General features: G+C 43.7%; 3 protein-coding genes and 1 long non-coding RNA gene across 29 annotated transcripts; all 4 read left to right on the forward strand.

The window, feature by feature from the left end:
* Positions 1-9,489: 9,489 nt before the first annotated feature.
* Positions 9,490-14,649, forward strand: LOC127232150 (uncharacterized). The gene is made up of 4 exons (XR_007835363.1): positions 9,490-9,798; positions 10,773-10,840; positions 13,072-13,147; positions 13,941-14,649. It is a non-coding gene; the product is annotated as an uncharacterized LOC127232150 (long non-coding RNA).
* Positions 14,650-19,638: 4,989 nt separating this feature from the next.
* On the forward strand, positions 19,639-76,764 carry Sec31a (SEC31 homolog A, COPII coat complex component). 26 transcript variants are annotated; one of them, XM_051198529.1, is made up of 29 exons: positions 19,639-19,801; positions 30,758-30,840; positions 31,799-31,922; positions 32,848-33,046; positions 34,619-34,714; positions 36,374-36,514; positions 37,783-37,925; positions 40,851-40,950; positions 42,919-43,080; positions 43,337-43,489; positions 43,736-43,972; positions 46,246-46,320; positions 47,348-47,386; positions 47,825-47,902; positions 51,117-51,192; positions 51,654-51,832; positions 53,886-54,012; positions 54,833-54,978; positions 56,418-56,591; positions 57,174-57,347; positions 59,917-60,009; positions 60,966-61,089; positions 62,715-63,053; positions 66,595-66,633; positions 67,864-67,922; positions 69,858-70,121; positions 72,239-72,358; positions 75,073-75,144; positions 76,200-76,764. In XM_051198529.1, the coding sequence occupies exons 2-29, from the start codon at positions 30,762-30,764 to the stop codon at positions 76,377-76,379; spliced, it is 3,792 nt and encodes a 1,263-aa protein (XP_051054486.1). In that variant the 5' UTR covers positions 19,639-19,801; positions 30,758-30,761; the 3' UTR covers positions 76,380-76,764. The 26 variants fall into 26 exon arrangements, with proteins under 26 accessions (XP_051054486.1, XP_051054489.1, XP_051054483.1 ...); XM_051198532.1 differs by having other exon boundaries at positions 19,643-19,801; positions 30,761-30,840; XM_051198526.1 differs by lacking the exon at positions 19,639-19,801 and adding an exon at positions 19,830-19,994.
* A 6,482-nt stretch (positions 76,765-83,246) lies between these two features.
* Positions 83,247-213,415, forward strand: Scd5 (stearoyl-CoA desaturase 5). The gene is given in 8 exon segments (XM_051198568.1): positions 83,247-83,366; positions 115,488-115,674; positions 134,520-134,531; positions 151,181-151,393; positions 155,724-155,807; positions 155,810-155,965; positions 206,915-206,977; positions 213,282-213,415. Coding segments are annotated over 8 exon segments (969 nt in total).
* Positions 213,416-255,030: 41,615 nt separating this feature from the next.
* Tmem150c (transmembrane protein 150C) lies at positions 255,031-272,020 on the forward strand. The gene is made up of 6 exons (XM_051198565.1): positions 255,031-255,128; positions 257,541-257,594; positions 257,685-257,890; positions 265,172-265,299; positions 267,731-267,908; positions 271,668-272,020. Exons 3-6 carry the CDS (start codon positions 257,869-257,871, stop codon positions 271,874-271,876), a joined length of 537 nt encoding a protein of 178 aa, XP_051054522.1. The 5' UTR covers positions 255,031-255,128; positions 257,541-257,594; positions 257,685-257,868; the 3' UTR covers positions 271,877-272,020.
* Positions 272,021-274,519: the final 2,499 nt, after the last annotated feature.

The following is a 274,519-nucleotide window of genomic DNA, read 5'->3' on the forward strand; positions in this document are numbered from 1 at the left end:
ACCACTGAGTGAGCTCTCTGCTCCTAGCGCTGTGTGGTTTTGGTTTTCAGGTGGATTTTTAGAACCTTGATTGAATCCAGGGGCTTCCACATGCTAAGCAAGTATTCTACCATTTGAGGTAGGCTCCAAGATCTAGCCATGTGATTTTTTTTTTTTTTTTTTAGCCATGGTCTTACTGTGTAAACCTTGCTTACCTGCAGGCAACTCAGCTACATAGACCAGGTTGCCTTTGAATTCATAGACCTCTGCCTGCTTCTGCCCCTGCAATTTTGAGGATTAAAAATGTGAACCACGTGCTGGCCAACGCATTTTAAAAAGATTAAATGATAAATTTTTGTGGCAACATTTAAGACTTTGTTAACTGCTAAGTATTAAGTATTCAAGGTATTTTATTTTAAGATCATTGTGATTTTTTTTTTAAATTCTGTAATAAGCAAATAAAAACTGACTGTATATAAAAAGAAAAACATCATACTAGGAATAAAAGGGTGAGATAGTATTTTTAAATCAGTGCAACTCACTAGATTAATAAATGTATAAATGACCAGAGCATCCTAAAGGTTGCAGGAAGTGATGGTGAATATAGAAGAAGGAATCTGCTGGGTGTTGGTGGTGTACGCCTTTAATCCCAGCACTCAGGAGGCAGAGGCAGGCGTATCTTAATTTCAGGCCAGCCTGGTCTACAGAGCAAGTTCTAGGGTAGGCTCCAAAGCCACAGAAAAACCCTGTCTTGACAAAAACAAAACAAAAAATGAATGTTATGGCATATGAATTATATTTCATAAATTTTTTGTCATAAATGCAGACAAAAGAAAATTCAGCCCTCATTTATAATAAAAGCAACTCTTAAGCATATTAGGGTTCACCAAATAAAGAGTGTTGACAGAATGCCACAGTCACGGTGAAGTCAAGGTGCTTTCTCTGTGTGACTGGGAACAAGGCATTACCGCCCATTACTTTTAAAGGACCTTTATTAAGGCAGTGGGAGAAACAGGCCCACAGACTAGAAGTGAGTAAGAAGCCTATGGTTAGAGTTTATGTTTGCCTGTCTAGAAAAACCATCAAGGAATTTAATGAAAGCTATTACTAAGTTTGGCAAGGATGCAGGAGACAATTTCATTTCTGTGTACTAGAAATTAGCATTTAAAAATGGAAGTTTTAGCCCAGGGGTGGTGGTGCATGCCTTTGATCTCAGCACTTGGGAGGCAGAAGCAGGTGGATCTCTGTGAGTTCAAAGCCAGCCTGACCTATGGATTGAGTTCTAGGACAACCAGAGCTACACAGAGAAACCCTGTCTTGAAAAACACAAAATAATTAAAAAAAGAAATGGAAGTTTTAAAATTACCATTTATGATAGTACAAAATATGAAATATCAATGTGTATACAATACAGTCTATATGCTAAAAATTAGAAAACCTTGATTTAAAAAAAAAAAAAAAGAAAAGATAAGTCATTTAGTGTTACACCACTTCTCCTCAAATTTCTCTATAGAGTGAGTGGATCTCTGATCAAACTCATTGCAGTATTCATGTAGATATTAGCAAGTAGCTGGAAAGGAAAAACAAGACAAAACAGAAACAGAATCCAAAGCATGTGTAGACAGGCAATAGGAGGGCTAGCACCTGACTTCAAAACTGATACAAAGATGCAATGGTTAGGGCTGGCTTTGGTGAAATGATACATTAGCAGATGGTGGACATGTTTATGTCCACTGGAAAGCAGTCTGAAAATAGTTAGTGCTGGGACATATGCTCTTTAAAACACCCATGTCAACCCACTATTCCAATCTAAGTCACCCAAAGTGTATTGTAACTGTGTGAGTTTGCTGTTTATTGTCATAAAACACTGACCAAAAGCAAGCTGGCGAGGAAGGGCTTTATTTCAACTTACATTTCCAGGCAACAGCTGTCTGCCACTGAGCAGAACTGAAACAGGCCAAGGAAGAAAGCTGGCCACAGTCATGGGTCAGCCATCTTCCTTATACCTCCCAGGATGACCCAGGAGTCATTCAACCCAGAGGAGGTTGGGCCCTCCCACATCATCAGTCAATGAAGAAAATGCTCCCAGATACTTGTCTACAGGCCAGTCTGATGGATATGTTCTCTCATTTGAGGTTCCCTCTTCCCAGATGACGCTAGCTGAGTCAAACTGACAAAAACGAATGACAACACAGTAGCTTAACGCAAAACCTAAAGTACAAATAATAAGAAAAATCCCTGGCACCTTGACATGAGAAAGGATTTCTTAGTTTGTTTTGTTTTTTGAGACAGAATCTGATGTTGGCCTGTAGTCCTGGAGCACACTATGTAGCTGAGCATGAGTGTGAACTTGAGTGTGTGTGTGAACATGAAGAGGTCAGAGGACAATGTGGAGGAACTCCCAATGGCTTTCTCCTTCCACAGTGTGTGTCCCAGGGATTGAACTCTTATGGTGCTAGGGCTCTGTGCACTCAGCAAGTAGCGCACAAACTGAACTACATCCCCAGGCTTCAAAATTAAAAAAAAAAAAAAATTCTCTATGTTTTCAAGTGATATTTTCATGAAAATAGAAAGCCACATTCTTAAAAATTAGAAAACACATGAAATTTCATGTATATCTAAAATATATAATGTTCAATAAGGAAACAGCCTTCCAACTGTGAATAAAAGATTGAGCAGCCATTGCACCCAAAGAGCTGGATGTTGGACACGGGAGAAAAGCTGTCAGCATCATTAGCCATTAGGAACATGACAATGAATGCACACGGACAGATTGCTGTAGGGCCCAGCCCACTTGCAAGGTGGAACACTTGGTTGATGGCCATGAACTTTGTGCCACCTTGTTTACATAGATATTTCTGTGACAGCCAGGACTGCATACCAAGACTATGCCTTAAAGGGGGTTGGGGATAGGGGGTAGTGCCATCACTACAGCTATACTCTCAGAACTTGGGATATGGGGACAAGAAGATCAGGAGTTCAAGGTTAGCCTAGGCCACATGAGTTCCCTTTTCAAAATAAAAGAGAATTCAAATAAATAAAGAATAAGAATCTGACTGAACCATTTATAGAGGCGTATACCTTTAATCCTAGCACTTGGGAGGCAGAGACAGGTGGATCTCTGTGAGTTCAAAGTCAACAGAGTGGTCTACAGAGTGAAAAGGACGGGTGCAGCAATGTAGAGAGACCCTAATCCAGACAGACAAAGACACATACGACTAGAATTAAGAACTTTATTTTGGGTAGTATTTTGTTTGTCATTGTTTACTTTTTTAAAAACTATGAAATATTGAATCATTTGTGAGGTAATCACTATGGGATTTGTGTTTAGGCTACATATTAAACTAATATAATACTTCTGTTTAGAAAAAGAAATCTCATTGCTCACTGCATACCCAATAAATACATCAGCCAGAATAAAAGCTAACTAACAAGGAGATAGAATAGTGGATACTTCCTACATTGCTGTATCAAATGCAGAGTAAGTATGGCCATCACAAAACATGTGGACAGTTACAAATCCAGTGTGGCCTGACCCATCACATTGGCACAGCACATTTCCACCCTTCCATGATGAGTTTTGCTTTCCTAGTTGGTAACTTTTGTCGCTGAGTTTAGTTTTTTGAGACAGAGTTTCTCTGTATAGCCCTCAATGTCCTGGAACTCACTCTGTAGACCAGGCTGGCCTCACATTCAGATCCTCCTGCCTCTGCATCCTGAGTGCTAGGGTAAAGGTGTGCACCACCACCACCGCCGCCCAGCTGATAAGTTTAAAATTCATGTGTATTGCTGCCCAGCTGGTAAGTTTAAAATTCATGTGTGCATCATATGCATGCAGTGCCTGAGGAGGCCAGAAGAGGAACTGGAGTTACAGATGGCTGTGAGCCACCACTTAGGTGCTGGGAACTAACTGATCCTGGATCTTTTGCAAGAGCAACCAGTGTTCTTAACTCTCTGAGCCATCACTCCAGTCTCAATATGACAATTTGCTTTTGTTTTAAAGTGAAGTTTGAGAATAAACTTTTTTTGTGTGTTTTCATTTCTCAATTTTATGCCTAGGAAATTGTCTAACCTTTGGAAGAACTGCCAACCTGTTTGACAAAGCATATGTGTCATCAATACCATTTCCCGTTTTGAACAGTGAGGGAGGCTCCCAATTCACATTCAAGATTCACATGTGTGTAGATGTGTGTGTGTGGACATGTGGAAGTCAAAGGTTGCCGCTGGTGTCTTCCTCTAGCACTCTCCACTTTAAAAAAAAATTTTTTTTGAGACAGGGTCTCTTAGTGAACCAGGAGTTCACTCATTGGCTAGCCAGCAGAACCTTGGGGTTGGGGCAGAGATTATGGATAAATTTTAAAAGAGAATGTTTAGGGCTAGGAAGATGGCTTAGGCAGTAAAGTGTCTGCCACTGTATCAGGACCCATCTTTTGGTCCCCAGCGCCCACAAAAGCTAGCGCCCTGGGTCACCAGTCAGGTGGGGACAGACAGACCCCTAAAGTTACTGATTGGCTAGCCTAGGCTATTGAGAGACCCCATTTTTAACACATAAGGTTGAGAATAACATAGAGGAGACCTGATATTGACCTCTGACCTCTGCATACTGGCATTCACGAGAAAATGCAGCTATGTGTGCATACAACACATGAACATGTATGTACAACACAGACACAATGAACAATATACACACATGCAGCTTATCTGAAAGGAAAAGAATAAGATGCAGAATAGAAATTATAGTCAGTTCCTCTAACCAAATCTGAATATTTATATCACTGTGATATGATACAGCTTTGAAGCCATTCAGATTTGCAAGAAGAGTTATTGGGGCTAAAAGCAACAATGCAAATATTCTCATCTTCAGCCTTTGTCAATCGAGATTATCCAGTGTTTAAAGGGATAATGTAAAACACCTTTTCAAGTACAGAATATGTAAGTACATAGTCAAATGTTATGGAGCAATAAACATAGAAGTGAACCTTGCTTTAAGCAGCATGCACAAAACTTGGGTTTATCTAGGCTGTAAATTAAAGGTATCAGAGAAATCCAGTAAACCCCACAGGTTTGAATTTTGGCATCAAGTCATATAGAGTGGAACATGACACTGATTTAATCTTCCAAAGCATAAGCCCTAGTGGGATGAAATAAATAACAAACATGTTTTAAGGGGAATTTCAATTAAAATATTCAATAATTATATGTATTTTTTTTGCATTCTAAGCTTTTCATAGTGGGACCTGCTGTACTCTGCTAATTAATATCCATCCAGTGACACTGACTGACCTTTCACACAATATACAGTGTATTTATTGTGTTTATTCTTTATCCCTTAGCACACTCCCCTTTGAGAAAGTGTGTGCACTTGTGCCCTTCTCTATCCCTTCAAATGTGAGTATGAGAGTGAGAGAACAGAGTGCAGCCCACCTTCAAATTTAAACTTCCAAATTCCTGGTGGGTTGTGAGCGTGGGGTGGGGGAAGGTTTTCTAATTCATTCTCAATATCTTTTTCTAGTTTATTAAACACCTGTATGGCTTTATATGAATGTAAATATGTAATGTATTTACCCAATGTTTCTCATTTAACACAAGCAGATCTTAGATGTGGCAGAACTCTCTCTGTAGACCAGGCTGGCCTCGAACTCCTGAGATCCATCTGCTTCTGCCTCCCGAGTGCTGTAATCAAAGGTGTGTGCCACCACCACCTGGCATAATTAAAATTCTTAACTATTTAAAAGAAAAGTGAGCTTTAAGAACAGTTGAGGGAAACTCTCTGAAAAATCTTAAACCAGTCTGCTGAGAACACATCCGTTGTTACTGACTTAGCAAATGCCCATATTACTTGGTATTACCAAACTTGAAGTTCTGTAGTTCAAGAAAGAAAACTGGTGTTTTCCTGTCAAAAGCTTTTAATTCATTTTGAATTATTTTTTCCCCATTTTAAGACAGGGTTTCATGAAGTCCACACTGTTCTCAAATTCACTGTGCAGTTAAGATGACTTTGAACCTTCCAATTCTCCTGCTTCTGCCTCCTTAGTGCTGGGATTACAGATGTGTGCCATATGCCTATTCTGGATGATGTTTTAAGGGATAGCAAACTAGTTTTAGCTCTGATATTTAAGAAACTGATTTCTAGAACCATTAGCAACTTTACAGAGTGATTGATGGCACGCATTTGTCTATCACAGATGCCCATTTCAATCTATAAAAGATAAATATGTCAACGTTCATGGAATATTTATAAAATGATGTTTGGTGTGTGTGTGTTACATGACACATGTACTTAGTCAGAGGATAATATCCAAGAGTCAGTTTTTTTCTTAATCAAACAGATCATTGGTCATGTGTGTTTGGCATGCATGTGTATATGTCTATTTGCACATGTGTGGGTGAGTGCACATGCATGTGTGACTGCTCCTGTGTGGAGAACCATAGTTGATAGAGGGTGTCTCCCTTGATTGCCCTCTACTTCTTGAGGCAGTGTTGGTGAACTGAGAGTTTGCTAATCTAGCCAGCCAACTAGCCTGGGGATCCCCTCTGTGCTGGGATTACAAGGAGCTGCCACCCTGCCTAATTCTGGGGACCTGAACTCCAGGCCTTATCCTTTGCAGGCCTGAGCCATCTCCCAGTTGATTCCTCACTTCTTAGCGGTCACTGAAACTCTACAATCTTTATGTTTGGTAGCTGGTCAGAAATTCATAGGCTTGGAGGTCACAGCAGCAAGTAAAACCATGGATTGAAATTGCAGGACTCTAATGTCATCCACACTGCTGTGATGAAACACCATGACCTAGGAAAGCTGGGAGGAAAGGGTTTATTTGGCTTACACTTCCACATGGTAGTCCATCATTGGAGGGAGTCAGGACAAGAACCTGAAGGCAGGGAAGATGCTGCTTACTAGCTTGCTCATCATGGCTTGTTCAGCCTGCTTTTTTATAGAAACAAGGGCCACCAGTCCAATGATAGCCCACCCACAATGGGCGGGGCCCTCTCATGTCAATCGCTAATTAAGATGATGTCCTATAGGCTTTCCTACAGATAGGTCTTCTGGAGGCATTTTCTCAGTTGAGGCTCCATCCTCTCTCTGAAGATTTTATAACAAGTTAACATAAAACTAGCCAAGTCACAGGGTCCATCTCATAGCTCTGGCTGTTCTGGAACTCAGTGTAGACGATGCTGGCTTTGAACTTGCTTAAAGATTCACCTGCCTCTGCCTCCTGAGTGCTGGAACTAAAGGCATGCACCACCATGCCTGGTGTTATCAGTGTCTCCACCCTTTTTTAAAGTTACTCCAAGTGGCCCTGTCAATCATCTGAGCAGGAACAAAAATAACCTATCTGTCATAGAGACTTTTGAGGTTTGACATGTTCCTAAAAATGTAGTTTGGCACAATAATCAAAGTTGGTTGAGGATATAACATAATTTATATAACTCTCCTGGGCTATTTTGGATCTTAGTAAGTTGAAGCTAGTTTTATTTTACACGAAAGTCAGGAGATAGTTTATCACACATAAAGGAAAGAAATATATGCAGTTTGTCAAGAAAATTCATCATAATTAGAAATTCTCCAATTAGATAATTCCAGCACTCAGGCTGAAACTTGGATCAAGAGTTCTAAGTCAGAGAAACCCTGTCTCAGAACAAACAAACAAACAAAAAGAGTTCTAGATCGCCAGCTGGTGGTGACATATACCTTTGATCCCAGCACTTGGGAGGCAAGAAACAGGCAGATTTCTGTGAGTTCAAGGTCAATCTTGAACAGATTTCCATGACAACCAAGGCTACACAGGAAAAAAAATCACACAAAACGCCAGCTTGAGATACAAGAGACCTTGGGTCAACAATAACAGCAACAAACATCAAAATCAAACAAACTGAAGTCCCCAGGGGGAAAATAGCCCCACTTGTCTTAGAGATTCCACAAGGATGACTGAATTTCCAAGATAGTAGAGAGATGGAATGTTATAGGTCCAGCGCCAAGTTAACTTGTGCTATCTTTAGTAAGAGCCAAGAAAGCGTCTTCCCAGAGCAGCTCACATCTCCCGACTAGCTTGGAGAAGCTTGAGATCTTCAGGGGGATAAAGGAAACAGAGTTAAGAGGGAAATGTTCAGGGGGAAAAAAAAAAGCTAACATTTGGTACTTGATGGTCAGTCGTGTTTGTTGTCATGTTGACAAAATCTAGAATCATCTGGAGGATGAGCCTGAGTATATCTGTGAGGGATTACAGTGACTGGCAAGATGCACCTGTGATGGGAACGGAATTCTGAACAGTATAAACACGAAGACAATGAGCTGAGCACATTAAAAACATGCTGCTGTGTGTAACCCCAGTGCTGGGAGGCATGAAAAGTGGGGCTTGAGGGCTCTCTGGTGGGCTAGCTTAGCCTAATTGGTTGGTCATCATTGAGACTTTCAAAAAACCAAGGTAGCTTGCTCCTGGGGAGTGACAGCTGAGGTTATTAATCCCTGGCCTCCGCAGGGACCAGATCTGTGCTTATGCACCTACACATACACAAGCACACACGAAGACTAATCAAAGCAGCCAATGACAAGCTTCCAGTTATCTGCTTGAAAAACCACAACCAATGAAATTCGCATCAACCAATTCTGACATCGTAGTGAGACAAAATGCGTCCACGTTTCGGACTTGTTCTCGGTCCAGCCTTTCAGAAACCGCGATTCACCATAATGGTCTCCAACTCGAGTATTTCCTACCAGGCCTCCGAAGGGCTGACATTGTCCACCGCCATGTCAGACGCCTACGGGCTCACTTTACTTTTATCATTACTATTATTTGTTGTTTTTTAAAGACAGAGTCTCTTTGTAGCTTTGAAGCCTGTCCTGGAACTCACTCTGTAGACCAGGCTGGTCTCGAATTCACAGAGATGCGCCTGCCTCTGCTGGGACTAAAGGCGTGTGCATGCAACCACTGCCCGGCTCTACGGCCTCACTTTAAATTAAAAATCGGCAATGGAAAGCCTTCGGATTAACTTCTTTCAGGCCGGAAAGCCTGCATTGAGCATCAGACAGGTCGATCGCGCCACTTCCGGTGGCGTTCCGCTATGTGCCTTTTCCGCACCCTTTCGGGGCCGTGGCTGTGCCGTGGCTCGGCGGCTGCGCCCGCTTACGCGGCCGGAGGACCGGGCGCGATGGTCCACGGAGACTCTCCGGGACTGTGGGCCTCTTCAAAGAAACTTCCGGCTACCCTGTCCCGTGGAGCTCCCGCGACACCTCGCTTCGCGGCAAACTCCGTTCCGCACGCCAACTGGGCGACCAGACCGGAAAGGCGGGCTTTGGCTGCGGGGCCTTCTCCCCCTGCCTTCCGTAGGCGCCGTTTTCGACTGCCTAGCCAATCGCAGGCCACGCCCTGTGGCAGCAGCCAATCGGAGAGGCCCGGAGCCTTTAAGGCCCTCCGTGTGCCGCCCGTTGGCCTCTGTCGCCGCTAGGAAGGTCTTTTGTCCGTTCTATGTGTGTTCCCGGTTCTCTGTACCTGCTCGCGTACAATCCGCCGCCATCGCGCCTCTGCGAGCGTTGTAAAATAGGTAGAGAGGCGGCAGCCGAGAGGTCGCAGACCTGGCCTCGGCGATGGAGGCTTGCGCTCTTGAGGACCCATCGGAGATCGGCGGCGGAGAGGGAAAAGGCGCGGTGTCCGATGAGTGTTGCATACTACGCAGGCACGAGAGTGATTTCAGCCCTTGCTCGCTGATGTGGAGGTGATGCGCGAGCTTTTGGTGTGACCGGGGCCACACGAGCTTGACCGAGCATGCCACGCAATCGTAATTTAGCGAACCCTTTTCCCGAAGCCGTTTTGCTTCGATGAGGTAAGGTCTCTCCGGGCCCTTGCAGCCCTCCCGGCGGGGGACGCTGCTCAGGAGCGCAGGCATAGAGAAAGGCAGGCCGACATTGTTTGCTGTGGGCCATCGTGGGTAGCTTTCAGGATTGGGAAGATTTTTAAGGGAAAAAGGCCCTTTTACACTCTGTAGAATGAAAAAGGTTGCTATGTGGAGTCGTAGTTATTGCCTTTTCCAGGATCTCCGTGGCTTATTTACTACCTCTTTTCTGAATGATGTAGGCCAGCTATAGAAGCTTTGTATTTAAATGACACTGATATTCAAGTATTGCTTATTCATGCCTTTCCAATTTATGTTTATGCCTTAATGTTTATGCTTTTGTAGTTTATTTTCTTTCCCCCGATACAGGGTTTTAAGACAGAAATCTATTGGAAATAACTTGAGGCAGAGGCAGGTGAATCCAAGTTCCAGGCAAGCCTGCATTACATAGCCATACTCTGTCTCAAAACACTCTGAGATGACTGTTCTTGGCACGTGCTCTAACAATGTTTCAGAGAGGAAAAAAAACCTTAAAGTCAGTGGGAAAGCATTTGGCTGTGTGGCATTGCACAAAGCTTTGGGTTTAGTTTGTAGCTCAGTAAGCAAGCAAAAGCCATGCTCAACAAACAACAGCTAGTGAGATGGCTGTGGAGAAAGCGCTGTCCCGGGCCTGGTGTCATGAGTCAGTCTCAGGTATAGGAAGCATTTGTCGAATTTAAGGAGGGGTGGTGAGGTTGGAGTGGACTTTAAACATTCAGGGTTCCAAACATGCAGCTTTACATCAGGTGGTCTCTGCCTTTTCCTCTAGTAGCTTCATATCCAATGATTAAACCTTTCACTGCTGTTCACATCATGAGCCGTTGTGATTACTAAGGAAATAATGAGGATATGTAAGCTCTGCTAAAGTACCGTTGGAAAAGGCATCGTCCCTTGTATGGTGAGTTAAAAGGAAATCTCTCTTTCAGGCATTGTGTTCTTGGTGATGTCTGGAAGAGATGTGGCTTTGGAAGATGACGTGAAATACACAGGAAAGGTATAGTCGTCTGTTTTGTGTATAATAAAATATTCTTGTGAAATCTTAACAGTTTGTGGAAAGGCAATTTATTGTGTACATGCTGCTGTGTGGAGGCTGAAACAACTTAGTTTTCTTCTGTGACATTGGTCTTGGATCTTAGTGACTGGTGTCTTTGTTTTGCCTTTGTATGCCTGCACCATGTGTGCACATTGCAACTGCAGTTGCAACAGTTGTGGGCCATCTTTACAGCAGAACCCTTTAAAATTTAAATGAACTCTGTGTGCTTGTGTCTGACAGGCATTGTGCTTTTTGAAGTTTCTCACAATGGCCCTATGGGATACTGCCAGCTTTGTTACAGGGTTAGTGCTGTGCCTGTTGAGTGCTCTGTGGTCAGATTCCTGGCTAGTTCTGCAAGTACCTTCCATGTGTCCCCTGTAACTCAGACAGTCTGTTTCTATTCTTTGCTCCAGAAAGTGTTGGGCTTCTGGTTAACTTGCTGACTTGGCTGAAGTGTCCAGTTCCTGTTCCCATGAACCTCTTTTATGGGCTGTAGTGACTGGCTTCCCCTGAGTCTGCTGTATCTAATTGTTATAGATTTGTAAGAATGCCAGGAGGTGGTCAGGGCAGTATCATGGCTTCTTTAAAATTATAAAGTTTCCATTTCGTATTTAAGCATTTGGATGTAGTATTTGAATCTAGTAAATGAGTATAATAGAAGTGGTTGGTTCCTTTCTTTTTTAATAAAATCAATTTTTCTGTGTGTACCAAATTCATATGTGGTACTGTAAGACCCTCAGAATGAGGAATCTTCCAGGTTCGGTTGATACCCCAAGAACTCAATGTCAAGAGGCTTTAATGAACAGGAAACGTTTGTGCAAACGGGCTCCTCCAGCACACAGGCTAGAGAGAAACCCCTTCCCCTGGGCCCAGGTGTTTTTAAAGGCAAACCCACAAGCTTAGGGAGAGGGTGGAACCCTCTGTGCTTTGAGTAAGTGACCCTTGGAGGCCGGATTGTCTGCTATTAGGGTCAACAGACCTTAGGGCCTCAGGGTGTGCTAATTAATTTTGTCTGGGCAAACCAGAGTTGCAGCTATCTGTTTCCTAAGGACCCTATTTACCACCTGCTGACTCACAGGAAAGGAGGGGCAGTGTGAATTCTTATCTCAGGGCCTTGAGAGGAAGTTAGCAAATTCCAAGGAGCAGATATTGGTTTCCAGGTCAGTCCATCATTAACATTACTTTTTGGTATTTCAGTACCTGAGTCTGAAAGGGGCCATTAGACCCCTGGAACTGGCGTTAAAGTTTGTGGGCCATGTGGCTGCTGTGGGAAGCTATGTTATTTTACCCTGGCTTTCCTGGAACTCAATATGTAGACCAGGCTGGCCTCTGATTCACAAATCTTAAGGGACGTGCCTTTTTTTTTTTCCTTAGTCTTTTTCAGTAGAATGTTTTCCTTTTTGGTCCCCCCATTTCCTCCTAATTCTAAGCGTGGCTGATAAAGCTAGTAGGAACTAGATTATGATTAAGAATTATCCATATACAAATATGACTAAAGTATATTGACATTCCCTCAAAGCTTGATAAATGTGCATTGTGGTACTTGTCCTTCCTTGCTGCTTATTTGTCCCTTCATGGGTACTGGCTTCTCTTCATTGAACAAGATGAACTATTGGGGACTCAGGATATCCCTATCCTTTAGAATACTGTATTACTCAGGGGTTCTTTAAACGAACAAAACTGGTGGATAAATAGGTTACAAGCATCAAAGTGGGGTTACTAGGGGCTCTCATGCCAGGCATGCATGCACCTTGTATGCATGTGTAAGTCTTAAGAAATTACATTACACTTACAGCACAGAATAAGTAGTTTTATTGCATGGTAAGGTTTTTCCATACCTGTCTTGCTTGGTGACAGGAAGACATCACTAAGTTGACAAGGAGATAGTATAAATAAAATAGATAAAAAAAATACTCCTAAAGTAGCCTGTGATTTTTTTTTTTTTGACATGTTTTACATTAGAATTAGTATTTATAAAACTGTATTTACATTGTAAAAGGCAAGGCAACAGGAACAAAACATTTCTCAGTTTTAAAACTAAAGCAAACAGATGGTAATGATTAGTTTTCTCCGCTGCTGTTCACATTATGACTTGTGTGATTAATGTATGTGAGGACGATTTTTGCAAAATTGTGATTTTAAATATACAATGTAATTTCTGCATTGATTTGTCTATTTTACTTTTTTTGTAGGAAAGAAGTAAAAGGATGTTTTGCATGAGAGTATACCATTTGCAAATTTATTCAGTAATTTGAAGATTTATATAAGGTAAGGGATTTCCAGTTATTAGTCAGGATCTTCTAAGTTCCTAGGCTGCCTTCAGCTCTAATGCTGCCTGAGCCTTTCAGGTACCTGTGATTTTCATGACTGCAGCCTTGGTTTTTCCCTACACTCTTCTGATGCATAGAAAAAGCTTTGAAGGGGACACATAGTAGGTAGGTCATTACTAATGATCAATGTAACCAAAACTTTGACTGTAAGGGCTAGTAACTTCTGCCCTTTGTCATCTGTGTTAAAATTTAAGAAAAGTGGGATTCGAGAGATAATCCCATGCAGAATTTTTTTTTTTTATTTAATTAGGGAAAGGGATCATAAAAAGGGAAGGGGGAAAGAGGAGTATGGGAGGTGGGCAGGGCCCTTTTAGAAAGGAACATAGTAACGGCACAGGTGGTAATCTTAGTGGCTGCAGCTGAGGACCTATCCTGTCAGGACCCCAAGGGCAACTAACACCCCTTTCCTTATGTCACTGCTGTTTACCTGAATCCTTAGTATGCCAGCCTGATTTGTCTCTACCAAGAAAGCATGAAATTCCAGATCTTTCTCAAATGATCAGTGACTGTGTAAGAAAATGATGCCTTAGAAGAGTTAGGAGAACAGACGGGGTGGGTGAGAGTGAACACCTGTGAAACCACTTTTGTTTCTACCAGTGATGGAAAAGTAAAAAGACCCATGCCAAACAGCCTATAAATGCTGGAAAACAGTCTTTAGATTGAAGCCCAGGCTCTTGAAGATATTTAACCAAGACCATGTCAGTGCAAGTAAACCCTTCTTCGTTCTGCAGGGCCTGTTCAGACAGTGGTGTTTCAGCTTCCTGCTACATATGGAAAGTGCTCCTATCACAAGCCTGGTGACCTGAGCTAATCCTGGGGCCCACGTGTAGAAGAGAGCGGACTCTTGAAAGTTGTCGTCAGACCACACATACACAATAAGAAAAAAAAATCAATGTAGTAAAGCTTGAAATATTATAATGTGCTGTTTTATTGAAATGTAAACATGGTAGAAGTGATTATGAAACAAATTGATTCCATACCTTGAGCGTTTTTGTACAAAACTACCCACTGATGGGAGGTGTCATTCTGTAAATGTTTCTCTTATTGGTTAATGAATAAAGCACTATTGGCAAATAGGAACGCAAGATAGGCAGGACTAGGAGACAATGAGGATCATCTCTGTGTGTTATTTTGAGAGATAGAATGGCAGCAAACTGCTCATAACATAGCCTCTTCCAAAATGAGAAAGGGATTAAAATTGTCAAAATACTTGAACTCTGTTTATGCTCATTCAGGTACAGCTGGAGTTGGATAGTTATGTGCTATGTTGTGGCTATTGCCAACCAAAATGAACTGTAATTTCTTGTCAGTTGCTACCTGGTAGAGGGCTAGCCCAAAGTCAACCTAGTCAGAAGTGTCCTTGTTACATTTCAGGAACCATGCCAAATAGGATGGCTGCCCAATAAAAGCAGCTAGTTTGTCCTCATGGATCCAATTCTACTGCTGACCGGTTCATTTGTAGTATACTTAGTACGGTTTTCTATATTCTATTCTGACTTGGATGAGTTTTGTTTTTATTTTTTTTTCTGCCTGCTACTTCAAACCACAGTATTTGGTGGCCAGAGACGGGAGTAGGGAACTCAAACTTTCTGGGTTAGATAGCACTCTCCTTCAGTCAAGGAAATAGTTCCAAGGCCTGTGGTCAAGGGCCACATTGGCTTTGAAAGATCCCCAGCTGTTCAGTTACCATAACTTCAGAGTTGCAGGCCAGTCCCATGGTCTCTGTAGAAGAGTGTTCCTCATAATCGATGGCATGTTCAAGGATTAAGCTGCCATTCCTTGTCTGGTAGAAGACCTGCTCCCTTTAGTTGTCAGGTAGCTCATCCAGCACAAAAAAGCATACAGGCAACTATTTCCTTTCTCAGGCTTTTGTAGGGTTGGCAGGTACTGAGAAGTAGGTTGCCTACTGAGGCCAACACCTTACAAGTCCCCTGAGGACTTTATGATATCTGATCCAAAAGCTGGGAAACTTAGGTTTCTTGACATTTCACTGTTGGACCTTGTCAGTTTTAAGATGAAAGCTAGAGAGCTGTACCAGGACCTGTCAGACGTGCCTCAGTAAGATGAGACAGGAGGTTTTGTCACCAGGGGTCAGGCCTCTTGTACTGTAGACTCATTGGGATGTTCTTCCCTAAAATACCCCTTTGGTGGTGGTGGATCTTTGGAATTCCAGGTCAGCCTCCAAAACCCTGTCTCAAAAGAAAAGCTATCATGTCTTTCCCCACAGTATAAACCCAGGTCTGGTTATTTTCTTATTAACAGTAGACTTCTTGCTTAGGTTCCTTAATTCTCTGAGGGATGCTATGAAAACTGTTTTTGTTCTATTGAAAGAATCAGCCCAGGCTGATTCAACTCAACATCTAGCTTGGGGATTTCAAACTCCCCTTGTGCCCCTACCTTCCACATACTGGCATTATAGGCATGTGCCACCAGGCACATCTCTTAAAAAACTTTAAGACTCCCCCTTTTCCCTGTTCACCTCATTGTATCCCTGAATTACTCATCCTCATTTTCCAAAAATCAGTAAAACCTTAAGGTTCAACAAAACCAGCTATAGAGTTTGCTTTCTAAGGTATCATCTCCTTTCTGGTCACACTTGGCTCCTTGAAGTCAAGGTACCTAATGAACCCATGTCAGTCTTACCACTTAGGAACCTGTTTTTAAGGACCTCCCGACAGTCTCTGGCAGTCTGAGGGAATTTAACTATGGACAATCTGATCAAACCTTTGGGAAGAATAGTTTTCACTAGTTATAATTGTAGTCAAATCCTCTAACTCTGCATCTTTTACTTGGACCTATACCCTGAGATTGCTGCTATAGACACTAATGAGGTCTGGCCCAGTGACAATCTCCAAAGCTAAAAACTGGGCACCTCAGCTTTTCCAAACCCAAACAGGCTCAATCCTAAAAGCATGCAGACTGTATGTTCGATGGGGATCTAGGTTAGGACCCCACTCAACCTCCACTGGGCTTGAACTTTGTATATTTTCCCTGTGGCCCCTAGGAGCTGCTATGTGCTCCCCTTTTCAGACATTCCTGGAGGTGCTTCTCAGGCAATCCGTACTGTCTGTTGAAATCCTGAGGATATGGTGTGCTTTCTTTGCCAGACTCGCACCTATTGCTTTTGTATCAGCACAACTGAAACTCCAAAACATCAAATGCACTCACTGTTCAAAGAAAATGCACATGTTCAGGGACAGAACAATTTTGAAGTATTTGGTCACAACCATCCTAGGTACCTTTCTGTCAAGGACCACTTTACAAAGTAATTGGTTCCATTTTGGTGTTTTCAGGTTCTTATATTTTTAACCTATTTGTCATATTCATCTCTAGGATTCAGCAATTTTGGACCCTGTGATTTTCAACATGGATTCCAGCCAATACCCTCAAAGAATTACCAGTAGGCCCTTTATAATGGGCCACCAGGATTTTCTTGACAGCTATTCTTAACTGTCCCTTCATGACTGCTCTGTCATCCCTAGACAAATCATCAACAGGAAGTAAGGGCAGCATTAAAGGTTTTATGCAGGCAGGGGCTGGAGGCATGGCCCTGGGGTTAAAAGCTAACAATGTTCTTTCAGAGGAACCAATTTCATTTCCCAACATCCACAAGGATGAACTGACATCTCTGGCCTCTACAGGTGCCTACACTCAATATTCACTCCCTCCCATAATTAAAAATAAATCTTTGAAAAAAAAATTTCATGCTGCCCCAAACTCCAGAAGAGGCCTAAACTGCTATGGTTGGCCCTAGAACAGGCCTCTAGGTGTGTAGGCATGCACGGAGTCCAGCCCTTGTACAGAGTGTGAACCAGTCGGACTTGCTCTATTTACATCACAGGATCCAAAAAGGGCTGTGTGCAGCAGGCATTTCAGCAACCGCTCCCTGGGTGGGTTTTACTGCCTGTGACTCCACAAGCCTCATGTACTCAGTTGCCTCCACGTTTCCAGCTTCAGAGAGTAAATCAGCATCTGGAAATGAACTTTCTTCCAGAGAGTTCCCTGTTCATTTGATCCAGAACAAGGCTGGATTAGCAGTTCACTAAAATGAGCTGAAAGCAGACTTTTGTGAATAGTACAATTTTTCTTTCGTAGGTGCAGGAGGTCCTTTTCCAGCTCTATTCTGTAGAGTATCACTTCAATACCAGTAATGGACCATAATACTGCTACTCAGGAACCTAAGACAAGTTACCAAGTTCATGGACAACTTAGTAAACACTGAGGGTTGCAGATAAATATGCATTGGTGGCAGTGCCCTTACCTCCTATGTGCTTCCTGTTTCTCCCTTTTATCCCACGCCCCCTACCCCATGTGATTATGCCACCCACCCAGGGTGGTCCTGCCCCTGTAAAGTACCCTGGAAGTCCTTTAGGTCTGTTGTATTGGGGATTAGTGCCTATCAGCCTGTCACTGACTCTACTGCTGGAGTTAGATGGTGGCTCCTGCCCTAAGCTGTTACAGGTCCTGTCCTGGTGCTGGAGGTGGGGCTGTGGATGGGCTATTTTCTCAGGCAGTAAACTTCCTTTTCTGTTTTTTAAAGTGAAATATGTATGTAGGTCACTGAGAGGACGAATTAAAAACATTTCCACTTTCTAATACTTAGCACTACTGGCTTGTGGCTAAGGATGGAACAGAACCTTGTGTATGCTAAAAGACACTCACATTGTAAGTATATCCCCAGCTTGTAGAGACAGGGTATCACCATGTAGTTCAGGCTGGCTCCTCACAGTCTTCCTGCTTCTGCCTCAAATCCCAGCTTGCTTATAATGTGTTCAATAAAGCTGAGCAGCGGTGTCGCACACCTTTGATTGCCAGTACTTGGGAGACAGGTAGATTTCTGAGTTCTGGTCTAGAGTGAGTTTCAGGACAGCCAAGGCTACACAGAGAAGCCCTGTCTCAAAAAACAAAAAAAAAAAAAAAAAAAAAAAAACCAACCAAACAAACAAACAAATAAATAAATAATAAATAAAACTAGTATTTTAAGGAAGCCAAGAAAAGAGTTGGTGTAGTTAATAGGTATAATAGAGTTAATAGGTATAATAGACTGAATTAGGGGACCAATTCAGTCCAGGTGTATAATGCTAATATATTAGCATTATAGGAAGTGGTTTTCTTGTGGCTTGATAAAATAATTCCTCCTTAACTAAAAAGTAGATCTGGCAACCTATCTATAAAGATTGGAAGCTCTAAGGAAGACAGTAATATCCTTTTATTTGAAATGTTTGGGACCATATGAACTCATTTGTGAAAAATCACAGAAATATACTAGAGCTAGCCAAAGTTGGAAGATAGGCTTCATTAATTATTTGGTGAATAGGGAATTCCAGCACCCAATTTCTGTTTCACTTGTTTTAAGTAGGTGCCCCCACGGACATGCAGATATTGCTGGAGGCCAGAATAGAGTGTAGGGCCCTCTGCAACTGAAGTTACAAATGGTTGTGCATCGCCGTGTGCGAGCTGGGAAATAAACCATGTCTCCAGCCTTTGCTGTCATTATTATATTTTGTTTTGCTTTAAGACAGACTCTCTTGCAGCACAGGGTTACCTGCCTGAACTATGTAGCCTTGAATTCCTCCTCTCCTAAGTGTGGCATCACAGCCCATTTCATTCTTCTCTTTTGCTCTAGAGACCGGCTTCTGCTATACTTCTCAGTTACTAGTTTATATTCACTTCTCAGTTACTAGTTTATATTCCTGATTTCACTTTCTCTGTGTGTGCTTCTGTCTGTCTGTCTCTCACACACACACATATACACACATGCACGCGCGCGCGCATGGCACTTTGTTCCAATGGCGCAGGGTGAGTGCCCATAGGTCTGAATGGCACCGACAGATACTGAAATATTAAAGCTACCAACTGCATTCGATATAATTCACTCACAGGTTCTAGGACTCCGGACGTGTGCGACAAATTCATGTGTAAATTCTCAAAAGGCAAATGCAGGCCGCACGCCTTTAGTCCCTGCACTCTGTAGGCAGAGGCAGACGGATCTGAGTTCGAGGCCAGTCTGGTCTACAGAGTGAGTTTCAGGACAGCCAAGGATACACAGAGAGAAATCTTTTCTCTAAAAACATAACGACAACAAACGCAGAAGCAAGAGAGCCTGCCCAGCTTTCGCGCTGTCGGCCGGGTGTGGCGAGTGTCGCGAGCGGCTGCTGACGCCGCACAGGAGAGCTACGTGGCGTCCCCGCGGTCACCGCGGCCCTTCCCTGGAGGAGACGCCCAGCGGAACTCGCCCTTGATCCACCGCCAAGCGGCCGCATCCCTACAGGGCGCGCCTCCTCCAAAAGCGGACGCAAGCCCTCCTCCAGCCCGCCAGGCCTCCTGCGGCACCCTGCTTCCGGAAGTGCCGTCCCGCCGGGTGGGCGTGGCGAGCCACGGCTTCCGGAAGTGCCGTTCCGTCGGGTGGGCGTGGCGAGCCGCCGCACCCGGAAGTGGCGGCCCGCAGGCGGGGCTGCGGCTGCCACGTTGGAGCGGAGCGCCGAGGTGGCCCTGGGCCGCGGAGGAGGGGCGTCGGCGTCGGCGGCGGGTCCGGGGAGAGTCCGACGGTCGCCGGCCAGCGCGGGACAGGCGGGTCGCCGAGGTCCGCCAGGTGTGCCTGCCGTTTGTTCCCTGCCCCTCGCCGGGTTCGGAGTCCGCCGCCAAGGCCCGAGGCCCGCTCTCCTCTGACGGCGCGCCCCTGTCTCGTTTCGGCCCCGCCAGGACAACGCTTGGAGCCGCCGCAGCCGGGTGATCGCGTCCTCCGCCAACGTTTCCAGGCTGCCCTGCTCGTGAGTGAGTTTGAGGTTAGCACCCTCCAGAGCCTGTGCACAAAGAGGTGCCACCCCCAAGGGCGAGGAAGGGAAACAGACCTCAGTTAGCTAGAGGTTTATTTATTTATATTTGAAGTTGTGTTTGAACTGTTGCCAAATTTAAGGGTCTACCGTTTGGAAACGAAGACTGCTACTGTCACTTAACAGCGATCGTGCCATTTAGGGTCAGCAGTCGCCATTCGCAGCCTATACCTTCAAAAGTGTATGGTTTTTGCTGCTGTTGTTGCACTGAATTAAATTGTGAGGCACTTGTAAAAATGATTGCCTGGATTTGTGGGCGTATAAACTTTTTCTGTGAGTTCGTAGAATTCTGCAAGGTTGCAAGAGGCTTTTTTCTTTTTTGATAGTTTTTCAAATTGCTAAAGTATAGAAAGCTGGAACTTGCTGCAGTTGTAACTGTTAAATAGATGATTAGAGCTTGCTCTTTTCCCTTAAACCCTGATTATCTAAGAGGTATTAAAATGTACTGCCCTTTTGAATAGTTCTGTCCTTGTTTCTCCCATAATTACAGCTCCAAGAAAGATTTGTAGGGAATGAGAACTTTTGGATAATTGCTGTGTAATTGTGAATATGTTATATGGAGTTTGAAAATGTGAAATTTGAGATGAGTTTTGGATTTTACTCATTAACTTTATGTAAACAGGTTCTTTCCTGAAACATGTAAGAGTAGAAAGACATTTGTAAACTGTAAAAGAAGTGACTATCAGTCCTTTGACATTTTTATTTCCCTTTTGAAAGCACTGGGCTATCTTCCTAGAAAAACATGCTTATATTGTAAGTTCATGCCTGGATAGAATTTCCTGTGTAATTTCATGGGATTTGGAAATTCCACATTAAAAACTTGTAATGTGATACTGTTAAATTAATTTCTTTTGTTTCTTCCTCTCCTCTTCCTTCATTCTTTGAGATAGGGTCTCTTGTGGACCAGAAGGGCCTCAAACTCACAGAATAGCCAAAGATGACCTTGAATTCTGACCCTTATACTTTTAACCCCTTAAGTTCTGGAATTTCAAACATGTACCACCACACCCGATTGTTTCATTTATTGTAGGTTAATCTCACCTCCTGAAGTTTAATCTTTTTGAACAGTAAGATATCAAGACATGGTTGATTTTTGAATTTGGCTGAATAAGGTGGGCCTGGTTGATAATGCCAAATAAGTAACTCTTGGAGAACAAATATTCTTATCCTTAGTGAGATATGTCACTCACATGCACTTTTAACAAAAACAGTGCCAGTAAAGGATTTGTATTTCTCATTAAGAGTCAAAGGTGTCGAGGGCATTACCTCTGACTTCTCACTTTCCCAGGTGTGGGGTGGCTCCATAGTGTTGCAGGGTTGCTACTTTTGACAGAATTAATACTGTTGGGTTTTCATATTGCTTCATAAAACTTGCAGTTTGAAAATCAGTTTAGGCCTGCAGAGATGGCTCATCAGTTAAGAGCACATACTGCCCTTCCTGGTACCCACATCTAGTGGCTCACAGTCACCTTCAATTCCAGCTCCACAGCATGCAACTCCTCTGGCTTCTGCAGATACCTGTCTGTACTCATGTACCTATACCTACACAGACACAAACACTTGTGTGTAATTTTAAAAAGAAGAAAGTTTTCACTTAAAATAAGTTCTTGTCTGGAACATAATGTTCCTCAGATGTTAGGTTTTGGTCTCTTTTTTATTGAGGGGAGTGATGACACTTGGGCTGAAACCCAGGGTCTTGGATATTCTAGGTATGTATTGTGAGCTGGGTTTTTTGAATCAGAATCCTTGTAGCCCCTGCTAGTCTGAAGCTGCTGTTCTCCTGACTTATTCTTCATGGATTATATACCTCTGTGTACCACCTTGCCTTAGATGTATTCCTGAAGACTTGTTGGGATAGACCTTTTTAAGTTGTGAATTGAGAGCAAGAAGCATTCTTAATAGATGCGCCTTTTCTCCAGGCCCTTCAAATTGTGGTTTTGAAATAACTGCTGTTGGTGAGTTTTTATTTGCTGTGAGATAAGCAATGTTCTAAACACTCTAAAACCTCATTTAATTCTCCCAACATATAATGTGGCTAGCTTTGTGGGAGAGGAGCAAAAACACATGTATGCAAAGACATGAGATGTGGAGCTGAGACTTAGGCTGAAATTTAAGCGTAGGGTGTATGCTCCAGGCCTCAGTCTACCTGCCATGCTGTAGGTACTGTCTGGTGGGTGATAGATGGGAACAAACTGCTGTCCTCACAGTGTTCATTTCCTGTTTTTGTTAGGATTGTGTTCTGGGTAAAGTGGTCTTGAATGAAACAATGATGTACAATGTGAATACAATCACAATACTGAAAAGCTACACAAACTATTAAGATAAATTGTAATTGAGATGCATAGCTGGCTTCATTTAATCCTTCATATTCTAAGGAAGTAATTTGTAATTAAATATTTCTGAGAGGGGAATACTGTGTTTTTGTAGCATTCTTATTGTAGATTATGGTAGTCTTGTTTAAATTTAAATTCAGAACTTACCATTCAGACCATGTTGTATTGTAACAGGGTTTTCTTTTTATAGCAGACACTGAAACTGTATTCTGTACAGGTTAATAAGAGGAACTACTTTTGACCAGAACCTTGAGTCAGGTACAGGTAGGAATGCTTTTTGTTCCTACTTAGCCATCTTATGTCCCTGTGGTTATCTCTGTGTTACACATTAACTAAACACTTTGGAATTAGGTAGCCCTTGTACTTTTGCTGTCAGAGATACTGTAATTCTAGCCAAGATTTTTTTTTTGGGGGGGGGGCAGGTGTTGTTTGAGACAGGGTTTTTCTGTACAGCTTTGACTGTCCCGGAACTCACTCTGTAAAACTCACAGAGATCTGCCTGCCCCTGCCTCTGAGTGCTGGTTTTTAAAGATGTATATATATTTTTCTTTTTAGAAATCACTCTGAAATTAAGCGCTTCCCACCTTGCAAGTATTTTTTCCTGTTTTTAAACATAAATAGATCATCTAAGTATTTAAAAATTAAAAACAAAAAGTTTTATCCAACTCTAATTGTTTTAGTATATCTGGGTCCCTGTACATTTGTTTTCTTTGACTATAAACATTAAAAATTGAAACAAAACTAAGCAAGTTTGGATTATTTATGTGTATTATGTGGATTATTTATGTGTATTTATGTGGATTATTGTGTGTATTATTATACACATAAACTTTCAGAAGTTTATAAACTTCTGAAAGTTTATGTGTATCACAATCATGTAGGAAACCATTGGAGACCAGAAGAACGCATCACATCTTCTGGAACTGAAGTTATAGACAGTTGTGAGCTGCCATGTGGGTGCTGGGAAACTGAACCTGGGACTTCTGCATGAGCATTAAGCGCTTTGAATCAATGAGCTGTCTCTCTAGATCCACCCTAAGCAATTTTGAATCCCAAAAGAATAAGAGTTAATGCCTGATTGAAAATTGATATGATGATGCATAAAGCAGTGATTGGAAAACATCTTAACAGTATGTACTAATGCGATACAATGAAGTATCTAGTTAAAATGCCTGGAGTGTGACCCTGCTGGATATTAACAGACATGAGCTTATTGAGATCCATGTGAATTGGATTTTCATAAATGAACTGGAACTTGAATCTTCTATTAAAGATTAAGTCAGTTGGATTAGAGGAGGAAGAGGGCTCATAAAAACAAAATAGGTCCTGTTTTTGTGTTTTGTTTTTCTTTCCTACAAAGTCAGAATCTTTTTTTTTTTTCCATCTTAGGTATGGTATTTTCTCAGTCTTAGATAACAGTAATCCTGTTTTAAGACCTGGTCTTTGGGGTTCAATTCTCAGCACCCACACACATGCAGCTTACATGTGTCTATAACTCTCTGTTCCCAGGGATCTGGCACTCTCACAACAGACATAAATGCAGGCAAAACGCCATTGTACACAAAATACAAATAAATTATTAAAAAAAAAAAAAAAAAAAAAAAGGACTGGGTCACACTATGTAGCCCTGCCTGGCTTGGAATTTATTGTGTAGTCCAAACTGGCTCAGACTAGCAGAGTTCCATCTGCCTCTGCCTTTAGTACTAGACTTAGAGGTATGAGTCACTGTGTCTAGGACACACACACACACACACACACACACACACTCACTCACTCACTCTTACACTCTCGCTTTGATTTGGAGATACAGGGCCTTGCACGGGCTAGCCACTTGTACTCTACCAGTGAGGTGATTTCCCTACCTGCCTCTGTGTGTGTGTGTGTGTGTGTGTGTGTGTGTGTGTGTGTGTGTAAGTGCTCTCTGATGAGTGCCCCTGTGTGTACAAGTGGAAGCTAGAGGTCAGTCTTTCTCTATTGTTCTTCACCTTTATTTTTTTTTAAGACAGCAAACCTGTCTTATTGAACCTGGAAAAAGATGACAGGCTACACTGACTCCAGTGAGTCACCCGGATCCTCCTGCCTCATGCGAAATGCTAGGACTACAAGAATGCAGTTTTGAGACAGGGTCTCTCCAGGGTGGCCAGACTGGCCTTGAACTCATTCTGAAGCCCAGGATAGACTTGGATCTGTGATCTATCCTTCCTTCGTTTTCTTCCTGGAAAGTACATCAAAACTCGTCTGTGTGCAGGGTGCTTTATTTGATTCTGTGTAATACATGTTTCCCTGTGTAAACCTCATACTATTTTTCTTATTTATTTATTTGGGTTTTTGAGACAGAGTTTCTCTGTATAGCCCTGGCTGTCTTGGAACAGGCTCAGTAGACCAAGCTGACCTTGAAATCAGAGATGCACCTGCCTCTGCCTTCCCAGTGCTACGATTAAAGATGTGTGACACCACCTCCTGGCTGAGGTACTCACGTTTTACAAGTATAGAAACCGGGGCTCAGGAAAGCTGAGCAGTATCTAGCATATCATGTCTAGTAGTGGCAGTCAGTGTCCAAGCAAGCACAGGCGTGACTGTTGGTCACAGTTCTAACCCTGTAGTACAAGAGTACAGGCCTGCTTTACCTACCATACATGTGCTTTGTTCTGTTTTATTTTGTTCCTGGTTTTCCTTGTTTTGTTTTTTGAGAGAGTGTCTCACTAGGTAGCTCTGGCTGTCCTGGCTATCCCTCCAGCTTTTTTTTTTTTTTTTTTTTTTTTTTTTTTTTAAGGCGGAGCCTTTTGTAGCCAGGCTGGCCTGGAACTCCTCCTGCTCCCAGCCACCAAGTGCAGGATTGCAGCCATGTGCCACTGTGCTCGGCTTACCTACTATACTTTCTCATGTAGCTAAGCTGGCCTCACACTTGTTGTGTAGTGGAAGATAACCTTGCCCTTGTCATCCTCTTGCTTTGACCCCTGCTGTGCTGAACTCTGAGGTGTGTGCCATCATGCCTAACTTCTGAAATGAGTTTCTTGTCCTCTTAGTTTTGTAATGCACGGCAGGTGCGTTGTCATGGCTTCTTCTAAATACTTTTTTTAATATTAATACTTTTATTTTTAAATTAAGTTATTATTTGTATGTGTACATGTGTGAGTGCATGTGTGCAAGGAGAGCCAGAGGGCAGTTGGGGGAGTGGGGTTGGGGAGACAGTTCTACTGCGTGTCACAGGATGGAACTCAGGTTGTCGGGTTTGGCATCAGGCATCTTTATCCACTGATCTATCCTGCCAGCTCTTCCTTAGTATTCTTTTTTTTTTTTTAATTTTAAACTTTTTTTTATTGTTGTTGTTGATTTGAAACAGAGTCCCATGTGCCTAGTCTAGGCAGGAAGTAGCTCCTGATTGTCTCACTTCCTGTGCAGTGCTAAGGCTGTAGGACTGTGTGCTGCCACCCATGTCACGTGTACCGGTTGACCCCAGGGCCTCTGACATGCTAGCTTGGCACTCTACCCACTCAGCTATATTCCATTCCTGATGATAGGAAAATTGAATATCCTACAGGCAATTAGAAACAAGCTTGGGTCTTGGAGTTCAACTTCTGAGTTCAGTCTTGGCTATCTCTTTAGAGTTTGTACAAATTGCCAACTTCCTGCACCTTAATTTTGTCATTTGTAAAATCTTCAAGTGGACACAATTTGAATGCATAAAATTCAAGTCTGAAGCCTTTCTGTGGAGACTAATAAAAGGAACTTGATCTTTGAAGAGCAGTTGGGAAGCTGACAGGCGTGCTGTTGAGCATCGATTCACCTAACAGTGAAGCAGAAGGGGGGATCTAAGGAAAAAAGTGAGTGTAAAAGTCCAGTGGTTTAGGAATTTGGTTACTCAAGCAGTAAGCAAAGACATGCAAGTAGGAGATGGGACAGCTTGTAGATTTCTGCATCTGTAATGACTCAGAGTCAAGTCAGTGGTAGTATTCTCTGGACATTTAGTGGTTCAAAGGTGAAAGCTAGAGCTGCTGCTGTTGGCTTTAACTAGGAGTGCAAGGGCAGTGGTAAGGTTGTGTGAGTGGGACTGAGAGATGGCTCAGCAGGTGAGAGAGCACTTGCTGTTTTTGCAGGGATCCAGGCTCAGGTCACAGCACTCACTACATCACCACTTCCAATAGATCTGACACGGCCTTCTGGCCCCTATGGAGACTGCTCTCACAGTGCCCAGACATATGTGCTGGCAAATCACACATTAAAGTAAATTTATAAAAGATTATATGAGCTAACTCCATTTGTGCAGCTCGCACTTAATGGATAATGACATTAAATAAAATTATTTAAAATTACAAAGGTAGAACCGGAAATGTGTTGAAATGGAAATAAAAAAGATCTCAGTTCCCAGAGAAATAATTACACAAAAAGAGAATGAACCATAATAGAATACAAGTTGCAAAACCAGATAGCAAAGCCAGTCACGATGGCTTGCATTTACAATCCTGGTGCTGGGTAGGTGGAGATGGGATCCTTGAGAGACTCTGTCTTTAAATAAGAAGGTAGATAACTTCTGGGGTGGATTGCACACACACGTACACACACATGTACATTTACATATACAACATTATAGCTATTCATATTTCATAGACATGCACAAACTATATATATATATACAACACATATTTTTTTATATTGTCTATGTGTGTGTGTATATGAAATCTCAGAATATGATGGACTAAGACCAACCACATCTTTGGTATCTATAACTTTTAAATGATTTAAGTTAGACAAACAAAAAAATTCATATCAGTTCACCATGCACAATCTAAGTTTTTTACTATTTACAGAACAGGTGATGGAATCAGAGTGATTTAAAAGTGCACTTATAAATGTACACGTAAAGGAATTTTTTGTTTTTGATACAGGGTCTCTCTATGCATCCTTGGCTGTCCTAGAACTCCCTTTGTGGACCAGGCTGACCTTGAACTCAGAACTCCATCAGCCTCCACCCCCCTGAGTGCTGGGATTAAAGGCAGCACCGCACATATCTGTAAAGGAATTTTTTAAAGATAGAAAACTAGGTGTAATACTACATCCCTATATTCCCAGCACGTTGGAGGCTGAGGCAAGAGGATTACTTGAGCTCAGGAGTTTAAGACTAACCTGGGCAGCCTAGTGAGTCCCACTCTCAAATAACAACACGGTTAGATACTGATCTATCTCAGGGTAAGACATACTTGCATCCATGCTAAAAGGTATTAAGGCTGGACTCCTTCATAAAGCTAAAGGACATTTTTGACATAGATTACTGTGACTCTGTGCTAAGTAGCTGTGTGATAAGAAGACGACTCCTGTGAAGCCAAGAAGATGCCAGGAGGAACAGACAAACACACCAGTTCTTTCTGGCAGGAGGCTGGAGAATCTTTGCTGTGGTCCAGGATCTACAAGAACACAAAAGTAGGGACATGAAAGACACTGAGATACGGACTTGATACAGTGAACAGTTTAGACAAGTGTTAAGGTGTTACTCTGGACCCAGAAAACAGATTGTGCCTTCTTTAGAATCCATGATCCATGTACAGTTCAGAAAAAGTTATCATGTAAGTTCCATGTATATTGGGAGGGAGGGAGGGCGAGCAGAATGCAGATTTAGATTAGGCAAACTACTTTGAAGAACTCTATAGTGATAGATATACCTAATTATACATTTGGCAGGCAGAACCATCAAGTGTGCCCTTGAGTGTGAACCCTAATGTAAACTGTGAACTGGGTGATAATGTTAAGTTAGTGTTGGCTCATGGATTAAAGTGAGTGCACTGGATGTCAGGGGGCAGTGGTGGTAACGGTACTTGCTAATGCTTTTTTTTTTAATGAACCTAAAACTATTCTAAAACATAAAGCCTGTTTTTTTAAATATTATTACTAGGGTTTTTTTTGTTTGTTTGTTTGGTTGGTTGGTTTTGCTGCTGTTGTTTTGGGAGACACTGTCTCGCTATGTAGCCTTAGCTGGCTTGGAGCCCAATATATAGACCAAACTGGCCTCAAATTCCCACCGCCCCCACCCCCAGTGCTGGGATTAAAAGCGTGTGCCATCACACCCAGCTATATATTATATTTATAGGTATGTGTGCATGCCTAAATGTATATGCACCGTGTGCTTAATGGAGGTCAGAAGAATAACTTGGAGCCCCTGGAACTAAACCTAGAGGTGGTTGTAGCCACTATGTAGATGCCGGGAACTGAACCTGGATCCTCTGGCAGAGCAGCAAGTGGTCTTAACCACTGAGCCGACTCTTAAGACAAAATCAAAGTTATATAAAGCTTAGTCAAAAGATTAAATTGGACAACCTGACTTTTATAGTTGGTGTTTTGCTAATGGAAGGCCTTGGATCAATCAATCTCTAGTCCAAAAAGAAAAGTAAAATCAGAAAAGAAAGAGGGAAATGGGTAAATATATATGAACCACAGTCATATAGTGATACAGCAGGCATCATTTATATATAGACACAGAGCAGAAGTATACAGAGCCAATACTTTTTACGTATTAAGTGGATACAAATTTCACTCCAGTCAGGCTTTAGAGCAGGGGTTGGCCATGCTACTTACAGTGTAAAAGATTGAATTGCTACAGAAGGCAACTGGTGATATTTATAAAAATTAAAATGGAGCCTTTCTTTTTTCATTTTTGATGATGTATAGGTGTGTGTATATCTGTGTGTGTAGGTGAGTATGTGCCTGTGAGTGCAGGTAGCTAGAAGATGGCATTGGATGCCCCGGAGCTGGAGTTACACTGTAGGTGGCTATGAGCTGCCTAATATGGTTCTGGGAAGCAACCTCGCTCTCTGCACTGCTAAACCATCTCTCCAGTCCTGGCATGTGTCTTTTAACCTAGCAATTTAACTTTCAGACATTTATGACCATTCTTATTCATAAATAACATGTATGTATGGCTGATTGTTTGAGCTTTGTGAAGATGGTAAACAGGTGCTGTACATAATTAAATCATGGTTACCCTACAATTAGACAACATTTCCTGAAAATTTATTTATGAAAACGTAACAGACATGAAAAATATCACTTTAACGAGAATATGTAAACAAGTGGCATATGGCTTTAAATCTCAAAGTGACAAATTTCTTAAAAATTTCTGTTTTAATCTTAAATCTATAGTATACTTGTTTCTTTTTAAAATTAGTATTATTATTTTCCTTTACCTTTATTATTCTGTCTGTGTGGGTATTTTGCCTGCATCTACATCTTTGTACCACATATGTGCCTGGTACCGGTAGAAGTCAGAAGAGGGTGTTGGATTCCCTGGAACTTGAGTTATAGATGATCATGAGCTGCCGTGTGGGGCTGAGAATTGAACCTGTGCCCTCTGGGAGCACAGTCAGTACCCTTAACCACTGAGCCAGCTCTCTAGCCATGTTGTTACTGTAGACAGGATCCATGTTCAACTCACAATTCTAGCCCTGCCTCCCACATGTGGGAATTACAGGTGTGTACTACCTCACCTGGTCTGAAGTTAACTGAATTTATTTTTTGAGGCAGGGTCTCACTCTGTAACACAGGCTGTCCTGGAACTCACTGTGTAGCCCATGCTGGCGTTGAACACTATATGATTCTCCTTCAGCTGCCTGGGTGCTGGGGTTATAGGCATACACTATCACATCTGACTGTGAGATGTTTTTAAAATCTTTTTTTATCAGTGAGTAATCCTTCCCCAGAAAGATCCACCTTGTTTATTATGTTGATTTCCTACTCCTGATAGGCTGTCTCCTGTCAGTTTGAAAAGGGTGCATACAGCTTTAATTGCTCTATTCTTTTTGTTTGTTTGTTTTTGTTTTTAATTTTGAAACAGGGTTTGTCTGTGTAATAGTCCTGGTTGTCCTAGAACTCGCTTTATAGACCAGGCTGGCCTTGAACTCCCAGAGATCCACCTGCCTCTGCCTCCCCAGTGCTGGGATTAAAGGTGTGTGCCACCGTGCCTGTCACTTATATTTTCTTGCAGGGTATTTCACAGGCTGACTTTTTAGCTAAAGGGATGTACATTGAGCATTCCTAGTTGAAGCATCTGATGAGTTTCATATTTTGAAGCATCTTAGGTTTTTGTATCTAGGAATGCTTAGCTATAAGGTCTAGAAAATACTTCAGTATCAGAGAAACTCTGAAATCAGAAGCGTGTCTGGTCCCTGTCATTTCATATAATGGACACTCAGCTATATAATATGGAAAGAATTAGAATAAAATAGTATTTGTCCTAAAACAGTATTTGTTCCACGGTTTATGTCTAGTATTGAACATTTCCAACAAACAATACATTTGTGTTATTAGTACTTGGGTATTATTAATATTTTGGTGATTTTTAAAATTTATTCTGTTATATGCTCAATATATTTCTCTGTAAAATGTTCATTTTAGCAGAATGAAGTTAAAGGAAATAGATCGTACAGCTATGCAGGCATGGAGCCCTGCCCAGAGCCATCCTATTTACTTAGCCACGGGTAAGTTCAAAAAAAGAAGACAATGTGGTTAGCCTAGCTCTATGTCTGCCTTCTTCATACTTGTATTTTAAGCTTTAGTTCAAGATTCATCTTCTCTGAAGTTTCTCATTCTCCAGCAAGATACCTCCATCCTCCCTGCCACTTAATTTGGTGACCTTCCTGTGTATAATGTGAAACTTCATAGCATTGGTCATGTGTGACATATGCAGTATCTTTTCCAGTGCACAGGAATCATGTTTATCTTCACCCCATCAGAAGTTAGAGTAGCAAATGATATAGCAGAGTTTCAGTGAATTATGAGCTAACTCGACTGAAACACTCTTTAAATAAAGAAAGCTCTGTACAGGACTTAAAACCGGTACAGTGCATCATGGGGCTGTTTCTCCAGAGAAATTATAAGAAAACTTACCTGTAACTCCCCACTCTTAGAGCTGTCACATCCCAGCCCTGTGCCAGAATCTTACTGCTGTAGAAACATGCTCAGCTGCAGATGTGTTCATGAGAAGACAATTAAAAGCATGCTTCTACTTTCTCTTTCATGCCACTTTCCGAGTCTTTTATTTTGTGTAACGAGTAGGTTTTTCCCCACTGCCTGGTCCCACTGCCGCGCCAGCCCCAAATAACACACTGAGACTCTGTATTTGATATAATTTTGTTGGCCAGTAACTAGTTTTTTATCGGCTAGCTCTCTCTTAATTATTAACCCATTTCTATTAATCTAAGTATTTCCACGTGGTCTCATCTTACCGGAGAGAGGGTCCGGACCTTTGTTCTCCAGTCTCTACATGCTGACTCCCCCTACTACTTCCTCTTTCCTCCTTGTCTCCTAGTCCCACCTATCTTGCTTTCCTATTGGCCAACAGTGCTTTATTCATTAACCAGTATGAGAAACATATTTACAGAATGCCATCTCCCATCATCTTTGCACACATAGTTCCCATACTTGTATTTTCTGTAGGAACATCTGCTCAGCAGTTGGATGCAACGTTTAGTACCAGCGCTTCCTTGGAGATATTTGAGTTAGACCTTGCAGACCCATCCTTGGATATGAAGTCTTGTGCTACTTTCTCCTCTTCTCACAGGTATTATTATTATCATCATCATCTAAGTATGCTTTGTGGTAGGTGGCTTTATTTTATTTTATTTTATTTTTTATTTTGAGGCAGGGTCTCCTGTAGTTCAGGCTGGCCTGGAACTCACTTGTAGCCAAGGATGCCCTGAACTGCTGCTCCTCTTGCCTCTCTGCACTGTGAGTGCTAGGGTTATGGGCAAGGGTCACCGCTGCTAGTTTGTGCAGTCCCTATGACTGAGCCCAGGACTTTGTGCAGGCTGGACAAGCACTCTACGAAATGAGCTACGCCCCAGCCCTGTGCTCTGGGCTTTATGAAGTAAAGGACTAAATGTCCTGGTGAATGTTTCGTTGTTGTTCTGTGTATTGTGGCTGGAAAGCTCCAGCTCCTAACCCCATCTTATAAAATGTAGGTGTGAAAAGAGAAGGGAGTATATGTACATTTTTATACACACACATAATTTGTTTCACTTTTTATGACCTCTCTCTATGTAGTCTTGACTGTCCTCTGTAGACCAGGATGGATGGCTTTGAGCTCACACAGATCCTCCTGCCTCGGGCTCCCCACTGCTAGGATTAAAAGTGTGTGGCACCTCCTTCTGGCCCAATGTTTTATTTCCTAAGAAAACAGTTTATTAGCTCTGTTGTGCAGGTGAACAAAATAAATTGGGGGAATATTAAGTAACTTGCTCAGGGTTGCACAGATAAAGTAATTTTTAAGTTCAAGTAAACTTTCTATACTATATTTCTCTGCAGATTTTTAACAGAGGTCAGGAAATCAAATGTAAATATTAAAAATTCTATTTTACTGAGGATACAGTCAGCAGAAGTCAAAGAGAAACTACAGTTTGTATTATATTGAAAGATCAGATAACAATATAATTAAAAATTATTTGGACACTTAATTCTAAGAATGAGTTATTTATTTTTTCCTTAAGGTACCACAAGTTGATCTGGGGACCTCATAAGATGGATTCCAAAGGAAATATTTCTGGAGTTCTGATTGCAGGTGGAGAGAACGGAAACATTATTCTTTATGATCCTTCTAAAATCATAGCTGGGGACGAGGAAGTCGTGATTGCACAGAAGGACAAGCACACTGGACCAGTGAGAGCCTTGGATGTAAACATTTTCCAGGTTTGGCTTTGTTCTTAAAATGTTAATTCTTCATTTGAAATAACTACTAGCTGGACGGTGGTGGCACACATCTTTAATCCCAGCATTTGGGAGACAGAGACAGTTGAATCTCAGTGAGTTCAAGGACAGCCTGGTCTACAGAGTGAGTTCCAGGACAGTCAGGGCTACACAGAGAAGCCCTGTCTTGAAAAAAAGGAAAAGAAAAAGAAAGAACTACTAGGCTTCAGTATTAGAAATGAAAGGTAAAGACTTAACCCTGTACAGTTAAGAGTTCAGTTTAGGGTCCAGGCATAGACAGGGAGGCACACGCCCAGTACCTCAGCACTTAGGGGGTGCAGGCAAAAGAATCAGGAGTTTGAGGCTAGCCCTAGACACGTTGTTAAATTCAAGGCCAGCCTATGCTACATGATGCTGTCTCAGACAACAGCAACAACAAAGCCCAGGGGGCTGAGGACATAGCTCAGTTGGTAACATGCTTGCATTGTGAGCAGGAGAGCATTGAGTTCAGTCCTCAGGACCTCCTGAAAGTGCTAGGTGTGGCAGTATATACCTGTGGTCTCAGTCCTGGGGAGGTGGAAGCAGGACACGACCCCTGGGGTTTACTGGCCAGCTAGTGCAGCCCATTGATGAGTTTCATGCCAGTGAGAGATTCCCCTCAGAGGAGGTAGACAGTGTTTCTGAGTTGTTCTCTGACCTCCGTATGCATATGTACACAGGTGCATGAACATGCACATTTCACATACTGGCTCACCCAAACAAACACACATAAACAAGGAAAATCTACCCTGAGCAAAGCCGAGACAAAGACCTTCAGCTGATATGCTTGTTTGTATTAGAAGTCTAAAATGTCATGCCATCTGCCTGGACACCTTTAGATATTAGGAGATCAGAGTTGGGAACTTGAAAGCTTATGCTAGGCCAGCTCTTAGTACCAGTTGGTAGAAGTATATGAGCATGAAAAGTAACCAATGAGGTCAGTTTGTGAAGCCTGTTGTTATTCTTGTACTTCTTACCAGTTTTAGCATCATTTTAGCCCAATGGGCTTGACGTAGAAATCAACCAGAAATACTGCTCCCTGCAACAAAAACCGTGTACCCATGAGCTAGACCTGTGTGAAAACAGTGGCAGACTTTACCAGCTCTGGGTGCTGGCTGTGAGGTGCCCTGAGAAAGACGCAGCAGCTGTAGGAGATAGCTGTAGCATTTGGGTGTGTCAGAGAGCAGTAACTGTCCCCAGCTTCTGTTCCATAGTCACATTTTCTCCCAGAGATGCAGAACCACAAACACTAGTCTACCTGATTAATGTGCTTGTCTTTGACATTTTAACCACAGATTGCTCTTGTTTGTAACGTATTGCTTTAAAATAGTTTCATTGTCAGTAGGCGTTAGGCGTACTTCATTTGGAAAGTTATACTGTTTCTCTAAAAAGATGGTAACTTTGATGAAGAATTATGGGTGATTAGAAAAACACATGTGATTGTTTTGAATCAATAGAAAAACTGTATTAAAGTCAACATTTTAGCTTTTAGTTATTCTGAGTTTTTAGTTATTTGATTATTGTTTCTTTTTGCAGACGAATTTGGTGGCCTCTGGTGCTAATGAATCTGAAATCTACATCTGGGATCTAAACAATTTTGCAACTCCAATGACACCAGGAGCCAAAACACAGGTATGATGTTAATTGCTGATCAGTGTAATCAAAGGAACCCAGAGGATCTTTTAAATATATTCATGTTTGGTTTAAGTTTTTTGAAAGCAAATCAGTACTTCAATATCATTAATTTCCTGTGGCATAGTCGAGTATTGATAAATAGGTTTCTCTGTAAGGCATAAGCAGGAGGGTTGCCTTGAGTCTGAAGTCAGCTTAAGATATAGAATGAGACTTTATCTAAAATAAAATGTTGCTGTGTGTGGCAGCACACACCTTTAAACCTAGCCCTCAGCAGGCAGAAGCAGGTAGGTCTCTATGAATTCAAGGCCAGAGTGGCTTATACAGTGAGTTCCAGACCAATGAGAGCTACATAGTGAAACCCTGTCTCAAAAAATAAAATACAGTCTTTCTACAAGGTATCTCATTGCGTAGATTCCCACTTTTATTGGCTGTTACAACCACTCCTACCATTTTGAAGTCTAGAAAAGTGACTTAATGATATTCTCCTCCTTATAAAGGCATTTTTTTCCTGGTACTCCAGCCTGCCATTTTTTGTTTTGCCTAATTATAGGTCACATTCACCAGCCATCAGTTCTGTAGTTTGTGGTCTATCTTGCAACAACTGCAAATAAATGGCTTGGTTTATAGCAAGAACTCAACAAATTCCTGTTGGATGAGACAATATTAAATAATATAAAGTATTTGAAGCTGTGTAGATCTGTGTTTTAAAGAATATGGTACATGTTGTAAATGTATGAATAGAAAGGAAATTTGTGGAATAGATGAATCTATTTTTGTTTGTTTGTTTTTTGAGACAGGGCTTCTCTATATTGCTTTGGAGCCTGTCCTGGACTCACTCTGTAGACCAGGCTGGCCTCAAACTCACAAAGATCTGCCTGTCTCTCCCTCCCAAGTGCTGAGATTAAAGGTGTTCGCCACCAATGCCTGGCAATGGTTCTAATTTTTAAGTAATAGATTTTTTTTTTTTTTTTTTTTTTTAAAGCTAAAGGATCAGGCAGCCATGATGGTAAATGCCATTAACCCCAGCACTGGGGAAGCAGAGGCTGATGGATGGATCTCTGTGAGTTCCAGGCCAGCCAGAGCTATATGTACTGAGACCCTGTCTGTCTCAAAAAAAAAAAAAAAAAAAAAAAAAAAAAAAAAAAAAAAAAAAGAAAGAAAGAAATTTTAAGTGAAGAATCAGAATTTGTGATTAAATTTAATTTTTAGTTTTTTGAGAACTCAGTATATAGACTCAGACTGGCCTCGAACTCAGAAATTGGCCTGCCACCACACCTGGCTTTATAGTTAAATTTGAATATAATAATGTCTTAATAACTTTCTGTTGTGATTAAACACTGCCCAAAACCAACTTGGAGAAGAAAGGGCTTATGTTGATTACATGTCCCGATGAGATCAGTCTGTCCTCTAGGGAGGTCGAGTGGTTTGATCGGTTACTTTGCTCCTGTAGCCTAGACCCACCTGCCCAAGCATGGTACCTCCCACAGTGGGCTGGGCACCCCCTCATGAGCCAGCAGTCAGAAAGACCCACCCTCAGAGCCGGTTAGTGCAGGAACCTCCTCACTTAAGGCTCTCCCTAGGGATTCCAATCTGTCCCCTTGACAAGACTAACCAGCACAGCGTGGAAATGGTTTCTAATGGTCTGTTCCTCAATAGCCACCAGAGGACATCAGCTGCATTGCATGGAACAGACAAGTTCAGCATATTTTAGCATCAGCCAGTCCCAGTGGCCGGGCAACTGTGTGGGATCTTAGAAAAAATGAGCCGATCATCAAAGTCAGTGACCACAGTAACAGGGTAAGTGTCAGGTTGACTTGTGATGAGCATGAGTTTTTGTGCTCTAAGTGTCCTGGGGTTTGCTTCAACTTTTTGTAAAATTTAAATCCTGGGATTTTTTATCAGTTGGTTAATACTGGGGTCAATGCCCTTCCTTAATGACAATAATTAAATTCCTAATAAACCATGTTGGATATGGTTTTTTATTCTTTTAAGTACTTTATTTAGTAATTTTGTGTGCATGTATGTGTGCATGTGTGCCATAAAACACTTGTTGAATTCAGAGGACAACTTTTGGGAGTCTGTTCTCACCATCAGGTGGGCCCCACAGATCAAACTCAGGTTGAGGCAGATTTAGTGGCAGACACCTTTGTCCTGTGAGCAATCTTGGTGGCCTGATTTCCTTCCTTCCTTCCTTCCTGTTAAAACTTTAAAGATACTTTTCATTTCATTTATAGTTTGCTTATTTTTTTGGTGGAGCATTTTTGTGAGCATTCATGCTCCACTGTGTACTTTTGTGCTGGTTCAAGAACAACTTGCAGGACTTGGCTCTCTCCTTCTACCACGTGGTCCTTCCCAGAAATTAAAGTTAGGTCTTCAGATTTGGCAGCAAGCACCTTTATGTGCTGAGCCATTTTGTCCACCTTGGTTAAAGATCGTCTGAAACAAGACTGCCTAAATAAGAATGTGTAGATGATTTTAAACCACTACAGAACTTTTGGAAAGAGTCCTCCTCTGGACTGCTATAGTTTTAAGTGAACCAGAGATTTTAAAGTACAAGTTTCAGTGGAATAAGGCATGCAGAAGTAATTTTAGTAAAAATAGAATATTTATTAGAACCTAAACTTCCCAATACCAGTAATTGTCTCGTGAAACATTGGATGGTAGTTGTTGCTTAAGATATTAGGTTTGATTTTATTTTCTTTTGAGGAAAGATAGAAGGCTTTTAGTTTTGCTTGAGAATTTTTATTATCATTTTTGAAAGTTATATTTTAAGTTAGTATAAAATTATTCTCTTAGTTACAGTATTAATAATGAAATTCATTTTAGGTAGTAGAATTATTTTGACTGTGAACTGCTTTATTTGTATCAAGTAGATGAATAGAAAACACCCCAAGGCTATACTTCCAAGACTCTTGCTTAAGGCTGTCTGGTAACATTTCAAAGGTTTGGAAGTGGTCTGAGCCGATGTTTCTTCCTGTTCATTTCAGTAGCGACATAGTCCTCAAACTTTACTTGTGCTCTCAGAGAGTGACCTGATTGCTAAAATGTGGCCTTCCTGTCTTCAGATGCACTGCTCTGGGCTGGCGTGGCACCCTGATGTGGCTACGCAGATGGTCCTGGCCTCTGAGGATGACCGGTTACCAGTGATCCAGATGTGGGATCTCCGATTCGCCTCCTCTCCTCTCCGAGTTCTGGAAAACCATGCCAGGTACCATGCTTCTGTTTCAAGGAACTTCATTGCTTCATGCTTTAGTTAATTAGATAGGTAATTAGATAATTAGATCGATCATATCATGCTAACATGAATCCTTTGTTAAAACATTTTCCACCACTTACTTCAAATAATTAAGCCAGTGTGATGTTTGTCTGTAATCCCAGCACATAGCACTTAGAGACAAGGAGGGTCAGGAATTCAAGCCTACCCTCAGCTACATAGTGCATTTAGGAAACTAAAATCACCTAAAATATTTGGTAAAATTTTGAGTGTGAAAGTTCTTGACATTGATTATACAATTAGATCTATATTGGTCATCAGACTTAATAAAATTTGATGCCATATAGCAGCAGTTTAGAAACTGGTTTGATTCTGTTTCCATTTTACTTTAAAAGCAGTTTTGAGAAAGTAGGTGATCTGCTTTTAGTTCTCATTATGTCCAGTAGATATTCTGAATGGGAATTTTCTCATGTTCAGTGTCTTTGTATTTCATTAATTTGTCAAATTTCCTATCATTGATACATAGGTAGCAAATTTATGTAAATTAGTTCAATGTGCTTAAATAAGAAAATATTGTATTAGTTTCTAGCCAGGTGGTGGCACACACCTTTAATCCCAGTACTTGGGAAGTAGAGGCAGGGGGAATCTCTGATTTCAAGGACAGCCTGGTCTACAGAGCCAGTTCCAGGACAGCCAGGACTGTTACACAGATTAACCAAAGACAAACAAACAAAGTCCTAGCTTTTAAATACTTTGGGGACATCTGTTCGTTACTGTCTAGTGAGATATAACTAAAGTTGTAAGTCCTTTTCCCCTTCTGTGTAGGAGTTTCTGAAGGGAGAGTCTGGAAGTTTGTGATCTGTAAGTTATATGAGGGAGAAAAATCTGCTCAGGATGTATTCCTCATTAAATATTATGTTTTAATCTAACTTACAGTAAAAAAATGCTTCTTAGAGCCTTAATAATTTTCTTATTTTTTTAAGATTGAGTGTATTGATGTATTCAGTAAAACACTCAAAATTCCCACCTGTTTTAGTTGCTTTCTGATTGCTGTGAAGAGACTAGGCAACTTCAGAAAGAAAGCATTTAATTGGGGGCTTGTTTATAGTTTCAGAGGGTGAGTCCATGACCATCTCTGTGAGGAGAATGGCAACAGGAATGGTGGGTGCTGGAGCAGTAGCTGAGAGCTCACATCTGATCCAAACACAAGACACTGGGCCTGTCACTGGCTTGTGAAACCTCAGCCTACCCTGGTGTTACGCCTTTAATAAGGCAACACCTAGTCCTTCCCAAATGGTTCCAACACTTGGGGACCATCTATTCAAACACATGAGCCTGTGGGGACCAATCTCATTCAAACCACCACACTAACTTCAGGGAACCAGCATTGTAGAGGGAAGAAGGCTAGCTCATCCACAATAGACTGTGTGCAAGCATAGACAGCCAGCTCTTCAGTAACACAGACAGCGTGCAAGCATGAATCACTAACTCTTCTGTAACGCAGAGTGCAAACATAGACCACTAACTCTTCTGTAACACAGACTGTGTGCAAGCATAGACCACTAACTCTTCTGTAACAAAGTGTGCAAGCATAGATCACTAACTCTTCCATAACACAGTGTGCAAGCATGGATCACTAACTCTTTTGTAAAATAGACAGTGTGCAAGCATAGATCACTAACTCTTCTGTAACACAATGTGCAAGCATAGACCACTAACTCTTCCGTAACACAGACAGTATGCAAGCATTGTACATGATACCATAATTAATCCTTGTAACAGAAATAAGTGGAGAAACTGCTGTTGCATGTCTCACAGGCCAGAAATTGAAGCTCAGCAGGGTAAACTTGTCCAAGGTCATATATAATCAGTCAGGTGCTGGTGACTTTGAAGTGAGTGCTTTGACACCACAAAATCTGCCACAGAGCTTGGGAATGGACCATCATAAGTTAGCAAAGCCCCATTCTGGGTGACAGGAACAATCGCTCTGGTTGGCAATCTTCATATACTAATAAATGGTAGAATACTTGAGCTCTTGATCTCTGTAAGGGTAGGGTTTTTTCTGCCCGCTGCCAAGTCTTGTCCCGCCGCCGCGCCTGCCCCAAATAACACACAGAGACTCTGTATTTGATATAATTCTGTTGGCCTATTAGTAGCATTTCTTATCGGCTAGCTTTGTCTTAAATATTAACCCATTTCTATTAATCTAATAACTTCTGTGTGGTCTTATCTTACCGGAGAGAGGGACTGGCATTCTACTCTCCGTCCTCCATCTTGGATCCCCCTCCTACTTCCTCTTTCCTCCTTGTCTCCTAGTCCCACTTATCTTCTTTTCCTATTGGCTGACAGTGCTTTATTCATTAACCAATACGAGAGACATATTTACAAAATGACATCTCCCATCACTGGGGTATGAATATAGAAAAGAGAAAATGATTAATGCTGGCTTTCTCTAAATAAAGAGTACAGAAGATTGTGTGGGGGAGTGTGTGTGTGGGGGTGTTGTACACGTTTGTGCAGCCAGAAGTCAGTGCCTGATTCTTTTCCCAGCATTCCTCAACCATAGATTTTTGAGATACTCTCTTTTCCTGAACCTGGAGTCAACACTGAGAGTATATATAGCTGACAGGTGAGCTCTGTGGATCTCACCCCCTTTCTCCACCCCCTACTGGGATTACAAATGTGTGCCACCATACCTGGCTTTGTGTGTGTGTGTGTGTGTGTGTGTGTGTGTGTGTGTGTGTGTGTGTGTGTGTGTGTGATGTTCACCACTCCACATGCTATGGAGGTTAGAGTAGCCTGTGGTACTCAGAGTCCTCTCACGGGACCCAGGGATTGAACTTAGGTTGTAGAGCTTGGCCTGTATGTGAATATACTTTGCTCTCATTTGTTCCTCTCTCCTACCTCTTTCTTTTATAGGGGAATTTTGGCAATTGCTTGGAGCATGGCAGATCCTGAACTGTTACTAAGCTGTGGGAAAGATGCTAAGATTCTATGCTCTAATCCTAACACAGGAGAGGTAGGAGGAGGAGTGCTCCAATCTTGCAACACTCTTCAAACTTTATTCTGCCTAAACAAGACATTTCCGTGTGGTTTTAAGACCATGGGAGGACAGAACATTACGCAGGCTCATTTCCTTCTACCTTTAAATTTAATATTTCTTTATTGGAACATAGATTGTAGCTTCTGTTTTATAAAAAAATGTTTATTTTTATTTAATGTGCATTGGTGTTTTGCCTGCATGTATACCTGTGTGAGAGTGTTGGGTCCTGGAGTTACAGACACTTTTTAGCGGCAGTGTGGGTGCTGGGACTTGGACCCAGGTCCTCTGGAAGAGCAGCCAGTGCTTAACTGCAGGGCCATCTCTCCAGAACCTGCTACAGCCTCATGCCTTTGCAGTGCATCGTGGCAGGTGCTTCTAATGATTTTGATGGGCGCTGATGAGTAGCTGGGCTGGGAGTGTGGCTCAGAAGTCAGCACCGGTGAGCCCTAGGCTTGATTTCTAGCACCATTAAAAAAGGCTTCCAGCTGGCAAGATGGCTCAGCATTGACACCTGCAAACCTGGATTGGCTTCCTGGAACCCACATGAACAGGATGCAGTAGCTGTGTGTGTAACCTTAGAACTCCTACAGCGAGATAGGAAGCAGGAGAGGAGAGCCACCGGAAGCTCATGAGACAGCCAGCCTGGATATACAGCATGGCAGAGACAACAGAATCTGCCTCAGCAAGATGGAAGGGGAGAACTGAGTTCTGTATGTGTGCTGTAACCCATGTCCCCACAATTAACCCATCACACACACACACACATTCTCACACACACACACAACACTCACGATATACATTCTCTCACACACACTCACACTCATACTCACACACAGTACACATTCACTCACATACACACTCACACACACACACACTCATACACACAAAACTCACAATATACATTCACCCACACACACTCATACTCACACACACAGTACACATTCACTCACACACTCACACTCACACAACACTCACAATATACATTCACCCCCACACACTCATACTCACACAGTACACATTCACTCACACACACACACATAACACTCACAATATACATTCATCCACACACACTCACACTCATACACATAGTACAAATTCACTCACATACACACTCACACACAGGAATAAGTGGATAAACAAAAAAATGTTTTAGTAGATAACTGTTCTTTTATATGTTGAGCATTGAACTTAGGGCCTCAAGTGCAACCATTCTGGTAACTTCCTTTTAATTTTCTGTGTGTGTGTGTGTGTTCGTTCATGTATGTATAAGTACATGGGCACTTACGTGTGTATGCACCTGGCTGCCAGAACTACTAACGTGTGTTTGTCAGTTGGGCCTCCACAGCTGTGTGACTACAGGCGAGTACCAGACATGGCTTTTCTGTGGATGCAAGGGCTTGAACTGCAGTCCTCTTGCTTGTATGGCGTGAACTTTACACATGTAGCTGTCGCCCCGGCCCTGTAAAAGTGTAAAAGTTTTCCCATGTCCTTTTCCTTCTTCAGAAAACTTGGAGGCAAGGGGTTTTTCTTCAGCAATAAGAATGAGAGAGAGGTGTTTTCTTTTTTGGCTAAAATCCAGATTTGTCAGTGTGTTCTAAGAGTAGTTTAAAGTTTGGTCTTCAAATGACCTAAATATAATTCTTGGGATCTTGCTAGGAAAAAACAGTTGAAAAGAATAGCACTAGAATTTGATAAAATGTTCTAGCCTTTCCAGCTTGTCTGCTACCGCCATTTTAGGAAAAGAAATATTGAGTATCATTCTTATTGTTAGTGGACAATTCCAGGGCCACTGTACTGTAGGAAGAACTTAGCATTGGTTTTCTTGGCTAAAGACTCTTTCTTAAAGTAAATGTTTAACTGTACTTATTACCAACATTCCGTATTTTGGTTATGATCTGGCTTCCTTTTTTCTAACTTTTGCTTATTTTATTTATGTTGGGCCAGGTATTATATGAACTTCCCACCAACACGCAGTGGTGCTTTGATATCCAGTGGTGTCCTCGAAACCCTGCTGTGCTATCAGCTGCCTCCTTTGATGGACGGATCAGTGTTTATTCTATCATGGGAGGGAGCATAGACGGTTTAAGGCAGAAACAAGTTGACAAGGTAATAGGCAGTGTTAAGGCTTCTGATGATTATAGCTGAAAAAAAATCATAGAATAAATGTTTTTACAGTGATTTGTTTTTTGTTTTTTGTTTTTTTTACCAGCCAGCAACGTAGCTTTACTGGATAATTGTTATTAGTCTTTTTCTTTCTTTCTTTCTTTCTTTCTTTCTTTCTTTCTTTCTTTCTTTTATGTGATTTGAGAGATTGTAACATAGTTTATGTAAGTTACTGACTCATACTTTTTTTAAAAAATAGCTTTCGTCATCTTTTGGGAATCTTGATCCCTTTGGCACAGGACAGCCCCTCCCTCCACTACAAATTCCACAGCAGACTGCTCAGCACAGCATAGTGCTGCCCCTGAAGAAGCCGCCCAAGTGGGTCCGAAGGCCTGTTGGTGCTTCCTTCTCAGTACGTGGATTTTGTTTTTATGGTTCATTGTAATGTATTAACTGAGAAATTGTGGGATAGCACAAGGTACATTTCATCCAAGGTGACTTGTGGAAACTGAAAAGGACAGTTGGAGACCTGCGTAAAATTTGGAAGCGTGGGAGGGTGTGTCCACGATCTACACAGAGTTCTTTATTTAAGCAGGCTTACAGTATGTTCACCTTGGGGCACAGCTTAGTGGCTGATGAGTTCATTTCTGCTTCACAGTTTGGAGGGAAACTGGTGACTTTTGAGAATGCTAAAGTGCAGCCTCAGCAGGGTGCTGAACAGCAGCAGCAGCGACAGCATGTGTTCATCAGTCAGGTGGTGACAGAAAAGGACTTCCTCAGCCGCTCGGAGCAGCTGCAGCAGGTGGTGCAGTCCCAGAGCTTTGTCGGTTACTGCCAGAGAAAGATTGATGCTTCTCAGACTGAGTTTGAGAAAAATGTGTGGTCCTTCTTGAAGGTAAAGTTGGGTTTATTTAACTATTGGCAATTGCTCCTGTTATAATCGAAGTCTGCCTTCATTTTGAAGAAACACTTGAGATAGTATGATTTCAGGAATGCATGATGAAATTCAAGAAACCCAACCTGTAATGCCAGCACTCAGCACTCAGGGAGCTGAGACAGCGAGATCTCTAGTTCCAGGCCAGCATGGGCTATATAGCAAGACTTTGTCTCAAAAAGCCAAAATAATCTTATAAAGAGAGCACAGCGTAATCTCTTAACACCATTATAAGCTAAATAGTGTGAAGATGTCTTTCAGTCACAGATTTTTAAAATTAGACCATGAGAGCTGCTATAGTAAAGGCATAGTCTTTAGTGTCGGCAGCCAGTCTGGTTAGTGGATTCGGGAAGAGAGGAGGGAGAGGGAGACTATAGGTACTTCTCTTCCTGCTGCTACAAAGAGGCAAAGGAAATCAGCCTTGTAGCATGTTGTCTTTTCGTAGCCAACTAAGAGTTGTTTTCTTTTTTTTTTTTTTTTTTCTTTTTTTAAGAGTTCTGTTTTCACAGATGTTTCTTGATACTGAATTTTCCAAGAGACAATCTTGAGTATGATAAGTTTAAATTTTACAATTATAGAAATTATGCTTTGTCAGTTAGGGGCAAAACTTTGTTTCCATTTGAGACGGGCCTCTCACTTTGTAGTTCTGGCTCACTTGAAATGCGCTCTGCTGATTAGGCATGCCCAGAGTTCCATCTGTCTGCCTTCCTAGTAGTGCTCCATGCAGTTGAAGGTGTGTGCCACCCCACCCAGCTTAGGTGAGAAAGTTTTAAAAAGTTGTGGGGTATGGAATACTGCGTACACAGCTTTACTTTTTCATAGAACCTTTGAACATGAATTACTTTGTATTTAACTAAATTATAGTTAGGAACAAGCCTCACTTATCCAGAATGATGTGTTACTCAACATCCACACTTAGAAAATAGCTACTTTATCCACACATGATGGTGCATGCCTGTGATCCCAGAGGTGAGCGGCAGAGGAACTTCAAAGATTATCATCTGCTACATAGAGAGTTTGAATCTCAGGCCTGGGCTATGGGAGACCTAGTCTCAAAACAAACAGAAAACTAGTTTTTAAAAAAGGTTGTTTCAGAAGATAAGCAGTGGTAGCACACACCTTTAATTTCTCAGCACTTGGGAGGCAGAGGCAGGTGGATCTCTGAGTGTGAGGCCAGCCTGGTCTATAGAGCTAGTTCCAGGACATTCTTGAATGAGACCATCTCAATTAAACCATCCAGTGCAGGAGAGCTGGCTCCCAGGTTAAGGGCACATACTGCTTTTTCAGCCCTAAGTAGGGTCCCCAGTATTGATTTTGGGGAGCTCACAACCACCTGTAACACCAGCTGTAGGAACTGCCCCCCCCAATCTGCCAGCATGATACTCGATGGGCACAAACCAGCCTTCGGGCATATGCATGCTTACATAGTTTGTTGGACCCTAATTCTGGGGTTCTGATGGGCCGATGGGAGAGCCCCACAACACCAAAACCAGGAGATGCAACAAGCAAGAGGTGTTTATTGAACAAGTGCACTCGGGTGTCAGCAATCTCGGGGAAAGCTGCACACCCCCAAAGGGTTTAGGCTCTCTTTTCATAGAGAAAGACCGCAGTCAGCATACATGCATGGGGCACAAGGTGATTGATTACAAAGTATGGTCTCATGTTTGAGAGATCACCCAGGTATGACCTGTTCTTAGTCAAAGGATAAACCATAGAATGACTTGGAAAGTCCCCAGACTGTCCGTTGGCCAGGAGTGACCCAGACAGGGCTGTTCATCTGGAATCATTTGTTCCAGGGTTGGGGGCCTATTTCCTTGTTGTGGGCCAAGACCTGTGAGAAACCTTTTTCATACTCTGGCTTTCTCTTGGCTGTAACTAGCCTATTTAACAAGATCAGTCTAGCATATAACCACTAGCCCCATCACCATAGTAACCTTTCTTGTTCTCATAATTCCTGATGTTTCCTCCCATGTCAATGTCCATTCTTTATGATTTTCTATATCCTGCTTGCAAGAATTATTCTCCTGCCCCTTTCCTACATTCTTGCTCTGCAAACTAAAATCTTTCATGTTAAAAAATAGTTTCTGAGGTTATTTAAATTCTTTCTGAACGGTGAATTTTCAGGATTTTGTAGACTTTGATTTTTTAGTAATTTGATTTGGAATTTGGTCAATTCTTAGAACAACTAGGTTGCATCGTAGGTCTTTGTTTGAAGATTATGTCTCTTTTCAAAGGTCAACTTTGAGGAGGATTCTCGAGGGAAATACCTGGAGCTTCTCGGATACAGAAGAGAAGAGCTGGGGAAGAAGGTAAAGTTCTGAGAAGATTAAGTGACCTCCTTACCCAGACGTTCTTGTGCTGTGTGGACTGTTTGCTTTATAAAATCTCCACAGACTTCCTCAGATCACTCAGCAACCACTTAAAAGAGCTGGTGTGTGTTACCAAAGTTTCCAGATGTGAAACTCCACTTTCTGCCTGCATTTGGAAGCCTGCACTGTCAGGGATAGTATGGCTTTGGCAGATCAGTCACACACACGCTAAGGTGTTTATTGAGGTGTGTTCCTGTGGCCGTTAGGTGTCTTCCCAGCTGCACAGCTTGTGGGAAGTGGAGCATTGTTGGGGCAGCTGCGGTTTCCCACCCTAGCTAGACCGATGGCTTAGCGTAAAGTCTTCATGTCGAGACAGGGTTTCTTTGTGTAACAGCCCTAGCTGTTACACTGTAGTCCAGGCTGGCCTTGAACTTTCAGATCTGCCTGCCTCTGCCTCCTGAGTGCTGGAATTAAAGGTGTGTGCCACCACCGCCTAGCTTGCATGAAAATTTTAAATGGCTTATTGTTAAACAGCTAACAGATGCCTGGTACAGGATGGACTCTTTATGAGCCTAGGTAAACAAAGTCCAAGTAGTTTGCTTTGTAGTTTAACTTTTGAAAGAATTCCTTTTTGAAAGAGAAAAACACATCTTAACTTTTGTAGTCTTCTCAGAAAGGGTCTTAATTTTTTTTGGTACTGACATCAGCATCAGTAGCAGTAAAATCTATGGGAACCTTGAGAACTGTTTTGTTCTCTGACCCTTCACCTTTGTTGGCAGTAACTGAAGTTTTACTTGTATGCCTGAAAACAAAAAAATTAGGAAATGCAATCATTATCAAAATACTTCTAAGGTAGTTTGTTCTTTATTGGTATGTGAAGACATCTTTTTAAAAAGTATTTGTAAGCCAGGTTTGGTGGTGCAGCCCTTTAACCTGTGTGAGTGTGGCTTAGGATGGAGTATGCTAACCTTGCTGTACACCCAGATTAGAATTGCACGTAGTAGGTGAGTTGTTGTTTTCATTTCAGATTGCTCTGGCCTTGAACAGAGTGGATGGATCCGATGTGGTAAGAAAGCCTCTAAAAACAGCTACTGTCTCCCAGGCGTTTGGTTAGATCATGACAAGAAGTGTAATTTGGGAAGTTGATCTGTTTTGTGCTTCCTGGTTTAGAAAATACCAATTATATTTTTATAAGTTCATGTTCCTCATCTTAACTGGTAAAGCATGTGCTGTGGTATATTTGAACCTCATAAAAGGGAAGATTGAACCAGTGCCTGCTCAGATAAGGTAAAGCACTTGTATGCTACATGACATTTGGTAACCAAAAGGGGAGATGGTGGTAGTGATCATTCCTGCTGTCCTTTTAATGTTGTTTCTGGGGTAAATTTGCCTGGTTGCTTCTCATGATCAAGCTCTGGATGTGGTTGGTTGGGTCTTTTTTGTCTCCCATTACTAATACCTTTAATCCTTCGATCTTCATCCCCTCTGATTTTGTGTACCAAAGGCTCTTAAAGACCCTGACCAAGTAGCACAGAGTGATGGGAAGGAGAGTCCTGCTGCTGAGGAGCAGCTCTTGGGAGAGGTACTTACTTTTATATTATATCAGACAGTTGTGTGATAACTGTGTATCTCACTCGAAAACAAGCTTTTTTTCCCACTACTTGTTGCCAGTTATGTTTGATGAACTGTTTCCTCAGATATGCTAAGGGTAAGCGTCTGTTTACCTCACCTAAGAAGTATCTCTGCATGTTAGTTCATAATGGCCAAGCTTCTTGATTGTATAACTTAAAATTAGCAGTAGACGTGAGATTTCCTTAACTGGCTCAGGTGACTGCCAATATGCTAAACTGACAGAAGTTTTATTCACAAATGCAACCAACCACCTTGCATGTCAAGTTCATCCTTTTTTCTTGGCACATTAATTTGTATAGCCCGCTGTCAGTGGATAGAGGCTTCTGAATTAGTCCTGAACCTGGGACATGGCAAATTGTGATGTGTGTCCTTGGCTGTGCTTGGTAATGTGTGTAACTAATTGAAAAGACACCTTGAATACAGAGTTGTATCATTAATTTATTTCCTTGTGATTCTCTCTTTCTTCTGTCAACTAACAACTAATTCTATAACTTACTTTTCTTGTTTTCTGATTTTATTCCTCTTAGAAAATTAATCAAGTTCTTATTCCTTATCTAATCTTTGACTTTTTCATTGTCTTTTCTGGTAGGGGAATATCTTGACAATGGAATGCTTATAAATATAATTCTTGAGTATCTTGGGCTGCTGTAAAGTGATTATGGAATATATTTTCTATTAAAATCAATAGAAAATAAAATCACTTAGAGTTTAAGGACTAGGGGATATTGTACAATCTTGCTAAAATTTTGAACTAGTTTTGGAGTTAATTAGGTCAGGTTATAGATACCTACAAGTACGTTCATTTGTGTATAAGTAGATTAACTATGTATTATCAGAGACTATTAGTCATCCACTCATGAGTAGTAGCTGATAAAAATACTTCACCAGATAGTAGTCATCATTGCATACTTTGAAGGCTTAAAACAAATTATGCATAAGGGGATAAAATCTTCCCTTTTGTCTTGATGATACATACTTTTACTATTTTCTTTTCTGATTTAGTACATATAGTTGCATTCAAAGTTTTTAGTACATAAGAAATTAAGCATTTGGGACTCTACTTATATCTCAGGAGTTCATAAGGCTTGTTAATTGTTTATAGAAAGCACGTTTGAAACTGGCGAGTTAGGAAATGGGAAGATTGTGCTGTTTGTATCGTCCTGGGGATTGAGCCCAGATCTTACATATCTGTACCACTGATGTGCATCTCAGCCCTCAAAATATTGTTCTGTAAATGTATGTATATTTTCTGTATATATAGTTAGGATTGTTGTAATTTAAAAAGCTGCTCAAGAGAAAGATGCCATGGAACAGAGCTCACGTGGAGGGTTTTTTTGTTGGGGGCCAAGGGAGGGGAGAGGAAAGACCAGCCTCTGGGGACAGGAGAATGGGGGGAGCACAGAGAGGGAAGGGCAGGGCCCTTTAAAAGGGTGCATGGTGAATGTGTACAGGTGGTGCTCTTAGTGGCTGCAGCTGAGGGCATATCCTGTCAGGACCCCAAGGGCAGGCTAGTACTAACAAGGATGGGTAGCTGCTTGATTCCTCAGTGGGATTAACTTACACTGCCAGCACTTCTCTAAACTTTTAGATGCTAAGGAGAGAATGAAGTAGGGCTGGCCTCCTTCTGTAAGGGTCAGTTAACTTTAGACGAGCCCGTGCTGTACTCTGTAGAAAAATGACTTGGCCTGGAAGTGGGAGGCAGTCACATTCAGATGTGAAGGCAGCACAGATGTCTGTGTGAACATATGATTTCACATGGGATACCATTGTTTTCACTTCAGAAGAAGATCTTGGGATGTCTGTGGGTCAGGCTTTTTCCTTTAGGCCACCAACCTGCTCCTAAACCATGACACAGAGACTTATTATTAGTTATGAATGCTTAGCCTACCTTAGGCTCGTTTCTGGCTGGTTCTTTTACATTCATTAAATTAACCTGTTTATTTTTATCTACCTTTTGCCTTGGGGCTTTCTTACACCACCCCCACCCCACTCCTTTTTAAAAATTTATTCCGTATACACTGCTCTGCCTGCATGTGTGCCTACAGGCAAGAAGAGGGTACCAGATCTCATTATGAATAGTTTTGAGCTCCCATGTGGGTGCTGGGAATTGAACTCATGACCTGTACGAGAGCACTCAGCACTCTAAACCTCTGAGCTGTCTCTCCAGCCTTCTCTGTGTCTTTACTTTCACTGCTTTTCATGTCTGGCTGGCTTCTTGCCCTGGGTGTGTCCCTCCTCCTCCCTCCTTCTCTTCTTTTTCCCTTGACCCTAGGTTTCTCCTATTTATTCTCTCTCCCTGCTTAGCCCCTCCTATCCTTTCTCTGCTTAGCTATTGACTGTTCCGCTTTTTATTAAGACCAATCAGGTGCCTTAGGCAGGCAAAGTGAAACAAATGCAACACATCTTTTCATAATTAAACAAATGCAGCAAAAAAAGGTAACATATACAAATGTAACACACCTTTACAGTTAAAGTAATATTCCACAGCATAAACAAATGTAACACATCTTTGCCTAGTTAAAAATAATATTCCAGAACAATTTTGTATTTAGATTTTTAATTGAGTCATCCAGTTTGTAACTTAAAATAGATGTGTGTGTTATCAGACTATGTGCTGTTCCACATATAACTAATTTAAAGGAAAATGAAATGTATGATTTAATTTGGTTTATGCATACTGCTTTGTTGGTTTTGTGACATTGGAGACCAAACCTGCTTGCTAGACATGTGCTCTATAACTGCGTCATGGCTCCAGACCCTGCTTTACTTTTGTGCTGATGACACCAAGTGATTTGTTTCATGATTCAACTTTGACAAGACTTTATAATCAAACCTAGACACTATAATTAAAATAACGCATATTTCACATCTTTGGAGCCACTTAGTTTGGGGCCTGAGGAAATGTTCCTTACTTTTGACAACATCTTTTCAGGTCTCTGGGACGAGTGTGAACACTTGATTGGTGTTTCAGATGACTGGGTTTTATTTATGTCTCATGGGAATTAATTTCTAGGAAGTCCAAGCTTCTGGTCTACTCGTGGATTGGGAACATTATAAAACAGCTTGGTTTATCATCTCAGTAGATGAATAATTACATATAATTTTTGGCAGAAAGCTATTTCAATGACTTTTTGGCTAAATTGTTGCCCTTTTCATCTCTTTAGCGAATTAAAGAGGAAAAGCAGGAATCTGATTTTGTGCCCTCAGTTGGAGGGACATTTAACATCTCTGTCAGTGGGGGTAAGTACTGTTAGTTTTGATTGCAATCTCTCTTAGCCGTAGCAAGCCATCTGTCTTCAAGCTTAATCAGAGATCGAGAGACAGTCCTCTTGTCTGGGCCTCCCAGGACTTCAGCTATGTAGGCATAACTAGAAGTGTGTTGTCACAGTGGGCAGGGTTAAGAAAGAACTTGGTCATAATTGTTATATAATCAGTGTCTTGAAAAGGCTAATGATTTCTGACAAACCTAAATGATCTTTACTAACACACACACACAAAATGTTACTATATATACATCCTAGTCTGTTTCTATAACTTCCATAAATAGTACCAATGTATTTTACAAATTTAACCTGCTTATGATAAAAAATTAGCATTGTGTTCTCCATTTTTCTGTGTATAGAAATTGGTGTACATAGTTTTCTTGTAATTGTTTTTAGCAACAAACTATTTAACTTGGATGTTGTGTTTTCTTGTTGCAGATATTGATGGATTAATTACTCGGGCTTTGCTGACTGGCAATTTTGAGAGTGCAGTTGATCTTTGTTTACATGATAACCGAATGGCTGATGCTATTATATTAGCCATAGCAGGTGGACAAGAGCTCTTGGCTCAGACACAGAAGAAGTACTTCGCAAAATCTCAAAGCAAAATTACCAGGGTATGTTATTTTTCAAAGTAAAGAATAGCATAGAAACACGTACACTCATATACATCCATCCATACATACATACATATATACATACATACATACATACATACATATATATATATAGCCAGGTGTGGTTTTGTACACTTTTACTTTAGTCCCAGCACTTGGGAGGCAGAGGCAGGTGGATCTCTGAGTTTGAAGACAGCCAGAGCTACACAAAGAAACCCTGCCTTCAACACCCCCATACCAATATTATTTTTCAAATAGGGGTCTTGCTACATAGCCCAGACTTCTGTGTATCTTCAATCTTTCTGTCTTAGCCTCCTGAGTATTACAGACTTTTTATTATTCTGATTATAGAGGTAGTATCTTCTTCTTCTTCTTCTCCTCCTTCTCCTTCTTCTTCTTCTTCTTCTTCTTCTTCTTCTTCTTCTTCTTCTTATTATTATTATTATTATTATTATTATTATTAACAATTGGGATACAGAAGGCAGGAAAGAATTAAGTTCTATTAAATTCTTTGATGCAGAAATGACTGTTTAGGCTTTGATGTGATAAAATTCCAGTGTTTTGATTCCCTTCCAGGGGTTCAGTATAGAAAATCTCATGGTAAAAATTTTAGTTGTCTCCAACCTTGTTAAGAAGCTAAATGTCCATCTTTCCATACCTTTCTGTAGACAGTCATGAGCACATGTAGATGTGTGTGTCATTCTCCTTGTAGACACTGTCACAGTGTAAGCTTCTGCATTGGTAAGGACTGTTAGAAAGATATTTTGTTTGTTTGTTTTTTTGAGATAGGGTTTCTCGGTGGCTTTGGAGCCTGTCCTGGAACTAGCTCTTGTAGACCAGGCTGGTCTTCAACTCACAAAAATCTGCCTGCGTCTGCCTCCTGAGTGCTGGGATTAAAGGCGTGCGCCACCAACACCCGCCTTGTTAGAAAGATTTTTAATTATTCTACAGTATTATGATTAGAATGTATTGTGTCTTCAGTTAGGATTGTTTGGACTCATTTTAAAGTTTTCCTCATATAAGCATTGTTTTATGTAGTTATTAAAACCTTTGTTTTGCCTAAAGATTTGATCAGAGTTTTCATTATTCAGTTACTGTATTTCTGACAAAGAGGATCTGAACGTTTTCAAGCTTGATGTTAGTTTCCATATCTTAAAAAATCGTTTTGGAAATTTTTTGTTTTCTGATACAGGGTTTCTCTGTGTTAACAGCCTTAGCTGTCATAGAACATGCTGTATAGGCCAGATTGGCCTTGGATGCAGAGATCCTCCTGCCTCTGCCTCCCATATGCTGGAATTAAAGGCATAGGCCACCATGCCCAGCCTGGAAATTATTTTTCATGAAATAACTTCAGTATTGAATCCCAGTGGTAGTTGTCCCCAGTTTCCAAGCTTTGCCTGTATGCCACTGTCCTATCTGACTGACTGCCTTTCAGTTCTGTGTTCCATGCTTTCTTCCTAAGCCTTGAATGCTTTTTATTTTTTAAAACGTTGACACACGCATGTACATGTTCCTTTGAGTACTTGTTGAGGTCAGACAGGTTGTGTGGATTGGTTCTCTTCTACCAAGTAGGGCCTGGGGATTGAACATAGGTCGTCAGCTTTGATCCTCAGGCTTGGCAGCAACCTCTCTCACTGCCCTGCCGTCTCACTGGACCTAGAATGCCTTTTCACTTTCTCTGTAAAGTTCTTCCTGCTTGTCCTTCAGATAAAGTCCCTCAAGACTTCCTGTTCTGGCAGCTTCTCCTGAGCCACTGGACCCAGGAGCATCTTCCTGTTACAATGTTCTGCTAGTGTCCTATATACTTCTCCTGAAGCCCTTTGTAAAATACACTGATGCGGTTTTCTTTTTGAAGAAAAAATTGCATCTGTTATTTGGCTCAAGAATATTTTTCACTTTGCTGCTGTTTGATTTGTTGTGAAAACTGTAAATAGTTGTTTTAAAAGACAAGTTTGTTAGGTGTGGGACTCAAGGGCTGTGATTGCCCTGTGTTTGAAGACTAGGCAGTTCAATGTCGTGTGTAGTAAAGATTTCTTTTCCTGTTTCCTTCAAGCTCATCACCGCTGTGGTAATGAAGAACTGGAAGGAAATTGTGGAATCCTGTGATCTTAAAAATTGGAGAGAGGCCTTAGCTGCAGTGCTGACGTACGCTAAACCAGATGAATTCTCAGCCCTGTGTGGTAAGAAATAGTCCCCATGTGTAACTGTTGACAGGTGCCAGAGTGTGCTGCAGTTACAAAGTTTTACTAGAAATCGTGGTATGTCCGATGTCAACTAAGAATTATAAAATACATAGGTGGGCTGTGCCCAGTGCTGGTGGCTCACTTCCTTAGCATAGTCAAGGCTGTGATTTTGATTCTCAGTGAGAAGAGAGAGACAGACGAAAGAAGGGAAAGCAAATATAAAATACGTCATTTAAAAATAGTCTTTTCAATGATAGTGGTTTTGGATAGGCCAGAATGTAAATTTTGCCTCTGCTACTTACAAGCTGTGTGATTCAGAAAAGTTCATGTTCTAATTTTATTCATCTTTGATTGGCACATAAGCAGTTCTCAGTAAATGTTAGTTAGTTGGGATCACTTAGTAGTGGTAACAGGTAAAATTTATCATTGAAAGCCAGGGTAACTTCGTGGCTTAGATAACCCAGAAGCTTGTCTGCCGCATGGATATTTACTCTGTCTTTCTGGATGTTTGTATTTGTAATGTGCTTAGCCACCACTGGCAATGTGTTCTATATGTGCCATTCAGGGCTTCCCACTTGCTGTTCTTTTCTAACACACTTGATGGAGAGAAGCTCTGTACTAGAGTAGGATCTTATACAGTATATGATATTCTGTCCACCTCCGTTCACTTAACAACTAAATGTTCACTGTGCATTTAGAGTGCTTGTGTTTTCTTTCTGGTTCTCACTGGTTGCTCTGAAAATGCCACCGAGCTGCTCGCAGCCTCCCACAGAGTGAGGTGGGTGTCATCTTGCCTTGTTCTCCCCTCCATTCACAGACCTCCTGGGAGCCAGGCTTGAGAGTGAAGGAGATAGTCTCCTGCAGACACAGGCGTGCCTCTGCTATATTTGTGCGGGGAACGTGGAAAAGCTGGTTGCCTGTTGGACAAAAGCTCAAGATGGTAGCAATCCTTTGTCTCTTCAGGTTAGTATCTCAAAACAAAGGGTGTTTACATTTTAGTTTTTTCTCACCATACTTAGGGTTACATTAGGAATACCTCTGTTCATGAAGCTTGTTGCTGTCATCATCTGGCTGGATCTTCATGTGTGTTTATTGCTGTCTTTGATGACAAGTCAGATGTGGTTGAAGTCAGTAGGGAGCAGAGCACTGAAAGTAGCCCAGGGTTTAGCTGCTTCCTCTCAAGCTCCTGCCTCTGTCAAAGAGCAGCAGTGTGGGCTGGAGAGTAAGAGACATCGCAGTCCAAGGAGAATATTTATGATCAGGGACCATGAAGTACAAGTCGGGGACTCAGGTTAACACCGCTACACAACCTAGAGAGTCTCTCTGGAGACCAGGTAGCTTTAGATTCCCAAAGCAGTTAACGGCAGAGTCTTCGGGTACTTCAATCAAGTAGTTACGTTTCTCTCTGGGAAAACATTTTATCCATAGGGTCATTGTTTTAAAGATCATTCTTTAAGACTAAAAGCCAGGTTTGAAAAAAACAAAACCAAGTCTTCCCTTTCGAGTGCTTCTGAGAGGAAAGCGTTTCCCACTGGCGGATTGATGGCTTCCAAGAGGCAGCAGGGTGGGTCTCCTGCACACTCCCTCCTGCTGCCGGCACAAGGCTGCTCCCCAAGAACAGCTCCCGGCCTTTGCCATGTTGTGTATTAGTCAGTTCTACCTTATTGTAATGAACTGGCTGGATGAATCAACTATTGCGGAAGAAGGGTTTTATTTGGGCTCATGGTTTGGAGACTCAAAGGGTAGGTGGCCTGTGGCTGTGGGTCCCTGGCAAGGGCAGCACATTTTGATCGGAGCACATGGCTGAGCCACAGAGAGCAGAAGAGCAACAGAAGGCGACCTAGACACACAGCACCCTCAAGGGCTGCCCCCAGTGACCCAAGGTCCCGCTTCTAAAAGCTCCTGCTGCCCCTCAGTGGTGCCAACCTTTGAGGGAGTCCCTGTGGAGGTCATGTGCCTCTGTCATGAGTCTGTGTGGTAGTGTGATGTTGCGGAAACCATGGTGTACTGTGTTTGCCCATAGCTCTTCTTCTGCTTGCTGGGTACCTGCCCATCACTTTCAGTTTGGGTATTTGTCTATGTGAGATGAGTGGACAAATGTCTGGCTGGTTGAGGATGCTTAGAATATAATAACTTATGTATGCATCCTCCACGAGGAGTAGGTTCCGTCCTCTTCCCCTTCCTCCTCACTGTACGCTGTCCTTGGCGGGCAGGCTTCCTCCTCCTCGTCTTCCACCTTGCCCACGTAGTGCTCAGCTCTCCCATGCTTTTCAAGTAGGGAGTGAGGGCCAGCGCTGTCCTTTGGTGGGTTTGGAAATCTTAATGACTCTTTCTCTCTTGCCTCTTTCATACACGCATTGGGGTCTCTGATTGCCTCTCTGTCCGTCATTTTTATCATTTAGGATCTGATTGAAAAAGTTGTCATCCTCCGAAAAGCTGTGCAGCTCACCCAAGCCCTGGACACGAATACAGTAGGGGCTCTCTTGGCTGAGAAGATGAGTCAGTATGCCAGTTTGTTGGCAGCCCAGGGGAGCATTGCCGCGGCCTTGGCGTTTCTGCCTGACAACACCAACCAGGTGATTAAGCTGATACTTGAACTTGGCTTGCTTTAGTATTTCAAAAATAGGGCCCTGGCTGTTCTGCAGCTGACTTTAAACCAGGCTGCCCTCAAGTTGAGAGATCCCCTGCCTCTGCCTCCCTACTTCTAGAATTGTGCCACCACACCTGGCTCATTTTGTTGTTGTTGTTGTTTTTTTTTTTTTAAGAATCTCATACACAGTCAATATATATGACTAATTTCAGCAAATCTGTATTTATGAACCTGTATGAAGTCCAGATTTGAATGTAATGCCTTTCTGTAAGTTAAAGAATCCTTGTGACTTAGAAGCACAGGGATAATGCCATAAAACAACCAAAGAGCAGTGATCATGTCATTGAACTGGTGACCTAACCAAGCCCTGCCTCATTAAAGTTACAAGTCGCACTATGCAGCGCCGTCCATGGGTGTCAGTCTCTGCCGAAACCAGGGGGTTGGATTGACTCAAGGGTAGAATGTAGACTCTCGTAGAATACTCAACATAAGAATTTTGGAAGGGGTCTGCATGCTATCATACAGCTGGGTAAATTAACAGTTTTGTTTTCTTCGTTGCTTCCTACAGCCCAATATTGTGCAGCTGCGCGAGAGACTCTGCAGAGCACAAGGGAAGCCTGTGCCAGGACAGGAATCGTCTAAAAGCCCCTATGAGAGGCAGCCGCTGTCCAAAGGCAGACCTGGGCCAAGTGCCGGCCACCCGCAGATGCCCAGAGTTCAGACGCAACAATATTATCCCCATGTGAGTGATAGGGTCCAGATGATGTGGGAACGTGCGTGCGTGTATGTCCAAAAGGATGGCGTTTATGTCCAAAAGGATGGTTTTGGTGTACTCGGTAAAGGACACAGTGACACTAGACAGGGCTCTTGTTTCACAGTCAGACTCTCTGTGCACTCGAGGCTGGTGTTTATGAGCGGCTGCTCTGTCAGAAGCTCTAATCTCCCTAGGAAGAGTGGTCAGACCTCCCTTACACATGTCCATCTGACTCTAAATTTCTCCTGGATTTGTTTAACATGTGTAGGGAAAGTAGTGAGAGTAAGTAACCTTTCGGTGATTTGGTTAGTTTTTAGATAGTCATTTTTGACAGCTCTTTTTCCATCACCAGTGTGAGTTTGCTGTGTCCTCTGTGTCCACACAGTCAAGAGTATCCCAAAGACTAACATTTCGGTGAACCAACTTAACACATTACAGAGAACTGACTGAGGGCTGTGTCCAGTTGCATAGGATTACTGATTCAATCTAACTTTGTGTTTGTGGCATAAAATGTGATTACATTGTTACTTATAGTTTCATATAGAAACTGTATTTACAGACAAACAGATAAGCATTTTCCCCCCTTTTTTTCTTTCTTTGACTGAGTCTCACTATGTAGTCCTGGTCAGCCTGTAACTTACTATGTAAATCAGGCTGGCCTTGAACTTACAAAGATCTGCCTGCTCTGCCTCCAGAATGCTGGGGTTAAAAGTGTGTGCCACCACACCCTGCCTTATATACATATTCTTAAATGGACGGTAGCTTTTTAATATATATATAAACTACAAATAGTCTCAAGTGCTAGCAAAGTTGACATTTCTGATAGAACAAGTTGGTGATAGGACCAGTCAATTTTTCTCTATAGGAAAAGTAAATCTAAAATCCTGAGAGACCTAGGTTCACTTCATGCTGTTTATTTTATTTTTGGACTTTGGATCATTCCTTAATCAGAACTGATTAAGAATAGAACTTAATAAGATTATATTTGAATATAGCTTTACTATCTAGAATACTGCATTTCTATTTTTTTTTTTTTATTCATTTGGCAAATATTTATTGCAGCTCTTCTGTGAGTACATGGAATATTCTTGCTTTCTCTGCCCTCATGAACGTTGTATTTACAAAGCCTGTGATGTAAACGGGGATGAAATGTTGGTCAAGCAAGTGGAGAGGTGGGATGTTAGGTGGCCTAGCAGAGGTCAAGGCACAGAAATGTCATTTCTCAACATTGCATGGCTGTTTGAAGGCTAAACTAGGATTAGAATTTTAGTTATCATGTGTTTAGACTAAACAGCTTCTCAAGATACTAAAGAAAGCAAGATCTATTCTACACTCAGAGAAAAGAACCATTACTCTTTCTGACTTTGGGTTTATCTTTCTGGGAAATGGTAAAGACATTTAAAGACTGCTGAACTTTTTGGGGTATGCTGATGTACTCAGATGCAGGTGATTCTCTGAGTTGGAGGCTAGCCAACCAGAGCTACATATCGAGACAACGCAACCCCCAACAAAAATCACAAAATAACCTGCTTCATTTTTACCAATCTTATATTCAGGCAAACACAACAGGGATTTTCTTGCTGAATGGGTGAGGGCAGTGGTGTAGTTTTAAAGGAGTTTTGCAAGTGGGAAAAGAGAAGGAAAGGAAGCTGGGTCAGTAGCAGTTGCCATCTCATTTTAACCAGCACAGCTTTGCTTTGCTTTATTTTATATGTGTATGTGTGTGTGCTGGAGCTTCCGTAAAGATTTGCATACCAAAAAGGATTTGCTGACTGAAAAAGTTCTTAGAAAACCTTTAGATGGGATATAAGAGCTAGCAGTGTGGTATAATAGAGAATACACTGCCTAGGAGCTGGAAGACCAGGTCCCTCCATCACCAGTGTGCTGTATGGACAGTCGCCTTTAAGTTAAGGCTGCGGTTAGTTGAACAATCTTTTAATACCCAGCTTGAGTGTGCTCTGACTATATGATTTTGAATCTTGAGACAGAAGGAAGTAGACATTTTCTTGTGAGGTGGCCAATAGAGCATGTTGCATTTTACTAGTAACATGGAGATGGTTTACTCATTATCCCAGAGTTATCTTCTTTCTCTACCTAAAGGACCTTTCTCCCCTACTTACTCTTTTTATTATTTACTTATTTCTTTATTTTTATGTGTTATGGGTGTTTTACCTGCATGTTCCCCAGATCCCCTGGGATTGGAATTATTACAGACAGTTGTGATCTGTCTTGTGGGTGTTGGGAATCGAGCCTGGTCCTCTTTGAAGAGCAGCCAGAACTCTTTTAACAACCGAGCCCTTCCTTATATATCCCTGAATAGGTCTGTTCCTGTGCTTTCATTGAAGCCTTCGCCTGAGCCCTTCGTGCTTCCCGCCTCCTGTTTTGTTGATTTCCTTTGGAACCAGCTGGCCCTGAGTGTATTGCTTTACTACACTACTCTTGCTGCTTTTATTTCTTGCTTTGTGTCTTGCTATTAAAACCCTTTGAGTTATGTGTTTCTTCTTTTAACGTTTTTACTTTTTATTTTCTGTGATTGGTATTTCTTTGTTCAATTCAGGTTAGAGTTGCCCCTACTGTCACTACCTGGAGTAACAAAACTCCTACTGCCCTTCCCAGCCATCCACCTGCAGCCTCTCCCTCTGACACACAGGTATAGCCTTCATTATTCCTCCTCGAGCATGATCTGCTCACTTAAATATATATATATAACAACTTCCTAATTATATATATGATTATATATTCTCTGCCCTTCCTCTTCCTTCCTTTCTGGTCCTTAACTCTGTGTCCATCTGCTGCTCGTTGCATTTTATTGCCTATGGGATGCAAGTGGCAAATTTTAGGACAATTAATTTTTTTAAAAGATTTATTTATTTTATGTATATGAGTACTCTATCTGCATGTATGACGTCATGTCAGCAGGAGGCATCAGATCTCACTATAGATGGTTGTGAGCCACCATGTGGGTGCTAGGAATTGAACTCAGGACCCCTGGAGGAGCAGTCAGTGCTCTCAGCCTCTGAGCCATCTCTCCAGCTCCTAATTTATTTTCTTATCCTTTCTTTTCTTTTGTAGTTCTAAATTTACTTGAGCTAGAAAAGTCTCAACCAAGGTTCAAATAGTGGTTTTAATTAAATTTTACTGAAGATGTTTCTCTTCTTTTTTCTTTTCTTTTCTTTTTTTTTTTTTTTGTAAGCATTTCAGAAAACAAAGACAGAAAGTCCTTTTATGATACTTATTTCTAGAGTCTGGAGTAGTAAGTGGAAGTTAGTAGAGATGAACCCTGTGGTGCCTTACCACAGTGTTAGCGCAGTGTTAGCAGTGTTAGCGCAGGTGTTAACACGGGTGTTAGCACAGTGTTACTGACCATGTTGTGGGGCTGTTAGCATTTCCCATTCTCTGCAGTTACTTTGAACCTTTAAATCATTCAGAATGTGTCACCTAGAAAATGGGGTGTTCTTAGGAAGATAGTATATTCAAAAAGCAATTTTCTCATATAATAGCTTTTAAAAAATAAACACAAATTCCATTTCAGAGATTACAAGGCCATTTGGTGATGTTCTTGGTCCCACATGTAATCTTCCTTTCTACTCTATTCTCATTTCCTAGGGAGAAAACCCTCCACCTCCAGGTTTCATAATGCATGGCAATGTCAATCCAAACACTGCAGCTCCACCGCCTGCATCTCCAGGCCATATGCACAGCCAGCTACCACCTTATCCACAGCCGCAGCGTAAGTGATGGGCCCTGGGAGTCTTTATGGTGGCCTGTCCTCCCTCAGTTACTTAGCGCAACAAAGCCATGGTTAGATAAAATCAATTTTGACAGATAAAATAAGGGGGTTAGGGGGTAGCTCAGTGCTTGGATGCTTATAGTGTTCAGTCTCCAGCATGGGGGAAGGGGAAGATGGGGGGAGCAGACACAGAGAGACAGGGAGAGCCCTGGGTGTGTGTTCAGAACAGTGCTCCATCTCTGAGTTGTGCATAAGACCCGCTAAATAGAAGAGTGTGTCTTGTGGTTTTGGAATAGAGAAACAGCTGTAGAAATTATTAGGATATTTTCTTTTTATTCAGACAACATGACACAAACCATAGTGTAGAAAGTTGGTTCATGGACATTTGATATTTTTCCCCCATTTTATTGTTGTTCTCTTTGTTTAGTGTAGACTTTTAAAAAGTAAATTTAGGTTCACAGCAAAATTGAGCAGAGGGTACAGAGAGCCTGTACGTGCTCACTTACACACTCTGTGCCTCCTCTACAATGGTGTATGTTTTGCAGCAATGACAAATGATGCTGTTCTTGCATGCCAAATCCCATAGTTTATGAGTGTATATTCTGTGGGCCTTGACAAAGGACAAAGCCATTACACTTGAAAAAAAAAAAAAAGAATAAAACTACAACCAGGTGTGGTGGTATGAGCCTATAATCACAGTATTCAGGTGGCAGAGGCAGGCAAATCCCTTGAGTTCAAGATCATTGGGTCTGCGTAGTTGCAGGACAGCCTAGGGTCTGAGGAAAAACCTTATCTCAAAAGAAAAACAAAAAGCAAAAAACAAACAAACAACTACTGTTTTATAACTAAGAATAAAGAACCTAAATAAAAACCTTAAGGTTAACTAACTAAATAAATAAATAAAAACCTTAAGGTTAAAATTGTAAGACAACTATTAGAAAGTAAGAACAGAGGACCTAAATAAAGGTGTCAAGGGACAGTCATAAGATTAAACAACTATGAAAACCCAGATGGCCCCCACAGGAGGGCCTTCTGGGCAGCCTGGGTTCTTCACATGATGTACATTTGACTGTTTTTCCATGCAGTGCTCAGTGGTGCTGTTGTCTGGTGGCAGATCCACCAGGTGCAGTGTGGAGCCCTCCCTGCCCTGCTCATGCAGAGTGTGGTGGTGCTGGGATCTCCCAGGATGGGTTCAGGTTGAAGTCTTGAAACTAGCTTTCAAGGAAAGGACATGCTCTGGGTTCTGAGTCCTGCTTGGCTCCATCTTGTGGTTATCAGCTGTCTCTGCAGTCTTCACAGAAAGGGAAGTCACAGAAAAGGGTCGTTTTTTTAAGCAGCTCTTAGATCCAGTGGTCCAAATGTTGACATGCCAGCAGCATTCCAGGGATGTTATTTCTTTTTCTTTTTGAGGTGCTGGAGATGGAAGCCAGGGCTTTGCCCACACTAGGCAGATGCTCTGTCACTGAGCCACATCCCCAGGCCTAAGTGTTAGGTTTTGGTCTTAATTGTTTTGACAGTAGTGATTAAAACTATCTCTCTGGGATGAGATTCCTTTTTTTGCCCCCTACCTCTGTCTGAATAAACACATAACTAATTAAAATCTCTGTTTCTTCCCCTTGATGTAGCTTACCAGCCAGCCCAGCAGTATTCCTTCGGAACAGGGGGGTCAGCAGCTTACCGACCTCAGCAGCCTGTTGCTCCTCCTGCCTCTAACGCTTACCCTAACCCCCCGTACATATCCCCTGCCGCTTCTTACTCGGGGCAGCCCCAGATGTACACAGCACAGCAAGTCTCCTCACCTACCTCCAGCCCTGCTGCTTCTTTCCCCCCTCCCCCTTCCTCTGGAGCATCCTTCCAGCATGGCGGACCAGGGGCTCCACCACCATCGTCAGCTTATGGGCTGCCTCCTGGAACAACAGGTACACCGCCTGCTGCCAGTGAGCTGCCTGCGTCCCAAAGAACAGGTCTGCGCTGGGAAGGGATCTGCTTGGGCCCCGTCTCATGAGTACTGGGTTGGATAGAGGGTGTATTCCAGTTGTGTGTGGGCCGAGTCATGTGAGGCATTGCTTGAGTTTTTATAACAAATTCTAAAGCTTCGTATGACTGTGAGGCCCCCCCCCCCCATAAACATCAACCTCTAAACAAGGAAAACCTTAGTCTAGAGTTTCCAAATGTTGAGGGGTATAACCTGCTGCTAACTTACTTTGAAAGGTAGAAAATTAAGAAGATGAGTAGTAGTTGAAATCGGATTTAGTTGATAATGTCACATGGAATGCAGAACTTGAATTTTTGTGGGGAACAGGGACATCCCGGATTGAACCTCACATGTGCTAGCAAAATGCTCTACCACCAAGCTTTACTTGAGCTGGAGTGTGCTTAGTGTTCTTAAATGTTGTTGATTTTGAAAATGACCTGTGGGCTTGCAGGCTGGCTCCGTAAGTAAAGTGAGTGGTTCACTTGCCACAAGCCTGACTATGTGAGTTTGATCCCAGCAGGAGGAGAAAAGTGTCTGCCCTCGGCATATACAAATAAATAAAGAAAACTCAAAGTTAGGCCTCTGTGCACGTCAGTGTTGGAGAGTGGTTTCCTTTCCAGATGACAATGGAAGCTCCCACCAGCGGGGCAGAGCTCGAAGTGAGGAAGTGAGGCTTATTGAGCCCCTAACCCTGAAGCTGTTTTGGGGGAGTCTGCTCTATCATTTGCTGGTTTTAATGCTAAGCAGGGACTCAAATGGATACAATAGTTCAATAGTCTGTGGTAGAGCCATTCTTTTCAAATAAATACAACAATAAATGTGGGTGTAAAATAATTTATTACTGCTTTAGAAAAAGTCTTATGCATAATGCATCCCAGAATTACAAACACACATCTTTTCCCCTTCTCTAGTGTATAATATTAACACCCAAAGAACAAAAATTATACACTATAAGGATTTAGACACATTAGTTGTCTTGCCTTTGTCTGTGGAAGCTCTGTGGGTACTTAATACCACCTGCCACCAACAAGAGATTAACAGTAACTAAACAGCAAACGGCAATAACTTGCCAGCATCGTGTTCTTTGTGCTTTGGGCCATTGTTAAGTGAGGTAAGGGATGTGTAAACACAAGCACTGTAGGGGCCCTGCTGACTGCACTGGCCTCAGAGTGACCAGGAGGAAGGACATGCTGCACAAAGGTACAGCTTGCATTCTTCTGTCTTGAGGTGAGGCAAGACAGCTGCACAGCATCAGATTGTGTCAGACTACTCAGTGGTACATAACTTCAAAGCTTTCATTGTTTATGTTACAGCTATTGCTTATGAATTCTTAATATTCCATTTAATAACTTTGGACCAAAGTTGACCTTGGAAAACAAAACTACAAATAAGGGAGCCAACCACACACATCTCAGCAATATAATGCAGATACTGTAGTAGTTTGATCGTTTAGAAATGAGTGCCAGCTCATAGAGTTCCAGAAATACCCTTTAAACCTAGATAAGCAACCATTCAGGGTCCCTGGCGAGGATTCTTTAGTAAAAAGTAGTGTGGGCTCAAATGCATCCCTCATAAAAGTAGTGCAGGACATAGGAGAGGAACCACATTTATTAACTGTCTTGGACATGATGCTGTATGTTTTGTATTCAGGTCCTCACAACCCTAAGAAATAGAAATTCTTAGTCTTGTTAAAATTGTAGAGGAGGAGGAGACTGGAGCTTCCTAGGAGTTGTGAACAGTCTCAGGAGTGTTAGTCTCTGTTAGCCTGGGTCTGTATCTTCACAGCCTGTGTTGGAGTTCTGATGTTAGCGATAGACGTTTCCCAGTGGGATTACAGAAATTCCCCACAACACTGCTGAGGGGATTTGTCACTTTAAAGGAGGAAATAAATATTTGCACAGCATTGCTTTCCTCCTTGAGCAAAAGTGTATTTTGCCATGAGGTTATGGGCGCTGTACAGTTGTTCTAACCTGGCTGAGAGACATAACAGCAAATCGGAAGAACAGCGAAACTAACGTTCCCTCAGCATGTACTGTGTATGCCCGCTGTCTGTTAACCTCCTACGTACTAACCTTCCCTTACATCTTAGTTTCATTTACTTCACCATATTGGCATTTTCATTTTCCTAAAGTTCTTGTTGAAGTTACATAATTGTGACTGGAAATTCTGTTATAGTGTAATGCGTCTTGTATCGTGGGTTTGTTTGGGATTTAGCAATTCCAGTTGGCCAGTGGATAATTCCTGTTAGATCCTGCAGACTTCAAAGCTTTCTGTTAGTATGAGGGTGTGTGCCAAAGACTCAGAGAAGTGGATGTTGCAGTTTTTATTCAGTCAGTTCTTAGTGAGAGCCTGTTTGTTCTGTAATTGGAATTATCGCCAAAGGAGACAGGCAGAACCAGGCAGTATATTTCTAGGGAAAAGCAAGTCATTCCTGTTTCATGCTAGAAAATAAGACTTTGGTTTGTGTCAAATTTGGAAGAGCCTGACATACTGGATAGGAGTTTATAGTTTGTACAATAAAGAGATAAGAGTCCAGCGAGAGGCTTTGAACTGCTGAGTGGTACAGCCTAAGTGGTACTGAGCGACAGTAACCTGGGAATGTCCTCACAGGAGAGATTGTGGGTAGATGAGAAGGGTTAGAGGCAGGACAGATGCTGCCCCCAGCTCTGGCAACAGTGCAGGATTGGGAATGCAGCTTCCTGTGGCAGGCAGCACAGAGTAGCCAGAAGCCTTCCTGTTTCACTGGGATGCTGTTTGACCCAGTCCTTGGCCCTGGGTACCCGACAGGTGGACAGGGAGTATGGTCAACCTCTTCTCCGATGCTGGAGGCCTGACGATGCTGCCATCTCCTAAGAACTCATGGAAAGAGCCTTAGGCCCTCCCTTAACCTCACCAGTTAGAACCTGTAGTTCAACAAGGCTCTCAGGCAGTTAGGTTCATAGGTCTGAATGGGCCAACATAAGAACCCCTGGTGCCATATGTCACAAGTGGGTATCAGATGGGGAAAACGCTGTGCTCTTAGGATATACTGAGCTTCATTTGTCAAATAGAGAAACTGTCAAGATAAAAACTAGGGGACACTGGTTTCTAAATGAAGGCTAAACTTAGAAGAGAGAGCATAGTCAGAGGGGAAAATGCTATGTAAGAGTTTATTGTATTTGATAGAACTTGAAGGAATTTACCCAAAGAAACTGATGACTTTCTTAGTTGGACAGCAGACATTTCACACAGCTTGATTTAGAAGTAAGCCTTAGGGCAAATGTGGCAGTGCATGTCTGTAACCCCAGCACTTAGGAGGCAGAGGCAGGGGCTGACATCAGCGTGGGCCACACACTGAGCAGCGTGGGCCACACAGTGAGTGAGAGCCTTGTAATAAGTAAATTTTAAAAAGTAAGTTTGGTTTGTTCCTGCGAGGTTCATTTGCTCTTTCTAGGTGCTGCTGAGCAGGGAAGAGAAAGTATAATGGTATAATTTGAGCTTAGAATGTCTTCCATAATACTATCTAAGTGACTTTTACATTTTATCTACAGAAAATCAGTCTTTCCATGACCAGGCATCTGTATTGGAAGGTGAATTGGTTGTAAAACATACCTTGAAATACTTTAATCATTAAATATAGCTAATGAATGGATGTTCACAATAATGCATGTGAGCTTACCCTGAATCTGATTGATATCATTTTATTTGGCTTCTTAATTGAATCAAATTTTAGAAGTGATTGGGTGGGCGTGATGACTCCGAGCTCTAAACCATAGAAGCTGTGTGTCTTACATGAACACACGGACAGGGTTGCTACACACAGGTAAGAACTAGGTGGGGGTGAGTCTAATGATTCTGCTCCATGGGGTTGCGTTACTCATGACTCAGTAGCTGTGGCTAATTCCCAAGTGTTCAGAGCCCTACTGAAACCTGTCTCAGGTGAATTTGTAGGAAGGGAGTTCTGTGAACCAGCTTCTTTGGTTTGCTAACCAGTTTTATTGTGATTTGATATGCGTACCAGCTTAGCAAGCAAGGGGGAAATCCTGAAGAGAACACACTGGAAGTGGGGGGCATTTCCCTCTTCACGTGTTCACTCACACACCTGCTCTATAGCAGCCATCTGCTTCCACAGTGACATAAAGTAACCTCGTCATAATTGGGAAATTGTCAGATTTCAGCATGCTTTGTAAGGTCCTGGTACTAAAACACCAAGCCATACCGACGGCCATTTTTAGTTTGAGATGCCAGGGTACTGGGTTTCCAGTTCCTATCATAAGACAGGAAACTGAGAATTACTGCTTTTATGTAGTTGAGCTCTGTGGGGTTTGGGGTGTTTGTCTTGTGGTACTAGGCATGGAGCCCGAGCCTCCTGTTGTGGGCAAGCATTCCACTGTTGAGCTGCTGCTTGACTTGGCTCTTAGTCTTTTTTATAGGACTGTGCTAAGCATCTGTGAAGTGCTTGCTGGATGGCATTTCCCTTTATCCTTCTTTGCGGTTGAGGATGACAGACGGAACCCTTTGCAGAAGCACACTCACTGATCTATGCCCTTTCTTTATCTGGAGAGAGGAATGAACTGGCTTTGGAGGCCACCTGTCAGTTTAGACGTTAGGACTCAGGCCTTAACCAGGACAGTCCCTTCACTTAAGTAGCATTGTTGTGAGATCTGCTGCCTACCAAGGCAAGCCCTGTGTGACCCCTGCTGAATGCTAGAGTCCACATGGCAGTTACCAAACAGCTAAGGAGAATTTTTAAGTGTGAGGTGAGTCATTTTCTTCCTTTCGGGGTTCTGAAGAAAACTGACTTCTGGTGTCTGTCCTAGGTCCTCAGAATGGTTGGAATGACCCCCCAGCTTTGAACAGAGTACCGAAGAAGAAGAAGGTATGGGAAAAAGTAGTTCCTACCTGGTGGATGTCTCATGTAGTTAGTGCACACCACACTTAACTGGTTCTTCCCTCCCTCCCTTTCTTACTATCATCTATCTATTGATTTTTGTTTTTTAGGGTTTTTTTTCCCCCCTCCTCCGAGAACGGGTTTCTCTGTGTAGCTTTGGAGCCTGTCCTGGAACTCTCTCTGTAGACCAGGCTGGCCTCAACTCACAGAGATCCACCTGCCTCTGCCTCCCCGAGTGCTGGGATTAAAGGCCTGTGCCACCACCACCCGGCTAATCCATCCTTTTAAAGGCAAAGCTTGCAGGTTTTATCAGTCAAAATAGAAAACAACAACAACTATACTTCTTAGTAGCTAGCTAGCCCCTCCTCGTTTAGACTCCATAACAAGAGACCTCAAGCAACAATAGCAACAATACCCAGGACCATTGAGCACCCTCATTCCTGTGGCCCTGATCTCAGTCTTAACAGTATGTTTCTACTCCAAACTTTTTTTTTTTTTTTGCTTTGAATAAAGTCACATTTACCAATTTTTGCAAATCTATGCCTCCCCTTATTTCAGTCCTGAGTAAGAGGCCAAGAACCTGAAAACACAGCCCAGATTCCCAACTACTGGTCATAGTCTGAGGCCAGTCTTGGCTTGACCCTGTAGTGAGACTCTGTGTCAACAACTGACCTCTCCTACCTGTGCCTGCCTCCAGTAACACCTTGTTCTGGTGACAGGGATATAAAGGAAAGCCCCTCTAAAAGGCAGGGTGTCACTCTCCTGCAGGCCTCAAGCAGCAGGGAACAGACTTTCACACTTTGTTCTTTGATTGTTTCAGTTCTATAATCATGATTATATTTTGTGATCAGTGTAATTTGTAATTACATTTAAGATTTTCTTTTGCAATATTTTCTAATGATTGTGTTTTGTCTGCGGGAGGGTGTCAGATCCCCTGGAACTGGAGTTACAGACAGTTGTGAGCTGCCATGTGGGTCCTGGGAATTTAATCTGGGTGCTTTGGAAGAAAAAGCAGTGCTCCTAACCCAAGCCATCTCTCCAGCCCCTAACAATATTTTTTAAAACTAAGTGTCTAATTTTTTCCCATGTGCGTGCGTGCGTACGTGTGTGTGTGTGTGTGTGTGTGTGTGTGTGTGTGTGTGTGTGTGTGTGTTTTCACCCGCATTCATGAGCTTGCTCACCATGTATATGTAAGTCAGAAGACACCTTGCAGAGAGTTGGTTCTTTCCTTCCTCCATGTAAATCCCAGAGAGTGAACTCAGGTCCTTGGGCTTGGTGGCCGGGGCCCTTAGCACCGAGTCAGTTTGCTCTCCCTGTCATAGTATTAAATGAAGAAATGCTTAGCATTGTTCATATGTCAATAATTGTTATATGAACTCATTAATTTGAACACAAAATATTTTTCTTTTTCTTTCTTTGAAGATACATACATACATACTGTAAATTCTTAGTGATTTCTTTCTCCCGAGTATAATACTAAGAGGCTAGAACATAAAGTTGGGAGACATTAAGTTAGTAAGGAAGCCTCAGCAAAAGGTTAATAATAACCAGAAACTTAGTCAACTATTTTTAGTGCCAACTAATAGCTCCTTAGTGTTCTATGGAATTGGAGTGACATCCTGTTGTCATTTAATATGTACACATGCACCACACAGCACACACGTACAGCACATTGGCTTTGTGAGAATGTCTAAGAAGACAGACAGGGAGATGACTCTAAAGTGTATCCCTCACCTGTGTTAGCCACAGTAGGCCTACGTTGATGCTTTGCTCTGTAAGTCTACATGACGTTTGATTTGAGAGTGTTTTTATGCAAAAATGTAACTGAGGTATGCTAAGACCTTTGGTTTTATTAGCTAAGGAAATGCTTTCCTTTTTATTCTTAATTCCAGTGTTTTAATTTTTCCTCCCATCTTTTAAAAGATGCCTGAGAACTTCATGCCTCCTGTTCCCATTACATCGCCAATTATGAACCCTGCCGGTGACCCCCAGTCACAGATGCTGCAGCAGCAGCCTTCAGCTCCAGGGCCACTGTCCAGCCAGCCCTCCTTCCCACAGCCGCACCTTGCGGGTGGCCAGCCCTTCCATGGTGTACAGCAGCCTCTTGGTCAAACAGGCATGCCACCACCTTTCTCAAAGCCCAACATGGAAGGGGCCCCGGGAGCTCCTATTGGAAACACCATCCAGGTAACATAAACTGTAGGCGTGGCATGGGAAGACGACTCCTTTCAGTATATTTCTTTGATATGTTAACTTACATGATTCACCGGTGTTAGTTTCAAAATAGCAACTCCATTTTTAGTAGATGGATCATGCACATGTATATTATCTTCTCATTACATGTTATATATAAGCTTTTGACACAAGAATTATACATTTTTGGAATGTATGTTTACTGTGTCTCAGTAATTATAGTATTTTACTTAATCTAGTCAATACACAGCTTAAAGTTGGTTGAGTCTTCTCTGCATCTGCGGTTGCTAAGTAAAAGCAGTTTTTGTAGGTTTTTCTTTTTAAAATGTTAAACATGAGTTACATCATTTATGTGTTTGCTTAAAACCAGCTAAGCTAAGCTAGGCGTGGTGATACACACACTTTTAATCCTAGCACTCAGGCAGGCAGAGGCAGAAAGATTTCTGAGTTCAGGATGGCCAGGGCTACACAGAGAATCTCTTTCTTGGCAGGGGGTGGGAGGGGGACGGGAGACGAAGACGACAACCAGCTGAGCCAGGTGTACTTCTAGATAGCGAGACACAGTTATACTTTAGTTGGCCACATCTCACACTTCCAAGTGAGACTTAGAAGGACAAAGATGAGGCAATGGAACGACGTCATGCCTGAGCCTAGAGCGTGTAAATGGTTGTTGAGAGCTAGTCCTGCCTAAAGGCGGCTCTCAGTATTGCTGGCTACATCATCTGAGATGGTTCCTACCCGCCCTTTGGCTAGAACACTATAGCTTCCTGTTATTAATGGATAAGGACAAAATAGTCACCCAGAAAGCTGCTCTCTCTCTGCTCCCACTGTATTGGCCTCGTTTGGTTCCTCACGTCCCTGTGGCCCTTCTTTTCTATATGTTATTCCCTCTGTCTGCAGTGCTTTCCTTTCCCTCCTGGACTGGTTAGCACTGTTTATCCTATATAATTTTCTGAAGTGCATTTCCCTCCTTTTGGTCAGATTTGAGTTACAGTTTAGTTCCCCTGAACATCAGCGTACTGTAGTTACGGTGTTACATGTCATTACATACTTAAGCTTTGCTCCTCTCCCAGTGGCCTTCTCTTAGCACCGATGTCATTTGTGTATTAGCTCACTGGTGCATAGCTAGTCCTGATGCATAACTGCCTGATATTTTCTGTGTGAATGAAAGAATTAACTGATGAGTAAAAGTGTAGAAAACTAGAGTCCCCATTTACCCTTTCATCTTTGTACTTAGCAATATAGTGATCTATTCTGTCTTACCCTTTGGCTTAATCTTGCAGTTTTTGTTTTAATCAATTAACATACTTAAAATGATTGAAAGAATAGATGTGGTATACACTTCTAATTGAAGCATTTTGGAGGCTTAGGTTAGAATCACCATGAGTTCAAGATAGCCTGGCTTGTACAGAAAAACCCTGCCTCAAAAACCAAAATGAAGGGTCAGGCGGTGGAGGTGCACGCCTTTAATGCCAGCACTTGGGAGGCAGAGGCAGGAGAATCTCTGTGAGTTGGAGGCCACCCTGGTCTACAGAGTTTCAAGACAGCCAGGGCTACACAGAGAAACCCCGTCTCAAAAAACCAAAAAGAAAACAAATGAAATAAAAAAGGAGTAAAAGGATAGAAGAATGCTAGGATGAGCAAAAATGAGGACCTATGTGTATTTACTTCAGAGCCTGTGTGTGAGAGAGACAGGGAGAGGGAGAGAGGGATTGATCCCAGGGTTTCACATTCATTGAACAAGCATCCTACCACTAAGCAAGAGCCCCAGGCCTTACACAAATAAGCTGTCCAAGGAATGCTAACACTTCTACTGGTACCTTATCCTGGGTAATTTTGCACATTAAATCTTCATTGTAATTTTGTTGTTTTGTTTTATTTTTCCAGACGGGGTTTCTTTGTGAACTCACTCTGTAGACTAGGGTGGCCTCAAACTCACCTGTCTCCGCCTGTCTCTGCCTCCTGAGTGCTGGGATCAAAGGTGTGCACACCACCGCCCGGCCCTTCAGTGTGTTTTAACAGATCTGTCTATAAGATGATTGGCCCTCTTTCACATAGAGTTGGGACTTTCTGGCCATTTCTGGTTGTTTTTATAACACTGATTCTTACAGCATGTGCAGGCTCTGCCAACAGAAAAGATTACCAAGAAACCTATCCCAGAGGAGCACCTCATTCTAAAGACCACGTTTGAGGATCTTATCCAGCGCTGCCTCTCTTCAGCCACAGACCCGGTATGTATTTGCCCCCTCATAGTTGACTTGGTTTTAAATATAACCTGAGTTGGGTCAGCAGTTAAGACCACTGTTGCTTTTGCTGAGGACTTGAGTTTCATTCCCAGCACCCTCATGGCAACTAGCCATTCTCAGACACTCCACTCCTAAGGGACCCTCTTCTGACCTCGGAAGGCACAGCACACGTACACATACACGCAGGCAAGACCCGTATACACATAAGATAGTAAAATGAGACTCTTATTAATCTCTTTTTTAAAATCCTTTGTAGGGCTCCTATTGGTTGTGTGTCTTAGAGGTAACAAGGCTAGCTCTTAGTTTACTTGGTGAGGTTAATGAACATCTAACCTTCCTACCGACCCCACGATAGGTAGAGTCTTCATTCTTTCACAGATGAGAAAGGTAAGGTGAAGAACCGAAGGAGTAGCAGCTGGTAGCCCTACTAGCCTGCTCCAGGTTCCCAGCTCCAAGCTGTTCGGCCTGTCATCTGCTGACCCTCCTGGTGCAGATGTAGGGCACAGCAGTGACAGGCAAGGAGGCTGCTGCTCAGGAGCTTTCCGGTGTGGAGATGTGGCCATGGTTAAGGTAACTGCATGGAGGATGCATTTGGTTTGGTATCAGAGCCCATATAGCCAGCCCTGTTGAAAACGTTTTATTTTGTGCTAGCAAACACTGAAAATACTGAAAATGTCCATTTGTCTGTTGGAAAGGAGATGTTAGCTTCTGGGATGCAGTTTCTTCACACACAGGTGTTCATTTGTGCAGCCTTTTGCCAGCCTCGTGAAAAGCATGTGTGGAAAACGGCAGCACACCAGACAGTAACAGACCTTGCATTCTGGGAGTGATTGAGAGGCTAAGTAGAAACTAAAGAGCAAGTGAAGCTGAGAGCCAGAGGGTCACCGTGTCCTGTGGGAGGCTCGAGGTGGACATGCAGTCTCCCCACAGTGGAGGCGTTCAGTGAGGTCAGGGCAGGGTTCCTGTGCCTCTTGAGGCATAAGCAGTGTAGAGAGGGGAAGAGGGCACAGTAGATGGCTCATCTCGTTCACTGGTGTTGACGTTAACACCACCTTCTTCCTGGGTGACAAGAACAGGGAGTCCTCTTTCCCTGCCCAGCTGTCCTGTCTAACAAGAGGGAGTAGCTTTGAGCAGGGACCATGGGGTTCCTGTCTGCAAAGTTCATTTAGCAGTGAGAGTAGTTTTTATAATGTGGATTTATTCTCCACTTTATTATACAGTATGCAGTGTGACCCTTAATGTCTCTGCCTGCTCTGCTGAGACACAGGCTGGGCACTCCTGCTGGCTGCCTCTCTGCCTGCACCAACCCCAGCAGGTCGCCTTTGCTCAGGTCAAATATTACTCAGGCCTCTGCTCACACATCAGTGCATCAGGCCTTTTTCTACTCCTGTCCTAACATAAAAACACCGTGACTTATTTTTCCCATTTAATACTGTGACTATTTATTATTTTCCCCATTTATGAGAATTTCTTATCTGTAAGACTTTGTCTCCAGCATAGGACATGGCAGACAGTCAGTAACAATGACGTGGTTTTTCTAAGGCAGATTGGTGGGTATAAAGATCATTAACCATATTTTATTTTTAAAATCTTTAATGCTTGAAAAGTTTCCAGCTATACACTTGAGTGTGTGGCTTGAAGCAGGGGCATTGGCTCCTTAATTCAAGGGTTGATTTTACTGCTTAGCTCTTTGTCATCCCTTTTGTAGCCCCACCCACCCACCCACCCACCCACCCACCCACCCACAGTGGTACAGGCCCGGCAAGTGCTCTTGCTGTAACACCACCCCACTCCTGATGATCTTAATGCCACAAATGCTTCCTTTTCCCCTGTGCCTTAGAGGCCTGGAAAGAGGCAGGATTAAACATAGCAGGTGTGAGGAAGTGTGTAAATGGGAGTTTTGAAAGGTGAAAGTGAGATTCCAAAGTTCCCCTGTCTGTACTGTCTGTCCTTGGGGTTCTGACAGGACACGCGATCAGCTGCAGTCACTAAGAGCACCTCCTGTGCACATTCACTACATTCCCTTTTAAAAGGGCCCTGCCCGCCTCCCATCCTTCTCTCCTTTCTCTCCCTGTTTTCCCCCTCTACCCCCCCACCCTGCTGCTCCTTTTACCCAGAGACCAGTCTCCCTCCCCTTCCCCCTTTTTATGATCCCTTTCCATAGTAAAAAACCTTCTACTTGAACTCTGTCACATGGCATCTTTCTCTTGCACAGATTTTTTTGTGTTTGTTTTTTGGTTTTTCGAGACAGGGTTTCTCTGTAGCTTTGGAGCCTGTCCTGGAACTCACTCTGTAGACCAGGCTGGCCTGGAACTCACAGAGATCTGACTGCCTCTGCCCCCCGAGTGCTGGCATTAAAGGCCTGCACCACCAGTGCCCTGCTGCCACTTTTTTTTATTACAACCCCCCCCCATGTTTCCTTCTTACACACAATCCTGTGGCACTGACCCACTGCTGCTGCCCAAGGCCTTCGAAACGTCACACGCTCTACATGCCACTCCTTGTCGAGTGAGTTTGCAGTCCCCATGAAGCCTGTTTATCCCCATTTTGTACTCTGAAAGAGAGTGTGATCTCCTCCCTGCTGTCAGTAGATTTCATGTCCATTCCAGCATCATGTTGGAGCTTGTGGTCATGTTGCCTCCAACTCATTGATAGCATCAAAATATTGAAGTGTAACATCTGTTCTTACTCTCCTGCAGCAAACAAAGAGGAAGCTGGACGATGCCAGCAAACGCCTGGAGTTTCTGTACGACAAACTTAGAGAACAGACGGTAAGTTTTTTTGGGTGTGTGTGTGGGGGGGGGGGAGATAGATTATGACAATCAGTTATTCTTAGTTGCTAATAAAGTGTGTCATTAGCACTGTCCTTCGGTGTATGGAGGGCAAAATGGCCAGGAAAGCTAGAGTGGGCTTTCCACATCTCATTTGTGTGGGGCGGGAGAACACAACATGATGGGGGGGGGGGGTTAGCCCTTTTGAAGCAAAGGTCAGAAATATGAACTGGACTGTGTTGGGCCCGGGGTAGCTGGCGTGCCGCTCATTTTCACCACCAAATATCAGAAGCCAGAGACAGGGCAGGAGCTCTGTTGTCTAGAGAAGAAAGCTGTCATCTCTCTGGAGTCTGATACAGAAAGCACAGCCAGGTGTCTCCTGGTCAGGGGACCGTTCTGTAACTGTGAAGGGAACCAGCCTGCTGCTCCATTTGAGAGTTTAATAGTGAGGGTGCTAAGGTTGGAGAGGAGAAATGCCACATTCAGCAGTCTTTCAGTAATCTGTTCGACACACGCAGTCCCATCTGAGACAAATAGCATTTCTCTGGGAACCAGAGCAAAGAAAGCTGGTCTGACAGAAAGGGTGTGGTCTATGACTGATCCAAAAGAGTATTCTTCTAAAGTATGGGGTGTGCTGAGTGATGCTGTAGCGGAGAGCTAGACTTTGATGTTAAGAGGTGAAAAGACAGAGGGAGAGGACACAGCCAGATAGGTATACTGGAGACAGTCGGGAAGATCACGTGTGCCCAGGAGTGTGAGACCAGCCTGCACAGTGTAGCAAGATCTAGTCAAAGAAAAAAAAGCAAAACAAAAATTTGTAATGCCAGAAGAGACTAACTTCACACGAATCATCTTACCATGGCTCTGCTTTAAAATGTAACTTTTACCTGGTCTAAAATGTTTGCTTGGTTTAAAATATTCCAGAAATGCTAACTAGTTACACATTCTAGTGTATTTCAGACTCTGTAAATCTCTGGGTTTAATGCTTTGGGGGTGGTGGTCTCATAGGACACTCCCCTAATGTAATCCTTGTCCTGCCCCCACCTTTATTTTAGCTTTCCCCAACCATCATCAACGGTCTGCACAGCATTGCGAGGAGCATTGAGACGAGGAACTACTCTGAAGGGTTGACCGTCCACACCCACATCGTCAGCACCAGCAACTTCAGTGAGACATCGGCGTTCATGCCGGTCCTCAAGGTTGTTCTCAGTCAGGCCAGTAAGCTGGGCGTCTGAGAACAGCTGCTCTGTCAGCTGACATTGCCACTTCTCCAAAGAAAGCCATGCGAAGACTGGACCAACGCCCCGTTAGCATGTTTCCGTGGCAGCCACCCAGGAGCTTTGACATCATTTCTGCAGGTACCCTCACCCTAGAACTGCTTGAACCCTGGTGCTTTCTTTTGTTTTAATCTTCTGTTGCCCATTATGATTTTCTGCAAATAGTATCTTTCCTGGATTACACAAAACGTGGTTTCCCAAGGGACTCTGACAAAGAGTGGCTTCTAAAATTTTTAGAGAAATTGCATCTGGCTGTGTATAAAATGGACCTAAAACCAAATTTCTTTGATGTCTTCCCTACTTTCACCACGTCAATCAGATTAAAGTGTGTAATCCTATCTTACGTGTTTGTAGTCTTTATTTCTTTATATTTTTATTACATTTATTATATACGAATGTCTGGATTCTGTAAATGGTTCTGTTTTAATGTGTGGCTGCAGCTCAGGAACTTGGGGTTGAGGCTAACCTTGCTTAAAGATTAGCAATGATCAAGGTGTATGGGGTTAACACCTATGATCCCAGCACTGAGAAAGCGGAGGCAGGAGGATGAAAAGACCCTTTGGAGGTCTGGATCACCTTTCTGACATTCCTGAACTCTGTTTACAAAGTCCTGCGCCCTGCTGGAGAACAGCCTGTGGCTTTGACATGGCAGGAAGAAAAAGAGGTCCCTGAAACAAACAGTGACAGCAGGTGTGGAGAAACCCTCAGCAACTTGCCTGTCTGCCCTCGGGACTGAAGCAGCCGTCCAGGAGGAAACTGTGACGGGTGTTAGTGAGGGCAGGAAAAGTTCAGGGGCACAGGCCGTTCTCTTCATACTGTCCTCTGTCACAATTGCAACTTAATTTTGCCAACTGTGTTGGCAGCAGGTGGAGCAATAGAAAGGAGGGGTTTGGTTGGGTTTGTAACCTTTTGAGCCTCGTGTTGACCAATGGGAACACTGCTGTAGGCCTTAAATGTTAGTCTACCTTGACCAGGGCTCATAAACGGGTGCTGCCTCTGTAGCATTTATTAGGCGTGGGGGTACACTTCCCGTCCCAACTGTTTGATGATTGCCTGCCTACCCTTCTATACTGTGAGTTCTCTGAGCCCAAAGTCACATATGCTGCTTGTAGACCGAGGCAAACACATGGCTTCTGGAAGAGTCATAACAAAGATACATTGTAAAAATATTATTAATTTTAACTCAAAGATTAGCTGGCACATTGTCGTGTGTCCATTCTGGTAGGAGGATGTGTTGCGGAATATTTGTTTACACTGTGTGAAGACGTGTCGTAGTGATTGGTTTAATAAAAAGCTGAATGGTCGTAGCAAGGCAGGAGTCAGGCAGGACTTTCAGGACAAAGAGGAATTCAGGATGAATCTAAGCACACAAAGGAGACACAGAGTTGGACATAATCGGTCATACAGAATGAAAGGAAGGTAAAAAGCCACATCGCAAAATGTAGATGAATAGAAACAGGTTAATTTAAGTTATAAGAGCTAGTGGGACCAGCCTAAGCTAAGGCCGAGCTTTCACAACTATTAAGTCTCCATGTCATTATGTGTAAGCTGGTGGTCCTGATGAGAAAGTAATACTACAAGGATGCTTGCGCCAAGGAGTTTAAGGTCAGCCTTGAACACACACGCACATGCACACGCACACGCACCCCACTCTCGCACCCTCCCGCCCTCCCCTTTCCTTTCTTGTTCCCTCTCCACCCTTCCTCCTTCTCTCCCTTCCCTCTCTGCTGGGGTTAAAATAGGTCTAGGCCATGCTAGGCAAACATTTTACCACCCAACTACATCCCTAACCCTCTTTCTTTTCCGCTTTTGAAATTTGTTGTATGTGTTTTGATTTATAACACTGGCACACAAAGCACCAGGCAGGGTTTTGGTAGACTCTGCCCTCTCCATCCTCCACCTTCAGTATTGCCCTGCTGCTGCTTAGCACGGGTGTTCTCTTACCCTCCTCACCTCCCCCTTACAGCCTGCTACTGCCCTCCCTATTTTAGACTCTCTATACTCACTCCCACATGAATGCAGTTGAACAAAAATCAAAAGCTAAGGTCGTCACGCTAGAGAGCACACACTATAGGCCTGCCTACCTTGTTAATGTTATTTCCAGTTCCATTCAGTAGTTCATGGTAGCACATGCTATCCCAACCCTCCAAAGCTGAGAGAGGAGGGTTGCAAGTTTGAAGCTATCCTGGGGTATCCAATGAGTATAAGGCTAGCCTGAGATGCTAGTAAGACCTAGCCTTAAAAACCACAAAGTTGGCCATGGTGGTGCTTGTGGAAGGCTGAGGTGGAGAGGACATGTGTTCAAGACCCGCATGGGCTACACAGCAAGTTGGAGGCTAACCTGGACTACATAGTGAGACCTTATCTCAGAATATATGCAAATGTATGTGTGTGTGTGTTTTAATTCAAAATTATTGTTCTTTAGGACACAGGGCAAGATACTGCTGAGAGGAGAGGTAGGTTTGAGGGTTCAGCACTTTAGTAGACCCTCTATCTGTCCTACAAATGAGGAAGAGCTTCCTACTGCTGCTGCCTTCAGAGTTCCATTTCTGCTGTCAAATTGCAGCAGATCTATCCAGAGCAACTAGGAAATGTGGCCATGAGGGGCTCTGTGAAAGGAAAACCCCTGCCTCCTCACACAAGGCAATGCAAGTCTTCACTTGAGAGAACCAGGCCTCCTGCACCCACTGCTCTGTACCAACCCTCTGTGGCCGAACAAGTAGAAGAGAAATGTGGAGGGCTGGCGCTGAACCTCCCTGCAGTCTTGGAGTCTGGCTTCCTCCTCTGCTCCCTGAATCCCTCTGATGCAAGTCTGAGGACCACTTCCTACCCTGGAGCAGACTGCTCCCTTTGCAGAAGTTGTTAATGCCCCTCACCCAAGCTTGTAAAGGAGCTAGCTGCCTTTCCCAGTTACAGATGAAAGGAAGCTGCGTGGGTGATTGGGTGTCGCAGCTCTCCTCACAGCACAGCTGTCCTAGAAACCGTGCCTAGAGCTGACCCTGTAGCCCACTCAGTTACACTTCTCTGTACAGCCTGGAGCCCACGCAGCACCCGGACACTCATAGTAACAAAGCCATGCTCAGAACTTGAACTGCACAAAGCTGTGCCATCTCATGTTGCATGTAAAATCACTGATTTTTGAGATTAGTAATTTCACAGAGATTCCCCAACATTGCTGTCTCATTTTTTGTGTTATACAGGATGACACTGAATATCTGAGTGTGTCTGCCCCACTCCCCACCAAGTCACAGAATTCCCAGGTTTGCCAATTCAAAGTGAGTAGGACTAACTTAAAACCCAGGTGGTGAATCTAGGGCAAAGCTTGGTCATTTTCTTAAGACTAGCGCCTGTTTCCTTAGCACGTGTACCCAAGTGACTCATGTCTTTCAACTCAAGAGTGAGTTTGTTCATTCTTTCTAAAGCCTGAGTTCTCTTACTAAAATATTTTTGTCATGGTTTTAAAATATCTTGGCATTCCTTTACATGTGTGAATGTTTGTGTGCATGCTTATGTGTTAGGAGTGAATGTACATGTAGAAGGGTTCCTATATCGGCCAGAGGGCAACCTTGGGTGTAGTTCCTCAGGCACTGCCCACCTTTTTTGCCTTTGTTTTTTCCTGAGATTGGTTCTTGCTGACCTGGAGCTCACTGCAGTGAGCATCAGGGACCCCAGATGAATTCTGGAGTCAACTCAAGTCCTCATGCATATAAAGCAAGCACTTTGCCCACTAAGCTGTGTCTCCAGCCTTCCAGACATCATGGCACATGGGCTGTGGAGATGGCTAAGTGGGCAAGGTGTTTGCTTTGCACCCTGGAACTACCTAACAGAGTATGTATCAAGAAAGGTAAGCAATGAGCTCTAACAGCTTACATTGCTGTCTGTAGATCTCCTGTATATGTGATTGACATCTAATAATGCATGTGCCCCCCCCCACACACATGCACATGACACCTGAAGCTGTAACCTGGTGGCAAAGCAATTCCCTAGCATGAAAAGCCTTCGGTTCACCCTGGGCTGGGGAGCCTGATAAGGGGTTGGAACTTGTCATGGTCACATAAGTGGCCAGTCTTGGTTCCAAGACGAGGGATGGAAGACTGTTGTTTGTCTTTGGCCTAATGGCTGCACCTTTATCTACTGCTATTTCAGCCAGCAATTGTGACTCTGAAGGTACCGCAGCCTGCTTCTCTGCTGCTGCCACTGCCACTGAAGATAGTTTCAAGTAAATCCCTGTGGTTCTTTTTAAAATAAAACTTGAGATTCAAAGGCTGGGGTGAAGACCTCAGCTCAGAGAGGTCGAGTAGCACCTAGCTGTCCTCAATGGCCTCTCCCAAAAAGCCCGTTCTTTGCTCCACTGAAACATAAAATCCTCCCTACTTCCAGTGCATCCCTTTAGCTCTTCTAGATGCCCTCAGCTGATCTATGTTTGCTTTCAACTAGCTGCCAACAGAGCCTCCTGACCCAAGGTTAATTTTATTTAATTAATGCAAATGCAAACTCGAGGTTCACGGTGATCAAATACTCCCAACAGGAGACCATACCTTCCTCATCCTCAAACCCACTGGATCGGATCTGGCACAAAAAACAGTTGTTCAGTACAGGTCAAATAACTGAATGGTGAAAGTGAGAAGGCCTTCACGTCAGTCTCAAGAGAAGCCTTGTGCCAAGTGAGTGGTCCACCCAAAGAGAAAAGGGTCTAAGTGGACAGCCACAGGGCTTTGAGGGTCTGGTTGGAGCCATAGTCAGCAAAGAGGATGGAAGAGTGGTTCACATAAAGTCCAGTTTGAGCCCCAGACGCATCCATATTCCAGGGTAGCATGTTCCACTGTCTCACTGGTTGTTAAGTGGTACAACATTAATGTTTCCAGACAATTTCCCCTTCATTCTGCAATATCAGCTCCTGCAGAAGCTCCAGTAGCCAGGACTCTGCCAGTTCAGATCTGGCCTAGGTTCTAAGTTAGGCATTGTTTTATCTGGCTGGTGGCACCCACCTACATCTGTTATTAAGTGGCTGGTGCCTAGTCCTTAGTGGGTTTTTTGTTATTTGTTTTTTGTGGCTTTTTGCCCCCTTAAGGAGTCCTGGATTCTCAATACCCAGTCATCAAAACATCAGCAAGCAAGGTGTCAGAGCAGAATGTACTTGCTGCCTGGAGGTCCCAGGGCTTATGAATTTCAAGGACAAAAAACAAAAAAACAAAACAAAACAACAACAAAACACCCTGGGGAGAAATCGACACCTGAAAATGACTCATAGAAGTGTCACTTTGCCGGGCGGTGGTGGCGCATGCCTTTAATCCCAGCATTTTGGGAGGTAGAGGCAGGCAGATCTCTGTGAGTTTGAGGCCAGCCTGGTCTACAAGAGCTAGTTCCAGGACAGCCTCCAAAACCACAGAGAAACCCTGTCTCGAAAAACAAAACAAAAGACTCACAGAAGTGTCACTTTGAGCCTCTGCTTCAGAGGCAGACAGGCAACACATTAACACATTGGATCTTGAGCTGAAAATCACAGTAACAATGCAAAAGCCCTGGGGCTACCTCCCAGGGAGCTGAGTATGGACCCTCCATCTTTGGGTAGTTCTCAGAGTTTGTCTGTCTCCAGGCACCTGGATGTTGACTACAAAGAAATCAGGAATTTTTCTGGCTTCTCCCTAAATGTTTTGTCAGAGTTTCCTAAACATGGCCACAGAAACACAATGATTTCTATTTTCATTGTCATTTAGTATTGTACTGTCTGGTTTTGTGTTATCTTGACAAGCTAGAGTCATCAGAGAAAGGAGCCTCGATTGAGGAAATGTCTCCATGAGATCTCAATTAGTGATCAATGAGGGAGGGCCCAGCCCACAGTGGGTTCCATAAGAAAGCAGGCAGAGCAAGCCAGTAAGCAGCATCCTCCATGGCTTCTGCATCAGCTCCTGCCTCCAGGTTCCTGCCCTGCCTGAGTTCCTGTGCTGACTCTCTTCACTGATGGACTATGATGTGGAAATGTGAGCCAAATAAACCCTTTCATCCCAACTTGCTTTTGGGTCATGGTGTTTTGTCACAACGGTGGAAAACTTAGCTAAGTTGGTACCAGCACAGTGGGGTGTTGCTGTGACAGACCTGACTGTGTTTTTGGGAGGATTGTGGAAGGACTTTTGGAACTTTGGGCTAGAGGAGTCACCGAGTGTTGAGACCTCAGTGGGATGTTCTGTGGGAAGTTGGAAGATAAGAATGTTTAGAGCAGTGTAGAGGATGGAGGCCTCGCTTGTGAAGTTTCAGAGGGAAGTTTAAAGACTCTAACAGGGCCATTTGGTTGGTTTTTTTTTTTTTTTTTTTTTTTTTTTTTTTTTAACTAAGATTCTGTGGTTCTGGTTTGCTGGGGATTAAGAATCAGCTGTGGTTAACAAGATACCAGAACCACTAAAGCAAAACTTTGCTTTGCTGGGACAGTTGATGCTGCTCAGCTGGAGCTGAGAAATTGGTGATTATGAAGAGACCAGCATCACTGAGGTGAAATCTGTGAAGTGTTTCCTGAGAGAACGGAGAGGCTGTGTTCCAGAGGCAGCCAGGGTTGTACCTTCTGCTGGCATCAGAACTTGGAAGAGTCACCCAGGTGGTACTGGTTTTAGAGGCACGAAGGAGTCATGGACAGCGGCTGAGGCCTGTGAGGGCCAGGAGAAGCCACTGGTGAAGGTGCAGCCTCAGTGGCAGTTGAAGGCCCAGGACTGAGGAAGTCATGCAAAGAAGTTGAGGCTTGTCACCATGAAGAAAGCCTGCGAGAGGGGACTGGTGAAATTCAGCCCAGTTGCAAAAGGGATCCCAGTGTTTTAGAGATGGCAGGACCATGGGATGACCACCAGGGACAGCAGCAGCAATGGAGTGGAGCCTGCCAAGTCTAGAAGACAGCTGTGTGCTGCAGAGGGCAGAGCTGGAGAAGCGGCCCAGCCCTTTGGAGGATTCCAGAAGGAGGTAAGTGATCTCAGGTAATTGGACATTGAGTTAGCTGTGCTGTTGGAGCTTGGTTTTGTTTGGTTCGGATTGTGACGGTGCTTTGGTTCCTCCCTTTTGAAGGTTTCTGAGGAGCCCTGCAGAGCTCATGGTTGTCTCAGGCAAGCAGGGCTTGGTGGACAGGCAGCTCTTAGCTGCATGGCCATGGATACATTTCCATCTCTGAGCCTGTTTTCTCACCTATCAAAATCAATCTGTTAAGCTGGGCAGTGGTGGCCTATGCCTTTAGTCCCAGCACTCCAAGAGGCAGAAACAGGTAGATCTCTGTGAGTTCAAGGCCAGACTGGTCTACATGGCGAGTTCCAGGATAGTCAAGGCTACACAGAGAAACCCTGTCTTGGAACCCCTCAAAAAGTATATTAATACTTTCTTACAAAAGCTATGACAATTGAGTTAGATGATAAATGTAAGTCTCTTAGCACAGCACCTGGCTCTTGGTTGGCATTAAGTAACTATTAGCTGTCACTAATAGTGTTAGACCCTCATGGGCATCCCCTCTCCTTCAGTGAAAGAATGCAAGTCCTTCCTGAAGCATAATAGATCGGCACAGAGCACAGCTTAGCTGCTTCTCTTCTGGTCTTTGGACATAAACACTCTTCTAAATTCCCCCAAAAGGATGAACACAGCCCTCTCTTCTCCTTTTCCCCCAACTTGTCTCTTTCATCCCATCTTCCTCCAAGCCATCACTGTTCAAAGCTGAGAGTCTTTGTGCTTGAATGATAGGCCACCGACTGACGATGCTAACCTCCCTTGGAGTTCGTGAGACTAATAATTGCCATGAAATCACTACTGGCAGTAATAACTGCTGTAGAAACAGGACAGGATTATTTCCTTGAATCTCCTAGGGTCTCACCTTTGACTTGTTCCCCCACCCCTTCCTCCTCCAGTCATCATTTTCAGAAAATCCTTTAGTGCTCAAGGCACTAAAAGCAGTGGTTGCTTCTACTTTATGCCCTGCTGGATCCAGGCTGTGGTTGCAACTCACATTTTTAATAAGGGCAAGGATAGAAGCCAGCAGGATCCCAGAAAAACCAGAGATGGGAGTGAGCTTTTCACTGTATAAACATGGACTGATGTTGACATTATTAAACACACAAACTGATCAAAGTCATGGCAGGCTATTCTATAACGAAGAGAAAGTTGCAGAGTGGGGACCAGGGCAGGAGTCCTCACACTGCTAGTAAGTTCAGCTTTAGACTCATCCTCTTACAGTTGTATGCCTCAGTGTCATTGTCTGAAGAAATACAAACCTGAGGATAGTAATAACTGAATTGGCAGAGATGACAGTTGTCACGGCACTTGCTGAGGACAGCCACTGAAGCCTGTTTACTAGTTTTACCTCCCAAGAGAGGGGCACCAGGGAAGAGGGGACTTTAAAATCATGTCTCTCTGATCTGCAATTATTCAAAGTTTTAAACCAACTGTGCTATTACAATTGCTTGGAAAAGCCAGTGATAACACTGGGCAAAAGGTGACAACCATAGCTGTGGTGGGGTCATTTCCCTCATGTGTTTATTCTGATATTCTGTCTTTCAGTCTGTCTGCCCCTCTGCCCTACACTTCACTAGAATGATATTGTCTTTGGGATTAGGAGTGTGGGCTTTAAGCCAAGTAAGGTGGGCCATGCCTGTAATTCTAGCATTTGGTAGGGTAGGGGCAGGAGGACTTTGAATTTGAGGCCAGGCTGGGCTATAGAGTGAACTGTAGGCCTGGTTTTAACTACATCTCAATGCCCTGTTTCAAAAACAAAGAATATGGGTTTTGAAAGCAGAGGGTCTGGGACTGGAAGCTGCCCAGGAAATGTAGCCTGGGCAAAAACTCACCCTCTCTCCCCTCGGGATCTCCAGCTACATAATGAGAATGGAATCGGGACCTCAAGGAGCAGGCTGCAGCCAGAAAGAAATGGACTGATGCAGCCAAAGCTGGGCATGACAGTCAGCATGGAGTAACCCTTGCCTCCATATTTAGCTGGGGCTACAGCCTTCTCTGGAAAGTGAGGTTACAGCCAGCCTCTGCTTGCCACAAGCCCCGGTCAAGTGTTGACAGTTTGTTTCTGATTTTATTTCCCTTGGCCACTTGTCTTTGTAAATGCCGTTGTGAAAGATTGGGAACCTCACAGTCCTGCATGAGGCCTCTATGAGCTAGCTTATTCACTCATCTGCAGTCGTTGGCTTTCTTTCCTGTTTCAGCGGCTGCCCATCAGAGTGACAACCATGTCACTTTAAAGTGTTCCAGGAGTCTGGTCTGTACCCTACCCTGCTGCCCTGGAATCTTCCAGCACGTGCTTTTGTTTTTCCCCCATTCCTCGGTAGGTGTCGCTGAAGCACAGCCAGCCTCGTTCAGGGCTGTTCTGAGCTACACAGTGAAACCCTGTCTTAATTGCTTCGGTTTTGTTTTTGTTTTTTTGTTTGTTTTTGTTTTTTATCACTCACTACCCACCAGGCCCTGGTTCCATCACAGATTTGATGCATACGTGGTGAGACTGAGGGGTACTACTGTCTAAAGCCAGGAAGCAGCTCATGCTTGGGAGGGTGGGCAGCTGCCAGTAAAGGCTGGTGGTGTCCTAGACTGGCTGATGGAGGGACTTTGCAAAGGTGTCTGGTGAGGAGGCTGTGATGGGACGTCCTTCTGTACGCTATAAATAAGTGTTGCTTTTATTGATTGACAAATAAAGCTGTTTCAGCCAATGGACAGGCAGTATTTATCTAGGAGTCAGAGAGATGCCGTGTAGCTGCCTGAGAGGCCAGATGCAAGGGCATCACTGGTAAGCTAAAGCCTCATGGTGACACACAGATTAGTGGAAATGGGTTAACTTCTAAGAGCTAGCCAGTAATAAGCCTAAGCCATTGGCCAAACAATTATAAATCTATATTAAGTCTCTGGTTATTTTCTACATGGTTGGGGGACCCAATGGGTGGAGGGAAACAGCACACATGTGATCGGGACTGGCGGGACAGAAATTCTCTACAGAGCATTGCTGACTTTCCTATCCCTGCCGTGTTGGTGACAGGAAGAACATGGGGACCACGCTCCCCACAGCCCATTGTGGGGATGGAGGCCCAGCTTCCCTCCCTTGGGGCACGTAGTGATTGCAGGGGGGATGATACCTCTCTGCCTCCCCTGTCCTTGAGGGAAAAACACAGGCACATCGCACATCCCACACCTCACACACCCACAACTCCCTCATGCCCATGCCCCTCGTGCCCACACCTCCCCCTCGCCACCCACACCTCACATGAATAATCTGTGCATGCACACACTTGTACACACACACACACAAGAAAGCTGGGCCCCCCAGGTGATTGATGATGGTTCCTTTTGCCTTCATTCGTGATAGTCTTATTCCCATCCCCGGTCCTGTTCGTGAACCCTTCAGTCTCAGAAGCTCAGTTGGAAAGAAAATGTCATTGAAAATAATTCTGGAGTTCTATATAGAGTGAGCCAGTGGGACGAGCCATGTTTAAGGTCATGGGGGGCTTTATAAAGCCTTCCAGTAACACTCAGCAGTTGCCCCTGGTTGAGCAGGACTTCTGGGCTGGGTTCTGCCTAGGCTGCTTTACAAGGGCCCGAAAATTGTGTATATGGTCCTGTGTCTGTCGGTAGTTTGATTCTATCAGGATCTGAGCAGGGCCTCTGACTTTAAAATAATTAATCGTGCTGGTCTGGAGAAAGTCAATGTTAAATCTGCTGGCTTTTCCTGAAAGGATAAAGAGGGAATGGATATTCATTATGCATTACTATCCTTATCTGTCAGAAATCTACAGTCAATATCACTATGATTTATTTAATAGACAGGAACATTAAGTCTGGATAGGATGAAGGGAAACTTGGGGGCTTCTGAGTTCAGTAGATCTTTATGTGATGGTTCTTCACGGAATCCCCCAGATGAGGGATCCCTTTGCATTGTGGGATAACATAAAGACAGAGACTATACAAACTTTGGCAGTGCTGGATGTCGAGCCCAGGCCCTTCCTCGTGTTAAGTAAGCGCTCTATGACTGACCTACTGTTCCAATCTTGGGTCATTTAAGACAAAGCTAGCTATGGAGCTGGCTTTGAACATGTTTATAAAGCACAGACTGGCCTTGAGCTCAATTTCTTTCTGCCTCTGCCCCAAGTGCTGGGACACAGGCAGGAGCTACTATGGCCTGTTCATTTCTTTCGTCTTGTACTGTACTCACAATCACTAACAGTGTCACCATTGTGTATGGAGCAGCAGAGCCCTCTTCCTGGGTCTGTTCAGGTCTGCCTATTACAGACACCCCAATGAGCAGATCCCCGAGGATCCGGGGTAGTATCACTAAGGTAATGACTTAACAGCAAATCCATTTATCAGTATAGTTCTGAACATTAGTAGCTTCCACATGTCTCACTAATCCAACTAGACTAAGCTAGTCTCAAGCACTAGGCTTCATCCAGGAGCTGCTAGAAGTGAATGCATTTCCCTGTCCTTTTCAGCCTCACCCATGGCCCTCCCTGTCTTCCATCTTCAAGGCCAGCACCAGTAGATCGAACCCTTCTCCCAGGACCTCACTCTGGCCTCCTTTTTCACTTCTCTTCACTTCTAGGCTTCTCTTCACTTCTAGGACTCCCAAGATTATCCTGAGAACACTCAAGATAGTTGGATATTTTCCTTTGCTCTGTAATGTGACATAGTCACAGACAACAGCTAAGATGTGGGCATCTTTGGGGTTGTTCTGTCTAATACACCCAGGCACCAAAGAAGAGCTGCCTTTGTTCCTCTGGTTATTGGATAGAAGTGCTCAGATATGTACAGCTTACTTTGAAGAGAACTGTCCTTGTGATGGGGACGTCCAAGGGTCATCAAAGTTGCAGGTTCTGTGATCTCACCTGCCTCTTCTAGAGTAAAGAAGATTTGTCCTGTTCACAGCCTGTGTCCCATGGACCATGAATAGCTCCCAGGGCAGCAGCTCTCTTGGGAAACATTCAAAAGATACCTGATAGTAAGATGTTTGAACATCTATCTTTGGTGTGGTCCCCAGGGTGACATGTTAGCAAAAAATGACCTGTAGTATGATATCTGGAAACTGTCAGATGGGCATTTTATTTCGGATGGAGTTGAGGAGAGATTTGTGACCTGCCCCGAATACAGAACAGCACCCTCTGTTCTATACATGCCATACACCTGTATATGTGCCGTGTGTGAACATGGACAGGAAACAGCACATCTAATGATGACGACAGACATCAGGAGCAGGTGCTGGATCATGTTAGAAAGTGCAGAGGGGAAAAAGTTCCTGGTGATGTGACTCATGGTCACTTGTAATTGACAGGATTGGGCTTAAGGTCTTGTGGGAAAATGTCTCAAGGGTGAGGTTTGACTTGGTGATGAGACCTCGACCTCACTAGCTAGCAGCATAGGTTTGGGGCTTTTGTTAGTTTTGTTTCTGATACTGCTGGGGAACATTCTTTTTAGTGATTATGTAGGGAGTCATGACTTCACAGGAAGCCCTGAGGCTGGGAATGTGGGATCTAGGAAGAAGGTGCTCAGCAAACAGTGAAAATGATACTCTTTAATAGTTAATGAGAATTTCAAGGACTTGAGGCTCAATTCTGATTTTAAAAACAAGCAATAAAGACAAAAAAAAAATCTTCAAGCTGTCAGTAGCAGTATATTTACATAAGATGGCTCTCTTCCAACATGAGGTCCTGGGTTATTACACTAATTGCACATTCATAAAGCTGTCCTGTGTGCTACCAGTGTGTTGGGGAGGTCATTTAAAGCCTCTTCAGGGATCGACAGAGCTCCTTGCTCTCAGCATTCCTCTCCTAACCATGAAATGTGTCCCACTGCACTGGACCTTCGACTGTCAGTTACGAGGTGTTTCCAGGCAGTGTCCCGAGTCATGAGCCAGAGGCCCAAACCTCCCCTTCATCCTCCTCAGAATCATCCAAAGGCAGCTGCTGGCCCAGGCGACCGTGAAACAAGAGTCTGCAGTCATTGGTAGGACAGCAAGGTTCCAATGTATCTGGGGGCATCTTCAAACTCGTCCTTGAATAACTATTTTTTTTTGTCTTAAAAATGAGGTAATACTTGTTCTTTAGAAGTCATCTAGAACATAAAGCAAGCAAAAGAATGTGTACCTCCATTTTAGAGGAAGCAATTATTTATGACCATTTGGACCAAGGTCATTGGACCCTTCTCTCTGTAGGTCTAACTATAGTCTTGTTCCCTGCAATCATTTGTAATCCTTTTAGGTATCTGTTTTTTCTGTTTTTTTATTTTAATTTAACACACCATAGATAATATTTTATATCCTTTTGTAGAGGCATCTTGCCTTGCCAGGGAACTTGTGGTGGTTGGCCACACCCTTTGGGTGTGGTTTCAGGTGCAGACAGGACACATTTGCTTACTAGGTGTGAATGTCAGAACAACTGGGGAATCCGTTGTGCCATTTCACCCTGTGGCTTCAGGGATGAAGCGGAGGTGGTCAGGCTTGGCAGCACATAGCTTTACCCACTGAGCCAGCTTGCTAGCCCACAGATTATCTTTTAATGTAGCTCATTTGATTCTTTTGTTGTAGTATGGCTATTATGAGCTGTGCCCCATCTCAGTGCATTCATCTTCCTGCATATCTGCCGTGGTTTGGATACGGAGTCACATTTCCCCACCAGGCTATGTATTCGAGGCTTAGTCCCCATCGCCATGTTGAGAGGTGGGACTTAAGGGATGTGTTAGGACTGGGAGAGCACACTCTGAAGGGTGAACCCATTGATGAACTGATCAGTAACCGAATGGATTATTAGGAGGTGGTGGAAACAGGAAGGCAGGGGCTGGTTACAGGAAGCCAGTGGCTCACTGTGCACATTGAAGGACACCTTCCTCTTTGTGTCACTGTGTCCAGGTGATGGGGATGTCCTTCTGTATCTGTTTCTCTTATTGGTTGATGAATAAAGCACTGTTTGTCCAGTAGAGGCAGGAGGCTAGGTGGAACTAGGAGACGAGAAAAATCCTGGGGAGAGAGGCAGGGAGGCTGTGAAGGGACACCATGTAGAGACTGGAAAGATAGAATGTGCCAGGCGTTCTCTGGTAAGATGAGGCCTTGTAGAAATACATAGATTAGTAGTTATGGGTTAATAATTAAGAGAGAGCTAGCCAGTAAGAAGCCCTAGCCATTGGCCAACGGTTTATTAATTAATTCATCTCTGTTTGCTTATTTGGGGCTAACGGGTGGCTGGACCTGGCCAGGGAGAGAACTCCATCTTCATCCAGGCTACCATGAAGTGAATACCTCTCCTTTCCTTTACCTTTTCCACCGTGATATATTCCTGCCTTGCCGTGGGCCTAACAGCAACGAAGCCAGCAGGGACTAAAACTCCTGAAACTCACACCAAATAATCCATTTTTATTGTTTTATAAATCTGTCTTATGTCATCTATATTTTCTTGTGTTAAAGTATCATTTTAAGTGGATCTGCTCTGATAATTTGTCATGGTGACAGAAAGTGACCAATACAACGTTCTCAACAGTCTCCCCAGACTCCATCCCTTGATGCATTTCTATTAAGCTTTAGGCGGTGATTCTCCACCAAAGGGAACTCTTCCTCACCAAGAGGAGTTTGGGGGTCAGTGGGTTGTAGGCCAGTAAGAGTTACAGAGTAATGAGAAATGAACAGAAATGCAAGTGTGAACACAGTCCTCTTTTTAAGCTGCACACCACAGTGTTGAATACTGGTGGCGTATTTGACAAATTGGTAATACAGTTCATCAGAGAGCTTGGGAGCCTAAGAATCAGGCAACTTACAGGAAATTTTATGAGACCATTAGACTGTGCAGCCTCCAGAAAACAGGGCACCGGGCAGGATTGATCTTCCACCTGAGTTGGAGCTATGTCCACTGAGAAAAACCACCTCTCGTCAGAGTGACTTAGAGAAGGAATCTTGGTGTTAAATAAGGATGAATGATAAAAAATAACACCTGGAAGACCAAGTCAGACCCACAGGAAATTGATATTGCTGTACCAGTAGTCAAGGAACTATGGCCTCATTCATACAACAGCAACAGAAACACAGACGCTCAGGGAACAGTTCAGCCTCCATAGTGGTAACAAGAGCAAATGCCCCATAGTTATGAGATGCAAGTTACACTGGTGAAGTAATCTTAAATATAAACTCAAGTCTAGTAAGGCTTTTGAGAAAGTGAGAAGAGCCCAGGGTGATACTGTGTGAAGAGAGGCCTTGTAGTTGTCTTCTATCTCCTGGGAGAGAATGCTGAGTAGCTTGGCTTTTTGGATCCTCTATTTGTGTGGTTGCCGATCTCAGAGGTCTGAGTTTTTCCTCCCTCTTTTTTGGTGTGACAGAATTCCAGACTATGGCTCTGAACCCTGGACTTCATCCTCAAGGGCAGTGGGAGGCTCTAGGATACAGCTAAGCTTCAAACATAATGACTCTCCATCTCCTAGGCAACAGAGCTGTGCTGGGATTTCAGATCCAGGGCCCTTTTCACATGGACAGGGAGACACTGTACACTGAGGCCACTTTGATGGTGGCTGTTCCATAGGTCAGCTAATACTTTGGCCTGGAGTGGCAGGGCCAGGCAAGCTGCAGAAAAGGTCACCTCTGCCCTAGGACTGGGAAGAGGGATGCTCTTTCCAGGCGCCCTGATTTGCTCACAAATCCTGTGGGCTCCCACAAGCTGCCTGTGTCTTTGCCATGCCTTGCCCCAGCAGCTGTGTTTAGCACCTTGGATTTCTGACAAAAGCAAAATAATTGCTGCTTGCAGCTCCAACCAGATGGTCACTAGGATGGTCACCAGGGGGAACCCTGCTGGGCGCTGTAGGCTCCCACCCCCAGATTTCTGCTCTGAAAAATTCTATTCCATGTTGGTTCCCTGCATACCACAGGGTTAAAAGTGAAGAGAATTGGCAAGTGTCAAAAACAGCAAGAGTGTGATGCAGGGTGGTGAGTCTGGGGACTTTTGTGCACCCGGAGCAGGGAGGTTGGGTGTGCCTGACACTGTCTGCTTTTGATGGGAGCTTTCCTCAAAGTAGCAGGCTCCCAGGGGTGAGAAGAAGAGAAGTAAAAATCCCATTTTCTGTCTTGTGAGTCTTTTTGGTTTAGGAGCCACCCCCCCCCTGTGTGTGTGTGTGTGTGTGTGTGTGTGTGCGCGCGCGCATGCGTTTGGATGTACATTTGTGACCAAGGCACACGAGTGGCGGTCAGAGGACAATCTATGGATGTGAGTTCCAACACTTGGGTCCCTGGGGTCAAACCTGGCCAGTCATGGTTGCAGATGTTTTTTGCCCCCTCTGCTGAACCATGTCACCTGAGTTCTTAACTCTTAAAACAAATTCTAACAAACTTCTCCCCATCAAGGGATCTTTTACATGTGCATACAATGCTTTGATCAAATCTATGCCATTTCCTGTCCTTCAATTCCTCCCTGTCCCCCTCTATGCCCCCTCCTCCAACTTCATGTGTTCTTTTTAAGAAAACCACTGAGGCCATCTTGTGCTGCCTGCATGTGTGGCTGCATTGGGCCATTGCCCGGAGCATGGGCAGCCTCCCAGAGAAAATTCTCCTCTCCTGGATGATGTCAACTGCTGATAGCTCCCTAGCTAGGGGAACCCACTATTTTGTACAATTGATATATCCTAGTAAAAATAATAAACAAACATAAAATTTTGCTTTTTAACAGAAGTTACAGGCCACAGAAATAATGTGTGTGTGGGAGCTGAGGGGCCTGCTGGGCAGTGTGTAAAAGATGTACTTACTAATGAGACCTGCCTTGGAGGCAGCCAGGGCAGACTGTCTGCGGTAATGGGGGATGGAAGGTTGTCCAGGCACTAATGCTGACAGGGTAGAGATGGGATGGCCTCGGGGAAGTTCTGAGGTTTTTCAGTTCAGTGTTCCTGGAAGATGTGGGCAGAGATTCACAGGACAGCATGGGAGAGGCTGTGTGCAGTATAATTGGAAGAATGCTGGTATGGGAGAGGGGCCATTGATTACCACAAGCATAACTGAATTCAGAGGGTTTTAGTGATTTAAAAAAAAAAAAAAAAAAACTCATTACTTCTCAGCCCACTGTGTGGAAACCATTCCCCTGTTGTGAGAACGGTTCACCTAGAACCCAGGAGAGAACTGCCTCTGTGTCTGGAGCTTTGTCTTAAGGTCCAGTGGATCCTCTGTAGCATACTCTTTCCTGACTCGTAAGCATACAAAGCCCTGGCTGGGTTACCAGCTGCCTTTCTTAGCCAGCCAGGACTTGGGTCATCAGGATCAGCACTACCTTCTAGCCTGTTAGAAATGCTGACACCAATAATCCCAGCACTCTGGAGGCTGAGTCAAGAAGTCTTAAGTTCCACTGCACATAGTGAGACCCTGTCAAAACCAAACCAAAACCAAACACAAAACACAACCTCCAAGCCAAACTAAACCAGCTGTGTTAGGCAGCGTTGTTAGGACGCATGTATGTTATAAAAGGCAATTTATTGGATTGGCTGACACGGGCTGGAGAGTCCTACAATGACAGACTGAGTTTAACAGAGACCGAGAACTCAGCTGTTCAGCTCTCAAGGCTGACTCTGTAGCCTCAGTCTGGCCTCAAAGGCCAAGAAGGTCCTTGCACAGTCCCAGTACTGGGCCCTCACTGGGAAGCTGGAGAAGCCATTGGGGGTGAGGGTGAGGGAGCTTGATGTCAGCAGACATCTGGAACACACTTGCTCCTAAGTGAAGGTGGGCTATGACACTGCTTTATCCCCAGACTTCTCTCTGGTGTTGGCGTCATCTGTTGCCAGGGGCTGCCCACTTTGAGGTTGGGTCTTCTTCCTGCAGTCCTCTCAGGAGATGATCTCACAGACACACCCAGAGATGTATCTCCTAGGTAATTTCAAAGCCTATTAAGATTACAGCCAAAATCAATCATCGTAGCAAACAAGCAATGCCAAAAGTTAGCACCTCCTCCTCAGACTTGCTGAAGCAAGATCACAGGGCTGGGTGGGGCCAACATTTGCATTAGCCAAGATGTACTGGTGGCATCCAAGGTGTGAGTGTTGTGACCCTAAATACTATTGCTTTTTTACCCTAAACAGATGTTTCCACTTTATTCATTAAATTACAGCAAATGAAATGTTTTGGGCTGGGGAGATGGCATGCAGGCGTACACACACACACACACACACACACACACACACCCACCCTGAATACAATCCCTCACTGCTTTCAGGAATACAGAGAGTATGGGGAGATGGCATGCAGGCGTACACACACACACACACACACCCTGAATACAATCCCTCACTGCTTTCAGGAATACAGAGAGTATAAGGAAGCCAGGAAAGCCACATAAGGAGACTAAGGAGGGAATTACTTCAAGAGCTTTCCTGGTGAATGAATGACAGCAGCGTTCAACCCTCTCTTCCTAGCTTCTTCTCTCCTCCTTCCCTCCCTCCCTCCCCCTCCCCTCCCTCCCTCCCTCCCTCCCTCTTCCTTCTTCCTTTCTTTCTAGCACTACAGGCCAGCTTGGTTCTGGCTGTCTGTTTCCTTGTAAGGGAACCTCAGCCTTTTTTTTTTTTTTTTTTTTTTTTTTTTTTTTTTGTAGGGTGCCTAGCGACAGAGCTGGCCTCTACCCACTAGAGGCCAGTATCCCCCTTCAGGTTTCAGCTGTGACAACCAAAGATGTTAAGACATTGCTAAGCATACAGTCTTGTGGTCTTGTGACATGGCAAGGAGGGAAAGCTGGCCCCCACTTGAGAACCATGGGCTTAAAGTGAGGGTTATGACCCTCCCTGATGAGGCAGGTGTAGCTGCATTCCAGAGGCATCTTCCCACTTGCCTTGCCAGGGGTGGCTGGAATTTTGTGTTTTATCTTTTCACCTTTACATCAAACTGAGGGGATAGTACGATTCCTCGTTTGTGAATGGAGAAACCACGATTCAGAGAACTGTCAGGCAAGTTGTTTAAAAGAATGTTAAGTCCTGAGACCATCTTAACTATTGGGCCACAGAGCAGAGGACAGAGTATAGATATGTACTGGTTTTCGTGTGTGTGTGTGTGTGTGTGTGTGTGTGTGTGTGTGCCTGTGCATGTGTACATGTGCATTCTCGTGTGGAGGCTAGAGGTCAATGTCTGGTGTCTTCTTCAATCTCTTTCCCCCTATCTGTCACTGGCCTGGAGCCCCTGATTCAGCTAAATGGCTGACTGGAGAGCTGCAGGCATTGCCTGGCTTTAACGTTAGTCCTGAGGACTGAGGTCAGACCTTCATGCATGTGTGGCAAGCATTTCACCAGCTGAGTCACCTCCTTGGTTCTGGCTAGTATTTCCTCTATCTATGTCTCCACCTATGAGGCTCTAAGCCTTCTTGACTCTCTTCAGAATCAAGAGATGACTGGAGAGACAGCCAATTATTGGCCAGTGCCCAGAAACTGATTTTGCAAACACTTGAGTTAGTTGGCTGAAAAACAAATATCAAAGAGTGATGTTTTCTTCCATGCTCCCACAGGTCTTACCTCGTCCCCAGGAGCCTCGCTCTGTTTGTTTCCCCCACTTCTCCCCAAGTCCTTGGTGTAAGTTAGTTCCCTATGGCTGCACATGCCTGGATATCAAAGGCAGCTGGGTGGGGAGCCAGGAGAATGCAAATAGGACCTGAGTTTACATCCATCTGTCACTCAGCATTTACCCGATGGGAAGCATCCTCAGAGGGTTGCCAGAGCAGCAGCTGATCAGTTTCACTGTTTGAACATTGAATACTGAGTTTGAGCAGCTGGGCTGTGTGTTCTTCTAAAACTGCCACATTCAGGCAAGGGTTTCCCAACACCTGTACAATTCCTATTTAAGATCCCAGGGGACCGTGATGTACAGCCAGGATCTAGAACTTTCCTGCTGGTCTGAAAGGGCTTGCTGATGGGTGTTTGAGCCCTGGGTCTATCACTTAGAGACCCCAAGTTGTTTATCTAGTGTCTCTGGGCCTCAGTTTTGCGCATCTGTAAATTAGGAATTGTGGCACCTGCCTCACAATAGTGAAGCTGTGGTTGGTAAAGTGATAGTTCCCAGAGGCATCTTCTGTGATTGACCTTCCTCCCAGTCTCCTTCCATGAATTCTGAGACTGCAGCCTTGCCTCACCTGCTGACGGCCACCTTGGTTTGCTCCTACATCTGGTGACTTGAATAATGCTACTGTGAACACGGACGTTGAACCCCAAGTCTTTGGGGTACATACTTAGATGTGGGATTGCTGGATAAAATGGTGACTCCAGCTTTTGAGGATGGGCCACACATTTCCACATCAGCCTTTCCACTTGTCATTCCCACAAACAGTGCATGAGGCTCCTTGCCTCTCCATATCCACAGAGGTTTCCAGTTTTCTGCCTTTCTGATAATTGCCATCCAGGAGGGTCTGAAGGGACCATGTATAGACGTAGAAATATGCGTATGTGTGATGGGAGATGTCATTCTGTAAATATGTTTCTCCTATTGGTTAATGAATAAAGCACTGTTGGCCAATAGGAAAGCAAGATAGGCAGGACTAGGAGACAAGGAGAGAGGAAGTAGTAGGGGGAGATCCAAGATGGAGGACTGAGAGAGAAGAATGCCAGCCCCTCTCTCCCGTAAGATGAGACCACGTGGAAGTACTTAGATTAATAGAAATGGGTTAGTAATTAAGACAGAGCTGGCCAACAGAATTAATATCTAATACAGCATCTCTGTGTATTATTTGGGGCTGGCAAGGCAGTGGGACCAGACTGGCGGGGAAAACCTTACTCATAACATATATGCATAAACAGGGTCCTCTTTCCTATGGCATGGGGAGTTACTGTAGCCATATTGCCAATATTGCACCAAACAGGAGAATCAGGCCAGCTGAGGGCTCTGTCTCCCACCTTAGAAGCCATGTCGCTAGCAGCTAGAGCTGAGGCTTGGGACCCGAGCACAATGCAGGAACTTTTCTGCCTCCAGGTCCTGGGTTTTGTAAGCTTTAGAAATAGGTCTCAGATCAAGTCAAGGCCTCTCTTAGCAGCTGTGGAACACTCAAGAGCCTGTGGTCTGGAGGTAGCAATGTCTGGCTGACGGTTACACCAGTGGTGTCCTGGGCTAACAACTGTTTTTGTTTTGTGACATGTATCTTTTGTTTTACACGAGTGGGGGAAAATCAGTTAATAATAAAACCTAAGAAAAATGAAGTAATAATTTAAAAAAATGGCTTTATTGAATTATAATTCCCATGTTCACTTATTTACTTTATATGTTCACTTATGTACTTTCCAGTCATCTACAACACTCTGCTACCATCACTGAAATCAGTTATAAAACAGCCTGGTCACCTCTTACCTCTAAAATCCATCACTCCCTAGTCCCTCCCACCTACCACAGCCCTGACCTCATGCAACAGTATTCTACTTTTTAGCCCTCATATGGGAATCTCATCTGTAATCAGAAGGAAAGTGACTGCATAGTAAAGCCTGTGTTAGTTATCTACTGCTGCATAATGTATTATCCCCAAATGTGATGATTTAAAAAGCATTTTCTTTCCCACAGTTTGGGGTGTGGGGCAGGGATGCAGGAACAGCTTAGCCCAGGACTCTGCCTCAGGACCTCGAATGAGGCTGTGGTGGTCTGGACATTAATGTTGTTTTCCCCCTTGCCTGGGGAAGGACCTGTTTCCCCAGCCAGCAGCTGTGAACTGTGAGGCTGGGGCCTCACTCTCCTATTGGATGGAGGATTCCTCCGTTCCTTGCTGCATAGGCCTCTCTCATGCGGCAGCTTATCTCATCATAACTGACTCGTGAGAGAAATATGCTTACAAATCCTTTTGTTGTGTAACCGCAGAACTGGCATTCCTTCATATGGCTATCCTCTTCTGCCCAAAGGATAAATTCCTAAAGGGGACATAAGGCCACGAGTAGGTGGTAAACACTTGTCATCTTTGCTTCCCTCCCTGTTGGGTCTGGGAGTCCCACAAATATTGAGGATGAGGCCACCAAAGTTAGATGAGCAGAGGCAATTTTATTACATCACTGTGAGGTACCACAGGCAGATTGGGGGCTGACATCGTGGCCTAGAACAGAGTGAGTAGGTTTTTTTTTTTTTTTTTTTTTTTTTTTTTTTAAAGCAAAAGCCACAAGAGAGAGAGTGTGTGTGAGTGGTCAGGTGTGCTATAAGAATTTTTATAATTTGAGGTTAAGTTTTAGGTGATGGTACATTCTGGGGAATTTACAACTTGTCATAACATTTTACAACTAGTACAAAGTGTTTCTGTGAGCTTAACAGGGTTAGTAAGAGCTTGTTTACACAAATCTGTGGTTATCTCAGTACAGCTCTTGACACAGCTGGGGTCTTAACTTTTAATCAACTGTTCTCAAAACTGCAGAGAATATGGGACCTGGCTCATGGATTTGGCTAGGACAGTCAGCCATTGTGCCCAAGACCTTCCTGTCTGACTCCCCAGCACTTGGAGTTAGGGCTCCTGACATGGCTGGGGAGCTGAACTCAAGTCTTCATGTATTCAGGGGAAATTCTTTACAGAGTGCACCACATACCCAGGCCTCAGGTCAATAGTGCAAACTGTAACAGTGTCCCGATTCCTCACTCCTGTTCCTTATGACACTGATGGCATTCCTGTGACTTCTTCATAACCTGTACCCACCGTATACATTGTTGCTGTTAGGTGTTAGGTCTGTTAAGAGTAAGAAATAGGAGTCTCTCTTTACTTTCAGTTACTCTCTCTCACATCTGATTTCTCTGAACTAATCTCCCTTCCGTTTGAAATCTTCTTTTACCATGACTTACAAAGCAGGCAACAAATTCTCTGTTTTTGTGAGAAACATCTATTTTGCTTTTGAAGAGCAGTCTCACTGTGTACAGGATCCTAGGTTGGTGGGTTACTATTTTCCTCTCAGCACATTCGCTATTTTACTTGCACTGAAATCTGGTGTAGTTTTCCATCACTCCCATGAAATAGTTAAAGTGTTACCATCACCTTATCGTCAAGGTTTTCCTCTTTTCTGTGGTTTCCTGCAGTTTGGATGCTCCTAAGTGTAGGGTCTTTGCACCCTGTCCTGTGTGTTGCCTGAGAGTTCTGTTTGGGTGCCTTCATATCTGAGCTAGATTTGAAGGTTCTGTTACTAATTCAAATGTATCACTAGTTCCTGTCTTACTCTACTTTTAGCATTCCCACTAAACAGTTCTTCTGCCCTTTGTAAAGGTCCCACAGCTGAGATGCTGGACCATCCATCTTTCCTCTTTCTTTTCAGATTAAAACATTTCTATTAATACAGTTTTAAACTCATGGATGCCCTCAGCCAGGCCTGGTCTGCTGGGCTGATGAGCCTACCCAAGGCTGTGGTGATAATATTATTTGTGATCTAATAAAGCTTGCCTGGAGATCACAAAGCAAAGCTAGCCACAGCCATAGAAGCAGTGCAGTAGTGGCCACACCTTTAATATCAGCACTGGGGAGACTGAGGCAGATGGATCTCTGTGAGTTCAAGGCCATCCAGGGCTACATCAGAGTGAATCAGTCTAAAAAGGAAATAGCTCATGCCTTTAATCCCAGCACTAGAGAGAATATAAGGAGCTCAGTGCAGCCTCAGGAGTGGTCTGAGACTTGGTGAGGAGCAGTGCAGTCTGGAGATGGGTCACCCCTTCGGTCTGTGGAATGGTAGACATGAATACTCTCTGGTGGCTGCTGCTTGGCTTCTCTGAACTTCAGGTTGACCCCCAGTATCTGTCTCTGCCTTTTTATTATTCATGCCACCCATGTCTCTTCATTTGCCACAGCACCCTTGACTCCTGGTGCCTCCTTTTCATTCTTCAAGTACTCTGTCCCCCCACCCCCCACCCCCACATGCCCATCTGTTCTTACATGGTGTTCATTTTTTTTTTCTTGTAGCTGTTGAATATTAATCATACTTGTTTCAAATTCCCAGTCTGGTCCTTTCAGCATTTCTGCTCTCTGGAGGCCTGGTTCAGATGCTGGCTTTGTCTTTTTAGGCTGTTTCTTTCCTTTTATAATGCACTTTAATTTATTTATTTATTATTTATTTAAAGCTAGACACTGTGTAGAAGGTTAAAGGCCCTGAGTTGGACAGGGTTTGGGATTAAGTTTTATACTTACTGGCTTGGGCTGCATTTACTATTTGATGTAGCCCGTATGTCAAGGGGCTAAAATGGCCTCAGTTGTCCCTGACTGCTTTCCTAGTGACTTCTTAACTATGGTGTGGACATAGCTCTATCTGCACGGCCCCCTCTGATTACATAAGTGTGCAGGAGTCTTGCTGAACTGCTTGTCACTGGGGTAGAGAGGCACATTTATTAGTGGGGAATTTGCATTTGGGTCAGGACTCCCCCTATGGCTCTATTGGGACATGGGAGAACCTTTAGGAGATGGAGGCCAGTGGCAAGAGGTAAAGTCACTGGGGAGGTGCTCAATGGCGTGAAGGACCCCGCGACCGACCGCCTCTCTCCACTTTTGCTTCCTGGGTACAGTGAGGTGATCAGCTTCTGTCATCACGATGCCACAGGCCCGAACCAACAGTGTCAACTGATTGTGGATTGATTCTGTGAAACACCAAATCAAAATTTGATTGTCCTAAATATATTGTCAAGGAATAAGGAATGCTGACAGACAGACAGAAGGCAGCCTACGATTTGGTCTCTCTCTTTTTTTTTTTTTTTTGCGGCCTCAGTTAGGTCTTCTTTCTCCCTCCCTCTCCCCCTCCCTCCCTCCCTCCCTCCCTCCCTTCCTTCCTTCCTTCCTTTCTTTGTCTTTGTCTTTGTCTTCCTTTCCCTCCTTCCCTCCCTTCCTCCTCCTCCTCCTTTTTGACAGGGTTTCTCTGTGTAGCCCTGGCACTTCTGGAACTCACTCTGTAGGCCAGGCTGACCTCAAATTTATAGATCTACCTGCCTTTGCCCCCAAAGTCATGAGATTAAAGGTGTGGGCCACCATGCAAAGTGGATATTTTTCTTCTTTCATGTTGGTTAGGCTCGCAAAACTCCCCTTGGTTAGGCTCCTGTAAAACATTTCTTTAGGGGACAGGCCTTATTAAAGGGAATGGAGAACCCTGGCTGCAATTTAGAATGTCTGATTTCATCTACTCCTGAAGAAGCCCAAGGCTATTTTCCTGAGATTTTCATGGTGAGAACTTGACAAGATCCTACAGATGGAATTCATGAAGGTGCTGGGCTTCCCTAGGACTGGACACCCTGTGGATTCAGCTTTCATTAAACACCCTGAGGGCCTGTCCATCACTTACAGCACAGTGCTCTTTCTCCTGGGTCCAGATGCAGGCCTCTGTGAACTACGAGCCACTACACTGTGTCTGTCTTGCTAGTTTATAGGGCTGTGGTATATGACCTTATGGCTCCCATAGAGGTAAGAATTTCTGATTGTTAGTGTGTTTGGCTTTCATTTACTGTGGAGGTAGAAGGTAACTTCTAAAAATGCTGAGCCAGAATGCATAAATTATAGTGTGATTTGGGAATGGACCAAACTTTACCTGTAAACACACCAAGGGAATCACATAATCATGGGTTATGAACTTTGGTGTGAATATAATAATTACAACAATAACCACGAATTAGAAAACAATTAGTGTTAAAACTAACAACATGTAAGTGCTAAGCATAACCCTATCCTGCAGGGGTCCCTGTGCTCAGGATATATATGTTACAGTGGGAGAGAGCACTAATAACAGCAAACAAAGAAATAAATGAATGCCTCCAGATGAGGAAGGACATGGAGAACTTAAGGACAGCAATGTGATGTAGCAGGGAGGTGGCCACTTTAAGGGATAGTCAGAGAAGACGTGGCAGAGGATGCCCCAAGAAGCAAGGAGCAGGGGAAGAGCATTTGTGGAGCTGGGGATGTAGCTCAGGTGGTACATGAAGATCTTTTGTGCCACATAAACCAGGCGTGTTAGCACATACCTGTCGTCCAGCACACGGGAGGTGAATGCTGGGGAAACAGTAATTCAAGGTCATCATCCATATGTGCATAGTGAGTTTGGAGTCTGGACTACAGGAGATCCTGTCTCTGGAAAAAAAATTTTTTTAAAAAGGTAAGAACATTCCAGAAGCCCACATATGGGAGAGGGTAGTTATAAAGGAACCAGAGAGGAGGTCAGAGGCCACACCCATGTAACACTTTGTCAGGAACTTTAGATATTGTTCTGAATGCCCTGGGAAGACATGAGAGGGGAGTGACAGGGTTCATGAATTGACACAAGTGACACTCGGGCCATAGTCATAGAACCCTGGAGATTGTAAGCTATATTCAGCTGTATTCCCTAGGGCTAGATTTCTGTGGGGCTACACACCAAAGAGGGAGCCTACACCTGGGGCAGGGTGCTCAGTGGGACTTGTATTAACAGCACCATGCAGTAAATATCGGAACACTGCAGCAGGCTCCAGATGCTGGAGCCGTCCTTCAGTGACTCTCAGATATGAGCTCGCAGATCTCTCTCAGGTTTGACACCTTCCCTGACCACAGGTGCAAACTCCACATGGAGCTCCCATTAGTCACTAGCGACAGTCTGTGGTCCCCCTTTCCAGACGGGTGGGTGTCGCTTCCTCCTCCATGTAACTGGATGGTGGGTCACAGAGCGGACTCCTGAGACACTTAACTTCCTGGGTGACTGAGGAAGGCCCCGCCTCCTCTTGCTCTCCTGGGAACACTGGGGGCAGGTGAGCAGGAGTGTTGTGTCCTGGAGTAGTCTCTGTCCTCTTCTCAGGACGGTGGTGATTAGTTAAAGCATAGCATCATCACTTTCTGACTCCATCCCTCAGAGCGGAAGACTCTGGTGAAGTGGAGTAAGGGCGGGGAGAGTAGGCGGCTCCTGACGCTGATAGAGACATTTTCTGTGTGTGACATTTTCTGTCTGTTTTTACCTGTGAAAATTAACTACCCATCCTGCTGACACAAAGGTCCCCTTTAGAGAGTAAAATTATCACACCCCCTAAGACATCTCTCTTTCTTCATTGTTGGAAATCTAGGTCAGTGAAAGTAGGTGAGGTAAAATCACCCAACAAACTGTTGTGAGAGAGTAAGAGAATGGAACTGTGACAGCTACAGCAAGCCTGGGGGGGGGGAACCATCCCACAGATGGCACACTGCCCCAGAGGGTAGGCCATCTTCTCCAAGTAGGGTGGGGAATTTTCTCTTTCGTCCACTATCCTCACAACTCCTCCCAGATCTGCTGACTTCCCTACCCACCCAGCTTTGTGTTCTTTCCCTTTAAACCATCATGTCTCATTTGTGCTACCCATGTGTGTGTGTGGCCATTCACTGGAGTGTGGTCAGCCCACCAGAGACCAGAGCCTAATGGACATCTAGGCTGTTTCCAACATCTGGCTATTGTGAGTAGAGCTGCAATAAACACGGACGAGCAGCTACCTCTGCAGTAGGATGTAGAGTCCTTTGTGTATGCGCCCAAGAGGGGTGTAGCTGAATCATGTGGCAGATCCATTGCTAGATTGTGAAGACACTCACACTGATTTCTTTAGTGGCTGCACAAGTTTCCACTCCCACCATCAGTGCATAAACATCCATGTCAACACACACACACACACACACACACACACACACACACACCTATTTCTATATCTATATATCTTAGCCATCTGACATTCTGAATAGGGTAAGAGGAAATCTCAAAGTAGTTTAAATTTACATTTTCCTGATGGCTAAGAATGTTAAACATTAAAGACAACTGTTTCTTACTATTTATAGTTCACCTTTCTGAGAGCTTTCAGTTTAGTTCTGTGCTAAGAATAGTTCCATGTTTGCAAATTGAGTAGATTGTTTTCTTGATGCTTAGTTTTTTTTTTAGATCCGTGATTGTAGCAGATACTAACCATCTGCTAGATGGACTGCTGGCAAAGAATCTCCCATTCTCCAGGCTGAACTGCCACACCCTTGAACGACCGTGTGTCTTACTGTGTAGAAGCCTTTAGTTTTGTGAAATCCATGTGTTATAAGTGTTAATGCCTCCACTCTCACCTTTCCTGTGCCAGTAAGCTCAAGTATATTCCCTACTTCTCTCTCAGACTCAGTATGCTGCATTTCAGTTGAGGTCCTTGATACATCTGGAGTTGACTCTTATGCACAGTGTATCTAATTTCATTCTTCTATTTGCAACTATTCAGTGTGGCCAACACCATTTGCTGAAGGTCTTTTATCCAATAGTCATTGTTGGCCTTTTGTCAAGAATCAGGTGGGCTCATATCTGGGTCCTCAATTCCATCCTATCTCGATCAGTGTATCTGTTTGTATGCCAGCACCATGCTCTTTTTATTACTGTGGCTATGTGCAAGACTTGACTGGGGTGGTGAAATCTCCAGCAGTATTTTTAATTCTTCAGGGTTGTTCTAGCTATCCTGGATCCTTTGTGTTTCCATATGAAGCTGAAAATTGTTTTCTTTTTAAGTTCTTTGAAGAATTGCATTGGAATTTTGATGGGGATTACATTGAATCTATAGATTGATTTTTTTAAATACATTTTCACAATATTAATTCTACCAGTTCATGAGACCCTCTGGTATCATCTTTGATATTTTTTTTTGTGTCTTCAAGTTTTTATTATGTAAGTCTTTTCCTCCCCTGATCTGATTTATTCCAAATTTTTGAGGCTATTTTGAATTGTATTGGTTCTCTGACCTTTTTCTTTGTATCTTCTCACTGTATATAGCAAGGCTATTATGTGTTACTTTTATGTCCTGGTTGGCTGCAGAAAGTGTTTATCAGCTATAGGAGGTTTCTGGCGGAGTCCTTGGGGTCCTTTATGTTTAGAGTAATGTCACCTTCAAATAGAATATTTTTACTTCTTTCTTTTCTATTTGTATCCCCTTGATCTCCTTCACTTACACTCTAGCTAAGACTTGAACAGGAGGGGGAAGTAAGCAAACCTGTTTTAGTCCTAATTTTAGTGGAAATGTTTTACATTTTGTCTGTTTAATAAGATGCAAGCTGTGGCTTGGTGTGTCAATATTTTTATGTTGAGATGGGTCTCCTGTATTGGTAGTCTCTCCAGGACTTTTATCATAAGGGATGTTGGACTAGTTTCTCTAGAACTTCTGTCATGAAGGGATTCTGGACTTGTGAAGGGAATTTTGAGGGGAGTTGCAGGTAGTTAACCCTTTTAATGATGCACACTCTTTCCTACCAATCCCTTCTGCCTGAATCAGAGAGAAATATAGTTCAGGACCCTGAGGCTCAGCCCTTTTTAACAAAGGAAGGAATGAAGCCCAAATATCCAGTGTGGTTTTGTTGGTTTCTTTTTCTAGCTACTCTCCCACAGTGTTTATGGATGTCAAGGGCGACTACTGCAATGCCATCTTTGACAAACAAGTTTTCCTGTTGCTGCTGCCTGGCACTAGGCTGAGCTACACACTATTAAAACATGTCCCTATTCCTTTGCTGTCCTCACAGACACTCTTCTGTTTCCACTTTCTAGGTTTCCCAGCTTGCAGGTGAGCCTGCATTTTGCATGATTTCTCTGCTTCCTGTTACCACTTGCATTTTTCCTAAATCAAATCTCATTGTGATAATTTTTATTCATATTTCTAATCTCTGTAGACCCATCTCTGTAACTTCCCTGTCCTCAATGCTGTCTGCTGCACCTCCCAATTTAGAACCAGCTTGAAATGTTATTAACCAGATGTGTAACCCTTGTTTCTGCCATTAATGAAGATGCTCAATGGAACTGGGTCTCACAGACACAGGGGCTTTCCATTAGCTGCCTCCTTCCACCCCCCACCCCCACCCCCGGCCTCATTAGCTGTTTTTCACCAGCAGTCCCTGTTCATCACAGTTCAGGCTTTTCAATTATCCTGCCCCAATTCCTCCTGGTGCCAACCTCAGGTCCCCTCACGGGAACGTTTCAGGATGCTGTTTCTGTGGCTTTTAAGCTATAAAGATACAATATTTGCAGTGTCGCCAAATAAACAGATTTAATTGACAGTAAAACGGACTGAACTTCACACAGCATATGGACATTTCTAACCTTGCATTAGAAAAATTATTTTAAAAGCTAGAAACATTTGATTGTTTTCATCCGTGTTCCATTGAATCGTTCGTTGTTTTTGTATAAATCCAGTTAGTTCCCTTCAAGGGCACATAAACCATTATGGGCTTATGAGGAATGAATGCAGAGAGCTGTGTAAGAAATGGCTCTTGTTGTAGGCGCTTACAATCTAACAGAGCTGTCTAGACTTCTGTGCAGTATGGACAGTCTTCTACAAGACAGAGAGGACTTAAATTATTCACAGGCTTTACGCTGTTCTGGCTACAGAAATGTGAACACAGGCTGGGGCATCTGGAGAAAGCCTAATGCCTTTGAAAGATAAAAGGGTTGTATCTAGCAGAGAAAGGGGGAGGTGAGGGAAACACTTGGGCAGAGGTAGTGAGAGGTAGTGTGTGGTTACAACACTGACTGAAGAAGTAAATTGATGGGCTTCATTTGATTCAGATCCAATGCCCAACATGACGTTTGTGCATATGCATGTGTGCGTACATGTGTGTGTAAGTGTACACACATGGTGCACAGGGAGGCCAAAGGACAACATCTGCAGTCTTCTGTAATTGCTACCCAGCCTATTTTTAAAGACAAATTTCCTCACCAAACAGGAAGCTCACCCATTTGGCTAGACTGCCTGGCTAGCATGTCCCTGGGGTTCCCATGCCTCCTCAGGGCTGGGATTACAAGCATGTGGCACTGTGCCAAGTTTTTATGCAGTGCTGGGGATCTGAACTCAGATCTGCTTGCTTTCTCGGCAAGCACTTTACTGAATGAGCCACCTCTTCATCCCCCCACTAAACATATTTTTTAGATGAGTTTTGAAGGATGCACAGGATTTGTCTAGACAGGAAAAGCAGGAAATGTAATGCCGAGAGAGGGAATGGTCCTCACCTGCTGTGTGACAGTGTTGTTTACAGCCTGTCTTACTAAAGGAGTAGATGGATGGTTATCCCATGCTGCAAACCCAACACTCCACGTGACATGTTTTGTTGTTGGATTTTGAACTCACTGTGTTCAAAACCAACGTCAGAACCCCAAAATGTTCTCTCCTGTTTCCCACCAGAAATGGGAGTGTCACCATGATTTCACCATTCTCTATAACCACCCCCTGCCAACCTTTTGCCCAATTCCTTTATTTCTACTGTGCATACTTCTCATCTAGTTCAAGCCTCAGTCCTGGACTGGGATGTGGCTCTGTGGTGGAGTGCCTACAGGACACAGGACATGAGGCCCTGCACTCGGTCCCCTGCAATAGAAACTATAAAATCCCCCTGAACCCTCAGTACTCACCCACTGGACATGCTGCAACTAGGGAGGATTATTGAGTTAAACTCCTCTCTAGCAAAATAAACAGTTTCAGTGGCTTAGCCTTGCACATGGGTTCAAATCCAGCCTCCTTGTTGTCTAGAAACCTATGCATGTTTAGGTTTTTGCAAATCAATTCTGTTTTTATCCCAATTTGGTGTTCTTCAATGGTGGTATTAATCCAGTGTTCGTGGCTCAATCATCTGTATGATGGTCCCCATTTCTGGTACCAGATGGAAGAATTCCAGAACAGTAGTGGAGTCTAGTTCAACCATAGTTCTATTTGTTATGATAAAGCTTGAGGGGGAGGACCTTGGTGGGTTCCACGGCAGGTGAGGGTGACCGAGGTGGAGGGACAAACAAGCCAGGCACACACAGAGCTTAAGAGGAAGTTTTACTAGAAGGGGAGGGAGGGGGAAGGAAAGGGAAAAGAGGTAAAGAGATACAGAGACTGAGAGAGGACAGAAGAGAAGAGGGAGACAGGAAAAGTCCGGTTTGCCCCAGGGGAACCGCAGTGTGTACAGCAGGAAAGAGAGCATAAGTGGGCAGGGTCTGTCTTTTAAAGGGGTCCTTTGTACCTGTGTCATGGAACCCTGGGCTGACCAGGGTACTGCCTGAGTGCATTCTGGCAGGTGACAGGGGCCGGCCAGCGTAATGCTTGAATCCTTACACTATTAGTCAGTGACAAACCCAATGATAATGACTGGACTGGCTCAGAGCTCTGCTTTCTTACAAAGGCTACAGCTCGAGCAGTAGTGAAATAATCTCAGAAGGTAAGGTCTGGAGGAGTCTGTGGCTCAGAGCTGCTACACCTGTCACTGTGGGGGTCAAGGAGCATCACCTTCCCAGCACATCGAGATGGTCACCAACCTGTAAGCTATAGCAAGCTTTAGTATCCAGAGATTTTTATCGTCTTTTGTTGCTTAGGCAAGATTGATGGAATCATGTCAGGTGATCAAATTCAATCTGCAGACTCCTTCTATTCCAGTGCCAACCTTCTAGTCTCTCTGACCAACCTGTCCTCCATCTTGAGGCTCTCCAGGGGCCCTGCTGGAGTCACTTCTTTAGCATGACAAAGACTGTCCTAGCAATTAAGCAGTGCCAGGCTTTGCAGAACTCTGAGCTAAGAACCACAAACAAGGCATCTTTGTCTCTGTCCTGCACCATCCTGCCTTAGCTCTGTGCTGCAGACACATGACCTCCAAGTCCTTTTCACTCCATGGCTTCACCAGCTCTCCCTCACTCTCATCCCCAGCGCCTCCTGAACAGTTTCTGTACCCGGATAAGCCTCTCTGCTGATGCAGCAATCCATATCAGACCAAATTAGAAAAAGCCCACGTTTAATGGATACGGTGCTCCAGGATGGCCTCCCAGTACCCCCTCCCCCAGAGGAAATGTGACAGAGAGACCAGAAAACCACAAGGTTTAAGTACCTTGTGGGAGTGGTCTTGAGCATCTCTGGAGTCATCATTTGTTGGGCTTTCTGAAATGCAGCAGGATTTGGAAGGAGATGGGGGAGGGGGCTTGGGTAGAACATTCCAGACTCTTTGAGTATATGGATGCCAGGGGCTGTTCCACTGTAACACCTCCCAACCTGAGCACTGCTGGGTGAGAAAGGCTTAGTCTGTCTGTCTGTCCTAGTCCTTGCTGGTATTTCCTGTAGAGATCACTTATCTGCCTTGTGACTCCAGTCGCTGTCTCCATCATATCTGTATTTGCTACATTTGCTTTGTGTTTGTCTCATCTTCCCTACAGTGGAGATTCCCTGTCTCAATTGTGCTGATTGTCTTGTCTGCTGGCTACAACCAAGCATAAATATTTGTCACACTGAAAGCTCGGGCGGGGAAGATGAGAGTAATGGGGTCAGATCTTCAAAGGTGATGACCACCTATTGCTGCAAACTTCAACTTTTATGGGAGCAGCAGCCTGGACAGGATGTCAGGCAATAAGCAAGAGCAGGGCGGGTGTTTGCGGGATGTGGACAGAGAGCCCCTGCGTGGTGCTGATGAAGGGACTGGTGGTAGAAAGCCTTTGGAAAGTCACCCAAGGGGCCATAGGCAAGGATGGAAGCCCAAGACGTCACAGAAGGATGCCTTTGAAGTTTTTCTCTTTATTTTTAACTTTCATTTTTAAATCATTTCTGTTTAAAGCTTGGGTTTTGACACTCCGAGAACTGTGAAAGGCTCATGAGAATGTATCTCTTGCCCCTAGAAAGACTAATGGTAGTGCCTCATGCCTCATCCCTTACTTGTTCCTCTTTCCATATCTGTATTCACAAAACTGCTAGACATAGACATGGGACTTACCAAGCCCAGCAATTTAATGATGCTGAGCTAATCAGAGCCCTAGTCCAGGACCCAATGTAGGGTTACACGTTATAGTGAGCGGTGTTGCCGCTCTATGGTCTTTCAGTCTGGAACAGTCTCTCTGTCTTTTTCTTGAATCTTATGAGGTTGACGTCTGTGAAAGGGACTGGCCAAGGTCATTTTCCTTGTTAGAGTGGCTCAGCTAGAGTTTGCTCGTCCTCCCTCACTAGACTCAAGAGTGTATTGGGGTAGGAACCCTGCTCTAGCAATCTCATGTTCCTCTCAGCATTAAGCAAGAGGTCCATGATTCCACACTGGCCTGTTTTGGTGGCACGAACTTTGATGGCTTGGTAAAGGTGGCCTCTGAGTTTCTCTCCTGGATGCCTAAAATTTTCCTTTTGTGATAAATTGGCGGGTTATGCAAAGCCTCAATGTTTAATGCATTATGAGAATGTTGTAGCACAAGTTCTAATTGATCTTAATAATAAAAATCTGGAATCAGGTTTTAGTGGTTAATGCTGAAGGATCAGAGAAGCTGAGCAGTCAGCCACTAGTGCTTACCTCTATGAAATCCTCAGACCGAAAAGGGGACTGTCTCCACTGACTTTATATTCCTCTCTCTGCCCAGCCACATCACTTCCTGTTTCCAACTCCCTCGTGGCTGGCATTAAAGGCATGAGATCCCAAGTACTGGCATCAAAGGTGTGGCCACCACTGCCTAGCCTCTATGGGTAACTAGTGGTTAGCTCCACCCACTGATCTTCAAGCAAGCTTTATTTGTTAGAGCACAAAGTATCACCACACCATGGATATATTTTATCTTCGTCAGTTTTTTACCTGATAGTTTTAGCTTACACTGTCACTGCCTCATAAATCAGTTATGCCCATGATGGATGAAAAATAAGGATTGTTGCTATCATCTCTTCTGCATCTTTGGTTGGTATTCTCCTGTAAGCAAGAGTGTTTACATTTTTGTATTTGTTGCTTATTTTGGGCCCTAATGGCCCAATGTATAAGAAGCCTGTGTGCAAGCATAAGGATCTAAGTTTGAGTCCCCAGAGCCTCCTTAAAAAGCTGGGCCCAGTGGCACACACCTGGCACTGGGGGTGGGAGGAGGAGACAGGTGAGAGCCTGGAGCTTAGTGGCCAGTGGAGTAGCAGGACTGGTGAACCCTAGATTCAGTAAGATACCCTGCCTCAACATTATAAAGGTGGAGGGTGACTGAGGAAAGACAACTGTGATGGTTTGGGAAAAAATGCCCCCCAGAGGGAGTGGCACTGTTAGGAGGTGTGGCCTTGTTGGAGTAGGCGGGGCTTGTTGGAGGAAGTGTGTCTGCGTGGAGAGGGGCATTAAGGTCTCATATATGCTCAAGCGATGCCCATGAGACAGACCACTTCCTGTTGCCTGCAAGATGCAGAACTCTCAGCTGCTTCTCCTGCACCATGTCTATCTTCACGCCACGATGTCCGGCCATGATGCCACCATGTCCCACCATGATGATAATGGACTGAGCCTCTGCAACTGTAAACCCCTCAATTAAATGTTTTCCTTCATAAGAGTTTCCGTGGTCCTGGTGTCTCTTCACAGCGATAGGAACCCTAAGACACTCCCTAAGGCCAACCTGTTTCCAGGTGCATATGCACACATGCACATTTAACAAGTACACTCCCCACTCAATAACATGCTTTTAAAAAGTATCATCTAGGAGTGGTGGTTTCTACCTTTAATTCTAGAAAACTGAGGCAGGTGGTTTGCTGCTAGTTTGAGGCCAACCTGTACAACGTAGTGAGTTCAAGGCCAGCATAGGCTACATAGTGAGATTTTTTTATGGCTCAGAGGTTAACAGCACAGGCTACCCTTCCAGAGGTCTTGCGTTCAATTCCCAGCAACCACATGGTGGATCACAACCATCTATAATGTGAGATCTGGTGCCCTCTACTAGCGTGCAGTCATACATGCAGGCAGAACACTGTGCACAGGATAAATAAATTTAAAAAGTATAAATGATGCAACATCCCTTTACTTCTTGGCAGACTTTTATTTCTCCTTTAAAACTACCTAGGTTGCCTTTTAATCTCCTGTCCAGCTTCTAAAACCTGCAGTAGCAGGGATTTGATTAGTTGAGTCCAGTTCCTTTTACATTACTTACTGGAAGCATACACAAGTTATGAATAAAAGTGGAATTCCCTTTGGCTGGGTTTCGAGCCCACCTGGTAAGTTCTTTTGGACTTTTAAGCAACCAGAAAATTGAATTAGAGAACAGACCAGCCACATTGTGTCTGCTCGGGAGCAAACATCTGTTTTCATGGGTGCCAGGGGAAACCCAAGCAATGACTTGTTTTTCTCTTAGAGCTGTGTGCAGCCTGCAACCTTCCTCTTGCTCACCAGTGGAAATGACATGGTCTTCCAACACCCACTGTCAACTGGACGGGAATATAAGGTTTGTTTCATTTTCAGGCAGGCTCTCACTGAAGCCCAGGTTGGCCTCCAACGAATGGAAATCCTATGTTAGCATCCCAAGCGCTGGGCAGTCAGTAGTGTGCCAGCATGCCCAGCAGGAATTTGTTTTGATCATGAAATAGAGGAGGAGAAAAGCAGTTTCAGATGGCAGGCTGCCTCAGGGCATGCTGCCGTGCAGCTCGTGAGATTCGTTGCCTTAGTTCAAGTCTCCTGTGGCTGTGAGGGTAACACACGCAGAGAAGAATCTCCACATGACTGGCTTGGTTCACCAGGGACCTTGCTTATGGATGTTATCCATGATAGGCAGTGCAGTCGTGTAGCCTAGGACAGAGGTTTAAGACGTTGTACGCCCGGGAGAGGCACAGGTGGGTTACACATGCGTGAGTCAGTGGGAACTGACCAGCCCTGCCTCTCATTCTGTTCTGTTCTACTCTGACATGAAGATGCTGAGATGGTGTGCATAGGTTTAGACAGAACGGTCAGCACTGTGTAAACATGGGTAGGAAGGAAGTTTGTGAAGATACTGTAGGACTCTATCCCTATCGTCTCCACTTCCCGAGGTTCAGTTTTCACATCTTGATCTCACTCATCCCCAGCTTTCCCTTCAGCCCGTCTCTAATGTACACACGGACTGTACTCGAACCCACCCTGGGCACACACACACACACACTCTCACCAGTCTCAGATAATATCCACAGGTGGTCTCTCCTCCTCCAGCTGCTTCTGGTAAAGACAGATCGGAGTGAAATGCAGGCTCAGTAGGGAGAAACCTGTGGGTCAAACACATGACTCTCGATTTCTTTTTTCTGTTCTATTATTGGCTCACGTTTGTCCTTTAAGTCACCTTCTCACTGGTCTTGGCTTTACAGTTATAATCACAGTAAGAGAAAAGGGATACCTTGAAGTATTTTTGGCTCAGCTGTGTGCTTGCTTGGAATGCGGCCCAAACCCTTCATCCCATTGTTGCAGTGAAGCCACCCAGAAAGAGAATTAAAACTAATGCCATTGTTCCAACCTGTCAGCATCATGCCTTTGTTTCGTTGTATTTCATTGCATTTTGCTTTTGGATTATGCTTAATTGGGAGAGAACAATGTTTCTAGCCCTTTGGAACATCCCACTTAAAGTACTGTTACAATCTTTTAAAAAGGAAAGTGGTCTCTGTAAATGCCTCCCCTTCCCCTCCCACCAATATCTTCTGAGTGCGAACAGCGTAGTTTAACTGTTTTGACAACTACACGAACTTGAGTAATTATCATCTTAATTTTTGCAGCTGTGAACAGAGAGCATAGCGTTCTCCTTCCTTCCTAGGTCATGTTCAGATGGGCACGGCAATAAACTAATACATGAGAAAGAAATTCTTCCTTGGGTTTCAGTAGTCTTCATTGACATAAAGTCTTTCCTAACCCCGAATTATGTGATTATAAGTAATGACATGTTCTTACTCCTTCCAAACACCATATTTTAAAACAACTGATAAAATCTAAAGACCTCTTTAATGTTACAGTAAGCTGTAGTTTCTAATGACTTCCAGACAATCTGTCTTCTCACATTCAAAGCTAGGCATATCCTTGGGTCGTGTTAGAGTTAATTTTTTATTGCTTTTCTATGATGTGTATGTGTGGGTTTGTATGCATGTGTGTGTGTGTATGTACAAAGGAGTGCAGGTGGCAGAGGCTTTACATTCCCTGGAACTGGAGTTATAGGTAGTTGTGGATTACCTGATGTGGGTACAGGGAGGTGAGCTCCAATCCTCTGGAATACCAAGAAGAGCTTTTGACCACTGAGCTGTCCCTGTGGGCCCAGATTTAATTTTTCTCGGTGACACTATTGGATGAACACAGTTGAGTAGACATCTAGCAGCATTGGGTGAGCCAAATAACTCCAAGCATCTGGAGCCTCCTTTGGGTTAATAGTCCATTTAAAGAATAGAGAAATTCCATAAGGCCTTTCTCAACAACGAGACAACTCCACCCACAATGAGATGGAAGATCCCAAGTCAAAACATCACCACGTCCTGGGTCATGGCTCAAAACCCCCAGAAAGAGCACCACTGTGCACCATTTACGTTTTCATTTTCAGATTAACTTCCTCATCCAAAACTATGACTGCCCAATCTCATTTACCTTCCAAAAGTTTAAAAGCATTGTTATATTAAAAACAACATAAGACAAGCTCCAAAACCAACAGTGTAGCTTAGAAGTCTATAGATCTTAGCTCTGTGGCTACAGATAAGATCTTATCAGTTACAGCAGCCCAGCACCCCATTCATGCTTCTGATGCATCACTCAGGGCCTGGGCATCCTCCTGCTGTCTCCCATCACAAACTGCTCAATAGGGTGTTGCCATGGTGTGCACAGCTGCATAGGTATCGCCAGGGGAGTCACCCGGGGGGTCCTGTCTGATACACTGGATTCCTCACAGGGCTGAAGTGGCATGTCTCCACTTGCTGGGACACTCTATTAGAGCACTCTCTAAACAAAGGCACATGCGCCTCAGCCCTTTTTAGAGACTTGGAGAAATGGTTTGGTGTGAGGGTTCCACACTCTTGTTTTCCTCTGCTCTCTTAATTGGACCTTATGGAGGTCATCCAAGTCAGGAAGGGAGGCGGAAAGGTCCAGGTGGAGAGTTGACAAGCCTTCGTATTAAGAGTACCACTCTCCTGACAACCAAGCCGTCATCCGTCCTCGCAGTGGGTCTCTTCCTCCTGGGTAAATTGCCCCGGGACTGGAGACTCTCCAGCACTTTGTGTTTCAGGCCTTCCTCTAGCTCACGGAAACACCCGGTTTCCTCAGTGGTGTGTCCCAAACACAGTACAACACGCTGAACCAGGGCTTCCTTTTGTTCTGGTGGAAAGCCCTCCCAGACCATTTTTAGGAGGTGGATGCAATGTATTGGGACAACATGAAGAGAGCAGGAATGAGCAGCGAGGACAGGTGGAGAGGCTGGAACGTTCCAGAAAGGCACCCGGCATGGTGTCACTTCACTCAGGCGCTGATTTTCTGTTTTTTTTTGTTTCTCTCCTCTGTGGAATGACACCCGTAGTGGGTGGCCCACCACGGGTACTCTGAGACAGATGCGGACCCCCACAATGCCTGCCCAGGCTGCTGTTTCCCCCACATTGGGTGGCTGCTGGTTCACAAACATCCAGATGCCATTGAGAAGGGCAAGAAGTTCCATGTTGGTGATCTGCTTGCCGACCCTATGGTCCACTTCCAGAGAATGCAAGTGAGTGGATATCAAAGGGACCAGCAGAGTAGACAGGGTGATAAGAGATACTTCCTCACAGTCCCCCAAACTGGGCCTTATTCTCAGAATCTGTCTGTTTACTAAGTCCTGTCCATGGACGTGTTGGTTGGAAATTTCAAGTTTCACATGTAGTGGGTTTCCATTGAGCCCGGTATCATTTCCTTGCATGACTGAGTTAATGAATTTTGTTTCTCTTCTGCCTGAGCTTCCTCCAGGTGGAGGTGGTGGGTAGTGGGGTCTACCCTTAAATAGTGACACACTCAGCCCCCGCTCGGCTGATTCTCTCCAGGTGTGTTGCTCTGCTCTCTCAAAGCCCTCCCTCTGTCCTATGGACATGTGGGTACCAGTAGGTTACTATGTACAGAAAATCAGGTGTAGCGCCAGCGCTACCAACTGTTCCACGAATCAGGCAAAGGCCTAGAGATCGGAAGAAGAGACAAAACAGTGGGTCATTCGGAATGCCTAATGCCGTTTATTGAGGGGAAGGAATGGGCTTATATATCGACTCTCAGCACAGTGGAAAATAATAGGATTTTCAGGCTTAGCTCCTCCCCACGAGGTGTGTGTTAGCAAAACAGGAGAGTACCAATGACAACTCCAGGAGGCAAGAAAATAGGAGAGTACCAAGAACAACTCTGGGGCAAGATGTTCCAGCCAACAGCTTCAGGCTTGCTCAAGGTGCCACAGGAGTCCATGCAGGGCCTCACAGGTTCCCCTTTCTTTTAATATAAACTAACACCAGTCTTAGGCAGCAGAGGACATCAGCATAATTCCTTATCCGTCATTGGCGAGGTCACACAAGCCCATAACCCTCCTGTCTTAGGTTGGATATTTGTTCCCTTCTGCCTTACTTGTCTCTGGTGATTAGTTCGCCTAAGTTCAGCCATACTTGGACAGAGGCATTCTCTTGAACCAAAGACAGTAGAATCTGTCTTGTTTGAAAGTTGGCCTGGGCCTGTCTAATGCTGTGGTGGCATAGGCAGATCAGGCAGATAGCACCAAGGGCAAGGAAGGGCTATGAGCCCCAGTGAGATAGAGCTTGCCCATTCTCTAATTAATCTGCGGGCAAGTTGAAGTCCTTGTGAAAGGTCTTCTCTACTGGCAGGTGGTACTCAGGTTTTATTGATGTTAATGATCTGCATGGCTAAAGCATGTGTATAATTTAAAAACAGATCATTGCAGGACCCTTGGAGAAAACTTACTACAACTGATGCATTCTTAGCTTTAGCGGGTGTAACACAGATACGTGTGAAAGAGAGAGAACAAGAATATGAGCTTTCCACAATAAATCCAATTGTTCCTATAGGAGGCTAGTTTGTAGATTTAGTTTTAAAATGCCAATTTGTACTAGATTATCGAGTGTGTTTTGGGTGGCTAAGGCTTCAGCCAAGTCACCTGATAGGTGATCCACTGTGCTTGCAGTATTTACAGATTGGGAGAGGGCTATCCTAGAAACTGTTGCTTCAGTGGCGGAGGTGGCACTGGCAGTTGTGATTCCGAAATCTCCTTTCCTCTCTGCTGCACACGTTGGTCATCTGTAGAGCTCTCCGGCATAGGTGCCACCCCAGGTACATGGCCCATGACAGCTGTTACTTTCAGCAGCTAACCAGTCGGCAGACCTGCTGAGAACAATTGAGACTTCCTCCAAACTTAGCATTAGTTACAACAAAAAAGAAGGGAGCCAGAGCACAAGTGCCTGAAATGAAGGTGAAATTCTTATCCTTTGGACCAAAGTGTAATTTTATAGCTGCTTTACCCAAGCCATAATTAATGGTCAGGAAAAGGGTCACATAGGGCTACTCAAACCCACAGGCATCAGAATGGGTGGATCCTGGATGAAGGCCCATCGGACCTTCTCCGATGGCTGCTACAATTACGGTCACTCCCTATATGGTGAACCAGACACTCAGGCATGCAAACAGGGTTATCTGCAATTTGTGGAAAGACACAAACCAACCGTTGGGCCCACACTAGAACTGGGTCAGGGTCACACCCTTGTCCTGCAGTGACATTCTTCCACATAACTGAGCTGTAGTCAGATGACCAAAGGTGCCAATGCCTGTCAGCCACAATCGAGCAGCACCATCAATAGTTAAAAAATTTAAAATATAAAGGACAAGAGAAAGGTGATTGTGAGGAGACCCTATAAATTCCCCCCTTTTTGTTTTATGAAGATAGGCTTTAATTGTGTGATGTGCACGCTCCACCATGGCCTGATCTTGAGGATTATAAGGGATGCCCATCTTATGCGAGATTAAAAAAAAGTTTTGCAAAAAGAGTTGAAACCCTGACTAGTATAAGCAGGGCCATTATCAGTTTTTAATTGTCTGGGTATCCCCATATAAACAAAGGCTTGTAAACAATGGCTCTTAACATCCTTAAGCCTTTCTCCAGTATGAGCAGAGGCAAATATGAGATGAGAATGGGTATTCACAGATACATGAACAAATTGTAGTTGACCAAAGGAAGGAACATGGGTAACATCCTTCTGACAGATATCATTAGGTGTGACACCACGGGGGTTAACTCCAAGGTGTGGAACAGGTAAGAACTCTGCACATAGGGGATAATTCTTAACTATATCAATAGTTTTGTCTCTAGTAATTTTAAAATGGAATTTAAGAGACCTGCATTAAGATGGAAGGTTGTATGAGCTTTGCAGGCTGCTTCATAACCAGACTCTCTCATAATCATGATGGCACTGCTTTAGTATTAAAATCAGCAATGGCATTTCCTTCACTCAAAGGGTTGGGCAAATCAGAATGCACTCTGAGATGTCCTACAAAAATTGGATGAGAGCACCTCCATAGTAGGCTTTGTATGGCTAGTAAGTGTTCCTGTACACGAGAGATCAGAGCTATATAGGCACCAGTTTCCAAGGGGGTCAATATATGATACACATATTTACTATCAGTTAAACAGATCATCAGAAAAATGTTGAAGGGCTAATTTGTACTGCAGCTAGTTCCACAAATTGTGCACATTTCACTAGTAGTATAGAGCATTTAATAACGGGAAAGGGAACAACAAATGCATAACCATTTAAGGAGCCATCTGTAACTACATTGCGGGCCCCCTTCAAAATATTTTTTGAAATAATTTTGGGGAAACACACAGGATGATTTTTTAAAATTAGATAATTTATTGGAAGGAAAATGACTATCAAAGTGGCAGGGTTTGGAACACATGAAATGTGCCCAATCCTCATCGAACTGTTGAAGCTATTGTATCTGTTGTTGAGTATAGGGAGTGACAATTATATCCAGAATCTTGCCAAAAACTTGAAGACTCATTTTGTATGCCTTTTGAATAATAGAAAGCATTTCCTGGGGATAAGATCTAACTGTCTTTCCTGGGGATGCATGTTCATGCACCCATAATATAAGGCCAATTTGCCAAAACACCCTGGTAGGAGAATATGCTGAAACAAAAACTAATAACATCAAGTATGAGATAGTCAATATAATTTAAGTGTGCAGATTGGAGGCATTCTTGCACAAGTTGTATGCATTCATGCTCAGCAGGTGTTAAGGTTCAGAGAGAAGTGGGATCAGAATCTCCTTGTAAAATATCAAATAAGGGTCTAAGCTGTCCAGTGGTTAGGGCCAAACTAGATCAAACCCAGTTTATATCTCCCAATAATATTTGAAAATCATTGAGGGTAGTCAGTCTACCCAGCCTTAAAGTAATCTTTTGAGGAGGGATACCAGAATATAACAATTGATAATCCAGGTATTGATAGAGAAATTCTTGCTGTACCTTTTCTGGGTCTATTCTTAAGCCAGCTAGTTGAAGATTATGTTGCAATTCCCCTAAAGCCTCATTTACTTCCTTAGGATCTGGGCCAGCTAAAAAAATATCATCCATATAATGTATAAAATACAAGGATTGAAATTTCTCCTTAATGGGGGCAATGACCAAAGATACATAAACTTGACAAATAGTGGGACTATTGGCCATTCCTTGAGGCAACACCACCCATTGATATCTCTTATAGGACTCTTTTAAATTAACAGAAGGAATGCTAAATGCAAATTGCTCACTATCCTGAGGATGCAAGGGAATGGTAAAGAAGCAATCTTTTAGGTCTATAATAAATGATAGCCCCAAGGAATACCTACGGGGAAGGTAAGCCAGGTTGTGTGGCTCCCATAGTTTGCATACAATCATTAACAGCTCAGAGATCTTGTAGGAGTCTCCATTTTCCAGATTTTTTTTCTTTATAACAAAAATTGTAGTATTCCATGGGGAAGTGGAAGGAACAATATGTCCTGCCTCTAATTGTTCCTTTACAAGTTGATGTGCAGCCTGTAATTTCTCAATAGATAAGGGCCATTGCTCCACCCAGACTGGGGTATCAGTTTTCCAGGTGATAGGAATGGGAACAGGCTGCATAGCAATAGCCCCTAGGGAAAATTTCCCAACCCAGAGCAATCTCCGGCTCTTTTGATAATTACATTTTTGGGTGCAACAGATTGAGGGTCACTTTAGAGGAACTTACCCAGTCCTCTTCCTTGTACATAACCTTGGTCCGCCAGCATATTTTTAACAGGCTCAGTAGTAAGGACCGTTCCCATGGCCTGAAGCACATCTCTTCCCCAAAGATTAATAGGGATATGACTTAACACAAAAGGTTGAAAAACAACCTGTATGTCCTTCATCATCTGACCATTTAAGAAACTGAGTGCTACATTCTGGAGCCACAGCAGTTCCCACTCCTTGTTAATGAGTGGAGGCCGGCTGAAGAGGCCATGCTTGTGGCCAATGTTTTTTGCTATTACTGAGGAGTCTGCTTCAGTGTTTACAAGTCCAGAAAATCATCTACCTTGTATGATAAGGGTGAACATGGGACGCTGTTCAAGACTTGATACCCAAAAAGCACCCATGGAGCCTGTGGACCCAAAACCAGCAGATCCCCTGGTGTCCTTTAAAAAGGGATTGCTGGTTTTGAATGAACATAAGGAGAAGAACCAGTTGTGCTATCTGAACACCCTGTGGTATCATTAATACCCCCATTTCTGCCCTAACCATGATTTTTATTTCTCCTTGAAAATCTGAATCTATTACTCCTGGAATAACTTTAATTCCTTTCAACAAGGCACTACTGCATCCTAACAATAGCCCTATTGCTCCTGGGGGAAGAGGCCCAAAGACTCCTGTTCCCAAGGCTTGAGTGCCAATTTGTGGTGTTAATATTGCATGGGTGGTGGAACAGAGGTCCAATCCTGCGCTTCCTGGGGTACCTTTGATAAGGTCCTGGACATAAAGGAGTTTCTCTGAGGGATCATCTGCATTGGGTGGGTTACAGGTGTATCTGGTGCCTCATACACCTGGGCTTGAGGGGCCTGAGGCTGGCCCTGCTTCCTGTTTCCCCAGAGCTGGTAAGGTATTACCAAGGGCATCTTTTTTGATCTATATTCATTGCTCCAGTGGTGACCCTTACGGCAATGGGGGCAAAGCCCTGTGGCTGTCCACATCCAAGGCAAGTCTTTGGCCTGGCTCCTCCATTGTTCCCACCTTCTTTCATGACTGAAGCTATAACCTGGCCCATAATGTGGTGACGATCTATGTCCTGACATATGCGTATATAGTCATTAAGACTTTTAGCTTTATGGGGATATAGAGCCTCTTTACAATACTTGCATTTTTAAATGCCAATTGTTTAACTATGGGCATGGCATTTTCGACATCACCAAAAATGCAACCGGACAGCTATAGGAGGCCGTCTGCAAATTCTGAATAGGGCTCAGATGGTTCCTGTAATACCTTAATTGTTGATCCCCTGCAGCCTTATTAGGCAGGGCTTTCCAAGCTCTAGTAGCAGCAATAGCAATTTGTGCATAGACCACTGGGCCAAAAAGAATTTCAGCTGCTAGGGTAGCATATTGCCCTGTGCCCGTGAGCATATCTAAATTCCTAGCAGGAAATCCGGCAGTGGCATTGTGTTGGGTGGTTTCTTTGCAATATTCTTGTAAGTCACCTCTCCAGAGCAACTAATCACCCCCACTCAGCACGGCTCTACAGAGCTGTATCCAATCACTAGGGGTGCAATTCAACGCTTCGAAAGACTCAAAGATTGCCTGAAAGGAGCATGGGGCCTGTAAGCAGCAACAGCCTCCTTAAGCTATTTTATGTCCTTGAAGTTTAGTGGGCTGTGCTCCCTAACCCTGTTACCCTGAGGATCCACTGTCTCAATCACAGGAAACGCTTGTCTTTCCTTTTCTAATGCTTCTACCTTGGTTATTAAATCTTTGACCTCCTCTTCTATCCCTTGAGGCACAGAGGCCCTACTCAAGGGATCACAAAAGAGGTTGTGTTGTGGCGGACAACATTTGCATTCATCAGCTTCAGAAATTCTTTGTTTTAATTATTCAATTTCTGCTTCCTCAGTTACATTAGGACTATCATCTCCTAGTTGAGATCCCTCTTGTTCACTGATAGATTTCATAGAGTCTAAGTCTTGTACTTCCTCAAAAGTCCTATTCATTTCTGCCTTTGTTCTTTTACTTTAACATTGTTGTCAGGAGCTCATCTTTAACTAAATGCCAAAGGGACAGGATGGCAATAGGGAAATTATCCGACCCCCCCTTCTTCTTTTTTTGGTCTTTTTTTAAAATTAAATATATTTTAATATCTTACATATCAATCCCAGTTTCCTCTCCCTCCCTCTCTTTTCCCCCTCTAACTCCCCCCACCACATCCCATTCCCCACCCACTCCACAGGGAGGGTGAAGCCTTCCAGATCCTTATTTATAAGCCTTTTAGAGGTCTCTGTTTACCTGTTCCCGATCGGGATGTTGAAGCCTCCAGAGAGCATAAACCAGGGACTATGTTTCTCTAATATGGCAATGAATTCTTCAGCTGTCTTGGGCTGTCTTAGTTTTTAATCCCAGTGCCCTGTCTTTTCAATAGGGCCACTAATTGCCCACTAAGAATTTCCTTAGAGTTACTGACACCCATCCTTCAATACTGTCATTCGCTTCCTTTGCCAGCCTGCTCCAAGGGCGATCTCTTAGGTGATCTTTCTTCCCGATCTTGGTGGGACCTCCACTTGTAGCAACAGCGCTACAATCTGTTCTACAAATCAGGTGAAGGCCTAGAGATTGAAATAAGAGAAAAGACAGCAGGTCATTTGTTCAACAGCAATGTCAGAATGCCGAATGCTCAATGATATTTATTGAGGGAAAGGAGTTGGCTTATATATGGACTCACAGCACAATGGAAAACAACAGGGTTTTCAGGATTAGCTCCTCCCCACCAGATGTGTGTTAGCAAAACAGGAAGAGTACCAATGACAACTCCAGGGGGCAAGAAAATAGAGTACCAAGCTTCAGGCTTGCTCAAGGTGCCTCGGGGTCCATGCAGGGCTCTACAATCAGGGCCTACAACTAAGGCACCTCAAAATGCCCATGTGTCAGCCAAAGTGTGTTTAGTTGACTTCCAATTGCAAGGTGAAACCACTTTCAATCAGCACACAGAAGTTGCAAGAATAAAGCAGCATGAGAGCCAAAATTGTGTGTTAAGTTTTAATTACTGTGCCTAAGACAACCATGAAACAAAAATGCCTCTGACCTGCAGACCCCTTGCCCAAGGACAGCTACTTCTGAGATGCTGGAGCTGTTGTTCATATAAGGTAACAAGCCACATGTTTTCATGTCCCTAAACAAGTTTGTTTGACACAGTTGCACTGAATGTGCTTGATCACATGAAGGTGGGAGGTACATAGGCAGGAAGTATGTCAGGATGTATGCTTACTCTGACTGGATGAAGGCAGGAAGTAAGTAGCCTTGTGGGGTTGCTTTTAGAAGCACCTGGCCAACATAGCTCATGACCATTTTCTGGAAATCCCAGAATGGAACTGGTCAGTGTCCATCATCCTGGCCAGTATTTAACTAAAGCTTGCTTCAAATTTAACTCAGAATTGTGGTGGTGGTCTTATTCTTGCCCTTCACCTTTTAGCCAAAAAGCTACTGTGTATAGTGCTCATGTTAGTTTGGGTCTGCAACGTTGGCCACTCAAAAAACGTTTATAAATAGGCGTGTCACCCCTAAAGCAATGGATTTATGTGTGAATAGATGAGGACAATGTTGGGGCCATGCCATGCTTAGGGCTTTGCAATAACATTGGCAGTCAGTGGTTATTCAAGACCACAGACAGGCTACAGTCAGCTGGGACCTTTCAGTCCAGAATCTGTTTGTGCTGAAACTAGGAACAGACATGGTGCCTTTGTTAAACCAAGAATCCTTGCAAGAAAGGAAGTGTGGCATAGAATGTACTCAGAAGAGGGGACATGCTCCCACTTGCCAGTGTACAAATTAGCCACTCTGTCTCTATTTTATCATAAAATGGGGTAACAATACTTATTCTACACAGCTCTATGAAGTACAAGTTTGAGAAATGGTTGGTGTACAGTCAGAGGCTGCCCCCTTCAACCCCACCTTGAACATCAGCCCTGGTGTCATTCCACCAACAGCTGCTGGCCTGGATGCAAAACTGTTTTCCTCTGCTACTGTGGCTTTACTGCAAGGTCTTTGCTCTTTCAGGTAAACACTTGCAATACCATGAGCCAAAAGTGTTAGAGCAGAAAATAACAGTGTCCTCAATTAACAAGGAGGTGATTTCCTGGTTTTGAGTTTTACTATTTTATTTTCATGGTAAAAAGTCATGGGGCTGGAGATGCACCCTTTTGGGGCATCTCTACCCAGCATGCATGAAGCTACAGGTTCAATCCTGAGAGTGCAAAACTGCCTAGAGAGAAAAGGGAAGAGGGAGGAGAGAGGGTGGGAGTCAGAGGGGTGGGGGGAGGAAGAAGGGTGACGAGAGAGAGAGAGAGAGAGAGAGAGAGAGAGAGAGAGAGAGAGAGAGAGAGATCCTTCAGAAAAGCACAGGGAAACAGAATCACCCACCGTCTACACATCAACACAGTCACTGTTAATATTCTGCCGTCTCTATGCTCATGCATATATTTGATGCATTTGGCCTGGTGGCAGTCACGCTGCATATGTTCTCGTATGTCTTGCCTTTAATTTCAGATTATATTATAGACACCATTGTCAAAGCCTTCAGGCAAATCCTTCGGTGGAGTGTGTCATAGTTTATTTAACCAACGTTGGGCTGTGGTTAGATATGTGTGTCACTTTCAATTCTGCGATATAAATGATGTTGTTACACAATTAATGCTTTGAGACAATCTGCTCTTGGATTGATGTCAAGAGCCAGAATGAGAAGACCAGGGCTCTTCCTGTTTTATTAATGAGGACTGAGTTGATACAATAATAGTCTGGGCTTCTTAGACCATAAAAATGGGAGATCACCCCAATCTTTTCCCTTAAAAAATGCTGCAGACTGATTCATTCTGTGTGTTCAGTCAGAGACATATGTCCCAGGGTATTTCTAAATGGAGACTGCCAGTTCCTGTATAATTATCTGGGAATATCTCTCTCATCACCAGGCCAGTGACCACCAAAGGGGGCCCAGCTATCAGAAGCCATCTGCTTGTGTCATCTTTCCTCAGGGCTCCTTGTGCTTCTGCTGGGAACCAGTGCTGTGGAGATGGCCCTAAGTTTAGCCTCCGCTTTCCCAGAAGGGCAGGGAAGCTACAGATAGGGCAAGCTCTGAGGGAACATAGAGGATCCACTCCTAACCCTCACTGCATGGGTGAAGGGTGAGGGGCGAGGGCAATTAAAGGCCTCATGGAAGGAACTGGTCTATGAGCCAAGACCTGGACAATGAGGAAGTGGTCAAGAGAGGGATGCGTAAACCAGAAAGGTTTTTAAGATGTCATAAGCAAGCCTATGAGGAAAGTAATAAACGGATGTGAGTAGCTAGCAAGCTGGAGCTTGAAGTTCCAGAAGCTCTGATTTATTTGCTTAATGTTCTTCCAGCCATACCTGACTGTTTGAAAGACACAAAAAGCCCATTGGCAAGCATTCTTGTTCTCTGGTAATTATCAAGCAGACAGAACACAGAGACCCATGATCACAAATAAGCCTTATAGTCACTGAGTGAAGAAACCATCCAAGATACACTAGGCTGTGCTGAAGTGTGGATTGTCTCATGTTCATAGAACTGCTTTCACCAGTCGTATTGGGCAGGCCATGTGGGCAGGTTCCGTACAGGACTCAAAGCTATTGCATGTTGGAGTAAGTTACAGGGAAGGATCAGGGCCTGTCACATCAGCTCCCAGGCCTTGTTACCCAGGGCTGAGTGGTGCTGACAGATCAATGTGCATTGGGACATAGACCAGGGCCTTTAAGGACTATTGGCCATTCAGCTTTTTATTAGACCAGTCAAGTGCCTTGGGCAAGCAAGGTGGAAGCAAGACATCTTTACATAATTAAATGCAGCACAAACAACTGCAACACATCCTTACATCATTAAGCAAATGCAACAGAAACAAATGTAACACATCCTTACATCATTAGACAAATGCAGTAGAAGCAATGTAACACACCTTTACACAGTTAATATTCCACCACATAAACAAATGTAACACATGTTATAAAGTTAAATACTCCACAACAGTGTTTGCCTTAAACATGATGGGCGTTTATTTCCCTACAATTAAAAGCATTCTGTCAGTTGTAATCAAGGTGTTTTGGACTTGAGATAGGAGAGTCATGAAGGGGCAGAGGTAGGGGAGAGCAGGGGAGGTTGACTGATTAGTTCTAGAAACAGGTCTCCAAGTGGGCAAGGAGGGGCACAGTACTCGCTCATTAGAAAGCTAGGTCCTCACCAGCTAGTGGTGGTGTACACCTTTAATCCAGCACTCGGGAGGCAGAGGCAGGTGGATCTCCGTGATTTCCAGGACACCCAGGAATGTTACATAGATAAACAAAGAAAGAAAGAAAGGAAAGAAGGAAGAAAGGAAAGAAGGAAGAAAGGAAAGAAGGAAGAAAGGAAGGAAAGGAGAAAGGAAGGAAAGGAGAAAGGAAGGAAGGGGGGAAGGAAGGGGGGAAGGAAGGGGGGAAGGAAGGGGGGAAGGAAGGGGGGAAGGAAGACTGTCCTCTTCCTTCAACAGTATTTACCATGTGACATCCTGTTAGTAGTAGGTTTTCCACCAGTCTGGTCACACAGCCATGCCAGCCCCAAATAACACACAGAGACATTATATTAGATATAATTCTGTTGGCCAGTTACTTGTCCCTTATTGGCTAGCTCTGTCTTAATTATTAACCCATTTCTATTAATCTAAGTACTTCCACATGGTCTTATCTTACCGGAAAGAGGGGCCGGCATTCTGCTCTGTCCAGTCTCTCCATGCTGACTCCTCCTTACTACTTCCTCTTTCCTCCTTGTCTCCTAGTTCTCCTATCTTCCTTTCCTACTGGCCAACAGTGCTTTATTCATTAACCAATAAGAGAAACATAATTACAGAATGACATCTCCCATCAACATCCACTCTCTGATTTCATGGTCCAATGTTGTCCACTAAGCTCCAACCAGAACTTGTTTGTTGGAGACAAAGAGACACACACATTCTGTCCACTTTCCTCTTGTCGATCACATCTGTCCTCAAGGAAAAGGGAAACACTTTTTTTTTTTTTGATTGACATACTGCCCTGGAATAAAACCTTGATTTTGTTTCTAAGGAGGAAAAGGGAGCAGATGTGGGCTCCGCCCTCAGAAAGCGTTTACCCAACTGCTCTCCTTTAAGTAGAATGGTGGCATTGTGAAGCAAGGGGATAATCATCTCAGCCTTGAGGGAGCAGAGAGAGGACTAAACACTGCTCCTCCTGCTGTTTGCTTCTCCCTCCAGTCTCGGGTATGGGGAGAAATTCCTTCAGGGTTCATAAGCAGACACCATGTAAGTTTCTGAAGTAATCAGGGAGGGTACCAATCCAGACACATGGGAACATGGACCTTGCCTCGTTGCCCTGGTGATGAGATCAATTAAGAAATGAATGGAAGATGCCGAGCAGAAAATCTCTTCTGTTCTAATGCCCCAGGAAGAGATGAGGATGTCTGATGTTGCCATTCCAGGGGGGAAAGACAGTCAAGAGGCTTCATCCTGAGATATCACTTAGCTCCTGTGGTCCAGTAGCATGCCAACTTGGTCCCGTGAGAGGAATACCTTCCAATAGCACACTCTTGTTTTCTTTGTAAAGACTATTTTTAAAAAGCAGGTTAGGTGCTCAGGGGATGGCTCAGTGTGTAAAGGTGTTTACTCTGCAAGCATGAGGACCTGAGTTCAAATCTCCAGCACCCATGTCATAAACCAGGTATGGCTACATGCCTGTAATCTGGCAGAGGGGGCAGAGACAGGTGGCTCCTAGGAGCTTTTGCTGACTACCTAGCCAAAATGTTGAGCTTCCAACTCAGTGACAGGCTTTGTCTCAGGTTTCAAGACAGAGAAATAGAAGAAAAGGAGGAAAAGACCCAATGTCTTGATCTGGCTTCCACATGGAGCGCATGGGTGGATATTTGCACCCTCAACTCTCTCTCTCTCTTCCTCTCTCTCCCTCTTCTTCCCTCCCTCCCTCTGCCTCCCTCCCTCTACCTGTCCCTCCCTTTCTCTCCCTCTCTTTCCCTCCCTCTCCTTTCCCCCCTTTCTCTCTAATTGATATATAGTGTTTTACTGTATAGTGTTGTTTCACTGTCACTTTATTTTGCCTTTACCTGACAGCATATGTTTTGTGATCTTTCCCCATGTGATAATTTCCCACCAGTGTTTCTTTTTTAATGAGATATATTGTGATATTTGGCACACTTTTATTGGTCCTTAGTTTTCTTTTTACAATCATATATGTATGTATGTATGTATGTATGTATGTATGTATGTATGTATGTATGTATGTCTCTGGTCTGTACATCTCATTCATGCAGTGCCTGTGGAAGCCAGAAGAGGGCATCAGATCCTCTAGAACTGGAGTTATAGCTAGATGGTTAAGCTGCCATGTGGGTACAAGGAACTGAACCCTGGTTCTGTGCAAAAGCTCCAAGTGCTCTTAACATCTGAGTCATCTCGTCAGTCCCTTGCTTATTGTCTTATTATTAACTTTGCAGAGTTCTTTGTATATTTTGAAAATTAGTTCCTTATAAGTCCTTTGTGACTATTTCCCCCAATGTCTTTGTTAGAGAACAGTGATGGCTTATTGTTTCTCTCTCAGATTTTACAGGGTGTTATAGCTGAAAATCATCCATCAAACCCAATGTTATTTAGGTTTGCACCTTTGCAATTTTCAAATAGGTTTATGGTGTGGTGCTTTACCTTTATGCCTGTGGCTAAGTGCAGATTTTTGAGTATGACTATGTCTAGCTATAGTAGGACTCTTTGTTGAGAAGATGGCGTGCATGTTCTATTTTATTGGGCTTGTTCCTCTGTTGTACTGGGTTGGCTATTTTTGTGGGTCTATTTTTGGGCTACATTCTGTTCCATTAATCTGTTAGTCTGTTTCCCCAGTACAATACTATCTTGATTACTGTGGACATACAGTACATCTTGAAGCCAAATGGTTTTAATCCTTTACTTTGTTCTTCTCTTTCAATGTTGTGTTGGCTAGTCTGTCCTTGGTTTGCTCATGTATAGGCTGTAGAATAATTTCCTATCTATAAAACATGTTACTGGGCCTTCAGTTGGAATTACAGTGACTGGATCAACGGGAAGAAGGCCTTGATAATACTGAACCCACATATCCATAAGTATGGGACAACATTTATTTATCAAACGTTTTGATTTCTTTCATTGAAGTTTTGTAGTTTCCCTCATCTGGCGTGTGTCTGTGTGTGTGCACAAAACATATTTTATAAAATGTATAGTCAGTGGTTTTATTTCTGGGAGTACTAATGCTTCATTAGTATCTTGTTTTTTAACTTAAAATCCCACTTTTTTTATTGTTGGTACATAGAAAGCCAATTGAATTTTGTACATGAACCCCCCAGTGACAGCCTTGCTGTAATGTCTGCTGTTGCTATTTTCTGGCAGGGCTGTTGGCTATTTTCATTCTCTTCCATTCTATACAAAGATAATTGTGCCATGTATGAGCAAAGAAGTCGTCAATTTCAATCCGTATACATTTCTTTATCTTGTCTTATTTCATTAGCTAGGACTTCCAGCATGACATTGACAAGTGCATGCTTAGAAGGGACACCCCTGCCTTGCTTCTGGTCTTAGTGGGAACTTCTCCTTAATTGCTGAGCCATCTCTCTAGCACCCCTGTCTGTATGTCTGTCTGCTCTTGAGACAGGGTCTTGCTATATAGTCCAGGTGGGATGCAACTTTACGGTCCTACTGCCCCAACTTCCAGAATGCTGGGATTGAAGGCATATGCCACTGTGTCTGGTCTCCTTTTATGATTTGAATATTTCATGATTACAGTGTCTTTCTTTGAATAGCTGTCAGTTGCACTTTAAAAACCATTTTAGTGGTTGCACTAAAGTTTATAATGTATAATTCAAGTTCACTTTGAAATGATTCTGTATTACTTCACATCTAGCGTTCCTTATCCACTGAAGAAATTTGAATTCCTCCCCCTCGTCCCTTATGTCACTGCTTTACTAATTTAACTTATCCACAAGTATGCAGGTCAGATCTCTCTTTATAAATATGTATTTATAAATCTACATATGTAGATGAGGATACACAAGTAGATCTGCTTCTGCTCTTACTACTTTGAACATCCTGCTAGGCCAATAAAGGATAAGAAATTTCGGTTTATTTCCCAGTCACTTAAGCCTTCTTCGGTGCTCTCCCTTTCTCTTTGCATGTTGTGTTTCTGAGCTGTGTGGTTCCCTGACGCCTTTCATGTTTCATGAGAAGCAGACACAGGGCAGACCCCACCAGTTTTCCATGTCTGACGGTGTTTTCTATTTACTTCCACTTTCAGGGATAGTTTCATTTAACGTTTTCTTCTTTTAAAACTTTAAGTCCTCTTGCTTGCTCCATGACATCTTTTTTATCTTCACTCCTTTACAGGTAAAGGTGCTTTTTATTTTTCCTTCCAGATTATTTCAATACTCTTTTTGTATCTTGGTTTCTTTTGCCACCCAACATGTTGGGTTATTTATTCTTGTCTGCCTGTCTCTCCCCACTCTCTCCCCCCTGTTTATCCCACTTTGTATTCGCTGAGCTTCCTGGAATTTCTGTCGTTATTGCTTCAACTATCTCTCCTGCCTCTCTCTCCTCACTTATTGTTGTCCTGCCCCTAACAGCTTGAACAGTTGATGCATGGCTCTTGAAGATTCATCCCACAACTCTGTCTACAAATACAAAGCTCATCAAAGATCTTCATGTCTGCTGTGGTATCATTTCCAGTTTTGTGGGGTGGCAGGGTTGTGATCATGATTTCTGTCTTTCTGTGCATACTCACCGTGTGTTCTTAACTGATGCCTGCTTTGTACAGCAGCGCCCCTAGCGCGTTTAACACAGTTGCTTTCCATTATAGCTCCAACGTCTCTGCTGCGGCTCCTTCTGATGCTCACTCTGCCTCTTCACACTGTTTTATCTTCAAAATGCCTTGTGCTTTTTCTTTTGCTCTCTAGACACAAAGTACTGAGTAGAGGTTGTATTTTGGCCTGGCTTTTGGGAGTGTAGAAGTGAGCAGTCAGGGAAGGGGAGCCCTCTGTCATTCTGTGATGGGACCTTAGTGCACCTATGCCCTTGGAGCGTGAACGTCACAGGTGTCCCTCATTTTTAAAACACGATAGAAGGAGCTAGAGCATTGGGCGTTCCCTCCTGATGTGTGGAAGGCCACATCTAGCTTCAGCTGGGGCTTTTCCTGTACCCAGGCCAATTAGGCTCTGAGAAAGCAGCAGTATGTCCTAGTAGGCAGTTTCTCTCCAGGTAGACGTCATTAAAGATCAGAATGAGCTGGTCTATTTAAATGGCTTCCTCCAGAGACTGAATTCACCAAGCACAGGGCCAACATGGTTTGGCACCCTATCCTCTGCATCTATAGCATAGCTTTCAACTTAGTGTTTTTATGGGATGCAAGTGTGTAGATGAGTAGGTCTCCGATTCTTGTGCCTTGTCATGGGGCTCTAATCCTTCTGTTGGTTTGCCTTGTGGAACTTGAATTTGATGGTTTTTGTTTTATGATTGGTTGTTTTCTCTTAGAAGCCTATCCTTTTCTAATGAGAGACGGAAAGTAGATCTAGAGGGAAGAGGAGGTGAGGTAGGGTTAGGAAGAGTAGAGGGAGAGGGGACCATAATTATGATATATTGTATGAGAAAATAATCTATTTTCAAGAAAAGAAAAAAAGAAAAGAAAAATATGGCCCCCTTTCCCTTTCTTTACATTATAAGTATGAGGGAATTTTCTTGATCAAGTTCTACTGCAGAAACCTATTCAAGCTCCTGGAGTTAAAAAGTCACAAAAGCATCAGAGCCACTTGTGACTAGGTCACCTGGGAGTGTCAGCTCCCACATACGTGTCCATCTATCTTACAAAAACTGGTCAGTTAAGTTCAGCCCCAGTCCCTGTAGAGGCCTCATGGTTTCTCATGTTGTAACTTGTGCATCTCCCAGCTGTATTTCCAGGGCAGGGGCAGCAGTTTACCTTCTGACCTTATCTATTTCACTAGTCTAAGAATTGTTGGATTTCTAGCCTGTTGGGCTTTTTACTTTAAAACTCCACATTTGCCTATACCCTGTGCTGTTGGGCATGGTATACTCAGGGCGGAACAGTTAGACCATCTGGTATACCCAGGGCAGAGCAGTCAGACCATATGCACCAACACATCCTTGCTTCCCTACCTGACCTGTTGTCTTCTACTTTGAAGATCTCTGTGGGAAAGATGAATCATTTGGAGATTCATTACCACTCTGACTCCATCTTTCTTGGACAACTCCTCTGCCTTTAATCTTGATTCTGTGTAGGGCTCTTAGGAAATCTTCTATTCTGAGATCATTTATCACAGGTCCTTCACTACAAATTGTTAGGTCAATAGAACATTTCTTATTCAGACATTAGTGGTTTTGAATGGCTGAACATATCCAAGGCTTTGGTTGCTTATTTGTATTTTGTGGAAACTATAGAAATAATGTCCAAAGGAGGCTCAGACAATGAACGTGCAGACACCTACATGTGTGCTTGAGACTTAAGGGATGACGTGGAGACTGGAGATGTCTCCATGACCATCTTCCAAAGCTACTTGCCCCTCAGCCACTCTTGGCTTTGCATACTGCCTGTTTCATTCGGGTCCTGAACTGTTCCTGCATTAGGGAAACAAACTTGGCTCAGTTACAGCACAATCAGTTCCTTGCCATCCCATATGTGAACCTATGGTTTAAATATGGATACCAGACACTACATGGTACTTTCTCGGGTAATTTGTTGGAGGTTCTTGTCCCATTGTCTCTACAGCTTTCATTTCCTTCTTTGTTTCCCCTGCTAGTCAGTTCTACTCTTCATCCTGTTCCCTTCTCTGCATGGGGACCTTTTCCTTAATGGCCATGGTGTGTTCTCAGTCCCACAATGCTTTCCGTCCTTCCCACTTGTCCTGTTTGTTGCTGAGCAGACCGATGGGAAGACAGAAAGTTTCTGTTTCTCTTGTAGTGACTCCTCACTTCACCATCTTGCTTTGATTAATCATTCTGAATGTCACTATGAATGTAACTAGTTCTTGTGAGTCTCGTGTGCCCTTTGAGGGGGCAGTCTGTCTTTGGTCTCCAGCCCTGCACGCCAGACTCATTTCAACTCCGCCTAACTTCAGGTCTACATCTTAGCCTGGCTCTACAAATATGTTGAGAATGAAGCAATTCTATTTCTTTGAGGATTTCCCCTGTGCCCAGAGTTGTCAAAGATAAAAATTCTGAACAAATTCATCTCCAAACACTTAATAAAAACAACTATCGAAGTGTATCCCATGTCTCACTGTTCCTTTCTTTTGAAAGGGGGTAGAAGGGCTAAAACATTCGTCACTACTGTTCTTCAGCTCTTGCTCTTTTGAAGATTCCCCCTCTCCCCCATGGCCAAACAGCTGAGTCATCTGGGTACAGGACAGAGGTGACTTGGTACCCAGGTGACAGCCTCTATATAAAAGCTCCCTCTTCGTGGCTCAAAATTCAGGGAGAAGTCAGTGTGGCTGGCAGATTTAACAGCCTGTTTTGACTTTTAAAAATGTCCAAGTCAAAATGTCAATTGCCTTTTTCTGTGTATAAGGGTAATTTCCCTTCTGGAGCATTGGGAGATGTGTGTGTGTGTGTGTGTGTGTGTGTGTGTGTGTGTACACAAACTGTGTGAGTATTCACTTTTCCTTCCCCACATTGTCCATCTGTGTGTACAAGAAATTCCCCTGGGAGAATGAGAAAGGCTTTCCACTCTTCAGCAGGCATCAGGGAGTGTGGGCACTGGTGTCTGAGACGCCGCTATCCCTCCTTCGCTGTTGACCACAGTAGGGGCATCTTCATGCATCGTGACTCACTTTAGTAGCCAATGACAGTCTCATTTGTTAACTTTGTACTCACATTTGTTCTTTACACAAATTATTTCTGATCCTTTCAGTCATTTTGCCATGCAGATGATGATACTTGGATTCTGGACCTGAATTATAAATATCCTAACTCTCCATTGCTTTGATTAACCAAGTCAAAAGAATAAGTGTTTTCACCAAGCTATTCTCTTTCTAATGAATACTTTCCAGATTAAAGGTGAATTACTATCCTAATGTAGCCTGGATATTTTCTTAAAAATGCACAATCGTCCAAGCCTACAGGCTTTATTTATCCTTATTTCTTCTGTAAGACCTTAGATAAGGATGGCGAAGTGGCTCTGTTGGTAAAGATGCTTCCTTCTTAGCCTGGGTTAACCCTAGACACCTGCATGGCCTGAGGGAGGACTGACTCCCGAAAGCTAAATACTAGTCACCTTAAAAAAGAAAAACAAAAAGAGATCAAGGTCAGTTAATGTATTTATTCTTCAGAGTGCCTCATTTTTTTTTTCCGGCCATTATTGTGCAGATGAATGGCAGGGATTACAGAATGAACCAACTAGTCAGAGGCTGAGGCGCACTTTGCTGTTGCTGTCGCTCTCCTTAGTGTGGGTACTCCACAAGCTTCCATGATTGGCTTCTGTTCCCAGGCTTCTACCACAGCAGTTTTCTACACCCTCAGCTTCCAGCTGACCAAGCTCAGACTGCACCTGAATCCACCTCCCTTTGTTCTTGCTGCCCTAGCTCTGCCCCTGCTTGTCTCCCAATTGGCTTACCATAAGAGTGGGCTTCTTTGCTGTCCTGCCTGGAATCAGCCTCAGTCACAGAGCTTTGGTCTGAACCTTGGGATCATGGTTCTCAGCCTACTTGTCTCCTCCCTGGTAGTCAAAGACCTGACTTTGGAGCAGTAGAGAATTTTGGGCAAAGAGCATCTCCTGACTCTTCCTTAAGGACCTAAAACTTGTTTTTTTTTTTTTTTTTCTTCTTCTTCTTCTTCTTCTATGCCTTCTTCAACAGCAGTGTCTTGTTGCCTTTCTAGGCAAAGATTACTTATCCCTTCTCCAAATCCGATTTATTTTCATTGCTTATCTAAATCAACATTCTTTTGTTTTATCCAAGGGGCCAGATTTTCTACTTTATCTGGGTAGCATATGACTTTTGCCTTGCAGGAGACAGCTCTGAGGGAGATGGCAGGACATCCTGTTGGCCCCCTAGCACAGCTGACTGCCTGCCCTGTAGGTCTATGCAGCAAAAGGCAGGTCTGGTGTTGTACTCTATTCCCAGGATCCCAATGTGGGGATTAATAGGAAGGAACTTATCTCAGTACACATTCTGCTCTGCTGGAAAGCAGTAGGATGGACACAGTATCTGGTTGACCGTGCTACCTGAGATGCCGTCTCAAGGAACCTGAACTCTACATGCAACAGGTACTGTAGAGCTGATTTGCTCTGCACTTTGTAAAGAATCCAATTTATACACAGCCGGGAAGAGAATAATAGGCGTTTTAAACAAAAGGCACCCAAAGCCACAGTGCACGAGTCTAAGTAAGAGACAAACTAGGTCACTACAAAGTAGTTTGCTTCACAACTTCTTAGTTTTTCCAAGAAATGATTTATGAGGCTAATGTCCTTTGCAACAGCTAGGTTTTGAAAATACTAAATGACTCTGGGTTCCCTTTTAAAATGGAAAGGATGTGATTCACAGGTATTTGTGAAGTTCAATTATATTTCTCTCTTACTGATACAATGGCTGGAAGCCATGTATTGTGGAGACCTGTTGTCTGTTGACAGCTGAAGTGATAATATTGTCTTCAAAATGAGTTTGTTGATAGCTGTTCCAATGCTCCAAATGAATATTTAGATTAGCTCCCCGTGAGCTGTCATGTCAGGATTCCTGGATGTGTTCCTTTTATGAGCACTTCCCCACCAGCCTGGTCCCACAGCCCCATCAGCCCCAAATAACACACAGAGATGCTGTATAATTTATGAACCTGTTGGCCAATGTGAATGGTTTCTTATTGGCTGGCTCTGACCTAATTATTAGCACATTTTTTTGATTAATCTAAGTATTTCCATGTGGTCTTGGCTTACTGGGAATGCCAGACCTGCATCTCCTTTGCCTGCTTGTTCCCTTCCTTGGACACAGTATTTTATAATACCTTGGTCCCATCATATTCTCTTCTATCCTGTCAAATGTGTCAAGAGAGGATTAGGTTGAGCTATATGAGGTTTGCTTCAGCACAGTTTACACAGGAACATGGAAGACGCTAATCTCTGTCTGAGATAGCCTGGGCAGAACTGTGAACCATTTTCTTTTTTCTTTATTCATACAAAGATGTACCCACACAGGGAGCAACCCTCAACCAAGAGGCTGTGGTTTGATATGCTTTGTGAGGGCCATCAGGAATACATATTCTCATAGAAGTGAGCCTGGTGCCACGTGTCCCTTCCAGGTCCCTCACTGGTAAGACCAGGTGAGAACATGAACTGAAGTGACATGGGAAATCAAAACACTGAGCCATTGTTTTTTTTTAACGGTATGAAATAACAGGCAGAATTCTCATCTGGATTGGTCTTGGGATATTAATTCACTCAATCAGTCTACACGGGGAGGCAGCTACAGAAGTGTAAGATATGGTACCAGAAGGAAAGTGTCCATGTGTTCATTCTCCTCTTTGAGATTCTGTTACCACAGTGATAAACGATGATGGTGATAGTGGCTCTCTTCCAAAATAGATGGATGTTACTTAATACAGGTGAACCTATTGAGGCCATTTGTCTGGCTTTCTATTTAAGACCAAATCTCATAATATAGCCCAAGCTACACTTGAATTCATGATCCTTCTGACTCAGCCTGCCCAGTTCTAGGATTAATGCTTACAACCCTTTAGCTGCAACCTCAGGACCGCCACCTGCAGCGGTCTGTTTTTCCATGTCTGTTTTTCTCCCTAAAACATAACTGTCCCTCTTCTTTAAAGGGTTATTTGTTTATATGTAGGGACTTGGACACATGAGTGTGCCAGTAGAGGCCAGAGGCATGGGATCCCTCTGGATCTGGAGCTGCAGCTGGTTGTGAGACATCCAACATGGATCCTGGGATTTAAACTTGTTTCCTTTGCAAGAGCAGTATATGCTCCTAACTGCTGAGCCGTCCCCCAGCCCCTAGATTCCATTTCTTAAAAATCACCCTTAAATGACTAAGATCCACTTCAGTTGCTGTTATCCAGAGTCATTTCCATAGTTACAAGCATCAGTGGTACTGAGAAAGCTTTACATCTGGGAGCACACTTCTCCTCTTTACCTTCTGCTGCATGTCTCCTTGCCGTGGGCCTCTGCTCCCTACAGCATCCTTGTTACTGGAGCCCAAAGCCTGAGCCCTGGCAGCCTAACCAGCTAGCCTTGGCCATTGGCCTTGCATATGCCAATTAAAAAGGCAAGCAATAACAGAAAGCAGAAAAGGGAGATTTTCCATGGGAAGAAGACCAAACAATGAGATCCAGGGTCAGCCTCCCCAGCAGGGTATTGGCATGACATTTTGTGTTAAATAGAGGGCAAGAAGAATGATGGCTCAACAGTCCTGGTCATGGTATGGGTCTGACCAAAACTGGCTCATTGTGTCTCAGAATCTGACATCTGGTATGTCCTACAGGTTTTCAGCACTTTGAGAAACCTCTTTCAGAGAGACAAGTTCTTTCCCAGGTGGGTACCAGATTTCAAATCTTTTTCTTCCCCAGCATGAGACTCCGAGAAAACTCCAAATCCTTGGGAAATTTCTAATTACTGTCTCTTTGAATGCCTTCACGCCTGCAGGGATGATTACGCCATCAGTGACATCCAACCATTTGCTGTTCTGGATCTCTGAGGGCATGGGTGTGCAACCTTCAGTCCTTGGAAGTACCATTGGCTTCGATCAGATGTGTCGTCTACAGGCACTGTCTTAAGTTCTCTCCTGAACTCTTGGCCTTCTCTGGCACTAAAAAGGTTAGACCAAGATCATCCTTTGCTGCTAACTCACTGTGACTTCAGCAGGTTGCCCTTTTCACTTTTGCATTCTCTACTCTCTCCTTCTAAATCATCATTCACTCTTTGGTCTTATTTTTTTTTTCTTTGTTGTGCCAGAGACCCTTTGTAATATTTAGCACTGTCCCCTGACTTGCAAATTTGAAAAATTACCTCTACTTTTGTTTCCATCCTAGGCATGTGCCTCTTTTTAGCAGCATTTTAACAGGTATTCACTGCTTTTATACTCTTCAAACTGACAGTGCACTGATGTTCATAAAATATCTCAGACTGAGTACAAATCCTGCTCTCCTATTCCTGAGTAACTAATGGTGTGTGACTGCTAACACTGTCTTCTGCACTGGGCTTTGTGGGTCTCCTAAACCCTGTTTTGTTCATACCAGTGACCATCTTTAATTTATAAGCAGAGGCATTCCTGTATTAAGAGGGACGGGAGACATAAAAGGAGAGAAGACTTTGTGATCTTATACCATGACTGGTAAGTAACGACATACACATGCAGAATGGCCGGAGATATCACAACCACCATCCAGTCTAGACACAAAAGTGCTCCTGAAGACCTTACAGATCCTACATTAGGTGGCATATAATAAGAGGGAAGGAAGATGAAGGTCCCTCTTTGGGTTCTTAGTCTCCTTAATAAGTAATTTTAAAGTAGAACCTCAAGGACTGGACTTTGAGAGAAAAAGCACACGGACATGCCAGCTATGACTGTTGGCATCTGCTGGAGGGAAGGAGCTGGAAGAGGAGAGGAAAAGGTTGTTGTTCTTTAGTTACAGTTATAAGAATAAAAGCTTGGAAGGGGTGGGGGTGAGTGGTCCTGGGTGAGGATCCCAAGTGAGTGGGTTCCCAAGGTAAGGGACCACGTGGGAGAGCATAGCAGGTTGCATAGCAGGTGAGGGTGACCAGGGCTGGAGGAGGAGGGAATAACACGCCAGGCAGATAGAGCTTAAATGAGTTTATTTAGAAAGAAAGAGGGGAAGGGGGGGGAGAGAAAAAGAGAGGGGGGTAGTTGGTGGCCAACCAAAAGCAGGAAAGAGAGAGGAAGAGAAAGCAAAAGAGAGCCTAAGTGGATAGGGTCTGACTTCTAAAGGGGTCCTTTATACCTGCCTGCAGACTAGTACTCATGGAACTTTGGGCTGACCAGAGTACTGCCTGAGCACATTCTGCCAGGTGATAGGGGCAGGCCAACAAAATGCCTGAATCCTTACAGATGTGACTTTTGACTCAGGCTGGTGTGTTCAGCAGTGGAGGTCAGCAAGCAGCAACATGACCTAGCAGCAGGCAGGCTTAGCTGTATGGTGATGGCTCTCTGAGAGCCTGCCAGAGGGCAGGGTTCCTGTGAAGGAATACACTACCTCACTAAGTGGATAATTATTCCTCCCATCTCTTTAACATGGCTTTAGGTAATCCAGCCTTCTTAAAGGATTGTGTTTTGGCCCTGTGATCAACAGGCCCAGCTGGATTAACTCTTAATGGAGGACACAACACTATATAATGTTCTAATCTTTGGAGAAGTTCAGGATGTCCTATCTTCACCCAGGTCCAGAGGTAGATTCCATTAGGGAAGGCCCATCCTGGAAGGTCTTTAAGGTATCTTTCACACTGATCCCTTAATGGAGGGGGAATCCATTGGGGAATAGATAAAATCCATTTCCATCATGGAAATCCAGAGAGCCAGCTCCAAATCTGTCCACCAGGGGGAGGTCATGTCTAGACTGGAGTGTCAAAGACACCTTCATAGAGAGCTCCTAGTTCAGTGGTTCTCAATCTGTGGGTCGTGACCGCCTCTCCCCATCCCATTGCATACCAGATAGATATTTACATTTAGATTCATAACCATGGCAAATTACAGTTATGAAGTAGCAACAAAAATAATGTTATGGTTGGGGTCAGCATAGCATGAGGAGCTGTATTAAAGGGTGGCAGCGTTAGGAAGGTTGAGCACTACCACTCTAGGTGGAAGTGCTCACTTAGGAGGAGAGAGAACAAGGAACTAAGAGTCAGAGCCCTCTTATGGCATTCAGCAAGGACTTTCCTAGAACTGTAGCTTTTGGGGACCTTGTCTTAAGCTGCCTAGACAGTTTTCATCTTCTGTTCTCATCAAAAGAGACATGCTTAGATGACTTCATCAGAAACGGAGGCTCCCCGATGGCCAGGACCAAGATGGATGGAAGTCCTTGCAGAAGTTTCATGCTGTTTTGTGTGTGTTCATGTAAGGGCTGTGGAGTGAACCCAGGACCTGTCTTGTGCTAGGCAAGTGTTCTACCACGGAGCTACAATGCCCAGCCCCATCAATAATATCTACCCTGTATGTGTTTGAAGTTCTCTGGTGTGGGTCTTACATGTTCCTTACTAGGTTTATTTCCAAACAACATAAAATCATGATTGTCACTGTCGACAGGGATCACTGAATTTTTTCACATGTACTGAACAGGTATCCAGACAGATATGGAGGCCTTGCCTCCATAGATAGCATCTATTAAACACAGAACTATCAAGTGGCCCAGGCAAGTTGCAGAGTGCCATGGGAGCTATAGCCTACAGAGATGCTCATCTGGGTGTTTGCCCAGTGTGATGTCTCCAGGAGGAGGGGGGGCTCCCACTAGAGGTCCACTGTCTGGATAGCTGGTACAGTCTAGCCCTGAGAATGAAAATTCACCCTCCCCTCTCTTTCCTTGACTTAAAAACATGTTTCCGTGGGGTCATAAAATCTGAAAAATTAAAAGGAGCATGGGCATTCTCTTTCTTGGGGAAAGAGTGCCTCACTGCAGAGTTTTCCAGGAGTTGAATCCTTAGTCAAAGTGCTACATTTACAAAGATCAGAAAGGAGTCCATGGAATGATGGAGAAACCAGAGCAAGCACCACCCGCCTAGCAGGGATGAGCTGTGTCAGAGGTTTTCTCGGAACAGGCACTGAGTGCATTTCTCTTTCCACTGCCCACTTCCTATCAGACGAGTGAGACCCACTCATCAGGATCCAGTGCTGAGATAATACAATTTGCCAGAGCATGCTTCTGCTCAGCGGAAGGGCAGGGCCTGCCGCCACCGAGCTCTCTCAACTGCTTTTAGCTGCCTTCCGTGTTAAAGAGGTCAGAGATTTGAAGAAAGTGTGCGTGTGTCTGTCTGTCTCTGTGTGTATGTGTGTGTCTTTCTTAGTGGACAAAACTGGAAAACTTGTTTATTTCCTCTAAAAAATTGCACACAGACTCTTTTGTTTTCTTTTCTTTTTGAGATTATAATTTGATTATAATACTTCTCCCTTCCTGTTCCCCCACCCCCATATACCCTCCCTATTCCCCTTCAAATTCGTGTTCTCTCTCTGTCTCTCTCCCTCTCTCACTAATTGCTATTGCATGCATATTGGCATGACATAGACTTTAAAGGTCTGCTCAGTTAAGAACTCGGAGTTTGTGATGTTGAAATGTTCACCTATGTGAGCAGCTGGTTCACATCCTATGACTGTGGTTAACGTTAGGGCAAGTGTAGAATATCGAGCTCTCGGAATCCCAGGAGGTGATGAGAGGATTTCTGAACACCAAAGGCCAAGTGTTTCCAGAGAGAAATAGAAATTAGAAAACCTCTGACATGGGTGCAGAGGGGGAGGTCCTGAAATTGTAAAGACTCTACTCTCCCATTTAGCCCTTCAGGCCTTCGCACCAGGAGAGAGGGCAGTGGGCAGGAGAATAAGATTCAGACCACTCATGTGTACAGCGAAAGCAGGGCCACTCTGTGGTGGAAGCAGGGCTGATTCGCTTTACTGAGTTCCCAACAGCATGCTCGAGGCCCCACTTCCTCTATCCCTGCGGATGACTATGAGGGACACCGCCTTGTGTATAAATAAGCAAAACATATGTGTGCAGGATTCCCCTCAGCAGGCCACCTAGAAGAGCCTGCTCTCAAAAAATACAAGACCTCCCCTAAGTGGAATCTAAGGTCTAACAGCACAGTGGTAAGCTTGGGCTTGCTGACATCTGGATGTCGACTGCGTGCAAACACTAGACTGTTCTTTGTGCCTGGGAAGACTGCACGATGCTCATCGTTGCACAGGCTCTGGGGCTCTGCCTCTGCATGTGTTAGAGCTGACAGAATTGGAGCTTGCACACAGCTGTCGGTCCGGAGCACATTCTCTTCCTGCCCAGCCATGCTTTGGCAATTCAGGGAACCCCATCTCTCTTCTTTCTGTTCCCCTACTATGCCCTTTGTTGACTTACTTGGCTTTTAGGTTTTGTATTTCATTGTAATTCTGAGTTATTCAGAATAAGAAGTTATGAATTGTCCCCTGCTAGAAACTTGTCAATGGCTTCCCCTTGGGAAAGGTTACAATCATAATGTCCATGATGTGGCTACAATCTCTTTGTCCTTAGATCCCTCTCTCCCATTCTTCATGCTCAATCATTCAGTTCCTGTTGCTCTTCATGCCTTTTTGTGACACTGAAACTTTGCTCATTGGGTTCAGACCCTGCTCCCTGGTGTCATCCTGTGATCAGTGGCCACAGCAGCCACTGATTTTGGTGGAAGTGTAGCATTCCCAGCCCCAATCAGACCAAGTGACCTAGATGTGTCATGATCTGAGAAGCTCTTTCTCATAGCCTATTATTCTTCAAAACTCACCTCCAGGAAGCTGAGGCCAGAGCTTCTGAATGTCGTTCCAAGACTTGTATGTGGGTAGAGTGGGGCTTTCAGGGGAGTTTCTTCTTCAGCTGCATACCTACATGAGGCAGAGTTCCTTTGTAAACTTCAGCAAAAACAGTCATCCCAGCACAGCAGATCCAGAAACAGATGTGAGAAGCCAGCTGTGCCTGACACTCAGAAGATCCATGTTCAGATGTGGTGTGCACACCTGCGATGTGGTGTGCACACCTGTGATGTGTTAATGCACACCTGTAATGTGTGGTGCACACCTGTGCTCTCAGATGTGGTACACACCTGTGATATGGTGGTGCATACCTGCGATGTGATGTACACACCTGCGATGTGTGGTGCACACCTGTGATGTGTGGTGCACACCTGTGATGTGTGGTGCACACCTGTGATGTGTGGTGCACACCTGTTATGTGGTGGTACACACCTGTGATGTGTGGTACACACCTGCACTCTCAGATATGATACACACCTGCAATGTGTTAGTGCACATCTGTGATGTGGTGGTTCACACCTGCGATGTGGTGGTTCACACCTGTGATGTGGTGGTACACACCTGTGATGTATGGTGCACACCTGCGATGTGGTGGTACACACCTGTGATGTGTGGTGCACACCTACGATGTGTTAGTGCACACCTGTGATGTGGTGGTTCACACCTGCGCTCTCAGATGTGGTACATACCTGCCATGTGTTAGTGCACACCTGCGATGTGTTAGTGCACACCTGTAATGTGTGGTGCACACCTGCGCTCTCAGATGTGGTACACACCTGTGATGTGGTGGTACACACCTGTGATGTGTGGTGCACACCTGCGCTCTCAGATGTGGTACACACCTGTGATGTGGTGGTACACACCTGCACTCTCAGCACATCAAGGAGGGAGGCAGGAGAACCAAGAGTTCAGCTCAGCTTCAGCTGCCTAGTGAGTTTTGGGCTAGCCTGGGCTACAGGTGACCCTGCCTCAAATAAACAAGCATCGTGATCATGATCATCATCATCAACAACAACAAAACACCCCAAGGGTGAATATATAAAAAAACAGTGTTACTCTACAAGGATTTTTTTATGAACTTTAAAAAAGTATAATTTTCTTTCATAAGATAAATATTACTTTAATAGGTAGTTGGTTTAATATGCATATGTCTCATAGTATTAACAACTATATTTCATATTTATCAGATAACCTGAAATGTATAATTTCATGTTAATTTGTTACTATTTAATATTTAATGGATTATTGAAAATATTTGGGTTTGAACTTCCTACAAAGGCTGTAGTCCACACAGACAAAAGCACTCTGGAGTCCTTAGTATTTTTACTGTCTTGACATGAAAAGTTTGAGATCCATTTTTCTGGGATTAGTTAAGTGTCCCTCCTCAGCAGGCCTACAGAACTCCATCTGTGGTCCAGGAGAAACAAAGCAAAACTCAAGTTACAGCACGCTGAAGGTGATGGGAGGTACTACACGTTTTCCTCAGTGGTAGCACCTCTTCCTTTACCTACACACTGTTTCCACCAATGGTATCGCCTTTTACTTTACCAATGAAAGTCAATTTCCCTCTGAAGAAGAGGTGATTGGAAATGAAAACATGTGAAGTGCTGTATCAAATCTCTGATACATGAGATACCTTGGTCAACGTTAGGTGAGCTATCTGTAGGGTAGTTTCCTCATCATGGTACTGCATACGTTACTGGACTTCCTCTGGGTTGAGGAGGAAAACACACATGTAAACCCACTAGGGTACACCCAGAGCCTGCATGCTCTTGATCTGCACACAAACTGAACAGACTCAAATCTCTGGTTTTCAACTTCACAGATTAAGAGAACTGAGTTCCAAGGGGACAGAGAAGGCATAGTAGGTGGGAACACTGGCAAATGGAAGTGGCAGCTTATATGGGATATTAAGGATCAACAAAATTTGCAAAGTCAGGGCTGGAGAGATGGCTCAGTGGTAAGGAACACATTCAATGTGGACTCAATGCCAACCACTCTCCAGCGATCATCCAAGCTGTCAGTAGATTGGATCTAAAGTATCTCCCTTCCTGTGTCAGGAGCCTGCTTCTCTGTCTTCCCATCAAGCAGTGGGCACTCTCAAGCCTCTGTTGTGTGAGCCAATCTGACAAATCTCCTTTTAATAATATAGATACATCTACTGGTTCTGTTCTTCTCTTTAGACTCTCATTACCATCTGATAAGGTCAAGGTTTTGATTCAGGCAGAAAAGTGAACAATAATATTAACATGTTAACATGTCGTGTATATTGGATATATATAAATGAATATATACAGGAGCAGGGTCTCACTATATGGCTTAGACTGGCATCTCATACTTACTTGTAGCCCTCCTGCCGCAATCTCCCAAGTGCTAGGATTACAGGTGTGTGCCATTATCCCTGTTCATAAGCACTCATTTTTGTAAGTTTATGTGACTGAGCATGCCATTTGTCAAGACCTTGGGGTCTTGGCATAGTCACGACAAAGTCCAGCAAGAACACACTACATCACAACAGCGAGGGCTTCTGCGATTTGGAAGAACAGCACAATTTGAACACAGGATTGAAGCCCATGTGACATGTATGAAGGATATACCTTTTACACATTGAACAAAGTGGCCATGCTAGATCTGCCTGTTGATCTTTTCCCCGGATGAGAACATTGGTCCATTCACCTAATCAGTTCAGCTAGAGTGACCAAATGATCCTGAAAGCAGCTCAAATGACTGTCTGGATTCTTCCTCCTTGGAGCCTGGCTGGCTGCTTATCATTAATAGAGGTGGCAGAGTTAGCAGTTGTTCCTTCAGCATGAGATCTTCAAATATATAGGATGGAATAATCAACAGAGACACACACAAGTCATCTAGTGTCTCTATAATTATTTCTCCATTTTTTACTGCCAAAGAAGTTGGGGATGGCAACCTCAGTTTTAAAGGGATCACACTTTAAATTGAATTAAATTTCTTCAGTAAATCTAAACCAAAGAAAATCACAATTAAATAACAATACCATCACCAAATAAAACAGTAGCTCTGCCACAAATGCATTCCCTTGAGTATCTAATCTCTGACAATGTGGTAAGAGTCATAGCTTTTGCCCCCCAGAAAAATGAAAACCCACAAATGAATTACATCCAATTTCACGGGTCTCAGATTAAGAAAAGCTGTTATGTCTTCTCCTGCAGTGATCAGTTTATCTCAGAAAGGGAGGGTGAAAAATAGGATGAGGTTCTAAGGGTGACAGCACCTGGAAATGCAGCCACTTTGTTTAAAAAAAAAAATGCTTTGCAAATGATTTTTGCTTGTTTCGGTAATCCTATGCTACATGCCATTAGCAGTTGGGCTACTGTTCTTGTAATTTGTTGAGAACAACTGATAACTAATAAGAAAGAAAGGGGAGACAGGAACAGAAAGAAGCGGAGGAGAGGAAAAGCTGGGGTGACCTGGGAGGACAAGTGACCTAACAAAGGCTCCCTCAACCAAAGTTCTCCCTGCAGCAGTTTCACTAGAGATCAAGCCAAAGGGAGCGGACACAGTGGTGCCATTTCCCCACTGCTTGGCAAGGTTCTGAAAGATGTTTTTGGGGAGCTGTGGTCTGTCATCTTCCCTTTCTCTGCTGGACAGGAGACGAAGCCAGAAGACCAGGACTGTGCCTCTAGAGAGCCGATAAACAGGACTCCTTCCATGGGGATGTTTACTTTGCAGAAGTGATGTCAAAATTCACTAGGGTCAAGGCTGGGTCCAGAGCTTTCAGGGGACAGTCTGAACATAGTCATCATTCGTGCTTTTACTTAAAGACGCCACACATGAAAGGCAAAGACATTTTCAACGCAAACAGTTGAAGACTCAAAGTTTTCTGCCAGACTCCATAGATGAGCTTCCAACTTAGCTATGCACAGGGCATATTCTACCTTCAGCTCCACTCCAGCCCCACCAAGCCCCGCCCCACCCAGCCCCAGACCCACTCCAGCCCCGCCCCAGTCCCACTCCGGCCTGACCCAGCTCCACTCCAGCCCCACCCCAGCCTCACCCAGTCCCACTCCCACAGGCAATACAGGCAAAGAGAATGCTCCATTTCCAAACTGCCAGGGTGTTATTTCTCCCACAAATAAAAATAAGATGCAAGAATGGAAGGGAAATGAGTTTCTTATGGTGCTTAAAGTGAAATCACAAAAGCAAACTTGTTTACTTGGGACAGCTCCGACTGCCCATCGCTCATCGTGAGATACATCCACAGAGCTGTAATCTTGTTCTCACCCACTGAGTGTTTGCTTCTCCCCACATTTCCTCAGGCCGTCCTCTTTGGAGGCTGGCAGGTGGTTCCCTTTTACTTCATGCTCTAATACATTTCTCTCTCAAGATCTCACATACGGCCAGCTTGGGACCGCTGAGCTTAGGGGCTACCAATCAGTAGGAAAATGCTACAGCAATTTCTTTTCTCACCAAAAGAATGATGAGACTTTTAAGCTTATCAAACCCAGGTTGGGAGTGGGGGAGAAGTCCAGAATTCGTTTTCATTTTGAGTCTCCAGGCTGTTTTCAATGCTTTGGTTCTCTCTGTTGCATCTGGTTTATTGAAATGAGGAGAAATTCCAAAGAGCTGAAGCAGCCAAAAGGCCCAGGACAGTCAACACTCTTGGATCAGGGCACTTGGTGTGTGATGGTATTTGGTTGTATGAAAAACGGAATTTATCTATTTATTTATTGGTATTTTTAGTTTTGTTGAGACAAGGTATCACTGTGTATCCCAGGCTAGTCTCAAACTCATGATCCTCCTGCCTCAGCCTCCCAAGTTCTGGGATTACAGGTACCTGAGTTTCAAGAAAATAGACTCTTTGTCCTGAACTAAACTCTGAGGAACATCTTTCCAATTGTGGAATTGGTGTGATAAGAAATGGCAGGCTGCTGAGAATAAGTGTCCCTGATGTCTAATGTAGACTTTCTTCCTAAGTAGTCTTCAGGCAATGGGATTCAAGCAGCTTTGGAATTGCCCGCAATGGAGCACATTGCACAGCCTACAGATAGCTCAGTAATTTGGAGAGTGACCTTTCCAGGTGCCTCAGCTGATCTAAACCTCTTCTAGAAGCTCCTCTTATTTCTGCTTCTTCAAGACAGGTGATCTGGTCTCAGAGTCTTCTCTGCAGTTTGTCTTTTCTGAGAGGGACTCTTGGCTTTCATTGCTTACTCTGACAGACTGGGAGGGGCCTAGTGAGTCTGGTCAGTTTCAGGGACTTCCTGGGGCTATTTGAGTTGTTTGCCTTCTTGATTAAGGAGCTTCCTGCAAGATGTGATGTTTCAGTCTGGTAGGAAACTGTTGCCCAACAGTCACCTCAGAGGCTGGCTCAGAGGAAGCTCACCTGGGAGCACCCTTAGGATCAGTGCCCATGGAGGAAGAGATGGGAGCAGGAATGAGCAAGAGAAGCTAGTGTCTGCTCAGTGTCAATAGCAGAATCAACCAAAACCACAGGGACTCAGTCCAGGCAGTGGCCTACTGCCTTCATTTACCAACTGCAATGGTCCAGGCAGTGTTCCGCTGCCTTCCTTCACTTATCCACTGCAGTGGGCATCAGTGGAGGGACTGTACCAAGTGCAAAGTGGTTCTGTGCCAGTGGCAGCACCGTCAGCAACTGGGAAGCTAAGTGCTTTCATTCTAAGAAGGGATCTGTGTGGCATGTGACAGCGTCCTCACAGCGTGCCTTCAGTTTCTCCCGAGAAAAATCTTGACTCAGCTGGCTAAGACAAAGAAAGGGACCAGGGATACTGCAGCCCCAGGCTGGTTAGCACAAGGGCTCTACAACATTTGCAAGGCCCTTTCCAACTTTCTGATCTGGTGGCTTAAGACATCACTTTCTCCCCCCCCCCAGGCTGTTTCTGCTCAGAGACACAGAAGGTGGAATAAGGGGTAACTGTATGAATGAGAAAACATGCCGGGCCCTGTGACTTTTATGTTGTAGAGAATAGTTACTCATGTCTTTCATTTTGTTTTGATAATATGTGTCACAGTCCTTGCCATTTTAACTATTCATAAGTGTTCATAAGTGTACAACTCAATGTCTTTAAGTGTAGTGGGTATCTACTCTGCCCATGACCTTGGACTATCTAGCCTGATAGAGCCGGTGCTTCTTGTCTGCCTACATGACCTCTTAGAAGGTAGGAGGGAGGGGGATCACACCCTCTTGGGTGATGAAGACCATGTGAAGCATCATATGATCCAGCTTTCCAAGGACTCTGCAACTGGATTTACTGTATCCTGTATTGGAGAGTGTATTTCCCCCTTTCATACCTTAGTAAATCCTTGATACCTCTTAAACTGAAGCATGTGGGTTTCTCATTACATTTAAGTGCATTCACAATGCAATATAACCATCTGTCATAGTTGGATTTTTGTCAGTTAGATCCAAACCTAGACATAGCTGGGGAGTGGGAATCACAATTGTGGAATTGCCTCCACCATCTACAGTTTAGCATCTGCTTTCCCTATCAGAATGTATCAGACATAAGTGTTGGCTCTGTTCCACAAGGGAACTGATTTTCATCTGTTGACTTCCCTGGAGTCTCACTGCTAAGGGAAGGACCTGGCATAGGGCAGGCACTTAATAAATCTGTTAGTCCAGCATTTTTCACAAGAGAAAGCTGGGACTCCACACAATGAAGTAATCTACTCAGGGTCACATAGCTCGGAAGTAGCTGAGTTGAATAGTTAAATGCTCTGTGATGTTTCATAACATTCAAAAACCCATTTAGCAAAGAGACAATACCAGTGGCCCCTCTCCAGTCTCCCTCCCTCCCACTGATTGAAGACAGGCATTTTAAATGAGCAGGGATTCCATGCTGGAGGACTTCTGGAGATTGTGGGCCATTGGCAAGAGCATTCAGACAGTGTTAAGGGAGCTGCTAAGCTATCTCTATGTTGGGTTTGTCCTGGGGCACAGAGGACAATGCCTGTAATTAAATGCAGACAAGCTGTGCTAGGCTGGCACTATGTCAGGAAGGCATCTTGTCCACATGGAACAGATTTAAAGAATCTGAAATGGTCAGGGAGTATAACAGTGTTGGGTATAAAGTAAACACATAGTCATCCCGCGTGGACTTGCCATGGCCCCTGACATTCCCCTTTGGTCCACACGATTGTGCATACAAGAGCCTCATAGGGGACCAGGACAGATACTCTGTTTGCAGTGGACCTGCTGTGCTTCATTGTGATGAGAATATCTAGGGTTTTGTTGTTGGGTTGGTTTCATATTGCTTCATCTTAGTGAATAACATCTCTTTCTCAGGAAATCCAGCAGATGTGGCTGGATGTGATCATGTTAGCCAGTAAGGCCCACAAATGTGTTTTTCTCTTGCACTTGAGAAAGCTGTCTTGTAGGCCCTCTCTCTCTGCACAAGGTGTTGGTGGCCTTGGCAGAGTGTGGCTTTGGGATCTGGAGCCATAGAGGGAAACTAGCTAGCTCATTTAGAAGGAGGAGGCACAGGGCTCTGAGTAGAGGTTGAATCCTGTAGGCTGGAGCCATACCAAGATGAACCCTCACAGGGTTGGAGCCAGGGGCAGGCCAGGGCAGCTCTTGAAGGTACAGGGTCCTGATGGCTGTCATGCTTGGATCCGTTGTGAGAATTGAGCAAGAGAAGTCCATGGCACACTAGCCCACTGCTCAGCAAGGTATTGGCTTAGAACAGGCCTCGGAGAGGAAGCTTTGAAAGGGTTGGGTTGTGAGAGAGAGAGGCCTGTGATGGTCAAAACACCTTCTGTTAGCAATGTCTCGCCTTCTTACTCCGTAGCCCAGGCTGGCCTCAAACTTACCATCTTCTCTCATCCTCCCGAGTGCAAGAGCATACCTGGGTCAACAACTTACTACTGAGTGATTAATTTTTAATATGACTATATGCTAATATCCACACTGACATTTCTGAGACAGCATCTTGTTCTATAGCCCAGGATAGTCTTGAGATCTTGATCTTCCTGCCACAGCCTCTTGAGCGCTGGGCTTACAGCCTGTCCTACCATACATGGGTTGCTTACCTTTTGTGCTGATTTGGAGCGTAACATCTGATGGATAGAGAGCACCTTTAGTGGTGAATCATACACTTCCTTACAGAATCATGCATATATAACTATTTAAGAAATACTGGTGGTTTCTTGAAATTATTCAAGCCTATCAGATTTGCTGGTGGAGAAATGTCCAGGAGCTAGCTAGCTTAGACTTACGGTTAACAGCATAAGTGTACCTCAGAGATGCATGGGGTTGGCTGGCATAGTCTTGACTATTTTACATGGAAATTCTTCCAAAGTCTACCGAAAAGCTGACCGCATCCTGCAGCTTCTGGCTGTCTCATTTCTCAGAACTGTGCCACTTGCCACACTTTTGTAGCCATGTGGGCTCATGACCCCACCCCATGTCCCCCAGACCTGGTGCCTGCTGATGGGTGGCATGGTGTCCTTCCTCATGGGTGCAAGGAGATCAGTGCTCACGTGTTTCATGCTCCCTGCACTGGTGTCCTGCTACTGCTGGGGAGAGACCTTGTGGAATTCCTTCCTCCTGGCTTCCATTCTCCGATACGCCATTGGCCTCAACGGTACCTAGCTGGTCAACAGCGCTGCCTACATGTATGGAAATGGGCCCTATGACAAGCATATCAGCCCTTGGCAGACCCCGCTTGTCTCTCTGGGGACCACTGGCAAGTGGGGTGTTGAGAGCCAATGGAGGAAAGGCAGTCTGGATGTTATTGACTTTGTGGGAGGGAAGGTTTTATGACTATAAGAAAGAGAGTGGAGGAGTATAAAGACATTGAACTTTGGTCTTGGCATCCTAACTCTTGACAAGTTAGCAGAGCGCTCTGATTTATGGTTTTCTTTTCTGTCAGGTGGGAAATAGCAACATCTTCCTTGTAGAGCATACAAACTGCTCAGTGCTGTGCTGGGGCAAAGAAGACAATCAATAAATAGTTTAATAGTCACTTTCATCATGAAAATTTCCCTACAGAAGCAGCAGTTGCTTTTCTCTCAGTCCTGACTACTCCAGATCTGGCTATCCAATCGTTTGTCAGAAAAACAAAAACAAGTCTTCAAACAGGCAATGGCAAGAGAGGAGGCTCATGGGACCACAATTAGCTAAACTGAAGACCAGTGCAGAGTCCAAGTTAGGTACATCCTGGGCCCTCCATTTGCTCTCTGGGCACTATCTGGCTCCACAAGTTCTGTGTTCTTACGTGTAATAAGACACCAAGCAGCCCTCCCCTCCTCTCTGGGTCACTGGGGACTGAGATGAGTTAATACACAGTGCTTAGCATGAGGCAGGCCTTCCGTAACACAACTGTCTTTAGTGCTGGCTTTATGGTCTTAGGTGAGTTGCTTGTTCCTTCTGTGCATTTCTGCCCTCATTTGAAAACAGAGACAATCATCACAGTTAGCAGAACAGCATGAGGGTAATAGGCATTAATACTGAGCCCTCAATGCTCAGTGTGCAGTCAGCAACTCATTATTAGCTGCACCTCTCCAGCTGCAGCTCAGGCTCTTTGGTAAAGCTGAGCATCAAGCAGAGATCAAGCCAGGAAGGGAAGGTCTACCACCCGGCAGGAACTGTCTCTGTCACTTGGTGGTGAGTTACTGTTCCCGTTTCATCAATCATCCAATTAAGATCCTGGGGGTCCTACCGTCTTGTCAAGTGTGTTGACAGCAGCAGTATGAGGTGGCATAAACAGAGCTATAGCTGTGCAGTCACTGTCAGCAGAGGGAAGGGGCTTTGGCTACGGGGGGCATTTTCTCCCCTCTGCTGCTTTCTCCTCTCTCCTTGTATCTTGTGTGGGCTAAAGTAGAAGAGCTACATCCAGTGTCAAATCTGGGCATAAACAGAAGTGGGGGACAGCATAGAGTCCTGTGTTTTGCATAGGCACATGTGGGTCAGGCAACCAAACAGCATGGCTATGGCACAGGTCCTAAAGAACTGGACATTTGCTTTAAGTCTACCCAGACCCACAGTGAAGGCCCAGGCACAAAATAAAAAATAATAACTGTAATTTAACAATAAAAGATAAAGGGGAGCAATGGGGAATCTGAGCTTCTCCACAGTTGACAGTAGTCATTATGTGAGTATGCTTTCCACTCCTAATGCCCAGGAGGAAATGTATGTCTTTAAGAAACATGAATGTGCTGGGCACTGGTGGCACATGCCTTTGATCTCAGCACTCAGGAGGCAGAGGCAGGCGCATCTCTGTGAGTTTGAGGCCAGCCTGGTCTACAGAGTGAGTTCCAGGACAGGTTCCAAAGCTATACAAAGAGACTATGTTTTGAAAAACAAAACAAAACCAATCAAACAAACAAAGCCCACAAATGTCCTCAACATTATTCATAACAACTAAAAAGAAGAGCCCAAATAGTGATCAATGACAGAGAGCTGTGTACAATGCCACATTCATCCAATGAATTGCTATTCATCAATCAAAACAGGACTGGGGAAATACCTCAGCCAGTAAAACTGCCTGGTGTGCACATGGACAACCCAAGTTCAATTCCCAGACCCACAGCAAAAGGAGAGAATCAACTCCCTAAAGTTACCCTCTGACCTCTACAAGGGTGCCATGGCACGTGTGTGTACAACCCCATCTCTCTGTACACACAAATACACAGCTAGCCAAGGCAGTCAGATCCACAAAGAGAAACTAGGGCCAGTGGGGATTGAAAGGAGGTTGGGGGTACTAAGGATTGTGGGGCAGTTCTTGAGGAATACCAAAAATGGCCAACTCTATGAAATATTAAAATCATTATATTTGTTCTTCAGAAGTGGAAATTCTGCAAATTATAACACAATGAAGCCCTTTCTTAAAGGAAATTAACTGATCATGGGGGAAATGAAAATTAATACCAAAAGGGGGTAGTGCTTCACTTTAGTTAGAATGACTGTTTTCAGAAGATGAATTGGTGTTGGCGGGAAAGAGAACCCTTGTACACTGTAGGGAGGACTCCTTCCTCCTACCTTCCTCCTTCCTTCCTGTCTCCTTCCTTCTTCCCTCCCTCCCTTCATCTTTCCCTCCTCCTTCCTTCCTATCTTCCTTTTTCTCTCCCCCTCTCTTTCTTCTTTCTTCTATTCTTTCTTTCCTCCTCCTCCTTGTGTAAATGAGTTTAGCCATTGTAGAAAACAAGAAAGGTTTTTTTTTTTAAAGTTAAAAACCAGAATTACCATAAAATCAAGCAAGCCTACAAGTGTGTGTATATCCAAAGGGAATGAAATAATTGCTGAAGAGACATCTGCACTCCCATATTTATTGAAGTGCTATTTGCAACAGTAAGACTCTGAATGGAGGGTTTCCAGAGATAATATGCTACATGAGTGAGTAATGCACAGTGCTCTTCAGCCTTAATGAAGAAGGGCACTCTGTCATACACAGTGAACTTGAGGGCTGTAACACATCAGGTGCAGAAAGACAACACTGCAGCATCTTGTATGTAAGCTGAACTTCAAAAAGTGGAGCTCAAAGAAGCAGGGACCAAAACAGGGTTCCCCGGTGCTGGAAGATATAGGGAGGGTGAGAGGTGTTGGACCACACACACACACACACACACACACACACACACACGCATTCCCCCACACAGCACACACATACCACACACCACACACACACACACACACACACACACACACACACACACTTCCCATCGAAAGAAATGAACTAAAAAGTTCTGTTGTATAATATGGTGATTAAAGGTGTCAGCAATGGACTATGTTCTTAAAATTGTTGGTAGTGGTTTTGTAGTTTCTACCACAAAAAAGCAAGCATAGAGGGAATGTATAGGTTAATTACCTCAGTTTAGTCATTCTACAATGCATATATATTTTCAGCATGTGTTGTTATATGTGATACATATATTTTTTGTTATTTAAAAACTTAGCAGAAGAAAGACAAAGAAAATCAAATGACGAAACTCTCAGGTCTCTCTTAAAGATGACTCTTTGGCAACTGCAAGAGGAAAACAACTCAGCAGAGACTGGAATAATGTTCAGGAGCAGATATTTAAACGTCTAACTCTTCTTTAATTCACTCACCTGTTTGAACATTTCATTTCTCCCACCCAAGCTTGAAGGAAGTCTTCCTCCTGTAATCACTCCCGCCCATGGAGACTACTTTCCTTTTATGGATACATGTCAAAATAATGACCTATTGTCAGCCCGGTAGCATTTGCCTTGAGAAGGGCAGCCCCAAGGGAGCAGCATCCCATCCACCATCCACAATGGAAAGCTAGTCTTGTGGTGCTGCTGAATAATGGTGGTTATTTTCTGTTTAACTGAGCCTGTCTTGCGACTGAGTGGGTTTCCGAGGGCTGGAGCCAAGTCCTTTGCTCAAACAGTCTGAAACAGTCTTAAACAAGGCAGCGCCTAAACGGATAAAACTTCTATGCAGCCGTCCATGTTCATTGCTGCTCAGTTAGCAACATCCAGGAAACAGACAGTCTAGATGTCCATCAACAAATGGATAAAGAAATGTGGTCCAAATACACAGTGGGATTTTATAAGGCGACACGGCAAAGGGAAGTCATGACATCCACAGGAAAATGATTGGAGCCAAAAACGATAAGCAAAAGAAGCTAAACTTAGAAAGACAAATATCACATATTTTATTTTATATGTAGAACCTAGATTTAAAATAATATGTATGCACAGATGTGTGTTTATGTACATGTCAGTCATAAAACTGGAAAAGGGGATCGTTAGAGGAGGGGAGATTTGGAGGGAGGGAGGGAGGGAGGAAGGGAAAGGAGTAGGCAATCGGGGACACTCAGTAAGAAAGCAAAGAGGTGGCTAACTGGGGGGGGGGTCCAGCTGGAGCAAGGCGGAGGCTAGGAGAGAAGGCTGTGAGGGAGGGGACATTGAGAATTAAATGATGACACGTATCATAAAGATGTTATAATGAAACCCACTACTTTGTCTGCCAGTCTAAAAAATGAATCAAAAACTAAGGTCCCCATGCAGGGAGGTAGCAATGGTGTGAGGTCAAGGCACACTTTGTTGCCCAGGTGAAGGCTCCCACAGTTACCAACACGCATTTCCCTCTGACCACTCTGGGAGTGAGTTTGGCTTAAATTTTTACCCAACCCCCTGGTTGTGGACTTCATGTGCTTCCTGGGACCGGCCACTTGCCGCAATTGCACCACCAAGCAGATGACTGCGGCCCACAGAGCCAAGACGGGCCTGAACCCTTCGGAATGCTGTCCATGCGAGGAGCTTTTGTTTCTACAGTTCTCTTGTTCGTTGGCTTGTAGGAAGGGGTAGAAGGTGGGGGAGAGGATGAAATAGACATGGTCTGGGAAGTTTTATTTGCCTCAAATAGTGTCAGCTACAACTATTAATTAAAAAAATAAGTCAACAGTAAGACTATGATTCAATACTAGGATGTGGAAGTGTGATTCAGTCACCACAGCTATGTCAGCAAACACACTTTGTGATGTATATGTGCTCAGACATATTAACCGGGACAGGAGGGCATGGAATTGCTTTGGTGTGACCCAGGAGAGCATTTCTTTTCCTTCTCATCCATGAATGCAGCATTGCTTCTAATCACGCTGTCTGGAGGAGCGGAGACGCAGGGCGAAGCTGCATCTGTGACAGCCATGCTCCCGGATGGCAATTCCCATGGTGTGTACAGTCAAAAGTTTTAAAAAGATGAAGATATAGAAAATGGTCTTGAAGCTGGGCATGATGGCACATGCCTTTAATCCCAGCACTCAGGAGGCAAAGGCAGGTGCATTTCTGTGAGTTCGAGGCCAGTACTGTTACACAGAGAAACCCTGTCTTGAAAAACCAAAAGAAAGAAAAGAAAATGGCTCTGTATTACTTCCATCCTGTTATAATGTGTTGACCCTGCCATTGTCTTCGCTTTAAAAGAGATTGCGTTTGGGGCCGGTGAAGTGGCTCTGTGGCTCAGAGGGTTAGCACGCTTGCTGAGTTTTATCCTTGGGATAAAAGTGAAGGGAGAGATCTGAATCCCACAAATTGTCCTCTGACCGACACATATGCAACATGGTACAAACACATGTGAGTGCATATGTGAACCCAGACAACTGCATGTGCATTGGCACATACACAACCACTTGTGTGTATGCACAGTATATAAATGCATTCTTACAATGTTTTACAAAGGGATGTGTTCACTGCTCAGCCCACTCTATAAATCAATGCCTACTTGGATATTTGACTTCCTTTTTGCTGTTGCTGTTTTAAAGGTATATAATTCAGACATGCCAGACATCAAATTAAACACAAATTAAGCTTTCATTTTAATGTTTATACACCTAATTTGTGTTCTAATTGATCTCAGCCACTGATGCATGCTACTTTAGCTACTTCTCCTAAACAAGTGCATTAATTTTCCACACCAGGCCATCACCACTTAATAACCAATAGCCTATCTAGAACTCTGTGTCTGCTAATGTGCCATGTGCATGTGGCCACCATTGATTTTGCAACAAAATATAAAGTGATCATTACGTAGCTTCTAGATTAGAACATTTTTGTATGTTAATTTGCCTTGTAAAGAGCACGTTGAATCAATAGGACAGCCTGCCTGTTGTGTTAGGTGTGAGAGAAGAAGGGCTCAGTCATGTTGGGTGTTAGAGGAGGTTCAAGGTAACTTCAGGGAAGATGCAAGATTTAAAATTTAAATTTTTAGGAAAGGACAAGACACACCAATTAGGAATTATCATGGTGAAGTTCTTCATCTAGTAGGTGTTATTTGGCCATTAGTAATGTGCAAACCATAAACAATTTACAGTAAATGATTATTAATTCATTGGTGTTCTTGTCTGGATATTTCCATGGTATTTCAGGAATGTTCTCCTGAGCTCTGGGTGCCTGGTGATCACTTACATTTGACAAACTCTAGATTACCAAACACCTTGAGGTTCAGCATTGCCCATCCATCTGTCCCTTGTTACAGCCATGGAGGGGGGTGGAGGGGAAAGTCATCACATATGTGTAGAACAGGGACCCCCAGTGGTGACTCACTTCTTACTAGCAACACTTGCACTTACTCTATTTTCAGCTAGTCGGTGGGATCCCACCTGTCACCAAGAAGAACATGATGGCATCTGTTTCCACCAAGCTCTACCACTGGGGAACAGAAGTAAGGGGGGGGATTCATATTATCATCCCCAGTCCTTAGTCATCAACTCTCTATCCCAGACATCAGACATGGACTTTTCTAGCCTGCAGTTGAGTGGATTGCAGCCATCCCTGGGTACCAGACCGGTTCTCACCATGGCATTTTTCAGGGGTTTTTCATTGTAGTCCCACATTGCTAAAATCCTATATGGTATGTACTTATATTCTAGGATGAGTCTGTATGAGTATGCGTTGATGAGGAATATTTTTGTGAATCTTTGATCCCTCAAATCCCATTAATAGAACAGCATTATATTTGGAACAGCTACTTGAAATCTCACCTTGCCATAAGAGGTTATTTCCTCTACTGGTCCAACTAAACCTAGAGGCTCATGCCTCTGCACCTGACTGATCTCCATAGAACCTGTGAATGCCCCTGGCCTGGCAGGGATTAGGGAGAGAATTGAACAAAAGTTGGATCACCCTAATGTCATCAGTATTGACATTCCCAACCCCACCTAAGACCGCCCTAAAGAGCTTGCCACAGATTTTGAAGGTGTCTGTCCAAGGCAGAGAACTAGTCTCCCATGTCTTCTCTTTAACCTCTCATCCCTACAAGGCTTGCTGCAGAAGTGTCCATTTCTGAATCTAGTCAGGAGGAACCAAGGGAAGAAACTCCCGCAGTGTATGTCCCCGGGTGTCATAGTGACTACATGGAGCCAGCCTGGGATGGTGGAGCCATGAATGCACTTCATATCCCCCCTCCCCCTGCCCACTGCCCACCAGCTGTGGCGTCTTTACCTCTCGGATCTAATTTCCTTATCCGACTTAAGCCAGGCTCTGTCTAAAGTCCACTCAGCCCTAAGATTCATATCAGGACTAGAGATGAGACTATATCTGACTTCCCAAGGTAGTGCCCGGTCCTTTCTGGAACCTGGCTGGTCAAAACGAAGAAAAAATAGTTGTGTCTTCTCGGGAGGACACAGGCTGAGGCTGAGGCTGAGGCTGAAGGAATGGAGTGTGCTTGGTGTAGAAACGAATCTGTATTTCATTCATTCCCCAAATGTGATGAAGCAATGGCACCCTGCCAAGAAAAACTACAGGATGAGCAAAGCGACACAGGGTGTCCTGCCACAGTGCTGGATGCTGTATGGAGCCCAGGAGACATCAGCAGAGGGTGGGTGGCACGTGCTGCCAGTGGAGTGTAGAGCCAGGGCCACAGACCGGAAGCCTCCAGGACTAATTTTGGTGTTCATCAGTTGGAATCTGTTATTCTGGGTCTCCCTCTGTTTGAAGAAGCCTCAGTACTGAAGAACAATTGTGTGTATTGGTTCGTTTTTTACCTCAGCAACGAAACACCCAAATAAACAGCTTAAAGGAACAGTTTTTATTTTGACTCACTTGCAAAACACCAGCAAGTGGCAGAGGCAGAGTTGAGACAGGAAGATGCTATGACAGCACACTTGCATCAAAGTCATGTCCCCAGGGACCTACATTCTTCAACCAGGCCCCACCCTCTCATTTACATAATCCATCAATTTCTGAACCCACTGAGGAGGTGGAACCCTTGTGGTCCATTCACTTTCCCCAAACCCACTGACTGGCCACAAAGCCTTTACCACATGACCCTTTGGGGCACACTTCACCCCCAAACCTTAACACTGTGTCTCCCAGCATAGTCTCTGTCCTCTGGCTCCTCCTTGCAACTCACATTGCTCCTATCCGTGGTTCAGTTGGGAGCTAGGACACAAGGTTGGTGAGGAGGGAGTTCAAAGCTCATAGATAAGGTAGCTTTAGGGTTACTCTTGTGAGGTTTGTGTCTTTATTTCAGTCCTGTCCCCAGACACAGGGACACTGAAGCACAGCTATGTCCTCATTGGCCGATGATGGGGGAAAAAACAAGGAAGGAAACACACACCTCACTCTAACTTCTGTGATCCCTTTGTTCAAGTTTCCGAATTTCCAGGAGTCAGTCAAACTCTTTTCCTCTACGTCACGGAAGCTCTATAAATGAACTGGAACCTTCTGTCCACGTCTCTCTGCCATTTCCCCTGCAGATCTCCTTGCCCAAGGCCCCACCCCACCCCCACCCCTGGGAATATTCCTGATTTATAAATTTGCAACTTCAGAAGCAAGAGGCAACGGGGCGGCTGTGCTGCGGGCTCAGCTTCTTCCTTCCCTCTTGCTCTCCACGGTATCTCTGACTCTACGTGAGTCACATCTTGATGGTGACTGTCTCACAGGACTCTGAAGTTCTTAGGAAGGCCTCTGAGAAGAGGCACCTCCTGGCTCCTGCTTTTTGTTTTTGAGGAAGCAAGCCTTAGGCTCCTTGTCCATATCACATCTTATGACATCCGTGGATGAAGTGACTTGAATGAGGTATAGTTACACTTTTTTTTTTTTTTTTTTTACACTGAATTTTAGGTTCACAGCCCTGGTCTGGGGGAACCTGTGAAGGTGGCAGGTCTCCCTGATGAGGTAAAGGAACAGGAAAGCCTCAATCAGCTCCTTGGCTCTGCGTTTGCTATGTGGCAATTGCATACAAAAGTATGAACAGTTCCACCAGACTTCTGCCTCGGAACTAAGGGCACTTAGGCATCTGGCATCTGAAAGTGCTTCTTCCAGAGGGGCCAAGCAGTGAACACATCCATTTGCACCACGGTTCTCTGCAGCTCCTGCTACTGAGTGACTTGTAACAGGGTCAAAATCCTGAGGGTCAGGTTCGCAGGCTGTATATATTTCCATTACAGCTAACCATCTCGGGGAAGGAGCAGTCTCAGTATGGGTGATTTGGTCTGTATGGTTTTAAGGCACAATTTACAAAGTGAGGACCTTGATTTTCGCTTCTATATGTAAAGCCGGAGGACTAGGTCACTCTTATATCAAAAACAAAACAGTACTTTTTTTTTCTAGATTTACTTTATGCATGTGTGTTGCTTGCATGGGGGCATGAACATGTGCCATGTGTGAGCCTATGCCTTCAGAGGTCAGAAGAGGGCATTGAATTCCCTGGAGCTGGAATTACAAATGGTTGTGAGCCACCACATGAGTGCCAGGAACCAAACTGGTCCTCTGCAAGAGCAGCAAGTGCTCGCAACTGCTAAGCCAACTTTCCGGCCCTTCAACAGGTCACTTTGATATGGCTTTGTTTGTCCCTAACTCTGACCCACATCCACACAACCCACATACATGGACACTCTTAAATTGCTGGGTGCAAATAGCTTAAGGAAAAATACACAAAACCTGCTTTTTCATTTATAATAAGTAAAAGCTAGAACCAATGATTGCTCAGGTTTCTTTTTAGCTCACAAACTATGGTGGAAAATATCCAAGATAATCAACTTACAAAAAGGAAACATTTATTAGGGCTGACTGCTTTCTTGGTCACAACTATGATTGGTTAGTCCCGATGCTCAGGCCTATAGTGACCCAACACGGCAAGAAAAAATGGACTAGAAAAGGCATCTCATAGCTAGGATACAGACAAGTACAAAAGGGCGGGGACCCCACTATCCCCTAGGAGCATGTTTTTACTGGCCGGAGACCTCCCATCTAAGTGCCTGCCCTGGGGATTTTTTCCTAAATCTCTTCCCTGGGAAGTGTTTGAAATAACTTTGGATTTCTTATCCATGAGCTTCTGGTTGGCTGTGGGCTTACACTATCTGTATCCAGATGCCTTCCGGACATCCATCTATTCCAATGTCCTAATGATAGTGCTTGGCTTTTTAACCACACCTCACCTAGATAAAGCCTTATGCACTGCTGCTTTCTGTTCAGACAGCAAACCTTTCAAGTCTTTCTGCTCTGCCCTTTTGAATCCCTGGTTCTGGCTGTGAAACTAGCTGAGATCCTGTCACCCTTACATCACAGCCCCATGGTTGTCTTCACCTCCCTCTTCCAGATGAAGCCATCAGCTGTCTCTAAACTCAGCCTCCCACAAAGTCTCCCAAAAATGCAGCTGAGCCCCTGGCCGTGGTTTGACAAGGATGGCCTTCATCCACTTTCTGGACCTGGAACCTTGGTGTTTTGAACCCCAATCCTCACCACTTAAGCTTTACTTAGAGAATGCTCAGTTGCTTCCAGCCTACTCTAAACATTTTCAAATTCTTCCTATAAGTCTATTCTAAAGGCTTTTATGATTATTAGATATAGAAAAATGGCCACATGTTGACTTCTCTGATGCGAGATGTCATTCAGTTATTTACAGAATTTACAGAAACATATTTTGTTTCTTGTTTTGGTTAATGAATAAAGCACTGTTGGCCAATAGGAAAGCAAGATAGGCGGGACTAGGAGACAAGGAGGATTCAAGGAAGTAGAGGCATCAGAGACTGGAGAGAGCAGGGATGCCAGCCCCACTCTCTGGTAAGATAGACCGTGTGGAAATACTTAGATTAATAGAAATGGGTTAATACTTAAGACAGAGCTAGCCGATAAGAAACAAGTAACTGGCCAATAGCATTATACCAAATACAGAGTCTCTGTGTATTATTTTGGGGCTGGTGCTTCGGTGAGTCCAGGCCAGCAGGAAAAACCTTACTCGTAATACTTCTCAATACAAATTTTCTAAACATTGCTCAGTCTAGTCAAACTGACAAACAAGATCAACCACCACAGTGAAGTTAAGGATGCTAGTTTGTTTCTTCACCCAAGCAAAACATAGGGCCATAAACTAGTGTCTGTTTCCTATTGCCTCACACCCCCTCACCCCCACACCCCCACACCTTTGTGTCTCCAAAAGAAAACAAGAAGAAACTTGGAGCAAGGGTGCTGTGTGAAGAACTAGGCCTATGGCAAAGGCCATCTTATATAATCCACTCCATGCCAAGATACAATTACAAAGTTGATTGCTGTTTAAGATAAACCATTTGTATAATATAGCATCTTTGCTTTTGTGTTGCATTGTTTTAAAAATTCTGCTTTTCCTTCTAAAGGATAAAATGAACATTGATGGATCCATGAAGTTACACTATTATACAATAACTCGTTTCAAAATAGGGTCAGTGGCCATCATGTGCTGTGATGATTTAGCTGGCAAAGTTTCTCACTCCCTCTTGAAACATTACTGAGTTTTCCCAGCACTGGGCGACATGATTAAGACCTCCCAACATATTTGTTTTGGCTGATGAGAAAATATCTTTTGTTGTAGCATCCAGTCTGCTGTCTTCCCATGTACTTTAAATTTGTCACCATCAGAGGGAAGGGGAGAGAGAGAGAGAGAGAGAGAGAGAGAGAGAGAGAGAGAGAGAGAGAGAGGAGAAGCTTATAGAGGGGCAAGAACACAATTCTCCTCTGAAAGACTGCAAATTGAGCTCTGTGTTTCCAGCTCTCCATAAAGCAAGGTTCTGCACTTGGGGATTATTGTCAACAACTTCCAGGCCACTTATTATAGCACATCTTAAGCATTTCTTTTTCATCAAGGAGAAAGAGAGAGAGAAAGAGAGAGATCATAGTTGACTTGAAAAATCACTAGTAGAACCCCTGTGACCAGTATTTCAGATCTCAGAAATTCTGCTCACCACTAATGTTTTTGAGGGGGAAACTGATCAAAATAGAAAGAAAGTAAAAGGAAGAGAGAGAAGAAAAAGAGAGGGACAGCGGAAGAGAAGGGTGGAGGAAGGGAAGGAGGCTTCATTAGCAAGACACTCTTCCCCTAACTACATATAGCCTTAATCACATTTGGCTCAATTTTCTAACTATAATTACACATATAAAACAATTAACTAAACATTTATCACTCCTATTGAAGAGCCATGCAGACCATGACATTCTTACTAGTGTTTTTGTTAGCCCACACAACATGGCCTCAGAGTTGTAAGGTCCTTCTTACATATTTAACGTATTTGATGGATGGATGGATGGATGGATAGATGGATGGATGGATGGGTGTGTGGGTGGGTGGGTGTGTGGGTGGGTGGATGGATGGATGGATGCATGGATGCATGGATGGATGCATGGGTGAAGGGATATGTGGATGGATGACAGGTAGATGCAATTATACATGCAGTGCAGAAGGAAACTGTTTAGCATTGCTTTGTCTCATCTTTTGTTTAGTTCATGGGGTTAGTACAGGTCTGTAACGCAGTTACTTGGGAAGCTGAAGCAGGGGGACTAGAACTTTAAGGCCTTCCTTGGTTACATAGAGAGTTCAAAGCCAAACTGGGCAACTTAGTGTGTGACCCTCTCAAAATAAGAAAGAGAAATAAAGGACTCTGGGCTGGAGGGATGACTCAGGCTAAGAGCACTGGCTGCTATTCCAGAGGACCCAAGTTTGATTTCCAGTACCCATGTGGCAGCTTGCAACCATCTGTAATTCCAATTCTGGAAGATCTAATGTTCTTTTCTGGTCTTTCACAGAGACAAACCACTCATACACATAAAAGAAAAATAGATAAATCCTTAAAATACACATTCAAAAATAAAGGAGTGGAAATATAGCTCAAGAGTATTTGCTTAGCATCTGTGAGATCTTGGCTTTAATTTCTAATTTAGCAGAAAACAAATACTTAGCCCTGGGGTTTGTGTCCGGTTTGTTTTGTGCACAGGCATGTTCCAAGTTCCCAAGTGAGGGCTGACTCTGTAAAAGACCCTTGAAATTTTTGTTTGAGCTTTTGAGAACTAATGACCCAGAAATCCAAACTTAAAAAAGTAAATACATATGAAGGAAAATATTTGTTGTACAGAAGCACTTGCCATGGATTTCCTTTCATAGAAAGCATGCCACAGCTTTTAAGGGGCACTGTGCTGGGAATACAAGAGACTCCAGTCTACCAAGATCCCACCTCCAGATGGTCAGGTTTAGAGCTGTACAGGTCACCCATAAGCCACCAGAGTAGGACTATATCCCAAGTAAAGGCAGCTAGTACAGAGGCACCGATTGGATACATTTCTGCTATGTTCTCATGCTGAAATCATAGCACTCGGGTAGCTCAGAATGCAACTGCATCTAGAGATAAACCCATTAAAGGGTATGTAAGATAAAAGGAAGTTGCTGACATAGCTCTTGTCAGCCTAAGTGGAGGAGGACCCAAGGCAGCCACAACAAGACAGGAACCTGTAAGTGAAAGCAGGGTCTCAGAAGAAACCAGGTCTGTAGATGGAACCAGGAGATGATAAATTCCTGGGGTTTCGTGCTGGGTCTGTGGTACACATTATCATGGGTATATACGTGGGAAAATTTTTGTAGGCTTCCTTCCACTATTCTACTAAAAGTTACAGTGCAGAAGTTTTCAAATCCCAGACAAACAGAAGACAAAGAGAAAAAGAAGCCCCCTTCTCACCCTGGGCAGCTCAGCTGAGGCTGTCTCCCATTCTGTGGTAGTGGTTCCTTGGATGGAACTGCCTGGCAGACCTACACACTCCAGCCTCCCAACAGAAAGTAACACTAATCCATGTTTTGTTTTTCTTTGTGTCAAGAGTAGAACTATGCAAAGCAGAAAGTGGCTGTTACTTTGACCCTTAAGGGGGAAAAATTCCCTTTTCAATCTCCTGCCTCACCATCTAAATGAAATTGGATCATTTGGACATTACAATTGCTTTTGCAAACACTGCAGAAAAATAAGCGACTTCTGAGCCTTCACTTAAGGAGCTAGTTTAGCATGCACAAAGCCCTGTGCCCAATTGCCAGCACTGCACAAAACAGTTACATGACTGTAATTGCTGCACTCAGGAGTGGAGGCAGGAGGATTGTAAGCTCAAGGTCATACCTGGCTACAAAAAATAAAAGGAGGTCCTGATTCTGGACGTTGAGTGAGTAAGTGAATGGTGAGAGAAGGGAGCTGGCCACTGATGTAGATGGAGTACATTCTTCCACTGAGAACAAACCAAGCAGCAGCAGCAGCAAACCAATTTAATACATTACTTCCCTTTAATAAAAGTGCAAATCAAACGTCTCACTCAATCAAACCACGTTAGGAGAGAAGACTTCCGTCAGCCCTGCTTGGGCAGGCCTCTGTTGAACTGCACTTGGTAAGGACTGCTTGTGTCATTAAAAAATTATCGGAACTGCTTGCTGCCACAAGTCATTTGCCTAGCATTGTCCACTCTTCAGCAACAGAACCAATGCTTCCTGTGGCTGTGGATGTCTGGGAAACAGCATCCCAAGGTAAAGGTCTGCCAACAAGTGGAAAGAGAGAGCTGACCCGGAATGATTCTGGCCCCCATGCCCCTCCCCCGCCACTAGAGTTTAAGAACCAGGAAAGCAAAAGTGCACACATGTGGACATGTCGGGTAGGTTGTGAGCATCCACTTCTCTGCGCCTTTGCAGCTCCATACCTCCTCCCACCTTGTTCTTCCCTCTCCTTTCTCTTCTCCCTTCCTCCTCTATCTTCATTCCCTCTCCACTTTCCCAGCTTCACCTGGCCCCTCTCTGCTCACCCTGCACTCACGCAGAAACTAGGGAACCAGGTCAAGTTGGGGGGAGGAGAAAGCTGTTGGCCCATGGGCAGTAAACAGTCCTGGTAATGACAAGGCCAGGTCTGTGGTGGCTCTCCTCAACAGGACCTTAGAAAAGCCACCCGATGCTAATCCATTGGAAGAATCTGTCCAAAGTCATTGAAGCATGGAGGCAAAAATCACCAGGAGGTTTGCTCATTAATCCTGGTGCTCAGAACAGCTGTGAGTGAAGCTGGAGCCCAGCCGTTTGGCTTCCCCAAGCCTGATCCATGAGATGAAGGAGAGATGATGAAGTGGGCATGATTCTGATGGCTTATGTTTAGGATATGGGATGGCTTGCTAATGCACTTTGAGGGGATTGCTAGGGTAGTGATCCGTGTGCATGTGTTCATGTGTGTGTGCCTCCATGCATTTTCTCATTCTGTTGTGTGTCATATAATATGAGAAACAAAATTATTTTATAAAAAGAGAATGACGCAGACAGCCTGAGCATCCTGACAACATTTTCTAAGGTTGTTGCAATTTCAAAGACATTGTTATGCTAACAAAACACATTTATTATTGGACCACATTTTTTTTAGGGTTCAGAAAATCAGGTCCAGTTTTTCATGCAGCATTTCCAAGACAGAAGTAAAGGTAGGGAGAGGGAAATGGTGGCTGGAATATTCCTCAGCATCAAAAATACTGATTTATTTCTAGCCTCTCACTTAGCTAGTGTCTTCCTTCTCAAATGCTTAGATTGACTTGGGGTGGGGGGGACATAAGGAAATACCCTCTCCCTCTCCTTCATTAGGGCAGAAAATTTCCCCATCTCCTGGCCTTAAAGCAAATGCAGAGTCTCAGGTAGTGAAGCCCCAGGCAATCGTTCAGATGAGATGGTTCACTTGGATTCTGCTCTCTGCCAGTGGACTGGGCTTTGCATAGATAAAGCAGAGGCAGGGTCAGTTCCAACATGTCTCATTATTGCTACTTGCACAGTTTTGTCCTGGAATAGCAGCAGTATTTTAGGAAATCTTCAGGCTCCAGTCTGACCCAAATGGTCTCAGTCCTCTCTCCCTACCCCAGTCCCTTTCTCTAGGTCCAGGGTCTGATATTCCAACTGGGAAGAACCAGCCCATGTGAGCCCTTCTCTAATGACTTCCTTCCTGAGGAGGAGCCTGTACTCCCCTCCCTACATGCATCCCTTCCCTCCTCTTCTGTCTCCTCTTCTTATTTTCCCCTCTCCTTCATTAGTTAGGGCTCCCAGGTCTATTCAGCCAATTTCCCCAAGTCCCTATTGGGAACTATCCCACTAGACTGTTACTCATGGGGATAGCTGCTAAGATGCCAAGCTGGGAAAGTTGATCTGATGGTTTCTTCGGTCCTATAAACAGTTCATTTTGAGGTTCTTTATTTGAAGCTTAATAGACAGACTGTCATACAATAGATAATAAATAAGTATTGGTTTAATCAAGGTGGGTGGAAAGATTCACTTTCAGTTGTCAGAGACACGGTGACAGTAGTAGACAGGGGCGGACAGAGACAGGGACGAGAGGGAGGGAGGGAGGGAGGGAGGGAGAGGCAGGGATGGAGAGAGAGGCAGACGAGAAAGAAAAGGGGGCACATGAGTTTGTGACTTCTCTCCCTAACCCATTCTTCGTGTCTGCGTATCTGCCCTCAGCTGCTCCATAGATGGGGACAGGCTGATCTCGTCCATCCACCGGCACGCTGTGCTGCCCTCAGAACAACCTACAGGGTAATGCGGAGAGGCACGCTGTTAGATCTTAGTGTCTCTCTTTGGTTTGGTGATTTTCAGGGCTCCATGCCAACCAGAGGCTGAAGGAATTGTTACAGATCCAAAGCAGGGACAAAGACTTGATCTTCTGCAAAGGCAAAACCTCAGGCTATTTTCTAGAAAAGAACCAAGACCAGCAGTAAACAGAAACTGCAGCAGAGAATCCCAATCCCACACTTAGAATTAGGAGCACAGAATAAAACTCTAGCATTCTGCAAGGATGAAACAGCAAGTTTCTTTCAGTCAAAATTTCAGGGTGGATCCTCTGATGAGATCAGAGACAAAGACAGACAGAAAGGGGGAGGATTTCCTGTGGGACAGTAGACCATATGAACTACGGGGTCTTTGAGAGGCCTGGATCCTTGACATGGATGGCACAAGCCTCACCCACAGTTATCGGATGGGCCAGCAGCTGTGTACTTCCAAGCAGAGATGCTGACAAAGCCTCAGAAGCTAAAGCCAGTGTCATGTGGACTTGGGTTCCCCTTGCTCCAGTTCCTATTCAGCATGCACTAGATTCCCCCAGTAGTCTATGAGCATTACAATCTATGCATGCATTACATTTCTCGTCGTAATCAATACCTCAGCCCCTGGTTTACTGCCCTCATAAACGAGGCCTCAGTGAGTCTCTCCTCACAGCAGACTGGTGTAGACAAACATCTGGGCTGAGGGAAGACCTGGGAATACCAGCGTCTTATGTCAACCAATGAAGCCTGTTAGTAGATAGGCACCTGGTCTGCCTTCTAGTATGTCATACTGTCTCCTACAGAGCTTTCAAAGATGCCATCCCGAGGCGAGCTGTATAGACAGCTGTCTACTGTAGATGTCTACTAACAAAGTGCAGCAGAAAAGTCGGTGGTGTGTGGTGGGGGGATGTTGTGGTGTGTGTATGTGGTTTGTGTGTTTCGTGTGTGGTGTGTGTATGTGTGATGTTTGGTTAGTGTGTGTATGTGGCATGTATGAGTGTGTATGTGGTGTGTGTATGGTATGTATATGATGTGGTGTGTATAGTGTGGTGTGTGTGTATGTGTGTGTCTGGTGTGTGTGTAGTGCGCGCACGCGTGCATGCGTGTGTGTGTGTGTGTGTGTGTGTGTGTGTGTGTGTGTGTGTTATAGTTCTGAGAAAGGTAGCTTCCTAGCATCACTAGGTATCTTAGTCTTTTGTTAAGGTTACACAGTTTTATTTCTGAAAGTAATAAAACACAATTATTCCTCAAAGCAAATGTCGGGTGGGTAGGTGGGCGAGATGGAACTAAGTTGCCCTGATTCTGTGTTCAGTAGGTCATGGTCACGGGTGTTGATTTCAGTTGCTGAGTTCTAAGTCAATCTGCTTTTTCACTATATTAGAAACATGAATTTTCCAGGTTCACCATCTCACTAAATATGACTTAGAGAATAGCTAAACTCAGAACACAGCATTATGGATTTTCCCTGAATGAAATGAGAGCAAAGTCATCTATTTTAAATCTTCACACTTGAAGACGTGGCTTCAGCAAAGGAAATCCCAAGAACTGAGACATTGGAAAACTCACACTAAGGTGTGAAGAGCCTCTTCACTGAATTTCTGACTGATAACCATAGGGAAATGGAGACTATGAACAGTAGTTAACTCACAACTTTTATCTTTGCAGAAATAAAAATCTGTGCAGATTTTGTGACTCACACTCTTATTAGGTCATTAGTTGAAATTCATTTATAAATGTCTTTGGGGGTGGCCAAATGTACCCATTATCTGTGAATTTTGTGAGGAGGTACATCAATTAATGAATGCCCAGCCTGCAAACAGAATGACAGGCTGCTTTTTTTTAGTACCTTCTCTTTAGATAACAAAAAATAAAACAATAAAAATCCCCCCAAAACAAAACACTGATTATTTATATAAGTCAAAACAAAAGCAATATGAACATACAGTGAAAGGTCTCCCCATGCAGCCATGCTGCAGTCAGCGAGCAGGCGGGTGAACCACACAAGAGCCATGCTCTACAGGTTCCCTTGACAACTGTTCCCATAGAAGCAGTGTTCAAAGGCAGACAAAGCAACTGGAAAGATTAATTGATGATCGTGCCCCAGGATATAGAAAGGTATCCTTTAACAACACTGTGGCACCTACTTCTAAATTTGGGTGATTGGATATTTTAAACTTTGCTATTTAGTGGAGATCCCCCTTCGTCTTTCCAAAATAAGAAATCCCCTTTAAAAATTGATAACCACAATTAAATTGCTGCCTTGGGAGGAAAAAAAAAATCTATTCTATGTAGCCATTCTTTTTCATTTAAAATTAACAGCCCTACCAAAAGGGCAGCAGATAAGCCTGGCACCATTTGAGTCCTTGGTGGGGGGGGGGGGGTTATTTCTCAGAGATTTAACCACAGCATTGTTAAGCATCTCCTTTGAAGGGGTGTGATGTGTACCTCGGTGATCTTGGTGTCCTGCCAGATACCTGGAAAGTAATTCTTAAGCCAAGCCAGCATGTAAAATGCAAGCACACACTCAGACAGAGGAAACAGTCCACAGAGTCGGTTCCTCTCCCTTCAACTGTGGAATGCAGGCATCTCAGTCAGCAATTCCCAGTGGGAAGAGATCTGTGTGCAAATAGTGGGAAATCCGAGAAAAGGAAAAAAATGGAAGAGGTTGAGTCAGAGCACTTAGGATAAACAACACAAAGAAACCCAACAGACCAGAACAGAAAGAACACTTTAAAGTGTTAAAATGGTATTCGCATAGGAGATTTCAGAAATGTAATTATCCCAACCCTGAGAAGTAAATATAGGAAATAAGAAGCCAGAGGGGAAGTGTACCAAAATAAAGACTTGAATTAATAGAAGAACCCTAAGAAATTGCCTTTCTCTTCCTTTGTTTTCCTGCTGGTGTTTGAGATGCTTTTCCCCAATGTGCAATTATCTCAGCAGATGAGGGAAGAAATTAACCTGCGGTGTACACACTCCTGTGAGGAAAGGCAGGCACAAATAGATGGCCAAAGGCCAGCTTCTAGGCCCAAGCCCTGCCAGTCACCTGTGTGGCTCCTGGAGCCCCAGGTGGCCTGGAATACCACAAACTCAACACGTCTCTGTAATGCTGGGCCTGCGGACAACACTCAGGTCTGTTTCATTTTAAGTGAAACAAGCAACTATCCCTCCATGGCAAGGAACAACAGCAGGAAATCCACCCGGAGTCCAGCTCTTGGCCTTGCAGGGAGGAATGGAGTGGCCTGTGTGGTGGCCAATCCTACTTTGTGTTTTGGCCTTGGCTCCATCTAAGGTGGTGTTTGAAGCCAGAGGTGTGTCTACTCACTCTACTGGCTGCCTGTGTGTCCTCACCTCAACCAGAACAGGAAGATTAGAGACAGACCAGCCCTCCCCTTCTGAGAGGGGCCATCTCAACCCAGGCCTCATCTTGTAGTTCATTCACTTCAGAAATTGTCGATTCCCCTCAAAGGGAAAGAATTGGAACCGGGTTTTGGTCACAGCACCACTACCAGTCTGTTGATTCTGCAGTGTCTTGTTTGTTGCTGATACTAATTGGAACATGGTAACGCCTGAAGTGTATAAGGGAATAAGCCTGTCCCCTTAAATCAGTCTGTAGCCAGCAGGCTGGCGAATTAACATTCCCTTATTGTTCCCTTTGTGTTCTGTTACAGACTCAGCCTAGGGCGGCAAGGTAGACACCAGCCCTACAGCACCCGGAAGCCCCCACCCAACCCTACTCCTACCTCCTCACCCCTAGCTCACCCCCGTTACAGCAGAGCCCCCTCTCAGGGCTGCATCACTGAGGGTCACACAGGAGTGAAGAAACACCTAGCTGAATCTTCTTGGCAAGGCAGGGAGAAAGAACAGAATGTTTTAGAAACATTAAAAAAAAAAAAAAAAAGTCTAGAAGTAGGAAGATGGGAAGAGTCGTGGAGCCCTTATGAGGTCCCCACCCCTCCTCTGTGTGTGTGTGTGTGTGTGTGTGTGTGTGTGTGTGTGTGTAGACAGGGTCTCATTCTGTGACCCAGGCTGGCCTGGCCCTCAAGGGCACCCTCCTACGGCAGCTTCTGGGTGCTGGGATTTACAGGCCTGGCATGGATATGTTGACTTGATTCTTAGGGCACAGTAGCCAATGGAGGGGTCAACCTCTATACTGCATCTTTGCTATTCTGACTGTAAATTTGCCTGTTCGTTGCCCTGTTATACGTGAACAATTCTGCACCCTTTCCCCTGTACTATACAGGAAACCACTATGCCAGTCGTATTCCTTACCACAGGGGTTTACAGGACATAAGACCCATTGATTGGGCTTTAAGTAACATCTAAAGAACCTAATAAAAGAGTTACATCTCAGCCTGGCATTGGTGGTGCATGCCTTTAATCCCAGCACGCAGGTGAATCCCTGTAAGTTCTAGACCAACCTGGTCTACAGAGCGGGCTCCAGGACAGGCTCCAAAGAAATACAGAGAAACCCTGCCTCAAAAAACAAAACAAAACAAAAAAAAAAAACAAAAACAAAAACAAAAGCATCTTAATCCATAGCCCAGGGTAGCCCAGGACTGCCCTGAACTCTTGGTGATTCTCCAGTATCCTGAGTGCTGAGATTACAGGTGTGCTTCACCATGTCTGGCTTTCTTCTCTGTTGTTGGAGATTCTCTTTCCAGCCTGGTCCTGCTGCTGCTTCAGCCCCAAATAAACACATGGATGGTATATTAATTATAAAACTGTTGGCCAATGGCTAAAGCTTCTTACTGGCTAGCTCTATCTTATTAACCCATTTCTATTAATCTATGTATCTCCATGTGGTCTTACCTTACCAGAGAATGCCTGGTGCGTCCTTTCTTCCCAGTCCTTATATAGTAACTATATCGCTGTCTTCCTCTGCCTATCTTTCTCAGAATTCTCATCTCCTCACCCCGCCTATCTTCCGGGCTCATTGGCCAAACAGTGTTTTATTCATCAGCCAATTGAGAAATATATACACAGAAGGACATCCCAATCACTTCTCCTCCTCCTTGGGCCACCCTCTCTCATTGCCAGTATCAGACCTCAATGCACACCAGACAAGCACTATACCTAGCTGAACTGGGCCCTCAGTGTGTGGAGTCTGGAGCCCGAGTCCGCTTCATGGCCCTGTGTGAACCTGAGCAGGTTGCTTTGTCTCCCTGCCTTCATTTCCTCCTGTGTAAAATGGAGCTAGCAATAGCATCTTGGGAGATGGAAGGTCGCTCCAGGCCTGCCAGCTCATGACCTAGAATCCTGCCCGATACATGGTAAGTCGTTGTTGTCATTGAGGTAATGCCAGTTTTTTCTAAGAGGATTAGAATTACAGGGGTTACTTTCTAACTGATAAATAGGCAAAAGCATAAAGCACTAGGTACAGGCAAACTGTAGTGAGTTCAGAAAGACTTTCACTGCCCAGAAGCATCAATTAGGTGAACACTTAATTTAGATCAGATTATTAAAGCAATAACTTCATGGCAGAAGATTTGAAGACAAAAAAGACAAATCAAAGTCATTCATTCTGCTACCATTAAAAATTACTACTGGGGCTGGAGGGATGGCTCAGCAGTTAAGATCACTTGCTGCTCTTCCAGAGGACCCAGGTTCAGTTCCCAGAAATCACATGGTAGACTATAACTGTCTGTAGCTCCAGTTCCAGGGGACCTGACACCTTCACACAGACATAAATGCAGCAAAACACCAAAGGACATAAAATAAAAAAATAAAAGTTGTCTTCTAAACTCCATATTCATTTGTGACATCACACACACACACACACACACACACACACACACACATGAATGTACACAGGGAGAGAATGTACACATACTACTAATAAAGAAATACATATTTAGAAAATAATTATTACTAACATTTTGCTACACAATCTTGTTTTTGATGGGCCACTTATCTGCATACTTTTCCCAATGCATGCACACATGTGCCTGTGTGTTTATTTTTCAAAATCAAGAATGTTCAAGAAACTCATATATACTAGTTTCCTATATCCACCACACAATATCCCTCAAACTAGGTCACCTACAACAGAAATTTATTCTGTCCCGGTGCTGAAGCTAAAAGCCTGGAAACACTATTTGAGCAAGGCCTCTATCTGCTTGGTGGTCCTGGTGGGTGGGGGACCTTTCTTGCCTCTTTTAGCTTCTGTCATTCCTTAGTGTTTCTTGGCTTGAAGCGGTGTAAATCCCGACCTGCCTGTTTTCACATGACCTTGTCCCCTGTGTGTGTCTATTATGTATTCACAGGGCCTGTGAGGCTGGCGGTCATCTGATTTAATTCTCCCCTCCCTGCACAACTCGATCTCTTCTTAGCTAGCTCATCTGCATATGCCCCACATTCCACAGTTCCAGATAAATCCGGATATCCAGGAGCACCACTCAGCCAACAGTGCAGCATGTAAGGAGGCTATCTGACTTCAGCCATGTAACATGCTTTTCATCCTTCCGTCCCACAGTAGCTAGGAGGCAGGCAGTATTGGAATTCCCTTTTCATTCTGGCCTCTAGCCTGGGCAGTTTAGCCTAGCTCCCTTCCATGATTATCTGTTTACTGACTTGGGTAGATGTAGTACATGGGTGTGGGGTGGTGTTGGGGGGAATTTGGTGCTTCTGCTGTTATCCAAGACCCACGAGAGAAAACTGGTGATCCTAGAGTCACAGAACCTGTAGCTGGAATTTCACCAGTGCACAATATTACATTTAGCCTGAGTTAGCTGCCATGGTAACCATTGCAAGGTCACCCTCCCCAAATTACTGCCCTTGAATAGATTTGCATCTATTTGTTCATGGGCCCAGAATGCTTTTCATTTTCTGTGTTTGTTTATTGTACAACTGACCACCAGGACATCTCTGTCTACCTTCAATGCAAATTTATTTCAAGACACCTTTGTCTTGATGGACTTACTAAGATCTCCCAAACTTACCCAGAAAAGTGATCTAATGTTGAACTTCTGGGAAAGTTGTCATCTCAGCCACTTTCCAGTCAGAATGTTTCACTGCGGCTAGTCAGAAGCAGTTGGAGAAATTGTTGCCTCCTCAGAGAATGTACTGTCTTCACCTGGACAATGAATGTCTGTCCTCTGGTGCTTCTGGTGAATAATGATGGTGTCACTTTTCCTGAAAGAGGAACAATGTGTTTGAAGGCCCTGGAGGCCCAGAGGTACCTGCTTATGTTCTCAAGCCTCCTCTGCTTCAGAAATGGCGGATCATTATTTCATACTGGCTACTTCCCTTTCCCTTGAACACATAACAGAGTAGCTTTCTTCAAATATAACTATAGGTGATTTCCCATCATGAATTAATTGGGATGAAAGTTCTCATTTAGAGCCCAGTAGGATTTGAAGGTCTTTTCTTCAAATGGCCCACACTTAGTACTGAGTCGGGGAAGAGAGCAAACAACCAAAGAAAAACATGGAAAATGGCGCTTGGACGACAGCTCAGTGGTTAAAAATGGCCCGTGCAAATGTGAGTCCTCACAACTCTTGTAAAACCCAGATATGTAGCACGTGTGGTGTCTAATCCCGAAAAGTTCCTACAGGGAGAGGGAGACAAGAGAATCCTGAGACATTCACAGGCCAGCTTGCCAGCCCCACGCAGCAGGGAACCATGAAAAATCCTCAGAAAAGGTAGATTCCCGAGTTTGTCCTCTGGCGCCTACATTCTGGCTCTGACCCACACATTTACACACACACACACACACACACACACACACACACACACACACAGGCAGAGTGGAGCTAGATGATAAAACTGCGTCAGGATGCCCTTTGACATCATTTGTCCTTTGATGTCACCTGCCCGATCTGCCAGGCTAAGAGGGGTTTTGTTTGTTTATTTGTTTGTTTTTAAATAAAGTAAGCCATGCCCATATGTGGATTTTTCTTTTCTTCTGTTGTATTGTTTAGAGAATCAACAGAAATCAATCCACTATGTGAAATTACCACCTAGAGCAATGTACAGTTTTAGAGGTAAATGATGACTATGCTGGGTTAGAAAATCAATAGCTGCTCACAAAATACAATGAAAAGTCCATCTACTCTACAGCCCGTGGGGGTCCACTGGGAAGGACAGCAGAGGAGACCGAGAAGCAGCCAGCAGACCACGTCCTGGTGAGATGTGACTGTTCCCAGCAGCTTCTGTTTTCTTGAGAGATTTCAGAATTTTATGCTTCCCCATAACCCTGTCAACAACCAAGTTGGCCTGGAATGAAAACAGGCAGAATTACCCAGACTCTGAAAGCAAATTCCAGAAAACTCCAGTTTCAATTTCTTTACTGGAGAGACCCTGCCTGCCTGCAAAATGCCGTCCTGAATTTCAAATACTTAAATAGTTTTAGTCCACCAAGAACCAAGTTTTCCACAATTTTGTACTTTAGATTTTTCCAAATGTAACATTTTAAATAGCCCGATGTTTAAATGTCTAAATGTTCTCAAGCTGGATTCCTGCACTTTTAAAAGTATATGATGTGTGTGTGTGAGATGTGTATGTGAGAGGTGAGTGTGTGGTATGTATGTGAGAGATGATGTATGTGTGTGATGTGTTTGATGTGTGTGTGGTATGCATGTATGTGAGATGTGTGTGTGTGTGTGTGTGTGGTTTATATGTGAGAGATGTATATGTGTGTATGTGATATGTTTGCTGTATGTGTGTGACGTGTGTGGTGCATATGTGTGTGTGAGATGTGTGTGTGTGGGGAGTTTCACTTATCTATTTAGGGCTGTGTAACAAACTATCTCAAAGCTTGGTGACCTAGGACAGAAGCCACATTTGACTGTTCTTGCTGTCTGTGGACTTGGACCTTCCCTGGGTAATTCCTATGGTCTGTGTCACAACAGTTATGCCATTCAATAGAACTCAGCTGGTGACTGATGGCACTGGAGTGACTGGGGAGGGCTTCAGTCACATATGTGGCTCTTTGATGGCTACAGAACCAGCCCCCTTCTCTCTAAAGAGGTCTTTCTAGAAGGGCAGACCTTCTCTTGCCTAGAGGCCCAGGGCTCCAGGATGGTATTCCAATAAGTTGCTGTTCTTTATATCCACACCAGGCCCTAGTGCAGTTACCCCTCTACATTCTCTTGGTCAAAAACAGTTTGACAGTCCACTAGGACAAGTAGAGGTGATACATGTACCTTATATCTGAATTTTTTTTTAAAAAATGTAAGATAATATGTAGGTCTGGGCACATAGCTCATTGGGGAGGAGCTCTTGGATTCAACTCCCTAGCAGTAAAAAGAAAGAAAGGAAAAGGAAGAAAGAAAAGAAGAAAGGAAGGCATCTGTATCCACCTTTAATTTTCTATAGTATATACCAGTGGGTGTCAACCTGTGAGTCGTGACCCCTTTGGAGTTATTCTTAGAAACGGGCCGGCACGTGCATGTCTGCCCTGGTCTCATGTGGGTCACCACAGCTGCTGTGTTTACAGGGAGGTACTGCAGGCACTCCTAACTGCTCAGACTGCTGTCCATAAGGGACTCTGAAGTTTTGGCACTAAGCGGGTGTCTATCACCCCCTCAGAGCTCATAGAACATCGCAGAATACATTTTCAAGACTAAAAAAAAATCCCAAAGCTGTAAAATGGATTCAAATCCCTAGCCTTCCGTCTCATTCCCTGAGCCAATTTCTCTGTACAGATAATGCTTTGTTACTTATATAGTTTATTACTTAAGCAAAATATGAATATATACATATGTGTATATGTACATATATATTTTTTCCTATTCCGTTCTTACACAAGTGATAGTGTCTTTCTATATTCTAACACTAGTGAATGTATTCCTAAACTTGCACTATAGCCCAGGTTGGCCTCCGACTCATGGTTGTCCTCCTGTCTCAGCTTCCCGAGTGCTAGGATTACAGGAATGAGCTATCACACCCAGGTACTCAAAGAGTGTTTGCCAGCCCCTAGTGTAGACCGGCTGGTGCCTCTCTGTTGTGTGCTGAGGGTTGGAGTTGTTATCATCGTGGAGAGCCAGGGGAGAGGTGGGTGGGAAGGTAATGGTGTCAGAGAGAACTCAGGCATGCTGAACCCTGAGAACTCTAAGCCCCTTGTTAATGAAAAGGAAAGAATTAGTGCTCAGAGTCACGTGGAAGGGAAGTGGGTGGGCACCCAAGGAACACTGCCTTCTTTCGAATTCTGCCCTAGTGGCTCTGCCTCTTTAGATGACTTTGCTACGAACTGAACTATTTCAGCTGTGTAACTCTGAATCGCGCAAGTGCGTTCCAGCTTTACTATTCCAACCATAGACTGGGATCTACAGGGAACAAATCCAGCCAGGAAGCCCGCGCGGGTCGGAAGCTGGTTATGGTTATTGATAGCACTGCGGTTTAACACAGAACGTTTTGTTTCACGATCGAGTTTTCAAAATTCTCAAACTTGTCATTACACCCACACCAGGAACACAAAGGAACAGCTTATCTCAGAGCGAAGTATTTGAAGGAGGAGTGATATGCAGGGAACGGAAGCAACCGGCACACTTTCAAAGAACTAAGTGAACCATTTCCAAAACTCAACAGAAGACTTCAGCCGCCAGCGCGTCTCAGGTCTCCATTCCTTCCTTTGTCAAGGGTGCCAGGAGGTCCCACCCTGCCTGTCTCAGACTCTGGACAGATTCTTCTGGGCTAAGAGACTCCATCATGCAACACCACATGTGTTGAGCCCTTTGAAACTTGACACATATGAGCTAGAGTGTCCTGCCTCCTGAACCTTCCTCGGAAGGTTTTTCCTGACATCTGTGGACAGATGTCATCATCTTCTTCATCATCATCTTCTCCTTCTCCTCCTCCTCCTTATCCTCCTTCTCCCTCTTCATCCTGTTTTTTGTATATATATTTTTTAAAAGGAAGGTTTCTCTGTGTAGCCCTAGCTGTCCTGGAACTCACTACATAGACTACACTGGCCTCAGATTCACAGAAATCCTCCTGCCTCTGCCTCCCGAATGCTGGGATTACAGTATAACCCATCACACATGGCTTGTGAATAAACTTTAAAATCTAGAAACATTTTACATTTATAGAAAAGCCATAAAACAGGACAGAGGCTTCATGCCCTGTACTCAGTTTCCCCATTGTTCACATTGGATATTAATATGGAAGGCATAGCTGCAAAAATGGAATCAATCATTATTCATTGAAATCCATAGCTTGCTTGGCACTCCTTAGAATACAGACTCCTATCTAAGATACCACTCATATTTGTATTTTTTGAGATTCTTCTTGGCCAAAATAGTTTATGAATAGCTTTTCATATTATAATCATCTGGGCATTGCCAAAAGCTTCATAGTAATATAACAAATATGGTATTCATTATTACTTTAACATGAAGATACATAAAATGATTATTGGTTTGAAAGCACATAATAATGTATTGTTTATCCTCTATAACATAGATGCTATTACTGAAGCAATACTACAATAGGGGTGCCAGTCAGTAGTAATTAGTAGTAGGACTAATTAAGCAAATAATATATTTGGGAAAAAAAGCTCAACATTTTCCAAATGCATTTTTTTTATTTTGTAACAGTATTTCTTTCTGCCTCTGTTTTGGGTTTACTTTGTACTTACTCTTCTGCTCTCATAGGAGACCTGGCCACTGAGCTGCAGGGAGGTCTGTGGAGACCTGTGGGAACACTGGTCTGTGATTCAGGCCGCTTCTGTGGAGGGTTACTTGGGGAAAGTAGAAAACACTTGGCAAGGGATGCATTCAAGCATGCAAACCCAGTGGCCACAAATAAAGTGGCCAGTTGGGACCCTGCTGAAGGCCTGGAACCTCTAAAGTATACTGATGATGGTAGAAATGGGAAGAACCAATGTGTAAAACAGAGATCAGAATTTTAAACTGACAGTTCCCTTGCTTAAAACACCCACAAGGCTGACTTTCAGCACGCATCTACACACAGTCTCTGTGTTTATAAATACAATGTATTTACATGCAGTGGGAAGAAAGACTATAACATTTCCATATGTTGCTATAAAATAATTCTCCTCAATGATTTGACTGTAGAATGTGCTCCATACATTAGTACAAAAAACAGGATAAACAGTCAGAAAATATGTGTATGCATGAGTTTGTATGCACATGTGTATGTGTATGCCTGTGTGTATATGTGTGTACATATCTATGTGTGGCATGTATCTATATATGTGTACATATGAGCATGTATGCAAATGTGTTTAATGTAGTATGCATCAATAAACTTCAAAGTATTTGTCAAATTCCTCTGAGGAATGAGACTGCTTCCTGGAACTCTGTTTTTGTTTTTGCTGCAGTTGAAATTGGTGATGGATACAAGTGAAACTGATTCACTGGATGTGTTCATGGAAAACAATCTTAGTGGTTCCCAGGACAGTGACATTTTGGAGATTCTTTAACAACAAGCAAAAGCAACTGCATGGTTTGCAACTTTCCTTCTATGATCCATTCAAGTCTGTTGTTTCTTCTTTGTAATTTAAAATTTAATTTTAAACCTGAACATCTTCATATCACCTACAGAACTTGACCCCAAACTATCTTCTTGGTATATCCCATCAGAGTTAGCGCCTGACTCTCCCATGAAGACATAGGCTGATCATTGTGTTTTACAATCTCCCTTCTCTCCCTTTACAAGCATGCTCCCGAGTCCTGCACCAACCACAGTGGACCAGATCCAAGACTGACCTATACACTTTTCTTCTTCAGGGGTTTGGAATTAGAACTCACGGATGCCAACAAGCCATTTAAGTGTTAGGTTTAAAGATTGTGGGAAACTGGTGGCCATTTGATGGAAGCCAGGCAAACAGAGAAAGCAGGGTTTATCTGTGGCAAGAGTAGAGATCAAGTACAGATGGAGGATGCATTTACTCAGAAGGAATGAGGAGATGGAGAAGGGGAGGGGCAGGGAGAGACTCCTGGCTTAAGTACCTGGTTGCTATGGTATTCCTCCTTTCAGCTCCTGGATTTGGTGAGGCTGACATGTACCTCCTTCCTTGGGGTCAAGCCATTTCCTAAAGCCTTGTAACACCCCTACCTGCCTTTCAGAAGCAATTGTTATTTCTTGTAGCAAACACTCCCTGACCAGAACTCTATGGAATAGAATCCACACTCTGTCTCAGCACTAATCACATTCCATCACAGCTGTTTCTGTCTGGCTTGGAGCTTCCCTTGAGGGTTAGAGGTTTGCTTGCTCATCATCCCTAGAAGAGTGACTGGCACACAGCAGACACTCAGCAAAATATCTAGAAAGTTCTTTTTGAGTTAGGAGTCAGCCTTTCACATTCTGTATCGATCCTGGCTTGGGACGACTCTGTTTTCCCATTGGGTTTTGACAACATATACATTAAACACAAGCTATTGCCTGTGACCCATCAGCGCCTCTGAGTGCTGTAATGGGAGAGAGCTGGGAAATGCCCGACTCCTGAGATAGGAGGAGCCATGAGGTCATTGATGGCTGAGATTTGTCATGGTGCATTAACCATTTGCTTTTATTTAAAAATATCTAACTTCACATACATGAAATGTGTAGCAATACTAGTGGAAATATTAAACAAGAAAAGAATCCATCCAAATGCAATGTCACCCCTACAAAAGAGCATGTGTCCAAAGCCCCAGTTAGCACTTGTTCTTGTGTATTCCTGTAATTTACAGGGTTGGAGTCATCCCTCTGACAAAAATGTATTTCATGTGCTAATTATAGTTTGGGCTTTTTCTCTGTTGCTGTCTAGACTTCCTATGTTTTAATAATAGCTAGTGGTACCTTAGCTAATTAAATATACATGAAATTCTTGAACTTTCCTACAATTGATACTCAGATTGCTTCACTTCTCCCTCCTCCCCTAACACTCCCCCTCTCTCCTACCACTTCTCCCTCCTCCATTTTCTCTGTCTCTTTCTCCTTTCCATCTACTGTTGATGTGGTTTCTTTAGAAAATACCATATAAATTCTTTTCTTCCTTTAGTTTAATTCTCATTGAATAATTCTGCCCAGATCCCAGTTGCTTGCATAGGGTTGGCTATTGGTCAACCTCAACCTTTACTGAGGATCTAGTACTCTGGCTGCTAAACGGTAGGGCCACAATGATGTGATGTCCTGCCTCTCAAAGTGTCCTTCCCCTGTCTCTTTCCTGCTGAAATCCAGAGGGTGCCATGCGGCTACAGGTATAGGCTGTCGGCTACAGGTATAGGCTGTCGGCTACAGGTATAGGCTGTGGTCCCTGCTTGTTACACTACTGACTGGGCAGGCAAGTGTACCTGATGAATAATGACAATGTTGTTATGGGGGTAACAATGTCTCTATAATCAACTGAGGCCTGCTCCACAGAAAGGAATCTATGTCTGGTGCTGTAACCCTGGTCAAAAGCTGGTGTTTGGTACAGTTGAGACATGGTACATAACCTATTGCTATAGTTCTGCTAAATGGGTATAACATGCCCATCATGCCCATCAAATTATCATCCAAGTGATTATATTTATATCCATAGATATAAATATTTGATATTTATCATCTAACAGATAGAGCTTGCCTAAAGATCAAAGTGCAAAGCTAGCCACAGCCATAGAGGCCAGGCAGTGGTGGCACACACCTCTAATCCCAACACTCAGGAGACAGAGGTAGACTGAGCTCTGTGAGTTCAAGGCCAGCCTGGGCTACATGCAAGTGAACCAGTCTTAACTAGAAACAGAGGCCTCACAAAGGCGATCTCAGCACTTGGGGTCCCAAGCCTTTAATCATAGCACTAGAGAGGAATATAAGACGGGAGACAGAGCTCAGGAAAGTCTCAGTGAGTGTGAGCAGGAGTGCAGTGTGGAGCAGTCTGAGGTTGGTGGATCACCCCTTCTATCTGAGCATTGGTGGAGGTAAGAACTCTCTAGTGGCCTGGCTGCTTTGCTTCTCTGATCTTCAGCTTTAACCCCAATATCTGTCTCCGGGTTTTTATTATTCATGCTACATCATCGGTGCTACTTGTAGCTTTGGTCAGAGACACTCCTCTTGGACAGTGGACAGTAGTAACTGCAGAGACTCATAACTCATCAAAGTGATGAAAACAAGAGACTATTGAATGCTGGGTCATGAATGAGGGACTCTGGACCACTCCATCCAGGCTCAGAGAATATCCTGGAAGACGGGCCAGAAAAAAAAAGTAACAGCCAGAAAGAGTGGAGTGGACTAGGACACTTATCAAGACATGACCTCTGGATCTCACAGCAGTTGGGATAACTAGTACATAATCTGTGCAAGACTGGACCTGTCAACATCCTGCCCTGGCAGGGATGCTGTATCCATGAGGCTTCCGAGGAAAACCATAAGCAGATAATGGTAGAGAGCAGAAAGGGCTCATGAGGGTCCACCAATCCCTGCATGTCTAAGGGCACTTAATGGTTGCTGGGAGGAGGAACAGACATTTCCTCCAGGAGTATAGCCATTGGTAAGAATCCCAGGCTGCTATAAATAGCCCCTCACCCGGGACTCTGTAGGCAACCTAATGAAACTTACTGGGTCATCAAACGTAATTAAATAATAAATAAATAGATGGATGATAGTAGGGGAAGAATTAGGTAAGGGGAGGGAGACTAGAGGGAGTAGGAGGAAAACAGGAAAAGATAATGGGTAAGTATGATAAGGAAACATTATGTGTATTATGAAAATGCCATCATGAAACACATATAATTCATATATGCTAATAATCAAATATTACTGACTTCTCTTCTGGCAATAGACAGATAATAGCAGATACATTAGAATATGTCATGACAAAGTGCTACCACATGGCAAGACCAATTAGCCGTGAAGCCAGACTCTCCCTTGTCTTGGAGCTGGCTTTATATGCTGCTATATTTCTTAGTGAAAGATGTCATGTTCTTTGCCCACAGCAACACGTGGGCATACCAACTTCCTTGTGGGCTCTCTGACCCCAGTGTCATTACCAAAGACATTCAAAGGAAGGAAATTGGGGCACTTGCAATATCACTAGTAATAACGACCTTTCATTTACTGACTACATTCCTGGACTTTATGATATAGGGCAATGTAACACTCTCAGTAAAAATGTGAGCCAGTTACTTTTATTGCTCTCCCTGCTTCGCACAACATAGGTTCAAGGATGTAAAAGTAACTGGACAGGCTCACACAAGTAAAAAGTAAATACCAGAAGCTGAGTGCTGGTTCACACTTGTAAGCCCAATACTTGGGAGGCTAAGGCAAGAGGGGCATGAGATCATCAGTCTGGGCTGCATAGGAGGCAGGCTAGGAACTCACACGGTTTAGCTGCACAAACACCATCTCTCCTAGGTCACTACACGCCAAGAGGATAAAACTTGGTGAACTGAATTCCCCTCTTCGGGCCAAGACATGCAGCTGGGTTCTATGCACAGTAAGTGCCAAGTCTTTACTCTGATGGGGCCACAGGAGAGCTTTGTTTTGTGGTGGAAGTCTTACAGATGACATGTCAGGTCTCTTCAATTGTCCCCTCCCCTCCTGTTTGTCAGCCCTCATGGTCAGGCCTAACCCTGTCTCTGTCCCCATACAGCATTGGGGTAATCACTCAAGCCTCTCCTGATGAGGCGGCCCTTCTGGGGGTACACATAGGAAGCCATGCATTCTTTTGGTCTTTATACTCAACATGATCTTCCTAGAAGGTAGGTTTTGTCCTCCTTGGATATTTTTGATTTCCAGTCACAACAGAACATGTGGGGCTGCATATCCAAATGCATAGGCAGGATGACCTTCTCTCTATTTTAACACAGGGTGTGCTCACACATTTCCTCTGTGAGGAATTATCAACAATGAACCCAAATTCAAACAGGCAGAAGTTGTCTTTGGTGGGCTCCCCAGGAACAGTCACTGAACAGTTCCTGAACAGAGTGAGTGCTTTACTGAGGACATGCTCCCGGGGAAAGCCGCTGATGGAGCAGGGAAGCCACACAAGGAAAAGGGGGACTCTGAGAGAGGATACGGGAAATCTGTTTTTGCCCGATCCCTGGGGAGCTCAATAGTGTTAATTTTATATCAGAATTGGTCTCTTTAAGGCAGAGAGTTGGAACTTTGATACTTTCCTGCCAGGCAGGCACACTGGTGTCCAGAAAATAACCCTGCACATCTGGCTCTCCAGATTTGAATAAACTGAGCAGCTGCTGGGGAGTCCCCTGGAGAAGATTTTATAGGTGTGAACTGCTAGAGAAAAAGTAGACGGAAGTGGGCTGGGCATGCAGAACACACGGACACATCCTGATTATAGGAGCATTTGAACGGTGCCCAAACCGCAGCCTGTCAGTGGGAGTTGATCCGGATTTACTTCCCCACTTGGATTTCCCAGATACACAACCTGGCATTTAAGACTTGGTTTCCATTGTAAGATGGGAATAAAAACTTCTAAGTGAGGGGGGAGACTTGAGATCTGCAGTTGGAAGGGTTATTTGATGATGGTCATGAGTGGGTTTTCAGTAACTTAGTACTTGTGAAATGTCCACAGCCCAGCAGGATCCCACGCCTTCGTCCTTGAAAGTTTGACCACCTTTCATCCCCCCTCTTTTTGTCTGTTTGGTTTTCAAACCAGGGTTTCTCTGTGTATCTCTGGCTGTCCTGGAACTTATTCTGTGGACCAGGCTGGCCTTGAGCTCAGAGACCCACCTGCCTCTGCCTGGGATTAAAGTGCTGGGATTAAAGGCGATCTGGCTACATTTTCTTTTTAGGTCTGTTGTTGATGCTACTATAGCTACAGATAATTTTTTTATCCATAGGAAGACCCGATGAGTTTATAGAAAGCAAGGTAGTCTTTGTCCCCTCTCTATTTGTCTATGTACAGAATGCCTTGTGTTAGAGGCAGCCATAGGCCCAGAACTCAGACAGCAGCTTCTGCTAAGTTCTTGACCACCAGTGATTTTTATTTTCAGCTTTTTAGGATGGAGGATGGAAATCTTTGAACAGATTTTTTTCTTTTTTTTTTCTTTCTTTCTTTCTTTTCTTTTCTTTTTTCTTTTCTTTCTTTCTTTCTTTTTTTTTTTTTAAGGAGGAGAACATAACGAGTCCCTGGAGAGTCTTATAAAAAAAAAAAAAAAACAGTGTCAACAATTATCAGTTCTCAGCCAGCCTCTCAAACTTGCCTCCCTCCTATTATCCGAAGCAAATATTGGATACTGTTACCATTCCATCCATGAATATTTTACTACATACTCCAAAAGAAAAGAACGATTTGGATTTTAATCTTAAAATTAGCATATGCTAAGACTGCTTTTGTTTTTGTTGTTGTTTTGTTTTTTAATGCAGTGAGTTCATGCCTGTGAATTTCCATGCTTGGATAGATTTGTACAAGCGCTCTCACATTCTCAAAGCAGAACAGTCATGTTACCACAGGAGGCTTCATTCATGGTATGGTGACAATATCATCACCAAGCCTTTATATATCACCAAGGATAAATGCGACTCTGTCTCTTTATAACCGTGAGTAGCCCCCAGTATGTCAGTCTAATTCATACTGTCACTCTTATACGGGAAAGGCTCCTGTCTGGACCATCAAGAGCGTCCTACACAGACTGTCCTAAGCCATGTCTTCTGCATATACCTGCCTTCCTTCCTGTCTAATGCAGGTCTCTCTCTTTGAGGGTTTCTTGACACCCTCAGTTTTCATATAGTGCAACTAAACATACTAACACGACTGGTTTTTAGGGGATGAATGTTTTAAGACAGTTTTGCCTGTTTAATTTTTGTTTTTTAATGACATTGGATTTTATCTCTACTCAATATTGGTTTTATTTCTTATGGCAATAGCTTCAAATGTTTCAGCTAAAAGGGAGGTAAAGTCTTTTACCGAACCACATGTGATGGTATGTATATGTCTGTGGTGTCAACATTTTGGAGGCTGAGGCAGGAGGATCTTGAGCTCAAGATCAGTCTTGGCTACATAGTGATATCCTGTCCAGAAGAAGAAAGAAGAGGAAGAGGAGGAGGAAGGTGGAGTGGGAGATTAGTGGAGTGGGAGGAGAGGAGGGAGGTGGGGAGGAGAGGGTGGAGGAGGAGGATGGATGGGCTCACTCACTGGGCTCGCCTTCCTTCACAGATGAGAAAGCTTCAAACAACATAATCTATGGGAGACAGCCACAGAACAAAACTGGCTCTAACAGTTGTCATTGCAGCTTCTGCTGAAGGGCTCTGTCCATCATGCCAAGGGGCGGGGCAGTGTTGAGCTATTTCCATCACCATCGCCCCCCACCCTCACACCATGAGGTCTCTCCTATCAGCAGTGAGCTTTTGTTCTCACGGGCAGGAAAGCTAATCGGCCTCTGTCCACAGACAGCCTTCTCTGGACATTCCATGACGCTCTTCCTTTTGGTAGCTCTGAGTATTCCTACCTGGTCCTCATGGCCTGTGGATGTGCCCACAGCAATGGAGCCACATTCAAGTGACAGCAAGAATGAAGGAAAGGGCTCATCTAAAAGCCAGCTGTGTCTGGATATTTGACACTCTCTTGTAGCAACATGTCTGGAAGAAGCAGTGTGGCTTAGTCCAGCCGCTCTGCTGGGCCTCCATCTTCCCCGTTTCCAGTCCTGAAGAGCATCCAGACCTCTCACCCACCACCACCCATCCCAACCTCACCCCCTCATCCAGCTCCAAAGAAACTCACAGAAGGGAAGGAAAGATGGTCCCAGTCTGCCCTTAGTGCCTCATCTGAACAAAGCCACCACAGCTGGCTTCTTCTTAATTGCTCATAAAACAGCTGCTGTCCCCACCCCAAGCAGAAAGGACTGAAAACAAGAACAGAGAGCAACAGGACCGAGTAGAGTTACCAAGACTGAGCACTGAAGCTGGACATCGCCTTCTGAACCAAAGCCAGGCTTGTCTGCAAGGTAGAGGGCCGGGAGAAGCGCTAAGATAAATCTTGAGTGGGCAGTTGAGAGTGTCTGCCATGCCAGGAAACCCAGAATGTGCCAACTGTTATGAGATGCTCAGCATTTTCATAGCATGGTGGGTATAAACACCAAAGCTAGGGAGAGAAAGCTGAGGTGTGGTGCCAGGTCTGCTCCTGTGGCTGAGCTGTCACCCCAAATTCATGCACTGCAACCCCAATCCAAGTACCTCAGAGTGTGGCTGTTCAGAGACAGAGGGTCTATAAAGAGGTGACTGAGTCAAAATAAGGCTACTAGGGTTGACCTTCATCAAACACGGCTATTCTCATGAGACAGTCAGGGCAGGGTTCCACGAGAACAGAGAAATGAACGTGCAGACAGACAGGAAGGCACTGGCCACCTACCCATCAAGGAGGCAGGCCCTAGATGAAGCTGTTTCTGCTGGTGCCTTAGTTTGAAGCCTCCAAACTCCAGTGCTGTGGGAAGATTGAGTCTGTCTAAGGCATCCAGTCTGTGGCATCTCATTATAAAGACCCTAGAACCCTAATACAGTCACTTACTTAGCCCAGTTTTAGCCCTTAGACTTCATTAACTATCCTGTGCCCATTTCCCTCACTATAGAAGGGGCTAGTCACACTGACTGCTCAGCAGGGCTATGTGATACCTAAATGAATTATCTGTATGAAGAACTCAGAACAGTACCTGGTACACAGTAAAGACTATGTGGGCAGTTGTTTAATGTATGTGTGTCGTTGCATGTAAATATATAATTTTGGTATGTCTGCTATTCATTGTCACCCTTTTATTAACCAACAGTGAATAAATAATCTGATATGAACCAAACAGTGGATAAAACCCTGAGCCAGGCAGGTTGGTGCCTTAACGATCTTACTGAGCTCTTACTCTGGTAGGAGAAAGCAACAATAACTAAGGAGAAGCGAACAGAAGGCAAAGGGGAGCCTGTCAAGTGAAGAAGCCAAGGACAGAATTTCCCGACAGTGAGAATAGTCGGTGCAAAGGGGAGGAAAGAGTTTGGCCTGAGCTGGGCAGGTACTGAGTGCCAGTGCTGCCAGGACATGGTGAGTCATGGGCCTGGGGCCTGGATAAGGCTGAAGACCCGTCCAGGCACCAGACCATATGGTAGCTTAGAGGTAGGGGAGGTATCTGAGTTTCAGTTTAGTGCAGAGTAGAGCCTCTTAAGAAAAGTGTGTCTGTTTGCTGTGCTTGTGTTTAATCACTATGGCTGCATTGAAGAGAGGAGAGAGTAAATGTAAGGAGACAGGTTATAAATAATCACAGGTTGAAGAACCATGATAAGGAAAGAAGAGAGAGCCACAGCATGTGTGAGCATGTGCATGTGTGCATTTGTGTGTGTGTATGTGTGTGTGTGTGAGAGAGAGAGAGTGTGTGTGTATGTATGTATGTATGTATGTGTAGAACTATCAAAGTGTCCCTTATGTTCCAGTATCATGTAGTTTCTGTAGAGGGCTTCAGGCTGCCTTTTCTCATAGGCTTGGGCTGGCCTCACTCACTGGGGTGTCAAGATGTACACCTCACCTCTGGAAAGTGCTTTGGCATGCTGCAGAGTCCAGGGTTGTTAGATCAGGAGTCATCCCCAAAGAGGTTGGGGAGAGACAGCATCCCTGACCAAGGGATGAGGTGTGGAGCAAATAGGAGGAAGAATTTCATGACGTAGAGATGTGTAAATACTGGCTAGTAGGTGAACAATGGAAATATGAGTGGACTGTGCTTATGGAAGTAAAGTGCTCAGTGTTCACTGCCAACCTCAGGCCTCAGGAAGAGCAGGCGTGTTCCATCCAGCAAGGACAGTGTGGTTAGAGCTCCACAGGACAGCTCTGATCAAAAGAAGGTCACAAGTAGCCTTGCCATTTATAGCTAAAAAGACCTGAGCCCCTCTGCCAACAAGGCCCGGGCTGGTTGCCTGGCAACCAGAATGCATTCTCCTTGTCCAGTGTTGGAAGCTTGAATTCACCAACCAAGGCTGTTCTTGATGATATTTCCAATCAGGATTTATCTGTGTACCTCTATTGGGGAAGGACTTGTCTCTTCTCCCTACTGCATGGGGAAATCTAGACCTGAAATGGTAGTCTGTGAGAGCTGGAGGATCACCTCACTCAGGTGCATTTTCCAGCCGAGAGCAGGAGAATATGGCCCACCCAAGGTGACATGGCCAGCTGACAACACAAGAACACTCCTGTAGTCAGTCTCCTGCTGGGAGGCTGCAGGTAAGTTCATCACCTTCCCTTGACCGCCACAGGGACCTCCTCACCCAGTACTCAAGGGCCTAGATTGCCTGTCCATCGTGCAAACTGGCCCTGTGTGCTCATGTATTTACACCCAATCTCACCAACTCACAATAGGCAGGAGTCCTGCTGAACCCGTAGAAGACATCATGCAAGACTAAAACAAGGGCACTTGTTACTCTCACATATTGTACCCACAGTGACAAAACCTGCCGGCAGAAGGCATCCAAGAAGAGGGCCAGCCAGCATCCCTCAGGGAAATGATGGAGTCAGCCTGCCTTTGCAAGGCTGAATGCTTTGAGTAGAAAAGGGCCACCCAAGGGAGAGTGCAGGGGCTTGGATCTGGGAAGACCACAGTCCAGTTTGCTGGAGGTGGTGCTCAATGAATGCCCACTGTTTAGTTAGTGCCCTTAAAAAAAACAAAATAAAACAAAACAAAAAAAAAAAACCCACAAGTGAGAAAGGTACTGTGTGTGTGTGTGTGTGTGTGTGTGTGTGTGTGTGTGTGTGTGTGTTTATACATGCACAGGGCTAAGCTGCATAGCAAACTTGGCAGTCAGTGGCAGCCAGGGTCTGAGATTACAAGGCAAGGGGCCTGGTTTTTAGCAATCTGTTCCTTAAAAACAATATCAATGTGGGCCCCTGATCCTGCTGCTCCTGTCTCCGGTCCCCATCGAGAGCACCCTTGGAGCTCTGAAACACCCCCACCCATCCCCACCTCCAGCCTACCCCCCCCACCCTGTGCCCTACCCCACCTATGGTCCTGTCGCTCTGGTTGAGCACTGGGACAGAGGGTGGAGCCAACAGTCCACCCTACTTCGGAGACTTCTTGGAGCAACTCTGAACAAAGGAGACCTGACTATCCACATGGGACCACCTGTAATTTCCACCAGCTTGGTCTCTGACCCCGCCTCCAGTCCTCTGCTGGAGTCCCGGGCCCCTCCCAGAGATCCGCCTATCTCTGCAGGTCCCGGAGTTCCTGCAGGCAAGATACTTGACCCCCAAATCCGGGCCCCTGCCAAAGAATGAGGTCTCAGCAGGAGAGCGCCAGTTTCCAGTGAGATCCCACTACCCTGCAAAACCTTCTCAAGTTCCAGCCCAGCCCTCATCCTCTTCTGCCTGCTATTGGCCAGAGCTATTGGCCAGAGCTATTGGCCAGAGCTATTGGCCAGAGGACCACTGTGAGTACCTGCTGGCATCTTCTTCTGGATCCTCATCCTTGACCCCATCCCTGGATCCCTGTCTGCGGAGAAACCTCCTAGAGAGCTTGGACCACACAGAGCTACAGATATTGAATCTCAGATCCACATAAGCCCATTGGGGAAGTACCATAGAGAGAGGGAAGAGACACCACCAACACCTACAGGAAGAAACTATGGGAAGAAGGCAATACAAGAGAACACCTAACAACAGAAAGACAAACATGACACCACCAGAATCTAGGGAATCTACACCAATTAGAATGGAACACAACAACAAAGCAGAGGAAGCAGAAGGGTACGACTTAAAAATTACCATCATAAAAACGATAGATGCCCTCAAAGAAGATATGAGAAAATCCCTTAAAGAAATGGAGGAAAAAACAAACAAAAAAGTGGAAGAAATGAACAAATTCCTTAAGGAAAGTACAGAAAGCCAAGAAAAAACAATTAACCAGGTGAAGGAAACGGTTCAAGACTTGAAAACTGAAATTGAGAAAATAAAGGCAACACAATCGGAAGGAAGGCTGGAAATTGAAAAGTTGGGCAAAAAATCGGAAACCACGGACACAAGCATAACCAATAGAACTCAAGAGATGAAAGAGAGAATCTCAGGCGCAGAAGATAAACTAGAAGAAACAGATTCATCGACCAAAGAAAATCATAAATCCAACAAATCCTTAACACAAAACATCCAGGAAATGTGGGACACCATGAAAAGGCCAAACCTAAGAATAATAGGCATAGAGGAAGGTGAGGAAGCCCAGCTCAAAGGTGATGAAAACATATTCAACAAAATCATTGAGGAAAACTTTCCAAATCTGAAGAAGGACATGCCCATGAAAGTACAAGAAGCATACCGAACTCCAAATAGGCTGGACCAAAGAAAAAAGACCCCTTGACATATAATAATCAAAACACCTAGCATACAGAATAAAGAAAGAATATTAAGAGCAGCGAAGGAAAAAGGACAGGTAACATATAAAGGCAGACCTATCAAAATTACACCTGACTTCTCCATGGAAACCCTCAAGGCCAGAAGGTCCTGGATAGATGTTCTAAAAGTATTAAGAGAACACGGATGCCAGCCTAGGCTACTAAATCCAGCAAAACTCTCAATCAATATAGATGGAGAGAACAAGATATTTAATGACAAAACCAGATTTTCCCAGTATGTATCTACAAATCCAGCCCTACAGAAAGTATTGGAAGGAAAACTCCAACCCAAGGAAGGTAACTACGCCCACAAAAATGTAGGCAACAGATAATCCAACTACACCAGAAACCTAGGGTGAAGCAGAACAAATATATTCACAATACCACTGCCAACAACAAACCTAAATCAAACAAGCACCAACAATCAATGGTCCTTACTCACCCTCAACATTAATGGTCTTAACTCACCTATAAAAAGACACAGGCTAACAGAATGGATACGAAGACAGAATCCATCCTTCTGCTGCATACAAGAAACACATCTTAGCTCCAAAGATAGGCATTACCTCAGGGTAAAGGGTTGGGAAAAGATTTTTCAATCAAATGGAAATAAGCAAGCAGACGTAGCTATCCTAATATCTAACAAGTTAGACTTCAAACCAAAATTAGTCAAAAGAGATGAAGACGGTCATTTCATATTCATCTCAGGAAAAATCCATCAACACAAAGTCTCAATTCTGAACATCTATGCCCCTAATACAAAGTCACCCACATTCGTAAAAGAAACACTACTAAAACTCAAAGCTCATATAAAACCTCACACACTTATAGTGGGAGACTTCAATACACCTTTAACACTAGACAGGACCACAAATCAGAAACTCAACAAAGAAACAAAAGAATTAACAGAAGTTATGTCTCAACTGGGGTTAACAGACATCTATAGAACATTCCATCCAAAGACAAAAGAATATACCTTCTTCTCTGCTCCACATGGAACCTTCTCTAAAATCGACCACATACTAGGAGACATAACAAACCTCAACAGATACAAGAGAATAGGAATAGTCCCCTGTATCTTATCGGACCACCATGCTTTAAAATTGGAATTCAACAACAACACAAATAGCAGAAAACCTGCAAACTCATGGAAACTTAACAATGTGCAATTGCACCACTCCTGGGTCAAAGAAGAAATAAAGAAATTAAAGACGTTCTAATATTCAACGAGAATGAGGATACAACATACCCGAACTTATGGGACACCTTGAAAGCAGTGCTACGAGGGAAGTTCATTGCACTAAGTGCCCATATGAAGAAAACAAAGGATAGTCACATAAGAGAATTAACAGAGCAACTGAAAGCCTTAGAACAGAGAGAAGCGAATTCACCCTGTAGGAGTAGACGCCAGGAAATAATCAACTTGAGGGCTGAAATCAACAAAATAGAAACCAGGAAAACAATACAAAAAATCAATGTAACAAAGAGTTGGTTTTTTGAGAAAATCAACAAGATAGACAAACCTTTATCCAAATTAACGAAAAAGCAGAGACAGAACATGCAAATTAACAAAATCAGAAACGAAACGGGGAACATAACAATAGACACAGAGGAAATCCAGACAATTTTCAGGTCATACTTTGAAAATCTGTATTCCACAAAAATTGAAAATTCAAAGGAAATGGACAAGTTTCTGGATAACTATCACTTACCAAAATTAAATCAAGAATAGACAAACAACTTAAATAGACCTATAACCCGTAATGAAATAGAAGCAGTCATCAAAAGCCTTCCATCAAAAAAAAAGTCCAGGGCCAGATGGATTCAGTGCAGAATTCTACCAGACATTCAAGGAAGAACTAATACCACTACTCCTCAAACTGTTCCACAAGATAGAAACAGAAGGTTTATTGCCAAACTCTTTTTATGAGGCCACAATAACTTTGGTACCCAAACCTCACAAAGACACAACTAAGAAAGAAAACTACAGACCAGTATCCCTGATGAACATCGAGGCAAAAATACTCAATAAAATACTGGCAAACCGAATTCAAGAATACATCAGAGAAATCATCCACCATGATCAAGTAGGCTTCATCCCTGGATTGCAGGGATGGTTTAACATACGAAAATCTATCAACGTGATCCACCATATAAACAAACTGAAAAAGAAAAACCATATGATTATCTCCCTAGATGCGGAAAAAGCCTTTGACAAAATTCAACACCCTTTCATGATAAAGGTATTGGAGAGGTCAGGGATAACAGGAACATACCTAAACATAATAAGAGCAATATACAGCAAACCAACTGCCAACTTCAAACTGAATGGAGAGAAACTTAAGCCAATTTCTCTAAAATCAGGAACAAGACAAGGCTGTCCTCTCTCTCCATATCTCTTCAATATCGTACTAGAAGTTCTAGCTAATGCTATAAGACAACAAAAGGAGATCAAGGGCATCCAAATTGGAAAGGAAGAAGTCAAACTGTCTCTATTTGCAGATGATATGATAGTTTACATAAGCGACCCAATAAACTCTACCAGGGAACTCCTACAGCTGATAAACACCTTCAGCAAACTAGCAGGATACAAGATAAACTCAAAAAAATCAGTAGCCCTATTTTTTTCAGACGACAAAGAGGCAGAGAAAGAAATCAGAGAAACATCACCCTTTACAATAGCCACAAGCAACATGAAGTATCTTGGTGTAACGCTTACCAAACAAGTAAAAGACCTATATAATAAGAACTTTGTGACTCTAAAGAAAGAAATTAAAGAAGATACCAGAAAATGGAAAGATCTCCCATGCTCTTGGTTAGGTAGGATAAACATAGTAAAAATGCCAATCTTACCAAAAGCAATCTACAGATTCAATGCAATCCCCATTAAATTCCCACCACAATTCTTCACCGACCTTGAAAGGATAATAATCAACTTTATATGGAAAAACAAAAGACCCAGGATAGCCAAAACAACCCTATACAATAAAAGAACGTCAGGAGGCATCACCATTCCTGACTTTAAGTTCTACTACAGAGCTATAGTTCTGAAAACAGCCTGGTACTGGCATAAAAATAGACAGGTAGACCAATGGAATCGAATTGAAAATCCTGATATTAATCCACACACCTATGAACACCTGATTTTCGACAAAACAGCTAAAATTATACAATGGGGCAAAGACAGCATCTTCAACAAATGGTGCTGGCACAATTGGATGAGGGTGTGTAGAAGACTGCAGATAGACCCATGTCTGTCGCCATGCACAAAACTCAAGTCCAAATGGATCAAAGACCTCAACATCAATCCAGCTACATTGAACCTCTTAGAAGAGAAAGTAGGAGGTACCCTTGAACAAATTGGTATAGGAGACCGCTTCTTGAACACAACTCCAGGGGCACAGACACTGAAAGAAACAATTAATAAATGGGACCTCTTCAAACTTAGAAGCTTCTGTAAGGCAAAGGACACAGTCGACAAGACCAAACGGCAGCCCACTGACTGGGAAAAGATTTTCACTAATCCTATATCCGACAAAGGGCTGATCTCCAAAATACACAAAGAACTCGGGAAACTAGTCAACAAAACACCAAATAACCCTATTAAAAAATGGGGTACAGAACTGAAGAAAGAATTCTCAATGGAGGAAATCAAAAAGGCTGAAAGACACTTAAGAAAATGCTCCACATCCTTAGCTATCAGGGAAATGCAAATCAAAACAACTTTGAGATACCATCTTACCCCTGCCAGAATGGCTAAAATTAGAAACACCAGTGATGACTTATGTTGGAGAGGATGTGGAGAAAGTGGAACACTCCTCCACTGCTGGTGGGAGTGCAAACTCATACAGCCATTTTGGAGATCAGTATGGCGGTTCCTCAGGAAAATGGGAATTAGTTTACCACAGGACCCGGCAATCCCCCTCTTAGGCATCTACCCAAAGGATTCACATCCATGAAACAAAGACATCTGTTCAACTATGTTCATAGCAGCACTATTTGTAATAGCAAGAACCTGGAAGCAACCTAGATGCCCCTCAATTGAAGAATGGTTAATGAAGATGTGGCACATCTACACAATGGAATACTACTCTGCAGAAAAAAATAATGGCATCTTGAAATTCGCAGGCAAGTGGATGGCACTTGAAGAAACCATCCTGAATGAGGTAACCCAGTCACAAAAAGAGGAACACAGTATGTACTCACTCATATATGGATTTTAGAACTAGATCAAATGATCACCAGCCTATAATTCACATCACCAGACGAACTAGGATACAAGGTGTATTCTAAGAGATTCATATAAAGTCCCTCACAGAACTGGGAAGGGACAAGTCCCCAAGAGCTCAGGTGAAGTGGGGGGGAGGACAGCAAATGGAGAGAGAAGTAGGAGAAAATGAGGGGGAGGAGAGGAAAGCATGTGCGACCAGGAGGATTGAGCCTGGTTAGGAATGGAAGATAGGAAAGAGAGAGAGAGAGAGAGACAGAGACAGAGAGAGAGAACATAAAAGAGGGAGCCAATATTGGTTTGAAGATAAAGTTGAACACAAAGAAAGGTCGAGAGAACTACAAGACTGCTCCCAACTAACAATCTCAGCTTCCGTGGAAAGGCTATCATAAATGCCCTTCCTGGAGAGTGAGATCAACAACTAACTTCTCCATGGAGCCCTCAACTAATGCCTGTTGAAAATAGGAGCAAACACCCATACATAAACACTGAGTCGAACTAGAACCCAGAAGCAGATGGAGAGGACAAGACCATGCGGTAGAAGCACATAGAGACAGCTTACCTGAACAAGGAGGAGCTAAGGGCCACTAGACTGATAGCTGGGAAGCCAGCAGGGGACTGACTCAGGCCCCCCTGAATATGGGTCTCAGCCAGAAGGTCTGAGCAGTCTAAGAGACCTCAGACAGTGGAGCCAGGATGTATCCCTGGTGCACAAAAGGACTTTGCAAACATATCCCCCATGGAGGGATAACTGCCTTATTCTAGAGACAGGAGAGAAGCCCTAGTCCCTACTTCACAGGACCTGTCACATCTATGTGACCCCAACTGGATGGCATTCCCCTACATATGGAATTGTGGTGGGAGGATGGGAGGGGAGGGTGTTTAGAGTGCATGTGAGAGGGCAGAGAAGGTAAAAGGGAGGGAAGGAGGGAGAGAGGGCTGGAGGGGAGGGAGGGAGGGAGGGAGAGGGAACTGGGATCGACATGTAAAATAATAAATTAAAAGAAAATGCTTTGACTCCAAAATTTAACTTGAAGAACAAGTTACTGGGGAAAAGGATTTCTATTTTTGTTTCCACAGAAAATGAAAAGATGTGGATTCCTTCCAGACTAATGTGGTTTGATCACACCAGACCGCCTGAAACAGAGTACAAGCTGATCCTACATTCAAAACAGCTGGACAAAACAGCCCTACAGACTACAGCTAGGATATCTGAATCTTCTTCGAATCCCCCAAGACAGCACCCCTTACCAGCAGGAAGTAGTTTGGAAAGAACGACGCCCAAATTCCCAAATATTGTGTATAAATGTTTATTTTCATTTAATTGGACTTTGTTATATAAAATTATATAAAAAATTATAAAAAAACCAATATCAATGTCTATTCTTACTTTTGTCCTGGGAAAAAGACCCCAAGTGTGCTTAGATTCATGCAGCATATTGTTGACCTTTTCAGCCACCCTCCACAGGTCACCAGGAATCCAAAAGCAGTGTGGGCATCCTTCAAGGACAAAGGGGTAGGGAGGGGAAACTAATAACTCTGTGTGTGTGTGTGTGTGTGTGTGTGTGTGTGTGTGTGTGTGTGTGTAAAAATCAGACTCTGTGAGTCAGGAGGGCACCTTCAGCTTTTTGAGAGGAGAGGGTGGTAGGGTTTGCAGCTCAGCAAGCAGCAATTGAGAGCCTGTCTCCAGTGTGGGAAGGAGAGAAGGCAGGGCCTACTGACAGGCGAAGCAGGGGCTCCGTCTTCACCTGCTCTCAGCTCTGGCTGCAGTCTTTTTAAGGCTTGCTCTCCTCTTAGTATGAGTTGGTTCTCTGCACCTCACTTCCATTTTCACCACTTCCCACCTGCCGCCACCCCAAAGTGGGCACAGGGCTGTGGGCTGAGTGCGGGGTAGCAGCAAACTATAGAACATCATTAAGCTGTTACAAAGAAGCTTAGCTTAACTCCCTCACTGAGACCTGTATTGCCCATGATGCCAAGCCAAAGGTGCTCAGAGAAAACAACTATTAAACTACTCTAATTGGTCTGTAAAAGATCCTATTCAGTTCATGGGCTTTCTTAACTTCCCAATAAATAGTTTGTCTTTGCATAAATATATTTTTGAGAGTTTAGACTCTATAGTCTATTAACATAGCCATGGAGTCTATTGTTTGACAAACACCTCTTCATCGTTACTGGGTAGCAGGGAGTGTGCGTGTGTGTCTTTGTGAGGACATTCACCATAGCGTGCTCTCTCAGGCAGTCTTCATCCCAGATTCATACCTGAGTCTCTACCTACAACAGGCAAGTCCCACTGAAAGAGACATTTAATACATCATATCAGAATGACTATAAAACGTCAATGCAGGGCTGATCCTTCAAGGGTGGAAAAAGAAGACTGGAAACTTAGAGATGAGAAGTTTGGACGAGTGTCCATGTGGAGAGACAGTAATAGTGCATGGAGACCAGGAAATGACCAGATCATGCCAGACAGCTGGGCTGTTTCTGTCTTGTTTCTGAAATAAGGTTTCGCGTAGCCAGGGGCCTTGAACTCACGTAGGTAAGGATAACCCTAAGCCTCTGATTCTCCCTCTTCTCCCTACCAAGTGTGTGTGTGAAGCTTGGCTAATGTGGTGCTGTGGGTGAACCCAGGACTTAGTATTAACTGAACACTCTGCTGATTGAGCTATACCCTAAACCATCTACCAGATTGTTTCATAGCCTGTGGTAAGATTGAAGAGTTGGAGAACAATAAAAGATCATTTTCATATTCATTTTTAGAAATAAAATTCTCATAAAGACCAAATGTGTACTATTTATAACAACTTTTTCAGGTAATGACCCAAGTGTGTGTATGTGTGTGTGTGTGCACTCACATTGATGTATATGTGTCTGATGCTGGGAGCTACACCCAGGACCTCACATATGATAGGCAAGTATGTTCTAGTCAGCTATTCCCCCAGAACATGGCCTGACTTTAAACAAAGAAACGGATTTACGTATTTGTAAACCTAAAAAGCAGAAAACTAAGGAAGGCTTCAGGTACAATGTGACATGATTTGATCATGACCCTATCTTTAATCCTCTTTGATGATCTTGGTTTTTCCTCCTCCATATACAGGTATCATCTTCAACTCCCACCCCCCCACACACATTTCCTGGGCAGATATGGACGAACACCTAGTCACCCTATATAGGACACCTACACCAGGCCAAAGAAATGATTCCTTCCCAGTCCAGCTTGGTGAAGCAATGGATTTATTGGGCTCACTTCTAGGAACATCAGAAATGGGTGACTCCATAACAGCCATGTTGCTGAGAAGTGCCACCCACCATGGATTCCTACCTTCCACCTGGTATAGACTGTAGCAGTATGATATACTCTAGCACCTCAGGAGTCTACCTGCAGCTGAGGCAGGCTCTCAGCTGGGGAGGAAGGCAGAAGGGAGTCCATGGCAGGAACTTTATCTAATCATCTAATGACCTTTCCCTCACTCCTGCCCAAAGTTAATAGGTCTGATCCTGTATGGGTCTCCTTCAGGTAACCATGGCTGCTCTGATTACATCATACCAGTAAGACAGCAACTCAGCATTCTTTTTGAGACAAGGTCTCTCACTATGTAGTCCAGAATGGCCTTGAACTTGTGATCCTCCTACCTGACACCCTAAATGCTGAAGATTCCAGGTGTGCGGTTACATCTAGCAACAGACAAAACCCAATGTCCCATGAACAAACTCACTGTCCCATGAACAAAGTGATGTATCTAGAGGTAGGACTGGGCTGACTGGCTTGGACAATTGAAGCTGTTCCCATGGTGAGGAACAGTCTACTCAAATTACATAACAGTTACGCAGAGGGAGTGAGCTTGGGGCAGACAAGTGTTCATTGCTGTAGAGAAGAATAAAGATTAAGGACATGGAGGAGATTTTATGAAAGAGAAGAAGGTATGGGAGAACCAGCCTGTCTTTCCTAACATTATCAAAACGGAACGGTACAAAAGTCGGTATTAAAACTGATATCACCCCGTTTGATGAGGAAAAGTAGAGTGAGGCGGCCAGGTTGGTACATGTCTGTAATCTCCATTGCTCAGGAGGCTGCGGCTAGGGGAAGGGCTGTGGAGACCTAAGGGTAGCCTGTGAAACGAAGTGAGAATATTTATGCAATGAAAAGTGGCGCCATGATTATCAATCAAACTGTAAAAGAACCAGCTAGGCAGGCTGCTTCCTTCCTTTAAATATGTTTTTAGAAGATATAAATAGATCAGAGAATTAAAAGTTAAAAACAAAGGAAGTAGTCCCTCTCCAATAGCTCCTGTAGTTATGTTCTATGTAAATGGATTGTCATGGGTCGAAAAGTTTGGATTCTCACCCTGAGGGCCTCTGGATCTGACCTGCTTTGGAAGAAGGTCTTTCCTGATATATTCAAATTCAGATGAAGTCATACTGGAACAGTATGACTATATCTCTTATCCTCGGAAGCAAGGGAAATTCAGATTGAATGCAGAGGGAAGACAGCCACAGGACAATGGGCAAGTGTTACATGCAAGAAACCCCGAATGTCAAGATGATCTGAATCTAGGAAGAGCCAAGATGGGTTCCTCCTTAGGGCTAGCAGGAAGGTGTTGACACTTTTTTCTTTTTGTTTTTTGTTTTTGTTTTTGTTTTTTTTTTTTAAAGCTTATTGGCTAAAACAAAAACAATACTTGGATTTCCAAATAATTTGCACACTTCATTTGATCCCTTACACATAAGGAAACGAGGAAACAGGAGAAGTCTTTGGCTGTATTTTCTTGTGTGTGCATGCCTGTGCATGTTTATATGTGGGCATGTGTATGGGAGGCAGGGGTCTACAAACTTAGATGTCATTCCCCAGGTAACATCCACCTTGATTTTTGAGAAAGGGTCTCTAGGTGGTCAGCAAGTACCAGAGATCCTCTTGTCTTTGTGTCCCTAGCACTGAAATTACAAAGATGTGCCACTGTGCCCAGCTTTTTAAATGTGAATTCTGGGGATTGAATTCAGGTCCTCACACTTGTGTGGTGGGTAAGCTCTTTATCAATGGAACCAGTTCTTCAGCCCTTGTTTGCTCCCTCCCTCCCTCTCTCCCTCCCTCTGTTCCTTCCTTCCTGTCTCTTTCCTTGTAACAGTCCCCCAGGCCTTAGCACAACTGATTCCCTAATGGAAGGAACCATCCAGACCATAAAACTCAGCACACAAACTGCATCACCTGCCAGCATGAAAACGAAGACTTAATTTATCAAAGTCCACCATTCTGGGACAGTCTCTAAATATACTAGCATTGTTTTTTTTTTTTTTTTTGCTTCTGTTGTTCTGCTTCTGGCTAACTGCTCTTGCTAACTGAAGGTGTCAATGCAGAATACAGTTTTTGTGCTTAAATTTTTACCTTGAGAAAATCATCAAAAACCAAAGCAAAAATAAGAGATAAACTTAAATGAATTTGTTAGATATACAGTGGAAAAGGAATGTTAACCCTGGTTACTAGAAAAAATAACAGAGAAACAGGAAAGCGTCGTGCTGACTATTTTGTTTTGTTTGTTTTGTTTTTTGAGTCAGGTTTCTCTGTATAGCCCTAGCTGTCCTGGAACTAGCTCTTGTACACAAGGCTGGCCTCAAACTCACAGAGAGTTTGGGAGGCCTCTGCCTCCCAAATGCTGGAATTAAAGGAGTGCACCACTTCCTCCTGGCTCTATTTTTAAATCTTTAAAAATAATAAGCATCAATCTTGGGGTGTGCAGAGACTATAATCTCTTAGAAAGTTACCTGGAAATATTAGTGAACACTAAAACTATACCTCACATTTGGGGATCTCTTTTCTTTGCTTTTTTTTTTTTTTTTTTTTTTTTTTTTGATTAGACAAAGTCTCTTGTAGACCTGGATGGTCTTGAACTTCTGATTCTCTCACCTCCACCTCCCAATACTGGGATTATAGGTACCACCATGGCCAATTTATAGTGCTGCTGATGAAATATAGAGTTTTGTGTATGCTAGACAAGCATTCTATCAACTGAGCTATACCCCTAGGAGTTTGTTTCACTATGAAAAGCACATATACTTAAGTACATTTATCCTACATATTGTTTATTGTGGGAAGAAAAGGAAAAAAAATCTAAATGTTTATCAAAAAGGTTATGGTTAAATAAAGTGTGATAAATTCAATCTGTAGGCTACCTCTAAGGTTCTGAAACATGACAGCTCAGCTTGCTTATTTGGTAATAAGAGTTGTTTTCAGTTTGGCTTATGAAAAGGCCAATTACAAAAAATCCACAGTTGATACTGTATTCAGTAGTAAAGGACTGAAGGTTTTCTCTGAAGATCAGGAGAGAAGAAAAACGCTCACTCTGATCACTCCATTCAGTATTATGTTTAATGTTCTATGTAGAACAATTAGCCATGAAGAAGAATCAGAAGCATCTACACTGGAAAGGAGGATGGGAAACTGTTGCTATCTACAGAAGAAAATCCTAAGGAACACACACACACACACACACACACACACACACACACACACACACACACACACGGTTACAAGGTCAGTATACAAAATCAACTGCTTCTTTTTGGAAGCAAAGGACAAACTAAAATCAGAATTTAAAAAGCATATATATTCATGTATAATAGTGCCCAAAATATAAAATATTTAGGAATGAATTCAGCAAAAGAAGAAACCATACCTTAGAAACTATAAAAATATTGTTGGAATAAATTAAAGAAAACATAGGTAAGGGCTGGGGAGACGGCACAGTGGTTAAGCACTGGCTGCTCTTCCAGAAGACCCAAGTTTGATTCCCAGCACCCACACAGTGGCTTACAGCTATCTGCAATCCCACAGGATTCAATTTCCTCTTCTGGCCTCCAAAGGCACCAGGTAGTGCACAGACACACATGCAGGCAAAACACCAGCCCACATAAAATAAATTAAAATTTAAAAATATAAAATTTAGGTAAATGGGAATATATCACTTTTTCACATATTTAAAGAATAAACAATAAGACAATATTCTAACAATTGATCTGCATATTCTATGGAACCCAAATAAAAACAGCAACTGGCTATACAGAAATTATAAGTTAATCTAATTACTCATATGCAAATGAGAGTGCCTGAGACTAACCAAGACTATCTCAAAAGGGGAAAATCAAGGTGGAGATGGGCTGAGCCTGTAACAACAGCCCAGAATAATTTTTAATGAGAAAAAGCATATTGGCTTACACTTCTGTGAGCTGCAAAGTCCAAGACCAAAAGATTGACATCTAGAAAAGCCCATTTCAGTATGCTGCAACAACAGCCAGTGTTAATCCATGCTCTGGGTCAAACAGTTTGGAGTCTAATTATCTCTATTGTGACCTACTTCCTAAGTTTGCAACATATGGTCTTTGGGGGACACATTCAAACCAAAGCAGAAGACTCATACATCCTAATTTCAAAACCAGCTATAGTAATTAAGACAGTATGGTACTGACATAAGGTAGACACATGGATCAATGGAATAGAATTAAGAGGCCAGAAATAAACTCTTACATTTGCAGGCAATTGATTTTCAATAAGGGTGCCAAGACTGTTCAGTGAGAGGGAAATCATGTTTTCAACAAATGATGCTGGGCCAGCTGGATAGCTACATGCTAAAAATGAAGTTGGAACCCTTCCTCATACATGAAATAAGGCAAAGACTCAAATGTAGGAATTTAAATTATAAAAGTCTTGGAAGAAAATATAGTAGCATATTTTATAATCTAGGGTTAGACAAAGTCATCTTAAACATGACATCAAAAGCATAAACAACAAAAGAAGATGAGTCATTATGAAAACATAAAAATTAAGGATGCTGATGTTTCACAGGATACTGTGTGGGGATAACTAGACAGGTGATGGATGGCATGGGAAGAAACATTGGTAAAGCACACACGTAGTTAGCACCTAGCACAGAGAACTGTAGTGACTCGATATCTAACAGTCAAGCATCCAAATTTAAAAATGGGCCAAGATCAGTATAACTTCCAAGAAGATATACAAATGGCTAATAATAACATGAAATTTTTCAAGATAATGGCTGTTGGGAGAGAAAAATAGAACCACAAGGAGACAACATTTGAATTATTAGAATGGGGCTTTGAATTTTGATTTGACTTTGGAAGAGTAGCCAGTGAGCTATCTCTCCAGCCCCAGTGGTTAAAATCTTAACCCAAGGTCTTGATCCTATCACTCATATCAGGAGATTCATAATTGCCTGTAACTCCAGGTGTTCTATCAAAATGTAATGACAAATGTAGATGCAGAAGACCCTAGGCGACATTCAGGACAGCCCAGGAATAAAAAAAACCAGTGAGATTTTCTCCCTCCTCTCCTTTTTCTCTTCCTCCCTCCCTCCCTACCTCCCTCCCTCCCTCCCTCCCTCCCTCCCTCTCTTCTTCTTCCTCTTTCTCTTTCCTTTTTTTTTCTTCCTTTTTTGACAAAGGCTCACTGTATAGCCCACCCAGCCCAGCTTCAACCTTGTGAACCTTCCGGGTTAGCCTCCTAAGTGCTAGAACTACAGATGTGCACAAAGCACACCTGGCCAGTGAGTCTGAAGAACAGGGAGTCTGAAGAACAGGTAGGAGGCCAGCAGCAGTCAGCAGGACAAGGTGCCTTCAAGGCGGTTCACTGTGGCACCTCAAGGGAGCCGGTGGAGGAAGGGTGAAGTGAGAAATTTCTCACTGAAGGAAAGGGAAGACAGGAAATGGGCATGTGAGTGTGAAGAATGTTTTCAGAATGGAGGAAATACATTTTGTAAGCTGAGTATATGTGTTTAGATGGGGGCGTTAGATATACATAAGAGAGATCTGGGGAGGGGGAAGAGTAACAAGTGGTGGCTTTAGGCTTGGGTGTAAAGTTGGGGGCCCTCGACTTCTACAAGCGTGAAAGGGTGGGAAGAACGAAAAGGAGGGAGGGGCTGCAGGGAAGAGGCCGGTGTAGGGGCCTAGAGAAGTGAGAATATCTTCAGTGAGCCTGCATCCAAGGCTGATGTTTAAACTGTTTGGCAGCTGATGCAGAAAGGAGACCCCAGCATCAGATGCTGGATGTGAACCCTCCTGGCAGGATCTGGAAGGTCTCCACTTGGTCACTGTTAACTCTTTCCTGGTGAGACCTTAGGACAGCTAGAGATGGAGGTACCTGGGCCGCAGACTGTGGAGTAAGGACATGAAACTGAAATGTCTCTTGGTTAGAACTTTAAAGATGTGAATAAGAATTCGTTAAATTCCTCAAAAGCAGCCATTTGTGATGAAAAGAATACCACACCATAAAAATCATTCATCTTTAGCTCTCGGCTTTAGACTGTTTTAAAAAAAATAAAACCAAGTCAATAACGGATGCCTTATATAGATGAAGCACATGCTGCTCAAAGGTCCAAAGAAAGCACTGATTGAGATTAAAACCCTTCCCACTTTGCAGCAACCAGCAGACTCTTGGTTAACAGGGGACTACAGTGAGCTCAGCAGCAAGGAATCCATTCTTTATCTGAGATTCTCCCTGGGAATACCAGTCACAAATGCAACTCTGCCTCTCCCACCAGAGCAGAGCTACAAGAGCAATGAGCACTCAGGAGAATATGGATGGTGTGTGGGGATTCCCAGGTGATGAATGGCACACAATGTGGAGTCTGTCACCATGACAATCACATCAGCCCTAGACACCTGTCTGCCTCCAAAGGAAGGCACTGCTGTCCTTGTCAGAACCCCATTTTTGGAAAGACCGAGAGAGCTATCCCAGCATGGGGCTGAGCATGATAGAGTAGAACCTGAACAACTGGCCCGTAATATAAGGTTTTGCTGTAGCATTCTTTGAAATATAATTTTCTGACTGATGGAGACCTTGACAATTGTCTAGTCTGGGCCCGTTAGAGATGAAGAGACCTCTACGGACATGTATTTACTAGACAGTAAAACTTACATGTAGAAATCCAGTTCTTTTTGCCCAATACCCTTGTGACATTTGTGCTGGAAACCCTAAATTGTCATTATATAACTGCAAAAAGGGATTTCATGACACATATCACTTCCTTATGATTCAGGTAAAGGACCAGGGGAGACCTTAGAGGCTCACAGTGTGGTATGGAATGCTTTAAGGCTGGTATACTTAGCCAAGGCACATGGGTGAGCTCATTAAGAGTCTAATTGTTTCCTACTGACCCTATTTATACTGCCCTGGAAACTTTTCTATATCCTGACTGATGAAGACATAGGACCTGTGCTTTTGGGAACCACTCTCAAGACTTTGGTTACATTAGCTAAAAACACAGGCATTTCAGTAATGAATATGTCTGGTACAGGACAATAGCAAAAACCCTATGGTGAGGGAGGGGGTAATGTAGGCACCCTACATTTCTTCAGCCCAGCGTTCCTCCCCTTCCTAGGCTGGCCAACTCCTCCGGGAAGAAGTTGGGGAAGAAAGCTGAGGAAATAGAAAGGATCTGGAGGGCTTGCTTGCAGAATGTGCCTGCCCACGGCCACGTTTCCATACTCTCTCCTGGTCCTTTTTCACAGGCTTGTCAGAATCTGGCTTCTTGCCAGTGCCCCCTGGGCGGGTGCTGACCATCCAGTCCTTTGGTACAGGAAGATCATGTTGCCCCTGACTTATGGCTTTAGCTCCCAGCCCTGGACATGCAGAGATAAATCTCTTGCCCCTTCCTGCTGAGTTCGCTTGCCCTTTCCAAGCAGTCACTGAGTGGGCTCACAGTCCCACACCATGGCAATCTCTCAGGCTTGACTTTGTGGGACTAAATTGCTTCCCCCATTGATATGCAGGCTTTTTTTTTTTTTAAATCGTTTTTGGTTTCTCAGACCTGAGCCACACCTCAGTCTGGCAGTCTGTGGCGCTCCTTAGAGTACAAGGGACACACACTGGGCTCTGAGAGAAGTCTGCCTGAAATCTCTCACACCAGAGAGAAACATAGCCTTGGCTTCCCTGTTGTGGGTACAAAGGAGAAGCCCCGTGGAACTATGTCTACAGAAACTCTCCCTAATACACAGCCACCCTGTCTGCATCTATACGTAAGGTAACCGGAATCCTGCCTGGTAGAGGATAGCATCTTGCTTGGTTAGAGTGATGGCAGCTATTATTAGGGAAGGGGGCCTCAAAGAATGGAGTAGACTGAAAGCTTTCACGTAGCATCCTCTACGACAGTTTCCCATGCTTCCAGCCAAATTCAAAGTTTTCTTTTCTTTCTTTTTCCCTTTTCCTTTCTTTCGCTTTTCTTCTCCTCTTCTATTGTTGTTTTGTTGGTTGTAATTGGTGGGATAGGGCCTTTTCTTTCTTTCCTTCTTTCTTTCTTCCTTCCTTCCTTCCTTTCTTTTTTTATTTTTTGAGACAGAGAACTTAGCTATCTTAAATAGTCCAGACTATCCTCAAAGAGCAGGCAATCCTCCTGCCTCAGCTTCCCAGATGTTAGGATTACAGGTATTTGTTATTATATGCAGCTAAGGTTTTCTTTAACATGTAGAGCAAATGTCATTTCAATAAACTTTGTGTGGTTGCTGAGTTCCCAGTTGTTGGAGAAGAGCTGACAATAATTTTGTTATGCAGGGGTTTTATCATAATGGGATTCATTGCAATTTCACCAACAGCCTGGATTTCCAGAATCTCTGGGAGTGTTATTTATGAGCTGTACAAGTCTGATGTTTCAAATAAATAAGGGGAGTGATTTGAATCATAAACAATAACAAATTGGCTGCCCTAGAGAAACAAAATTCACAAGAGTTTTCTGTAGTTCTAAGTGTTCTGTCATGATTTCTGTTAGGATTCACTGATATTAGAAAAGCCAACACCCCTACTCAGTTGCATGAACCCCTGTGCAGGTCACCAGAGGTCAGGTAGCAGACCTGTAGAGCAAGATGATGCCAAAATTGCAATGTCTTGTCATGGTCCTATAGAATAATATCCCAAATACGGATCTCATTGTCCTTGATAGTCTAAGGCGGGCATGTACCGCTGGATGAACCTACAGTCTTCTTCCCACCACACTTGGTCTCTAACTCTGAGCTTGGTCCTTTCCTTACAGTGTGCAGTGTTTTTAGAATTTCACCAATAGGTCACTTGAAGGCACTATGAATCTTACATGAACTGAAAGATAACCAGTCCTGGGATAGTTATAGTTTTATTCTTTGAGATAAAATTCTTACTCTGGAGCCCAGGCTGGCCTTGAATCCTCTTGAATTAATTATGGATCACCATGCCCTGACTTAGCCACATATGGACTTAATGTCTAAAGTCATACTGGCTGCATAATAGACAACAGGTTTTAATGAGTGGGACATCAATCAAAGACACATAAAAGCACAGACAAGCTTGTATTTTGTCTCCAGTTCTCTTAACTGTAGAACATTGAAGTACTGGGAGTGAGTATAGAATCTGCTTGTGGTGCTGAGTTCTTCTCTGTAGGTAGCATTTCAACATCTTATTCCAAACTGTCAATATCATTGTCAGGACTGTGCCTCCCTTCACTCTGTGAATTGATCTGTATGGACATTCTGGAGATGAAGGTGACAGAGATGGAGTGTACTGCAGACAATTGGCACTGAGCCCACTATCTTCACTCACTCAAGCTGCTTTCTAAAGCGAAAGTGGGCCAGGCTCTAAGTGAAACAAAGTTAAATGTGGAGCAAGCTTTGTCAAACCTTCTACAGAAAACCCAGGAAGGAACCTTTACAAATTGAAGAACTCCTCATTACCCAAAAAGATCATGACTCTCACGGTCACCTCAAAAACCGCATCTGGTTCTTTATCAAAACATCCCGGGGCTGGAGAGGTGGCTCAGTGGTTAAGGGCATTTGTTGCTCTTGTAGAGGACAAGTTTTTGCCTCTCAACATTCTCATAATCCATCATTCACATCTCCAGTTCCAGGGGTATCCAACATCTTCTGATTTCCTTGGACACCCGGCATGCATGTGATATACAGACAAACACACACACACACACACACACACACACACACACACACACACACACAAAGAAATAAATCTAAAAAAAAATACCCATGTGCCATCCAGTTATGGTGGCACACATTCTTGGTGTGTGCTTATGACCCCAGCTGAGACAAGAGGGGTGCAAGCCGTGGCCTGCCAAACCTTGAATGTGCCTGTTGGTAATGATTTACTATTCCCAGAGGAACAGCACAGTTCACAATCAGAAGGTAAACAAAACTGAGGACCAAGAAAGCTATAACTAAATAAATTCACAAGCTGGAGGGACAGGAAAGTTTGTAAGAGTCAGAAAGTAAACAAAAGTTACAACTGTGAGAAAGGGTAACAAGATCCACAGGACCCGCCCCAAGGAATAGCAATGTAATAATAGCAAGAAGTAACAATGGCTGCAAGGGGGAACCAGCTTTCTGTCCAAGGAATTGCTACGGATTTTCTTCTCCACATTCTTCTTGCCCCCTGACCTGTAGGGATAAGGAATAGAAGAGAATGAGCACAATAAGGGTTTATCAAGCCAAAGGGAAGGAGAAAACTCTAGATGGGCCACAAGGCAGCAGCAAGGAGATTGGAAAATGTCCACCAATAAATCCAGGCGCTCCATGACAGAATTAGAACTAGAAAACAATTAGCTTTCTATCTTCTGTCGTAACCCCTGTCATTACCTGCATTCCCTCCTTCCAGGTGGATAAAATGTATAAAATATATGTGATAATGAAAGTGTGAGATTTAAGGTGAACCTACACAGCTTCCATTTTGAATGCCTATTCTAATCTGTATACATTTGTTAAATTGGTAAGACTTTGAGTCTGGTTAATTTTGGTGTGTGGTCTTTTGTCTATTTGCAAGGTTTTTTTTAAATTTTTATTTATTTATTTATTGTTTTTTTAAATAATAAAGTTCATTTAAAAGAGAGTGTTTGCCATTGAAGAGGCTGGGGTCTAGGTTTTTTTTTTTTTTTTTTTTTTTTTTTTTTTTTTGATTAGGAAGGCCCTGACTGGCTAGTTGTATGGATGAAAAATAAGTGAAAAGTAGAGTCCAGGCAGAGGGAAGCCCACCAAACTGAGACATGTTCTCAACTAAATCCTCATCTCAGTCCTCTTCCCTGATCTGAGGACTGTTTCATGGATATGGTGGAGGGAAGTGAGGATGCTGGGGTATACCCAGATGTTTTCTCATTTTCCATTTCTGGCCACTGGTTCCCATCGCAGCCGGGAGGGGGTGGTGGTGGCAGGGGGGGGGAGCTCCTACCGCTATCAGAATGCAGTGTTGTGCTGACCACACTGGGACGGGCTTTTATTTTCACTTATTTTTTTGGTGATGCATCTGTCTTTGAGTCATTCTTGCCCCTATAACAAGTTCCTTACCCATGCTGTGTCAATAAGCCCAACTATCACACTGTTTTCCCGAATGCAGTGTAGACTCCTTGCTTCTGCCTGTTGGTGAAGTGTTTGCTCACATCTTCTTCCAGGACACCAGACAAACCAACTTAAGGAAGAGAGGGTTGACTTTGTTTTAGAGTTCCAGGGTAGAGTGAATCCCTGTGAGGAGCTGTGACCGCAGAAACTTGAGGTGAATGGGTATATTGCATCTGGGTTTGGAGAACAGAGGGAGAGGTTTGATAGGGAGCAGCCTGTGTTCTCATTTTATTTGGTTCAGGACTCCAGCCCACCTAAATCCAATCAACTTGTTCTAGAGAATTCCTTCAGACCATCCTGGAGACTAACCTAATGTAGGAAATCTCTTACAGATACACCCAGAGGCTGGTCTCACAGGTGATTCTAGATTCTTTGGGGTTGCTGAGCAATACCAACCATGACATGAATCTCCTTAAAAGACAAAAAGAGAGCTGACCATAATTCTACCACTTGGGGGACTGAGGCAGGAGTTCAAGGCCAGCCTTACTATATAATACAGTGAGTTCTAGCCCAGTCTAGGCTGCATGAGACTTTGTCTCAAACACCACACACACACACACACACACACACACACACACACACAGATTTACAATGCCCCCCCTTTTCTGGGCTCTAACTCAAGGGAGTTGGAGGGCCTTTGTACTGCTTTTTAAGTTCCACAGGTGATTCTGATCTACAAGCTAAGAGGAACCAGTAATTCTTTGGATGGATCTAGATCTAAAATAGTTAGGAGGCTGTGAATGTAGCTCAGTGGTAGAGTGACTGCCTAGCAAGTGCTGGGCCCTAGATTCAGTCCACAGCGCAGTCACACAGAACATGCGAGAGCATACACACACACACACACACACACACAGAGAGAGAGAGAGAGAGAGACAGAGACAGAGACAGAGACAGAAAGACAGAGAGAGAAGAAGGAGAAGGAGGAGGAGAAGAAGAAATTAGAGGACCGGAAGAGAAGGCTCAGTAGTTAGAGCATGTGCTGCTCTAGCAGAGGACCCAAGTGCAGTGCCCAGTCTCCATATCCGTTGCCTCACAACCATCTGTAACTCCAGCTCCTGGGGTTTGCTGGATGCCTCTGGGCTCTAAAGGCTCCCGCACTGGTATGCACACACCCAAACAGAGGATGCTAATATACTCATAATTGAAAATAAACCAGTTTTAAAAGAACGAGTCAGAAAGAAGTCCCGCTGGAGTGCTCTTGCAGTGGACTTAGAAAGGAGGGAGGGGCGGAAGCAGATGAGATGAGATGAGATGAGATGAGATGAAACACCTGCAATCTCAGCACTTGGAGACCGAGGCGGAGAAAATCTCAAGGGTTCCAAAACCCACTCTCCAGGGCCAGCGGCTCTTTCCTCTCACGACTTGGTTGGGTAGTCATAAAAATGCATTCATCAGCATTTTAATATCTTCTCCCACCCCAAACCCCAACCCCCAGGGGCACCATGTTCGTGCCCCCCCCTAGTTGCATGAATCAATGATTTTTTTTCCCCATGCATTTTTGATAAACTCATGGTCAAATGCAGTCTTAATGGCTGCACACAGAAGTGTCAACATGGCAGCCTGGGCATCACAGGCTACCTCTGTCTCAAACAAACAGGGGGACAGGAAGTAGGGGTATAATCTTCAGAGCTGGGGTTCATGGTGGGCCTCAGACAAGTCTTAACTTTGGGGGACTCACAGGCCACTTAGAGCGTCTGAAGAAGCTGCAGTTAATTAACTCTCTTTGGAAAAACTTCCGCCCCCATTCAGCATATGCTTTCGGGGATTCTATGCCAGAATTAACTTTTGGTCTGCCCCCTTAATTGACTAAATAATGGCCCCCTTCCTGAATGTATGGTCAACAGAAAGTCATGTGTATGTTCTCCAAAACCTAACAGTCCAGTAGTCAGAACAGAACAGTAGCCAGAAATCAACGCACATCTCATGTGGATAATTATAAGCCAGCTGTGGAAATTTTGATCAGGTTGAATCGAGGAGGGATAAGTGTGTGTTCTGAGAGGCGAGGGCTTAAACAGATGGGTGTGGTAGGTTTCTCTAGGGGACCTACCATGCAAAGCAGGCCAGCAAAGTAAGTTAGCCATGAATCTAAGATTAAAATGGCACTAGGCTACGGTGCTTAGGGGTTCAGCGACAGTGCCGGCTACAAAAATGCTAATGAATACAGTTTTATGACGACTCGACCAGGACACAAGGGACATGAGTGAACTGGTTGTAGGAGAGCGGCCTTGAAGTCCTGGGTTCATCATCAGGGTCAGAAGTTGTCCCTGTGTCTGTTGAGTAAGATGAAAGAAAACCACGTGAGGGCAGCGGGTGGCGGAGAACTACACAGGGCTAGCGGGCCTGAAAATGAATTGTAGCTGCTATGTGCAAAGCCCTAGGTGTGTGGACAGAAGCAAGCCAGCAAGAAGGTTACCACAGGTCCGGAATAAATAAGCAGCAGGCGGAGGGTCGCGGATTCCGTCCTGCCTTTTGTTGGGTGAGGAGCGCCAGGCTAGCGCGTCCCCCTTGGCTTTGGAAGGAAGCGATTGGAGGAGCGTCCACCGCCGGCCTCAGCCCCGGGTGACTCTGAGGGACCGGGGACTGGAGGAGGTGCGAGCCGGGAGCGCAGGGGTGCGCCGTCCACCCGAGGCCCCGCAGGGGACCCGGGACTAAGTCGGGGACCGGCCGAGCTGCGGCGGGAGGGGGCGGGCGAGCAGATCCCACCCCTTCCTGAAGAAAGCGCCCTCCCCGCCGCGACTGCCGCCGCCGCCACCGCCGCCGCCACCGCCACCGCCGCCGCAGGTCACGGCCCGGGAGCCGCCGCCGCCCGGAGCAGGTAGGCGCGGCGTCCTCCTCCGCCCCTCGGCCCCGCCGCCCGGCCCGCTCGGCTCCGGTCCCCGGGAGGGGGCGACCCCACCCGGGCGGTGGCACTGCATCCCCAGCCCCCGGGCGGCGTGCTCCCGAGCCCGAGGCGAGCGGTGCGGCTCCGCGGCTCGCCCGTCGCGCTCCCCGCCGCCGCAGTGCCGCCTGCGGCTCCCGCCCGGCCCGGTGACAGGTGTCCCACCGCCGCGGCCGCTCCCGGTGGGGACCGGGGGAAGCTGCAGAGCCGAGCCCGCCCCGGGCGCTAACTTGCGGTGCCCCGCTGGGCGCGCATTCCCGGGAAGCTTCCGGGATTTGGGACTGAGCGTGGGCGGGGGTGCGGGTCGCCGTGCACTCGGCTCTCTCTGCTTGTCCGTGGTCACAATAATTTTAAAAAGTCGCCGGCCTCGGGTTATGGAGAGAGCCTTCACTGAGTGGTTTTCCCCTGGTGAAATGAGTCAAAGGGAGAATGAGGGGTTTCCCAGTTGAGATTCATCTTCCTTCGCCGCCCCCCCCCCCCCGTCCATCCCTTCCCACCCACTACCCTCTACCCCCACCCCCATGACACTTTATTTTATCCTCAGCACTTTGCTGGTCTGTCGGTTGCGGTTATACCGGCCAGGTCTTTTCAAGGCTGGGCCAGGCTTGTGATTGCCCAGGTGGAATGGAAGCCAGATATCTCCCTGGGCGATCCCATGCTGACCACCTACATGCGTGGTCCTATTAAGGAATAGAAATACACTGATATATTTAACAATAAAAATAAAAAGAGTAAAAGCAGTTCTCAGATCTATTACAGTAACACAGCCTAAAGGGCAATATTAGTTTCTGCTTCTTCAATTTTCTGCTTGAATCGACGACAGAGTTTAATAATGCAGGACTGTAACTCCATTCTAGGCTGCAGTTAATAAAAAGGGTAGGCGATTGTGGGTGTGTAAAGTCTATGGTAGTAGTTACTACGTTGACCCGCTTAAAGTTTCCCAAGTTGAGGGTAAACCGTTAGGCGCATATATGTAATAAATGCAAAGTTAATAAATTCACAATCTTACCTTTAGTGCACCAGATACTTAACTTTTTCTTACATGTGTCCTGGAGAGGACCTTTCTTCCAATATTAACCATAGCTGCCCTGTCCATCCGTGTGTGTGTGTGTGTGTGTGTGTGTGTGTGTGTGTGTGTGTGTGTATCTGTCTGTCTGTCTCTGTCTCTGCCTGCCTGCCTGCCTGTCTCTCCAGCCTCTTGAGACAAGCTCTCTATTATGTAGGTCTGGCTGTCCTGAAACTTACTATGTAGATCAGGCTGCCTCAAACTCACAGAGATCCACCTGCCTCTGCCTTCCCAGTGCTGGGATTAAAGACGTGTGCCATCACACCAGCAGCTGTCATCTCTTAATAAACTAGAAGTGTGAATTTAATCTTCATGGAATAAGTGTAGGGTTTTTAATGGTTTGTCCTTAGTATATAAATTGATTAAATGTTTTGAAAGCCTTCCAAGTTGGAAGTTCACAAACTGGACACCGTAAATTGACATTGAGCAAACATAAACTATTTGAAACATGAATGCTCATAATCTGCATTTAAATTTTGTGTTATAATATCTTGATAGCAATTGCTGAATCCATGTGTTTCTCTTTAGATGCTTTGTTTGTGAGGAGGGATGGTTTGCTTTGTAGGGTCATCATTTTTCGTGAACACGATAATGATCTCTGTTAGTCTTTGCTACAGCCTGCCACAGTTGTCACCTTGCTCACAGTTGTCACCTTTTCGGACTGTCGTGTTCACTTGTGCTGCTTTGTGATTGTCAAGCACTTTATCTTGGTTTTCCTTGCGACCAGTACCTCTGTAATCCAGTGGCCAGATGAAGTGGCAATCTGGAGCCCTGAGAGGGGGAAGGAAGCTGGACGCCGCAGTCTTAGTCCTTTGTGTCACTGTAAACTGGCCCTTTGGGGTCATTTCAGTGGCCAATTACTCAAAAAACGATACCGAGAAGATAATGCATCACCTGGCAATCTTCCTCTGCCTGGAAAGAACCTGTGACTTTGGACTTGGGACTCAGTAGTGATGAGGTTCTTGCTGGGCCTGGGTAACTCTCATTATTATGTTGTTGTGTATGTGTTGGGTATGAGTGTGTGTGTGTGGAGACCTGTGGTCAATGCTGCATATCTTTCCTTAATCTCTCTCCACTTTTATTTTTTGAAATAGTGTCCCACCAAACTTGAAACTCCTTGATTGTGTCAGGTTGTCTGGGCCAATGAGCTTCAGAGGTCTACCTACCTCCTTCCCGGTCAGCTTTTCACATGGGCACTAGAGCATGAGAACTCGGGTCCTAATGCTTGCATGACAAGCACTTCATATGCTAAAGACACTCAACATAGAGAGAGCTCAGATGGGATGGTTGGAACGACACAAGATGATGAGACATTTTGGGTGTGCGCTGTTCTGGGTCATGCCAGCTGTAGGAGGTTAGGCAAGGTTTGGAGCTTGCCTCCCGAGGAAGAAATGAACAGTTTCCTTTTTGACATCTCTAAATATCCTTGACTAGATCAGTACTACCCAGTATTACTTTCTACATGGATGGGAATATTCTATAAGTCTGTCTTGTAACCACAAGTCTCATGCAGCTATTGAAACATGGCCAGTACAATTGTGGAACACATTTTAAATTTTATTTAATTTTAATTAATTTAAATCGCCACATAGGAATAGTAGCTACCATATTAGGTTATGTAGCTCTGAATTCCCACCACTCATTTCTGATAGGGATACATTTGATAGACATTATCCCTTAATTAGGAAGAAGTAGAAATTTGCATTATACTTTTGGGGATTAAGATTTAACCTGGGAATCCTGTTTTATGAAAAAGTATTTGCGTTTATGCTGGAGTTCATTCCTACTCTAAAAACAGTTGGCTTTTTAAATTTCTGTCTCTAATACTCACAAGAATGAGCCTCACTCTTGGGTGCTAGCACTGTGTTTGGGTGGTCCTCATACAGGGGCACTTATGTGGTGCTCACACAGGAACACTGGGTGCATGTTCCCACAGGGGTATTGGGTGGATGTTCCCACAGGGGTATTGGGTAGATTCTCCCAGAGGGGTATTGGGTAGATTCTCCCAGAGGGGCATTGGTAGATGCTCCCACAGGAGCACTGAGTAGTGCTCCCACAGGGGCATTGAGTGGTTGCTAATACAGGGGCATCCTTTGCCTTTGTGCATTCTGTGAATCAAGCATTCTCAGAATTGGTTTCTGTACTTGGTAAGCTTTAAACCAGAGTGGATTTGGAGCAAGGAAGGGTTCCTTTCCTCTCATACAGTCAACCCTGAGAAAAGCAACAAATGCCTTCTCAAGGGAACAGTTGAGGGCTGAAGTCTTTGCTTTATAGCCCTTCACATCTGGCTTTCTCTGGAGCTCAATCCAGACACCTCTCCCGCATCCTTGTTCCACACTGCCTGTGGATCCACTTACAATACCACCTACTATCATTTTTAGCAAAGTGGGACTTGATTCAGTGTCCGCTGGACAGCTTCCATTTTTAAACTAACTTGCTTTGATTAAAACCATTATTTTGATGGTGGAGAAAGCAGTTTTAATTAGTGACCCAGCCTAGAAACCTAAGATCATCTCTGCAGGGTAGAGCTGTGAGTCATGGAGATTGAGAGTCTTGCAGGTTCCCAGCCAATGGGAGGGACTACCCTTCTGTCAATTATTTAGAAATTGTTGATTATGTTGGGATGTATTAGGATTAGGTTAAAATAACCCTAAGGTATTTGTGCCTTGAAGGTATTAACAGTCTAAAAGGGCAGTTTTCCATTGACTATCCCACAAGGGAATGGGGATGCTTATATAAATTCAATAAATGCTTTTTATAATCCCAATACAATGCCAAAGTCTCTGAAATAAGAAGTAACACGTCCATTTAGCTTAAAAAAAAACTGTTAGTAATTTCATATTCCATAGTATTTTCAAACTGCTTGTCTTGGGTCTTAAAATCAATTTATAGATGAGGGTGAGCAGTTCCCTTCTAAAACAGAACCAGAAAATCATTCCTGAGCATTGTCCTCTATGAAATATTTCATTCCCTCCCTGTATAACGATGACCAGAACACAAGGAATTGGGCAGGGACAGTTTGAGCCCTGAAGAAACAGGACCTCTGAGTTTAAATCATCACTGCACATCCCAATTCACCTATGCAATATGATTTATGCATGTTCTTTGTCTGCAGTTATTATAGTGTGTGTGTATGACTAGCAATAACCAGTGCTTAACTAGTACTCCATGCTGAGTGCCCCATGTGAGTTTTCTCCCCACACAGTACCTACATCTCATTTGGTAGTGAAGACAGTCAGTCTGGAGATAGACCACAAGTTCAGTCAGCCTAGGCCCCATACAAGATGGTGTCACTTACATAGACAGGACCTCTGCAGACCTGTGACACACAAGCACTGGGCACCATTGCAAAATACAAGCAGCAGTGGTGGTTTTCTGCATGAGCATAAGCAACCTGATCACAGTGAGAGGGAGTCAACTCGGTTCTAGTGGTCCCTGAAGGTTAATGCCCTTGGAGAGGCAGCCTGATGCCTACAAAATGTGAGCACCCTGGAGACTGACTGCATACTACATCTCCAGCAGTGTGCTCCTCCTGCCCACATGCCCAAAATTCTGCAGTCAGCTTTGCAGCAGGCAAATGACAAACACTCTAAGTGAACAGGTCTCCTAAGTCCCCCGCTGTGTACAATCACCTACGTTTTCTTTTCAAAATCATTTCTTACCTGTGAGAGCCTCTTCACATGTCCTGCACCCAGGAAATGGGAAACAGCTGGGAGGTTAGCCCAGTCGTGGAGGTTTACCTAGTGCTGGGGAGGCACTGGGTTTCACCCCCAGTCACCAAACCAGAAAAAAAATGTTTAATACAAACAAGGACGTGGATGAAGATCAGTGTCTCAGGAGATCTCAAAACTGAGGCTGGAAATCCTCCCCCCATCCCCACTGTAATCTGGAGGTAGATTCCGGTTTTCCTCAAAGACCAGGCTAGACAACAGTGACCACTTCTCCAGAGACCGTGTCGGTTAGAATAGGAGAGGCCACAGCTCACTATCAAGCTTGGTTTCCTTCTGATAAAAGTCCAGAGACTGTGTCTAACATACTAAAAATCTGTAAAATATTCACTTTGAAAAAAAATATTCACTTTGTTCAAGGCTGCAGAATCAAATGCCCCTCTGGACAGTGTTATAGACTCTGTCTATGGAATAGAAAGAGGCTTGGCTTGACCAACTGTCTTTGCAAAAACACTGAAAGTCATGTAGACAATGCCTAAGAAGTAATCACATGTAACTATGGCAGTGGAGGAAATTAGCCTGTAGTTGAAATGGCTTTACCTCACTCTGAAGAATTCATAATGAAAGATCCTGATAATCCACTAACTGTAAACACGCTGTCTCCAAACAGGGCTTAGGAACACAGCCTGCTTTTTTACCAAACCTGTGTGGGTGGGAGGCTGAGCCACCCCTCATTAAATGTTATTTTATAAAAAAACATTTGTGTGTTTTCAGACAGAGTCTCATGGAACCCAGGCTGGCTTTGATTGTATGTGAGTGTGTGTGTGTGTGTGTGTGTGCGCGCGCGCGCGCGTGCAGTGTGTGTGTGGTGTGTGTGTATATGGGTTATGTGTGTGTGTGTGTGTGTGCGCGCGCGCGTGCAGTGTGTGTGTGGTGTGTGTGTATATGGGTTGTGTGTGTGTGTGCACGCGTGCACAGTGTGTGTGGTGTGTGTGTGTGTGTGTGTGTGTGCGTGCATGCACGCGGTATGTGATGCTTCTCTCACACATCACATGAGACTATGGTTTCCCTTCACCCCCCTCCCACACATACCCCCTTCTCTCACAGAATCTCTCCTCCCCTGTTTCCCTTGATCTCTTCATATATTAATACCAGAAGATGACCCAAAATTCTAGATCCTCTTCCCATAGGCTGAGATTAAAGCATGTGACAAAATTAAACATTTTGATTAGATTTATCCTATTTTTTCACATTTGTGATGACTTAGCTGACAAGGAACTGTTTTAAATGGCATTATTTGGAAGTCTTAAGACATATGTTAAAATTGGCTTTCTATACTTAAAATGGGTGTTACAACTCTGGAACCTGCATTGGTCAGTAAGAGTCTAATTATCAGTTCACGAGTGAATAGAATAGTTAAGAAATGCTGATGTTGGGCCTGGAGAGATGACTCGGTGGTTTAGAGTGTTAGTGCTCCCAGAGGACCTGGGTTCAATCCCAAGCACTCACATGGTGGCTCATAACCATCAATGTGATGGCACCCTCTTCTGACCTCTGTCTGCACACCAGGCACACACATGGTCTATATGTGAAGAAAACACTTACACACATGAAATAAATAAATAAAATGGTATCATTATAAAACATTACATGCAGAAGGGTTAGTTTTAAGTGAACTAAGTTTTAGTTTTAAGTCGGAAGTGTTTGTTTATTAAAATGGGACTACTTCTGTGATATGATCTTAGAGTTCCTAACAGAAGAATGTCTTAAGACTTCTAAGCCCATTTTTACCAAGACTTAGCTATGTATACAGAAGCAAGAAGAAGCAGCAGTGATGGGTTGTTAATTTAGGGGCAACCGTTTTCCTTTTTTTATGACACTGTATTCCCACATGCCCTCTATTTCAAATGGTCTAACATTTTGAAATTTTTATCATTATTGTGAATGACAGCACAGTGTCTGCAAGGACCACATTTATATCCTTGTAACTTTAGCAGCTAATGCAATTGGTCTTTAAAAAGACAATTATCTTCCCTATGACATTTTGATTGGTATTTCTCCCTTTTAGTTTCAGCTTATATGTGGCATAAAAGTTGATTTACATGGAGAGGAGAGGGTTGCCATTTCATTACATAATTTTGATCATATATCAAGGCTCATAAAACTAAAGAGAAAATTTCTCCATTAACTGAATGGCAGAACAGACCCAGTTGTGATCAGATAGGGTTAAGGTGTGATCTTTTAAGATCAGGCCACTTACCCAAGTCATGTCTGCTTACAAATTCATGAGCAGACTTAAGAGCTATAGTGATACTTGTGCCATGGTCCCTGGCTCAGAATAACCGTTTCTGAGGAGGTATGGGATGTATGATTGTGTGTGCATGCATGCATGTGGAACCCAGATGTCAATGCCGGGTGTTCGCCTTCAGAGAGATGTCCTTCCTTTTGGTGTTTGAGATAGGGTCTCTCGCTAAACCTAAAACTCTCCTTTAGATTAGTCTGGCTAGACAGCAGGCTCCAGAAATCCTCCCATGTCTGCTCTCTGAGCCCCGGTGTTACAGGTATACATGCCTGTAACATGGGTGCAGAGGATCCAAATTCAGGTTCTCAGCTTGCATGGCAAGCACTGTACTGACCAAGCCATCCCCCTGGCCTCTCAGGATGACTCCTTTTCTTCCTGTTACTTCCTTCCCATTAATAACACCAATTATAAGCCATTCTTTCCACACGGAAAATTAAAGAGAATTGTTCTAGTTGATGGTGGTTTCCCTGTAGGGTGTCTAAAAGCTAGACCAAGCCTTTGGAAGTCACATGGTTTATTTCTTGGCATCATGGGGAGTCCTTTACTCTCTCACACCATGACTGTTTTACAGGAGTTCTTGTCATACTGTTGATCCCAGCTGTCTAACATGACTCCCAGGCTATCCATTAAGACTCACTTCAGCTTTAGTCCAGGGTTGAATGTTTCCTTTCTCCTTCCAATTAAACCATTGTCTCTTTGTGTTTAGGAGTTATAGTATACAATTTAGTTTTATCTTAGGACATTTGACTAATGGCGGAGGTCAGCAAAATACTATAAAGTTTTACTAGTCGTAACCACTCATTTGTTCCCATCTATACCATCAAAGAGTTGAATAGTTGGTCAGTGAATGTTTGGCCTCAAAGCTAATGATATCTACTGCCAGGCCTATTGTGGGATATGTTTTTAATTTTGATTAACTTAAATTTTACTAGCTGCTGGGTGTTTGTGGCACACACCTTTAATCCCAGCTCTCAGGAGGCAGAGGCAGGTAGATTTCTGTGAGTTCAAGGCCTATAGAGCAAGTTCCAGGACGGGCTCCAAAGTGATACAGAGAAACCCTGTCTTGAAAAAAAGCCATATGTGGTTTTAGATTTAGTTAGCATGTGGCCTGACTTCTTGTGTTGTTTTAGGGTGCAACATCTTACTATTGAGTGGTCCAGAGGGACCCTTGTCCACGATAGGCATGGGCTTATATGCTGGGCTGATAAAGTTCTTCATGAGCTGCTACCTTGGACAGCACCACCTGCATGAGGCTGGGGCAGAGGTTCCTAGCCTGGTTGCCTGGTAAAATCATCTGGGGAGCTAACAATCAAGTTGTGTCCTTGAACAGCTAAATCAGAATCTTGGGGAGAGGGTTGTTTACAGACACCACACTTTAAAACTCTCATGTGAGTCCATCAAGTTTGGCTGGTTAGGTGGTATCAGAGAGAGAAGGCAGTCTGTACCATAGCATTCCCTTAGGGCATCACAGAGTGTGTCTGTGGGCCAATGACCAGAATAAGTGCATGAAAGCTAATGGAGTTGATATTATCTTAATCAGGAAGACTGTGACAAATCTTTGGTGTTAGAGTCTGGGCCATTGTCCCAGCCCATTGTCATAGCAACAAGGGCTCACTTGCTCCTATAGTGTCAGAATGCCAATTTGTGTATTATAGATTAGCTTCAAAGAAAGAAACATGGATCCTCTTCTGACTCATATGTCCAGTGCTTTCCATTTGTACCTTAGGAACACATGTCTGCACTGTCCATATGTTTGAGATCTGCAAGGGCTCAGTGTAGGAGGAGGCTTACATGTAAACAGGGAGTGATAAACATGATAATAAGGAAGCATGGGCTATTAGAGAATGTTGGTATAACACTAACCAACACAGTTGATCCATTGTCATAACCTAGAGTTGGGAACTCTCAGTTGAGAAAATCCCTTCACAAGATTGGCCTGCAGGAAAGTCTGTAGAGCATTTTCTTGATCAATGATTGGTGTGGGAGGACCCACTGTGGGAAGTGCTTCCCTGAGCAGGCAGTCCTAAAGTGTAGAAGAAAGCAAGTCTGAGCAAACCATGAGAAGCAAGCTAGTAGATATCACTCCACCATGATTTGGCTTCAGTTCCTGCCTCCAAGTCCCTGACTTGAGTTCCTGCCCTAATTCCCCTCAGGGATGGGGGTAATCCGAGAGTGGTAAGATGAAATAAATCCCTTCTTCTCCAAGCTGCTTTCTGGTAGTGGTGTTTTATCACAGAATTAGAAAACTCCCAGACAGCCTCTCTTCCAGCCTTCTCCAAAGACAGGGCCTCTTCACGTCTAACATTTGTGTCTCCTGTGTAGCCTTGTACCTCTTATCCTTTATTGATGCCTTTCCATCGGCCACACATTTGTAGATTCCATTCATCCATTTTTTCTGATGTTAAATAATGGAATACTCTACTGTCATTGAAATACTGGTGGAAGTGTGTATACCTTGAGTGAACAATTGACCATAAAAGTAAGTTCCAGCTTAGGCACTTCATCAAAATAGAATCAAACCAGTGGCTTTTTCATTTTGTTGAAAACAAGTAGAGCCACTTCTGGCTTGGAAATAAAGGACCTCCTGGTCCAGCCTCCCTAGCAACAGGATTGTAAAGTGTGCACATCTGTTCATAGATGGTAGCTTCACATAGTGTAGCTGCCTAAGGTTTATTCACACTGCCCTATATGAGAGAACTCTCTCCTCTTTAAAACTGAGAGATGCTGTGCTGTATGAATACACCACATTTAAAGTGAAATGATTTTAACTTTGAAGAAAAGTAATGCTTGTTAAAATATACAAGTATACTAATACACAGATACAGGTGCAGGAAGAGAGAACGATCTTTCAAAATGAAATTGTAAAATAGTATTAGTCTCAGCTGGGCTGTGATAGTTTGCACCTTTGATTACAGCACTTGGGAGGCAGAGGAGATGAATCTCTGTGAGTTCCAGACCAGCCTGGTTTACAGAGCTAGTTCCAGGTCAGCCTTCAAAGCCACAGAGAAACCCTGTCCGGGGGAAAAAAGAAAGAATGAAAAATAGTACTAGTGTTTCCATCTGTCTCTGTCTCTATTTCTTTCTCTCTTCCATTCCCTTATATCCCCCCAATAAACCTTCCACATTAAAAAAAAAAAAAAAGAAATAGTTCTATAGAGCAAAGGCTGTTACTGTTATGGGAAATGTGTCTAGATACCTGTACTTTTAAATCCTCAAGACTTTGCCCATTCCAGTATATACATAGGTCTTCACTATCAGCCCATAGCTGGTGTCTCAGTTAAGGTTTCTATTGCTGTGAAGAGACACCATGAGACATCATTCAGGCAGACATGGTGCCGGAGAGGGAGGTGAGATTGGAGAAGGAGCTACAAATTGATCCTGTAGGCAACAGGAAGTGATCTGAGTGTCACATTGAGGGAAGCTTGAGCTAACGAGACCTCAAAGCCCGCCCTTGGTGACATACTTCCTCCAACAAGTCTACATCAACTTTAACAAAGCCACACCTAATAGTGCCACTCCTTATGAGTTTGTGGGGGTTATTTACATTCAAACTACCACAGCCAGCACGCTGCAAGCACTTAAGCATTTAGTGGGAACAAAGTGAGTGTGGACAGAGTGATTTGTGGTTTAGTGCAGGCTCTTCACTGATTTAGTCTGATGTGTGCCTGCTATTTCACCTTTCTGTGCTAATTTAACACATACTCCTAAAAACTAAGATTTTTTACATTTAAGACATAATTAAACATAATTTTACTGCTATTGCAGAGTGAGCATGCATCATTAAATGTGTGTCACCTTTTCCCCTTTCTCCTCTCTTCTATTTCATGGTGGGTAACTGAAATCAGGATAGATTATATTAGGAACTGTAGATGTATGGGAGAAGGAAACCACCTTCAGTAAGAAAATGCAGCGCAGCAGACAGCCATGGGGCCAGTGTGAGCTAATGTAATATGAGATTGACTCAGAGGACTAACTGCACAGAGAAAAGAATGAGAAGTTTGTCACTCGTACTGATTATGCTCTTAGTGTGTGCCAAGCACTGAGCTGGGTAAGGTATGTGACTGCATCTGCATGCAAATGTTAGAGGTAGGGCCACTAACCTACTCAAAAATAAATTGGCATGTCCATGATGGTGGAAATCTCAAGTCAGATAGAATTCAAGAATCCCTGTCTCCTGTCTTGGAAGACTAAATCTAAGGTGTTTATTGTTCATCGTGATGACTTGAGTCAACAACAATATAGCAGATATTTGAAAATGGCTACAAGAGTGGATTTAAGTGTTCTTACCAGAAATAGTAGTATGTAAAGTGTTGCATATGTTAATTGGCTTCCTTTAGCTTCTCCTCAGTGTGTATACACTTATTAAAACATCAAGAAAAAGTAAATGAATACCATTTTTACTTGGCAGTTAAAAGTAACACACACCAAGAAAACAGCTTATCTCAAGTCAACATAAAAATAGAGCTTACTGGGCAGTAGAGACGGCTCAGTTTAAGAGCACTGGCTGAGCCAGGCGTTGGTGGCACACACCTTTAATCCCAGCACTCAGGAGGCAGAGGCAGGCAGATCTCTGTAAGTTCAAGACCAGCCTGGTGTACAAGAGCTAGTTCCAGGACAGCCTGAAACCCTGTCTCAAAAAACAAAAAACAAAACAAAAACAAAACAAAACAAAAATCCCTGGCTGCTCTTCCAGAGGTCTTAAATTCAATTCCCAGCACCCACATGGTAGTTTACAGTCATCAATAATGGGATCTGATGCCCTCTTCTGGCATGCATATACAGCACTCACAAACATTAAATAAATAATAAAAAGTCTGGGAACATGGCTCAGTGGCCAAAAGCTACTAAGCCTAATGATCTGAGAGAACCAACTCCCAAAAGTTGTTCTCTGACCTCCACATATACACCGTGATATGCGTGCGCGTGTATGCGCACACACGCACACACACACACACACACACCCTGGCATATACACATGCACACAGACATAATATGTTAAATACACTTGTGTAAAATACATATGTAGTGTAATATGTAAGCTAGAAGGCACCACTGCTTTTTGAAAATGACTATAAGGTTGTACAGAGGTTTGTGTTTCCCTACAGGAAGTGAGCTGACCTGAAGAGGAATAAGGAACAAACACAGTAATGGTAACACTAGTGTGTGAGGGGGAAGCTTCCTTAGTGACAAAATGCTAATTAAAGTAACAGGTGGGCATGTTGAAGGGCTTGGTTGTGAATCTCCAATAGAACTGGCCGTCCAGATTACTAAGTCCGTTTGAAACAATTTTAAATGTGGCTTAGTTGTAAATTTTGTGTAGGTGTGTCTTAAAGCAGGCACTCCAGGAAGATGATAGAAATAGTGTCAGTTCTAGATTAACCTCCTGGGGTTTTCTCTTAATTGATATGGGTGTCTGTGAAGTTTCTGTGTGGTCTTCTTATGTCATTTCCTACTGTAGATAGGCCCCACATTTTAGGGGCGGGGCTGAAGCTTTTCTACATTTGTTATGTTTCCATTTCTGCTGTATGGTTCTGAGATGTTTGGATTTCTGCATTTTATCTCTACACAAATGCTCGTTAACTTCTCTAATATTTTAGTCTGTTCTCACTGTTTTTACTAACAGTCCCTTTCTATATGTCTTTATTTCTATGTCTTACTAGAATGATGTTAATAAACACAATAGTATTAATTTACTCTAGTTTTGTTTATAGGGAGAGCTCTCCTTCATTCCAATGAATAATATTGGCAGATAGAGAGGGTGCAGGCAGGAGACCCTAGAACCCTTCTGACCATAGCTTTGCTAGTTTTTTTCCTAAAGGATGGATCTGTTTTATTAAATGCCATTCAACATCCGTGGAGCTCACCTTTATGTTGATAATATCTACATATCTCTTGTGATAAACTTTTAGGTTATGAAGGTGTGTTTGAGACTAAATCTGACTATGTTACCAGACTGGCCTGGAACTTCTGAGCTCAGTCCATCCTCCTGTCTCAGCCTCCAGAATTTATAGGACAAAAGGCATACTATTTTAATGTTTTATTGACTTTGTATCTAATTTGGAATTTTTCCCCATGTTGTTCATAAGAGTAGTAAACAGGTATAGGTATATTGTGTGCAGTTACCATCAGGGATTACATTGTACACACATTTATGTCCTGAATTTTTCTGCCTATATACTATAAAAATCTTTGTGTTTTATTCTTTAAAACACATTTTAATGGTTGCATTATATACTATGGGTTTGTTATCATTTAATCCTTCCAGTTTTGAAATGTAAATATTGTGTTTTTACTTATTTATTGTGTGTGTGTGGGGGGGGGGGGGGGGGGGGGATGTGAGGCAAATTTGCAGAAGTTTGGCTTTCTCCTTCCACTAGGTGGGTCCTGGGGATCGAACTCAGGTCATCAGACTTAGCAGAAAACACCTTCACCCACTGAGCCATCTTGTCAACCACAAAGTCCTTGTTCTTTTTTTTTTTTCTTCTTCTTCATGTGTTTCCTGATTGTTTACTGTCACAACATACACAGGTTTGAGTACATGTACATAAAAACCTATGTTCCTACCTCTTGTCATTTCCTTGGTATGTTAGGTGTGTTAGCTTCCCAAGGCCTCAGCAAAGAATCACCACTAATAGGGCTGTTTAAAACAGCAGGGCCTTATTCTCTCACGGCCTTGGAAACCAGAATCCACAATTGTTGCTGGCCTTTCAAAGGTTGGTGCTCCAGGGAGTAGTTTCTCTCACTTCTGCCAGCTCTGGCCTCCCTGGTCTATTCTGTGTCTGTGTCCTTCCCTCCATCCACAAGGATGTCAGGCACAGTGTGAATCCATGATGACTTCTCAAGATTGTCAGCACTGCCTCTACAAAGGCCCTGTCTCAAGGAGTCTCGTTCACAGGGAATGGGGATTAAGACCTGGACATATCTTTTCAGTGGTAGCCAGATTCAACCCTGCTATAAATTTGAGCTAGAGGACAGATTTCTTAAGCCTCTTGATCCCATTAGCCACTTGTATTCAAAGAGCTGTCCGAGGCCTGACTCTTTTGTCATCAGGGTATAGATTACCCCCATTTACCTACACATTCCCTTGCATTAAGAATCTATTTTTAGATCTTTACCTCTTGGGCAGAGGAAAAAGATGAAAACTGAGTTCAGCAGAAATTCCTGTATACAACCCAACGTTTGTTTCTTTTCCAGTCAATCTTTGTTTACATCTTTTTTGCCCATTTCCTCTAGTGCAGTAGTTATATTCTTGTCACGCTGTCAGTATGAATAAAGACCATCACCCTTTCTCATGGTGTTTTTAAGAATTCTCACAGATTATCACTCACTTTCTAGTCATTCCTAAAATCTACTCTATGTGGTCAAAACTATCAGTATTCATTTGTGATTTCTTCCTATATTTTAAATTTAATAAATTCTTTCTAGGGGCTGGAGAGATGGCTCGGTGGTTAAGAGCGCTGGCTGCTCTTGCACAGGACCCAGGTTTGATCCCAGCACCCACAGTGGCTAACTTGACTACTACCTGAAGCTCCAGTTCCTAACGCTCCAGTCCCCATTGAGCTACATGAGCACTGTTTGCACATGGTGCACATGCCTCCCTACAGGCAAAACACTCATGCACATAAAAATTAAACAGATCTAAGAGAGAGGGAAAAAGGAATTGCTTCCCCAGCCAGCACTGAGCTAAGTGTGTCCCCAGCTTTCCTGGCCATATTGCAGCCTCAAGCTTTTTAGTATTCTCTTGCACTGGCTGCTTTTCCCTTTGCTGCGATCAAATACCCAGCAAGAAGCAGATGAAGGGATGAAGGTTTATTTGGTGTCAGCTCACGGTTACAGTCCATCATGGCAGGGAAGGCAGGTGGCAGGGACTGGGGGCAGCTTGTCACATTGTGTCCACAGTCAGAAACCTGAGGTGCCAATGCCAGCCCCCGCTCTTCCTTTTATTTAGTCTGGGACTCCATCGTTGTGTGTCGTTTTTGCTCTTTTGTCTTTTGCCATCTAGCTCCCAAATAACTCAAACATGGAGGCTTATTCTTAATTATGAACCCCGGCCTTAGCGTGGCTTGTTTCTTGCCAGCTTTTCTTAGTGTACCTTTTGCCTCTGGGCATTTCAATTTCCATTTCTGTATACCTTTCTTTGTTTGGTGGCAGGGTGGCTGGCCCCTGATGTCTTCCTCTCCTTACTCTAGCTTGCTCCCTGCTTCCTCGTTTCTCCTGTTTACACTCTCTGCCTGCCATCCCTGGCTATCCTTGTTGATGACCGTTCAGCTCTTTATTAGACCAATCAGGTGTTTTAGACAGGCAAAGTAACACAGCTTCACAGGGTTAAACAAATGCAGCATAAACAAAAGTCTCACACCTTAGAGTAATCTACTGCACTCCATCCTAGGGAGACAGGCTGCACTCTTACAGATAGGTCTTCTCATCCAGTTTAACCTAGTCTAGAAAATTCCTCAAAGACAGGCCCAGGGTGGTCATAAATACCATCATCTTAACAAACACCTTATTCAAAGGAAAACTTTTATTTGCATGGTACACCAGGATCGAAATGAATAGTTATCTTCCTGATTTGAAAAATGTATTTCCCCAGCACATTTATCAATGATTGCTGTATTCATCCTTTAAAACAGCTGTTTCCGTGACAGGTGATCTCTGCCTCCCCAGCGCCAGGGACTTGGCAGTATCAGTAAGTATTTCTGTTGTTACAGCTGGGTGGGAATATGATGAGGTGGAGGTGCAGCTAAAAACCTTACAGTGCACAGGGCAGCCCCCCCCCCAGCAAGAGCAAGGAGTTAGACAGCACAAGACATCAGCTGCAGCTGTACAGAGAAACCCTCTTTAAAGTTTACTGTAGGTTCATGGGTTTGCTTCGCTTTAGACCATTTTCATGTAAAAACCTCATTCCTCATCACTCCAGCACTTGTGTTTCCTTAGGTTGAGCTGAAAACCCTTACAGATAGCACACACCTTTTCAACTGTGGGACACGTCTCCCCGACTTGTAGTTGTGTGGCCTTTGCTTATCCGGCTGCCATCCTGCCTCTGAGATGTACTTGTGACCTCCCCACCACACAGCTAAATTGCTTCTGTGCCCTGTGGCTTCAGATCATTCCAGGCAAACTCTCCCAATCAATTGGGCAGTAGTGCGGCAGTCCTGGTGATGGTATAATGGACATTAAAGCGTTTCGCTTCCGCAGCTGAACAGAGGCGCTTGTCTTAGGGCTATGTTTTCTGTTCCGTTGACTTGTTGGTTTCTGTGCAGGACAACATTATTTTTTTCCCTGAAGTTTATGATTCGCTGTATGTTTAACACGTGTGACGGCAGCTGTCTTCATGGGCCTTTTATGAAGCCTGAGTGAGGAAAGTGTGATAGCTTTAATTCCCAGGTGTGCTAGCATCGCACAGTGTGTTGTGTATTGACACACTCCCCTCCTTCCCCCTCCCCCGCCCCCTTTCCAGGTTTTTTTGTTTTTTTTTTTTTTTTTTTTTTTTTTTTTTTGTTTTTCTTCATTTTGTTTGGACAAAGCATTGTTGCATATCCCAGGCTGGCTCTCTTTCTTTCTTTCCTTCCTTCCTTCCTTCCTTCTTCCCTTCTTTCCTTCCTTTCTTTTCTTTTTTTTTTTTTTTTCTGCCTCAGCCTCCCCAGTGCAGTGATTATAGGAGTATGCAATAACACCTGGCCCAAGACACGCTTCTCTAAAACTTCCCTTCCCTCCCTTCTCACTGCAGAAGTTGGGATGAGGCCCAGGAATGTGCATTCTGAGAAGCAAGTGTTCTGACTTTGGAGCAGCTCCTCCCTCTGCCGCCCTCCCCCACCCCACCTCCATCCCCACCCCCACCAGGTGCCAGCGCCTTGTTCAGCCTGATCTGCCTTTTACTTTTACTGCCTCTGCTTCATGTGACTCTCTTTATCCTTCAGCAGAGTTTGTCCTCCACATAACACACCCTGTACATGGCAAATGGATTCTTTTTTCCCATTACATCTTGTAATTGGTATTGTTGATATACAGGAAAAGTATTGATTTTTTTCAATGTTTTGTATCCAACCAATTTTCCCAGCTCTCTTGTCAAATAGCTAACCCAGCAGGTGTGAGATGACGGTGCAATTGATGGAAGTCCTTCCCTGCAAACAGTTTTTACCTTCTTTACAATGTTAAAGCTATTTCCATGGTATGTAAATTAGAAGTGGCCCTGCCCATTGATTTTATATTGACCTTTGTCTACGCCTGGCCTGGTTTTAGGGGGAGGGGCAGGTCTCACTGTACACCCTCTGCGGCCTGGAGTTCACTGTGGAGAACAAGATAGACCACACTGGCCTTAAACTCACAGAGATCTGCTGCTTCTGCCTCCTGGGTGCTGGGGTTAAAGGGGTGCACCGCCCCGCCGGATATTCCAAGCCTTCTTAACACTGCTTTTGCCACTAGGATGTAGGGGATGGGGTGGGGCATGGCTAACCCTTTGCAGGTTTCATTAATAAAATAAATTTCAAACGAACTCAGAACGGAACTCCGGGGCAACTTCCTGGAGTCCAAGAGAAAAAGAAGCAGGGCAGGCAAGCTGAGGGAGGGGAGGAAGGAAGACAGAGGGAGAAAGTTAGGAGAGAGCACAAGAGAAAGAGGGGAGTACACAAATGGGTGACAGAATAGATAGGTGATAGATAGATAGATAGATGATATAGAGAGATAAGTGATAGAATAGGTAGGTGATAGATGATAGATTGCTGATAGATCAGTGATAGACAGATGATGATAGATAGATGATAGATCAGTGATAGAGAGAGATGATAGATGGAGAGATGAATAGATAAGTGATAGAATAGGTAGGTGATAGATGATGATGATGCTAGATATATAGATAGATGATAGATCAGTGATAGATGATAGATAGATCAGAGATAGATGATAGATCAGAGATACTTAGATAGAGAGACAGACAGAAAGACAGTCAGACAGACAGATAGAGGATAAAAGGTATTGACAGTGCACCTGGAAATACAGAGCCATTGACTAATGTGGATTTTATTTTTAAGGCTGGTGTTCTGGTTTTGGCTATTTTTCAAGATCAGGATTGCCTGGTGATGCCTACAATAATTCACATTTTGGTTCAAGAGCAGCATATAGGATTTAGTTGATAAAGCAATTCAAGCAGAAAGGGCTTGCCTGTTGCTTTAGACTCTGGGTTTTTGACTCGGGAAGTGCAGTTCTCAGAGTGGCTACTCAGATTCTGGGATGGTTAGACGTAAAAGAGTTCAGAGAGCTGTAGATGGAAACCCATGGTCCTCTAGCAGTCATTGCTGATACAGAGACAGTCACAGACTTGAGAATGCAGAAGGATAAACACATCAGACATCAAAGCCCGCCTCCACAGCTTCTCGCCTGTGCTGCCACGCACACTTTCATCGTGTGTTGGGGGCCAAGTGTCACACATTTGAGCAGGCATCCGGAAAACTGACTTGTGTTCCTCCTTTTGTTTTGCTTTGTTTGTTTTGTTTTCTTTTAATGAAGTTTGGAAAGTGGCCATGGGAGGGGAATATAAAACTGCATCAGTTTAAAGCTGGTTACTTTCATCTTTATTTGGGAATAAAATTGGCCTATAGTTTTCAGTTTTTAGAAATCAACTTACTGATTAGGGGCATCAGTAATAGTCCATCTTCAAAAAAAAAAAAAAAAAAAATTGGGTACCTTACCATGTTTTTCCATATTCTGACATTTATTTTTTCCACATATTAAAATAAGCCCTTTTATAAATGGTTGTAACCATTAAAGAATAATTTTCAGGAAAAGATAACTTTATTTTTCTCATGTGAATATAAAAATGGATACCAGTTAAAGATGTGGGAACTTGCTCACCATTGCAGGAGGCAAGGGGGTGTTGGAGCCAGACAGGCAAGTACTGGGAAGCGTATATTGTAGAGCCAAAGTTCTCAACCTGTGGGCCACAACCCCCACAAAGGTCACATATCAGATATGTACATTACGATTTATAACCACAGCAAAAGTACAGTTTTGATGATCTTAGGGCTTCTACTGCTGTGAAGAGACACTACAACCATGGCTAAACTATAAAGAAAAACATTTAATTGGGGTGGCTCCCTTACAGTTTCAGAGGTTCAGTCCATTGTCATCATGGTACAGAGCATGGCAGAGTGCAAGCAGGCGTGGTGCTGGAGAAGGAGCTGATACATGTTGATAAGCAGGCAACAGGAAGTAGACTAACACACTGGGAGTGGCTTGAGCAGATATGAGACATCAAAGCCCGCCTCCACAGTGATACAATTCCTCCAACAAGACCACACTTACTCCAAAAAGGCCATACTCCTAATGACGCCATTCCTCCCAATGGGGGCAAATTTCTTTCACCACATGAAGTAACAATGAAATAATTTTACAGTTCCCCAACAAGAGGAACTGTATTAAAGGGGCACAGCATTAGGAAGGTTGAGAACCACTGCTGTAGAGCAACAAGGTTGAATTGCAGGTAAACAGTGCCAAGTGGCGGCAAAAATGAAGTCAGCCATGGTTCTTCTGGGGGAGAGGGAGAGAAACAAGAATCAATTGAGCTTGTATGTCACCAACAGGACCTGCATGTCTAGAGACCAGAGTGGTTTTGTATCATTCTCGGTTACCTATAGCTTAGTTGTGAGTAATATATGTAGTGATTGGTGTAATTTTATGCATGTGCATGCACACATACACACACACACAATCACTGCACTGGTGTGTGAATACATGTTACAGACACCGCTAGCACTGTTTTCTATGTCTTTATCTTCAAGGTATTTGGTGTGTCAATCTTCTGTAGTGGAAGTGGCAATTTAAGAACCGAATCTCAGGATTCCTTATATCATTTTGCTCCTAGTAAGTGGCGGACATGTTCAGCATTTAGAAGGTCAAGGTAGATGAATCTCTTGAACCTGGGAGTTCAGGCCAAGCTAAGGAAGATGGGGAAACCCCCTCCATTTTTGCTCATTTTAAACATTTGTTATTTTGTTGCTTCTGCTTTATTGTTGGCACCTTCATCGTTTCCTTGTCTTTTTCTAGATGAATAATGAAAACATTACGTCCTTTTCTTCCATCCTTCATTTATTGAAATGAAAATACAATGACCACTAATTTATCCAAGTAGCCTGGGCTGCATCATCCAACCTGCTTGGCATAGATAGAAAGATTTGCAACTGTACATGCGTTCTCAACCAGCAGGGTCATCTTTATTAGATGTTTGCTAATTGCTAAGCATGTTAGTTCATTGTCATGTTCTCTCTACCTTTCCCTTTCCCATTTTCCACTGACCACTTCAAACTGGACAAACCACCGACTACACTCAGTTCTGCTGGGGGGTCTCTGAGGAAGAGCATCGAAGACCTCTTTGTGACCCTAACTGTTCTCTGGACTGTCTCTGGGTATTTTCAGTCTGTTTTTCCCATTCTTTTCTCAGCCCAATTGTTACCTGCTTCTGACCCCAGTGATTTCTAAGAACCATTCAAGACAGTGCTGCAGATGGGCATGGATTGCCAAATCATTGGCTGCCCCTCAGTACTGGTCCTAATTAAGCTTTGATGATACATTGTTGCTTTGCACCTTTCTCTCCTGGACTTTCATGACACAACCCTCTCCTTCATTTCTTCTACTTCCAAGATCACCTGTTGCCTGCTGTTTTCTATTGCTTCCTGTTGTGAGGGTTTTTCCTGCCTCCAACATGGGCTATGAGAAGTGTACCTTGGCTTGGATCAGCCCCTCAATGATGCTGACTCCTGAGACTGTGTATTTAATTGGCTCTTCTGAGTTGTGTGTGTGGCTGTGTGGCTGTGTTGCTGTGTGCTTCTCTCTTGAATGAGCGATCCAAATGCAGACCCTCCAGGCTGGTAGACTTGCTCATTTCCCCAGGTATCTGCATTTTTGTCTCAATGCTTCTGACCTGTGTTGAAGGAGCTGCTGGTCACTGGTGGACAGGAACCATCACCTCCACTTAAAACAGGGTAGTTTCTATGTGCCTCCACCCCAGCCTGAGATGCTGATGGCAGCCATGTCCTGCACCTCACTGTCTTCTCCCTCCTGCCCTCCCTCCTCTTCTCTGGCTCTCCCACCTATCCTTATCTCAATCCCTGGATCAGAGGAGGTGACTTTGCCTTAGATTACAGGGGAAATGGAAATGAGACGTGCACTTAGTTTTTTTTTTTTTTTTTTTTTTTTTTTTTTTTCACTCTTGTGACATCTGATTCCCCCTCCCATGGCTAATTAACTTTCTGCTGTGTTCTCTCACATCTTGAGCTGTTGTCTAGTTCCTCAGTCTCCCAATTTTCAACTTCCCATCACTTTCCCTATGGCCATACAGTGTGACCAGATCTCTTATGTTAAGAACAAATTTTCTAGATATCCCTTCACTTATAACTATCTTTTGACTTTTTATTATTAATTCTTTTATGGGAATATTCTGATTTTTTTTTAGATGAATCTCATATTGCCCATGCTAGCCCTGAACTTGACATATATGTAGCCAAGGTTAACCACGAATCCCTGATGTTCGTTCTTCTACTTTTTAATTTCTGGGATTAAAATGTATGCTCCCCCACACCTGGCTAGTAATGTTTGCCTTAAACATTTAAAATTTTTATTTGTTTTTGTGTGTGTATGTGTGCACATGCATGTGTGCATACATGCACACACAGTACATGTATACCCAAGTATATTCCTAGAATTGAACACAGATCATCAGACTTGATGTCAAGTACCCTATCATTGAACTATCTTTCCAACCCCAGTAATTTTATTTTATTTTATTTTATTTTTGGTTTTATGAGACAGGGTTTCTCTGTGTAGTCCTTGCTGTCCTAGAACTTGCTCTTGTAGACCAGGCTGTTCTCAAACTCAAAGATCCACTTGCCTCTGCCTCTGCCTCCACCACCTAAGTGCTGGAACTAAAGGCGTGCACCACCACCACCTCACCCAATACTATTTCTATTAGACCTGTGTTGAGGAATATTCCTTCACACTGTGTGAAGATGTGTCACTGTGATTGGTTTAATAAAGAGCTAGATGGCCAATAGCTAGGCAGGAAGAGGTTAGGTGCGACTCCTGGGGGCAGAGAAGATGGAGAGGAAGAAAGGTGGGGTCTCCAGCCAGCTGTGGAGAAAGCAGTATGGAGAAATGAGGTAACAAGCCACCAGACTGAGCATGGATTTTAAATAAATGAATTTAAATAAATGAATTAGCATAAGCTAAGGTCGAGCTTTCATAATTAAGAATAAGTTTCCATGTGACTTGCTACATGTGGCCTGTACTCATTGCATATGGTGGTGGCTTTGATAGGAACATTTCATACAGGTATATAGTGTGCCTTGAGCATATTTCCCCAACACCTCCCTCTGCTCTCCCACACCCTCTCTCCTTCCAGTCCTTTATCATCATTGCTCCCATAGACAGTTTTACTTCTTCCTTCCTGCAGAGCTATGTATCTTGCCTTTCATCAACACTAAGCCCTTCCTGAAAGCAGCCACATTTGCGTTATCTTTGTCTCACTTCTCTCTTCAAAGCCTCGCTGCAGTGGATTGGGTCTCTGAAGTCCTGTGGAAACTGCGGTGAAGTGGGCCATTGCTGATGTCCTAATGCACGGATAGCTCAGCCTCTCTTTAGCTCTCCACTGACCACCCTGCAGCACTGGAGATAGCTGGCCCCTCCTCTGGTCCTCATTCTGCCTCTTGGTTACCCATCCCTACTTCTCTTTGTAGCATCCCTTCTCTTCCCACTGCTTTGTCCATCTCCTGTCCTGGGTCTGCTTCTCTCTCCTCTGTTCCCTATGCTTCCCCTTCCTTTGCCCTCTGCCTCCTGCTTCCTCTCTGTCACCACTAAGTTTAGATGCTCAGATCAACACTGTCAGGCTTTGCAAGTCTAGGAACATATTTCCTGACTTCTGAATATCTGCATGGCCAAGCCTTGGAGATGTGACAAACTGTGGCCCATTGGAGATGACACAGAGGGCAAAAGAATTAAGAACTAGCAAGATAGAGAGAAGTCTGTGAACAGGGACTGTATTGTAAATGAGCCATACCTTGCTGCATTTGTCCCTGCTCTTTGAAATGCTCACCACCCCATTCCAACTCTTCTTGAGTATGGCTATGGCTCGCTAAATGTGGGTACCTGCCATTAATATCAACACTACTTGGAAACTTGAACTACAAACTCTTAGACCTGACAATTCTACTGTAGTAGATGCTCATGGCCAGGCCAAGTAACCTCTGCAGGTGATTGTGATACCTGATGAAGTTGCAGACCTCTGCACTCAGGTAATCACACATTCTCCATGGTGCAGCATCAGAGGTACCTATGTATTCTCCATGGTGCAGCATCACTGGTACCTGTCTCTTCTCCATGGTGCAGTATCGGTGGTACCTATCCATTCTCCTTGGTGCAGCATCAGTGGTACCTATCTATTCTCCATGGTGCAGCATCACTGGTACCTGTCTCTTCTCCATTGCACAGCATCACTGATTCCTATCTCTTCTCCATGGTGCAGCATCACTAGTACCTATCCATTCTCCATGGTGCAGCATCAGAGGTAACTATCTATTCTCTTTGATGCAGCATCATTGATACCTATCCGTTCTCCATGGTGCAGCATCAGTATCTCTCTAGCTGCAGCGCTCTTATTGACCCTTCCAGACAAATATTGATGACTTCCTCCTCCATGTCCCCACAGCATTTCATTCATGACAATTATACAGCACTTATTCTATTACAGCTAACTCTGTAAGAGTCTTCCTTCCCCTTTGATTATGTGATCTAAGTTTGTTATCAATCTTCCAGCACCAGCCATGTGCCTGGCACCAAACAGACAAATATCACATTATCACATATTACCTTTCTGTTTTCTGCACCAGGATACCTTTTCATTTCCCTCAATGTTCTTCCTTCTTTTCCTGAAGCTGCTGTCTGAGTATGAATAATCAGAACAAGATCTTGCCGTGCAAAGGGCAAATTTTCATAAGACTCAAGCTTTTAACACTCATTTGTCTATATCAGTCAGGGTTCAAAGAAAGAAGAGGACCACACAAGTCTCTACACTCACATGGGATAGGTTGCAGGCATCGGAACTTACAGGGTTTCTTTATTCACATGTGGTAGGCTCCAGGCATCTAAACCTACAGAGTTGTACAGATGCTTGAGCTATTTGTGTAAGTCTTGTATCTTTCCCTCTGAGGCAGGGGCTTGACACACACTTGGAAGATACTTGGGAATGGAAAAATGGATATAAAGGAGGCATGAGAGGATAGTAAAGGAAAACTGAATCCCACAAGCACATTCCAGAGCCCATAGGATGCTGGAACTGGGTTGGTCCTTCCTGCCTCCAACCTCAGTGCTGCGAGGGCCCTGCAAGGGAGAGAACAGGGTGCCATTCATTACAAAGATAAGCACATTTCTGGCGGAGTTGTTAGAGAAGCTTCAGAGTCCAGAAAAGGGACCAATTGCACATCCAACAGCTGTTCAGTATCGAGGGAAGGATGGCAGCAGACACACATGATGTGTTAGCTACAAAACACATGCCCAGCCTTCCCAGCATAAAAACCAAGTGGCTTACATATAGAAATCATTTCACAGTGATTTTTAAATATCATCCAGCAGTTGCTGCTTCACCTTGGCTGCCAGATCTCCTGTGTGGATGGTTCTTGACCTCCACCTTTACCAGAAACATACAGAAAGGAATTCTGAGAAACTTAATTCAGATGAGCCAAGCAAACTGGCCTGAAGCAACCACAGCAGCCTTGTGTCTGATTCTGAAATGCCAGAAGAGGGTTAGTCTCTGAGGCAAAAGATACGGGTGATTTTCTCTTTTTCAAATGCAATATAAACAAAGCAAGATGCAATATGGGCTGGGTAATGAGAGAAACCCTTCCTAGGTTAGCTAGCTGTAAAACTGGTTCTGGAACAATGAGTGAGAATTACACTGGAGAGACTTCCCCGGGAGCCAAAAACTGCTTCTCCGCAGAAGACTTCAGTAACCAATGAAAGACAGAATTGCGCTTCCCAGTAGGGTGAACTTTGGAAAGATTATCAGTAAGGGATGGAAGCAGAGCATCTCATTTTAATTAATCAGGCATCATCTAAGCATTAGAGTTAACTGAGAGGTCTGGCAAGTGTCACGTGTCATAAACGCTGGTGAAGTTTAGTAGAGTGTACTGGTGAGCAGCCAAGGGCTTGGACAGACTCCACCACTTTCAAGCTGCATGGCCCTGGGCAGTCCTAAGCTCAGGCCATCGTGTTCCGCCATAAATTGACAGTAAAGCTGGTCTGCGCATCATAGTTAAAGTGTGATGACTGGAGAATGAAAACCATGTAAAGCAATTGGCAAAGCCACTGCCAATAGTTCCTTACCGTCATTGCTGTGCCTGTTAGGTTTATTGCTATTATTTCCCCAGGAAATGCTTTCCAGGAAGGTCGATTGCAAAGACTAGATGTACTTTTGACCACTCTATGGCAGGCCAGTTTGGTAGGTGGTGTTTGCATTATCAGAACTCACCTCTACTTAATTTTGTGTTTTCTTTGAACTCAAATATAATTTCCAGAGCCCAACCCCAAAGAAGTATCCCCAAGTTTTCCTGTAAAAAGTTTTCCATTTGCATTTGTATTCAGTACCTGCTCTGCCAGGCCCTTCAATGTAGACAGAGTTTCTTTCCGACCTGGTCCCACTGCCCTTCAGCCCCAAATAATCACACAAAGACTTACATTGATGATAAACCGTCTGACTGATGACTCAGGCTTCTTACTGGCTAGCTCTCTTTTAATTATTAACCCATAACTATTAATCTGTGTATCTCTACATGGCCTTATCTTACCAGAGAACACCCAGCACTTCCTATCTTCCCAGTAGCTACATGGTGTCTCACAGCCTCTCCTTGCCTCCTCTCCCCAGAATTCTCCTCGTCTGGTGGCCCCACCTATGCTTCCAGCCTGGCTACTGGCCAGGCAGTGTTTCATTCATCAACCAATAAGAGAAACATGCATACAGAAGGACATCCCCGTCACTTGTATAAATGTGTAGACCAGTGGCTAGAGCCACTACCACCCTACCTTCTTGGGAGGTGGGTGACTGTTTGTGGAAAGGGGTGATCACTTGGCCACCTTGTCACTGAGCCATGGAAAAATAGGCTCACGATCTTCCACACCTGGAGTTGCCATTTTAAAACCATAATCGGAAGCTGCTAGACACATTGCTGCCTGGGAGAAAGGACTAGGTATCCCCCTGTGTTTGTTAAACAATGAAAAACAAAGAATGGAATGTTGTGCTTTAATTAAGGATTTGTTCTAAATCACTGTCTTCATCTCGGTTACCATCAGGGTTTCTTAAATCTTTATCTCTGTAAATCTTCACCCTCCCCTCCCCTCGCTCCATCTTCAATTAGATTTTTCTGGTTTTGTGACTACTTGAATAGTGAAAATGACTAAACTCAACTTGGAAAACAATACAGTCCCTCTGGCTTTATTACTCCATTTCTGTATTGATCAGCTCCCTGGCTGTACTCATTTACATACATCTTTTAAAACAGTCTCCACAGATCCATCCTATCAATGCAGTAGTTTTCCCCCTCTCCCTTGCCCAAACTGACTTTAGTCCAAACACATGGATTCCCTCATAATGGATGGAAGGATTTCCAGTCATTGAAAGGTTTGCCTTAGCCCAGTGACATCCTGAGATTAAAATGCCTCCAGCAATGTTCATACTTTCTCCTCCTGCCTCCAAACCAGTTCTTGAATGTAGTGTTCTGTGTTTAAGCTGCTCTCTCCCCAGGAGCACTGCAGTAGCTAGCTTCCCACAATGCAGGCCACAGCTGCCCTGTGACCCACCTTGCCAGGGAAAACCCACCTCTTAAATCCTGTTCCCATAGACTTGTTCACACTGGACCTCAAACCATCAAGCTCTTTCTGCTTCACCTGGCAGGAGGATTCCTTGCTGGCCATCTTAAATGTCACTCTGCTGTCCATCTCAGCTCCTTGGAGAGGTTCAGCTAGCCTTGCTGTGGACTCCGGAGTTGTCTGATTTAGGCCAGTTCTTTTCATTAACATGTAGCTGTGTCTGGCCTTGACTCTGGGCTTGCCTCTTGATAACCAACTTTCCTATAACACCCAGCATAATTCCTAATCCAGGGAAGGCTCTGGATTACTTGTCCAATGAATAAAGTACAATCTCCTTTTAGAGTGAGTGGCTTTCTCTTTATAATAAAATAGATGGAGCTTTCTATATGATATATATACTAACCTTTGTAATATGTATAGTAATCTGTATATAGTGGCTCTCTATATAAGGAAAGGCAATTACTTGATTTTTTTTTTCTGAATAAACCAGAGATGGATATAATTTGTTTACAATTTGAAGGACATTGGGTAGTCATTCATAACTAAAGGATGAAATGCAGGGCTCTCAAAACACATCACTTGAAAAACAGATATCTACTTGACTGTTGAGTACAATGAATGTCTTGGGGAAAAGAAAAGGTTAGAATTTTTACACACATACACACACACAGGGAGAGAGAGAGAGAGAGAGAGAGGGAGAGAGAGAGAGACCACCCACCCTGAACAAAACGATGTGCTGGTATAACTTATATTCTACAACCTAATTTTAATTTATGGTCATGTTTATAGTTGTGCTTTAATAAACTGGTGACCATGACCTGGTCAAAGATGGTTTGCTTGACTAAACTTTAATCAAACTCCTGATTTTTTTCTAGGTCCATCTGTAAAAGTATATAAAAATCTTGGCTTAACAAGAGCCTCTTACACTCACTGTCTCCTAAGACTGTAATCCTCCATCCTATCCCACATGGTGGTTAATTTCATTGTGAGCTTGACTGGGTGGAAAATCGCCAGGAGACACACCTCTGAGAACGTTTGTGAGGATGCTTCTGCTGAGGTTTAACAAGGGTGATCCACCCTGAATGTGGTTGGCAGCATCCTATGAAACAGGGTCCCAGATGGGAAAAGGAGGGAAGGAAGTTCCCAGAGCCACAGCCCTAGCTCTCCCCACTTCCCGACTACAGATACTTCCCATTCCTGTTGGCATGCCTCCTCCACCTGATGGACTGTCTTCTCTCAGACCATAAGCCAGATGAACTTTCATTTCTTTGCTTTTGTGTGAGGCATTTTGTCATAACAACAGTCAATAGAACACCTCACTGTCAGCTGATCATACTGCTCAGTCTGCAACAAGCATCCCGTCAGGTGCATTTATTGAGAACCGTGCCCCAGGCCTGGTCTGTGTTCATAGTAATTTCCATACACTGGCCCAACTCCGCTTCTGTGTGTTGACTCATACCTCCCTGGGATTGAGAGTAGTGTCCCTCTTCCCCCACTGCAGGGGCCATTACATTATGCCATGACGCCGTGTCTTGCAACTATGGGCATCACCAAAGGTGATGCCTACATTTCAGGCTCTGTCCTCATCACTCATGGACAGAATCAGTAGCTCTGGCTGTGGTGTAGACACAGATCTTGGTCTTTAGCACACACAGCCAAGGGTCTTCAGCTTGCTTATGTTCACATTGGTATGACCTTCAACCAAATCTCACACTTTCATCTTAGTTTTTCTCATTTCTTTTATTGTATGTATGGGTGTTTTGGCTGCATGTATGTAAGTGTACACATGTGTGCCTGGTACTCATGGAGGCCAGAAGAGGAGTGTTCCCCTTGCTCCACATCCTCTCCAGCATGAGCTGTCATTTGTGGTTTTGATCTTGCTCATTCTAACAGGTGTAAGATGGAATTTTGTAAGTCATTTTGATTTGCATTTCCCTGAAGGCTAAGGATAATGAACATTTCTTTAAATGTTTCTCGGCCATTTGAGATTCTTCTGTTGAGAATTCTGTTTACATCTGAACCTCATTTTTTATTGGATTATTTGATTGTGTTTTTGATGTTTAGTTTCTTTAGTTCCTTGTATATTTTGGAAATTATCCCTCACTCCTATAGCTAATACGCACCCTTAGTGAAGTGGCTGTATACAAGATTAACTCAAAAAAAGAAACCAGTAGTCCTCTTATATACAATAATAAATGGTCTGAGAAAGAAATTAGGGAAACAGCACCTTTCACAATAGCCACAAATAATATAAAAATATCTTGGGTTAATTCTAACCAAGCATGCAAAAGACCTGTATGACAAGGATTTGAAGTCTTTGAAGAAAGAAATTGGAGAAGATATCAGAAGATAGAAAGATCGCCCATGCTCAAGGATCAGTAGGATTAACATAGTAAAAATGGCAATCTTACCAAAAGCAATATACAGATTCAGTATAATCCCCATTAAAATCCCAACACAACTCTTCACAGATCTTGAAAGAATAACATTCAAATTCATATGAAAAAACAAAAAACAAATAAACAAATATAACCATCCCTGACTTCAAGCCCTACTACAGAGTTATAGTAATAAAAACAACATGGTATTGGCATAAAAACAGGGATCAATGGAATCAAATTGAAGACTCAAACATAATTCACCTGATTTTCAACAAATAAGCCAAAATTATACTTTGGGGGGGGGGAGTGTCTTCAACAAATGGTGCTGATATGATATAACTGGATGTCAGCATGTAGAAGGATGCAAATAGATCATTTCTATCACCATGCACAACTCAAGTCCAAGTGGGTGTCCCTGAATGGAGGCCCAGAGAGGCCATTTCATGAAGCTGTGAAGGTGAAGCCTGGGTTGCCTTGGACACGCCCAGATGTTGGAGATGCCAGGGTCATGGGATACCTGCAGAGGAGAGCTGCTAATGGAGTGAACCAGCCCAAGAGAAGGAAGCGTGTTGCAGTCAACAAACCCGAACAGAGTTGGAGATCTGAGTTTGGAGTCTGCCCAGCTAGTTTTCAATCTTGCTTTGATCTAGTGTTTCCTCACTATGCTCCTTCCTCTACACTTTGGAAGGGTAATACATATCCTGTGCTGTTATATGCTGGAAGTATATGATCTACTTTTGGATTTTGATTTTATAGGGGATTACAGTTAAGAGGTTGCATGAGTCTCAGAAGAGACTTCAAACTTTAGACTTTCAAATAAGCTTGAGTCCATTATAGACTATGAAAACTTTTTAAATTGGGTTGAATACATTTTTACATTATGGTAGGCTTCAAGCCTTTGGGGGCCAGGGAATGGAATGTGGTGGTTTGAAAGAAAATGGTCTCCAAAGTGGGAGTGTGGCCTTGTTTGAAGAATTGTGTCACTGTGGAGGGGGACTTTGAGGTCTCATATATGCTCAAGCCATACCCAGTGAGTCAGACCACTTCCTGTTGCCCGTGAGTCAAGATGTAGGGACTCTTAGCTACTTCTCCAGCACCATGTCTACCTGCACAACACCATGTCATTCCATGATGTAATAACTAAACTTCTAAAACTGTAAGCTCATCCCCCTACCACTCCCATTAAATGTTTTTCCTTAGTGAGAGTTGCTGTGGTCATGGTGTCCCTTCTCAGCAACAGCAACCCTAACTAAGACAAAATCCAAAACCTATTGTATTAGCCTGGACTAACATATGGGGCCGGTTAGACTGATATTAATGCTACACAATACTTTCTGAACATGTTCTCTGATTGCTTCAAGGAGAGGTAGGAAACACTCCCATCCCCTTGCCTACAAGCACGAAAGTCCTTTTTTAGGGTGTGTGACAATTCTGTATGCTAATTTTATCATCTTGGCTGTCAAATCACCTTTGCTGATGATTGCATGAGTCAGGGTTGCCCAGGAAAACAGAACCAAGAGGATGTATGTCTAAAGATGTGGTGTGGATGATGGCTTATGCCACTCCAGGGCTCATAAGTACTACAATGTGCAGTCTGCTGACTGGAAATCTGGGCAAGTCCCTGTCATTATGAAGCTAGAGAGCCTGCAGGTCCAAGAGCCCAGAAAAGCCACTTGTGTTAAGTGTAGAGCTGCATAGCTCGAGGACCCAGAGTCCTGCTGTTCAAGGGTAGCAAAATGAATGCCCTAACTGAAGAAGAGAGAGTTGGATTCCCTCCAGCTCTTTGTTCTCTCTGGGCCCTCAGCAGACTGAACAGTGCCACTCAGATGACTCAAGTAAAAGTTCTGCTCTCTTTCTGATAAAACACTGACCAGAAGCAGCTTAGAACAGGAAAGAGTTTTTTCCAGTCTTACATTTCCAGGTCACAAGTTCATCACTGAGACATGCCAGACAGCAACTTAAAGGAGAAACATAAAGGCAGGAACCATGGAGAGATGCTGCTTGTTGGCTCCCTTGCTGGCTTATGCTTAGTGTTTTATATATTCTAGTACTACCTGCCGAGGAAAGGCTGCTATCCACAGTGTACTTCCACATCATAATCAAGAAAATCCCTCACAGAAATATCTACAGACCAACCTGATCCTCACCTGAGGCTTCTTCACTCCCATAACTCCAGGTTGTGTCAAATTGACAAAGTTAACCAGGACACTTGGTCTCCTGAGTCTCCAGAGACCTTCTCTCTGACATGCCCACTTGTTACCCAAGCATCCCTTGGCCCTTGCTGCATTGACATGACCCACCCTTGATCCGGGATGTTGCTTAATGGTAGAGTGCTTGCCTAGTACATTCTAGGCCCTGAATATGATCCCAGGACAGCAAACAAATAAACAGAAATTAACCTCTGCAGTGACCAAGCTGGTTTTGCTCTTTAGTCTGCATTCTAACTCTTTGTAGCTTTCTGAGTACTTAAGAGCAAGAAAACACTATTAATGAAAAGAGGAGAGTCTGGGGAAGGTGTGATTAGTTGTGAGATTTGCTCCAGATTCCTTCTGTCCAGACTACTACATGGAGGGAGAATCACCCAAAGGCATCTTTTGGCATCTGAGTGCAGTGATCACTGGCTTTGGGAGACTAGACATTGGGGACTAATTACACTTCATGAGTCCCTGCTTCTGATGACTGCCTTACTGTTGATGGAGTGTTTCTGCATGCATTCAGGGGACTTGAGATCAGAGTTGTTGATTAGTTCTTGCTGTGGGAAAGATGTAGGATGATGAACATCCTGCTTCAGTATCCATCTGAATTCCATCAAACAACCTCTGATCTGGTGTATTTCATGTCCTTCCAGGGAAGTCATCAGCATAAAAGTAATTTTCAGGAGACTGCTTAAAGATTTTTCTTTTTTTTTTATAAAGTCATACTGTGTTTCTGTTTCTCCGAGGGACTTTGGAAGCCTACCCTATATTCTCTTCCAAGTTCCTCTCCAAATTCCTAAATGACTACGATGAAGCTGGAATCTACACTTTTGCTTTCTTTCCTTGGGTCAAAAATGAGGTGGACATCAGCCATTTATGATAGTTTCTGGTTAGGAAGTTGTCTTAGTTAGGGTTTTTATTGCTGTGAAGAGACACCATGACCATGGTAACTCTTACAAAGGAAATGCATTTAACTGGGGTGGCTTACATTTTCAGAGCTTTATAAACATCCATTATCATCATGGTGCAACATGGTGGCGTGCAGACAGACATGGTGCTGGAAAAGGAGCTGAGAGACCTACATCTTGACTCACAGGCAACAGGACATGAACTGTCTCATTGGGTATGAGATGGGCAAAGGAAATCTCAAAGCCCACTCCCACAGTGACACACCTCCTCCAACAAGGTCACACCTCCTAATAGTGCCACTCCCTTTGGGGGCCATTTTTTTTCAAACCACTACAGAAGTACTTAGCATATTCTGTCAGCTCTAGACTAACTCTTAGTCTTAGCTGAAGCCCAAAGAACCCCATACTGTGATGAGAAAATGGAGGCTTAGTAAGGTTAAGCAAGATGCATCACCCATGGCTCCAGGTCACACTCATGGTCTTTGCTGAGTTCTGAGGTCCTAAATAATGAGTATAGAATGATCATCTTGTCCTTTGTCTTTGTCTTTGTCTTTGTCACTCTCTCCACCAAGAAGCCTGCAGCTTGATTGACAGGAGGTCTGACTTCAGTGCTCAGGACTGGTTGGTCATGTGCATTTCTCAGCCTTGGCATTCTTCCACCAGCCACACAGAGTCAACCTGAGTTTGCCTCTTAGATCTTCATCTCCTGGAGTTCCTAGGCATTTTATGTCCTCTAGGGACTTGGGGAGGAGGGGCAACTCTTGTTTTGCTCTGATTTGTTTCATGTTTGGTTGTTTTCTCTTCACTGAAATAAATACTGATGACAGAGCCTAGCCAGAGAGCCTGTATCTTGGTGATTACAAGCTTATTGGGGTGGCACAGTGTACCAGAGAGGCCACTGCAATGCTTTTCACAATGGATCAGGACATTCATGACGGCTTATGGTCAGACCATTGGACAGGCTCTTTAGTTTTTGCCTTTGGGATAGGCAGATACATGAAATAATTGAATATAGTTAAACACTGGGAGAAAGACTCCAGGCCTGTGCAAAAGAATCACCTCGTCACCTACAAATTACATCAATAACAAGACCCAGCCTCGCCCCCTGCCTCAGAGGAGGCGTGAGTCTTGATTCAGGACACATGTGACAAGTAAGGAGAGGATGTATGTATGAAGTCTTTGGGGAAATGGGGCTGAGGGCACATCCCAGTTGATACAGTGTTTGTCTGGTGTGAACCTGTGGTTAATCCCCAGCACCACATAAACCAGGTATGGTGGTGCATACCTGTAATCCCAGGACTTGGGAGCTGGAGGCAGGAGGATCAAGATCAAGGTCACCTTGACTGCGTAGTAAGTTTGAGGCTAGCCTGGGCTACATGAAATCCTCTCTCCAGGAAAAAAAAATGAAAAATTTACATATATGAAAACTTAGCCATTGTTAAGGTGGGAAGTCATTCCCTGGCCTTTGTTTTACCAAGGGCTAGGGGAAACCGCCTAGTCACTCCAGTCCTTTGAGTATCACCTAATCCCAGGCAAGGTTATGTTAGTGTCACCTACAAATCATGGAATTTTTCAGGTAGCTTATGAATAGAGTGACTTTGCCATTTGATGAGACTTTTGGACTTCATTTGCTGGTGCATCTGAGTGTATCGGCTATAGTAAAAAATTCTGTGGTGCAACGAGAATCTAATGACATGATGGCTTTGAAATGGGAGGGCTTGCCTGTCTTTAATTTATGTAACATAGAGGGTGGATGGTCTGAATCAGTGGGAGGGGAGGGGTTGACAACAGTGAGGCCATCCGCAACATAGCATCTGTGCTCTGGGGTCACTGTTGTCTCAGATCAGAGGCCATGAGTGAGAGATCCTTCTTGTTTGCACCCCATTGGTAAGGAATTCATCATGTGGCTGTACCATGTATATATAGCAGGGCAGCCGTGTGCCTACCTATCCTAGCTGGGCAGCTGTGTACCTACCTATCCTAGCTGGGCAGCTGTGTGCCTACCTATTCTCCTAATACAGTAGAAGAAGCAGGAAGTTGACGTCCATAGACAATCTCTGCCACAGCCAACTCCCCTGCCTCCCAGCAAATCTCCATTTCCTACACTCTTCCACAATTGTAACTGGAGTGCAAGCATGAGTGTACACGGAGGGCAACTTGCCAGTTAGTTTATAGTTTGTTAGACTTTTAAGAACTGTGTCGAGGGTCAGTGAGTAAAAGGGCTTCCTATATAAGCCTGTCAACCTGAGTTTGATCCCCAGAATTCACATAACAGTGGAAGGAGGCTTTATAATGTTGTCCTACACATATGCACACACAATAACAATAAATATGAAACAATTGCATCTGCCCTGTGTGGAAAGGACAGTGTGCTACCCAGAAACTGTATTCATTAAATACAAACACTCATTCCCTAACTCCACCCGATGGCTAGCACTGCTTTCTGTCCATTTCACTGTCTCTGTTGGTTGAACTACCTCATAAGTGAAATCATACAACACTGGCTTTTTGTTCATGCTATGACATTTGTCATACCATGTTTTGGCTGGCCTTGTACTTGTGACAACCCTCCTGAGAGCTAGGATTGTAGATATGAGCCACCATGCTTGCTTTTTGTCGTTGTTTTTTTTTTTTTTTTCCTTTTTAAAGCTAGGTAATGCTCCATTGTATGTAAAATGCCAAACTTTTTTCATCCACTAATGGGCACTTGGGTTGTTTCTGTCTTCGGCTGTTGCTGTAAGTGTGGGATTACATGTATCTGCTCATGTCCCTGGTTTTCATTCTAATGGTTCATATTAGGTCCTTTTCTATTGTGATAACATACTGTGATCAAAAGCATCTAAGTCCAGAACTTAGGACACAGTAATAACAACTTTCATCTTAGGGCTGGTGACTTGGTAGTTGGCTCCTTTTCCAAATGCCGATTGGCATCTCAGTGTCTATGAAAATTATGGAAAAACCAAACAAATAGCCCTTGTCATGCTCACTTCAAATTGCAAATGGATTTCAATGTAATATAAGCTCTCCACGTTTGCCCATGATACTCATGGCAGATTCCCAGGAGGCTCCTGGTTCATAGACACTGCGACAGTTCTGACCATTAGTGGGTGGCTCATTCATCCTTTCTGCTCCACAACAGTTGTCCCAGAGAACATGAAAAATTGCTGTGGCAAGGAGCTCACCTCCTGATAAATTACAAAGTGGGAAAAGATGAGCAGAGTGCTTGTGGGGGAGTACAGAATCGTGTGTCACTTAACAGCAGAGATACATCCTGAGGAGAGTGTCATTTGATAATATCACCCTCCTGGGAACACTCTTACACAGACAGACTACAAGTCACCAGGTGGCATAATCTCAGGGGACTGTGGCCACGTACAAGGTTTGTCATGAATAGAAATGTTAATCCATGGCTATACCAGCAGTTAGAAGTTCCTGCTCCCTGGAAAGTTAGGTGTATTTTCACTATGTTTTCAGTCTTTATAAAAACGTGGTGAGATCAGTTCCACCATTCTTCCCACTTTATTGATGGAGAAACCAAGGCACAGAACTAATGCCACATAACTAGTAAGTAGCAGAGCTAAGACTCTGAGCCTCTTGTCCTAAGCAGATAGCTACAACTGTCTCTCCGCACTGGCCCAGGCCGGACAAAGCTTCCCTTTTATAGACAAACACTTTCTGGTCTGTAAAACACTGTCTTCGTTTCTTCTGTGTGTCAGTCACTGGTAGAAGAGGCTTCAAGAGCCTTGAGCAATGATGAGCTGGTGGACTTTCGTTTCCATCTGGAGGAGGGAGTTGTCTTTCCACTGTGTTGTACAGTGGAAGATTTGTCCTCAGGGATGGTGTGCCAGCCACGGGATGGCATTTCCCCAGGTCCCGATAGTCTCATTTATCCTAGAAGGACTACATGGTACTTGATAACAAAAGTAAGTGATAATATGACTATTATTGTTGGCTGTTCCAAACAGGGCCCCTTGCTGGCCTCAAACTGCCTCAGAGCCCAAGGGCTGACATTATTGACATGAACTACCACATCCAGTTGTGACTTTGACTTACAAAGTCCCCCTTTTTCAGTGCATGGGGTCTCAGGTGACAAGATAGTATGGGCAGAGAGTGCTTTCAAGAGAGTATGACTTTTCTCTCGGTCTTTTGAAGCCAGAAGATTTCTTGAGCACCAGAAGCACAGATGGTGGGCGATGCCATAATCCTTTAGCTGTGGTCCTTCTTTCCCTCTGGGGAAAAGCAAGAGTTCTGAAAACGCAAAAGGAGCAGAGGGAACAGAGGTTTTCGCCATCTTGCTCCTTGCTACGCAGCCTGTCTCACACACAGATCACTCACACTTGTGGAATGACATTTATTGGAAGAGAACACACGTGCAGCGTACAGAGCTGGCAGTGCTGAGTCTGTGAGATGTGGCCATCTGGGTAACAGCTTAGCAAGTCATTTTGATAAATAATGCCATTCGGAGGAGAGTTTCCAACCAGCTGAGTGCCAGAACCCTTTCAGGAAGGCTTTTGCAATTCTGGCTCTTACCCTCCTTTTGTCAAAAACTCATTAGATCACACTCCACTTATGCTCAGCGTTTTGGGAGCATGAGAACATTTATCCTTGTTTTTTCCACTGTGAAATATTATTGGAAGATTACTATGAGCAGAGTAAGTACTACACAGGATGAAAAAAAAAATCTCAATTTATTATACAAAGACAAATTTCTTTTTTTAGACTTACTTTCTGGGTATGAGTGTTTAGCCTGCATGTGTGTATGTACACCATGTATAGACCTGGTACTCACAGAGGCCAGAAGAAGGTATGAGATCCCCTGCACCTAGAGTCACAGATGGTTGTGAGCCAACATATTGATGCTGGGAATTGAACCTAGGTCCTCTGCAAAAACAACAGTGCTCTAAATCACTGGCCATCTCTCCAGCCCCAAATAAAATTCTTAGGAATGTGGAATATCTCCTTTTCTTTTCTTGAAGAGGTTTCATCGTTTAGCTCAGGAGAAAAAAACTCATCTTTCTGTCTTAGGGTTACTATTGCTGTGAGCAAACACCATGACCAAAAGCAATTTGGGGAGGAAAGGGTTATTTCATTCACAGCTCCATGTGACAGTTCATCATCAAAAGCAGTGAGGGCAGGAAGTCACACAGGGCAGACACCTGGATGCAGCAGCTGATACAGAGGCCATGGAGGGTGCTGCTTACTGGCCTGTTCCCCATGGCTTCTCAGCCTGCATTCTTACAGAACCAGGGATCATCAGCCCAGAGGTGGCACCACCCACCATAGGATGGACCCTCCCCCATTAATCGCTAATTGAGAAAATGCCTCACAGCTGGATCTCATGGAGGCATTTCCTCAGCTGAGGCTTCTTCCTCTCTGATGACTCTAGGTTGCGTCAAGTTGACACAAAACCAGCCAGGACATCTACTAGTAAATGAAAAGTGAGGTTTTCTTTTTATTTAAAAAAGTTATTTACTATTAATATGTGTATGTGCACATGCATGCATCATATATGTGAGTGGTAGCATGCATGCTATGGCACATTTGTGGAGGTCAGAGGACTTAATGTCCTTCAGTGTAAGAATCTTTTGCTATGACTTCATCTTTCTTAGCTCATCACATCTTTCTCAAGTCTTACCAAAGTAATTTATAAACTGTCTAGGATCTGACCAAAGTTGAAATAACAATGGAGACTGGCAGTTTTAAAAGATTAAAAACCAGATCACAAATTTCATTATAAAATCACAAACCTCTAGTAAAAAAGACATAGGAAAAAAAATCTGAGATCAAGGGATAATCAAGGAGTTCCTAGGTTTGATAGTTAAAAGCAGGGCCTATAAAAAGAGAACTGGGCAGGTTAGATTTTGTTAATAGTAGAATTTCTTGCTTTGTAAATGAGCCAGGCATGTGACACATACCTCTACCCCAACTCTGGAGAGGCACAGGAGGAGGAAAGGGGTTCAGGGTCATCCTTGGGCATCCTGTGAGTTTGCGGCCAGCCTAGGCTATATGTGGCCCTGTCTCAAACAAACAACTGAAGTAGATGTGTCAATGGGTAAGCATACTTGCTGTTTAAGTATGAGGGCCTGAGTTTGGTCCCCAGCTCCTCTGTAAAAGCCAGATGTAGTCATTTGCACTGTAAACCTAGCACTAGGTATGAGGATTTCTGAAATAGTGACCGTCAGGCTCGGGGATAAACCTTGTCTCAAAAAAGATAAGGTGGAGAGCAATAGAAGAAGACACTGATGTCAACCTGTGGCCTTCACATGTGTGTGCCCCTGTTGACATCCCCTCACCCACATGCAGAAATAACCTGGAGAACACATGTAACTCAGTGGAAGAACATATCTCACCACTGCTCAAATATTGAGATGTTAAACAAAACGATTGATTTTGACCTCCCGCATGGTCTTAGACATAGAACAAGGTATCACCCAAAGTAAGATTATTAATAATAACATAAAAGAAGCAAATAATAGGCCAGGCTTGCATGCTCTCGATGGGCCACTGACAAGCCACCCCAGCTACAATCAAATACAGGGCTCTCATCCTTCTCTTGGCTGTAAACACATTGCTATTTTTATATTCCTGGTAATTCTGCTTTTGTTTCTTTTGTTCTGCAAAATCAGACTAGGACCACGCCAACATCCCCATCACTTGGAGACCCAAGTCTTTGTAGTGAAATTGGACTAAATCTATTATGATCTTAGTACTGATGCTGTTAAACTCTAACCCTTATGCACTCAGCTACTGTCTTGAATTTTATCTACTCTTTACAGTTTATTCACACTCAGATGAGCCTGGAACCATCTATCTCATCCCCTTGACCACCCTTCAGTGCCTGAAAGTCAGTTAAGTGGGAGACTCTGAAGCCATCTACACCCCAGTGTCTGCTAGAATCAATCAGATTGGTCTGTGCCCATCTCCTAGATGATTTTAGGGTCTTAACTCTTTAGAGGAGAATGTTAGGTAGCTAGATAATTATTAGAACCATCGAGGAAGGAACCCTCTTTAATGGCATCTCCTCTCTCCAAAATTTACATTAAGTAGCCTTGGAAACCATTGAAGAAGGGCCCTTCCTTCACAGCATCCTTGTCCTCCAGATTTTCTGGTACCAGACACTGCTCCAAGAAATCCCAATGAGGATGCCAATCTTGTCCAGCAGGAAAGACACATATGACCACAGCTTACCTTCTCCACCCATCTCTGGAAGCTAAAGTCAGGAATGTTAGCCATGGCAAACTTTATTTTTATAGTTTGGTTAAATAGTAGCAGTTTTCACAAAGCACAGTTTTAAGCATTCCAGAACTAAAGCCTAGATTCCTTCCCCATCCCATCCCTGAAGACCCTTGATATCAGCTGTCCATAAGAGATGTTCTTTGGTCACCTGGAAATTTTTTCAAGGCTCAGTGTAGTCCTCGATATCCTGGAACTCACTCTGAAGACCAGGCTGGCCTCTAACTCAGAGATCCTCTGCCTTTGTCTCCAGAGTATTGGGATTAAAGGTGTACACCACCACTGCCCAGTGGAATTCTTTTACTTATCACCATTCTGTAGTAACTCCTAGTGACAGCCAATCTTGAATCAAAATAAAAGGGGGGGGGAGCTTTTACCCTCATTCCCCACATCCTGCTTCTGCTCTGTAACCATCTCAGTTTGTAAGCGTTTGGAGGCTCTGATTTTACAGAGACCTCCTGTTCCAGGTTTCCCCAATATAGACCTGTACTGTATTTAAAAAATGTGGTATCCCTGTGATGGCTAGTGTGTTGCTGGAGGTTTCTATCTTGACAGGTCCCACTGCTTCAGCCCCAAATGAACACACAGAGACTTAGATTAATTATAAAACTGTTGGTCAATGGCTAGGACTTCTTACTGACTAGCTCTCTCTTAATTATTAACCCATAACTACTAATCTATGTATTTCTACATGGCCTTATCCTACTGGAGAACGCCTGGTGCAGTCTGTCTCCCTACCTTTCCTAGAATTCTCCTCATCTCCTAGTCCCGCCTCTATTGGCCAAACGGTGTTTTATTCATCAACAAGAGAAACACATATGCAGAAGGACATCCCCCATCAATGGCTAGTGTGTTGCTGTCAAATTGACGCAGAGTATCAGTGTGGATTGTCAGGACTGTGCTGGCCTGAGAGCATGTCTGTGAGAGTTTTAGTTGGGCCAATTGAGGTGGGGGCACCTAACCTGAATGTGGCCAGCACCACTTCATAGACGGGGCCCTGGACTGAATGAACGGGAGAGAGCCAGCTAAGCACCAGCATGCATGCATTAGTCCATTGCTCCCTGCTCCCGACTGTAATGTGTGTAATCTGTTCTCTTGGGCTCTTGCCGCTGTGATTTCCCTATAACAATAAACTGTGACCTGGAACTGTGAGCTAAAACAAACCTTATCCCTCCATTGCTTTTATCAGAACATTTTGTCACAGTCACAGGAAGTGAAGCTAAGTCGCCCCAAATACCCAGTGTCTGTCATCTCTCTGTGTGCTTGTTGGAGCTAATGCATTGCTTTGCAGCACACTCACCTGGAGAACCTGCTGGAACTGCTCCATAGCACCCCACTAGGGAAGTCAGATTTGTAAAATATCTCTTTTCCCCTGATTTGCTAGCTTTGTTAGTAGCCGTTTGTTTCTAACACTGTCTTCTATAGATTTAGTACATGTAAGTTCCATCAGGCCATATATACTAATAGTCACTCTAAAAGTACCCAGCCCTTCTACACGCCACATCTCAAAATGCTTTGTCTCTTCTTAAACGTATCACTGCGTGTATGAAGCTAAACATTTTCATGAAAACCCTCCCATTGGGTCACAGCTAAGATCAGAAATCTGTAAACTAGTACCAGACAATGATAACTTATTTTGATCCTGGGATTTCCTGCTAAGAAGGTGGCAGTAATAGCAGACTTGAATCATGGTTTTATAAAATACCTGGGTTTTGTTTGTTTGCTATCAGCTGGACTTTCCATCTTGAAAGAGTTGGGTGGATTCTTGCCTTAATTATTAACATCTGTTCCTTTGATTTCAGTGGTACAGGCATGGATGGGAAGAAATGCAGTGTATGGATGTTTCTACCTCTTGTATTCACTTTGTTTACTTCAGCTGGCTTGTGGATAGTGTGAGTATACTTAGTTAATAATTTAAGGATTCTAGTGTAATATAGAGAAAATCCAAGTTTTGGTACTAGGGCATATTTATATAAATGTATTTATGAATAACATAATATATATATATATGTCAAATGGTTAGTTTTTTTAAAATAAACATATATACTAATTCAACTTTACTAAAGCTTCCATTCTTCTCATCCTTTATTACTTAAAGTAAAATAACAAAACTGAATAATAGATTATTTAAAATAGGTAAGTCTGTCTTTAAAATACATGTGGTATCCCTGTGATGGCTAGTGATGAAGACTGGCTTTGTTTGTGTTCTTTTCCTTCCTCTCCCTCTTTCACCCCCTCCCCACCCATCCTCCTTTTAAGGCAAGGTCTTACTATGTAGACTAGGCTGGCCTTGAACTTGCAACAGCTCGCCAGCCTCTGCTTCTGACATGGGGAAATCACAGGCATGTACCACCACAGCCACACGTTCTCATGAAGCTTTTCTTTGTTTGGGGGCCGAGTCTCACCCTATAGGCTGGTGTGAAGCCTGTTCTGGGATGACTGGCTTATACCACCATAATGTGTGTCTTGAAAACTGGCTATATGAGTCCATTTGCAATGTAGTTGTGACAAGACCTGAGGTGTTTATAAAGTAGGTATCATTACACTGAAAGGCCTGGCTTACCACCAAAAACAGGCCCCATAGCTGCTGGTTTCAATCAACATTTGTCTTAAGAAAACTCATGAGGAACAGCTTCAGTGGACTGGGGCTGTAGGTCAGTGAGAGCCCTTGGATAACCATGGGCTCTGTCTTAGCTACTGTTCTATTGCCATGAGAAAACACCATACCCAAGGCAACTTACACAAGAAAGCATTTGATTTGGAGCATCCAGATTCAGAGAGTTAGAGTCCATGATTGCAGAGCAAGGGCATGGAGGCTGGAAGCTGGGAATGCACATCTTCATCTGCAAGCAGGGAGTAGAGAGAATCAGAAGGGATGGTGTGAGTCCTTTCAACCTCACAGGACACATCTCAGTGACAACTTTTTCCAAAAGACCACACCTTCTAAATCTTCCCAAACAGTTCCACCAACCAGGGACCAAGTCTTTATTCTCATTCAAACGACCACAGTGGGGGGGAAGGGGGAGGGTAAAACAGAAAAGGAAAAATGGTAATCACACATTCCTGAGACATTGTATTAAACTTACAATGTTTGTCTCCCACCCCTAGTTTTCAGATGATAATTATCACTGTTAGTTTGGGGTCTCTTTTGAGGGGATTTTTATTGTCCATATGTCTCTTGTGGGTATGAGCACATGAGTGTAGATGCATGCAGAGGCCACAGGCATCAGATTCCCCTGGAGCTGCACACACAGGAGGTTGCGAGCTATCTGACATGGGTGCTGAGTGTTATGAGTACGTTTTTCCTGCCGGTCTGGTCCCACCGCCTTGCCAGCCCCAAATAATACACAGAGACACTGTATTAGTATAATTCTGTTGGCCAGTTACTAGTTTCTTATCGGCTAGCTCTGTCTTAATTATTAACCCATTCCTATTCATCTAAGTACTTCTACATAGTCTTATCTTACTGGAGAGAGGGGCTGGCATTCCCTCTCCATCCTCCATCTTGACTCCTCCCTACTACTTCCTCTCTCCTCCTTGTCTCCTAGTCCTGCCTATCTTGCTTTCCTATTGGCCAACAGTGCTTTATTCATTAACCAATAAGAGAAACATATTTACAGAATGACATCTCCCATCAGCTGAGAACCCAACTTGGGTCCTCTGCAAGAACAGCACACGCTCTTACCTGCTAAGCCACATCTCTGGTCCTGATAATCACAGCATGTGAACTTTACAGCACTGGTGACCTATGGCTAAAGAATTACAGTTGGCAGGGCTGTGGTGATCCACACTATAATCCTAGCACTTGGAAAGCTGAAGCAGGAGAATCATAGGTTTTAGGCCAGCCTGAGCTATGTAACAAATCCCAGGCCAGCCAGTGGTACAATGGGATCCTGTCCCCAAAGAAAAATAAATGTAGTTAAATACCTTTTTCTGTTTTCTGGTAGTTTGTTGGGGGTTTTGAGAGTTTCATGTAGCTCTGGCTGGTCTTACACTCCCTGTGTAGCCAAGGAGCTTCAATTCCTGATCCCACTACCTCCATATCCCAAATACTAGAAATACAGTTGTATGCATGCAAACATGCCTAGCTAAAAAGCATTCTCTTAGTTAGAAAATAATGGATATGGCATATATTCATGATATAGATAAAATAGATATTTAACCTGATTAAAAAGAGAAACAATTCTTAGGGTGTTTTTTTTTTTTGTTTTGTTTTGTTTTGTTTTTTTTGTTTTTTTGTTTTTTGTTTTTTGTTTTTTTGCTTTAAATTTTTGTTTTATAAACTGGCCATTCTTTCTTGCTAGGTACTTTATAGCCGTGGAAGATGACAAAATTTTGCCATTAAATTCAGCTGCAAGGTAAAGTTTACACCTAGAGAATTCACTATTCCCCCATAGAGTTATAGCAACTTTGCCTTAACCTGTGCCTCTGTGTTTTCTGTTATCTAGGAAATCTGGCGCGAAGCATGCCCCGTACATCAGGTAACTTTGATTCTGCCCAACCTGTTGAACTTAAGGAAAGTCCATGTCAGACCCACGAAGTTACAGATTTGAATAGCCAGACTCTAAGGCTACGTCTTTTTCCAGTTTTGCAGGCGACGATCCTCCTGCAAGCTGTGTGTTCAGTCAAGTGATGAACATGGCCGCCTTCCTAGGTAAGATGAGCAGGAACAGTGCTTTGTGGGCTCTGCCACATTTCTGTTTTAAATCCTCCTGAATCCATATCAAAACAGTGGGGGACCTGTGCCGTGCGTGCATGTCGGGTCTGTATGCTGAAGGCCACTCCTTAAGGGTCATTTCCCCCTTGTAAATCCTTCTGCGTCCCCCTGCCTCCTTCCCAGCCCTCTTCCCTTTACCATCTTTATCTGCTGCTTCACACTCAGAACTTTATTTCTTTTGCTGCGTGAGATAATATATTTCACTGTCATAGAATCTTGCTGAGACAGTGATAGGATGCACATGTCTTATTTATTCCTTCCCTGGCGAAGATGGGTGGAGCAGGCTTTCTTTCTGGCAGCCAATCAGCCCCCAGATCATAACATGGTGACTTATTATTAGTTATGAATGCTGGGCCTTACCTTATGTCTGTCCCACTAGCTCTTATAACAGAACTTAACCTGTTTCTCTTCTTCTACCCTTTTGCCTTGGTTTTTTTTTTTTTTTTTTTTTTTTTTTTTTACCTTTCTTTTATTCCTGCTTCCTCCACTTCTGGCTGGATGGCAGCTGCCTGCCTGGCTCTGATATGCCCCACATTTCTCCCTTGTTCTCTCCTTCTCTCTCTTTGTACTTATCCTCTCTGCCCACCAGCCCCACCTCTCCCTCCTCTGCCTAGCTATTGGCCATTCAGCTTTTTATTAGACTAATCAGGTGCATTAGGCAGGCAAGGTGAAACAGCAACACATCTTTACATAATTAAACAGATGCAGCCTAAACAAATGCAACACACCTTTGCCTAGTTAAAGTAATATTCTGCGGCAATGGGGAAGTAGAAGGCTCTGTGATGCATTTTATCTCTGTTAACACTGACCCTAGGATGGCCCCCTCCTGTGTGCTCACGTACATGTCAAGCTGCCATGTGAAAAAGAACGATTTCTTACAGCACCAAACCCTCCTTTAACATCCTGTCCCCCAGGATCTGCAGGTACTTTCAGGGCCCTGCCAGTCCTCTGGAGATGGTGGGATCCAGCCATGCTCTTTTCTCTTATGGAATCTACTTTGTATAGCCTTTCTCCAAGTCAGGCCTTCTGGGTGTCTTGTCAGCTAGCTGTCACTGTTGGCATGCTGTTGGGAGAGGACCAGGGACAGCACAACACCCCCAGGTTTTTGAAGGAACGCTTTTGGTTGGTTGGGGGTTTTGTTTTGTTTTGTACAGTGAGACTTCCATTGCTAGCAGAAGATACAGATAGGACTGCAAAGACAGCTCCAGCTTTTGTTGTCTTTCTCCCCTATATCTGTATAGTTCACTTACACATAGACCCTTCTCTCTCTACTCCAAAACGATTTGTTACTCATACCTAATGTTTGCGTGCCCCCCCATACTTTGAGATAGGGTTTTACGTAGCCCAGGCTGGCCTTAAACTCACTATGTAGCTCAGGATGACCTTGAACTTCTGATCTTCCTGCTTCTATCTTCCAAGTTCTGGGATTGCAGGCATGCACCACCATGCCCAGTTTCTATGGTTCTGGAGATCACATCCAGAGTTTTGGGCATGGTGGGCAAACATTCTACCAATTGACCCCCAGCCTTGTGTATATTATATTATTATTATTTATTATTATTATTACTCCTCCCCCTTCTTCTTGATACAGGATCTAATTTAGCCCAGGCTAACCTTGAATTGATGTAACAGATGACTTTTAAACTCCTGCTCCTCCTGCCTCCATCTCCCAAGCATCGGATTAAAGCCATGTATACTTTTTTAAAGATTTATTTCTAATTTGTGTATATGACTTGTGTCTACATGCATGTATGTACATCACTTGCATGCCTGGAACTCATGGCAGTTATTAGTGGCATCAGATGCCCTGGAACTGGAGCTTCTGACAGTTGTGAGCTACAGGGTGGGTGCTGGAATGAAACCAGGTCCCCTGCAAGAACAGCTTGCTCTTAACTGCTACACCATCTCTCCAGCCACTGGAAGATTGTTGGTTCAGGACGCAATATGGGCAGAATCTCAGTTGGTCCAAAAAACTCAAACCATGAAAAACACGAAGAACACGCTGAGAGAGGGAGTCTGCAGTTCACAAAGGTTTTCCCTGGGGTAAAATGTTCTTTTGTCAATGCCTTTTCCTGCCCAGGTGTCACCTAACCTAGAAGTGTCTGCCCACAAGCACCAGGTCACATGCTGGGTCACTGGCTCCTTAAAGCAGCCTTTCCTTACGGCCCTTGACCACGAGGTTTGCATATCCCAGGTGGTCACAGTGCTTAAGGACACAGCTCTCAGCAGAAAGTACCTATGTGTGACCAGTTAGTCTTCCCAGCCTTCAGCCTCATAACTGCCAGCTTTACACCCCTTTCCCCTTCTCTTGACACGTGCTCTTCTAAAAACACCCAAGCCAGGCATGGTGGCACATGCCTTTAAACCCAAACATCTGAAGGCAGAGGCAGATGGATATCTGAATTCAAGGTCAGCCTGGGCTACATGGAAAGTCTCTGCCTACAAATAAGTAATAAATAAATAAACAAATGCCCAGTAAATTCACTCATACCATGGCCTAAGTGGCTACCTACAAATTCTTTCAGTTAACAGAGAACAAAGCCCCAAGAGGGAACTGGGATTGCAGGGCTGGGGCCTTCCACAGACCCTCCTTGATCACGGCGCACAGGCCTACAGGCTGACAACCTCTGCGGTGAGCATCATCCCCTAGGGCCCAACACAGCCGTTAATAGCTGTGATGTCTACCCCAGAGCCATGGCTGAGTACTCTCCAGACACTGCTTCATTTTATCACACACACAGGAGCCCGCCTTCATGCGGACGCTGTCACAGACTGTCCTCCATTGGGCTGTAAAGAAACCAGTGAGCATGCTGCAAGCTACGCGTTGTCTTCCTTTGCATTCTATGGTCGAATTGATATTTCCCAGTAGTCTTAAGTATAGATAGGATCTAAAAATGGCCAGTTTGCACACCTCACAAGTCACGCCGTCACGCACGAAGCCCGTGATTAACCAATTGTAAAAGCATGTGCAGATACCAGCAGTACAAGTGAAACCCCTCTTCCAAGTGACATCCATCACCATCTGATTCTCTCGCTCTCCCCGCTCCACCAAGAAGCAATTAAGCTTGTGCCAGCTTCTGCTGGAAGGCACTGCAGCAACCAATGCTCAGTCTTTATTATCTCTCATCATGTTTGATGCCATCTGGTAGACACAAAACTGATTAAGATGAGTGTTCAGTGAGAGCAAAACAGCAATTACTTATTTATCAACTCCGGGAGTGGAAAAGAATCCATTTCTTACTAAAGATTATTGCTATATATGGAGGGCGCTTTCTCCTCCCCAGGCCGGTCCCTGATAGACCTCAGGCTTTACGCTCTCCAACTGCCTTTAAAAATAGTCTTTGCTGCTTACTAGTCACTGTTTTTGACAGCGGTATAAAGTGTAATTTATAGTCTAAAAAAGAGGGTCCATGCGGTGCTTATTAAGATTAGCAAAGATCTTTTATCTTTTTGACAGGCTAATCAAAGAGTAAATGCTGGGTCATTTTCTTCACAGAATTAGCTGCGTTCTTTGTCCTAAATGTACACTTTCCTCTCCACTAGGGGGGAGGGGGAAGAACCCAAGACTAATGTGTCTGTCTAAAGGAATGTCTTTCCCCCTGGCCTGGGGAGGCTGTGAGGGTGAAGGTAATTGCTACGTGTTTTCAGATACCTAATGTGGCCGCCTGCCTCCTTCTGCCAAAGCGTGCTCCCTGTCTTGCTTTATTGCAGCCTTAAGTAGGAATCACTGATACATAGACAGCAAAGCCAGCAAAGTGAAACAAATAGAAGTTGGTCCAGTGTGGCGCCGACTCAGGGCTGCCGTGGGGAGATGCCATTCTGAGTTTCTGACTTGGAAACTCAAATCAGCTTTTAAATATTTCATTTTTAAAAGTCAGCTATGTTTCTATTTGTGTTCTTTTAAAAATACAGAAGAAAATTAGATAGGGACACCCAGCTAACAACAACAAACTTATAGAGACTAAATATAGCAAAGGAGTAGATTTTAAAGTTCTTTTTTTAAGCCTGGCATGGTGGCACATGCCTTTAATCCCAGCACTAAGGAGGCAGAGGCAGGTGGATCTCTGTGAGTTCAAGGCCAGCCTGGTCTACAGAGTGAGTTCCAGGACAGACAATGCTACACACAGAGAAAACCTGTCTTGAAAAAAAAAAAAAAAAACAAATGAACAAAAAACCCAAAAAACAAAATAAAAGGTCTTTTTCTAAAACTGTTGATAAAAGAATATAAGTTTATTACATCTTTCTGAGGGGATTGGTGTTTGCTGGGGAGACAATATGCACAAGTTATAACAGGTGTGACGGTCAGCTGTCAACTTGTAAAAGTTAGTTTTCTCCTGAGATGTGAGTCCTGCGGATTGAACTCAGGTTGCCAGGTTTGCACAAAAATAGTAATTTTCTAAAGTTTTAAAATATATCTGTTGGCCAGAAAGTAGCTGTGGTGAGAATAGGTCTGCATATGTCATATGAAGATTGAAATTGTCATATTCCTAGAAGTTACTTTTATGAAGTTAAAACTTGATCACTCTTTGGTGAAAATTGATCTTTTTAACAGATAATTTTTGACTGGAGGCAGATTCAGTTTGTAAATTCCTATAAAGTCAAATTTTCATTAATTCCATCTTTCTAACTAGAATTCATATTAAAGGGAGAGACTGTCTCTTGCCTGGTTAGTATAGGGTTGGTGGATTAAAAGAGCAAAGCCTGGTGTTTGAAATATAACTGTTGAAACTGGGTGAAATTATTATATTCAAATAGGTTTCTGTTCATGAGAAAGTGGCTTCTCACCCATATTCCAAATAGGAAGACACTGCTTTCAGGAGATGAGCAAGCCCATGCCTCTTGGTAAGACATGCATAGTGCCTAGAGTACCTCAAACCCTCCCTGCAGCAGGGGGGGTCACAGACTGTCAGGTGAGTCTGTGTGAGGACCCATACTGGGGTCTGGCTTTAGGGTGTAGGCTAAAGTTCTGCACACCATGTCCCACAAATTTAAATGCCCAGCAGAGGGTTCCCAGGGAAATACTTTTCACTAGTTGTCTTTTAAAACTATCAAATGTAATTGGTATGTTTGTGTTTTGTCCTGCCATGGCATCATACAGTGTTAGTTAGCAAATGTTTGTACGAGGTCCTGCGTTGAGCCCCTCAGTCCTCATATATGGCTTCCTTATTATCTCTCCCTGAAATTAACACTCTCACATCTTCTTATGTTTGTAGCCTAAAAACGAATACAGCATCATGCTTATTCTCATCCCAAGGATACAGATGTAATTAATAGACTCCTGGTGCAACTCCAGTGATATTGGTTGGAGAACTCCTGTCAACTTAGTTATTATCTGATCAGTTATAGTCCCTGGCTGGAACATGTACCGAAAGCTATATCCAGATGAATACTTTGCAGTTTTGTAAATCATGGTTTATCCATATTTTGATTACAGAAATTCAGACTTGAATCATGTTTTATTCCCATTACTGGGAATGGGGATGAGCCAGAGGTACTCATAGCTTGACACAGTGAAGTCTAGCAACCTGAGAAATGCAAACATGTGGATGACTTTTCTCTATTAATGGCTAGAGAGATGAAGGCCTGGAGCAAAGGTTAAACCTTAGTAAATAATTTCCAATTTAATTGCTATATCAATAGGGGAATTTCATCTTTCCTTCTGAAATATAACATCAAAATAGTCTTAGGAAGTCATTACTACAATCCCTTATATGTAGATATGATTTAAATTAATTGCCAATTGTCTTCCATCATTTATAGACTATACATGTATACATACACACACATAAGAGACTGTCTCTGCACTAAGTAATAAAAGGTGATTTTTAGGTCAGTGGCTTGAGTGCAGACTGTCCCCAAGGCCTCTATTAGAAGGGGTGTTTGAAATCTAACTTCCCCATTCTGCCTTCATATGCTCAGTTCACTTTTTAAAAGTGTCCCTTTAAAAATGAGTGATTCATATCATTTGAAAGAATTGAGTTTTTAAAAATGAGTGACTAATATCATTTGAAAGAATAGAGTTTTTAAAAATGAGTGACTAGTATCATTTGAAAGAATTGAGTTTTTAAAATGAGTGACTAATATCATTTGAAAGAATTGAGTTTTTAAAAATGAGTGACTAATGTCATTTGAAAGAATTGAGTTTTTAAAAATGCGTGACTAATGTCATTTGAAAGAATTGAGTTTTAGTGGATACGGTTTGTCCAGATGTGGCAGCCTTGCCCTCATTCCTGTGCCTTCTGCCCTTTCCGTCCTAACCCTGCTCTAAGCTGAAGGAGACTGGCCAGCGAGCCCCCCCCCCCCACCGCCATGTTCTTTGTCCTGGTGTTCTTTGTTTGGTACGGTGCCTCTGCGATGCTCCCCCAGGTCAGCCTGTTCTTTGCCAGTCTTGCTCTGAGAGCCCGAGAACAGCCCTGTCAACAATGCTGCCACCCTTGTACACTGCTGGAAGGGCCACATTCGGCCTGGCTGTGGAACATCCCCTGGCTCCCCAAAAGTTACGAATAGTAAGGCATCTGAAAGGTCTAAGCATTGAATGAAAAGCTTCTTTGAAAGTTGTCTGTCTGTCAAGAACTACAAGTAACTGAGGCATTCTGACAGTGGGAAAATAGTCTTCACCAGGGAAGAGCACATTACTTGATTATCCAATACCAAATGGTCAGCCTTGAAAACATGCCTGCAAATAGCAGTTACAGACCAAGCTGTTTGTATTTATGTGTTTAGGAATGTGCGCGTGCGCGCGCGCATGCGCGCGCGCATGCGCGCGCGCGCGCAAACATATATGTATCTAACAACAATTAATGAAGAAAGGAAGCCATGAGTTTGGAAGATAGCAAGTAGGTGTGCATGGGAGCGTTTGGAGGGAGGAAAGGGAAGGAGAAAATGACATAATTACATTATAATCTCAAAATAAAATCAAAGAAATAATAAAGAAAACTTTTCTGTGGTGAGATTTAAACTCTGCTGTGAAGACACATGCATGGTGGCACACGCCTGTAATCCCAGCTCTCGGGGAGGTGAAGGGAGCAGGTTCCTGAGTTTGAACCTGGACTGCATACTAAGTTTCCAGGCCACCAGCCTGAGCCTTGTCTCAGAAAAGGTTTTCAAAGGGTCTTTTTTTTTTTTTTTTTTTTTTTTTCCACATTATGGCTTTAGACTTCTGCCTTAGTCTAGGTGTGTGGTTTACATTCTTTAATTTTAAGGTTTGTTTTATTCTAGCCCTGGTGGTAGCTATTCTGCGCTTCATCCAGCTGAAACCAAAGGTTTTAAACCCATGGCTGAATATTAGCGGATTGGTGGCGCTGTGTCTGGCTTCCTTTGGAATGACCTTACTTGGTAATTTCCAGGTACTTCCTCTGGCTTTTTCCCCTCCTTCTCATGCTGGTAAGATTATTCACTTGTAGGTTGTGGCAGCCTAAGGTCTCCATGTGACCCATATAATTCCGTGTGAACTTGAGAAACAAGTTTGCACTTTGATTCTGCATCTGTTATCTTCAGGGTCTCTGCACCCGCGCCTCTTCCCTCGCCAGTGCTAACTGCAGATGCAGATGACTGATGAGCAGGGGAGGTATCCTAGAACAGCTGTGTATTTCCAAAGAGGGTGCTTTACAGAGTGTTTCACACTTGTCTTCATTATAAATCATATTGCAGTGTGCTTCTAGAAAATTACTAAGATCACTGCCTCTTGATAATTAAACACAGACTGGCCGTATTTGGTGTAAGCACACATTTCAGAATAGCAAGTTCCCATGAATTCAGGATGGGAAGCCCAGAATTTCTCCAGAACCCCTCACTCATCCTCAGAACTCAGAAGCCCTCAAGCACAGCTGGAAGAGAGATTTCCTTGCCAGTACTGCGGCATCTTCCCCTTGTTCTGAATGGCTTTATTTATTCTACAGTTGGCTGATCCCCTGCCTCCATTCACTCCGCACTGTAGTCCACCCTTCATCGCTACAAACCTCTCTTGTGAGCAAATGAGAGAGATATCTGGTCCTCCCCTCTGATCTGCTGAATGAACTCTAAATGATATAGGCACTCAAGGCCCTCAGCATTCTAGCAAACACAGTCATGTTCTCACCAAAACACACTCATGGGCTTTCCATGGCTCTGTCTCCTTCTCCTTCTGACCCTCACTCTTACTGATTCATTAAACCAGGACCGTCTGATCCTCAAGACCTCAACCTTGGCACACAGTAGCAACTAATTTTTTTTTTTTTTTTTTTGGCATTATGAGTTGTTTGGCATTCCCACTCTGTATCAAGCTGAATGAGCATTGCCTAGGATAACAGATGGACAACAGCATATCTGTTGAGATTGTTGCTGAGATCTTGGTGGTGACTGGTGCTGTGCTGAGCTGCCTGTCAGTACTACAGATGTGGGCATAACTTAAAGTAAATAGCACTCGCCCCACCAGGGCCCTGAGCACTGAAGAGTAGCCGAGAGCGAGTTTCATCCTAAAGTCCCAGAAGAATCCCAGAAATGGTGGTCTTGAAGAATGACAGAATCTAAAGGTATGAACAATAACACTGGATACGAAGAACCATCGCTGGAGTATCTACAATAATCAACCACCTGGAGCTTGGCATAAGAAACATTTCGATAGCTGCCTCGTTTTATAAACTTATAAAAGTTTGAACCATATGATGGTGTTACCTATTTTAAAATCAGGTAAAGATACTGACAGTAAATGAAATGGGCTGCATTTGACATGAGAAATGGATTTCCTGGAAGTGAAATTTAACTTGAGAAATCATTATTTTAAGTAAAATTTGAAAATATACCTTTTGAAATATGAGGGGAAAGTGTCTTCCTAGCGGGGGGAGGGGGGTTAGGGAGCGCTACAACACAAAAAATAGAAAAATTATAAGGGAAAAGTGATATTGGTTTGATTGAATACTATGGCAACACTGTCAAACTGTCAAACACCTGAGGTTACTGTAGAGTTCTAAAGCAATTATTTCACCGTAGTTTAAAAGCTGTCTCTTCAGTGGCTCTTTTTTTTTTTTTTTTTTTTTTATGTGCACTTAAAATGCAGATAATTTCAAATGGTGTTTTCAGTGATGGGCGCCTTTTGTAAAGTAGCTAGGTAATGATTCACAGAGCTCATTACATCTCTTAACAACCAACTGAAATAACCCAAAGGAGTCCCAGTGTCCGACTCCACGGATGCCCTGAGGATGGGTCTTCAGCACAGCCGTTCTTTAATGGCCGGTGGACCTGGCTGACACTCGGAGCCTGCAGATTTCTTTATTACTATAGGAAAACAAAACCCAGAGAACTCCTGTCAACGCTGAGTAGGTTGAGTCCCACAGACAGGACAACTGTTCCAAGGGGTGTCACTGTGTGCCCGCCAAGTGTTCTCGTGCCAGGACTGGCAATTCCCAGTAAGTGCACAGTCACACCCATCCTGCTCCTTCGATCAGCCTTGGGAAGCAGAGTCTGGGATGTGTGCCCATAGAAACTTGACATTTCCTTTTTTGTGTAATTTTCCTGCTTCTTAATTTCCTTTCCTTAAAAGCTTTTTCTGGAAAATTAATTCAGGAAGCGGATCCCATCCTCTGCTTGTTTTTAAGTTTGGGGAAACCTGTCTCTTTTTCTCCCCCTCTGTGGTTTTTCACCATTTGAGAACCAACACAGAGTCAGTAGAGATGAAAAAGTCAAATTTTTCCAAGCTCTCTGGCCTCACTGTCTAGAAGTTCTTTTCCTATCTTTCCCTCATATTTTCATCTGCCAACACGTTTTCAAAATGAGCCTCCACGTAGCTTCTCTTTTCCCCAGCTCACAAATGATGAAGAAATCCATAACGTGGGGACATCCTTGACCTTTGGGTTTGGCACACTGACCTGCTGGATACAGGCTGCACTGACACTCAAAGTCAACATCAAGAATGAAGGGCGGAGAGTTGGAATTCCACGAGTCATCCTGTCAGCTGTTATCACTCTCTGTGTAGTCCTGTGTATCCTTTGAAGGCTCTTTGCCAGGGACAGTAGAACACAGGTAAGTTTTATATGTAGAAGAAGAGACCATTGCCCTCCCTGGTATGTAGAAAAACTGTCAGATCAGAGTGTCAGACCAAAATGTCATAATGAACCCAATACTTTGTATGCTAGCTTTAAAAATGAATAGCCAGGAGCTAAGAGATGACTCGGTAGTCAAGAGCACTGGCTGCTCTTACAGAGGACTGGAGTTTGAACCCCAGCACCCACATGATGGCTCACAACTGTCTGTAACTCCAGATAGAGGGGATCCAACATCCGCTTCTGGCCTCCTCAGACACTGAGCACACTAGGGGTACACATACACACTTGTAGACAAAGCACTCATACACAAAAAAAATCTTTTTAAAAATGAATAAATTAAAACTAATAGTCAGGGATGGTGGAGCATAAGTGTAATCCCAGAACCTGGGAGGTGCAGGCAAGAGAGTTGGGAGTCTAAGATCATCCCTGACTACATGGTGAGTTCAGGGCTACATTGACTATGCCAAACCCTGTCTCAAAAATAAATAATAACTTAAAATTGATTTTTAAAAAACTGTAAAATCAGATGTTTATGCCAAGGAGAGACGGGAAACTAAAATGGAAGCAGATTCTGCCATCTGAAGATTATTTCAGCCTATGGGAAAGGTGTCATCATGTATTCGGTCTCCCACCATATAATGTCTCCATTTATGAAAACCATGGCGCAAGAAGTCCAGAACAGTGTGGGATTTTTCTCAACCACTGTTCCCTGGGGCAGACAGGACTTTTCCTGTCTCTTGTCTTCTGTCTGTCTGTCTGTCTGTCTCTTTACCTCTTTGCTCTTTCCTTCCCTTATTTTGTTATCTCCCCCTCAATAAAACTTTCAATATGGAAAAAATTCATCTATGACTTTAAGTCCTATTAGGATTAGGTCATTTATTATCCTTAAAATGAATTTCAAGGGACAAATGTTCATCTTTCAGGACTATAAATTTTACTGGAGAACAAATTCAGGAACTAGATCACCTACAGTGTGTGGTTTTCCTGACTAAATACTTGAGGCTTTGGGGTGCTGTTCATGTCCTTTTCTCCCCTTGGAGTTTGAAGCAATGGAGAAGAAGAGCGGGGTGAAACTCAGCTTTTATTCCTAGTAAACTGGGGAAGAACGGCCCAGGCCATCCACACCTCACCTGCCCATCAACCAGCAGAAGAAAGGAAAGCCCCCTTAAACCCCAGACAAGCCCCACTGCTGGCTAGGGCAGGGTTCAGTGATAACCACCAGTAAACTGGCCCAGGAGAAGTTGCCAGTTCCCATCTGTGTTGGTCCCTTTTCTGTTGGCTATGATAAAGTACCCTGACCAGAAGCAACTTAGAAGATGACAGGGTTTGTTTTAGCTTACAGATCCAGAGGGTTAGTGTTCATCATGATGGGAAAAGCATGGCAATAGATAGGGAAAGCAAGATGGCTGGATCAGGAAGCTGGCTGTTCACATTTTCACCCATACACAGGAAACAGAAAGGCCTTCAAAGCCTGCACTCAGTAACATACTTCCCGCAGCAAGACTGCATCTTCTAAGAGTTCTGTAACCTTCCCAAATGTAGCCACCAACTGGGGGTGGACTTTTCCGGTACATGAGCCTGTGGTTGGCGTTTCTCATTCAAGCCACCACCCCACTGTCAGTTACCCAGTGCACAAAGCAGATGAAGGGAGAATCCGCCTTTATTCCTAGTATAGATCAGCGTGGCTCAGGCTGATCTATACCCTGCGGTACCCACATTTACTCACAGGTTCTCCTGAAGAACCAGAAGAGGGAGTCACGATTCCTAAGTGGTCAAGTCCAGCTAACAGTTACATGCCTCGGTGATAGTAACCACCAGCATGTGCTGGGCATTTATTATATCTCGCCATCACTGTAAGCACTTGAAATGCATTGATTCTTTTAATCACAGGCTGAGATTCGAAGGTAGGTTAATTTGTCCAGAATGACAAAGACTGTAGCAACCTGATAAAATATGATCAAAGAAGTCAAAGCTGCCATTTCCCCCGTGAGTTAACGGGGAGGCACTGGTGATACTTTCTGTCCTCAGTCAGAAGAAGGTGCACAGACTTACAGTGACTCTGGGCTGACAGCCCTTGGCTCTGATCCTGTTGGATCTGAACGCTTGGAAGTGTTAGTATCTGGGTTTCCTGGATCCAGGCTCAGTTAAGGGACCAAAGTTTGCCTGATGTAAACACTTACCTGTTCTTTATTCTGAGTCTCTAGAGATTTTAGGTCTGTAATTTAAAGATGGAACACAGACACAAGTTCTCAGATGTCTAGGGATGTATCTGATTTTTCTGAATGTTTTGGTTTTTAGAGTCTTCAGAGTTCACTAAAACGCTGTGAGCTTTTTGCTCTTAGCTCCTATGTTTCCATGTACAGGATCACATGTATGTGCATACACATTACATGTGTTACATATGTGCATTTCTTTTATGTAGGTGTACATATATTTAGGAATAGGACTATTGATTTTTATTAGTATTTGTGATTATTTGGGGGTTTTATGTTTATTTGATTTGTGTGCCTGTTTGCCTGCACATACATGCACCATGTTTGTGTCCGGTTTCTTTGGAGCTCAGAAGACAGAGTCATCCCCTGGTATTAGAGTTGTGGATGGGTCTGCACCATCATGTGGGTGCTGGAAACTGAGTATCATAATTGGCTTATTGAGGCTGGAAAGACGGCTCAGTGGCTAAGAGCAGAGGACTGACCTGGGTTCAGTGGTGGCTCACAACTATTCATAACTCCAGTTCCTGAGGCTACATGCACACCAGGTAAAATGCATACTTCTTCACATATAAAATAAAATAAATCCATTTAGTTTCAAAATTAAAAAGATAGCAGGCTTCGTTGTGGCATTTGATGTATACATAATGTGTTTTGCTCATTTTAACCCCTTTTTAGCCCTTTGTCCCTTCCTACTATTGTGAACCTTTTGTTTTGAGACAGATTTTTATACAGTTCAGGATGACCTCAAACTCACTGTATAGACATTATCCATGAAGCCTGATTTCTCCTGCCTCTGCTCCCCAAATGCTGGGGTTATAGGCATACACCACTCACTGTATAGATAGGGAAACCAGATGCTGTGATTACAGGCATACACCACTCACTGTATAGATAAAGAAACCAGATTCTGGGGTTACAGGCATACACCATCACACCGGGTTCATTAAGGCTTTTTAAGTTGCTTTTCTACATTTGGTCATGAGTGAGACTATCCTATACAGTACAGCCTAAAAGAAGAACAAAAGGTCACATTAGCATTGTGACACAGACACTGTTGTGTGGAAGGAAGTAGCTGTGATCTGAAATGTTCAGCAGAGTAGCAGTCCAGTTGCTGCTCACATTTAAGCAGGCAGGTGTAGAGTTCAGTAGCTGATGCATGGCCAAGGTGTTCATGTAAATCCACCAATTCACACCTGTGCGAGAAAGACTTTAGGAAAGTTACCTACTTGTCCTCAGTATCTTGATTGTCTCTAAAACTGTCAGTAATGATGGGATTGAATGGCTAGAAGGCATTATCTGTGAAAACATCTAGAAATATATCCACCATGGCACACAGCTCAATAACAATATCTGATAATGCATGCAAATACCAGGTCCCAGCTAGCCATTGTCAAGTTACTCTTGAGCGTGGCCCTGGCTACCAGCTTTGTCAGTGATGGGGAGACTGACGTTTGATTACCTTCCTTGACCACTGCTCCCCAGACTTCATCCTCATGGCCCAAGATATCCACATGTACGCAGCCAGGGTCCAGTGGGGCCTGGTCATGTGCTTCCTGTCCTACTTCGGCACGCTGGCTGTGGAGTTCCGGCACTACCGCTATGAGATTGTGTGCTCCGAGTACCAGGAGAACTTCCTGAGCTTCTCAGAGAGCCTGTCAGAAGCGTCTGAATATCAAACCGACCAGGTGTAACCCATCAGGTTGTCCTTGGGGATGTGGTGGGTGTGGCAACGGGGGAGGGGCCAGGAGGATACACTCACGGGACTTGACACATCACCTCATAACACGTTTCACACACACGGACACATATTCGTGGCCACATATTCGTGGCCACATTTGCCAAAAGAGCTTTTCAGGGCGGGTTATTTCTTTTATGAACAACCACAACCCTCATGTGTGGAAATACACGCTGTCGCACTGAACACGTATGCACGACAGAGCCAGGAGCTTGTGCATGATCACCTCCCTGTCCCACCCTCCCAGTATGCTTGCCCTTCTCATCATCCTCACGTTTCGAACCTGGCATCTTCCTCCAGCGGGGCAAGGCAGGCTGAATGTAACATACAAACGATAACTCCCTAAGATGCCTTCGGGTCCGAAGGGCCTGGAGTGAACTCGAAGGGAGCTGTGACTCTGGTACCAATATTCTTGAGTGGACATCAGAGTAGCATCTGTTGGGATGCACATTGTACTGAAGCGGTGGCTGTAGCCTGTGAGAGGCATGGGTGTGGCGTTCCTGCCAAGCTGCCTCCACCACTGTTCAGCGGTTGGTTTCGTGGCTTCAGGGAGTGGGAGAGAGGCCCACCATCAGTGTTTGGACTTGACTCACTCTGCCTGAGAAAGATCTCCAAATGTGAATGATCACAGGGATGGTCTGCCATGTATGGCACAAGAGACAGCTGAGAGGGCACAGTATAGTTTTTGCTTCTATGCTGTGTTGTGCACAATTCTGGTTTTGTAGCTCACGGCTTGCCTTTTTCTTTTTTTAATGCAACTCTCATGGGTGTCTGTAGGCCTCACGGACAAAGATGTGGACCAAAGGCAAGAACCTAGTTTTGGATTCAATTATGACAGGGAGTGATACCTGCAGGCTTATTTTGTGTTTGAAGAAAAACAAAAAGATTCTCAAAGAACAGAGAAATCTACATGGGGGTGGGGTTGGGGTGACGAGGTAAGAGGGCACCTGTGGGCTTTGAGGAATGATGGACAGGAGGTTAGAACTCCTGCTGTAAATCCAAGTGGAGGAGGGGGAGACTTTCACATACATGTGTTCCCCAAGTCTTATAGTTGAGGGGCTAAGGACTTTTCAAATTTGGGATTTATGGAAGCTAATTAAAAGATTGCCCTCCCCAAAACCACATTGGCACAAACAGAGCCAATGAGTGTCACCTGCTACAAGTTCAGAAGTGAGATTGTAAATGAACAAGCTCCGGGCCATCCTAGATCCATCGTGTCAACAATGTGCCAAGTGCGCTACCACCACCACCCCGACCAAGGGCACTGTCTCAAACCCCCAAATTCATAGGGGCCTGCGGTACCGGGAAGCATAATGTGAAGAATGCTATTTTGTAAGTTTAGCCCAAAGTGTAGCTTCCCAAGGTGGGGTCCAAATGTTTCATCTAGATCTCCATCCCCAGCACAGTGCCTGGCACACAGTAGGTGCTCAGAAAGTGTCCACTGAATAGGTTGTTTATGAATGGCAGTAAGAAGTATTGAAGAGATTCAAAGATGAGTGAGGGAACCGAAGCTTCCTCAAATGAGGAAGGAGAGGAAGGGAATGGGGTAGGTCTCCCTCGACGGTGAGTATGAGGGGCCTCAGCAGAGTTCTCTTATTAAAAAGGAATCTACTGTAAATAGAACAGGGTGGCACCTTGGTTTTAAAACTGCTTTGGGCTTCTTTTTCTTTTTTTATATTTTAAAGATTTTTATCAAAGAACAAGCAGTTTTATTTTACTCTACACACTCCGATCAAACAGCATTTGGTGACCCCCACCTGTCTGCCGTCTGAAGAGTGTAACAGCCCATCTTAGCAGAATCAAGCAAAGACTGCCATTACTCATTGGGATCTGGCCACTAAATAAAGATGTTTTATGCAAAATTGGGACTTCTTTGTTTCTGACACTAACAGTTCTTCATGGGTGTGTGTATTCACAGCCATGTTGGCTATTAAAAGCATGCAGAACGATGTCTTCACGTTTGCTATTTTATTACAAAGGATACAACTCAGGATCAGGCAGATGGGAGAAGTTCATGGGAAGAGGAGGAGGGCCAGGGGCTCCTATGTCCTTAGGGCATTCCACTCTCCCAGCTCCCATAGTGCCCTCAGCCTGTGGAAGCTAGCTACAGCTCACAGCTCAGAAGATCTCTCCATCCCCCAACTGCCCCTCCCACACCCCAGAGGTCTAAGCACTTGGTACTTGAGGTAACCAGCCCTCATCCTGAAATTATCTCAATAGCATGAACTCTGGAATGACCAGAAGAGGTTCATTGTGAATAAAATATTGTTATATTCCAAGGATGTTAGAAATTCCATGCCAGAAATAGAGACAAAAGCCAAACATCTTGAGAAAAATGTTTTCATACAATAAAATTTTATCATATTCTTTCTCCTCCCCAACTCCTACCTCTTCTCCACCTCCATACTCATTCAATTTCTCCCTCTCTCAACAAAAAGATAAAATCAAAGCAAACGAGAAAGAAAAACCAGTAAGACAAAAAAAAAAAATGAAAACAAAAAGCTCACAAAAGAACATGAAGTTTTTGTGTCAACCGACTACTCCTGAGCATGGTTGATATACCCAGTGATGCTCCATTTCAGAAAACTGGATTCCTGTT

This window comes from Phodopus roborovskii, unplaced genomic scaffold, assembly GCF_943737965.1.
Source record: "Phodopus roborovskii unplaced genomic scaffold, PHOROB, whole genome shotgun sequence".
Lineage (NCBI taxonomy): Eukaryota > Metazoa > Chordata > Mammalia > Rodentia > Cricetidae > Phodopus > Phodopus roborovskii.

Excerpts from the sequence above, each read along its gene's own strand:
- Tmem150c (XM_051198565.1), top strand. The coding sequence starts at position 257,869 with ATGAACATGGCCGCCTTCCTAG. Across the intron at positions 257,891-265,171 it reads GAACATGGCCGCCTTCCTAG|CCCTGGTGGTAGCTATTCTG; the intron begins GTAAGATGAGCA and ends GTTTTATTCTAG. Across the intron at positions 267,909-271,667 it reads CACTCTCTGTGTAGTCCTGT|ACTTCATCCTCATGGCCCAA; the intron begins GTATCCTTTGAA and ends ACTGCTCCCCAG.
- Sec31a (XM_051198529.1), top strand. The coding sequence starts at position 30,762 with ATGAAGTTAAAGGAAATAGATCGTACAGCTATGCAGGCATGGAGCCCT. Across the intron at positions 31,923-32,847 it reads ACTTTCTCCTCTTCTCACAG|GTACCACAAGTTGATCTGGG; the intron begins GTATTATTATTA and ends TTTTTCCTTAAG. Across the intron at positions 54,013-54,832 it reads TGAATTCTCAGCCCTGTGTG|ACCTCCTGGGAGCCAGGCTT; the intron begins GTAAGAAATAGT and ends CTCCATTCACAG.